Genomic DNA, 242,767 nt, shown 5'->3' on the forward strand with positions numbered 1-242,767 from the left:
AAAGTCAGGCTGCCAAGCCAGCGCACATCAGCCCTTGCAGTCAACCATTGTAGCCATACCAGCCTTGCTCAGTCAGCTCAGCCAGGCCTCTCTCGAGGCCTGGCTCTCTGTCTGCCTGGCCCGGTCTGCCCCGCCCTGCCTTGCAGCAACAGAACCAGCCTTGCTGGCAAGCCAGCCATCTCAGAATACGAGCTCAGCAAGCCAGCGCAGCTGGAAAGCACGCAGTTAGTCTAAACCAGTTTCAGACTGGCAGGCCAAGGCAGACAGACAGGAAGACCGAGGCGCCTAGGCAGGCAGACAGGCCAGGAAGGCAACAAAGTGCAGGCAGGGGGACTGTCCGGCCTAAGGCTGCGCTGCAAGGGTTGGAGCCTGGCCAGCTCCTGCTGGTCTAGACTGAGTGGCTGTGGCTGCACAGTAAGGCTGCGGTAACCTAGTCTGGGCTTGCTGCTGCACTGGCTTGCTCAGCTCGCATTCTGAGCTGGCTGGCTTTCCAGAAAGGCTGGTTCTGTTGCTGCAAGGCAGGGCAGGGCAGACCGGGCCAGGCAGACAGAGAGCCAGGCCTCAAGAGAGGCCTGGCTGAGCTGACTGAGCAAGGCTGGTATGGCTGCAATGGCTGACTGCAAGGGCTGATATGCTCTGGCTTGGCAGCCTGACTTTCTACACTGGCTGACTGGCGGAGCTGACTGGCTGCGTTGGCTGACTGGGCAGGCTTGCTGGCTAGCTGGCTTGCTGTGCTCCCTGAGGGAAGCTTTGGGATGGATCTCTAGGGGCATCGGCTAGTGTTGAGCCTTCCTATGGCGTCTACCTTGATCTCCGTCCTAAGAAAGAAAGACAGAAAAAGAAAGACACACAAACCCAACTATGCAGCTTCCACCTGAGGAACCGAGACGCGAGAAAAGAACTGAGCGTCACTTGGGATGGTCACAAACTCTCCAACCATACCCACCCCATGTATCTTGGAGTTACACTGGACAGGACACTCTTCTTCAAAAAAACACCTGGAGAACACAAAAGCCACGGTCAACACCCACAATAACATCCTGTGAAAACTAGTGAACTCCCAAGTGGGGCGCAGACCCACAAACAATCCGTGCAACTGCCATGGCCCTGTCTTTCTCTACAGCTGAGTATTCCTGCTCAAGCTGGAGCCGATCACGTCACACCAAATTGGTCGACACAGCCCTAAATGACACCTGTCGCATCATCACGGGATGGGTCAAGAAAACACCTGTCCCGTCCGTGCCTTTATGCGCTAGCCGGCACCTCCCCCCGCACATCAGACGACTGTGTAACGCTCAAGATGAATGGAAAACACAGGAGATAGACAGTGAAGTCTGGAATGAAATGATAGAGAACACCTCACACACACAGTTTCCTTTCGTGGCTGTTTACATTCGAGGGTCGCCGGTCCTCTCAAACGGAACAGTTTAACGTCATGCCCAGGACGAAAAGATATAGAGAACACCATAATGACAAATGACAAATAACAGCAGGAAGGCATGGGCCACAATCCACCGTCTTGGCAAAGACCACACCACCCATAATTCACAACGGTCACAGCAAATTCTGTTGCATCACAACTAGTGTAGGTATTGGATGGAGCCCGCACACCACAGGTATAAGAAAGACGTGATGCAGAGGAGGGAAATGGGTCGGTAGCTCTTCGGGGATAATGGGTCTTTGCCAGGTTTAGGGATTGCAACCACTTTGGCCTTTTTCCAGACAGAAGGGGTGGTTTTCTGTGCTGTGCATGTGTTCAGCATCCCCACAAGCCAGGGCCTTGAGTTAGGTCCCAGGTGCTGTATCATTTCTGCCAGTAGGTCATCAATCCCTGCTGCTTTTCCGGGTTTCAACTTTCCCATTGCAGTTTCAAGTTCTTCTAGGTCGAAGGGTTTGGTTTGAGTGATGGCTGATTATGGTTGGTCTGATACCACTGTGCGATGGTATTCTATGTGGGTCGGTGGCGGTGTTGGTTACAACTGTTGGCCACCAGTTGTGACCAAGACCGCCACCAACCCACAGGAGAATACCATCGCACAGTGGTATCAGACCAACCACAATCAGCCAGCCTTCAAACCAAACCCTTCGACCTAGAAGAACGTGAAACTGCAATGGGAAAGTTGAAACCCGGAAAAGCAGCAGGGATTGATGACCTACTAGCAGAAATGATACAGCACCTGGGACCTAACGGAAAGACCTGGCTTGTGGGGATGCTGAACACATGCATAGCACAGAAAACCATCCCTTCTGTCTGGAAAAAGGCCAAAGTGGTTGCAATCCCTAAACCTGGCAAAGACCCATTATCCCCAAAGAGCTACCGACCCATTTCCCTCCTCTGCATCACCTACAAGCCTATCCCGTCACACCAAATTGGTCGACACAGCCCTAAATGACACCTGTGGCATCATCATAGGATGCATCAAGACAACACCTGACCCTGTCCCAACACCTGTTTACATTCGAGGGTCGCCGGTCCTCTCGAACGGAACAGTTTAACGTCATGCCCAGGACGAAAAGATATAGAGAACACCAACATGACAAATAACAGCAGGAAGGCATGGGCCACAATCCACCGTCTTGGCAAAGACCACACCACCCATAATTCACAACGGTCACAGCAAACTCTATTGCATCACAACTGGTGTAGTTATTGGATGGAGCCCGCACACCACCAAAAAAAAGAAAAACAACATACTATAGTATGCCCTCCGTGACCATGGACTTTAGCCTTTCGCTTTTCTGCAATTTAACCTTTTTTCAAATCCTCAACAATGATGAAGAATCGCGCACTATAGCGTGCCACTTAATGACCTTGACCAATATCAATGACCTTGAGCAGTATAAATTACCTTCAATAAGACTAGTAAATGACCTTGACCAGTATAAATGACCTTGACAAGTACAAATGACCTTGACCAGTATAAATGACCTTCACCAGTAGAAATGACCGTGACCAGTATATGACTGTGACCAGTATAAATTACCTTCATGAGACTAGTAATTGACCTTGACCAGTATAAATGACCTTTAGAAGACTAGTAAATGATCTTCACCAGTATAAATGACCTTTAGAAGACTAGTAAATGATCTTCACCAGTATAAATGACCTTGACCAGTATGCGGTCCGTGACCATGGACTATAGCCTTTTGCTTTTCCTTGATTTTCACCTTTAAAAAATCCTCAACAATGATGAAGAATCGCACACTATAGCGCGCCGCTCAATGACCTGAGACCATGGACCAATGAATGAAATACAACACATTGAGCAGGGCACTGCAGGGAGTTGAACCCCGTTCCGGTAAACCAGAAGTCCGACACCAGTGCCTTAGTTTTTGTGTTGTTGTTCATTTAAAGGTCCAGGTGTGCATACGCATGTGCCCCTGTGTGTGTAGGTGCATGTGTGCATGTGTGTGCACGCTTCAATGACCACTGTTGGACCCAATGGCGATCAAGGACCTCAGGGAGCCACCCATAATTCACAACGGTCACAGCGAACTCTGTTGCATCACAACTGGTGGCCAACAGTCGTAACCAACACCGCCACGACCCACAGGAGAATACCATCGCACAGTGGTATCAGACCAACCACAATCAGCCAGCCCTCAAACCAAACCCTTCGACCTAGAAGAACTCAAAACTGCAATGGGAAAGTTGAAACCCGGAAAAGCAGCAGGGATTGATGACATACTGGCAGAAATTATACAGCACCTGGAACCTAACGCAAAGACCTGGCTCGTGGGGATGCTGAACACATGCATGGCACAGAAAACCATCCCTTCTGTCTGGAGAAAAGCCAAAGTGGTTGCAATCCCCAAACCTGGCAAAGACCCATCATCCTCAAAGAGCTACCGACCCATTTCCCTCCTCTGCATCACCTACAAGAGAGGCTGCTACTCCAACGCCTCATACCACTCATAGACACCAAGCTGACTAAAGACCAAGCTGGTTTCCGTCCCGTCCTGTGCTGGACAGAGCTCAACCTCACCCAACACATTGAGGATGGGTTTGAGGGAAAACAAATAACTGGAGCAGCAACTGGAGGGCGAAGCAAGCACGCAGGCAGCTTGTGCCTGCCTGCGTGCCTGCCTGCCTTCCTCATGTGGAAGCTGCATAGTTGAGTTTGTGTGTGTGTTTCTTTTTCTGTCTTTCTTTCTTAGGACGAAGATCAAGGTAGACGCCGTTGGAAGGCTCAACACAAGCCGATGCCCCTAGAGATCCATCCCAAAGCTTCCCTCAGGGAGTCCAGCAAGCCAGCTAGCCAGCAAGCCCGCCCAGTCAGCCAACGCAGCCAGCCAGCTCCGCCAGTCAGCCAGTGTAGAAAGTCAGGCTGCCAAGCCAGCGCACATCAGCCCTTGCAGTCAACCATTGTAGCCATACCAGCCTTGCTCAGTCAGCTCAGCCAGGCCTCTCTCGAGGCCTGGCTCTCTGTCTGCCTGGCCCGGTCTGCCCCGCCCTGCCTTGCAGCAACAGAACCAGCCTTGCTGGCAAGCCAGCCAGCTCAGAATACGAGCTCAGCAAGCCAGCGCAGCTGGCAAGCACGCAGTTAGTCTAAACCAGTTTCAGACTGGCAGGCCAAGGCAGACAGACAGGAAGACCGAGGCGCCTAGGCAGGCAGACAGGCCAGGAAGGCAACAAAGTGCAGGCAGGGGGACTGTCCGGCCTAAGGCTGCGCTGCAAGGGTTGGAGCCTGGCCAGCTCCTGCTGGTCTAGACTGAGTGGCTGTGGCTGCACAGTAAGGCTGCGGTAACCTAGTCTGGGCTTGCTGCTGCACTGGCTTGCTCAGCTCGCATTCTGAGCTGGCTGGCTTTCCAGAAAGGCTGGTTCTGTTGCTGCAAGGCAGGGCAGGGCAGACCGGGCCAGGCAGACAGAGAGCCAGGCCTCAAGAGAGGCCTGGCTGAGCTGACTGAGCAAGGCTGGTATGGCTGCAATGGCTGACTGCAAGGGCTGATATGCTCTGGCTTGGCAGCCTGACTTTCTACACTGGCTGACTGGCGGAGCTGACTGGCTGCGTTGGCTGACTGGGCAGGCTTGCTGGCTAGCTGGCTTGCTGTGCTCCCTGAGGGAAGCTTTGGGATGGATCTCTAGGGGCATCGGCTAGTGTTGAGCCTTCCTATGGCGTCTACCTTGATCTCCATCCTAAGAAAGAAAGACAGAAAAAGAAAGACACACAAACCCAACTATGCAGCTTCCACCTGAGGAACCGAGACGCGAGAAAAGAACTGAGCGTCACTTGGGATGGTCACAAACTCTCCAACCATACCCACCCCATGTATCTTGGAGTTACACTGGACAGGACACTCTTCTTCAAAAAAACACCTGGAGAACACAAAAGCCACGGTCAACACCCACAATAACATCCTGTGAAAACTAGTGAACTCCCAAGTGGGGCGCAGACCCACAAACAATCCGTGCAACTGCCATGGCCCTGTCTTTCTCTACAGCTGAGTATTCCTGCTCAAGCTGGAGCCGATCACGTCACACCAAATTGGTCGACACAGCCCTAAATGACACCTGTCGCATCATCACGGGATGGGTCAAGAAAACACCTGTCCCGTCCGTGCCTTTATGCGCTAGCCGGCACCTCCCCCCGCACATCAGACGACTGTGTAACGCTCAAGATGAATGGAAAACACAGGAGATAGACAGTGAAGTCTGGAATGAAATGATAGAGAACACCTCACACACACAGTTTCCTTTCGTGGCTGTTTACATTCGAGGGTCGCCGGTCCTCTCAAACGGAACAGTTTAACGTCATGCCCAGGACGAAAAGATATAGAGAACACCATAATGACAAATGACAAATAACAGCAGGAAGGCATGGGCCACAATCCACCGTCTTGGCAAAGACCACACCACCCATAATTCACAACGGTCACAGCAAATTCTGTTGCATCACAACTAGTGTAGGTATTGGATGGAGCCCGCACACCACAGGTATAAGAAAGACGTGATGCAGAGGAGGGAAATGGGTCGGTAGCTCTTCGGGGATAATGGGTCTTTGCCAGGTTTAGGGATTGCAACCACTTTGGCCTTTTTCCAGACAGAAGGGGTGGTTTTCTGTGCTGTGCATGTGTTCAGCATCCCCACAAGCCAGGGCCTTGAGTTAGGTCCCAGGTGCTGTATCATTTCTGCCAGTAGGTCATCAATCCCTGCTGCTTTTCCGGGTTTCAACTTTCCCATTGCAGTTTCAAGTTCTTCTAGGTCGAAGGGTTTGGTTTGAGTGATGGCTGATTATGGTTGGTCTGATACCACTGTGCGATGGTATTCTATGTGGGTCGGTGGCGGTGTTGGTTACAACTGTTGGCCACCAGTTGTGACCAAGACCGCCACCAACCCACAGGAGAATACCATCGCACAGTGGTATCAGACCAACCACAATCAGCCAGCCTTCAAACCAAACCCTTCGACCTAGAAGAACGTGAAACTGCAATGGGAAAGTTGAAACCCGGAAAAGCAGCAGGGATTGATGACCTACTAGCAGAAATGATACAGCACCTGGGACCTAACGGAAAGACCTGGCTTGTGGGGATGCTGAACACATGCATAGCACAGAAAACCATCCCTTCTGTCTGGAAAAAGGCCAAAGTGGTTGCAATCCCTAAACCTGGCAAAGACCCATTATCCCCAAAGAGCTACCGACCCATTTCCCTCCTCTGCATCACCTACAAGCCTATCCCGTCACACCAAATTGGTCGACACAGCCCTAAATGACACCTGTGGCATCATCATAGGATGCATCAAGACAACACCTGACCCTGTCCCAACACCTGTTTACATTCGAGGGTCGCCGGTCCTCTCGAACGGAACAGTTTAACGTCATGCCCAGGACGAAAAGATATAGAGAACACCAACATGACAAATAACAGCAGGAAGGCATGGGCCACAATCCACCGTCTTGGCAAAGACCACACCACCCATAATTCACAACGGTCACAGCAAACTCTATTGCATCACAACTGGTGTAGTTATTGGATGGAGCCCGCACACCACCAAAAAAAAGAAAAACAACATACTATAGTATGCCCTCCGTGACCATGGACTTTAGCCTTTCGCTTTTCTGCAATTTAACCTTTTTTCAAATCCTCAACAATGATGAAGAATCGCGCACTATAGCGTGCCACTTAATGACCTTGACCAATATCAATGACCTTGAGCAGTATAAATTACCTTCAATAAGACTAGTAAATGACCTTGACCAGTATAAATGACCTTGACAAGTACAAATGACCTTGACCAGTATAAATGACCTTCACCAGTAGAAATGACCGTGACCAGTATATGACTGTGACCAGTATAAATTACCTTCATGAGACTAGTAATTGACCTTGACCAGTATAAATGACCTTTAGAAGACTAGTAAATGATCTTCACCAGTATAAATGACCTTTAGAAGACTAGTAAATGATCTTCACCAGTATAAATGACCTTGACCAGTATGCGGTCCGTGACCATGGACTATAGCCTTTTGCTTTTCCTTGATTTTCACCTTTAAAAAATCCTCAACAATGATGAAGAATCGCACACTATAGCGCGCCGCTCAATGACCTGAGACCATGGACCAATGAATGAAATACAACACATTGAGCAGGGCACTGCAGGGAGTTGAACCCCGTTCCGGTAAACCAGAAGTCCGACACCAGTGCCTTAGTTTTTGTGTTGTTGTTCATTTAAAGGTCCAGGTGTGCATACGCATGTGCCCCTGTGTGTGTAGGTGCATGTGTGCATGTGTGTGCACGCTTCAATGACCACTGTTGGACCCAATGGCGATCAAGGACCTCAGGGAGCCACCCATAATTCACAACGGTCACAGCGAACTCTGTTGCATCACAACTGGTGGCCAACAGTCGTAACCAACACCGCCACGACCCACAGGAGAATACCATCGCACAGTGGTATCAGACCAACCACAATCAGCCAGCCCTCAAACCAAACCCTTCGACCTAGAAGAACTCAAAACTGCAATGGGAAAGTTGAAACCCGGAAAAGCAGCAGGGATTGATGACATACTGGCAGAAATTATACAGCACCTGGAACCTAACGCAAAGACCTGGCTCGTGGGGATGCTGAACACATGCATGGCACAGAAAACCATCCCTTCTGTCTGGAGAAAAGCCAAAGTGGTTGCAATCCCCAAACCTGGCAAAGACCCATCATCCTCAAAGAGCTACCGACCCATTTCCCTCCTCTGCATCACCTACAAGAGAGGCTGCTACTCCAACGCCTCATACCACTCATAGACACCAAGCTGACTAAAGACCAAGCTGGTTTCCGTCCCGTCCTGTGCTGGACAGAGCTCAACCTCACCCAACACATTGAGGATGGGTTTGAGGGAAAACAAATAACTGGAGCAGCAACTGGAGGGCGAAGCAAGCACGCAGGCAGCTTGTGCCTGCCTGCGTGCCTGCCTGCCTTCCTCATGTGGAAGCTGCATAGTTGAGTTTGTGTGTGTGTTTCTTTTTCTGTCTTTCTTTCTTAGGACGAAGATCAAGGTAGACGCCGTTGGAAGGCTCAACACAAGCCGATGCCCCTAGAGATCCATCCCAAAGCTTCCCTCAGGGAGTCCAGCAAGCCAGCTAGCCAGCAAGCCCGCCCAGTCAGCCAACGCAGCCAGCCAGCTCCGCCAGTCAGCCAGTGTAGAAAGTCAGGCTGCCAAGCCAGCGCACATCAGCCCTTGCAGTCAACCATTGTAGCCATACCAGCCTTGCTCAGTCAGCTCAGCCAGGCCTCTCTCGAGGCCTGGCTCTCTGTCTGCCTGGCCCGGTCTGCCCCGCCCTGCCTTGCAGCAACAGAACCAGCCTTGCTGGCAAGCCAGCCAGCTCAGAATACGAGCTCAGCAAGCCAGCGCAGCTGGAAAGCACGCAGTTAGTCTAAACCAGTTTCAGACTGGCAGGCCAAGGCAGACAGACAGGAAGACAGAGGCGCCTAGGCAGGCAGACAGGCCAGGAAGGCAACAAAGTGCAGGCAGGGGGACTGTCCGGCCTAAGGCTGCGCTGCAAGGGTTGGAGCCTGGCCAGCTCCTGCTGGTCTAGACTGAGTGGCTGTGGCTGCACAGTAAGGCTGCGGTAACCTAGTCTGGGCTTGCTGCTGCACTGGCTTGCTCAGCTCGCATTCTGAGCTGGCTGGCTTTCCAGAAAGGCTGGTTCTGTTGCTGCAAGGCAGGGCAGGGCAGACCGGGCCAGGCAGACAGAGAGCCAGGCCTCAAGAGAGGCCTGGCTGAGCTGACTGAGCAAGGCTGGTATGGCTGCAATGGCTGACTGCAAGGGCTGATATGCTCTGGCTTGGCAGCCTGACTTTCTACACTGGCTGACTGGCGGAGCTGACTGGCTGCGTTGGCTGACTGGGCAGGCTTGCTGGCTAGCTGGCTTGCTGTGCTCCCTGAGGGAAGCTTTGGGATGGATCTCTAGGGGCATCGGCTAGTGTTGAGCCTTCCTATGGCGTCTACCTTGATCTCCGTCCTAAGAAAGAAAGACAGAAAAAGAAAGACACACAAACCCAACTATGCAGCTTCCACCTGAGGAACCGAGACGCGAGAAAAGAACTGAGCGTCACTTGGGATGGTCACAAACTCTCCAACCATACCCACCCCATGTATCTTGGAGTTACACTGGACAGGACACTCTTCTTCAAAAAAACACCTGGAGAACACAAAAGCCACGGTCAACACCCACAATAACATCCTGTGAAAACTAGTGAACTCCCAAGTGGGGCGCAGACCCACAAACAATCCGTGCAACTGCCATGGCCCTGTCTTTCTCTACAGCTGAGTATTCCTGCTCAAGCTGGAGCCGATCACGTCACACCAAATTGGTCGACACAGCCCTAAATGACACCTGTCGCATCATCACGGGATGGGTCAAGAAAACACCTGTCCCGTCCGTGCCTTTATGCGCTAGCCGGCACCTCCCCCCGCACATCAGACGACTGTGTAACGCTCAAGATGAATGGAAAACACAGGAGATAGACAGTGAAGTCTGGAATGAAATGATAGAGAACACCTCACACACACAGTTTCCTTTCGTGGCTGTTTACATTCGAGGGTCGCCGGTCCTCTCAAACGGAACAGTTTAACGTCATGCCCAGGACGAAAAGATATAGAGAACACCATAATGACAAATGACAGCAGGAAGGCATGGGCCACAATCCACCGTCTTGGCAAAGACCACACCACCCATAATTCACAACGGTCACAGCAAACTCTGTTGCATCACAACTGGTGTAGGTATTGGATGGAGCCCGCACACCACAGGTATAAGAAAGACGTGATGCAGAGGAGGGAAATGGGTCGGTAGCTCTTCGGGGATAATGGGTCTTTGCCAGGTTTAGGGATTGCAACTACTCCAGCCTTTTTCCAAACAGAAGGGATGGTTTTCTGTGCTATGCATGTGTTCAGCATCCCCACAAGCCAGGTCCTTGCGATAGGTCCCAGGTGCTGTATCATTTCTGCAAGTATGCCATCAATCCCTGCTGCTTTTCCGGGTTTCAACTTTCCCATTGCAGTTTCACGTTCTTCTAAGTCGAAGGGTTTGGTTTGAGGGCTGGCTGATTGTGGTTGGTCTGATAGCACTGTGCGATGGTATTCTATGTGGGTCGGTGGCGGTGTTGGTTACAACTGTTGGCCACCAGTTGTGACCAAGACCGCCACCGACCCACAGGAGAATACCATCGCACAGTGGTATCAGACCAACCACAATCAGCCAGCCCTCAAACCAAACCCTTCGACCTAGAAGAACTTGAAACTGCAATGGGAAAGTTGAAACCCGGAAAAGCAGCACGGATTGATGACCTACTGGCAGAAATGTTACAGCACCTGGGACCCAACGCAAAGACCTGGCTTGTGGGGATGCTGAACACATGCATAGCACAGAAAACCATCCCTTCTGTCTGGGAAAAGGCCAAAGTGGTTGCAATCCCTAAACCTGGCAAAGACCCATTATCCACAAAGAGCTACCGACCCATTTCCCTCTGCATCACCTACAAGGCTATATGAGAAGCTGCTACTCCAACGCCTTGTTGCCACTCATAGATACCAAGCTGACTAAAGACCAAGCTGGTTTCCCTCCCAGCCGCTCCTGTGCTGGACAGAGCTCAACCTCACCCAACACATTGAGGATGGGTTTGAGGGGAAACAAATAACTGGAGCAGCATTCAGAGATCTCTCTGCTGCCTACGACACTGTCCAACACCGCACAATGGTCAGGAAAAACCTCCTCAACAACAGGCGCTTCTATGTCCAGTTAAATGACCAGAGGAGTAAATGGAAAGCCCAAAAGAACGGCCTCCAACAAGGTAGCGTGCTCGCCCCCCTCCTTTTCAATATCTACACAAACGACCAGCCACTACCCAATGCCTAATGCCAGCGTTTCATCTACGCCGACAACCTCTGCATTACGACCCAACAAGCAGACTTCCAGAAGATTGAGTCTGTCCTTGAAAGTGCCCTCCAAGAAATGTCAAGCTACTACAATACAACCACCTGAAACCCAACCTATAGAGAACACCTCACACACACATAATTTCCTTTCGTGGCCGTTTACATTCGAGGGTCGCTGGTCCTCTCGAACGGAACAGTTTAACGTCATGCCCAGGACGAAAAGATATAGAGAACACCAACATGTCAAATAACAGCAGGAAGGCATGGGCCACAATCCACCGTCTTGGCAAAAACCACACCACCCATAATTCACAACGGTCACAGCAAACTCTGTTGCATCACAACTGGTGTAGGTATTGGATGGAGCCCGCACACCACAGGTATAAGAAATACGTTCTTTGTTGAAATACTGACAGCGTTTCGATCCATTTGATCTTCATCAGGTCATGTGTACACAAAACATACACTTTTATACTAAGGGAGTGCCCCCATTAAACAATCAAAATACCACATTTTGGTGCCCCTCCCATCACTGCAGGTGTGACACGTCAACCCTGAGTGAGTAGGTGGGGACCCAGACATATTGATGTAAATATAGTCTGTTCAGAAATTGTAGTGCCTCTCATAGAGCTTGTAGGTGATGCAGAGGAGGGAAATGGGTCGGTAGCTCTTCGGGGATAATGGGTCTTTGCCAGGTTTAGGGATTGCAACTACTCCAGCCTTTTTCCAAACAGAAGGGATGGTTTTCTGTGCTATGCATGTGTTCAGCATCCCCACAAGCCAGGTCCTTGCGATAGGTCCCAGGTGCTGTATCATTTCTGCCAGTATGCCATCAATCCCTGCTGCTTTTCCGGGTTTCAACTTTCCCATTGCAGTTTCACGTTCTTCTAAGTCGAAGGGTTTGGTTTGAGGGCTGGCTGATTGTGGTTGGTCTGATACCACTGTGCGATGGTATTCTATGTGGGTCGGTGGCGGTGTTGGTTACAACTGTTGGCCACCAGTTGTGACCAAGACCGCCACCGACCCACAGGAGAATACCATCGCACAGTGGTATCAGACCAACCACAATCAGCCAGCCCTCAAACCAAACCCTTCGACCTAGAAGAACTTGAAACTGCAATGGGAAAGTTGAAACCCGGAAAAGCAGCAGGGATTGATGACCTACTGGCAGAAATGTTACAGCACCTGGGACCCAACGCAAAGACCTGGCTTGTGGGGATGCTGAACACATGCATAGCACAGAAAAACATCCCTTCTGTCTGGGAAAAGGCCAAAGTGGTTGCAATCCCTAAACCTGGCAAAGACCCATTATCCACAAAGAGCTACCGACCCATTTCCCTCTGCATCACCTACAAGGCTATATGAGAAGCTGCTACTCCAACGCCTTGTTGCCACTCATAGATACCAAGCTGACTAAAGACCAAGCTGGTTTCCCTCCCAGCCGCTCCTGTGCTGGACAGAGCTCAACCTCACCCAACACATTGAGGATGGGTTTGAGGGGAAACAAATAACTGGAGCAGCATTCAGAGATCTCTCTGCTGCCTACGACACTGTCCAACACCGCACAATGGTCAGGAAAAGCCTCCTCAACAACAGGCGCTTCTATGTCCAGTTAAATGACCAGAGGAGTAAATGGAAAGCCCAAAAGAACGGCCTCCAACAAGGTAGCGTGCTCGCCCCCCTCCTTTTCAATATCTACACAAACGACCAGCCACTACCCAATGCCTAATGCCAGCGTTTCATCTACGCCGACAACCTCTGCATTACGACCCAACAAGCAGACTTCCAGAAGATTGAGTCTGTCCTTGAAAGTGCCCTCCAAGAAATGTCAAGCTACTACAATACAACCACCTGAAACCCAACCTATAGAGAACACCTCACACACACATAATTTCCTTTCGTGGCCGTTTACATTCGAGGGTCGCTGGTCCTCTCGAACGGAACAGTTTAACGTCATGCCCAGGACGAAAAGATATAGAGAACACCAACATGTCAAATAACAGCAGGAAGGCATGGGCCACAATCCACCGTCTTGGCAAAAACCACACCACCCATAATTCACAACGGTCACAGCAAACTCTGTTGCATCACAACTGGTGTAGGTATTGGATGGAGCCCGCACACCACAGGTATAAGAAAGACGTTCTTTGTTGAAATACTGACAGCGTTTCGATCCATTTGATCTTCATCAGGTCATGTGTACACAAAACATACACTTTTATACTAAGGGAGTGCCCCCATTAAACAATCAAAATACCACATTTTGGTGCCCCTCCCATCACTGCAGGTGTGACACGTCAACCCTGAGTGAGTAGGTGGGGACCCAGACATATTGATGTAAATATAGTCTGTTCAGAAATTGTAGTGCCTCTCATAGAGCTTGTAGGTGATGCAGAGGAGGGAAATGGGTCGGTAGCTCTTCGGGGATAATGGGTCTTTGCCAGGTTTAGGGATTGCAACTACTCCAGCCTTTTTCCAAACAGAAGGGATGGTTTTCTGTGCTATGCATGTGTTCAGCATCCCCACAAGCCAGGTCCTTGCGATAGGTCCCAGGTGCTGTATCATTTCTGCCAGTATGCCATCAATCCCTGCTGCTTTTCCGGGTTTCAACTTTCCCATTGCAGTTTCACGTTCTTCTAAGTCGAAGGGTTTGGTTTGAGGGCTGGCTGATTGTGGTTGGTCTGATACCACTGTGCGATGGTATTCTATGTGGGTCGGTGGCGGTGTTGGTTACAACTGTTGGCCACCAGTTGTGACCAAGACCGCCACCGACCCACAGGAGAATACCATCGCACAGTGGTATCAGACCAACCACAATCAGCCAGCCCTCAAACCAAACCCTTCGACCTAGAAGAACTTGAAACTGCAATGGGAAAGTTGAAACCCGGAAAAGCAGCAGGGATTGATGACCTACTGGCAGAAATGTTACAGCACCTGGGACCCAACGCAAAGACCTGGCTTGTGGGGATGCTGAACACATGCATAGCACAGAAAAACATCCCTTCTGTCTGGGAAAAGGCCAAAGTGGTTGCAATCCCTAAACCTGGCAAAGACCCATTATCCACAAAGAGCTACCGACCCATTTCCCTCTGCATCACCTACAAGGCTATATGAGAAGCTGCTACTCCAACGCCTTGTTGCCACTCATAGATACCAAGCTGACTAAAGACCAAGCTGGTTTCCCTCCCAGCCGCTCCTGTGCTGGACAGAGCTCAACCTCACCCAACACATTGAGGATGGGTTTGAGGGGAAACAAATAACTGGAGCAGCATTCAGAGATCTCTCTGCTGCCTACGACACTGTCCAACACCGCACAATGGTCAGGAAAAGCCTCCTCAACAACAGGCGCTTCTATGTCCAGTTAAATGACCAGAGGAGTAAATGGAAAGCCCAAAAGAACGGCCTCCAACAAGGTAGCGTGCTCGCCCCCCTCCTTTTCAATATCTACACAAACGACCAGCCACTACCCAATGCCTAATGCCAGCGTTTCATCTACGCCGACAACCTCTGCATTACGACCCAACAAGCAGACTTCCAGAAGATTGAGTCTGTCCTTGAAAGTGCCCTCCAAGAAATGTCAAGCTACTACAATACAACCACCTGAAACCCAACCTATAGAGAACACCTCACACACACATAATTTCCTTTCGTGGCCGTTTACATTCGAGGGTCGCTGGTCCTCTCGAACGGAACAGTTTAACGTCATGCCCAGGACGAAAAGATATAGAGAACACCAACATGTCAAATAACAGCAGGAAGGCATGGGCCACAATCCACCGTCTTGGCAAAAACCACACCACCCATAATTCACAACGGTCACAGCAAACTCTGTTGCATCACAACTGGTGTAGGTATTGGATGGAGCCCGCACACCACAGGTATAAGAAATACGTTCTTTGTTGAAATACTGACAGCGTTTCGATCCATTTGATCTTCATCAGGTCATGTGTACACAAAACATACACTTTTATACTAAGGGAGTGCCCCCATTAAACAATCAAAATACCACATTTTGGTGCCCCTCCCATCACTGCAGGTGTGACACGTCAACCCTGAGTGAGTAGGTGGGGACCCAGACATATTGATGTAAATATAGTCTGTTCAGAAATTGTAGTGCCTCTCATAGAGCTTGTAGGTGATGCAGAGGAGGGAAATGGGTCGGTAGCTCTTCGGGGATAATGGGTCTTTGCCAGGTTTAGGGATTGCAACTACTCCAGCCTTTTTCCAAACAGAAGGGATGGTTTTCTGTGCTATGCATGTGTTCAGCATCCCCACAAGCCAGGTCCTTGCGATAGGTCCCAGGTGCTGTATCATTTCTGCCAGTATGCCATCAATCCCTGCTGCTTTTCCGGGTTTCAACTTTCCCATTGCAGTTTCACGTTCTTCTAAGTCGAAGGGTTTGGTTTGAGGGCTGGCTGATTGTGGTTGGTCTGATACCACTGTGCGATGGTATTCTATGTGGGTCGGTGGCGGTGTTGGTTACAACTGTTGGCCACCAGTTGTGACCAAGACCGCCACCGACCCACAGGAGAATACCATCGCACAGTGGTATCAGACCAACCACAATCAGCCAGCCCTCAAACCAAACCCTTCGACCTAGAAGAACTTGAAACTGCAATGGGAAAGTTGAAACCCGGAAAAGCAGCAGGGATTGATGACCTACTGGCAGAAATGTTACAGCACCTGGGACCCAACGCAAAGACCTGGCTTGTGGGGATGCTGAACACATGCATAGCACAGAAAACCATCCCTTCTGTCTGGGAAAAGGCCAAAGTGGTTGCAATCCCTAAACCTGGCAAAGACCCATTATCCACAAAGAGCTACCGACCCATTTCCCTCTGCATCACCTACAAGGCTATATGAGAAGCTGCTACTCCAACGCCTTGTTGCCACTCATAGATACCAAGCTGACTAAAGACCAAGCTGGTTTCCCTCCCAGCCGCTCCTGTGCTGGACAGAGCTCAACCTCACCCAACACATTGAGGATGGGTTTGAGGGGAAACAAATAACTGGAGCAGCATTCAGAGATCTCTCTGCTGCCTACGACACTGTCCAACACCGCACAATGGTCAGGAAAAGCCTCCTCAACAACAGGCGCTTCTATGTCCAGTTAAATGACCAGAGGAGTAAATGGAAAGCCCAAAAGAACGGCCTCCAACAAGGTAGCGTGCTCGCCCCCCTCCTTTTCAATATCTACACAAACGACCAGCCACTACCCAATGCCTAATGCCAGCGTTTCATCTACGCCGACAACCTCTGCATTACGACCCAACAAGCAGACTTCCAGAAGATTGAGTCTGTCCTTGAAAGTGCCCTCCAAGAAATGTCAAGCTACTACAATACAACCACCTGAAACCCAACCTATAGAGAACACCTCACACACACATAATTTCCTTTCGTGGCCGTTTACATTCGAGGGTCGCTGGTCCTCTCGAACGGAACAGTTTAACGTCATGCCCAGGACGAAAAGATATAGAGAACACCAACATGTCAAATAACAGCAGGAAGGCATGGGCCACAATCCACCGTCTTGGCAAAAACCACACCACCCATAATTCACAACGGTCACAGCAAACTCTGTTGCATCACAACTGGTGTAGGTATTGGATGGAGCCCGCACACCACAGGTATAAGAAATACGTTCTTTGTTGAAATACTGACAGCGTTTCGATCCATTTGATCTTCATCAGGTCATGTGTACACAAAACATACACTTTTATACTAAGGGAGTGCCCCCATTAAACAATCAAAATACCACATTTTGGTGCCCCTCCCATCACTGCAGGTGTGACACGTCAACCCTGAGTGAGTAGGTGGGGACCCAGACATATTGATGTAAATATAGTCTGTTCAGAAATTGTAGTGCCTCTCATAGAGCTTGTAGGTGATGCAGAGGAGGGAAATGGGTCGGTAGCTCTTCGGGGATAAGGCCTAAAAAAAAAAAACGTTGGTTTCCGATTGGCTGTCATTTTTGGGCTGAGTAGGTAGGGAATTTATTTTATTTTATTTTTTTATTTTATTTTTCGTGGGAAAGTTGGGTAGCAAGGAATTTATTTTATTTTATTATTTTTTTTCGTGGGAAGGATGGGTAGAGAGGATTTTTTTTAAACTTTTTTTTTTCCTACGGCAATGATGGATAGGCTTCTTTTTTAATAACTTCAATATTTGCCTGAAATACCATATTTTAAATAATGAATGGTTCAAGTACACATAACACTACGTCTACATGCCTACAGCTAAACATTTGAAAACTTTGAATAGAATGTCCACACACTGGTTGAATACTTAATACGCATGTTTCATGATAAATTATTTTTATGTGATGTATTCCCATGCTTTTTGTTCTTGCTTAATGTAAATCGCTCTGGATTAAGAGCGTCTGATAAATGCCTAAATTGTAAATTGTACTGTCTTACAGTAACTAGAAGGCTCTGACAGTAATGAAATGCACAGTCACGTCAAACTGCTGCCCCTCCTCCTGCCTGCAACTCAGTTCATTTGAACTGTGGAATCATGGCAGGTCTAAGACTACATTTGCAAGCCCCCTATTTTATTTAGTTGCGCCTGTGTTTTGGGGTGGCATGAATCTTTCATGCTTGTAAACATTGTGAAATCACGTGTACTTCATTTATTGGCCATCCAGTTTTAGGTAACGGTGGTGTCAGCAACAACCCACCTAACGTAAAACAACCTCTGCTTTCCAGCTCATGTTTTGACATAAAAAGTTAGAACGTGTTGCTGGCATCAACATAGCTATAGTGCTAGTTATTAAAAGACAAAAACATAGCTAACGTTAGCCCCATATATGATATGTGCCCTCTCCTCTCCCTACGCCCATTCATGTTTTGACATAAAAAGTTAGAACGTGTTGCTGGCATCAACATAGCTATAGTGCTAGTTATTAAAAGACAAAAACATAGCTAACGTTAGCCCCATATGTGCCCTCTCCTCTCCCTACGCTCATTCTGTAGCTCCGAGCACATATATGGGGCTAAGCTAACGTTAGCTAACGTTCTGACGGGGTAGAAGCATGAGCCGAATGGGTTTCCTCCTCCTCGCATCTCAGGGCTATAGATACCGAAAGTCAAACATGCCCAGCACGCACCCAGCCTGGGCGCCTAGAGGCTCCAGGGTGGGGGGGGAGAGTATGTCGGCTGAGATGATAGTCCATTTATCCGCTCGGTCGTGTCTCCCTTCTGCGGACTTAAACCGACACCGGCACGGTTTCACCTCCTTAATTATGTCTTCAAATGTTTTTGTACTCAATCGTATGATCTGTGGCGGTGCTTTGCACGGGCAGTGGACAGTCACAGACACCGTGCACAGGTCCATGCTGTATGTTGTCACTGTTGTGTTGTGCGTCTCCTCGCGATGACGCATTCCAAAACATTTGCGCACGTGATATTTTAGACGAAAGAAAACTTTATTTTGACTTCGCGCGTCCCAATGGTCTCATCAAAGATAATTTTAATTTTAATAAAGACCTTTTGGGTCTTACTCGGTCGCATTCTGAGCTTCTTTTTTTTTTTTTTTTTTTTTCCACCAAATGCCAATAAAATAATATGAGTCGCGCATATTTAATAGAGTCGGTCGGCAACCGGAAACCAAAGTTTTTTTTTATTAGGCCTAATGGGTCTTTGCCAGGTTTAGGGATTGCAACTACTCCAGCCTTTTTCCAAACAGAAGGGATGGTTTTCTGTGCTATGCATGTGTTCAGCATCCCCACAAGCCAGGTCCTTGCGATAGGTCCCAGGTGCTGTATCATTTCTGCCAGTATGCCATCAATCCCTGCTGCTTTTCCGGGTTTCAACTTTCCCATTGCAGTTTCACGTTCTTCTAAGTCGAAGGGTTTGGTTTGAGGGCTGGCTGATTGTGGTTGGTCTGATACCACTGTGCGATGGTATTCTATGTGGGTCGGTGGCGGTGTTGGTTACAACTGTTGGCCACCAGTTGTGACCAAGACCGCCACCGACCCACAGGAGAATACCATCGCACAGTGGTATCAGACCAACCACAATCAGCCAGCCCTCAAACCAAACCCTTCGACCTAGAAGAACTTGAAACTGCAATGGGAAAGTTGAAACCCGGAAAAGCAGCAGGGATTGATGACCTACTGGCAGAAATGTTACAGCACCTGGGACCCAACGCAAAGACCTGGCTTGTGGGGATGCTGAACACATGCATAGCACAGAAAAACATCCCTTCTGTCTGGGAAAAGGCCAAAGTGGTTGCAATCCCTAAACCTGGCAAAGACCCATTATCCACAAAGAGCTACCGACCCATTTCCCTCTGCATCACCTACAAGGCTATATGAGAAGCTGCTACTCCAACGCCTTGTTGCCACTCATAGATACCAAGCTGACTAAAGACCAAGCTGGTTTCCCTCCCAGCCGCTCCTGTGCTGGACAGAGCTCAACCTCACCCAACACATTGAGGATGGGTTTGAGGGGAAACAAATAACTGGAGCAGCATTCAGAGATCTCTCTGCTGCCTACGACACTGTCCAACACCGCACAATGGTCAGGAAAAGCCTCCTCAACAACAGGCGCTTCTATGTCCAGTTAAATGACCAGAGGAGTAAATGGAAAGCCCAAAAGAACGGCCTCCAACAAGGTAGCGTGCTCGCCCCCCTCCTTTTCAATATCTACACAAACGACCAGCCACTACCCAATGCCTAATGCCAGCGTTTCATCTACGCCGACAACCTCTGCATTACGACCCAACAAGCAGACTTCCAGAAGATTGAGTCTGTCCTTGAAAGTGCCCTCCAAGAAATGTCAAGCTACTACAATACAACCACCTGAAACCCAACCTATAGAGAACACCTCACACACACATAATTTCCTTTCGTGGCCGTTTACATTCGAGGGTCGCTGGTCCTCTCGAACGGAACAGTTTAACGTCATGCCCAGGACGAAAAGATATAGAGAACACCAACATGTCAAATAACAGCAGGAAGGCATGGGCCACAATCCACCGTCTTGGCAAAAACCACACCACCCATAATTCACAACGGTCACAGCAAACTCTGTTGCATCACAACTGGTGTAGGTATTGGATGGAGCCCGCACACCACAGGTATAAGAAAGACGTTCTTTGTTGAAATACTGACAGCGTTTCGATCCATTTGATCTTCATCAGGTCATGTGTACACAAAACATACACTTTTATACTAAGGGAGTGCCCCCATTAAACAATCAAAATACCACATTTTGGTGCCCCTCCCATCACTGCAGGTGTGACACGTCAACCCTGAGTGAGTAGGTGGGGACCCAGACATATTGATGTAAATATAGTCTGTTCAGAAATTGTAGTGCCTCTCATAGAGCTTGTAGGTGATGCAGAGGAGGGAAATGGGTCGGTAGCTCTTCGGGGATAATGGGTCTTTGCCAGGTTTAGGGATTGCAACTACTCCAGCCTTTTTCCAAACAGAAGGGATGGTTTTCTGTGCTATGCATGTGTTCAGCATCCCCACAAGCCAGGTCCTTGCGATAGGTCCCAGGTGCTGTATCATTTCTGCCAGTATGCCATCAATCCCTGCTGCTTTTCCGGGTTTCAACTTTCCCATTGCAGTTTCACGTTCTTCTAAGTCGAAGGGTTTGGTTTGAGGGCTGGCTGATTGTGGTTGGTCTGATACCACTGTGCGATGGTATTCTATGTGGGTCGGTGGCGGTGTTGGTTACAACTGTTGGCCACCAGTTGTGACCAAGACCGCCACCGACCCACAGGAGAATACCATCGCACAGTGGTATCAGACCAACCACAATCAGCCAGCCCTCAAACCAAACCCTTCGACCTAGAAGAACTTGAAACTGCAATGGGAAAGTTGAAACCCGGAAAAGCAGCAGGGATTGATGACCTACTGGCAGAAATGTTACAGCACCTGGGACCCAACGCAAAGACCTGGCTTGTGGGGATGCTGAACACATGCATAGCACAGAAAAACATCCCTTCTGTCTGGGAAAAGGCCAAAGTGGTTGCAATCCCTAAACCTGGCAAAGACCCATTATCCACAAAGAGCTACCGACCCATTTCCCTCTGCATCACCTACAAGGCTATATGAGAAGCTGCTACTCCAACGCCTTGTTGCCACTCATAGATACCAAGCTGACTAAAGACCAAGCTGGTTTCCCTCCCAGCCGCTCCTGTGCTGGACAGAGCTCAACCTCACCCAACACATTGAGGATGGGTTTGAGGGGAAACAAATAACTGGAGCAGCATTCAGAGATCTCTCTGCTGCCTACGACACTGTCCAACACCGCACAATGGTCAGGAAAAGCCTCCTCAACAACAGGCGCTTCTATGTCCAGTTAAATGACCAGAGGAGTAAATGGAAAGCCCAAAAGAACGGCCTCCAACAAGGTAGCGTGCTCGCCCCCCTCCTTTTCAATATCTACACAAACGACCAGCCACTACCCAATGCCTAATGCCAGCGTTTCATCTACGCCGACAACCTCTGCATTACGACCCAACAAGCAGACTTCCAGAAGATTGAGTCTGTCCTTGAAAGTGCCCTCCAAGAAATGTCAAGCTACTACAATACAACCACCTGAAACCCAACCTATAGAGAACACCTCACACACACATAATTTCCTTTCGTGGCCGTTTACATTCGAGGGTCGCTGGTCCTCTCGAACGGAACAGTTTAACGTCATGCCCAGGACGAAAAGATATAGAGAACACCAACATGTCAAATAACAGCAGGAAGGCATGGGCCACAATCCACCGTCTTGGCAAAAACCACACCACCCATAATTCACAACGGTCACAGCAAACTCTGTTGCATCACAACTGGTGTAGGTATTGGATGGAGCCCGCACACCACAGGTATAAGAAATACGTTCTTTGTTGAAATACTGACAGCGTTTCGATCCATTTGATCTTCATCAGGTCATGTGTACACAAAACATACACTTTTATACTAAGGGAGTGCCCCCATTAAACAATCAAAATACCACATTTTGGTGCCCCTCCCATCACTGCAGGTGTGACACGTCAACCCTGAGTGAGTAGGTGGGGACCCAGACATATTGATGTAAATATAGTCTGTTCAGAAATTGTAGTGCCTCTCATAGAGCTTGTAGGTGATGCAGAGGAGGGAAATGGGTCGGTAGCTCTTCGGGGATAATGGGTCTTTGCCAGGTTTAGGGATTGCAACTACTCCAGCCTTTTTCCAAACAGAAGGGATGGTTTTCTGTGCTATGCATGTGTTCAGCATCCCCACAAGCCAGGTCCTTGCGATAGGTCCCAGGTGCTGTATCATTTCTGCCAGTATGCCATCAATCCCTGCTGCTTTTCCGGGTTTCAACTTTCCCATTGCAGTTTCACGTTCTTCTAAGTCGAAGGGTTTGGTTTGAGGGCTGGCTGATTGTGGTTGGTCTGATACCACTGTGCGATGGTATTCTATGTGGGTCGGTGGCGGTGTTGGTTACAACTGTTGGCCACCAGTTGTGACCAAGACCGCCACCGACCCACAGGAGAATACCATCGCACAGTGGTATCAGACCAACCACAATCAGCCAGCCCTCAAACCAAACCCTTCGACCTAGAAGAACTTGAAACTGCAATGGGAAAGTTGAAACCCGGAAAAGCAGCAGGGATTGATGACCTACTGGCAGAAATGTTACAGCACCTGGGACCCAACGCAAAGACCTGGCTTGTGGGGATGCTGAACACATGCATAGCACAGAAAACCATCCCTTCTGTCTGGGAAAAGGCCAACGTGGTTGCAATCCCTAAACCTGGCATAGACCCATTATCCACAAAGAGCTACCGACCCATTTCCCTCTGCATCACCTACAAGGCTATATGAGAAGCTGCTACTCCAACGCCTTGTTGCCACTCATAGATACCAAGCTGACTAAAGACCAAGCTGGTTTCCGTCCCAGCCGCTCCTGTGCTGGACAGAGCTCAACCTCACCCAACACATTGAGGATGGGTTTGAGGGGAAACAAATAACTGGAGCAGCATTCAGAGATCTCTCTGCTGCCTACGACACTGTCCAACACCGCACAATGGTCAGGAAAAGCCTCCTCAACAACAGGCGCTTCTATGTCCAGTTAAATGACCAGAGGAGTAAATGGAAAGCCCAAAAGAACGGCCTCCAACAAGGTAGCGTGCTCGCCCCCCTCCTTTTCAATATCTACACAAACGACCAGCCACTACCCAATGCCTAATGCCAGCGTTTCATCTACGCCGACAACCTCTGCATTACGACCCAACAAGCAGACTTCCAGAAGATTGAGTCTGTCCTTGAAAGTGCCCTCCAAGAAATGTCAAGCTACTACAATACAACCACCTGAAACCCAACCTATAGAGAACACCTCACACACACATAATTTCCTTTCGTGGCCGTTTACATTCGAGGGTCGCTGGTCCTCTCGAACGGAACAGTTTAACGTCATGCCCAGGACGAAAAGATATAGAGAACACCAACATGTCAAATAACAGCAGGAAGGCATGGGCCACAATCCACCGTCTTGGCAAAAACCACACCACCCATAATTCACAACGGTCACAGCAAACTCTGTTGCATCACAACTGGTGTAGGTATTGGATGGAGCCCGCACACCACAGGTATAAGAAATACGTTCTTTGTTGAAATACTGACAGCGTTTCGATCCATTTGATCTTCATCAGGTCATGTGTACACAAAACATACACTTTTATACTAAGGGAGTGCCCCCATTAAACAATCAAAATACCACATTTTGGTGCCCCTCCCATCACTGCAGGTGTGACACGTCAACCCTGAGTGAGTAGGTGGGGACCCAGACATATTGATGTAAATATAGTCTGTTCAGAAATTGTAGTGCCTCTCATAGAGCTTGTAGGTGATGCAGAGGAGGGAAATGGGTCGGTAGCTCTTCGGGGATAATGGGTCTTTGCCAGGTTTAGGGATTGCAACTACTCCAGCCTTTTTCCAAACAGAAGGGATGGTTTTCTGTGCTATGCATGTGTTCAGCATCCCCACAAGCCAGGTCCTTGCGATAGGTCCCAGGTGCTGTATCATTTCTGCCAGTATGCCATCAATCCCTGCTGCTTTTCCGGGTTTCAACTTTCCCATTGCAGTTTCACGTTCTTCTAAGTCGAAGGGTTTGGTTTGAGGGCTGGCTGATTGTGGTTGGTCTGATACCACTGTGCGATGGTATTCTATGTGGGTCGGTGGCGGTGTTGGTTACAACTGTTGGCCACCAGTTGTGACCAAGACCGCCACCGACCCACAGGAGAATACCATCGCACAGTGGTATCAGACCAACCACAATCAGCCAGCCCTCAAACCAAACCCTTCGACCTAGAAGAACTTGAAACTGCAATGGGAAAGTTGAAACCCGGAAAAGCAGCAGGGATTGATGACCTACTGGCAGAAATGTTACAGCACCTGGGACCCAACGCAAAGACCTGGCTTGTGGGGATGCTGAACACATGCATAGCACAGAAAACCATCCCTTCTGTCTGGGAAAAGGCCAACGTGGTTGCAATCCCTAAACCTGGCATAGACCCATTATCCACAAAGAGCTACCGACCCATTTCCCTCTGCATCACCTACAAGGCTATATGAGAAGCTGCTACTCCAACGCCTTGTTGCCACTCATAGATACCAAGCTGACTAAAGACCAAGCTGGTTTCCGTCCCAGCCGCTCCTGTGCTGGACAGAGCTCAACCTCACCCAACACATTGAGGATGGGTTTGAGGGGAAACAAATAACTGGAGCAGCATTCAGAGATCTCTCTGCTGCCTACGACACTGTCCAACACCGCACAATGGTCAGGAAAAGCCTCCTCAACAACAGGCGCTTCTATGTTCAGTTAAATGACCAGAGGAGTAAATGGAAAGCCGAAAAGAACGGCCTCCCACAAGGTAGCGCGCTCGCCCCCCTCCTTTTCAATATCTAAACAAACGACCAGCCACTTGAAACCCAACCCATCAAAAACCCAACTATGCAGCTTCCACCTGAGGAACCGAGACGCAAAAAAAGAACTGAGCATCACAAACTCTCAAACCATACCCACCCCATGTAACTTGGAGTTACACTGGACAGTTTAACGTCATGCCCAGGACGAAAAGTTATAGAGAACACCAACATGACAAACCCTACACTTAAACCCTCTATATTTAATAAAAAACAATTCTGGACAGGAATCCTGTATTGCAGGGGTGCCCAAAAGGTACATCGTGATCTACCAGTAATCACAAAGGCTGTGCAGGTAGACCATATGGCATGCCCCTGTATATAATCTATCACTTGAATTAAGGTGACTTGACACCAGCTCAAATGTTGCACACAAACATCAGTAGCAAAAGTACAAAGTTATTGTGACAGTAATAATTGCTATAGTGTGTGTTCAGTAACAGGAATATTCCTGTCTCTCCAGCTCTTTAATAAATAGAAAAGGGTTTAATCAGGAGTTGTAGTAGCCACAGGATAATCTAAGCGGTGGATATTGCTCTTTTCTTCATGTCTTTATGTATGTAAATTGTCTTGTTGTTTGTGTTATGTCAAATGCGTGTATATGTGTTCTGCTAGCCCTCCAAGCAGAACCCAAATGCTACTGAAGTTTCTGACATTTGTTCGACCCAGTGCATTGGGTCCTGTTCCTCGTCGTCCATGCCACCTGATTAAAACATTTACTGGCTCATGTTTACATGTTAAAACGCCTCCCCGCGGCATGTGACGCCATTATTTTCCTTGAGTTATTCTGAATTCGGTAACTTTAAGTAGCTATACATCCCGGTGCGAATATCTCCTGTGGCGCGGAAGCCGTTAAGTATTTTTAATATATGTTTGCCCGATTTGGAAGCTTGGATTCTTCTTGTTTATTGACACCTCATTGTACCGCCTATCTGGCTAGCTAGTGGCGCTATAGCTATGACACAGCAGATCAGAGGCAGGGACGTAGCCTCACAAGCCAACCGCACACCGGGAGGCGGTACAATAAACGGTAAACAAACAAGAAGAAATAAAGCGACCAAATCGGTCAAACAAAGATTAAAAATACTTAACGGCTTCCGCGCCACAGGAGATATTCGCACCGGGATGTATAGCTACTTAAAGTTACCGAATTCAGAATAACTCAAGGAAAATAATGGCGTCACATGCCGCGGGTCCTATTTTAGAGAGAATCTCCACATCCGCATTTAGGAATTTCCATACGAAAATACACTAGCGAGCAGGGACCCAACGTAAAACTAAACAAAATATCAAAAAAGTTTTACGTAGGGTCCCGAAAGGGGCTAGTGTTCTGCATATACTTGGCTGCTGTGTTGCAAGTTACTGAACACACACTATAGCAATGATTACTGTCACACTATAGAGCTATTTAACACTGTTACTGAACACACACTATAGCAATGATTACTGTCACAATACAGAGCAATTTAATTTAGGTAACCAAATTGACCCCAATAGTAGATCTTTACACTCTCAATAGTTCAATTGTTGTTAAGCATCTGCTTAATTTCCAAAAAAAACTACACAATTAGAGAATGTAGAAGATTGCTACTTTTGATCCTTTGATTATATAATGCTGATTGTAGCATAGTGGTTAGTGACTGAGCTTTGTTAACATGAGTGCCGGGATCGTTTCCCACCAATTTCAAAGAATGTTTGTTGCTTCGTGCCAATTTTCACAGAATGTTTGTCCTTTTACCTACCAAACAATACTATTTTCACCTCTAGTCGATTATTTATTCAGCGTTTGAGCCACGGACCACCATTTGAGGCCATCTAGTCTCTCAGACCCATTTGAGCCACTGACCACCATTGTGAGAGTCTATTAATGTGAAATGGTGGTCCGTGGCTCAAACATGTTATCACTTTTGAAGTTACTTGTTGTGTTTAGATATGTAAATACTACTCTTTAAAGCCGTGTTTCGGTAGTCGAGTGGGTACTGTCGACGGTTAGTAAACATTGAGGCCGGGCATAGTTGTTTATAAACCTTCGACACTAACCATTCGGCTACTGAAACACTGTTTTACAGTTTCGTACAAACATCATATATAAACATCATAACAAGTAACTTCAAGTGATAGACGTTTGAACACACAAACAACAACAGCGTTAAGTATTAAATAACATTTAATCACTTACTTGCTCCGAAGACGGACCCGCGATGGTGACGTGGCACGTTCCAAACAAACACTGACCAAACCTACCTCCACGCGTCTCTTCCGTATTTGAGGGCGGCGGCACTTCCTTCCGGTGTGAGGCCACGCCCGCGAGATTTAACCGCGAATCTATTGTAGTCCTCTTACGTTACATCCGGGTCCCTTGGTCCCATCCGCTTCTAATGCAAAATAGCTACATATGAACGCGTGAATTTACAATAACGTTATTTGTCAGAAAGGAAGCCATTGAGGGTTAAAATGGGTCTTAATGCTTCCAACTCATATAACTGTCACCAACAACACTTTTAATGATATTACATGAAGCAGACAGCCCTGTGGTGAAACCTTTAGCATTACACTGTGGTTAATAGGTTTTTATTCACAATGGAATGTTATTGTACTCTTAATATATCATGGTGTAGCACAGCACAGTAGATTCATATTTCAATCGATCTGGGATGTTAAAATTGTGCAAAACTCTGTTCAATGAATGGCCTCTTCTGCTACATTAAACATTACTAAACATTAAACGTTACTTATACCTGTTATTGAGACTCCTATAGAGCATGTTGACATGGATAGCTTGGTTAGTAGTATCTCTGTTAGTTAATGCAGTTTGATTGATTAAATTAATAGCCTATTTTATTAGACAAAAATGTAGAACAGTAGTGTCATAGAGTGGAAAATGCCATTTGGTTTAATGTCACAGAATGCAGTGCCACGTAGAGCAGCATGATAAATGGTTAACTTTATAGTGTGTTCAAAAATGGCAGATCTGCAAGTTCAGTGTCTTGAATGAGATGTGCTGTGAGTTTGCATATCTGCTATTGTCCAGCATAGGACCGTTGCACAGTGAAGTATAAACAAGGCTTTAGGATTTATAAGTCGTTTTTAGAATAAAATAGAATATTCACTCCAGTGAATAGCATTTATCCATTTAGATAACTTTTTGATGTTATTTAATTACTTATTTTTACACAGAAACATAATGTGTGTCTTTACAATAACTGTAATGTAATAATAATACTAATAATGTAATGTAATAATTATTAATTAAATAACCTTATTTTATTCTGAAGGCAACCGGATGTCTTAAATTAGCTAGCTCTCAGACAGGAAGTTCTAAATTAGCTCAAAGACGGAGCCGATGTTACTATGTTGTGTGTTGTGTTTTTTCTATTTTTTCTTACCGGTATTCTTCTTTGGGGTTGATAAACCAGGTTAGAGGTGCATTACCGCCACCAATTGGACTGGAGTGTGGAACACAGTTACTTACAGCAGGGGATAAAAATGAAGAAATTGGAACTATTTAAAGTGCATTACAGATTTCCACTGAATCAAGATTAGCCCTGCTAAAGGGGAATGTTTTGACAGGTCTGTGGTCTCAGCAACCGTTTAGTCATTTTAAGTAAGCAGTTATGTTAGTTTTCATCTATCCATCAGAGCCAGACTCACTGAAAATAAAAATAGTACATTACCAGCTAGTCTTTCTAATGTTGTCTGTATGCAATGTCAGTTTTGAGGCCAGTCACGATTTAATACTAATCTTGTATCTTGTCCAAGTTTACCATTAGCATTCACTTTCACTTGATGATTATGATAGAATAATGTACCATATAAATAAGATACCCAGGAGTGTCCCCTGGTGGTGGATGTAGTGAATAACTACATTCGGTAGTCAAATTTACTTGCATGAATGTAATATAATAATATAATGTAATATAATGTGAGTCTGTGACACATCCCATGTGTACAAGTTATTTGGGGTATACTTTGGTCAAGTTAGCATGTACTTTTATGCTCACAATAAAGGCACATAATCTGTGGCTTTTGTAAAATACAATAATGTGTGTATTTAAATGTATATTGAAGAGTTGAATGAATATAACTTAACATTTGTATAATTATATTATATTACATTTGCCTATACATTTATATTATTATGTTATATTATAGTGCCACCCTCATTTGGAGCCCTGATGGTCCCAGGTTGAATGCTTCTGTTGCTTTCAGTGTATTGTACCAACCTCACAGACATTCCTTAATGTAGGCCTATACAGTATGTTCATAGCTGCTGCCAATTAAAACAATTGTGATTCACAATGCAGGACTGGATTGTCCTCATCTGTATCATTGTGTGGACCAACAGTTGGTTCACAATCTATCTCTTATTCTCTTCCTTTGCTAAACCATCTCAACTGAATTCCTTAAATCAAAATGACAATGAGTGAATCTTTTTTCCTTCAGTTTCCTTCAATATTTACTTCAGGTGTCAAATATGTAGTGTACACTGTTGTAGCTGACACTGACATCAATCCTGAACTTCACAGTTCAGCTTTAAAGTTTCATTTGAAATTTCATTTGTAACATCTATATAGTCTAATCCACTAGTCTACTATTTCACTATCATGGGAATACGGTTACAGTTGTTTTGTACAAACCTCAAGCCTGAGTTTTTCATAGCTTAGTTATATTTAAACTAAAAGAAGAAAATAAAGACATGAAGCTTGATATATGATTATCAAATAAAATATATTATTTATTATTATGAAATCAAACTTAAATATAACATAAAGGATGAAGCACGTTTGATGTATAACACAATATGAAACATACTTCTCAACAATCTCTTTAAAATACAAATACAAAATAACAAAGAATTAAACCATTAATGTAAGAAAAATTAGCACTATTATTTACAACTGATACAGATTATTAAACAATAGAGAAATAATACTCAGTGTAGCATACTATCATTTCAAAGTAACAACTATTTACAAGCATAACTATGTATACTATGTATACACAGAGAGAGAAAGAGAGAGGGGGGGGGGAGTGATGGGTGGGATAGATTGAGGTGGGAGGAGGAGAGAGTGTGTCGTCCTGCTGGGATGGATCAGGGACCTGTGTGAGAAAAATAAGTAACTTTAGGTCATTTACTTCATACATTTAATTGCAGGAAATTGCTCATTTTTTATGTCTTGCAGTTTAACCACGTCAACCCTAATGCCCCTATTCTTTCTGGGATGAACATTCAGCACAAATAGCAGATCTACAAGCTCACAATGAGTCTCGATTAGTGATGGGAGATTAATCTGTAAACACATCGGTATCGGCCGATTTTAGTTGTTTTTAGATTAATCTGCATCGGTTCGATTAATCAATCAGCCCGATTAATTAATCGGTCTGATTAATCGGCCTGTCTTTACAGATAAACAAGCCCAAAGTAACAGCTTGAACAGATCTACAAGCTCACAATATTTAATATAAAGGTATTTAAGTTAAATCTGACTTCCCTAAGCCTGCAGTGCAGATACCCTGTTACATGCATTTTTCAGAATGGACAAAATTATTATAATGTTTTAATACAGAATGAGATCGGTTATTGGCCATAACAGCAATTCATTATATTGGATATCGATATCGGCCAAAATGTCTCATCAAGCTGTCAGCTTCGACCTCCTGTGTGAGAAAAGGTAGTGATTTGTAATGTTAGTGGATGTTAGTGGTGGTAAATGTACATGCATAACAAATCACTGGTTAATCACTTCAATTCAACTGTTCCACTGTTTCCATGTCTCTGCTTGCAGTTTAACCACTGACATGAGCCCTAGTGTTTGGGGCAGAAAATAGCAGTTCTACATGCTCACAACATGCTGTGTTGTGAACTTGTAGATCTGTTGTTTTTAGCAAAGAGATTTAGTGCAGAGGGAAATTAGTAGGGGCCAAGTATAGACCCCTAACTCCTTGTATACTATGTAGTAAAGTTGTACTCACTCTTAGGCGTTTGGCTGGTGGTGGCACTGGCATTTCACTGTGGTTTTCCTCCTGGTCTTCCTTTGAGTCCTTGGGTGGTGGTTTCCTCTTGTTTCCCTTGCTCTGAGATTGTAGTCTCTTCTGGAGGAAGGCTTGCATGCTCCTGCAAAAAGTGTGAGATGGGAATAAGGAGAGTAAGCATTAACTCAGACAATAAACAAAGTCACATAAATAGAGCGCAGGGAGAACAATGTGGTGCCTCAAAGAAACTAAGATTCAAGGTAAACAATGAACCTAGCATGTCTAAACCACATAGTATCTAAACATTTGTGGTCAAGCAAAACTAACCAATTAAAGTAACAAAACCATTAAAACCAGTGACCAAGATGTATCGATACATACTTGAACTGAGCAGATCCAGTTCCTCGCTTCTTTTTGGCCACGGTGACCCTCTTCCTGGGGGTGACCTGCCTTGGTGGAGGAGACACAGGGGGAGTAAAGGCTCATACATAGTCTGGTTTTACGGTGGTGGGGTGACCACCGAACTACAACATGACGTCACGCGCCGCGGTGAAGAGCAAACCACCGCCACCGCTCCAGCCCTTCGCTCTGTTTTTACTCACCACCGCTCAACGTTATTTCAGCTCCGGTGGTCAACTCACCACCGGAGCGGTGGTCATCTCACCACCGAAAATCCAGACTATGAATAGGCCTTTAGTTTCCGTGTCGGAATCGTCTGTCAAACACGGAAACCAACTCATCTGTGGCTCTTTGGGTGCTTCTCCCTGTGAGGCCTTCACTGGCACCACCTTCAGTATCACCCTGGAATTCTTGGAGTCATCGATGCATTTCCAGGTCCAGTTGTCTAGGTCCAGGTCCTGTGTGAGGAAATGTAGACAATTGTAACTTGAGCAAATTTCCTTCAATAAATCTAAATGCAGGAAATTGAAGTAATTCGTATTAATAATAGTGTTTTTTGTAACGTTTCTTCCTACAGACAAACTCATTGTAGCTTTCTTTATCAAATAATCTTTATAGCCGATCTACAAGCTCACAATGCATCGCATCGGTTATTTTCCAATAGACACAGTAAAAAAATAGGACTTATAAGTGGTTAATGCATGTTTTGAAGTTTTCAAATAATTGTAGTGGAGTTGCCTGAGAGATGTAGTGGAGTGTATAGTATAAACTATTAAGTATTGAAAAATTTACATATTCAAGGAAAGTAAACGTCAAAATATTACGTTACTTTAGTTTCCACCACTGGTAGTAAGGAAGGATGTACTTACTCTAAAGAGCTCAGTCCTAACCCTCTTCAGAACCACCCCCACCCTGCGGTTGTTGGGGTCCTGGATCAAGGTAGAAGTCAAGGTGAAGTTGTCTGTAGAATCCTGTGGGAGAAAATGTAGAGATTAGTAAATTAAGCAAATTTCCTTCATTCATTGAACTGCAGGAACTAGAAATGGAACTGAAAAGTGAATTTCAGAAATGAAACATATCCAGGAGCCACTGCTCCTTCGCGTGTAAAAGGTTCAGGCATCGCCATCTAGTACGAATGCCTCTGGTCGTCTCCCTAGGGTGATGACCAGAGGCCTTGGAATGCCTTGGGAACTCCCAGGAAGTGTTGTCCAGGAATGGGAAGTCTGGAACTCTCTGCTGGAACTGTTGACCCCTCAATCCGACTCCAGATAGGCAGTTGAGGATGGATGAACAATTATACAGTTAGTTATTTACATTAAAATCCTCAGCGTTCAATTGTAACAGTTTACATCAACTGTCTATAAATCTATAAATGTCTCTGTAAGTGTGTATGAACGTTTGCAATCCACGTAACTCAAGAACTGTTCGCCCCACCGACTTCAAATTTGACACACGCGTTTGACACCACAGGGAGTGCAGTGCCCGGGCCTTGAGTCGGTGGGATACACCGTTGTTCAGAACCAGCACAAAAGTCTATGTCCGGGCTCTGGACTATGGACAGGGCCCAAATTAGCCAATTGATCACACCTGATCACCCCTAGATCTCCATATATGGAGCTGGCCTGTTCTGACATCACAATGTTGTTAACCGATGTAAAAGCTCACACATGTCATGATGCAATGCCACACATTGTGAGCATGCATGTAGATCTGCTATTTTCTAAAACTATTGAAACATTTTGAACAATTTGGAATAATTATACATTTCAAGTTCAACAACACAAATCTTGTATGGGGGTACTTCCTTGGCACAATATATGTTCAGATCCTAACCAAACCCAAACCTGGGGTCGTTGGCATTAAAAAGGTTTAGAAGAACCATGAGAACCACTGATTTAAACAGTGAAACAGCCATATGGATTAACTGTAACCGTTTACATTTAGCCTCAGGTGCATAATATTTGAACCAGTGCAGTTGGCTAAATTTGTACAATATCAGAGTTATGCTGAACACTATCGGACAACAACCGTTTGAAAGAGGCAGTAGCCAGTAGGCCTGGCTATAGGTATAAAATTTAACTTCTTACAATTTGCAGACAAGGCGTCAACAAATATGTCGACAAATATGACTCACTAGAATTTCGCGGCCGCTTTGCGGCCGCTCATCCCAGAGTTACGTTGCCGCGCACTATGGGAAGAAGGAAATTGCGGGAGTTGACTCCACATGTAGTAACGGATGGGTTATTAGTTGTTATTATGTGTCCTTATTAGTGTAGTGTAGTGTAGTCAACACGTTATGGCTCATACACACTGCCCGGTATTTGCTCCGATTATGCTGTCGGGGAGCATTTTTGGCGCTGGTACAAAAGGTAGATCAGGATCTACCAGTATAGATCACAAAGGCTTTGCAGTTAGACCACATGACATGGCCCTAAAAATATATATAATTGTAATATAAAAAACGATTTTTGCATCTGCCGCTTGAGATGACCTGAGATGACTTGATTGATTGACATCAAAAAGGGCCTGTCAGCTCAAACACACAATGCAATACTTGTTGTTGCGTACAATCATCAGTAGCAAAGTGAAATACCAAAAATAAAAACCCTACCATTTCCATTTCCTCCCCTCTATTTCCCATTCCATGTGCGTTTGTGTTATAGTTCTCTGGCCTCTGTACTACTGCCACCTACCGTCCATTTATTGTAGTACACAGTGGGTGAAAGAAACACACCCCTTAAGACTAAACCCCACCCATCAGAGGTGTGGCGTCCAGAGGTACCTTTGACATGACATTTTGTGTGTGTGTGTGTGTGTTTCGATGTGCAGGGCGTTGCTGAAAATGAGCACCTGTGCTCAGCTACTTTCCTGGGTAAATAAAGAATAAAAAAATGAAAGGTACCTTTCATGTAGCCTATGAAAGGCTCCTCAATTACATTTTGTAACTATTTTCAGCAATGGGATGATAGTTTTATTTGGTAGGTATATGAGCTGGTCGTTTTGAAAGTAGCTCTGAAGTAAAAGAAAGTGTGGGCACCCCTGGTATAGATGATTATATATATATATATTCATTCCGTGGGTAAATCCCTGTAGGCTACCCACATATTGGTAGCCTATATTAGCCCAATATTGGCGTTACGCATTTCACTTGAATAATGTTGTGTGCGCAAGTGCGGAGAAAGACAGTTATTTAATGAAACTGCTTATAACGTCCTGTCTCGCTGCCGCCGTGTATAGGCTGCACGGCTATTCCTGTGTGTGTGTGTGTGTGTGTGGCGAGAGAGAGATCGTGGCTTCCAGGCGTGCGTGTGCGTGTGTGTGTGTGCGCAATCAAATGTACTCGGCAGTATGGCTGGCAGGCGAAATGGCGAATGGTGTAATTGTAATAGTTTGGCACAAACCAAAAACTGTCAAAGAACAATATTCATGTAACTAAGAGATTCGCTGAGAGAGCGATATTTAATATACAGAGATTTAGAAGGAATAAGCAAAATCGTGAGGCGAAAGTTCCTCTCCTTCCTCGTTTTTTTCTCCTGCGGACAGGACTGTCAGGGAGACTCGGAGATCAGAGCAGCACAGGCTGAGAGGCAGAGCCAATTAAAAGACGGAGTAGTAGTTGCCAGGTTCGCGAATTGTAAGCGAGTCGTAGTGTGTGTTGAATGGCATTTGAATGGCATTTGTGGGCTTGTGAATGAATTTTCTCACATGTAATTTGTGCTCACTTGCATAGACCTGGCGAATTTAGCGTGGTGAAAGGGCAACAGTGTTCCGGGGGTGTGGGTGCTTGGGGCGATAATGTTTGTAGTAAACAAATGCATTGCCGCCGTGAGTGTGGATGGGAGGCATCTTTGGTGGCACTGCAATGAACATTTGTTGGCGGGTGGTGTTGAGTGTGGTCGATGGGCGCGATAGGAGGAGATAGCGTTGCAACACTGCGAAGGGTAACTGTGTGACGTCACTGCCCGTGTGAGTGTGTGTGAGTGTAGTGTGTAAGATGGTGTTGTGGGTGTTGCAATAGCGACGTAGCTGTTGTGGCTTTGGGTTTCTTGCCATGTGTTGGGTACAAGTTCTCACTTGTTAATATAGATATTTGTCAGGCTGTCCTGCATAAGGGAAGCAAGTCCAAGAGTGAGTATCCATAAAGAACTAAATCGTCTTTGATAGAATTACAAGAGTGGTTCTCAAACCTTTCTTGTCAAGGATCCTTGATGAATATGTATTTGGTCACGGACATCCATCTGAAAGAATTTGTGTACCTGGGACCCCCGTACAAGATTTGTGCTGTTCAAATGTTTAAAACATATTTTTCAAGATATATTTTGGAAATGGGCAATCTACATTGTAATGCGTTGTTGTATTGCGACCTTGTACCGTAGATTCGGATATTGTCAATAGCCAATGTAGCTAATATAGCCAACAGATTTTTATGCTATATTAACAAATTTGTTATCTTTATTGGAGAACCCCCTGGAACCCCCTTTGGGTCCCCGGACCCCACTTTTAGAACTACTGAATTAGATGTTCAACATAATTCTGCTAATTATCCTAGGCTGACGGTACTTACTGTCACACTCATCTCTGTAGGCTCAAAGTACTTCAGTACATCTGAAGAGAACCTGCTGACACCCCGGGGTGATGTAAGCATCCTACGGACCTCATGGATCGGTGAGACATCCGGTGGAGCCCAGGAGTTCAGCGAAGGATCCTTGACAGACTCTCCCATGCCATAGCTACTACTACACCTCTGAGCCTGCCATCATAGTATCTACTCCGTTGGGGGAAAGATGTGCTGTGCCTCCAATGCAACGAGTCTGGAGAACGAGGCACACCTAGAACGGTCCCACTCTGCTGAGGATCAAGACGGCCTTGACAGAACCTGGCGAGCTGACCTGCGAGCTGTCACACAGGACCACCACGGCCACTGTATGGCGACAAACTTATTAAGCCACAGAGAGGCTAAAAGCTGGGAAATGTACTGCCAGACGCGCTGCATGCCAAGGACTCACTTCTCCAGGGTACTGCGTTTTATTCATTTATTAAAGGTAGTTAAAACAATGGGTTTGGCATCATATCATGGGTGCAGAATACTATACAGATAGCAGTGTTGTCTTAGCGTTTGTGTTTATAAAGCGGTCAGCAAAGTTGGACTTCCCCGTCATTCACCCCCTCTCCTTCCATTCATGAAACGCCACCGGTGAACAGCTGACTTTACTACCTGTCTGACACCACCCAACACCACGTGACCATAGTAACCATAGCAACCCATCGAGCTGTCTAACCTGTCCCCAACAGCCACTGTTGGAGAAACATATCGAACGCTCTGAGAACATGAGTGGAATTTCCTCCCAAGCATGTTCGCCTGAGCATACAGTATACGGCGCTGCCTATACAGATAAGTTACAGTAGTAGGCTATATAGTATATACATCCATTTGGAGATCAACAACTTCACTGCAAATCACTATGCCCAAATATGGTGTCTGATGTCACATGCTCATATTTGGATTGATGATCAGTGCACTTGATCATTGCCTTTGTTTGGGAGAGGTTATGTGTGACTGTGACATCAGACACAACATAACCTTTGTCACCCACGCAATACCAATATATCCCCGGCTGTGCTGATTGAGCACATCCTTGGTGTCTGCCTAAATCGCCATGTTTAGGCATAGTTTGGTTTATGGTGTGTGTGCGTGCGTGCGTGCATGTGATGTTATACCAGAGCTCTGTCATCTTATCTTGTCCAAATCTGGAGTTCCACAATGACGTCATCAATAGGAGATCAGCCTTGCCCAAAAATGGAGTTCCACACGGCTCCAGAGTGGCCTCCAAGTACCTCTGATGATAGGGATTGCACTAATCAAAGGCTATAAAGGTACAAGCACAGAGACCTTTAATCACTAAATAGCTATCTAAGCTATCTAATGTACAGATGCAAATGTTGTTCCCAGTCACTAAATGATCACAGCATAATCCTCTGGAAGATTCAACATGAAGTTGTACGTTTTCCAGGTCAATAATGGTGGTATGCTAACATTTGACACAGAACTTGCTATGCAAACTGTGCTGGATCTTAAACATGCCATCCATGTTAAATATAACATTGCAACTCAACATCAAGTGCTTGTTGTCAGTGGAGGGGAGTGCATGGCTGTAGAGAAGCGTGTCTGCAGCTACAGTGCTGGCACTGACACAAACCCTATTTTCCTATTTAATAAAGAGATGATCTTGTCTGACCGGGCTCCAACGGTCTCTAAAACCACATTCTCCATGGAGAATGAAATGGAGCTTAAAGTAGAAAAGTCTCTAAAGATGCCACCTGTACTTAAAACGGTTGCTTCACGAACACAACTTGCTGTGGAAATGTTTGAAGTTGCCAAGAAAGTTTGCTTTTTCTGTGAATACTTGGTGCACGATGAACATCTCAGACACCAAGGCTGGGCTGCTATTATGGCTAACCTGGATGACTGCACCCTGTCCCATGAGAAGCTGCTCTGGGATTTTGACACTGCATACACAAACTATCAGCGGGACTTTGAAGAAATTAGACTCAAACTCACCAAGCTAGGGACATCAGTCTTGGTCATGGCCAAGATACCTCTGTTAGAATGTTTGACGCGACACAGTTACAAAGAGTGTGTTGAAATATCTGGCTCAGCCCCATATATTGAGGCAGAGGCGCAGAAGTCTACTCACTCTGTGTTCTGCACCACCAATGCACAGACCACAAACTTACCTACATCTTTTTTGGCAACTGCAGCGGAAATAAATGTGTTGACTGACAGTAGTGGGCTGAGGGCAGCTCTACAGGAGCATGACACCCCTGAATCAGCCAACCCTCCCTCCTTCAAAGTCACACTACTAGATTGGGTCAATGTACAAGATAGGCCCAATGACATGGAATCAGTCGTGAGGAAGTGCTTTGACTCCATCAACAGGCTCGACCCAAGGATCATTCAACCCTTTTTGACACACTGTCGAGATACGATTGCCAAACTAGATAATCAAAACATGAAAGCTATCAAGGGGCTTGAGGATAGGTTCTATGCTTTAGACCAAATTATTGCAAGCTGTAAGAAGCTGGTCAATGAACAGAAAGAGCTTGCTCAGGGATTTGTGGCAAATCATAAGCGTGCTGAGAACCTGAACGATACTTCTGTTCTGCCGGACTTATGTGTGAGTCATGCCAAACAGATTACAATCATGCAGACCAACCACAGTAAGTTGCTAGACATTAAACAGAAGTGCACCACTGCTAAACAAGAACTTGCAAACAACCTTCATGCCCATCTCAAATGGTGCTGCTACGTAATGCTCCAAGCAGACCAGGCTGTGGAGAAGCTTCAGGCTATGTTCAGACTGTTAACAGAGCTAATGGAGAGAGTGAGAGTGGTAGAGGACCTCAGCAATGTACCCCAGATGTACTGTCTGGCAGTAGTGGAGGTTTTCAGGAGGAAAATGTTCATACGCCACTACAGAGAGTGGGCCTGTGCTCTTGTGAAGGATGGGGAACAACTATACAAGGCTGAGAAGGACAAAAGGGAAACATTTGGGAAACTCTTCAGTAAGTCTTTCCTCAGAAATAGCTTGTTTACAGGTCTTGATTCATGGCCTCCTGCATCATTTTGCACTAGAGAGCCTAGACAATTTGACTATGAGCTTCCAGACATTTCACTTGATGACCTGCAGTACCTGAAGTCTTGTTGTCCCACAGAGGTGCAGCCTTTCCTCATGATTCCCACACCGTGTGACTTTGAGCCTTTAAATCAGCACGTAGAGATGCTTCACCAGCTGGTTCAAGCTGCACAGAGTGTGGAGATTTCTCAAAGTTTCAGCAACCTAAGTGAACAAAGGGCATCCTGCAACCAGAGTGCTCAGAGATTCACCCCACGGTCCAAAAGCCCACCTGGGTCAACCACCCCTACCTCCTCCAAAACACCCTCCTCACGCAGTCTCCAGCAGCCCTCCAGCCAACCCCTACATTTACCTGTCCCTGCACCAAGGAAGGACTTGCCCCCAGACAGCGTTGATGCACAAACGTTTGACTTTGAAACTGACACCAAAGTGCAGCAGGCAGATGCTGTGAAGGCTCAGGTTGAAGGCCTCAGCAACAGGGTGGCAGACCTCAACAGACAGCTTCAGATTAAAAATGAGGAGTATGAGCTTACCTGGGTAGAGCTGAAAACTCTGCAGCTTGAGAAGGACCACTGCATCTCGGAGCTGAAGGACCGCCATGAGAAGGAGAGCATCTTGCTGCGCAACGAACTGTCATCCCTGCAGCAGCAATTCCTCCATGTTGAGCACAAACTCCAGCAGGACCTAGACTGGCAAGTGGCTGCTCTGCGGAGAGAAAACAAAGAGCAGCAGAGTTTCCAGCAGCGGGAGAAGGACTTAAGGACTGTTATTTGCAATCTCCAGGCAGAGAATGACCTTCTTTCCAAAATATTTGAGCAGGACAGACGGGTGGAACAGAGACATTTAGAGGTTGCGTCATCAGATGACATTATAGAAAATGAGCTTCATGGGGAACAGTCTTCAAAAGGGGATGAGGAAAGCTCATCCTTGCAGACCGAGTCCAGCTCTCCTCTCTCTATGGACTCTGCCCTTGAGGAGAGGCTGCTGCAAGAGAGGACCTCCATGCAGACCCAGGTGGAACTCCTGAAGAAAATGAAGAATGAAGAGAGGCAAAACCTCAAGACATCACTTGTTGCTGAGCAGCAGATGAACTTCAACGTTGTTTTAACCCAAGAGAAGCTGAAGAAAGAACAGATCATTAATGAGCTCACAGAGAAGTTACAGCAGGTTATCCAGAAACAGGAGAAGGACAAAGCCCTTATAGAGACTCTTTCAGAGGACAGAGCCAGTGTCATGCAGGAGAAGAAGCATCTTGAGGAGGAGCTGAACCGTCTGCACAGCACCGCAATGGTCTCCTGTGCCTTCTTCATGCCTAACACTGCAGCTCAGGAGGCCACAGACGCTGGTGCCATAGTTTCTGGCTTCGGTGTGGGTGTCACGGCAGCAGCCAGGGCTGTCACTGAATCTGGTTCCTTGGAGCCCCCACCTGACCCAGACAGATTGGCCTCTGTGGAAGTCATCAGAGAAGAACATGTGGACTCTGCAGTGCAGGAGGCTGGCATGGTGACAATGCACAATAACATTTTGATGATATCAGAGGAGAAACAGCGCATACGCTTACTGGAGAAGACTTTACATATGAAGGAAGAAGAAAATAAGAGCCTCAGTCACATGTCCTCAGTGTCAGCACAGCATTCAGAGAAAATTGACATCAGAGATTTCCAGGTGGGTGATTTAGTTCTCATCATTCTAGATGAAAGGCATGCCAACTATGTGCTGTTCACTGTCGGACCCACCCTCTACTTCCTCCACTCAGAGTCTCTCGCTGCACTGGACCTCAGACCTGCACCAGGAAGTACAAGACGGCCATGGGTTCTTGGGAAAGTTATGGAAATGGAATATTGCCAGGCACAAAAGGCTCAAAACAGATTCAAAGTTCCATTGGGAACTAAGTTCTATAGAGTGAAAGCTGTTCCGTGGAAGAGATAATAATAGCCAAGTAATGAGCTGAGCTGCTGTATTTATATTGCTAGAGGTACTGTAGAGGCTCATAATGTAATAATTTAAATGTAATAAAAACTGATGTAATAATCAGCTCATAATGTAATATAAAAATTAGCACATAACGTAATAACAGATTTTTCTATAATGCAATAATGTAATAATGTGTTACATTATGAACGAACACGCACCTCTGTTGACAAATGTAGACTTTCTTATGGCCCATATTGTTGAGAAAATCATACACTGTCATATTTATTACCTCTATTGACAAAGGTAGACTTTCTTAAGGCCCATATTGTTGAGAAAAGTCTTACACTGTCATATTTATTACCTGTATTGACATATGTACAAATGTTTTATGGCCACTGTTGGCCAGTGATCAGTGTCATTATCAGTAGGCTATTATGTAAATAATGTAAAGAGAAAGGCTTGGTGCCGCGTTGCATGTGTGCATGCAGGCCCACCCACTCCTGGCCAGGCCCATCCAAAACTGCAGTTCGGGCTTTGCCACTGACTACTCTTATCAATATTAATTTCAACATAAGTTGTATTGTATGAGTGAATAAACCCCTTTTGAGTTTTGATCATCTGCAATAAATGTAGGCAGCGGCTACATTTCATAATTTCAGATGAAAGAAATTGAAAGTGTATTTATTTTATTTTTTGCATTTCACATGATTGAACAATTTTTGTTTAGTTGTCAGAATGTGATGTAACAAGTGTCACAAGGAACCAGATAAACTGTGTTCCAAGTGCATTCCTTAAATGGTTTCAATTAAAGACAGTTTCCAACTTTTTCAGAGAGCTTTCCCTGGAATTCTTACCAATAATCTATTAAATGATTCTTTGGTGGAATGTTTAAATCTGACAAAGTATGAAGACTGCTGCATAACCATTATTAGATTGTACTGTATAGAGAAGCTGGACGCACTAGTGGCCTTGCATCCAGGATCAAGGAGCTTTTTTTGACCGGACCTACCAGGTTTCCTGGAAAGGTCTGTTATCATCCCCCCGAACCCTCCAAACTGGGGTCCCACAGGGATCTGTACTTGGTCCCCTCCTTTTCTCACTGTACACTAAATCCCTTGGCACTATCATCTCTGCTCACAATATATCCTATCACTGCTACGCCGATGACACACAACTGTTTCTATCCTTCCCCCCTCTGCCACTCAGGTGGAAGAGCGCATCACTGCATGCCTGGCTGACATCTCACAGTGGATGTCCTCCAACCACCTCAAACTGAACCCAGACAAGACTGAGCTTCTATTCTTCCCAGCTAAGTCGTGCCCTATGCGGGAGCTAACTATTTCCGTAGACAACGCCCTGGTAACGTCTGTCCCAACAGCCAGAAATCTTGGTGTTGTCCTGGACAGTCAGCTCTCGTTCAAAAGTTCAAAACTCACATCACAGCTGTCACTCGATCCTGTAGGTTCACACTCTATATAACATACGACGAATTAGAACGTTCCTCACCCAGGAATCAGCCCAGCTCCTAATCCAGACAACAGTCTTGTCAAAACTCGACTATTGTAACTCCCTCCTTACTGGCCTTCCAGCATGTGCACTTAAGCCTCTCCAGCTGAATCTCCTACACAAACACCTTGAAGGTAGTAAAACCCATGCTAGGCTGCTTTTTATTGATTTTTCCTCAGCATTTAATACCATACAGCCCCATGTCTTGGTTGATAAACTGGTTAACTCCTTTGGTGTAGATCCCTGTCTGGTGGGCTGGATTCTTGACTTCTTAACCAACAGATCTCAACGTGTAAGGGTTAATGAAATACTGTCTAGCTTCCTGACATCTTCTACTGGCTCGCCCCAGGGTTGTGTTTTATCTGCCTTTCTTTACATTCTTTATACCAACGATTGTGTTAGCCATTTCCAAAATAGATTCATCATTAAATACGCTGACGACTCGGTCATCGTCAGCCTGCTTGACAATGATGAGAACTGTCACGGGCAAGTGGTAGATGACTTTCTATCCTGGTGTGACAACGCCTTCTTGCAGCTTAATGTTTCAAAAACAAAAGAGCTATGCATAGATTTTAGACGTTCCCCACAATCCCCCCAGAAGAGTGTTGTCAACGGACAGACTGTAGATATTGTGCCCAGCTACAAGTATCTAGGCACAATTATTGATGACAAACTGAAATTCGACCTAAATACTGATGTGATGCAAAAAAAAGGTCAACAACGCCTGTACTGCCTAAGGAAATTGGCTAAGTTCAATGTCGACAAGACTCTGATTAAACTGTTTTACAGTGCCTACATCGAGTCCGTCATTTCTTTCTCCATTATCTGTTGGTATGGTAATCTCTGCATCAGAGACAAAAACTCCCTAGGGAGAATTGTAAAAGTGGCCTCAAAAATCATTGGCTCACAAATGAACGGCCTAGACCAGATCTTTAAGAAACAGGTACTTAACAAAGCCCTGTGTATCCGATCTGATGCTGCTCACCCACTATACGGAGAGTACATCCTTCTCCCATCCGGCCTTCGCTTGCGAGCCCCCTGTGCCACAAAAAACAGGCACAAACATTCCTTTGTCCCGGTCTCTATTCACACACTGAATGCTGCTGTGCGTAGATCGAGGATATAACCTTATGATGAGCACTTTTACTTTTTACTGTATTATCTTGTGCCTATGTCTATGCACACGCACTTTTATGACCTATCGCATAGCACTTTAAACGCCTGCACTTTAATGGTTGTGTGCACCTTTTACTCTGGTATCCGCTATGTGAACTGTTTGTTGTCTGTACTGTTTCATTCATTGTTTAATGTACTGTCTATGCTGCAACCCAATTTGCCCTTCGGGGACACTAAATAAACTTGAACCTTGAACCTTGAACCTTGATCCAAAATGCCGCAGCTCGCTTAGACTTCAACTTCAAAATTCTCACATGTCTCCCCCCTGCTCCGCTCCCTCCACTGGCTCCCGGTCGCTGCCCGCACAGAATACAAAACTCTGATGCTGGCATTCAAAGCAACCAAAGGTATGGCTCCCCCATATCTTGCAAGTATGATCGAACCCTACAAACCCTCCCGCGCACTCAGATCAGCCAACGCAGGGAAGCTGGAAGTACCCTCACTAAAAACGCCGGGACAACGCTCCACACGTCCCAAACTCTTCTCCCTTCTGGCTCCAAAACTGTGGAATGCACTTCCCATTGCAGTCAGAACTGCAGCATCACTCCCAATCTTCCGCCGTAGTCTGAAAACCCACCATTTCAGACTCCATCATGGCCCATAGCACTTACCCCACCCCCTTAGATACTGTAGCATTTCTGTAGACTTAGATAGCATTTGATACAGACTTATAGCATGTTATGTAGACAGCACTATAATTGCATTGTATGTAGTCATAGCACGTCATAGTACATGTATAGCATAGTAGTATATATGTATAGTTTATATGTATAGTTTCATTATATAGATATTCCACTGTTACTTTCTTAGCTTACGCATGTTTCATGATAAATGTTTTTATGTGATGTATTCCCATGCTTTTTCGTTCTTGCTTAATGTAAGTAGCTCTGGATTAAGAGCGTCTGCTAAATGCCTAAATTGTAAATTGTAAAAATGGCAAATGGATTACAGTTTGGATTGTGATTCTTTTGGATGGTTACAAATTATGTGTGTGTATTTTCTGTACGAAATATCAATTGTAACTGTATTTATGTATTTTAATGTTTATACATGCAATTATAGCAAAATGTTGCTTTCCAAAATACCTATGGTGCTATTAAAGGATCATTTTTCAACCTATCTTCATATAATTGACCCTCACCACTTCACCACCACTATTTAAAAAAAAATGCTATTTTATCATGAACATTAATTAGTTCATGATAAAATGGCAATTATTTTATAGGAGGGCTGTGGGCAGTTCAGAAACACCTCCACCGGTTTATACCGGACGGTTTAAGTTGTTTCTGTGTTGTCTGGTTCCCTCGGCTGGCTTTGCGCGTGCACGAGCCGTCTTTCACAGGACCTCCGGGTCAACAGAAAAATGGAGATATGTTGTCTGAAACTGCAGAATCAGCTCAGCAGCCTACAAATAATTTATTATTTCAGTGCACTTTAAATGTACAGGTGAATTAACATACCTTCATAATAAGGTTACTTTTTTATATAGGTTTACTATTATAGGGTTCATATAAGGTTCATGAGAATACACTGATCTCACACTGTAAGTTGCTCTGGTAGAGCGTCTGCTAAATGCCTAATTTGGAGTTGGAATCATCTTACTTTGCAGACTAACACCCCACACGAAGAGGAGTCCATCTGGCGTGGGTGATGGGGAGTGACGCATGTCCATCTTGAAATATGTAATTTCCTCTGCCTCATGAAGGCTCTAAAAACATGAGGAGAAATCATTAAGTGTTGATGTACTTTTCACAAAGATTTGTGGTGCAACTAAATCCATCCATACTTAATGGACAATACCTACATAAGCAAACTATTCATAGCACTTGAAATCATTGCATTACATACGTAATGTTGGATTGGCGTACCTGATGGAATTTTCACAACGTTTCAGCTGCTGCTGTGTGGCTCCAAAGGGTTCAAAGAATAGGACCGCATGGGTCTTTGGATACATCACCTTTAAGAACAAATGTGATTAAGAGTGTGTCATGTAGCCTACATGTAGCCTCAAGTGGTGGTAAATATAATGCTGGGTATTTGGACAAAATAGGCTACATACAACAAGAGTCCAACAATGGTTATCTTTACACACAGCTCCAATCAAGGAGTGGTACTCCGTCACGTCCACCTGCATGCATATAATCATTCCATTTGTTAAGATGGACTAAGCATTATTCGTTTGTAAGCATAACTATGGTCCTTCTTACCTTTTTTGTGTTTTACACTTTCCCTCCAAAATTGAGGTCATTGTAAATGAATCCACCATTAATGTGTTGGTGTGGGCCTTCTCTGTCAGTGACCAGTACAGTATGTACGCATTTATGACCTGCAGTGCACACACAAAAATTACTTGGGGAAACTTCAATCATTCATTATACTGTATTTCACTGAGGCAACAGCTGAGACCATTTAATGAAAAAGAAGAAAGTTATACCTCACTCTCCATCTCCAACCCTGTTTGGCATTAATCTTTAGTTAATTAATCATTAATCATTAATCTTAGACAACACAGAAACAAGTTAAACCGAAACACCGGATCATAAACCCGATCCGGAATTCCCTGGAATTCTTACCAATAATCTATTAAATGATTCTTTGGTGGAATGTTTAAATCTGACAAAGTATGAAGACTGCTGCATAAGCATTATTAGATTGTACTGTAGGCTATAGAGAAGCTGGACGCACTTATAGTGGCCTTGCATCCAGGATCAAGGAGCTTTTTTGACGCAAATGGATTACAGTTTGGATTGTGATTATTTTGGATGGGTACAAATTATGTGTGGTGTGTGTGTGTGTGTGTGTGTGTGTGTGTGTCCTTGCTGGCAAGATGGCAGCCGTTAACGCAGCTGAAAGTAGGCTATTCAATGTAACATAGGTGAGGTGTGTATTTGATTCATTGGATGCGGCGTCCCTTTCTCCCTTTGCCAGCGATGGGGCAGTTTGTGTAGTTAGCTCCACCCCCGCTAGCACACAGAAGCACCTAAATGAGACACACCCCAAATTAATGTTATGTTCTTCAGCTGGGTTCGCGGCTCCCGTTAAAATTGTCTTAAGTGATGAGGTCGGTAACGGTAAGCATTCTGCTGCAGTGCAGTTGTACTTGTATGATTCAGTGACAAATAAACCCAACCGTCTTCTTAGGTTCAAGGTAGTCAATTATTGTTAGTGTGTGTAAAGGTAGGATACATATTAAGCGTGTAAAACTGCTTTTGCTCGGCTCCTCGGACATAGCCCGTGGATAGTATACATCCAGCAATCACAGTTGCATTGCAGGCCAACAGGAGTGCAAGCAAGGGCGAGAACGTCACAAAGAAATGTAAGTATTAAAACAAAGTATGTTAGTGGCCCCTCAGCCCTGGCAGGAATGTGCAATACAAACGGACGCATTTCAGAGCAGCCAAAGATTATAGTAGATGTATTTTATCGATAAAATAGGCCTACATCTACGATAGGACTAGCCCGGACTTCCTTGGGCTACGCCTACTCCAACACGTTAGCTTGTAGAGCTTGTATATCTGTTTGTTGGGCTATTTTTTTAGGAAGCGATATAACGTTTGTGTTTACTAATTCGAATTGCAATTTCACCCCGGCATTAAAACAAAATATAGGCCTATGTACGCATGCAACGCTGCAACTACAACTCTACATGCATTCCACTAAATATGGCTGTCCAGTGTCCACCCTTTTTCGCCGCTCGCAGTGCTCTCTCGGGAGTTTTGCTCCCGACCCGCTCCACTCCTCATTCTTGCCATTTTCTTTATGAGGTGAGGTCTAAATAACTAGCAACCATTGACAAATATACCGATTAATTGTAGTTTATTATCACATCACACACGTAGGCCTACTGCGGGAATCCCAGTGTTGTCATTTCCCCACTCCTTTCATGTTTATTTCTATTTAGGCTACTACTCGATGCTCTGATCCGGTCTACATGCCCAGTTGCCCACTCACATTACATGCGATTTTCCGTATCCCCCCAGAGACCGGATCAATAACCTGCTATTGCGAATTGATCCCAATCTAATAAAGCAGAGCATGTCTTAATTCATTGAATACACAGGAGTCTGACCACAATGGAAACAATTAAGCCCCCATGGTTTTTAGCGTTATCCTTTTAACTATGTGTAAACCATGCCTCTGTACAATCTGCAACCAATCAAGTACTCTAAAGGTATAACCCACGAGGTCCGAGCGACGACCGTCTCTCCTGGCTATGAGTTCTTAATTAAACCTGTTGGCTATGGGATGAAAACTCGTACCACACTAACAGCTGATGCTAGCTAAGCTGATGCATGAGAAATGGTTTTATAACTTGGTGGAAAAGCCAAAGGTTCGGCAGTCTAGGTAATTCTACAGACAGCTGACAGGAGGAATAAAGGGGAAAAGGTTTGACAAACTGAATGTGCCATCCCATTCGTAACAAGAATGCTTAGAATGGCACTATAGGTGTCACATGGACGGACCGCATCAGAAATGTGGACCTCTATGGGGACCTACCACGGGTGACGGGTCACGGACAAAGTCCGAGAGAGAAGGATGAGGCTGGCAGGGCACAACACTGCAGAGCTCAAGAACCTGATGTTGGATAGGAAAGTGTGGAGGCCAGCGATCCAGGAATCCCGAGTTGGTGTTGGCTAGACCTCTCTCGTAGCAACTAACTAACGTGACAAACTGATATCGATTGACAATTTTAATTGAGACGGAATTGATTTGTGGTTGACACTTGACATACATTCTTAGAACTGCAGCAGTGCATGCGACGCTGTGTTACATTAGGTGATTTATGTTTTTTTCCCATGTGAATAGAAGTCATGCTGCAGTGTAGTGTCAGTGTGTTGATGAACAGAGTAGTTATATTCACTTGTATGTTCTCTTGCAGTGTTGCTGTTTCCCAGGCTTTTGAATGTCATCAGCTTGATTAACAGGCCATAATGCTGGAAATATCGATTCTGAAGGTAAAAACATAATTGTTTTGATAAAATCACAGTACATTTTCTGCTTTCCAAAATACCTATGGTGCTATTAAAGGACAATTTTTCAACCTATCTTCATATAATTGGCCCTCACCACTTCACCACCACTATAAAAAAATGTGCTATTTTATCATGATAAAATGGCAATTTTTTTATAGGAGGGCTGTGGGCAGTTCAGAAACAGGTCCACCAGTTTATACCGAATCATAAACCCGAAATGGAATGCTGTCCAGGCTACTGTACCATAGTATGCAAAAATACTTTTATTGACGATCTGTGATTACAATACTATTACTTGTATGTGTTTCTATGCCACAATTTGATTGTATTTGAATTAAAATTATCTTTGTCCTCACCTCTAGGTTGAGAATCCCTCCTGCCTCTGGGGTAGAATTATCAAGGATCTGACAGATGTGGACACTCCTGCAAAATATGGCGACTTACAAGTGAAAATGAATCTCTTGTATCATAACGTCAACCTTGATGTGCAGAAGACGTTAACACTTGCATCTGTAGAGGAAGGGCAGGTAAGATAAAAGGGAGAACCGACATCCACAACCCAAGTTTGGGCAGGTGCTGAGCGATGAGCACTTTTCAGTTCAGGATAACAATTTGATCAAATCAAAAGAACTCATACAGGATAAACAAGTGAAATTGAAAGTGATCAAACAAAATTGCAGACACTAACAATGAACCAGATAAATGGGTCCTCTTATCTTATTGGATGAAGTGTGCAACCTACCAAAACATTTTCCGTAAAGATGGAGTGCCGTAATTTTTTTCCACCCTAAAACATGATCATAAGGTATTATTATATGAAAAGGAAGATTTATTTCAGAAAAGTGTTCAGTATTTGTTAAAAGGTTGTTTTTATTTCGCCACCAGTTCATTACGTTTTCCTTGTGGGTGGTGATTAGCCTTGGCAGCATTCCATTTATTATCCGGTCAGGAGCACATGGTAACTTTCGTGATGTTGTAGTTATCTGGCAGGAAACCACAAGGCGGAATCAGACTATGAATGGATACTTATTATTCTGCCTTGTAGTTTCTTGCCTGATGACTACAAATCAGTGACTACAACATGACGTGAATTACCATCCACTCCAGACCGGTTCACACAGCGATTTTGGAACACAGACACTGCAGGCACACCTTAGCGTCAACAAGATGCCAAAAGCCGTGAGCGGCAGGCGTCTCTTTCCGGGTTTTTAGACAGCTGTTGGATGGAAATGAAGCACCACGTGGGTGGAGCTTCATTTCCATCCACCAGCTGTCTAAAAACCAGGAAGAGACGCCTGCTAGGAGAAGCTTTTGGCCGCGCATGGAAGCCCAAGTGTGCTTACACCCAGACCAGGCTTTGATCCGAGGTGGACACAAGGCTTTGGACACAAGGTTAGGTGGTGATGGGTGGTAATCCACCTGAACTGAAGCCGCACCCACAGCTATGATAAAGCTTTAAATCAAAGTTTAAGTGACCGTTGGATCCCTATTATTGAACACTCGTTTCGTAGCATTCAGTACGATCAAACTAAAAAAATAAAAATTATTACAAATTCTATCCAAGTGATTAAAGGTATATTCAGTGATTTCACTCAAAAAACCTTAGGTTTCGTTTTTGGCTGTGGGACCCAGCCTTTCGTCCAATCAGGATAGAGAGTCAAAAACGAAACCTAAGGTTTTTTGACCCCCAGGGGTTAACTGGGGACAGGGAGGAACTCCTTATATGGCCAGCACACTCTATAGTAGGGAGGATTATCACAACAAAACAAAAAAATAAGTGATATTTGAATTAAGTGAAATCACTGAATATACCTTTAAGGAAATGGGTGTTTGATTGATTGATTGAAATATTTATTAACAGTTTGCAGAATTACAGTACATTTCAAGCACAAACTCAATACAAAGACTGTTAACTGTGAGTGGACGACCCAATTAAGCATTACACTTGTTTACAAGAGGGTCCACCATGTTCAATTCATCAAAACCATTTCTGTTACATTATAACGTGGTACTTTTACTTTTACAGATAAACTTGTCTTGCCTCAAATAATAGCTACCATAGGCATAGGCTACTCCATTTCGCTGGGGCCTATGTGTGACCTAGCACCCCTCAACGACCCCTCAAAGTGGACCCCTGGACCCCACTTTGAAAACCAATGCAACTTTATTATATATCTATCACCTACATTTTCAGAAATTGAACAATCTTAGAAATCCAGTAGAACACACAGTCACACACACAGTGTAACATCCCATCTATTTAGTTGCACTGTGGGTCTCTCTACTGTGTAAGTGCAGCTCTCTCTCTCTCTCTCTCTCTCTCTCTCATGGTGTGTGTGCGTGCGTGCGCGCATTCGCGCGCCTGTCATAGTAACACGCTGGCCAATAACAATCAACCCGATGGTTGACAACCACACTCGGCCAATAACAACCTCCCTTCTTACCCTACTATCCAATCATATACCATATAGGGGCGTAACCATCCAGACTTGGTTGTATCGCGGCGGCGGTGTGTTGTTGAATGTTGACGAATGGAGTCGAGGCACAGAGCAATTCAGAAATGGAGTTGGTTGGTACTGGCCATGTTATGATTCTAGCTTATTCCTTTTATTCACACTCTTCTCAAGGTGCAACAATTTCACTCCCTTCAGCTGTTTGTATGTGACAATTAACTCACAATTACTGTATTGAATGACCAGCTCAAGAGCGTAATATTAAAATAAACGTGTAGCATAACTTTAAATGGGGCCAGATATCACCAGCCCTTTCTTTTCATCCTCAGGTCTGTGTGGTGTACTGCTCATCCATGAAGAACTGGTGCAGGGCTGTTGTGGAGTCTATCAACCTGAACACTGATCAAAAGCATGCCATGTGCTATCTGGTAGACCATGGAACATACATCAGTGTCAAGTGTGATGAGTAAGATCATATTTCTCTACCGTATATACAGTTTTAGATGTATGCCATTTTGACAAAGTTTGTAAAAGGTTTGCATGGCCCTACAAATAATAATACATATATTTATATAGCACTTTCCAAGGTACTCAAAGTCGCTTAACAATGTTCCCATTTCATCAGGATTCGCAGTCCTGTGGAGAAAGTCCTGCAGCTGCCCTTCTGGGTAAAGAAGTTCCACCTTTCTGGACTTCATCCCACAACACTGCAGGTGTCCTTAGATGGGATGAAAGCTGAACTCATGTAAGGCATGGCAATTGTTGCATCCCACAATGTCAGATTAAATTCAGCTATAGTACGAAGGCACGCTGCTCATAAAAGCAAGGAGAAACATAACTATACCCTTACACTGTTATATTATGGCTCATTTAAATTGACAGCTCGTCTAAGGATGGCAATGATGGTCAGGCAGTCCACCATTTGGGTCACACGTGAAGCACTGTTCATTAAAGTGCCGCTTTTGCCACCCCTTTTTAGGACACTAGAAACACTTTCCTGGGTTGTTTTTATTTTAGATCTGTGTAATGTGTTTTTAGATATTTGGTCTCACTTCCTTCCTGGACTACATGTTGTTTCAGTAAGACTCTCCACAAGGAGGAGCAGTGCACCAAAGCATTATGTTTATTGTAGGAATTCAGCAATCCAGTCAAACACACAGGCCATAGGGTGAAAATTTCAAATTGTGCTACTCTTATCTACTACAAATAGGGATGCCTCAATCTCACGATCCGATACCGATCAACCATCACAACCGATATTGATCTGATCCAGCACATATTTGGCACTTTACTTTTTATTACTGATTCTTCTAGTCTGGAATGTTAAAATCAGGATTGATCAAGTGATATTACTCAAACAGAACATAACCTCCCCAGAATAATGGTCAACCATCAAGTTTCACAACAGTATGTTTTGAGAATAACTAACCCATTTATTCTTACCAACTTGAGCCTATACTCTCTTAAAATGTGGATAATGCACATTGATCAGGTTTTTTCTCTCAATAACATAGGTAGACTATACACATTAATTCTGAATATTTACAGTTTTTAAACTCATTTGCCCAAATATGTTATTTCAAGGACCCCCAATTTGACACCATTTAAATCACCAGTCACTTAAGTCACTTCAATCTCTGGGACCTCAAGTTATTTTTTATTTATATTGTAAAATCAATGTCAATTTAACTCGGGAGTGTACAAATGGACCGTTTAGGGTCCATTTGGTTCCTAACCATCATTTAGCTGGGGACACCTTGGAACTCACTGAAGGAACCCTGATCCCACTTTGAAAACCGTGCACTGTCCTACACAGCAAACTGTCAGTCTGTGTTCCACATTGTAACCACTAACCCGTTCTATAGCATTTGTTGTAGTACTTTAGCAGCCATATTGGCATGGTCTGTACTCTGTAGCATCAAAACCGCTGTCTTTGTCAACCAAAACTGTTCAGGAGATAATTTACTAAGATGAGCATTTTGGCATGCTCATCGGCAGCCTGTTCCGTTTCCCGCTTAAGATAATAATTGACGATAATCGACGTTAAAACAGACGCCAAAATTAGGGCCCCATCATGCTTGTGGAGATGTACAGTTCTGCATATATAAACCATTGTCTTGCAACGCAGATTAAAAAAGGATTCTATTTATTTGACCATTGTTAACATGGATGTTTATTTCTGTCCAGACCATCCACCCAGTGGGACATGTCTGCAACACGCTATCTTCACAACCTCTTACAAGGTTTGCCCTTTCTTCATGTGTAATGTGTAATTTTGTTGCATACGGTACATCAGGCCCTTTTGCTGCATGCATGCGCAGCAAAGACAGCTGTAAGATAAACACATTGCTTTGATTTGATGCATACATCTACTCAAGAGAATGCAATACTGCTCGATATTGGTATCATATATATATACTGGTACAAGAATTAGGGCTGTCAGTTCACCTCTATAATCCAATTCGAATTTCATTGCTTCATTATTTTTAATTTTCGAAAATATTCGAATATTTACATTGTTTATTTTAGCTCATATTTAGCCTATAATAATACACAGAATATAATACGATGCACGTTCTGTCCACTAGAGGGCCCCCCCTTCCAAACGACAAAGCAGTACTTTCAGCACATGTAATGGTTTTCACCGCACAAAATAGCGTTTAAACTGTTTTATTGAGCACAGTGCTATGTCTGTCTGTCCTGCACGTGTCCCCGTCCCCCTGTACGTTGGGACCAGTGGACTAGTCCGCTCTGACAAGGCGTAGTTATGCATATCATGTCAATTGTCAATACTCTCGCGCGTCCCTGGTTGTGGCTTGCGAGCAGGCCACCAGGGGAGCTTTAGCTCACTCTAAGCGCCGCCGCTTCTCCGGACATTTCGGAACTTTTCGGGGGTACCGCCTGGGTTCTGCGCGACGGGCTTGACCATGCGGAGTAGCCCTCGTCGGCCCGCTCAGGACACACGGAACCGCGGGCTTGTTAGCGGCGGTACCGCGAGGCCACGGGGCCTAGAACGCACGAAAATCGATTCTCCGAAAATATTTGAGACATTTCGACGTTTTTGACCGCGTGCTCAGCCTTTACAATCGGGGCCCTTGTCACCTTCGTGTAGCTGGCTAGTGTCCGCTCATTTTTTATCACCGGGCCACTAAGCCGTCTCTATTACGGTCGCGAGGCCACGGGGTCCGGAACCCGGCCCACATTCGCTCGAGACAGACACATGCAGTGGAAGCGGCCGGGGAGATTTCACAGCGGTAGATTCGTTACTCAATACATTTAGTGAGCGGATAAAATAACATAAAACAAAATAAAAATATTAAATAGAATTAATAAATGATAAAAGCTCCATTCGAATGGCAATTTTAGCTTTCGAATATATATATATTTTTTAATATTCGAATTTCTTTCATATTATGAAATTCGTTCTGACAGCCCTAACAAATGTATTTGAGTAATTTGACACTATTAAACACTAATTTCATGTTCTTTTTTTTTTGCTTGAGCTGATAATTGTTTATTATCCTGAAGCTTCTACCCAGACTGAGGCAGTGTTGCATGAAACACAAGCTGAATCTACTGCCATTGAGCTCTACTTGAGCATCAAGGATGTCAAAGTAAAGTATTGCACACATTTAGGACTGCACTTATCCATTACTTGCTATCAATAACCATTCCGGTTAATGGAATAATGAGAAAGCAGACTTAATGTGTGATATCTATTAATATAATATTAGTAGTAGACTACTGCTAATATTAATAGTAGTACTACTAGTAGTACCTTACTGTAGTAGAGAACCACTCCATAGTAACACTAAAAACCTTAAGAATTGTGGTGTGTGCATTTTAAAAGTAATCCACTTCCTTTCTTCCCCCTTCCAGATCTATGTGAATGATGAGCTCGTGGCCAAGAAGTTTGCATATTACTCCAGGGATATGGTCAACGGCAACCAGGACAACAAGTCGCCTGCCTTTTTGACACATGACATCTACTGCGATACCAAAACGTTCCTCTCCAACAACTGCTGCCCTGTCAGACTATCCTCACCCATCACTCCACTCGGACATGGTGCCTGTTATTAATTCTCCAAATAATTGTGATTGTTTTTGGCATTGAATGTTGCACAAAAGTTGCACAGGACAGAAAATGTGTGACTTTTTGAGAAGTCCAAATATAATTTGAACTTGTAGATTTGCTATTTCAGATATGTTTGAAAATGTACAATTATCGTGAACAGGCCTACTCATGGTAGCCTATCTAGAGTTTGAGAATTATACAATCTCAATCTCTTTTTATCCTTAGAAAATGGAGAGATGACAGTTACCAGCTCAGGACCATGGGAGTTCACAAACTCCATGTTGCTAGAGGTGAGGCATATAGCTGATTTCATAGCTCTAAGAACTGTGCAGTTGTCAATATCTTTTAAATGCTATTATGTTTTTCAGAAGAGCCCAGAGGAAAACACTAAGTCCTCCGGGAGGCCCATGGATCCAAGGAAAGTATTCGGTAGCACTTCTCCCACAGATGCAACCACCAATATTTCTGACATTGACAGGTGACTTTTTCTATTCAATATATACAATACTTTTGGTATGGGAGAGAACTCATGCTACCTCCAATACCAGAATACATGAATGCATGTTGGGTTCATTCAAGGTTCAATGTGATCTTTCTTTTACACAGGTACATAAATCGTATAGGCACATACATCGTATAATTTTGTTTTGGTTCTGCAAACAATCCTAGCTTAAGCTTGATTCAGCAAATTCACCACACCTGACATTGATTACTTTTAGTCCACTCGCAGTCTGTGTGGACTCTAAACACATTCTCCACATATTCCGACAATGGGTATACCGGGTATTGCATATCAGGTTGGGGCATGCATTCCCAATTTGCATCGTTCCCGAGTAGGCCGGTGCCCAACTCGGGCACTGTTAAAATAATGCAAGTTATCCTAGCACATACACCTGACCAGAAGTGTAACTAGATGTCAGTGGGCCCTGACGCAGGCTGATCAGCGAGTGCCCCCGACACTCTGTATGCATTTATAATTTTATTTTACAGTGCCCCCCTTGCCTCTGGGCCCCAACACATGCTCGTTGTCTGCTTAGCACTAGTAACGCCCCTGCAACTGACACTCCCTTGAAACTAGAGTTGTTCCCCGCCAGGGTGATGAACTGTGCCTGCAATAATTTAGGATCAGTCAAATGCAGTGGTCATAATAAAGGTGATAATAAAGTAGACCTTACTACTTTATTATCACTATTCGCTATTCAATACTGAGATTAAGGGAGTTTGCTCGAGTGTGCAGGAATTTAAGTCGCCAGAATTTATTTTGATTTCCATTATTATGTAATGTACCCACAGAAGTTAACCCACAAGTTAAACATCCTTTTGGAGTGATCGATCTACTGATCATTCTTACCACGTTTAATAGGGCAATGCCCTAGGGGTGATGGCTTGTAGCTGGCCAATTTCTTTCACATGTGGTATTGGTTACAATGCATGGTGTTTATGATTTCCTTCACAGTGATGGTTCAGAGACTGCCGACACTGATGCTTCCCTATTTGCCGCTCTGACCAATAACCTGAATATATCTAGGTACTGTAAATCTGATTTCATGTTTTCTTTTTCTTTCTTATGTATTCTTCATGCTGGAAATGAAACCATGAATTTTATCTTCTACACAGATTGTTCAGATTTTTGACTGGGTCAAGGCGACAGGCAGTTCCCAATGTAAGTTTGTGTATTCTTTCTGTATATTAAAGGTATAATGTATCATTTAAGTGGGGGTAGTTTCTTTGCAGGATAGGCCCTGCAGTTGGAAGTGAAGGTCGATACTAAAATGAATTGAACATTTTTATTACTGTTAGTGATTGTGCCGATATTTTCATTCATTAAAAATGCAAGTTGTGTAAAACACTTTGCTCTTAAATCACTGAATTGCTTCTAGACAAATTTGAATGTGAAGCTGAATGATACACTGGATGAAAGCATGACACAGGACCACAGAGCAGTGAATGAGGGACAGACTGTCACTGACACGCACATGCCTGCAGCTCCCTGGTAAGATGAAAGAAAAGTGAAGGGGGACAAGTTATAGGGGGATACAAAATTGTAAGTTATAGGGATTTATTACTACTATAAATATGGTAAATCCTTTTGTACAAAGGTGGTGCTCAAGTATATTTTGTCTTTTCAGCAATGAAGAAAGTAACGCTGGTGATGGCCTGCAAGACAATGGAGTGCATGGCTCCATTTTACCTTTGCTTAGCAGTCCTGTGGAATCTATGATGACTGAATGGCAGGATGCCAAAGCTGAGTAGGTCATGTTGGCATTGTTTTCACACTTTTGCTCAATGGGTAATTTCACAGTAGTACCGTTTTTATTTGGGGAGATTGATACCGACCCGGACACCCACTGTGCGGAATCTATTATTTCAGAAGTCTTCACCAGAGACCAGAGTCCCCAACACCCAGCTGTGTGTCTATGAAGAGTGACCTGTCGAAGGATGACCCCATGTGCTGCTCCAGCAATGAACTTGGACCTCCAGACACAAAGTAAGATCACTAATGATTGTGAACTTCAACTGGAAGTTGAAGTAAACTGGTTTACTTTGTCTATAGTCGATGAGAAAGGGGCGCTAAACTCAGATTTGCGTTCTCAGGTGTGTATCTCTGCCCGGCTGGTTGCCCCACCTAAATGTTGCCCTAATATGTGGTTTTCCACACTGCTCCAGACTGGCAGAAGTACTGACATATTGATCAGTCTAGCTCAAATATGGAGTTGCATAGTTCCTGTTGTCTTATTGGAGGCCCAGTCTAGGATCAGGCTCGAGCCAGGAATTCTTTGATAAAGGCATAGCCATTACGAGGTAGGCACCCGGTGGGGCGGTCGACGGTAGCGTGGCATTGGTTCGACCTACAGTTAGTCTGACCATTACTAACACTATCCCAAACCCTAACCTCACAGGAAGCCACGGGTGATTTGTAACAAAGCCCCCGTAACAATTATAATTATAATATTTGCTGGAGTTTGGAAGTGCTCGTTGACTATCACTCAACAGCCCATATTGTGTACCACCTGTTTGGAATTTGCACATAATGCAGGAGGTTGCTTTACTGATGACGAGTGCTTCCAAACTCTGACACTTAGAAAAATAATCATCTGCAAGGAATTTCTTGACAGGAAGTAGCTCATAACACTTTGCAGATAGTAAGACAATAATTCAAGCTTTGCGTACAGCTGCAATGTTGGTGAGTTTGACGTTATTTAATACAATTAAATAGGACTTTTCTGTTTGGATGAATGGGCTGTCTATGGGAAGTTGCACCTGGCAAGATGGCAGCCGTGTGCATATCATCAATATTATGGTCTCCACATTTCCAGAAGATATGTTGTCTCATATCATACCAATACAATATTCATTGAGATGGGAATAAAACGGGTGAATGAAATCAAGATTCATTTGAGGCTCGACATGTCGTCACGTTTTTGTTCAAAGGAAGATTTGATGGACTTTTTATATAAAAATGCACAAATGGACAATTTTCCCATTGTTTTTGGCATCCATTGTTAGTCTAAGTGTGAGAAAAATCATGTGCACTAACCCAATTTCTACACCTTATGCTCCCCAGCATTCCCACCAACCTAGTTGAAAGCCTGTATCAAGAGATGTACACAAAGCCATGCTCTGAGGACATGTACGCCTGTAAACGGTAAGCTCCCACTATTGTATGAAATTAACAAAAAGGTGTCAGAGTAAGCTAAAGAATGTAATACATTCTATATACACGCACACACACACCAGTAAGATGCCTGAGGACAAGGTCGCGTGCACGCATCTGCCTGGCTGACAGCAAACTGATGTGCGAGCGCTGGCACTTTGGCATGGGGGGTCAGATCAACATATGGAATTAATTCTGTACTGGCCATACTCTATATGGGTCGTGTCTTGAGTGTACAGGGTTTGATGAGGTCAGATCAACATATGGAATGTCAGAACAGGTCAGCTCCATATTTGGAGATCTAAGGGTGGCAGCGGGTGGTCATGCCTGGGGTGACAAACTAGCTGACGGGAAATGCACGTTTTCATAATAAAGTTTCTGTGCCGGGAATGGATTACTCCAGGTTACTGTCGCTGCCAACCCCGCTATACCCGCCTTTTGTTTTATGTGTTTAATCCGCTGTATTGTAATAAATAAAAAGAAAATCCGTCTTCGTCGCGGAGATAGAGACTAGATGCATTCGCTTTGATGACGAAACCGGAAATCGTCACATGCTGTGGGCTGCTAGGGCTTCTGGGAAATTGAGGCCAATGGAAATGCATGGGGTGCAACGCCTCATTGAGACGAGTCTTGTGTGCGTCTTCCGGGTGCACCAAGATGGTGGATGATACGCTCGGATCACAACATACCGAGGGAGCTTTTTTCGCTGGATTTTCGCGGATTAAAAGCCCAAATAATTCAGCGTATGCTCTAAAGGTAATACAACAATCTCGGCAGTGAAGGGGGGTTGATTAAAATGCGGGTTAAGCGTGTAAAACAGTCAAACTGTTAAAGTGTCCTGTGTTGAGACCCATATATTGACATAAAATAAAATGTTTTTCTGACTAACAATCTAGAGGGCTTTTGAAATACTGAGTCATATGTTGGAATGGAAATTTTCAGACAGATTTTTACTTTGGATTTCAGACTTGCTGAGTGGCTAAATCCAGCTCCACTGAATCCTCCAGACGCTGAAGATACAGACTCAACAGATGATGAGGCAAGTACTCTCTCCATCATAAACACATCACTTTTAGTACATAAATTAAACCGTCACAATGTGCATTGTAATGTTGCCCACTTAAACTTCCTTGTAATCAATCGTACGATGAATAGGGAAACTAGTAGGCTATTTACTAGTGGTGTCAAAAAATATCTATGAATCTGTAATCAATTTTAACATGAACGATGCGACTACATCGATGCACGTGTGTCTGGATTGGTCAAAATAGCATCTGCATCGGACGTTGGTTCGATCCTAAAGTTGTGAATCGATATAATTCAACTAACTGCGGGAAAAACACAGATGTACAAGCCCAAAGCGCCGTGCATTGCGACGGTTAGATAACTTGTATATCTGCTCCAGCGCAGGACGGGCGCATGCTTATGACGCTCTTAACTGCATCAGCAGCCAGCGACAGTCACAACACACAAGCAGCATAAATTATAAACCACTTGTCGTCAGACAGGATACACACGCAGATACGACACAACTTTATTGCACACATCTGTGCTTTCATCCACACTTCCATAGCCTTTTAAATCTTATTTCCCATCCACGGGCACAAGCAAAGTGATATCGGCAGCGTCCACCCGATCTGGATGGCGGTGGTGTTGTCTCATGAGGGTAGCTACTAGTTAGCATGGGAGCTGCTAACACCCAATAAACACAATAAATGTATAGTTGCACCGCTCACTTCACACATTTTCTTTTTCTTTGTTTTTTTATTTTTTTGCATTGTGGCATTTGGTTGGCTTTTAGATTTAAAAAAGATCTTGGCCTTTAATGATATTGGGAGTTGCCAAGTTGTTAACCCATCTAATGCTAGCAAGCTGAAATTAAGCCATCCTTGCTCTAGAAAGCACTAATGTTCCCATCTAGATCACCGGATAATCAGCAAAGACCTCCGAACATCGTGCATTTTATCTAACCATGGAGAGCTCCGTAGAGCCGTTCAGCCTGTATAAAGGGAAGTGAACGGCAGCGCGGTTGCGCAATCCGACTTCTGGAGGGAGGGACTAGGGAGGATACATATTGGTCATTGCATGTACTCCTATGGGCTGGGGCGGCAAGCAGGGCCCTGTCAACAGGGAGTTTTGGGGCGGGAGCATTAGAAAGGCTCTATGTCCTCCTGATGGGGGCTCCTCACTGGCAGGTGAGTCAGTGGTACAACAGCAGTGATGACACAGAAATGTTTGTGGGGAGGCCGAATCGATTACCATAACGACTAAATTGGGTCGAAAAAGGGGTAAACTAGAAAAAGTGCCCCTTGGGGCACAGGTCTCCACCAGACTAGGTCAGGTTGTGGCCTCCTGGTGGCGCTATAGTGCACCGAAGTCCTGACGTCACTCACTCATCTCCGGGGTCATCTTACAATCGTCTCATATAAGCATTGTGAATAATTTACTAGCAGTAACAATAGAGTTTTCTCTCAGTATCCATATGAGTGAAATGGCCACGATGATTTTTAAATATTTATTTATTGATGATGCAGACATCATTTACAGCAATGAATTACAGAATCATGATTTTTTAAACAAGACAAACTCAAAAAAGAAAAGACAAAACAGTAAAAACAACCCCCCCACCCACCCCCAGAAAGGTAAACTACACAGCTCTCATTACTCTGTATTGTACACACCACTTGACAACTCTGATAAATAAATGAAAATAACAATATAAATAAAACTAAATCAACCCAGAGGAGATATTGAAGGTAGAACCTCAAACAACCTACCACATATCTTTTCAAAAGTAGCAGGCCTTCTTCTTACATTGTACAGTATCTTTTCAGGAGTACAGTATGATGAAAGCTCATTCAGCCAGTGTCTCTGTGAAGGTGATTTTTCAGATTTCCAATTAACCAAGATGATTTTCTTCGCAGCTGTACTGGCGAGTAACACAAAATATTCTTTGTTATAATTTGTGTTGATCAATGTAACGTCACCCAGTAACCAAATTCTTGGATCATGTGGTATTTCAACCTCTATGATATCAGAGACGGTAGACATGATGAACTTCCAGTAATCAATCAGAAGTGGGCAGTTCCATAACCTATGTAATAGGCAGCCTTCTGTTATCTTACATCTTTGGCACATAGGGGAAATGCTCCTATCAATCTTGTGTAACCTGAGCGGGGTAATGTAAGTTCTGTGAATTTTTTTAAATTGCATCTGTCTGTTTGGTGGAAATCAGAACCCTCTGAGCTCTCTAAAATGATCTCCCAATCCACATCATCATAAGTGCATCCCAAGTAGGGGTGGACGATATGGCGATAATTATCGTCGGGACGATACAACGTCTCCACGATATGGCTTTTTAGAGTTATCGTTTTCATCACGATAAATGTGCTGCATCAGACAGTGAATGCACACTCTATATATGCAGTTCTATGCCGTAATTTTTACTTCTGCAGTACGACGGTTTCGTTCACAAAAAATAAAAGATCTACAAGCTAACCACACGTTGCTACGGCACCCCAATGGACGGCGTGGTTTGCTTATAACTCTGTTGAGTTCTCAGCACTCCCAAAGTCCCCGCCCCCTTTCTTCTAGGCAGAGGGAAACAGCATTGCGCTGAGCTGTAGCCTCATGTAGTAAACAGCTCAACATGTCGAGGAAGGGCGACGTGTTTATAGTTCCCAAAAAGAACTCCACGTCTGTCACACAGACAGAGCCCGTGTGTTAAGACCAACGTGACTCGTCTTCATGGATATAAACTCACAAAACAACAGCATAGACTGCAGGACTCCTCCACCACCATTTACCACGCTATCGTCTGCTACGCTACAGAGTAAATTGTCCGTAACACCGGGGCTCCACCGGGCGCATCAGCATCGCGTCTCCGTCACCATCACAGAATGTTCCCCTTTTAATCAATGAAGGGGTCACCATTAAAATTGAACTGGTTCGTTTGTTGACGCACGCGACGGAGACGCAACGCGCCCGGTGGAGCCCTGGCGTTAGGCTGGCCACAGCTAGTAGCCAAGCACCAGAGCACGCGCCGCTCACTGTACACGCGTCGCTCGCTTAATAATCATTAATTTCTGTATCAATGCGGACATAACGTGGTAAATGTTCATAAGCACACAAGTGTACAAAATGCTTTTTACACTTGATTTATCTCCAGAGTCCTCAGTCCTGCACCCCCACAATGCCATATGCCAGTTTAGCCTTAACATCTACATGTTATTCAATGTATTACTTTAGCACAAAATAATCTTTTCTAAACCAAGCCCTCATTCAAAAGTTATGTAAGTAAGTAAAATGAAATGTTATTTATAAAGCACCTTAAGAAACAAAGTTAGAAGGTAAAAACAAGGAACATATCAATCACAGTTGTGACAATATCAGAACAAAAACAGACGAGGCAGAACAGAAACATAGGGCTATACAAATGAATGTATTTTCTGTGAATTAACTCAGTTTAATCCAGTGATCCTCAGCCATTTTAATTTCAAGGACCCCAATAGAAAAGGAACCACCGCTCATCCGCTGAAAAAAACTTTAGAGAGGTGCTGGAGCCACAAAGGGAATAAGAGAAAAAATAAAGGGAAGCTCCGCACACTCAGATCTGCGCACAATCAATTTATTTTTGGCAAGCTTTCGTTCTACTGACCTTCTTCAGGCATTTCAAGGACTTATCCAGGAATTTCAAGGACCCCCAAATTAAATGTATATGAATTAGCCTATAGGGTGACAGGGTCCTATAGGCCTTTTCATTGTGATTTTCATCTCTGCACTGGGACCCCATGTTACAGACATGTTTACAATATTTTACAACAGTAGCTACTTATATTTTGTTATTTAAAGCTGTGATTATTTATTTAAGAAGCACTGTTCTGAACCAATGTTCGCCTTTAAATAAATAAAAAATTAATCATCCTTAACCTTTTAAGCTAAAATAATGATGACCGGGGACTTAAAATCATTGTTTTAATTGATGGCCTTCATGCCCTGGCACTTGGCCTTGTGCCCTCAAAAAGTTGACCACACTAAAGGCCAAATGGGACTCATAACAACTTTTTGGGAATCATTTGAATGACCACCTGTGCATCCCGGGACCCATATTTGAAAACCTATTTACATCACTGATACAGCGTCACACAAAAGCAGCAAAAGTAGAAGATCCACAAGCACGAGATGTGTGAGTGAAGTGACATGATTTGAGCTTGTAGATCTGCTACTTTAGCCCTTTTTGAATTTGAATCCTATATGGGATTTCCACCGACAGAGACGATAAGCAGAGCTTGCGGATCTGCTATTTCTGTTGCTTTTGTGTGATGCTATAGTATGGTAGAGCATACATTTGCAAGACATAAAATATAAAAAAATGACAACAAGCGGTTTCTGCTGACAGCTACATTATAATAGTGTGGGGTGTGTGTGCTCGTGCACATACCGATGAGGAGTTTCTCATGGTATTTAAATGTCTAAATACAGTCTAAATGGTATTTCTTAAATTTTTGTTACCTTGTACTGTTAAGTAACTTGAAAAATAACCATAAAAAACCGCGCGCGAAAATATCGTGATAATATCGTGTATCGTGATAAGCTTGAAAAAATATCGTGATAAAAGTTTTGTCCATATCGCCCACCCCTAATCCCAAGTCTGTCTCCCATTTATGTTTGATGTTCAATGTATTGTAAATTGGTAAATTATTGTTTAGAATACTACCGGTATATATGGAGGAAGTTAATCCTTTAGTTGAAGTGACATAACCTGTGATCCTCCAGGGGAGATTTTTCCGGAATAATCGGGAAATCTATGGATTTTGCTTGAATCCAATGTCTAATTTGAAGATATTTAAAGAGGTCATGGTTACGTAAATTAAACTTGGCTGACAATTGTTGAAAATGTTATAATACACTGTTGTTGCTGTATAAATCACCCACAGTCCTGATTCCATTATGATTTTTTATTTTTCAATCACAGTTTTAGGTGATCTAAAATCCCCTTATGGAGATTACAAATAAAGTACATGAACCAGTGGACTTGGTACCCTCTACCGATATTGACGTCAGACTGCGGTGCTCTATAATAGGCCAATGTGAAAAGGGTGCCATTTCTTCTTATGCCTTGGGTGGCAATTGGATGATTTGAGGCATTTTGCTCCAAAAATGTGTTTTGCAAAAATCCACCTGTTGGTGGCGCTATAACAGGCCAGTGTGAAAAGGGTGGGATATATTCCTCAGCCTAGTAGGAAAGTCTGTGAAGGTTTTCACGTAAATTGCAAGCTGCGTTCATGATTTGATGCTTTTTGTTCAAGACGGGCCAATCCTGCAAACTTTGAAAGCCAATGTTAGCCAATTAGGATGGAATATTAAATATCAGTCTTGAACACATGACTATAGAGTTACTGTGTAACGATTTGCGGAATTCTTGGACAGAATCTGGTGGAGTAATATCAAAAAATGTGTTTTACAAAAGTCGGCCTCTTGGTGGCGCTATAACAGGCTGTTCTGGAAAATTTGGGGCAGAGGTTTGTTGGCATCCAGTTTGTGCAAAATTTGGCATCAACCGGGTTTGTTGCCAGAGATTAGCTGTACACACACAGACGGACGGACGCACACACTGACTGAGTGCAAAACATACTCTCTCCCCTAGCCCTACAAGCAGAACCCAATGCTACTGAAGTTTCTGACTTTTTTGACGACCCAGATAGCATGGGGTCCTGTTCCAGCTCCACCCTGCCACCGGGTACGCGCACATAAATACACATAAACAACTTCGGAAACTTCCTTCTGCGCTCTTTGGCGGCTTCTTTTCCTTTGAGGGCTTCTGAATCTGTGAACTATAAGTACCTATACATACCGCTGCGAATATCTCCTGTGGCGCGGAAGCCGTTAAGTATTTTTAATCTTTGTTTGACCGATTTGGTCGCTTTGATTCTTCTTTTCCTTCCTTGTTTATTGACACCTCATTGTACCGCCTATCTGGCTAGCTAGTGGCGCTATAGCTATGACAGAGCAGATCAGAGGCAGGAACGTAGCTGGCACAAGCCAACCGCACATCGGGAGGCGGTACAATTGGATGTCAATAAACAAGAAGAATCAAAGCGACCAAATCGGTCAAACAAAGATTAAAAATACTTAACGGCTTCCGCGCCACAGGAGATATTCGCAGCGGTATGTATAGGTACTTATAGTTCACGAATTCAGAATAACTCAAACAAAAAAAGCCGTCAAACGCCGCAGATACGATGTTACCGAGCATATTTATGTCCGCATTCCAAAATTCCCATACGAAAATATAGATACGCACAGGGACCCTACATAAAGTGACATCCAAATTTCAGAAAAGCTTTATGGAGGGTTCCGAGAGGGGCTATCTCTCCCCATGCCTTCGGCCTGGTGGAGACTAAACTAATTGTCTACCCTAAATTAAAATAAATAAAGTTGTTAAATTATGTGTCCATCTCCAGGTTGTTCCCAGTGAGCCCAGCAGCAATGATGTGTTGGTACATTCTGTCCTCACTGTGGACCCCTGCACCAGTCTGACCAACGCTCCCATCACGGACATTGTCCGCAGGGTAAAATATGTTTTAATGTGACTTTGTTCTGTTTTTTATTTTATTATTCTATATTTGACTTGGTTCAAGCTAACAATGTGGTGTGTCGGAGTGACATGAGTGTAAAGTACCCTGCCCACCGCCATGCAGACGTGGCTAGTCATGTTACAATTATTACACAATCCCCTAATCACAATTATTTTTCATAAACATCATAATCGTTTCCATTAAACATTTTTTTTTGTTGTTGATGCAATTGACCTTATTCACACCACTGCCATCTTGCCAGCAAGGTGCTAACTAGATGCAACTTCCCATTCATCTAAACAGAAAAGTCCTATCTAATTGTATTAAACAACTTCAAACACACCAACATTGCAGCTGTACGGAAAGCTTGAAAAAACAAACAAAAATCAAACCATTCTGAAGTGAGTGGTGCAACAGCGCCCCCTGTTGGTACTCTAAACATAGGGACATGCATATGGATGGACATTGCTGTTCTTTGGAGTGGTTGCACCACTCAACAACTAGACATGTTATGAGCTACTTCCTGTGAAATTCTGTGCAGGTTATTTTTTTGTGTCAGTGTTTGGGAGTGCTCGTTGGATATCACTCAACAGCCCTGCGTACCACCTGTTTTGAATTTGCACATAATGCAGGAAGCCGCAGGAGGTTGCTTTACTAAAAACAAGTGCTTCCAAACTCCAATACTTAGGAAAAAAAACTCCTGCAAGAAATTTGATGATTTAGCTCATAACAAGTCTACAGTGGATTTTTATGAAACAAACACTTGCAGATCAAGCCTTTCATACAGCTGCAATGTTGTTGAGTTTGACGTTTAATACAATCGGATAGGACTTTTCTGTTTGGATGTGGGCTGTCAATGGGAAATTGCACCTAGTTACCACCTTGCTGGCAACATGGCTGCGGTGTGCATAAGGTCAATTGCATGAAGCTCGAAACGACATCTGCCCAAACAGGCTTTGATTATTGTTGATTAAACTAACAAGAACCTTTTAAAATTCAAAGCAGTTTGGTTAGTTGTCTAGCAACCATGTGCTTATCATGTTGTGTACTTGTGTGTTGGTGCACACCCCTCTATTCAGATCCTGACGAGAAAGAAATATGCAGGCCCATCTGTGTCTGAGAGCTACTGTTGGCCAGCAGTGGCCCGCGGCTGTGACACCATGCTGATATCCAACACTGCAGATGATCCCATGAACTACATCCCACCTTTCCTTGCTCACGTGCAGCTTTCCACTCTCTACAGTACCCTCACACATAAAGCAGGAGTGAGTATATGACTCTCTTCACAATCTGTTCTTCATGCAGATATCACATTGTACATCACAACGTCCTGTACAAAGATGCTCTGTGCATTACTGTATGCCATGTTCTTTGAAAGTGTCATGCTTGTATCTGGTTTAGGTTCCCGTAGCTTCAGTTGATTGGAGCCTCACCGTTCGACAATGTCGCTCACACACAATTAAACAACTGAGCTACAAGCATATGGTGCATCACTTTGCGACGTGTTGTGACCTTGTAGATCTGTTGAGGCCTTGTCCGTCTGTTGTGCAGATCCGCTAGTTGCTATTGTGAGTGACGAGTGAGTTGATCGGCAGTTTACATCGTTGTTAATGGTTTATAATTGGTTATGTCATGTCACTGTATCCATTCAGAATCCTCTTCAACATCGTGTTGCGTCTTGGAATCAATACTTGTACACATCTGGTTAGATTTTGTCCTTTAGATATCACCTACCTGGACTATCGTTTGTATGTTATATTATTAAATGACTATTTATTCCTGCTTTTTCACTTTGACCTTTTGTCCTGTTGTCCAGCCTCTTGCAGTGATTTTGTGTCATGGCTGGGAAAAGGCCCAGACAATATATGACATTTTGGAGGACCTTCACGGTACACAGTCCCTCCATCCCATGGTTCTATTGGTGGGTGTGGGAAAAGAAGAAGCCATGGCTACCAAGATCCCTAGAAACTGTAAGATTATTTGTCTCTGTTGGCATTCACACCACTGTCCACATGTAGCCAAAATGTCCTGTAATATAATTATATCCCATAATGCTGCCTCAACTCCCATAATGCAGCCTCAACCTTAACCACAAACTTAAAGAGGTCCTAGCAGATAGCTGTGTATGTCCTTGCAGATGTAGCCTTTGTTTGTAATAATGGATGGTTATTAGTACGAATAGTACTTCTAGGAACCACTAAGCGAAACGGAAAAAACTAAATTCAGTTATTTTTATGGCTATGCTGTTACTGTATGGGTATGCTGCAGCTGTACTAGCCATTTTGGATATGGCTCTAACTGAATAAAATCAAACCTTAGACGCACACATGCGCACACACCCCAGTAGATCACAAATACATGGCTGCCCACCTCTGCTTTAAACCTTTGCATCACTTATACCTCCAGGCCAGGTGGTCGTGACCACACCCTTCAGCCTGGCTCGTCTGCTGGCCTGCCACTTGCGCTTGTTCCTGCGGCTCTGTCACCTGGTGCTTGATGAAGCAGACATGCTCCTCTCCCAGGCACCAGATGAGGTGAGAACATCAAGTAACGATGTTCCTTATTATGCACTGCATGATATCGTGAATATGTGTGAAGTATTCTCAACTTTGTGGTCGACGTTATCAGCCATGTGATCTTTCAGGGTGTGTAACAACTGTGCCACATTACACGAGGAAGAGAATTCCCACACGGTCAAACAAGTACAACGTTCCAACCTTTCGTAGGTCTACGTCAGGTACCTGATGAAGTCCTATGAAAGGTCGAAACTTTGTACTCCGTCGGATTCTTTGTATTTTTGTCTCTGTTATCCGGCACGGTGGATGCAGATTTTTGGACGTGTGTGTGTGTGTGTGTGCTCCTCCTGAACTGATACAAACCATTATTCTACCATCTTAGATGCACACCATCCTGCAGCACTTCCAGAAGGTGACGTCCAGTGAGGAGCGGATCTTCTATCCCAAGCAGATGGTGGCTGTGGGGAAACACTGGAGCAGTCACATGGAGAGCCTGCTGAACACTTACATGACCTCTCCCTGTATAATCATCACTGTCATGGAGGAGGCCGCTCTCTATGGCAATGTGCACCAGGTCAGTCTGCCTTTTTCACGCTCTCCATTTATAAAGTTAATTTCCTGGGCAATCCCTGCATATTGTTTTTGAATATATTGCAATATTTATTTAGTTAATCCAGAAACTAAGTGCATTACACCATTGTAACATCCAACTAGTAATGAGTATGAACGTGGGTTTATATGTTTCTTTCATATTAACAGATGAACATCCTGTGTCTTGAGAGCGCCAAGACCACTGCGTTGGTAGGTGCATTGGATGTCCACCCTGACGTAGGCCAGAAGACCCTCATAATCAGCAGCTCTGCTCAGGAGGTTGAACATGTATTCAAGGTGGGGAAAAGCTTTAACTTACTAAACTGTGTGAAGCGAAAAACATGTAGTCTGTAAATACAGATGAGCACGGGACTCATGAATGGTTTGGGGTGTTGCAGTAGGCAGTGTTGTTTTCGTCAGGACTGACGATAACGTAAATGACGACGCCCCTTTTTCCAGGACTAAGACGGACTAAAACGAACGACACTAAAATAATTCGGGACAAGACTGACGCTGACGAGCTAAATACCGTAGATCTGTTTGATGACGATGACGAGACGTGTGTGTGTTATCGTTGACAAGACGAGGCTAGACGAAAATGTTAGTGAATTGACGAAACAAAGTTTGTAGGGGTCCTAAAGTTGTGAATCGATATAATTCAAGTAAACTGCGGGAAAATCACAGATGTACAAGCCCAAAGCGCTGTGCATTGCGACGGGTAGATAACTTGTAGATCTGCTACTTCCAGCGCAGGAAGGGTGCATGCTTATGACGCTCTTTAACTATGCATCTGTTGCATCAGCAGGCAGCGACTGAGAGTCCAGCGACAGACTCACAACACACGAGCAGCAGAAGGGATGCACAGGGATGACAAAACTTTATTGCACACATCTGTGCTTTCATCCAAGCTTCCATAGCCTTTTAAATCTTATTTCCCATCCACGGGCACAAGCAGTGATATCAGGCAGCAGCTTCCACCCGATTCAAACCCACCTCTGGAATATTGCTATCTCATTTCACTTTAATTTATTTTATTCCATAGTCTTAGTTTTTCTCTAATAAAGTTGTTTTTATTTGTTTTCTCATGTTCTCCTTGAAAAGTGTATTTAAGTACTCAGAGAAGCATTATATAAATAATATTATTATCACTATTATTATTACTAGTTTTATTGCCTATGCTTATGTAGAAAAAAAGCTCACTGTTCAGGTCAAATAGGCCTATTGATATGCGATTAAAATGTGATTAATTGAGATTAATTAATCACAAAGCCTCCAATTAATTACCGGTAGATAGTTTTTTAATGGACGCATAAGTGTTTATTATTTAAATTGGGTTTTGCCATAATCATGTCTTTTGCCATAATCAGGTAGCTTTACAACAAAGATGTATTCGGCTATTTGGTTTTCGGCCAACTGTTTCCTATATTCGGTTTCAGCCAAGAATTTCCCTTTTGGTGCATCCCTAGATATTACCGGTATATGAAATAGCCTATCATACTTTTTTTTTTTATGTTATTATTTGCATCTGAACTCTCAGTTGAAGTTATATACCGGTATATTTGTGACCATTTGACTGAGGGACTGCCATTGTATTTTTATTTTTTTCATGTCGTATGAAGGCAGGGAATCCTATAGCTTCATATGACAATGACAACCTGTCAACCTTGATTCCAATGCCAATGTATTAATACCTGTAGCTATAGACATTTTATTTAAAGACATTTTTAAAAATTTGACTAAAAATGGACTAAAACCTTTTACAAAAATGACAAACTGACTAAAACCCTTAGGAGTTTCCGTCGACAAACTATCAAGGATAGAAATGACTAAGACTGACTAAGACTAATTAAGCATTTTTCCAAATGACTAAGACTGACTAAGACTAATTAAGCATTTTTCCAAAAGACTAAGACTGACTAAATCTAAAAAATGCCTGCCAAAAACAACACTGGCAGTAGGTTACATGTACCGTTTAGTGCTCATTCTGAATCAGACAGTTAATTCTCCTGCACGTAAATGCTGTACAGAAGTACACCTGGTGTGCATATCTTGGGAATGTCCTTGTACAGTATTTTTGTTCTTGATGACCATCTCTGCTACAGTACTAGTAGTACACAAAGTTGGTTTCATCATATTCATTTTCTCAATCTGCTTGTTCTGTAGGCTGTAAGCAAGATATCTGCTTTCTGCCTGAAGACTCATGAGGGGCTAACCCAGCAATTCGACTTTGTTATTCACCAGTGGAGGAAGGAAATTGGACCAGGCACTCAAGTCATCTTGGGTAAATAGGAGCATATTCCATCAATAGTTGCACAGTTGTACAGTATATAAACCTCAGTGAATGGAATTCAGCTGTGCTTTCTGATTTTACAAGAGATGTTTCTTTTAATTCTGGTATTGTGTAAGAACTGTGAAATGCTTTTTTACTGTTGGTCACTTTGCTTGTAACAACATAATCAATACCTTGCATAATACTGTATAGTAACCGCACATCCAACTACAAACACGGTAAGAGAGTCATTTATGATCTGTGGTGTATTCCTTCTCTTGATCTGCAGTGACCACCACTGATTGTCTGAAGGCACTGTGGGTCAGAGATGCAACGTGTGTCATCCACTATGGCTTTCCCACTTCCCCCAAACGCTTTGGCAGCTCTCTCTTTTCCATGTCGGAAAAGTTCCGCAACCTCTCTGACAAAGTAAGAATATACTCAGCAGCTTCAGTTGAAATATCAAATCATTATTTAACTACTTTAAACTTCGCTGACTTGGGTCCTGCAGATGTCTGTACTTGCCCTTTACCTTTACAGCAAATATCTTTGCCAAAAATAGATCTACAACTAGATTGGGTATTTTCGGCTAACATTTTTGATGGCTCATTATTTCCATTATTTTAGCATGGTGAGAACACCACCCCTGCAAAGTCAATACTTCTCATAACCGAGATGGACGCCAGGCACATGGTGGGAGTACTGCGCTACCTGAAGCGCTCGGACGCCCTGCTGCCTCCTGAGCTTCTGTCTTTCGCCGAGGGAGTCATGTTGGCCAAGGAGCAGCAGAAGACCGACAGGCCCCTCTGCAACTACCTCAAGAGCTTTGGTGTCTGTCGGTCAGTCGCAAGAAAATAACAAAACCAATACATTCAAGATCTAGCGAAAGTGTGCATATTTGAAATGGATGTTAACATTCTGAAGCTAAAGCAAATTATTACTTGATGTATTCTACTTACAGGGACAGTGATGTGTGTCCGGATCGCCACTGGTTCAGTTCCACAACTGATCAGTCACTGCTACCAGATTCTGGAACCATTACGGTGAGATCTTGAGTTGGTTCCTCTGCCAAAAACCTTCACAGCATGGCTCTGCATGAGTCTAGCAATCTATAATAGCCTGTGTATAGAGTTAATCCAAACGTTGTATGCTCACTGCCAGTAGGCCACAGAAGTACCTCCACTATTTATGAAAGTATACAGCGAAAATTAAAATGTAGCTTTTTTGGTCGATGCTCGGATTGGGCCGAAAGTCTGAAACCTAGACACAGATTACTGACATCACAGGCTGGCCACACAAAGTCCAAGATCCACATTGGAGCCATGCAGTATCCATGTGGCTAGTGAGAGCCACATGATTTGATTTGTAATTAACGTATCTCTAGTCTGTAGCCTACTGTACATTTAAGACTTGCTTAGTAAGGCCTTTTTCTTGCTAATAAATTTCAAATGATTATATGACTGATCATAAAAGTGATGCTTAGTTGGTAGTCAATCTTCACAAGATGAGTAATGAAGGGACCATGCATAAACTTATGCACAGAAGTCTAACTACGGTTTTAACTAAAAGGATGTCACATTTTCACCATGATTTTGACTCCTGTGCTCTATATGAGTGGTTCTGCACGTTTCTAAAGTAAAATGGGTTTCCATTCTTCTGCCATTGCCACGGTCCTTTCACCTCGTCCCGGCCGGGCGTGAACCGGAAGTAAACAACGGCTGTGTAAAGTGCCGCACGATTGTAATTTATTTCACCCGAAACATACATTTTGTAACTGCGATCATTGGTGCTTTGGTTATAGGCCTTGTATAAAACTTGTTTTGGAAAAAAAACGCAATCTGGGAAAATAATCTGAGCATTTTAGAAAATCTGTTTACATTGAGGCGGACGGAACAGAGTCAAATTGCAGTCAGAACTGCAGCATCACTCCCAATCTTCCGCCGTAGTCTGAAAACCCACCTTTTCAGACTCTATCATGGCCCATAGCACTTACCCTACCCTCTTAGATAGCATTTCTGTAGACTTTAGCATTTGATACAGACTTATAGCATGTTATGTAGACGGCACTATAATTGCATTGTATATAGTCATAGCACGCCATAGTACATATGTATAGCATAGTAGTTGCTAACGCAGTGAGCACTATGAGACCCTGCAGATCATGTCTGTCTGTCTGTGTCAGTGTGTCTGTCCCGCTGTGACACCACCCGCCGCCACCAGAGGGCGCAGCTGTAGCACACACACACACACACACACACACACACACACACACACACACACACACACAACCACACACACACAGTAGAAAACTTAAAAAGAAAAAAAAAGTACGTAATTTATTCTAATTGTTGTTGTTTTTTACGAGCTGCGTTCGCTTCACGCGTTTGCGCGTCTTACTTGTATATATATAGTTTATGTGTATAGTCTCATAATATAGATATCCCACTGTTACTTTCTTAGCTTACGCATGTTTCATGATAAATGCTTTTTTGTGATGTATTCCCATGCTTTCTGTTCTTGCTTAATGTAAATCGCTCTGGATTAAGAGCGTCTGCTAAATGCCTAAATTGTAAATTTAATGTAATGGCTACAATTGCTTGTCAGCAGTTCCCAGTTAAAATATGCTTATTTTGCAGCCTGGTTTAGCCTCTCCCCGTTACAATACGCTAGAACCCTGGGAGATGGTAGTTGTGCTGCTCCACCTCCGCACTCCATCAGCTTCATCAGCTCCCAGTACTTACTGCACAACTTGCCGCACCCTAGCCGTGCTACTCAATTACAATTACTATTACAATTTTCCACTAAAGCCATTTTGTTTATGCTCGTGTCCCCAAAAGGTTTTACCCCTCTACATCAAGACTGCTTCAGTTTTCTATGGGCGCATCGTGAAGAACCGGGACGACGCTTACGAGAGCCTGGCATCAACGATGGTCTCCTACTATGCTACAGAGAAACTTGTGGTCAAAGAAGTGGTGGAGGGAGGTCTCTATGGAATGGAAGAGAAGGAGGTCTATCACAGGTTAGATGCAAAGCAAAACATACCAAGATTTGTTGGTTAATTTTCACGTATATTTTCTAAATTGATTAAATCCCTGACTGAATTTAATAATTGCTGGTCATTGCTTGCCATTAGCTTAGCTGATTTCTTTTTAAAGACTAGTTTAAACAGGCATTTTACAGAACAAGTCACTCAAACTCTTAAACCGGATTGTCCTCGGAACCTGTGGTTTAATGTCCTCAGAACCTGTGCTTTAATGGTCAACAGCCTAAACCCAAATCACCTAATGCCACCAGAGGTTGCACAACATGGTTCAACTGTGGTTCAGTTTAAACCATCACTTTACTATTGTCATATAAGATGTATTAAACTAGTGTTATACATTTCCTGGAAAATTGGCAAATCTTTCAACTAGAGATGCAACGATACTGATTTTTCAATTCCGATCCGATATATTCATTTTGAAATTTCCCGATATCCGATATTTGCCGATCCGATATTTGCTGTAGGCTACATAGCAAAACAAATAAATAAAAAAAAATTCAAAGAGGGGATGTTTATGGTTAAGTGTTTAACCTGTAGAAATAAGAATATGAACTGTTTAACCTGTAAACCTTAAGGGAATGGCAACCTGTTAATTAATACTATGGATTATTATTATGTGCAAAGGTAAATATTTACCCCTAAAGTGATGTCTGCATGTAACCTGTTAATTCATTCTATGGTTTGTTGTTAATAATAATAATAGTAATTATTATTATTGCTATATACACGTGGTACCTTTTTTACCCCTAATGCGATGCGGGGAATCAGCTGTGCTATCATGTGACAAAAGCCTTGAGCCTTACCGACAGAACTCGGGGAGAGAAAATACCTCAGGACGTTTGTTATTGCGCTGGTGTTGTGTTTATGCTACTTTAGTTTGCAAACTCTGTCTTTGTCTTAAGAATTGCACTACACTTACAATCTGAATCAGTGTTTGAGCTTCTGACAACAATGTCATGGTTTGATAACTGAGCCAATTATATAAAGACGGATTTTACCGCGACGACGACGCGCTTATTCTTCATCATCGTCGTCACAGCAGCATTTTTTTCAATGGCAATAATAAAGTTACAAAGATTGAATCACATAGCGCTAAACAGCACGTGTGTGCAGTAAATGTATAGCAGAAGAATGGATTACAAGAGCAATCTCATCAACAATGTCAGAACGCAGCTATAGATGATAGGCTCCACCACACAACTGAACTGCAGTGACTTGACTGATCAGTGCGACGACGGGTAAACTTTATACTTTTATTACTGTTAAGTCTGTATTAAAGTGATTCCATTCTCTTGCATATTGCACCTTAGTGGGGCTTTTTTCTATAGTCTGTTTGCAGTCTGTACATACTGGAGGTTGGATTCGCTCACTGCACTGTCTGTGCAGGACGGACTGTAAACATTAAACACGTGTCCCCCTCCTGTATCGGAGCGTGTATCGGTGGCATCAAATCCGATCTCCGATACATTAATTAAGCTGGATCGGAGGCCGATACCGATATAATATCGGATCGGTTGCATCTCTACTTTCAACGCACACAATAACAGATAGGCTGAACACATTCACCATGGGTGCTCCTTTTTTTGTTTTATTCTTAAAATGACAATGCTATTTTCTTTGCAAATGGCATTGCCCTCTGGATCACCACTGTAAGGTCCTGTGTTGTCAAGTTCAGCTCCATGTGGCTGAGGGAGAGACAGGGCTCATCACAAGTTCTGGAGGGACTGCACAGGCAACGTGGAGTTTCATGCTTTGTCGCAGGCGAAAGGATAGGCATGCAATATGGCAAAATTAGATGTAGCAAGTCTTATGTACTTTTTTTATTGAACCACACCTGCGTGTAATGGACTCCCCACAGAGCTACCGGCGCAGGCATGGAACTCCACTGTATGCCCTCTCCTCAAACACTTCTAATGAAGACCGAATAACCACTATATTGTGTTTATTGAAGAAAAACTATTACTTGATATTGTGTGATCTCAAGTATAACAAATCATACATTATGTGGCATTCCTCTAACCACATGAACCCTAGTGTCCCAATTTGGGGCATGTCATCATTGGTCAGGCGAAAATGGGTTGCGCTCAGATATACAAGCTCACATGGTGTGACCAGAGAGCAATCTCACACAGCTGCATGTTAAGCTTGCAAAACTACCCCTGTAAGTGGAAGAGTTCTAAAGTGCAGCGAAGCTTAGCCCAATGCTAATGCAGTAACCCAGGATGTTCAAGAAAGCAGTGCATACGCTTTGTTGCTGAATTGATTTTGAAGTTAGTTTAGTTTAATTTAGTTTAAATTAGCATATTATTGACTTAAAGCTGCTATAAGCAATAATAAGTCAAAAATGTTGACCTTTTATTTATTTTTTGGTATTCAGACAGCCAGCAATGGGTAAAACGCAAAAAAGAAAAATTACTGACACATCTAGGGGCCACAATCTGCATTCAAAGATTTTCCTAGAAGCTTTGTCATTGGTCGATTCGCCTGTCTACTTCCTGATTGGTTAGTCATTTCGACCTGTTTTTTTTTACCAATGGCAAAGATTCTAGGAACATCTTTGAATGCAGATTGTGGCCCCTAGATGTGTCAGAGACATTTTTTTGGGGAGCGTTTTACTCATTGCTGGCTGTCTGAATACCAAAAAATAAATTAAAATAAACAAATTTTGACTTGCTTATAGCGCCTTTAATTTATATGAATCTCTTCAGTGTCAACCCACCATAGCCTTTCCTGTCCAACCTTTCACCTTCTCTGCATTTCCAACCTTGTCTTCCCTCGCAGAGTGAAAGTGACGTCTGTGCCAGACAAAATGGACCATCTGTTTTTTAGTGTCAAAGTATTGTTTTTGGACGAGGGCCGAGAGCAGGAGGTGAAGTCCTACCAGTTGCTCCATCTACCAGCCCAGTTCCACACCCTCCCTACCCAGGTTGTGGAGATCATCGTCTGCCGAGTGAAACCTGTGGACAAAGAGGTCGACTGGAACCCTAAGGTCAGGAGTCTGACCCTAAGTGCTTCGCTTTATTCATAACCAATAAAAAAGTCACAGCCCTAGTAGCTCAATTATTCGATTAGTGAAAAAAGTCCTCTCGCTGAAGGGTGAACCTGTAGGGGTAGCATCATGAGGCATCCTCACTCCTCACCATGCTGGCCCGTGACAGACAATCACCAAAAATAGCCGATCTGCAAGTTCTCAACACGAATGTGACGCGATGTGAGCTTGTAGATCTGTTTTTGGTCAAGAAATTTGGTGTCTATTGAAAAAAAACTGTCCACTTCGGGGTGCATGCGCTTTTCCGATCAGTCATTGGTCCGACATGCGGAAAACGACCGGGTTAAGGTTGGCAAACATGCGTTAAGTTTGGCGAACATGCTCTTCTCCGTGCTTGCAGTTATGGTTAGGTTGGGGTTTGAGGTAGGTTGTCTGTTAAATAGTATTCTGCAGCATCCCGGCTACGAATAACTTTTGATTGGAATTGGAACACTATAAAATCAAAGCTGACAAATGGGTTCTCTCTCCTGATTGGATGGAATTGGTGTCCAACATGAACATTTAAGAGATGGGTAGACCCTGTTTGATGTCCAACATAGAAATGATTGGTACAGAAAATGGTGCTTTTACTTCTAAAGAGTTTGTATTAAATGCTGGACACATTTAAAAAGACCACCAACTCCAAATAGTGGCTGACATTTAGACACAAACACACACACTCAAATAGTCTTACCCCATCAGAAAAGTGCATTCTAGCTTCTAGGCATTCCTCAACCTGTAGGCTTCTTTCTTAAACGTAGGTTACATCTCAACACACTGCGACATAGATGAGATGATGCAGAAAACACACAAAAAAAACTAATACGGAAAATAATTTCAGGGGCAGTGTATTGTTTTTTTTTATGTGCAACAACGATGTTGTCAACATTGGCCTTGGATGAAGATTGCTGATTTCAAGATTTCATCCTAGATGTCTCATCCAGGATAGATGTAGACATAATGCAAGCTTATATATCTATTTTTTAAACATAATGATTATGCGCAACAAAGTATAACATGGAATGAATAACATTCATCTTTTCCCTTTGCAGGCCACCAGAGCCATTAGCCAGAAGATAAGAGGCCTGCAGCACCAGGCCAAAGTGGTTCTCAGCCTAGGAAACACCATCTTTGTTGATCCTATGGTAGGTGTTTATCTTGGAAAGTAGGCACCAACGATGAGTGTAAAAACGACTGTGCCAATGGTATGTGGTGCCAGTTTTGTCAATAGGATAATGACGCCCAACCATTGTGCTTTCCTAACCATCCACAGGTGCGAATGACACGCATGCCCGGCATGAAGACGATGATCAACGAGTACAACGTCCACGCTGAGATCCTGAGCAGTGGAATGGCTGTCAACAACCCTGAGCACCTGCGCTTACTGAAGGAGCACAAAGACATTGGGGAGCACACCACTGGGTGAGAAATAGCACTGTGATATCATTGCTGTCGGGGGGGGGGGGGGGGGGGGAACCTTGTATGTTAATACTATTACTATTTCTTTGCTTACAGTAATGAAAGTGTTGCGCTGGGTGGACACGGTTGCCTCGGAAAACAATGTTGATCAAATTGAATCAATTTCCGGTTACTGCGTCGTCTATTTCTCGCTTCAAATGTTTTCAAAAACAATTTTGAGAACAAGTCAGATATTGTGCTCTAGTTTCATATCCATTTGAAAGTTCTGGCAGAAAACGTGTTAACCCTTAGACTCACGTTGACGTTATTGGCGTAATTAATCACTAAATCCAGCACTCCTGTTGACGTAATGGAGAGAGAGAGAAAAAAAACAAGGTCTAGGCCCGACAGCAAAGATATGTGTTATACGATATGTATTATACATGTCAAGTAATTTGATTGCGACACTCTGTATCAGTACTTGTTGTGTATATGGGAATGTTCAGTGCTCAAAATGCAGACCATCCAAGTTGGAATGTAAAGAAGACTGGGTCTAATAACAGAGTGCCTATCCCGGACACCAGCCTTTATCCCTAAAACACCGTGTGTGGTGTGGTTTGGTAGACTCAATACTTTCTTTGTTTTGCTTTACATTTTTATCCCACGATTTTGTAACCCATTTCTTTTTCACCCAGTGTTGATTATCTAATGTAATCCTGGGCACTACACTCCCTCTGCCAACCTGGGGACACACTCACTTCTGCTGACTATAGGAAAATTTGAATCACAGAATCAATTACAATTTACAATTTAGGCATTTAGCAGACGCTCTTAATCCAGAGCGACTTACATTTAAGCAAGAACAAAAGCATGGGAATACATCACATAGAGCATTTATCAATATCATGAAACATGCGTAAGCTAAGAAAGTAACAGTGGAATATCTATATAATGAAACTATACATACACTATACATATAAACTATACATATTTACTACTATGCTATACATATGTACTATGGCGTGCTATGACTATATACAATACAATTATAGTGCTGTCTACATAACATGCTATAAGTCTGTGTCAAATGCTATCTAAGCCAACAGAAATGCTATCTAAGGGGTTAGGGTAAGTGCTATGGGCCATGATGGAGTCTGAAAAGGTGGGTTTTCAGGCTACGGCGGAAGATTGGGAGTGATGCTGCAGTTCTGACTGCAATGGGAAGTGCAGGATCTTGGAGGATTATGAGGATTAGGCCTGTGAATGTTCTGCAGCTGTGCGCTTTCCAAATGTGTGTGTGGGCAAGATGGCAATAGAGTATGCACATGCATGGTTTTCCCATCAGGACACGCCCCCCCCCCCCCTCAGCTAGACTTTAGTGGCAAAACATTGAGCAGCATGGAGTGTTGGAGTTTGGAAGCGCTTGTTGGAAATCACTCAACCGTCCTGCGTACCACCGGTTTCTAAATGTTGCATAATGCAGGAGGCAGCAAAATGTTGCGTACCACCTGTTTCTAAATGTTGCATAATGCAGGAGGCAGCAAAATGTTGTTATTGGAAACAAATGCAGGGCATTTCTTGACAGAAAGTAGCTCATAACGTTTCTATGGTGGATTTTTATGAAACAAAAACTTAGATGGAAAGAGGATAATTCAAGCTTTTCGTACAGCTGCAATGTTGGTGAGTTTAACATTGTTTAATGCAATGAGACAGGACTTTTCTGTTTGGATGAATGGACTGTCAAGGCCAGAAAGTAGTTTTTTGCCACTCAGTGGGCGTTTCCGCATAACTTCCAGGTACGTTATGTGCATACCCTCTATAATAGTGAAACCGCATAAACACGCCCACATGCACACCTCCAGCCGCACATTTAGGAGTCTGCATAATGTATAGAGAACTGGGAACTTCTCCTTTGGTCTAATTCCTGGGATACAGGGAAACATGCCATGTACGATGTCACAGAGCATCCTGAAGGTAACCAAGGACCCACCCACCTCAGATCAGCAACATTATGAATATCACAAACGATTTTCTGGGTGAAAATCTCCAGGGTTTAGTAGTGTTCAAGGGATAACGCAAACAAGTCCCGGGTACTGGTTTCCATTGTTGGGTTATTCAATATATCATAAAAAAAATAACAACATATAAAAAATAACACATTATACAATTATCTTTTAGGCTTTTTCTGCTTTTATTTGATATGGTAGAGGGTTTGCGCATGCATAAAGTGAATAGCAAATCGAGTGGCAAAGTGAGTTTATCGTCGTTTAATGTAATCAGATGGGACTTTCTGTTTATATGTATAAGCTGTTTTTTTTTTCATTCAGTAGGCGTTCCCGTATAACTTCCGGGTATGATGATGATGTCATGCACATACCCTCTATACAGTAGACTGATAGGAAATCAGCAATGGTCATCGGGGTTCGAACCTGCAATACAATGTCAGGCTGTCACCTAGCAGCCTGGGTGCCCGGACTGCAAAGCCCACAGTCACATTTCTTAACCCATTTTGTGTCGCATTATGTTATGCTTTAGCTATTGAAAAATAGCAGATCTACAAGCTCATAGCACGCCACCGAGTGGTGCGCTACGAGCTTGTAGGTCTGCTATTTTTGAAAAATCTAAGAACGACTGACATAGAAACATAGCTTTTTCAGAAAACTCAGGATGTAGAAGACATTTTTAGAATCTGATCTCAGGTCGGACGGTGTCGGTGCATTCCACATTTTGACTGCATAGTAGTAGAATGGGAATGTTTAGTTTTATATTTGAGCAGTACCAGCGTTGTTGCTCCCTCCACTACTGTGGGTGTCACTCACTTTAAAGAAGTAGTTGGTCAGGTGTTGAGGGCCCCTTTGACAATCCCATTTTTGGCAAAGGGACCCACACTTTTCCCTAGTAAAGTTTGTTGGAATTAGGTGGGTCATGGGCTTTAGGCAGAGAAGCAGTCGGATCAGTTTGTTTTGGGAGGTCTGAAGCTTATTTTTTTTTGAGTGGTGCAACCACTCCAAGGAACAGCAATGTCCGTGTTCACCTATGTGTTGGTTCACCTATGTATGTGCCTATGTATGTGTTCATGAGCACCAGTATGACTGACTACCAGTAGGGGCGCTGTTGTGCCAGAAACAGAGAGAGAGAGATAGTGTTAATGCTGCACTGTTGCCTGCTAATGAGAGAGAGGAGAGGAGGGGGGAGAGTGGAGTTGCACCACTCAGTTCACACGAGTGTGATTTTTGAGATGTTAGAGAACCAAGAGGTGAAAGCATAGTTCAAGTGGGATTGAATGAGGGCTCCAACAATAGTCTTGAGAGCACTTTAGTTGACAAAAGGGGAAATTATGCCCCAAAATATTATTTGATTTACTTTCGTGATCATGTTTGATGCCAAAAAAGGAAATTATGCCCAAAAATATTCTTTGATTTACTTTCTTGATCACGTTCGATTTCATTTCCGCCCTTGGTAACCTCTTCTTTGCTTGAGATTACTATATTGTCAACTTGAAATCATTGTGATTTTCTTTGATTTACATTAATTACTACAGGAATGTTTGGACCAAAAAAATAATGGATTCTGTTATTCCTGTGTCTAAATACACAAATCAGCTGGGTGATTCTCATACTCATATGGACATATGAAGCATCAGCAATTTCCTGCCTGATTTGATAATTTTTGGAACACAGTGGGGATTTTCAATAGAAAAAATATGTCTGTGACCAGGGTAGTGGGAGTGACGTCAGGACTTCTGTATGACTCCTGTTTGAGAATCTTTTTTTGTTTTTCTCCTCAATTTAATTCTCCGCACATTTCTGCGTCGTCACTGCTGTTGTATCCTTCTGACTCACCTACCAGTGAGGATAGGGTGACTATTATATTCAGTCCCTCAAACGGAACCTATATCAATGTGTATGTTCGTCGTGCATGCCCATTCATGCACCCACACATGCATACGTAATGCATATAGTTATTGCATACAGGCAACGACTGACACGCTTCTGCATTAAATTCAGAAACATGATGCATATGTTCATGTGTTCTGATTGGGTTAGGTGAGCATGTTCACATGAAAAGAACATGATAAACCTATGCAACCACTGAAAACAACTATGTAATGAATGTTAAACGGGGAGGACATATTAGTTTTTTTTATTTTTATGTTTTTTGTGGCTTTCGCCTTTATTTTATATTTTTTATTGAGGCTGACAGGAAATGGGTAGAGAGATGGGGGAAGACATGCAGTAAAGGCCATCGGGATCGGGAGTCGAACCCGCGGCACACTGCCAGACTGGATTACCAGCCAAGGTGCCTGGACCATTAAGCCATGGCCCAGGCCGACATATTAGTGTTTTAGAGATAGTCTGGAGACACGTGGCTTGAAAATGGTACAATCCCGGCGAACCCAGGGCCCCCCACCAAGGGGTGTAGGGCCTTCGTCCTACTCCTCCCGCCCAACACCAGCCAGTAGAAATACGTGCAGTGGCAGTTATGCATAAAGTAGTAGAGGTGTGCCGAATTCCATGATATCTTTATGATGAGTTTAGAAATGCTTCATTTATAATTCACAAAAACATATTTTACACTCGCTAAAAAACAATTATACAAGCTTAATTAGTGAAGTAAGTTCTCACTATAAACCCCTTTCTTTCAGAGAACATGTAGACTAATATACAAATGAAAAATCACACCTGTGTGAAGTGAGGGGCGCTAATGTATTAAAGTCTACCTCATGTTGCTATGATTAGGTGATGTAATGATGATGTAAAACAAACTGATCAAAACAAACATTAAATTATTTTTATTGTTAACCCTTGGACTGCCAGTCCCAATTTTTTTGTTTGGGTAACAAATTTGCATATTTTTAATTCATCGTTTTAACATACAAGAAAGATCTGGTGGCTTGAAAATATGTTTTTTTTTTTTCATTCATTGCAAATGTATTCTCTCGATTCGCCACCAGATGGCGGGAAAGCACCATTATGCTGATTTTGGCTAAAATAGACGGATCTTCCTAAGTCACTTCCGGTTCAACGATCAACAACATCCTGTAGTATTTTGACCCTAGTCAATAGCTTGGCTGGTCCGGATTGCTAAGCTAATGCTATATTTTTCATAACTAAGTCAAATTAACCTCAAATCAACCCCAAAAGATCGCAAAATATCACATTTTTTACAGCGACGCACATAGACGGTGCGCGTGCATGATAGCGCACGATCACGCAGATTTCGGCCGTTTTTTGGTAAATTACATCCAACATTAGTGATATTAGCGAAAAAATATTAATTTTTGCTCTTTTGACCCCGCGATAACTGATATTGATTGTCATTCCGTTTTTTCCGTTAACGGGAGGTTTAGATTTTTCGATTAATTCCGTTTTTTCCGTGAATTGTAGGCCAAGGGTTAATGGGATTTAATGTGTTAGGGACAAAACAAACATTAATTTCTCTTCATTGTCATTGGCGTTTTTAAAACAAACATTGAACATTGAACTAAAGACAAACATTAAACCTGTATATAGGAGGGGCTGGCACCCCTCAAAAATACATAACTCCATGAATATAAATTACACTAAAATCAAAGCCATATTCTTGTCATCTGGCCTAAGCCTAGTTATTAACCGTTTCCCCGCCAGGATTAATTAATAACATGCCAGGATATCTCGCCGTACAACCCTTATTTTGAGGATCCAAAACACCGCGACCGGATGTTGTGTCAGCTTAATGATGTATGTGTTGTCTCACTGGATGTTATTCTTTGCCTGGATGATGAAAAGCAAAAGCAAGGCCGGTGCCATTACAGCGACCACTAGGCTCCGTGCAATAAGTGTAAATAAATAGTTTTGACCTGAAATGCCGCCTGGGAGTGGGATTTGGAGACTAAAGCGACTGAAAGCATGCGCCAGAGTAATCTAGTAAGAGTGGCGACACTAGCGTTTACTCCCATTGTAACAATGGAATGCGGAAGTGCTCATTCTATCTCAATGGGATAGTTAACTTCCAGCCATAGGAGCAATGTTTGGAACTATAGCCCATAGGCCCATAGGCTTTGCGGCAACCGGGCCGATGAAAAAGGAAAATAGCGAGACCTTCTAATAGCGTTTTTGAGTGGTGCAATCACTCCAAGGAACAGCAATGTCCGTGTTCACCTATGTGTTGGTTCACCTACCTATGTGCCTTTAATGAGCACCAGTATGACTATGAGTACCAGTAGGGGCGCTGTTGTGCCAGAAACAGAGAGAGAGAGACAGTGCTGCTGTTGCCTGCTAATGAGAGAGAGAGGGGGGGAGGGGGAGAGAGAGGAGTTGCACCACTCAGTTCACACAGGTGTGATTTTTATTTGATAGGATGAGTATACTCGTCCTTAGCATCAAATGTGTCACTAGTCATGTGTTAATATTGCGGGACGATATATCGGGCTCGGCACACCCCTATTAAGTATCCTTGACATTCTGGGGCAGCAGTGGCTCGGGGTAGAGCCTGGCAAGGTTCCCAACTTCCTAGTTGGAACCCAGGCTCTCAGAGTTGCTGTAGAAATGTCCTTGTCAGGCAAGACACTGAACCCCTAATTGTGAGCAGGTTGGTGCCTTGCATGGTTTCCTACAGTGTGTGAATGGGTGACTGCATTTTCCCCCTATAGTCTGTCAGTAGGAATGGGTCCATGGTTTCCTCCATGTCAGTAGGAATGTGAAGTACATTGTTCATTGGCTCATGGGTCGAGTGGCCGGTAGAGCAGCCGGATGGGAACTGTGAGGTTCCCAGTTCAATCCCGGGCTCCTCCAGAGTTAATGTCGAAGTGTCCTTGAGCTCCTGATATGCAGGTTGGTGCCTTGCATGGTTTCCTCTGCCATCGGTGTATGAATGTGTGTGAATGGGTGAATGTAATGCACAATCTATGTAAAGTGCTTTCGATGAAAGTGCTATATAAATGCACCATTTATTCATTGGAGAAAGTACATTTGAGAAAAGCACTATATAAATGCAGTCCATTTAGCCTTTCAGTTTCTTCTCAACTAGCAGTATAGAGCATGCTTAAAATGAATGGCACATCGAGTGGCAAATCGAATGGCAAAGCAACATGCAAAGTGAGTTTAACATTGTGTAATGTTGTTTAATGCAATCGGATAGGACTTTTCTGTTTGGATGCATGGGCTGTCAAGGCCAGAAAGTAGTTTTTTGACGCTCAGTAGGCGTTCCTGCATAACTTCCGGGTTTGATTATGATGTCATGCGCATACCCTCTATAGAGCTGGAATCGACTCAGAGCAGCAGCAGCAGAGAGAGATGGGAACTGCTGACACATTTATGTATTGCATTGCTTATTTCTCACCTCAAATGTGTGCTGATGAGTAATGCACCGTCTGGCTGCCATCTTGAGTTGAATAAAGAACGTAGCAGCCTAAGAGTGTCTCCCTAATGAATATATCATGATTCATGAATATTCATAAGAGGTTTGCCTTTGTCATCAGTCTTTACGTTTGACAGGAATCATTAAGTTTCTGATCAGCGGATTGCTAAACCGTTTAGGAAGCCCTTCCAAAGCCAACATTTATTTTGGTGTCATTTTGAGTATTCTGCAACTTTTACAGTCGTGCATCCTTACCCTAACATAAGCAGTGTATGCCTAGAGTTAACCCCACCATAACTTTACCTAGACTTAAGGCATTTAAACCCTACATACTTCATTCATTGTACTTCAAATAGCAAAATTAGCCAAATGTTCTATTTGAGGCGGCAGACACTCTAAAGAGAAGGAACCTGCAAGCGCATTCACGTTGATGTGTAGGAATGTCTCGTATTAGAAGTACTGAATGTGTTAACGTAGCAGGATAAAGTTATGCGTCCCATGGATGCTGTGGTGGTTCATTACATGTTTGGCTAGGGGCTAATGATTTTAGCCAAGCCCCCCCCCCCAGGCTAAATGGGTCTGCTGGAATCCCTCCTATGTTTGTCCCATGTTTGTATATTACATGCCGCACACAAACTGTATTGCACTTTAGAAGGATATTTTTGTTTTAGAGAATTTTTTTTCCACCTAGGCATATATACTCTATTTTGGTTTACAATTTAATCTAATGTTAATATATGATTGAAGGAGTGATTATTATACATGCATCACTTCAAAGCACAATAAAATATTTCACACCACTTTAAACCACATGTATTGACTGCTTGTATTAACTGAAGAAAATAATAATAATGAAGAAAGAAATGATGCTAGCCCTTTCAGCATTCGGGACCATTTTGAAAGACCGCAATCGCGGCAGGGAATAAGTTAACTGAAAAAATAGCCGTGTGAAGTAAATAAAGATGCTTTGCGCTGCATGGTAGAATTAAGCAATATTAAGTAATATTTCAATTTTACAACGGTTACCCTTAAAGGTATATTCAGTGATTTCACTCAAAAAACCTTAGGTTTCGTTTTTGGCTGTGGGACCCAGCCTTTCGTCCAATCAGGATAGAGTCAAAAACGAAACCTAAGGTTAATTTAAACTAAACTGCACGAGGAAGCTCGCTATGAAGATTGCGTCTTCTGACTCATAGAAGCATTCAATAAACTCACAGGCAATCTATTGGCTGGGTCTGAGACTAATGTGCACCTTAACCACCCCCCCCAGGCGAAGGTGATAAAAGGTGTCATCCAACCAATTAGTCTTCACTTTTGTGTAACTTCTCATGAAGATCACTGCATTGCACAAAGTCTCGATTTCAGTGTGTTTGAGTTTCCTAGGACAGGAGCGAATTCTGGTTCCAAAAACTGCACCACTGGTGAGTTCCTGACTTTGAGGTTAAGAATATTCCTTTCATAAAATTCTACTTGTTAGTCGGACGGCCAGAGAACGGCCCTGATTATAACTAGCGACAACTAAGCTATTTCTAGCTACAGTTACGCTAGCTTCTAGCTACAGCTACACCAGCTACTAGTTGGTAGGCCAGCACACGGCCCTGACTAGCCATAAGCCTGCTACAGCTAAGCTACTAGCAACTTAGCTTGGTTCCTGCAAAAGGACGCCGGTGTTAGCTACTGTTAGCATCCCACTAAGCTACCCTCCCCAGCTACCACTCCTGCTATCGGCCTGCAGAACGCTAAAGCAGTGATGGCGGGGAAGAGCAGAAACCAACGTCGCAAGGCTAACGACAAGCCCGCAGTGCTGCAAAAGCACTGTGAGACATGCTCCAACTGGATGGCCGGCGAGGACAAACATGAGGACTGTGTCCGTTGTTTGGGCCTGCAGCACGCCCTCGACGCCGTTCATAACCCGGGTGCCTGCTCCCTGTGTGACGGCGTCGATGCGCGCATAATAGCCCGCAGGCTAGTACGTGCTAAGCAGTTTTTCGACGGGGCCATCCGTCAACCAGAGCCAGCAGACCAACAAGAGGTGGACGGTCAATTGGCAGAAGAGAGACGGGACGCACTAGACCCCGCTCGTTACTCTGAGGGTGATTATGTTAACCTACCGTCTACTACCCGCGCGAAGCGGGCTGTTAAAAAAGCCAGACGAGCAGCTAAGAAGGCTCCGGCTGACGAGGTTGCGGCTACGGCTGCCGACATACCGCACGTCCCGCCTCGCCAACGTACGAGGCGCGCAAATCACCCTCCCCCCGTCGAACAACACGACGATGATGAAGAACAGTCCTCGGAGGACGACCAGAGCCAGAGCTCCAACGATGGCTCCTCTTCTGGCTCCTACTCTGAGGGCTCGTCCGAAAGTTCAGACTCTGACTCTGAGGGACGCCTCAGAGCCACTCTCATCGCGGGAATGCAACCTCGGACGGCGGCCCAGACTGAGCCCGCAGCTGCGGATGAAACCGAGCAACAAAGCGCAGCGCCCGACGCAGCGCCCCAGGCCGATGCTCAGAACCGAGCCCCTGCTCGGTCCCAAGTCGTCCTCGAGATGGACAAGTCAGCGCTGATCGATGTATTCAAGAGGGCCACCGAGCGCAGCGGTCTGACATGGCCAGCTGAAGCTACCCCAACGGCGGCGGCTACAGACACGGCCTGGGATGGTTTCGGCGACGATCCGGACGCTCCCCGGCCAAAACAAATCCTACCCTTGGCTAAAGGTTTCACGGCGGCGCTCGGCGAATCCTGGGTACACCCCTACACCCACTCTTTCCAACCCACACATAAGAAGGAGCTTGATTGCGTCGCCATGAAGAAGGTGGGTCTGGAATCTCTGCCTGATATGGACAGATTCCTAGCTTCTCATCTCCTGCATGTCCCCGAAGTCGCCCCACCGAAAGAGCCTAAGTTTACATCAACACATGAAAACGACATGTCCACGATGACAAAGAAGGCATACGCGACGCTGGCGGGCTCCGTAAAAGCCATCAACGCCATCACACTACTCCAGGGCTCTGTCTCTCACATATTTAAAACATCGGGAGAGGCATTGGATCTGGAGCAGATCTACGAGCTGCGGAGGCTCCACAAAGAGGCGCTTGCGCTGACAAGGTACAATACAGAGGTGACTGGGAAAGCAATGGCCACTCTAGTAGTACTGGAACGGGCTAGGTGGTTAAACCACTCCGAAACCAAAGAAAGAGCCACTTTCCTGGACCAACCTATCCTGCAGGATAATCTTTTCTCTGGCACAGTAGCCGATCTCACGGCCAGACACGAAGACAGAGAGAAGAAAAAGCAAGCAGCGCAAGCTTTCATGCCAACAGAGAAAAAGCCTCCGCACGTGAGTAAAAGAAATAGATCCTCGTACGGCCGCTCTATGAACCGGAGGGACAACGAGAGGGAGCGTGGCTCCAGACCTCCTTTCAAAGCTCCGGCGGCTGCTAGGGCCCCCTCTGCTTCGGGTGGCCAGTACCAACACCAACGACAGGATCGCAAGAAGGACACCGCGACCCACGGTCAGCCTCCTCCCGCGGCGGCGGGACGGAGGCGTCATCGCCACCCGAACGCCAACAGTAAACAACAGCGTAAATGACACTGTGCCGAGCCTCGGGGAAGCGTTGATAAAATCCGCCCCCCTCCGCCCCCACGTTCTGGGGAGAGCTTACGCTCGCAGCGTAGGCGTAGCAGCCTCGGGCTGCACGCCACTGGCGCAGAGTGTACCGGACAAGATGGATGTTGTTGTTGCACCAATTTTTGCAAAAAAAATGTCGCTGCATACTGTAACTCCCCTGTCCCCCTCCCTGATTCAAATAAAGAGTTTGTATGGTACAAAATGTTTGAATCCTTGCCAGAACACACGGGGTATGAGCCCACTGCCACGCAGACCATTAAAACGGCCCGCGGCAGTCGGACGAAACGCAGATATACTGACAGCTCCTTGGAGCTCTGCCAAGAGGCACAAGCACCATGTCAGTTTGATGGCCCCGCCGCTAGGGGGCGCCATTTTACCACGAAAGGGCATGGTGCCAGTATTAACTCATATGACACAATGCCTTCCGCGAGAGGCACCCACTCTGACTCAAAAAAGAGTAGGGCTGACAAAAAATCCTCTGACAAGGTGCGTTTCAAAATGGATAGAGTGCGGCGCACACACCTGGGTGGTGGACACAGTGAGAAAAGGCTACAAGCTGCAATTCTCAGCGGAACCACCCACATTCGAGAAGATAATATTCTCTCAAGCAAGCGGACAGGCAGCCGTCATTTTACAGAACGAAATACTCTCCCTGCTGGCCAAAAATGCCATTCAGGAAGTACCTCCAGATCAGAGCCTGAACGGTTTCTACAGTCGGTATTTTCTGGTAAAGAAAAAAGGGGGGGGAATGCGTCCTATTCTGGACCTCCGAGCCCTCAACCGATATCTGAAGGATTTTCGCTTCAAGATGCTGACTAATGCGGCGCTGTTACGCATGATACGCAGGGGGGATTGGTTCACATCAGTGGACCTCAAGGACGCCTATTTTCATGTTCCGATTTACCCACTGCACAGGAAGTTCCTGCGATTCGGGTTCGGAGGAAAGGTTTACGAGTACCTAGTTCTCCCTTTCGGGATGTCCTTGAGCCCCCGAGTGTTTGTAAAATGCACTCAGGCGGCCATAGCCCCTCTGAGGCAACGGGGTGTTCGCATAGCGAGCTACATCGACGACTGGCTCCTGCTTGCGCAGTCAGAGAGCGAGGCACGACTCCACACCAGCTGGGTAGTGAGTCACCTGCAGTCACTGGGTTTCAGTCTGAACTACGAAAAGAGCGTGCTTATACCAGCGAGGTCGACAGACTTCATAGGTATAACACTGAACTCTGTTTCCCTCACGGCTCGGCTGTCACAGGACAGAATGAATTCCGTTCTGAGGTGCGCGAGTTCGTTCCAGGTGGGACGCAGGGTCCCTTTTCGTACGTGCCAACAGATGGCGGGACTCATGGCTTCTGCTATAACCGTGTTACGGTTAGGCAGACTATACATGAGACCTTTTCAGAGGTGGATGCTCTCTCTCAGGGTGCCCAACGATCGTCGTCATCGCCTAGTCACAGTCCAACCGGAGTGTGTATCGGCGCTACGTCCATGGAGAGACAGGTCGTTTCTTTCAGAAGGAGTGTCCATGGGTCTGGTCGTGTCGAGGAAGATCATCACTACGGATGCCAGTCTGACTGGGTGGGGCGCCACCCACGAGGGCAGAACTGCCAGAGGAGTGTGGGGCGACGAACTAAGGACCGCCCACATCAACTACCTGGAACTGATGGCAGTATGGTTAGCCGTACGACACTTCAAACCCCTCATCAAGGACTGTCACGTCCTGGTCAGGACGGACAATACGACGACCATGTGCTACGTCAACAAGCAGGGGGGACTGCGGTCCCGCCTGCTGCACACACTAGCACAAGACCTGACTCTGTGGTGCGACGCACATTTGAGCTCGATCAGAGCCTCCCACGTCCCGGGGATAGAGAACAGGGGGGCGGATCTTCTGTCCAGAGGGAGGTGCCACTATGCGGAATGGTCCCTGCACAATGCGGTGGCAGCTCAGCTCTGGGACAGGTTCGGCCGCCCACAAGTAGACCTGTTCGCCTCAGGGGAGAACGCGAAATGCCCGGAGTACTTTTCCATAACGGGGCAGGAGTCCCTGGGCCTGGACGCGCTAGCGCACGCCTGGCCCAGAAGTCTGCTTTACGCGTTTCCTCCCATTTCCCTGATATCTCCAGTCTTGGAGAGGGTGAGAACCCAGAACCTATCAGTAATACTGATAGCTCCGGGGTGGGGCTCCTGGAGGTCGGAGATATCGCCTCTCCTCTACGACCATCCGTGGCAGCTCCCGCTGCGCAGGGATCTGTTGACGCAAGCGAGAGGGGAAATCTTCCATCCACGGCCGAAAGACCTGGATCTATGGGCCTGGCCCGTGAGAGGATGAACCTCGATGCGGAAGGCCTGCCACAGAGTGTCATTGACACTATACAGAGTGCGAGAGCTCGATCGACTAGAGATTCCTACGACGGGAGGTGGCGTGCGTTTGAGAAATGGTGTCTACAGACACAGGCGGTGCCTTTCCAGGCGTCTGTGAAAGTCATTCTGTCTTTCCTTCAGAGTCTGATGGACAAGGGCCTGTCCTATAGCACCCTGAAGGTCTACCTGGCGGCTATTTCAGCCTGCCATGTTGGATTCGGGAATGGCACTGTCTGGGTGCACCCTCTAGTACGTCGGTATATGACCGGTGCAATGCGCCTCCTCCAGGTACCGAAGTCTTTGGTTCCTTCATGGGACCTCGCGCTGGTTTTGGACTCCTTGTCTCGACCACCGTTCGAGCCTTTAGAGTCGGTGGAGCTGCAGTTTTTGTCATTGAAAACGGCGCTACTGCTGGCACTGGTGACTGCTAAACGGGTCGGTGACATTCACGCTTTTTCAGTGAGCGAGGAGTGCACGCGTTTTTCCGTGGACAGGACGAGGGTAGTCATTACGACCAACCCGGCCTTTGTGCCTAAGAACCAGTTGACCACCTGTATACCGGTGGACCTGGTGGAATTCTGTCCACCTCCCTTTTCCTCGGCGGAGGAGGAGAGGAGGCATACTCTGTGTCCTGTGCGGGTTCTGCGGACTTATATCGACAGGACGGCGGCACACAGGACGACGACACAGTTGTTTGTGTCCTGGGACCCTAAGACCTTGGGAAAAGCTGTATCCAAGGTGAGGATCTCACAATGGATAGTGGAAGCCATTGAACGGTCTTACTCGGCGAGGAGTTTGCAGCCTCCCATAAGGGTGAAGGCGCACTCCACGAGGGGTATGGCGACATCCTGGGCTCTGTCCAGAGGGGTGTCTATCCAAGAGGTATGTACGGCTGCGAGCTGGGCATCCTCCTCGACGTTTGCCAATTTTTACAGATTGGACGTGACGGCTGCGCCAGTGGCGCATGCTGTCCTCAGCGTGGCTTCAAGGTAAGGTTCGGATCTATCGGGCCTCTGTGTGAAGTGGCTCTGGATCCGGGGTTCCTTCTTTTTCACTCCGTCACCCTACAGGCAGGGGTCGAGGCCCGTGGGTCTAGACTTTGTGGTGGCAAGAAGGGAGTGTATCAAGTCTTCATAGCGAGCTTCCTCGTGCAGTTTAGTTTAAATTAACTATAGGTTACGAAGGTAACCCTGGTTAATTAAATAAACAAGCGAGGAAGCTCGCCAAAACGCCCTTCTTGTAGGCAATGCCTCATGAGAAGGTTCCACATGTTGAAGTGAAGACTAATTGGTTGGATGACACCTTTTATCACCTTCGCCTGGGGGGGGTGGTTAAGGTGCACATTAGTCTCAGACCCAGCCAATAGATTGCCTGTGAGTTTATTGAATGCTTCTGTGATCACGTCAGAAGACGCAATCTTCATAGCGAGCTTCCTCGCTTGTTTAACCAGGGTTACCTTCGTAACCTATAGTTTTTTGACCCCCAGGGGTTAACTGGGGACAGGGAGGAACTCCTTATATGGTCAGCACACTCTATATTAGGGAGGATTATCACAACAAAACAAAAAAATAAGTGATATTTGAATTAAGTGAAATCACTGAATATACCTTTAAAACTAAGAAAATCGCTAAAAATACATATTTTTTTTAATGACGGATGTAGTCACTACGACCACAAATGTCCCAAGTTTGCTGCGCTCTGGGAAAACAGAGCAGCTGAATTCTTTGTTTTGATTAGGTGTGGAGTGGTGCTCGTTTGAACCACGGCTAGAAGGCTGTTTCAACCAAACGGATTGCTTCCTTGAAACGACCTGTTGTATAATTTAGTGTAATCACTAACAGATCAATCATCTATGATGTTGGTCATGGATGAATGGAACACTGTGACATCAGTACTGTGACTGGGGTTAGCCATCATTTTGGTACTGTCTGATGCCTACATCTGAACAAGAACGGTTTAAAGTAGTGCCAACGACTAAATGGATACTTTAAAGTGGTGCCAATGCCTAAATGGATACCGTATTGTGCCGAATATAAGACTATTCTGATTATAAGACGACTCCCATGGCTTTTTTTTATTGGCATTAAGTTTTAACATCCAATTTTACAGCATATATCAACTGTTAACAGTGTACAGTGTAGTTTAATACAATTGATTACAATACATTCACAAGAATTCACAGTATAAATACGGAGGTAGCATTCTTCTTGCTATAATTCCAGCTGCAAACTTGAGCAATGATTTTGCAGAAATATAATTTGCTTGCTCTGGCAGTACTCTTTACTATTGGCTATTACCAGTAAGTCGCCTGAGGGCGAGGAGGTCGCATGCACTCATCCGCCTGGGTGACAGCAGACTGCTGGGCGAGCACTGGCAATTTAGCATGGGGGGTCAGATCAACATATGGAATTAATTCTGTACTGGCCATATATGGAGCGTGTCTTGAGTGTACAGGGTTTGACGAGGTCAAATCAACATATGGATTGTCAGAACAGGTCAGCTCCATATATGGAGATCTAAGGGTGGCAGAAGGGGCAGTGTCAAGTGTACAGGGTTTGATGACGGCCCAGGTAGGGCCGGGCCTTGATTTTCCGGCCTGTTGAGATGTCTCCACGCTGCCGGGCGTGGAGACATCAAAGAGGAAGGATGGATGGATGGGAATATTTTTTTATGACTCATTTGAGTTGTTAAAACAAAAATACATTGTTATGCTAAAGATTAAATCAATAGGTGCCATTGGTTTTTATTATGAGTAATAAGCAGCTGATTTAAATAATCATTATTCTCTTAGTTAATAGTTGGAACAACTAAAACAACCTCATAGTTAATAGTTGGAACAACTAAAACAACCTCAAATCAAATTTAAAAAGTAATATCTAAATAAGAGCCATGCTAATCCAATTTGTAATCGATTATCAAAATAATCGCTACAACTTTTAAACTGGACTTTCTTGGACGTTTAATATGGATGCACATGTCATATTGGCGTCTCATGTTGAGCCATCTACTCCAGTCTAAAGCCTGGCAGAACTAAAGACTGATTTCAAGGTATGTTGTTGAAGACGTGCTTCCTATTATCTACTAGTTTAGACTTTGTACCAAGTCTTAGTGCGAACAATGCCTTATTAAGGTCAATAACTCCTGTATAGGCGCTGTGTATAACTGTAGTCCTGGGTTTGTGGAAGGTGGCATACCTTTTCTGTTCGATTTCCCCATAGCTTCAAATGATTTCATTGGATCATTTTATTGATTGCAGTCGAGCCAGTCATATGGGAAAACTAAGGGAAACAGAAAATTATTATGCCAGCTCTTGCCAGCTTCTGGAAACACAAGCCAATGTTGTACTGATTGACAGTTAACTATGCTTGTTTGCATCTACCTGCTCTAAAGTCGGACATATTATTATATTGTCATATATATTGGTGACTTGGTGTGAAAACAAGCTTTAGTTATGATTTCTGTGTTCTAGGATGGAGATCACCGTGCTGGCCATGGAGCACGAGCACAACAAGCGGATGGCGAACGCAGCACTGGCCGCTGTCATCAGTAGAGCTGAATGGAGTAATGCCTGTGGTCCAAAGGTCTCTGTCGAATCGCTCTGTCCTCAGACCTGTCCACAAGCTGTTGCCGCAGACTCTCTTCAAGTCAAACAGCCTGTTGCTCCTCCTCAACCTTCTGAAATTCAACTAGTCCACCCCCATGCCCCACTTCAGCCAGCATCTGCTGATCAAACCAAGCACTCAGACAAACGGCCTCTGGTGGAACCGTGTAATGACGTCTTAGCCAATCTGAGGAAAACGGCTCAAATGCTGAGGTTGGTGCAGTTTTTCTTACCCACTTGAGCCCTATTTTTATTCTTTTGACTTTATATATAGCCAAACCTTTTCAACTTAAATCTTTTCTTCTGGAGTCCCTGGAACATAATATTTTAAGATGGTGGGCCAATATCATTTTGGGGGTATTTGATATGACATTTTTGAGCACCACTGATAGAGCAACGTAATGTTTGTAGATGCATGTTATACTGTGTCCCATGAGACTTGCTTTGTTTCTCTTATTAGTCTTTTTGCCCGTTGTTCTAGCAGTGCTTTTGGTAATAATGGGTTATTTAGAAGAATTGCCCTCAATGTACTTTTTCTGGTCAGTAACTTTTGCTTATTCTACATAATGATAATAATCCATCATTAAAACGATGTATGCTTTATTTTTTATACAGTAATGGAAACAAAGGATTCACACTCCAAAAGCTCATCCCTTCTGAAAATGGTAAATGAAAATGCAAAAATCATCCCTAACCTTCATTAGTCAGTCCAAGTTGCAACATGATGTACAACATGTTTGTACTCCTCATATAGATTATCTTCCATACCATATCTTCAATACATCAATTATTGTTTTAGCAATTATTCTATCGATTACTGTTCAATTAATCCAGGAACGTGTTTTTTTTAATGATTAGATTAAATACTCAATAAATGATTCAATGTATCAACTAAATTGATTAGTCTCATTAACCACAAGCCTTATTTATACATACTTTAGTAGTACAACCCTGGTCTACAAGATTGTATTTTAAAAATAATTAATATATATATATATATTTTCCTCTTCACAATAGATTAGTTTAACTGTTGCACCCCTCCATTATCAACCCAAAGCTGCATTTGGAAATTAGAATCATTTTTGTTGAAGGTGTCTGTGTCCTCTAAGGCCTTGTGTGTGTGTGTATTGCTATAATTGCTACCCATGTACATTTCAGGTCTCCCCATCAGTAAGAATCAAAGGAATGTCCCACAGCTCATCAGCGGTGGTAAACCAAATGATGCTGCCTCGACAGAAAGGTACAAATTAGTTTAGAAAGAAATGTAAATAAAAAATGTTTGGGTGGGGATTTCTGGAAGCCAACACCAGGAATGCTGCTGGTAAAGAAACACTCTTTGATTCAGCTGAGCAACAGCACTCTGAGATTCTATTTTCAAAAGACATTGTAAAGTCTCTAGAGTTAATGTTACTTCCCAAGTTCCCATAAGCAAATGGCCTGCGTGCGTCGCAGTCACGCATCATCACCAAGAATAAAGCTTTAAATTATTCAGGTCAACCATACAAAATGTTTTCTTGTTCATCAGTTTTGTTCCCGTGTGATATGTCTGTTTCAGCTTCCACCCTCAGATAAAGTGGCACCAGAAGAAAGAGTCACTGATTGTGAATGTGCAGCTCTCCAATCCAGTGTCACAGAAATGTGAATTCTACTCAAATCGTGTGGTGTACAGGTCTGTTGTGGAATGTGAATATCATAGCCCATTGATTTGTGACATTTATGGCATAATGTTCAGCATACCTTTTTGTGTTGCATATCAATATTGTCAGGCAGAAACCATTTATCGTCATATTTAAACTTTTTGTTTTTTCTTTTCATAAATGGTAAATGGTGCATTTATATAGCGCCTTTATCCAAGGCGCTTTACATAGATGCTATAGATTTCTAGTTGAGAAGAAACTGAAAGGCTAAATGGACTGCATTTATATAGCGCTTTTCTCCACTTTTATCCAAAGCGTTTTACATAGATAACCACAGCTTATTTATTCCATTACCTGAATAAACGAAGGAGAACATAATAAGTGAATCGTAACATTTTCAAATGTTCACCAGCATGTTTGCTTATATTTAGATTCTTCACAATTTTCACATAATGGCTTGACGATGTGTGTGCTGTGTCTCTGCAGTGGCAGTGTGAATAGCAGGCCATACAGAGCTGACTTGGAGCTTCATGACAGCATCATTGCAGACCAGTGCTCCTGGACCATGAAGTGCAACGAGCCGGTCCTCACATTGGTGAAGCAACAGAAGGGACTCTGGGACAAGCTCGTCAAACACAAGGTTCAAATACTGCCATTTTACACCCATTTTATACTTGGTTCTGCAGTGGTGTCATGCACCGAAAATGGCCGATCTACAAACTCACAACATGTCGTTATACGAGACAGGATGTGAACTTGTTGGTCATCATTTTGAGCTTGTTGGCCATTATTTACTTCAGAGCATCATATAAATAATATAAATATAATTAAACCGTAGTCGTGTTTTTCTTACAGAATAATTGTGTTCGCTATGATCTTCACTACTATGAGGACATTGAGGAAGAGCAAACACCAAAAGGTAGGTTAATAGGTCCATATGGACATGGATTAAATATAAACATCACAAAATGTGAAATCTGTGTTTTCCAGTCAAATGACTAACTGAACCGTTTAGGTAATTTGACAAACTGTCATTAGAACTGTGTTTCTTGTTAGGCTGTTGGGAAGTGTACAATAGTTAAGAGAAAATGGTGACTAAAGTGTATGTGTGTAAAATATCTTCTGTCCGTTTTTTAAAGGGATTGTGACATTTAAAACACATTTTTGTAGATTTTTTGGCTTTTTTGGCTTTTCTTGACATCAATTTCACCAAAAAAAAACGAAATTTGAACATTCAGTGTATTCTCTGCTGTCTGGACTTTTGTGAATAATTATGCAAAAATGTCTCATCTGGTTGGACGGCAGAGATATACGTAGATCTCCGCTAAACCTCCGCCCCCTCCCCTCTGCTCCCTGCCTAGTGCCTACCCTCTCTTCTCCGCTTCCTCATTGTGACTGCGACTTTGTTTCTTTGTAATACTTACTAATAATGGCTTCTAGAGAAAAATCAATCTGCTCTGTTGTTGGCTGTGGATACCAACTTACACTGGATACCAACTGGCCTAGATGACTCTTTTATTTTTGACGACGTTCCTACCACGTTGTCAAAGAAGCGCATCTTGGGTTGACAGGAAAGGGGGAATTACCGACATCTACAGGCTAAAATAATGTGTTTTTCCATGGCTTCTCAGGATGAACTTTACACATGCACAAAAACCTTTAATGTTTCAAATGGTATAAAGTGGAATCAACTTCATTATTCTATTCATGTAATTACAATTACATTTGAAAGAGTGTCCGTAGATTTTCATTTTCCACAATGGCACATTTTTCCATTTCTGAATGAAAAAAGTCTTTACCTAAAAATAATTCTTGTCTCGTTGTTCACCAGGCGGGCGGTTTGTAGAGGCTATGGGAGATGATGATGGTGGCCATGTGGATTCATCCAGTGACAGTGAGCTTGACTGAAGCCGTGGAGACTCATTGTGTGTTACAAAAGGAGGAACACTGAAGGTTTCATCCACTTAAAATGGTGTTGCCACAAAGTTTGATTGATTGATGGGTCTTTTCCTTTTCTTTTTTACAACCAATTAGCCTGAAAGTACCCAAGGTTTTTTTTCGCATAGAGAGACGGATCAAACTAGCGCTGGAAACTGATGCTGGCTCCCTATTGGTTCACAAACCTATGTGCCCCCCTCTCCCCTCCCCGGTAGAACACAGCAGAGAATAGAGTATGCACATGCACATCTAGACTCAGTCTAGATTCTAGACTGAGTGGCAAAACATTTAGCAACATGAAGTGTTGGAGTTTGGAAACGCTCGTTGGAAATCACTCAACCGTCCTGCGTACTAACCTGACGCTGCCAGATCCAAGAAGCTTGCTACACAAATTTGTTTCACAGCTTATTGGGATCTGGGATCGCGGAAGCAAATTCGATGACGGGGCTGTTCCTTTTTTTTTCAAGATACTTGGTAGATGATTGGATGGGACCGTCTGTCTATCACCGTGTGGGCGTGCAAACACAACCAATCATATTGACGTGTCTATATAGCTTCACATCCGGTTTCGCACATATCCCGCCCTTAGCTCACGCTGATTGGTTCGAACCGGGAGCGGTTCGGTGTTAGCTGAACTCCCTGAGAGGTCCCAGATGGTTGTGGTGTTGGGGAACATGGTTACCCAATACCGCCCCCATCTCGCAAAATCAGGTTACCTGCGTACCACCTGTTTATAAATGTCACATAATGCAGGAGGCAGCAAAATGTTGTTATTGAAAACAAGCACTTCCAAACTCTGACACGCATTTCTGGACACAAAGTAGATCATAACGTTTCTATGGTGGATTTTCATGAATCAAAAACTTTGCAGATAGAAAGAGGATAATTCAAGCTTTTCGTTCAGCTGCAATGTTGGTGAGTTTAACATTGTTTAATGCAATCAGACAGGACTTTTCTGTTTGGATGATTGGGCTGTCAAGGCCAGAAAGTAGTTTGTTGCCACTCAGTGGGCGTTCCCGCATAACTTCCAGGTACGATGATGTCATGCGCATACCACTGTCGCCAAATTTGGAGCAATGCCCCCTCTGCACTCTTGGACACTCCCTGTCCCCAGTTAACCCCTGGGGGTCAAAAAACCTTAGGTTTCGTTTTTGACTCTCCTGGTAGGTTTCGTTTTTGGCTGTGGGACCCAGCCTTTCGTCCAAAGGTTTTTTGAGTAAAATCACTGAATATACCTTTAACATAAGCTAACATGGTCATTGGAATGGAACACCGTTTCGGACATATGTTTAAAACTTTTTTTTTTTTTTTTTTTTTGCCATTTTTTTGATCAACTGTTTACAGTATAGTCCCTGTTAAATGTCGCTTTTAAATTCTGGTCACACCTTTTGTCTAGGGTTGTTGATACAGATTTTTGATTTGTAGAGAGATTGTACCCACTAAGCCAGTCATTCTCAAACTTTTTTTTTGGCCTAGGTACCCCTTGGAGGGGAGAATTATTTCTACCCCCTCATCCTCGCAACACTGATGAGCATACTTTCAACCTTACATTTGATGCCATTGGAACTATTTGTATTAAATAAGTCATTCAGATTCAAACCCATTTCATATTCATAAACTATTTAGGCTATCCTGCCACACTAATGGACAGCAAAGCAAAGTTACCATGTTTACCCAGGGTAACTGGACTAAGCTTAAGAACTTGTTTACAGCCAGGCCCTGCTCATGGAACATTTCATGGTAGGGGTTCAATGCCTTGCTCAAGAGCACTTCAACGGTGGTAATTTTAACGTGCCGGTCCGGGGATACGAACTAGCGACCTTCCGATATCAAGACCGCTCCGCAAACCGCTCGGCCACCTCTGCCCCAGCGCAACACCCCATCCTTTGTCCGCATTCTCCTACCAAACCACACCGTTTGCACACATCTCACCATGCACAACACCAACAGCTTGCCTGTCCAGACATCAACCACTACTTTGCATCCATGCAACTGTCATATTTACAGTACATTTATATGAAAGAACACATTCTTGTTCAACTAAATTGTTCAGGGGGCCACATTGTCAGAAACCCAACCCACTGTCATTTCTATCCAAAAGCACTTGAATATGATAGAAGAATTACTGTTATTATGGTACGCTTGCATTTCATATCACACATATCCCCCCCCCCCCAAAAAAAAAAAAAATCTTATGTGAAGATAAGCACTCGGAATGTAGGAGTTGAGGCATTCCGTTTTATTTGACTGTTTCACAAATAAATATTGTGATAATAGCAGATCTATACGCCTTGCAACGTTTTGAGCTTGTATTTCTGCTATTTTCAACATATTTGCCTCTTAATATTTGACAATTTGACCAATGTTTAACCTGTTTTTATGATTTTTTTAATATATATAAATTGATTGCTATTGATGCATAGTAGTGTTTTTGCATGTTTTAACCATTTGACTCCACTTCACTACTTTATATATTACTTATAGTTTCCCAAGCATACCACAGGTTATTCAGGCAGGAGAGTTGTTTGATTTGGACTCTTCCAATTCAGCTTTGTGTTGCACTTGGCCCAGAGGAAGGCATGGATGTTTTTATTTAATTCATACAACAAATCTTTATCCAGGAATTATTCTGGCAGAGACATTTGTTCTGTTTTGTGGCATATATTGTTGTGTGGGTGTCTTATTTGTGTGTATTAAAAGTTTGCAAAGTGTTGGATTACCTGTCTCAAGCCATTCCAAAATTAATAGATACCACATGGTTTGTATTGACCTGTACTTGTTTGGGGTTCAGCGTCTTGCTCATGGAATCAACTATAACACAGGGAGCCCGGGGTTGAACTGAGAACCTTACGATTCCTCAGAGTTCCCAGTTCGAGGGGTAAAACTAATTGGCAAATTTTTATTTTGTTTTAAGAAAACTGACATATACTTATACCTAAATTAACGCCAAAGTAATTGCCAATTGGTTAGTAGTCTGTTGTATTTTTCAATTTGGTTGAGCTCTTATTCAAGCTTTGTTTATTTTGCCGTCTCTGGAATCCAGAGACAGTCTGGATAAGATTGTCTGTTAAATGCCTATATTGAAAATGGTTTTCCACTTAACAGTCTTTGTATTGAGTTGTGCTTGAAATGTACTGTAATTCTTTCTTTTGTGGATGAAGTAGACTGGGTCAAATACAGCTTCAAGTAAGAATGGCACCTAAAATAAATACATTTATAAATGAAGAGAAACCAATGTAACTGCTTTCTTGATTTAGGCTGCAGCCAATTGAGCTAGTTGTGCATGAGTCAGTGATGAGTAGCCCAAACATTTTATTTATTTATTTTCTATTCTGACGAATCTAGAATCGGAAATAAAACTCTACGAGAGTCTAAATGTTTGGGCTAAGTGATGAGTATCATATGGACAAACCTACACCTACACGGAATTATATAAATAATTAAGAGGCTCAAGATGAGTGATCTATTATACTGTAGATCTGCAGTGTATAATGGGAAGTAACACTTGAGAGATTAAATGTTTTGTTTCAGTTTCTTAGATATTTTATAGTGGTGTGATGATTTGTTATGCTTATTGCACTTGTAGCAATTTCCACAAATGTAAAGTGCATTATAAATTAAATATTAAACGTGTCATCTGGGAACTACAGACCAAATGAAAAATCAGACGCGTCTGAAGTGAGTGTTGCAACAGCGCCTCCTGTTGATACCTTAAACATAGGGACATAATTATACAGACGGGTGGCTGGACATAGGGACATTGCTGTTCTTTGGAGTGGTTGCACCAATCAAAAAGGGGACATCATTAATTGTTATGGTTAGAATTCTACACATATTTGCGAAATGTGTAATTAATAGCCTGGAAATTGATAGTTGCTGCATGTGTTGCTACCAGAAATTCTAAATGTGATCATGGTTGTACATGTGGTTGTGTGGTGCCTTTCCAACGCCTCTAGGTGGCATTAGAGTCCAGTTGATTCTAGTTCTCGGCGTTGTTTGGGTAGGAACTTTTAGGATTTGTAGGATTAAAACGATAGTCTAAAATTTAGACTCGTTTTAATCCTACACACAACCTGATATAAAAATAGTAGGCTATTCATATTCTATATTGGTTCTTAAGATTAACCAGATGGTTTCAGATTCTAAAATAGTAAAACTGTTACTGTTAGACTATTGCTAATTATAAATGGTTTCTCGCACTGTTAAAGTAGGCTACCAAAGTACCAAGGTTTCAATCTGTCAATTGTTATATGTACAAAATCCGTTTTCATTTGTTTAGGCGCGGCTATAATTGACTATAATAAAGCAGAGGCTCGAACAGAGTGGGCTAAAACATCAGAAATTACACTGGATTTTGATTTGTGTATTAATGTGTAATCCACAATTCGCGCGCGTGTGCGCGTGCGAGGAGGAGGGGTAGTGTACTGTTGAACACATCGAGGAGAGGAGGTGGTAGATATTCAGGAGAAGGTCCCAAACTAGAACACGGAGATCAAACACACACGCACAAGTAGATCAACGCGCCCCAGCCAGGGTGCTTGTTGGTGCTACTTTCTCACCGTGCATGGGTCGGAATGATCGGATAGGAAGTCGGGAAAGATAAGGGAAGACTCTCCCAACTCGCTGTGGATTTATATTCTCCTGCTGGTATATAAATGCTCTGATTGTAGCCAACAGTTCGGTGGATCCGGCGGGATCCATTCCGCATCGGCCCTGTTGTATCCCAGACCCAATCCCGGCAGTCCTGTGGTGGAAGAAGAAGGAGAACAATGAAGGACTAAAAACCCCTTTTCTGATCCAACAGCACCGTATTAGCTGCATCCCACAACTCGGGCTTTCTTTTTTGAAAGTTAATTCATAGCGTTTAGTTTTGTCGTCGTCCAAAAGAAGAGTCTCGTCCATTGCTGCTATTGCCTGTGTGATGCGTCGAATATTATTATTATCGTTATTATTATAGGGGTGAGTCGGGACACATAAATTCCGTTTGTTGACAAATAGTTTGAGGAGAAGTTCTACAGCGAAATTGCACAGGAGGCTGGAGCAGCTTGGAGAGAAAACATGTCGTCGCCCAGGTTCAAAAAGGATAAGGAGATCATTGCGGACTACGAGAGTCAAGTGAAAGGTACAGAGTACTGCATAATACATGTATAAAGTACTGCGTGGAAAGTGGAAACATTGTCACTGACCACTAGACCCCTAGCAACAGTCTGGCTGGGATCAGGCTAATTCATGATGCACTAAGCTGCATGCACACCACCAATCACACGCATAACGGACCACAATGAGGTTTGATGATCCCGTTTGGAAAACATCACTGCCTCTGTGTCTCATCATGTGTCTGTTAATAATTGTCTACACAACTACAGCCTGTAATGAAACTTTGACTGAATATTGCAGGCTACTAATGTATGGCATGTTCAGGGTAATAAGGGTCCATCCATTCGATTAAAGCATATGCCTACATTTTACTGCGAGCTACAGGTTCAGGTTACTATCTTAATAATGTTGCGAACCTGTTGCTCCTGCCTGTTTAATTATATAAACGGCATAGCCTACTACTGTATTAATATAGCTGCTATATAAACACTAGCCTATAGTCTTTGTATTTACTGAAAGGCACAGGCGATTAATTGAATATGAAGGACCCCAATGGAAACAAACCATAGGCTTTCTTGGGTTTACAATCCTCTTTATTGAACTGTACTTTACTGTGCCCCCCCCCCCCTCCAAACTGTTAATGTATTCAATTAGGCACAAGAAAAATGCTAATGTTCCATATTGTTTTGATAATTAACATATTGCCTCCAGAAATCAGGGATATATATAGTTTTTTTATTATGTTAATGTATTAGTAACTTCTGTGCACACACTGTTGATGTAACATGTTGTAGTTACATTATGCTGCTATTAATGCACACACATATGGGGTAGTTTTAGCTCCTTTCGGGACCAAGGGGCTAGGGTAGTTTAGAGTTGGTTAATGATTGCTTTTCATTAAAACAAATATTGCTCCCTCTCCCTGCATACAAATAAGCAATAGTGTTGTTTTTTTTAACAAAATCTACAGACAAACTAGCACAGGAAAGAAGCGGTGGTTGGCTACTGGCTACCCTGCTGTAAGTTACAATGGGGATTTGGGCTCTCAGCCAAGGAGTTGTTCTCCCATGTGCCATTAGTGAGCTGAAATACCACCTATTCACTTCACCATAGCACCTAGTCTTAAATCCAGAGAGACGGGGGGGGGGGGCTGAGTCATAGAGAGGCGGGGGGCTGTGAGAATGCATAATGTGGGAGCTCTCATTTGCTTGGAATGTTCAGCCCTGTTTATTCTCTGGATGGGGATGACTCAGGGGTTCAGCCTATAATAGAAGGTGATGCACAGTCACAGGGGGAGGCTGGCTGGATGAGAGACGGCCATGCCTCCGATTTGTCAAGCCAAATAGGACAACAATAATAACAACCTGAAGCAACTGTGTTTAGTGCTGTTGCTTGAATTCCATCATGTGCCATACAGCCATAGAGATAAATGCAGTTAAGTCGGAGAGGCTTATTGTTATTATCATTATTATTAAACTTGGGAGGTGGAGCGCAACACATCCATCAGCACCCACTCCCACTACTTCACAGACCCACTGCAGACCTATCAAGCTGTGCTACTCATATATGTTGAGTTGGCAGTGCCTGGGATGAATGGGATCTAATCCAGATCCATGTGATCCAAAGGCGAGGGCTCCACTGACCGAGCAACATAAAATAATGAATTTAGGACCTTCCATTCTATGTGACAGATGACATTCACTGCAGACTCAGTTGCAAATTTGATGCCAGTACATATCAAATTAGCCTCTGAGAGTACATTGGAACAAATATTTGCATTAAGTTCATGTACTTTTATTGAAAAATAATATTTGGGCATTGAACATGAGAGATGTTTTATTGTTCAAACTGGCTCCCTTGCGACGTTGTCACCCTTGCAATGTTGCACTGCTAATTGTAGTGAGCAAGGAAGGTGTTGGTGTGAGTAATGAGCATGATTGATGCACATAATAGGGTGATAACAGAATAGGGTGTAAATGCAGACGGGAAGTAGATGGAAATAAGATAGCATTTGTTGTGTATTGTCATGTTGTAATGTATGACAGTGTTTGTAGCAAAGAGTAAGAAAGGCTAAATGGTAGCAAAATGAAATTTACATCCAGAATATGACCGTATGAGTATGTAGTATGAACATGAACAGTGAAACAGTAATGTGGAGCAATTTTATGTTGCATCATCATACTGTACTCTACTGTATCATACTGTACAGTATTTAACTGTACTGTACCATACTGTACTTTACTGTACTATGCAGAGTGCAAGGGGGGAGGGGCCTAAAGTGGTGATGATTATGACGGTCACCACTTCAGGAAGTAGGCCACTTCCTGGATTGTGCAATAAGGCAATGTATGCTTACTGTACAGAATGTGAAGATGTTGCAGGCAGGATATAAGCTTAGAACCTTGTCCGAGTGCTAGCTGTAGTTGTGGGAAATGGGGAGGCATTTGAAGTTTGTGTGGGGGCTGAGAGAAGTGGTGCCAAAGCTGTAGTGCTGCCAGAATTGGCCAAAAATGATATTCGAATATTCCTTTTAAAACACCACATGTATTCGAACAATTTTCGAATGATTTCGAATGTATATGATTTTAATATGAATATGATATGAATATTGCAGAATAATATGCTGTAAAACTGTCTCTTTCTTTATCTATATGGTCCGGTCCTGTATGGGCCGTGGTTGGTGCTGAGAAATGTACTCTCTTGGGTCTTGCGAGATCAAATTAATGATTCATTATTATCTTAATAGCCTAATTTTTGTATAATGTTTTAGTTTACGTGGCACAGAGTCTCGTCAGAACTCACACAGCAATTTTATTGTTTTTTTCCCGAATCTTAATTTAAAATATTCGATTCTTCTTTTATTAGAATATTCATTAGAATATGGAATATTTGTTGGCAGCACTACAAATCTGTGGCTCTGTCCATGGAGTGGGGTTTCTATTGTTGTAGCGAGATGTTTGGTGATATGTTGTTGACAGTCACTGACGTGCAATGCCAGACATTACATTTGAAATCAGTTGTTAAGGAACAAACGGCAGAAGTAAACTTCTCTTTGATTCACTACAATCCTGACTCTTGAAAGGAATATTGATGGACATTTTCAAACTCTGCAAACAGCCTAAATATCCCTTGAGAAGACAAGTTCTTGGGTCTGTAATTGTAGTCCTAGTCTTTAATCTCAGTCGTAAGTGTTGTCACTATTCTGGAATCTGCCTGCAGCCTATTTTTGTCTTTATTAGATGTTGCAGGAAGAAAGTGCTTTGTAAAACAAAACAGTTTCACATATCTTCAAAGTTGGGCACAAAGCTTTTCCATCTTCTTGAGTGGTGCTAGCGACTCCTATAGACAGCTATGTGTGTCCCTGGCTGTGTTTGTCTGTCTGTCCGTCCGAGTACGGAAATAGCGTTTGTTGACCAAGTGTCACTGTTGCGAAGCCACACACTGTAACCCTAAGGTATATACAGGGGGATTTTTCCTTTAACTGTGTTGGCGGGCTGAGTCTGGGACGAGGAGTATTATGGGATATCTTGTGTTTACTTCATGTTCTGGTGTGCAGGGAAGCGGTCGCATTATTGAGAGGAAGAGAGATATTACTTTGTTGTTCACTACGGAGGTTGGATACAGAATTAGAACCCTGGCTGATCACGTTTGTCCTTTTTGAATTATTATTTTGTTTATTAAATCACCAGTTCTGCAACACGGACTCCTTTTCCTTGACAGCATAGCAAGAAAGCATAAGGATTATTCCGGAGAGTAGAGACACGGTGGTTATAACACACAACACACACACACACACACACACACACACACACACACACACACACACACACACACAGGCCTGGGAGGAGGGCTTGTACAGTACAGTACTACAGCACGAGTACAGTATAGCACCATTCACTTCAGACTGGTCTGATTTTTACCTATTTTGTGACTGTCGTGCAAATGTTAAAGGTGTAGGGAAACCGAGCTTGAAACGCTGTCTCAGAAGTTTCGGAACCAATCAATCCCTCCAGGCTATGGGGTCTCAAAGTCTGACTTCCTGCATGTGAAATATTGTTTGTAAACAAAGTGACAGAGAGACATTAGGTAAAGCCAGTGGATTATTTCTAACCTATACACAAACTATATACATATTTTAGCGTGATGATTAAGTTTAAAACAAGTAATAGACTGTCTGGATGACATGTTGAATGAGATTAAAAATGGAGTAGTTCTTTAATCAAAACCAGCTGTGGTGGAGGAGGACAAACTGAAGCATGGGAATCAAACTAGTAGAACAGAAGGCTTATCTTTGTGAAAGCTAGTGAGAGACATTGGGGTGGTGGTAGAGAACATTGATTACTCAAGTACAATGATAAGCAACCCAGAGGACTGCCAGGGGAGATGTTTGATCTTCTGGTTCACTTCACAAACTTCTCTGTCTCAACAGTTGGAGACGTGGTACGTGGGAGTCTAACTTTCACTTTATTTGGGTATATAGATGGATATAAAGGCCAGTTACAGTTTGGTGTACATGTAGACCTACATTTGGCATGTTGGACTTTTAAGCTTGAATGTGATGAAGAGCAGCTGTGCTACTGTGTAAGCATGCTGACTCCATATTGTCTGACTACCTGGCAGTTGTTTTCAGCAACAAATGTTACTCAGAAATGAGGTATGTTTGAGCGGTGCCAATCGCTCCCATGAGTGACGGAGTATGTATGTCTCTATGTATGTCCCTGAGTAAAACCTATTGACCCCTGAAGCTGATGCTGATTGGGGTCGCATTCAGGTCTCTCACGCACACAGATGTGGGTCGCATTCACACACACACACACACACACACACACACACACACACACACACACACACACACACACACACACACACACACCAGTGCAGTATGAGACGAGTAGTACCAGTTATACAGTACATATAGTTGCATTGCTCGGTTGACATGGTTGTGATTTTTCTTATAGTCTTTACCAGTTTGTACAAGTTAGAAAAGTTATGATGATTGGATTGTTATTCAAGTAAGTCAGTTATTTAAATTCTGTGGTTTTCTATAGTGACTCCTATATATATGCACGGAATATCTATATTCACAGTGAAGGGGGTGTTGTTGAGAAAACCACACGCCCACTCCCTAATAATAATAATAATAAACTTTATTTGTATAGCACTTTTCATACATAAATGCAGCTCAAAGTGCTTCACAGGGCAGGACACAAAAATAAAATACAATAAAACACAAGTAGTTAAAATGATAGAACAATAGCAGAGAACAAAACCGAATATAAGAACATAAAATAAATAAAAACACATAAAAAAATAAAACTCAACTAAAAGCAAGGGTGAAGAGGTGAGTCTTGAGTTGAGATTTAAAAATGTCTACAGAGGGTGCGTGTCTGAGCTCGAATGGAAGTTTATTCCAGGCTGTTGGGCCATAGAAGCAAAAAGCTGCCTCACCATACTTTTTTGTATGGTGTACGCATGATGTCCTTTGGGAAACCCAGCCCTTGTCTCTTTAGGGCAAAGTGTTGACTTGTCTGGCTGTGGGTTGTGGCCTGCTGTTTGTGCCTTGGGGGTTTTGACTCGGATAACAGGCCTGACATGGGCATCAAAGGGGGCTTCAGCCCCTGCCCTTTTACCCGTCTGTAAAACAACTGCCCTCTCCAGACCATGAATGCCACTCCTTTCCATGCCAGGGCGATGCGTTGTGAGCTTGTAGATCTGCTATTTTCGCAATCTTTGTGCAAAAGTGCCCTCTTACGGGATTTCAGCCCCCGACTCTCTAACACTCTCTGCACGTCCCTGTCTGTGTGAGCTTCTGACAGTGACAGAGGTCCTCTGCCCAAGACATCATAAAGTGTCGTCATAAATATGTTTTATTGTCAAAGTTGTCAAATGTTGTCTATTTGTACCCCCAACAGGGGTAAGTGTTTCATCAGACTATGTTTGTGTTACACAATGTTTGAGTTTATACGAACACTCAAAATTGTCCTTTTATTGTCAATGGGATTTAATGTTTGTGTAGGACAAAGTTTGTGCACATACACCTACACCAAAAGCTGGACATTCACTGGATCGACACTCAAACATCAAAATGATCTGTGTCGATCCACCTACATGAACAAAGCTTTCAGTGAAGATGGTCTGGGCCCTGGGCAATGTGGGCATGTTTGTTTGCAGGGAGATGAGAGGACACAAACAGTGAGTCAATATGGGTGTAATTATTTTTCTAATTGATAATTGATTTAGTTTCTGTTGTGGTTAACAGTCAAGGATTGTTTACTTTAGTGACAAAGTAAAAATGTGCTGTCTGACTCTGGCAAAAGATGTCAAGTATATTTGGTAATGAATGGTTTATGACAAAAATATAGTGATGCCCAGATAAATCTGTATGTTTGTTAATCTGTCTTTTATGACCAGCTTGTTCCTGTTTCTCTCAAAAGTATCTGCATGTGACGATATGTGATACAGTCAGTACTAAAGTTGTATTATTTAGTTTCTGGTGCTACCTGTGTGGTCCATATGTAGTTGTCTACACCCTGACCCTCCCCACAGTGGAGGTTGGCAGCCACAGGGACTCTAGAACTGGAATTGACAAGGGAAAAAAAAGATATAAATTTGAAAAAGGAAAACTATTCAATACAAGTAGCCTTGTGTGTCCCCGTGGTTGTGCAGTTGTGCACTAGGAATAGGAATGACCTTGAGCTTGTAACACTAGCTACTTTTATCGGTAATGTAGTTGGCCTGCGCCCATGAGTCATGGCGACGCCAGAGAGTGTTTTATGTGGAGACGAACGGTGTTTCGAAGGGACTTATCAGGGGGGGGGGAATAGAGCTGTCGTAATGTGCAAGGTGATATGCATTGGAATGCAGTCGTGTGTGAGATTGTGTTCAGGTTCAGATGCCACACAGTAAGGTGAGCAGAGGTGACAATAAGTACACACAGTTATTGTGGTAGATATTCCATCTGGGTGATGCTAGAGTTTTGTCACCTTGGATGGAGCATTTGTGAAAGTCAATCTGCCTGGAATGTGATTGGTGACCACGGAAATGGGAGAAAGCGGTCAGGATGGCACAGATCTGCGATAATATTGAATATCAAGATATCTTTGCTATATTAATTTGAGTTTTATGTTCTGTGTTCACAGATTCAAGTCTCATTTAAATACTGGTCTTCAGTTGGACAAATAATATTAAAAAAATGAAAAAAAAAAATATAGGAATCAAGATGTGTGACAGGTTGGAAGTTAACACTTCTCTGTCCAGTGCTTGGGATTCAATATGTGCTTGTTACACCAATGCCTAGCGGCTTCAGTTGGGGGGGGGGGGGTGTGTGTGTGTGTGTGTGTGTGTGTGTGTGTGTGTGTGTGTGTGTGTGTGTGTGTGTGTGCTGCAATGGTGGGTGTTTATTGACAGCACCATCTGTGGCCACTCGCCCATTTTGGTGTTTTAATAAACTCGGCACAACCAAAGCTTCACCCCCCACAGTGATTTCTACTCACTCCACAAAGGCCATTGGGCCTTTTTATGCAACCCCTGACCCAACCCACCCACACTCCCCCCACCCACACACATACTATCCTAATCTCCTTCCCATCTCCACACAAGAAAGACTGTAATTCAAGTGCCATTGTTGCAGGAGGCGGAGAGGGATAAAGGGACCCCTCCCCCTCAGTCTGTTGTCTTAAGTTGTAAGTTGTAACTGACACCGGCTAATTCCATTTCACTCCAAAAACACGGACAGAGACACTCAAATCAGTCCTGCCGCCACACATGAGTGACTATGCTGACTGAAGCTGTTCTACCTGTGACTAAAAGTCATCATAAATCCTGAGTAGTCGACGTAACGGTACAGCCGTCCTCTTTAGGGGTTAATCAAACTTAATTGATTTAATCAATTAAAAAAATCTATAATTTAATCATTCACTTTTCTCTGCATTTTACTGTTGCAGCAACTGTTGCTTATTGTAAATGGTTTGTGTGCGTGTGTGTGTGTATATATATATATATATATATATCCAATATATATATATCCAAAGTGTGTGTGTGTGTGTGTATGTGTGTGTGTGTGTGTGTGTGTGTGTGTGTGTGTGTATATATATATATATACACGCACAAAAAAAATTGCTATTCGATTAATTAAGAAAATAAGGGACAGTCACAGCCCTAGTTCTCTTGGCTTAGCTCGGTGAACGTGCAGTGTTCTGGGACTCACTTCCCACTCTGTGTCAGTGCTCTTGGACATAGAGAGGTCCTCTGGTCTGGAGGAGAGACCGGTAATGAACTGGATGAGTTTCAGAGCTTCCAACGGTGTGCATGGATGCGAGCTGCATGCAAGGTGTTGATGAAATGGGACCCCACACAGAGAGAGCAATGACGTAAGGGAAAGCAAAACATAATGAGAGAGAGGGAGAAAAAGAACCATGAGCGGGGGCATTGGGGGTTGGGGGGCCTTTCATTCCTTTGAACCTGTGCTCAGGCCCAACAGATGGACAGACAGAAAAAACCCTTTTACACAGCCTGCTCAAGGCAGGGATGTTGCATATGCTGTCATTCCACCTCACTGTCCTATATAAAAGGTCGTTGCAGAACCCAGTCTACGTCTGTATGTCACAGCTAGCAGGGCGGGACAGGGCGGGTGTGACGTCTAAGATCTATGGCACTGGTTCCCGTTCTGATGTCAAGTCCGACTCCGAAGACCACAGTGCACCAGGGGGTCCAAATGGACCCTTAACCTTTTCTGCACCGTATACAAATACCCGGTATACTCATACCCCCCAACTATGGGACGTTATCAGCCAACTACATACAGTACATGTTCGTACCCCCTCTTTGTGCATTAATCCCGTTGCTATGGCAATGCCTGTCACTTCCAGCTATGGGGTGTACAAATCTGACCAGCGTTTACCTCTGTAAACAGGATTTTCAAACCTCCATAAATCGGAATCTAGGAGAGCTGCCCTTGGTGGATCTTCTGCCATCCAAAGTTTGTCCCATTGTGACCCATTTGTGGGTCACAGACCAATTTGCATGGGTCACGACTAGAGTAAAAATCCCATTTTATTTTCCTAGATTGATTTAAAAACACACACACACACACACACACACACACACACACACACACACACACACACACACATATATATATATATATATATATATATATATAATTCAAAATAAAAAAATAGTTATATCAAAGATATTCCATAAATGAATATAATAATTATTATTATATTAAGTAGTGAAAATAGCTGATCTACAAGCTCGCAACATGGCGCAAAGCGATGTGTTGTGCGCTGCTATTTTCACTAGTTTGGGTCCAGGGCAAACGTCAAATCTCTCTTTTGGGTCTCGACTTGAAAAGTTTGGTAACCTAACCACTGATCTAATGCATATCAAACGGAGGGTCCCTGTAATTCTAAAGGTTAAGAATCACGGGTCTATGGAAATCCACCTTTCTGCCTCGACACAGAACCCTCACTTCCGCATGATTTGGGATCATACTGGAATGGTTGGCAACTTGGCACGCCACGCCCCCTGAGGCACTGCTACAGTCTGAACCGCGCCCAGACCGCCTCCAATTGGCTGGCTGCTTCCAGAATGTATAACGTGCATCTGCTAAAACTGCTTTATAAATAAGAGTTTATAAATAGATGGATGGAGATTGCCGTCATTATTATTATTTTTTGCGATTTAGACGTTAATTCCGTTCACGCTTCTCCCTCTCTCTGTCTCCCCTTCTCCCTCTATCTCTCCCTCTCTCTCTTATCTCTCTCTCGTGCACGCACGTTCAAACATAATAATGAGCCGAGCTGATATAAAGTGAGTCATGGCTATGTCAAATTATAACAATTCGCATGCACCTAGGGTGACCAGATGTCCGTCTTTGCATGGGATAATCCCTCATTTCCAAGACTTTTCAGGTGTCCCACAAATTGAGACCCTGTCCCAGCAGGCACATAGTGACATGGTCACATGGCAGGCATCAGTGTTCAAATGCCCTAATAGTTAGTCCCCTAATAGTTGTCTATCTGTTATCTGTGTAAAGATATCTCATTGTCTCTTTTCCTGCAAGATGTGTTTTTAAGCCTGATAAATGATAACATGAGAAATATCCCTAAAGCTACAGTACCAAGTCATCCATACCACTCGCTAGAGGGGTTTAATGGTGGAATATGACATCAGAGCATTTAAGTAATAAGTTGCTAACACCGTCTTGTCCCACACAAGTGATACTTAACTGTCCCTCAAATGATCTGGTCACCCACATGCACCTCTGCATTCTCTCTCTCGCGAGCGCATTTAAAGAAAACACACCCGTGTGAACTGAGTGGTGCAATTCCAACAGTTCTTATATGAGGCGATCCAAAATCCCCCAATGGGGATTACAATGCAAATAAAAAGTGCATGAACCCGTGGATTTGCGCCCTCTACCGATATTGAGGTCAGACTTCAGTGCTCTATGATGGTCATATCTATCCATCTATTTATAAACTCTTATTTTTAAAGCAGTTTTAACGGATGCATGTTGTTATTATACATTATGGAAGCAGCCAGCCAATTGGAGACTGTCTGGGCGTGGTTTACACACTCTAGCAGCGCCTCGGGGGGGGGGCGTGGCGTGCCAACCATTCCAGTGTGATCCCAAATCACGCCTCACTGCCTCTCTTCTAACGTATTTGTGATCACACAAACACGTTGCTTGCACAACTTTGCCATTGTAAGCCCTCACACATCAACATGTTGTCCCTCTCTCTCTCACACGCTCGCAATAGTGATGCGTACCTTTTTAGTTTGTGGGAAAATGCTTGACAGGCAGCCACTAACTTTATTGGCAACAATGGGTGCGTTCGTTTGTTCGTTCACTGAATGTTTGCCCTGCAGAATAGGGACACTATGGGTTCTTGTGCTTAAACAAAACGATATCTTTCTGAAGCCTGCATTATTTGTATCTCGTCTAGAACTCCGGTTCCTCCTTCTCTATTTTTAAAGCCAGACTGACCGTGGCTGTCTGTCTCCAAGCTGCATTGCTACTCAGCTCAGGTACGCCAGGCCCAGGCCTGTCTTTTATTAACCCTGTGGGAACAAAGGCTTGGACCACGTGTAATCCTCCATCCCCGGCCTGTCTACTTCCTCTGGTAAAGCCTTTCCAGTGTGCAGGATGTTTGCCGAAATCTGCATCTCCTCCCGGTGTCATACAGTAATTTACAGCACATTCTTGGTTGGTTGAATTATTGAAATGATAGTTATTTCCTGAGGCGACTTCTCTCAGCATTAAACTCAAACAGATCGATTATTGATGCACTCAGGGTGTCACTGACGACACCATATGATGTTCTGTGACCACTGGTTTCCTTTAAAGCCCCCCCAATTTACTGGTTTATTTGAGCATATTTAATGAATCTGTTAAAAGGTTGAGAATCACTGTCTTTTTCTAAAGACAGTCAAGGTGCTGCACTGACAGAGTTCAACCTATCAAACAGTAGGTGAAGTGTCTTCACCTACTGTGGTGGTTTCGTATGCTAACAGTCTTTACTGTCCAGCTCTCCTATACAGCCTTCACCTGGCAGCGATCCCAGCTTCCCTTGCTCCGAGGCCCAGACGCAAATGAATGCGATTGAAAACAATCAAATGTTTGGCAGCGATGACTGCCGAGCAACTTTTATTGTGCTGACAAGTCGAGCCTTGTCTTCATTCATCAAACGACTGGTAAGACTTCCTGTAAACAGCCGAAAGATGCGCCAGTCTACAACAGACAGCAACAGTTGTCAAAAGTGGCATACCTGGCTGGTACCTCTGCACTTTTCACTGTTTCTATTCTCTTTTTATGTATTTATTATTTTCTGTTTTTCATTCTATTTCCATTGGCAGGATACCATACCCGTATTTTGAACCTATTTATTTTATAGTTTGAAAAACCTCACCACGCAGGTTTTTTTTCTACAACCTTCATCTCGGACGGTGTCCTGAATCCTCTCTCTCTCACTCGCCTGCTGATGGAAGAAACGTTTAATTTACTGTTCCTGTGTCACCGCCCCCCTCTTCTCCTTTCTTATGCCTTGACCCCTTGACCCGAGGGGAGCAGGCTTTGAGCAGGCTGCCATCCTAATCAATAGCCAAAGGCCACCCCGCAAGGCGTCATAGCTGCCGTCTGACGCCCACCCTGAGCTGGCAGGGAGGGGCTCTTTATAAAGCAGCGGTCAATGAGAACGTCAGCCAAAGGCTTCATCCCCAGTGTGCGACTAAATCCTGATTGATTATAGCTTGAAGCCAAGGAGCAGACTCACTTTTATCTACGTATGTAAAAATATAATGCAGCCTCACTGCGGTGGCCACCTTCATGTCTGCATCGTTTAGTGTGGTCAGTTCTTCCCCATCGCTGTCTCCCTGCTTGTACTTAGTCTCCTTTTACTGTATGTCTCTCTGTGGTATATCCAGTCTGCTCTACTGTATGCTATATGTCGCCCTGGTTATATCCAGCTTTTACTGTAGCCCGCCCGGCTGGAGAGAGTTTACCATGAGAAGGTTCATCTCGTGTGTGTGTGTGTGTGTGTGTGTGTGTGTGTGTGTGTGTGTGTGTGTGTGTGTGTGTGTGTGTGTGTGTGTGTGTGTGTGTGTGTGTGTGTGTGTGTGTGTGTGTGTGTGTGTGTGTGTGTGTGTGTGTGTGTGTGTGTGTGTGTGTGTGTGTGTGTGTGTTCGTGCTCTATGGAGTGTGGAAATGCTCCCAGTTTGAGCAACTTCCGTAAATTTCACAAATGTTCATTGTCATTAGAGCTTACATCATTGACTGATTATGCAATTGCTGAATAATAATAACTAGAAAAAGTGCCCTTCTGGTCACAGGATTCTTCCTCAGCCTAGTGGGAATATGCGTGCACAGTTTCATCGCAATCGGACGCTGCGTTGAGGAGTTGTGGCGATTTGTACAAAGCGGGCTACTCCTGAAAACTGTAGGAGCCAATCGTGGCCAATCAGGATGGAATATGAGAAATCAAACAAACCTGTCTTGATCACATGACTATGGAGATCATGTGTGCCGATTTGCGTGAAATTTGGATAAAATCTGAAGGAGTAATAATAGAAAATGTGTTTTACATATGTCGGCCTCCTGGTGGCGCTATAAAGAGCAGATGTGAAAAATTCCAGACAAAGGTTTTTCCTTGGCCTCTAGGGAGTTGGCATACAAAGTTATCCACAGATCCGTGCAGTTAGAGGTAAAAACACGTTTCGGCCAGTTATAGCGCCACCTTGAGGCTGAGTTGAAATTGTTCATGTGGCATTTCGTCCTCGGCCTAGTGGGAATGTGGGTGCACAATTTCACGGAAATCACGCGATGTGTTCATGATTTGCAGCATTTTGTTTGAAACTGAGCACTCCTGTGAACTTTGGAAGCCAATCTTAACCAATCAGGATGGAGTGTGAGAAATCTGAAAGACCGGTTTCGTTGAATGGCTATAGAGAGACTGTGTACCAATTTGCGTGATGTTTGGACAAAATCTGTAGGTGTACTGTGCAAAAACTTGTTTTGCACAAAGCGGCCTCCTGGTGGCGCTATAACAGGCCGTTCTGGAAAGTTTGGCGCAGAGGTTCATCGTTGGCATCCAGGGAGTGTGTGTGCAAAATTTGGCATCGACCGGGTTAACGGTGGCCGAGATTAGCTGCTCACGGACACACGGACAGACACACACACACACACACACACACACACACACACACACACACACACACACGGACGGACGGACGGAGTGCAAAACATACTCTCCCCCCATGCCTTCGGCCTGGTGGAGACAACAACCCTGGTTTATATTTAGATGACAGAGATCTAAAAGAGCCGACACACATATAAATATTATGAAACACAGTATACTGTATGCCTTATTAAATATTATGAAACACAGTATACTGTATGCCTTAGCCACATCTCCCAACTGACCCTTTCTCACTGGCCTCCACTTAGGGGGCAAAGAGGCCAACTTGAAATCAGAAGTTCACTGGTTTGCCCCCCACTCACATCACTGAACCAATAGGGCCAGTGGGCCAGGCTATCACCTGGGTGAAGGTGATACAAAATCTCCCCTGTGCAAAGGTATGCCCTTTTCTGGAAGATACCTCCTATATTGAACTCTGACCACTTGTATGCCGCTTATTTTGCGCATAGACCCGCCCGGCAGCAAAAACGCAGGTCTCATTGAGAATGAACTATAGGCACGTTTTATCGCTCCCCGTTTGCAAGGCCCTTTAACGTGATGAATTATATCTGAATTGAATTGGCCAATATAGGCAGGTAACACCGCTTTATATACATCTTTTCATGCTACAATGATAAATCTTAGTTATTTTTTATTTATTCTTTTTAGGTTAGGGTGACATGGATCATGTTACTCTACAGCAACTCCCCGTAGGGGCATGTCAGCCCATTTGTATGACCGTTTTAATAGGCCTGGCATGCACTCTGGTGCAAAGTTAGTTTTTCTTAGCTCGGCTGGTCTGAAAATAGAATGTCGTGCATGACACTGTCCCAGTCTGCTCCTTTTACTTAAACCCAAAGTAGAACAAAGCTGGCCTGGCAGACACCCTGAAGACACAGGTGCACGCACGCACGCACGCACGCACGCACACACACACACACACACACACACACACACACACACGCTCACACTGGTAAGTTAGTTAAGTTGTCTTTGCATAGCACTTTCTTTTAAACCATATTAACCATGCTCATTCCTTGGGCGTGTCATTATAGGCGCGATTCTTTTTTTAAATCTTCCCAATTTTTTGCCAATTTCTCAAAATAGCCAATCTACAAGCACACAACACGTTGTCCCAGCGTTGTGAACTTGTAGCTCTGTTGTTAAACAGACCGTTCCTAAGTGCTTTTCAGATCGGCTACACACTGCTTTTCCTGCAGCAGGAAAATTAACCAGACTCTGTAAGGAATTCTTTGTAATTTAATCTGGGCATTAAAACTATAGCATGCAAGCATGAAAAGAAAAGGGCGATACTCTGGTTTTTAATTCTTCTCTAATTAGGTTACATTACCAACCCTTATTGAGCGACACTGACAATCTGACTGTCATCACTACGTGTGTGTGTGTGTGTGTGTGTGTGTGTGTGTGTGTGTGTGTGTGTGTGTCAAGCAGGGAGATATACTATATTAATAGTATGGAGGAACCCGCCCAAAGCGCTTGTGATTTGTCCTGGTTAAATAGTGTGTGTTGGGGGGGTTGATACATGGCAACCTGACTGGGTCTGTGGCACATGGATTATTGGATTGCGGTGATCACTCTCTCTCACAGAGACAATAGGCTGAGCTCTGTCACTGACTAATGGCTCTGCGGGGAGGCTGGCGGATGGAGAAAGCCGGGACTTGCTAGCGTGTGATGGGAAAACAAAAGAAGAGTGAAATGTGATCTTCCTTTCTCCTCCCTCTCCTTTATGTCAACTCAACTCTGGCCAGCTGCTGCTCCCAGGTCTGTGTGGCAGCCTCTCGGCCGACCCTGCTCGGCACGATGCAGCACAGATCTGTCATGTTGTGGTTAAATCTGTCTTCAACACGTGTGCACAAGATACACCCAATGGGCAGGTCAAAATTTCGAGACAGGCCTGTATTCTCATTGGACAGGATGTGAATACAGTTGACATGGGAGCTTGCAACACTTCACATCACAACACAGGTTGTAGATTTGCTATTTCAGCTATTTTGGTGAAAAGTATATTGCAATCAAAATGTTTCGCCTATAATGCCAAACCCAAAATAGGTATGCTGCATTGAAAGGTAACCCCAGTGTGCCTCGACATGCCGTTTAAATCTATCTGGTTGGATCTGTGAAGATGTGGCTCCACCGCCACCTGTCCCGTCTTGACACAAGTTTTCAGTGCCTGTGAACGAAGGCGTTTAGGAAGACATATTGAGGGGCATAACGTTGTCTTCTCACCTCTCACCTCAGAGCCTGATTGAGACAAGTCGAGTCCCAATGAGTTAGCACAGACCCGTGGGAAGTGGAGAGAGAGGGGGAGGATTGGCAGCTTAAGCCTCCCCGAGGGCCAATCATGGGAGATAACAGGACAGAGTGCCATGACTTCCTCCATATTGACTTCCACTGTAATTATCTGACAGTGAGGACCTTATGAAGACACTTAATGTCTTCATAGATTGTCTTTGTTAAAGCCTGACCGATATATCGCTCTGACCGATTATTTGACTGTTATTTGACTGTTCTACGAACTCGCATTACTTGTGATGATGCGATATTGTATGAGCTTGTTGACTGGCTATATTTAGAAAATCTTTGAATAAGTGATTAAGTAAAGTGATGAACTCAAATGCATTTAAGTTTGTTTGTTGTATATGTACTTACTTAGCTACAATTTATAAATGTTACCTATAGTTAAAGTTTAACGTTACTTTCCTATATTTACGTTTATATTTTCCTATATGTACAGCGTTTATCTGGCCTCCCGTGGGGGCGGGTCGTCATTACACACTTCCTCATTCCCACCGCTGCTCGCTTTTCACCACACGGATGCGTTGTTGTGAGAAATGGCTCCATCACAGGGACTCTCCTTTGACGGCGGTGCTTGAGGCTGTGGTGAGGGGTGTGGTTGACTTGAGGAAACCTGAGTGAATGGAGGAGAGGAGGGTATCATATACAATCTCTACGCTACGGCTACATCTCCAGCAACGTAGTAGTAGTATCCTGTGAAAGACTTGAACGCCATCCCCTACGGGTCTATTTTTACACATTTCGCAGTTAACACGAAAAAAAAAAACTTATTTCCTAACAATTACTCACCCCATGAAGCCTTGGATACATGAATATTGTGTTGTTGCATTCTTGAGCCAATAATCCAATGTTATATTGAAGTATTAATACTAATCTTAACAAGAGCAATGCTATTTAAAACATTGCATTGTGAGAGTTGTTTTGACATTTTTATTATTCTTTATATAGTTTTGCATTGTTTTCCTACCACAGCACTATCAGAGTTATTGAATTATTGGCACAGAAATGCGACAAAAACAAAACAATCTTTGTGTATCAAGCTTTCATGGTATTGATGGATTTGTATTCCTTAAAGGCGGGCCCATTTAATAAAATAAAATGAAGAAAATGGCTATCCAGCTGTCAGCTGAACCGTCTGTCATCCAATAATAAAAATAACAAACGTATTTCTGAGTTTGACCCTCCATGTTATGATCTATTGAAGTGTTTATTTGGACAAAGCGAGTGTCCAAGTTGCTCCTTTACACCTGACAGGGGGGAGTTTCCCTGGTTGGACGTAGCGCGTGGAAGGAACACGTTATTCCAACCAGTTCCTTTCCCCTCCATCGGGTGCCCCGGCTGGCCAGGGGGAGGTAGTTTAGAGACCAGGATTACTGCATGCTTTTTGTGAGGGTACCTACCCTAGGGGACACGGGGATAACCTATTATATGAAGATAGGAGGACCTATTATATGAAGACCTATTATATGAAGATAGGTTGAAAAGTGGTGAAGTGGTCATTTTTAATTGAGTTTTCAATTTTTTTTTTGTATTCTTCCATCTGCAGTAATACTTTCAGCTTTTTAATGTGTGCAGATTCTGCACTGCCACTGACAGCTCATTTGATTGCCCTTGAGATAAACACAACAAATGTTCACATTGCCGTCCGTCAATCTGATGGCTAATGATGATCTGATGGCTAATGATGATCTGATGGCTAATGATGATCTGCCTAATGATGATGTCACTGGAGGACGGTTTCTAAACTGCCCACAGCCCTCCTATGAGAGAGTAGAAAAGAATTCTTGCATTTTATCATGATTATTAGTGAGGACCTATTTTTTTAAATAAATTTTATCCCACGATTTTGTAACCCATTTTTCACCCCTGTGTCAATTATCTAATGTGATCCTGGGCTCTACACACCCTCCGCCAACCTAGTCCCCATATATGGGGGACATGGAGAGAGCAACAGACTTGAACTCATGCTTCCTTCATGCCTGAGTGTCCAAGTTGCTCCTTTACACCTGACAGGGGGGAGTTTCCCTGGTTGGACGTAGCGCGTGGAAGGAACACGTTATTCCAACCAGTTCCTTTCCCCTCCATCAGGCTCCCCGGCTGGCCAGGGGGAGGTAGTTTAGAGACCAGTATTACTGCATTTTTTGTGAGGGTACCTACCCTAGGGGACACAGGGAGAACCTATTATATGAAGATAGGAGGACCTATTATGAAGATAGGTTGAAAAGTGGTGAAGTGGTCCTTTTAATTGAGTTTTCAATAGTTTTTTTTTAATTGTTAACTGCAGTAATTCTTTCAGCTTTTGAATGTGTGCAGACTCTGCACTTCTACTGACAGCTTGATTGCCCTTAAGATAAACACAACAAATGTTCACATCGTTGTCCATCAATCTGATGGCTTTTGTTGGAGATAGTGTGCAATCGATTAGACCTGCAGGCGTTGTTGGGAGATTAATGCTGAACCGTTTCTCCATGTTGTCGTCATGATGATACATCAACTGAGGCAGCTCCCAGTTCCTTTGTCCTTTAGCACCCAGCCCTATAGGACCACTGCTCCTCTTTAGAATAGACTACCAGCTGTCATGCTCCACATTCACGGGGGAGAATACGTTCGTCCCACGTACCAATAGTCCCGACATACTCCCCTCTGTGGCTTCCGTGTGCAGTTGGGGTTAGGTGTAGGGTAATGTCGGATTATTGGGACTAACGCTACGTACCCACATGCACCAATCGGTCTTTGATGTTGTTAAAATGGATATTTGCGAAAAAGGAAATGAAGTAGGCCTATATTCAACAATTATTATACAATGAACAAGCTATGCACACGTGCAAATTGTCTTTTCTTAACCAATTCTTAAACCAGAATCGGGGCACATTTGTCGATGATCCTGATCCCAAAAAGTCAAATAATAATTATCCGATATATCGGTCAGGCTCTAAAAGCCAACCCTAGCCCCTGTCTGGACCAGCTGTCGGCTCCACACTCACTGAACTCACAATCCCATCTTTGGCTCACTGTATCATGACCCTCGTTTTTCCAACCCCCCAACTAGCCCCTTGCAGCTCCAATCTCTCTGCCCTCAATCCTTAGCTCTTGACCAGCCAGCCACACTGTGGCAGAGGAGACTTAACCCTCACTTAACCCGTCTGTGCCCCTCATTTTCCCAACCCCCTCTTCCCCACCCCAGTCTCAGTCTGCCATCACACATCCCTGCACCCCCATACATAGTACAGCTGTTATTGAAGATGCTGTAAGTGATATGAATGTGTGTGTGTTGTTAAAGTAATGTTAAATAGCTTTATATTCTGGTACTTGTTCACAATGAAACCTCCACCAGCAAGAACACCCTGGCTGGCAACAGCGATGCCAGCCTGCCGTTGAAACCTGCCGTCGACACAGCGACAGAACACAGAACCTGCCGAGGCGGACAGAACTAGTGTCTGTCTACATTCACTGCTCCGCACATGTCCTGAATTTAGTTATGCAGGATGTTGTCCACAACATCAAAGAGTGTCAGGATTTCATGGTAGTTGTTCGTGACATAATAACACTGATCAGAAAGTCACCAAAGCGACTAGCCTGGTTTAAGGAGTACCAGATGACTCAGTGCAATCATGGCATTTAAACATGCTGTGATAACACGTTTAAAAAGTGTTACAAATAAGTGTTTAGAACCTAAACGCTTGGGTTTAGTGTGACACAAAAACAACAAAACAAAATTCCCCACGGGGGTGGGGGGGGTATGACGATTATAAAAAAACATTTTGTCTCTGATCTGATATACCGTAGAATGCTTGTACAATAACGGGGGATGCCCTGTCTTTCTAGATCTTTAGTAAACACTGCAGTGACTTCTCACTTTGGAGATATGCAGGGGACAGACACACATACAGACAGATTATATACAGTATAGAGTAGACTTACTAGGTCAACGCATGTTGGGAACGATGCCCGTTGGGAACGCACGTCCGAGTCCGGTTTTTGCGATGCCTGTTGGGAACGCACGTCCGAGTCCGGTTTTTGCGATGCCTGTTGGGAACGCACGTCCGAGTCTGGTTTTTGCGATGCCTGTTGTAATAGTATGTTTTGTCAGACTAGTGAAACAACCCATGAAACTAGTGAAATGACCCTTAAGGGTCCACTTGGTCCCCTGCTGGTCCCTGGACCACACGTTGAGAACCGGTGCCCTATCCCTTCCTGTCAGAGGTTTGACTCCACAGTATGTTGTTTACACCAGGCTCAAGCTGACTCCACGAGTGGATTGTTTCAGCTGTCACCTCTCTTGAGCACCAGGCGGGAAAAAGATGAGCTGTTTTTCCTCTGAATAGGTTTGGGGGAGGTTACCGACTTTTCTATTTTTTACGCTGTCTGCTTTTAGCTCAAGACAAGAGTGGGAAAGAGGAGGTGAAATGCTGTTGTTTATATCAGAGCACTGGTAGCTTGATATTGCACTGCATTATAGTTGTTTTTATTTGAGTGATTGAGTCTTCACTGTCTTCTTTGTGAAAACACACACACACTGACACACGCGTGCACACAACAGACAAAATGCAGAGAACAAACCACTAAACAAACACTAATACATCCTATTTACAGTCAGTTGAGCAGCACACAGCCAGTGTTCAGCTTACTGAGTCTAATTTAAAAGCATTACTCCATTAATCAATACTGCTGTGTCCACATACACACAGAGGTTTGTAAAAGTATTTTTAGAGATGGGTGTGTGTGTGTGTGTGTGTGTGTGTGTGTACTATGCTATACTATACTATACTATACTATACTATACTATACTATACTATACTATACTATACTATACTATACTATACTAGTATATAGTGTAGTAGAGTTTTTAAGAAATAGCCAGAGTGAGGATGTCCTGGTCCTCACAAGGTAAATGGTTGAGAATATTTTTGAGTGGTGCAATGTCCGTGTGTCTGTGTTCACCCACCTATGTGACGTTAATGAGCACCAGTATGTACCGTTAATGAGCACCAGTAGGGGCGCTAGAAACAGAGAGAGTGATAGTGCTGCACTGTTGCCTGCTAATGAGAGAGAGAGAGAGAGAGGAGAGGAGGGGGGAGAGAGGGGAGTTGCACCACTCGGTTCACACGGGTGTGATTTTTAAAATAAGGCTTTAAGTTTAGGAAAATATTCAGGTTAGGTTTACTTATGCCTGATTTATACTTGGTTACTTTGCCCGCCAATGCTGATCTATGGTGCACCGCACACACATAAGTAGTCACACGTTAAGGCTAGCGTCAAAAAATTTAAGAATTGTATTTAGTATAAATTTGACTAAAATTATGTCTGTCCTCCTCACAAGTGTAGATATACAAACATTTGTGTCTGTCTGTGTGAGTGCGTGCGTGCATGTGAGTAGAAACTTCCAGCTGTGTCTTCTTGCATCATTGTGCACCAGCCATCTGCTCCTTTGCAGATAAGACCTTATAGTTTTTCTCCATCTTCTTGACTTGCTCCATGGAAGCAGCCTCGTCCTTTTAGAACCCCTGAATGGGACACTGGTACACGCACGAGCGCCGGCATTCTCTGTTGTGATGGTGTGCTGCTGTTGTTTTGTTAATTATGTATTTATTTATTTATCTATGGAGAGGAGAGAACCATTCGTTTGCAGGCTGACAACACTTTGTTTTGAAGATGCAGATAAGCAAGAAACGGGAAAGGGATAATTTAGTTTTTAGAACTTTGCCTGAAAGCAGCCAATCCACGACGTGCTGCATCGTGACCCGTTGCGACTTGCGAGCATGTACAGTTGATTGGCTATTTTTGGTCTCTCCTGAAAATTCATTGACTACATTTCCTCATGGTGTGAGTGATTGGCACAAACTAATGAAAGGAGTTGTATTATTTACAGTGGGTGTAGTTTAGTGTTTTCCGGCTTTTGAGACTCTTTTTTTTTTTAAGGTATGTAAACCACACAACATTATCAAATTATGGATATCCGTTATAGCCCCAGGTGTAGAGAAGAGTCTGCTCCCCGAGTTCTCCGCATGCACCATTGTTCCTGACAAGAAAAATGAATAATTTAACCGTTTTAACATCATCTGTAACACTCATTTTAGTTGTGGTTTTATGGAAGGTTGCATACAGGAATGCTGCATGGTTCTAGCACCCAAGGATATTTTGGAATGCAGCAAAAGGTTGTTGAAAACTCTATTAACGTTAAACACACACTTAAATGCATCCGACAGTCCACATTGTTTTGTGATGACGGACAATAACAACAGTGTTTAATAGTGTTTTGTTTAGAGAAGTTGTGCAAAAACATTGCTGTATGTGCATTGTGGAATGGTTATTGTGAAAAATGCAAGATTATATATAAAAAGAAAACTTACACTGACTTTAACTGAGATTATCAATGTTTTGGCCTCCATTGTCACATGGATAACGCTAAACCTTGCTGTATGTTATTCTCACTAGTGACCAGCTCCATACCAACCGTGTCCTGCCACCATGCTTGCTTGTCCTTGACTCTGGGTTTTGAATAGCAGGGTTGTTTGTCGCCGCTCGGTCAGCCCAGCTTCGCTTGTTGGCTTAACCCTATCAAAGGTCCAGAAACCACACTTCCTGCCAAGTGCTGTTTTTTTTTCTTTGCGGTGGGGCAAATAGGGGGACGGGCCCAGAGAGAGCGTGTGTGGGGTGTGTGTGTGTGTGGGGGGGGGGGGGTCCTAGAAGGAAAACACATGAGTCAAATGCCTTTTTAGCGGATACGGTACAAATCATGAAGGAATGGTTAATTTCTCCCATGTGGCTTTCCCCCTTTTAGAATTCCGGGTATGCGTGTGTTCGTCTGAAGTTCTCCCTTAATGTACTCCTCCATGCAGTTTGAGGTCGACTGTCCGTCTTGCTCTGGCGCACATGTGCCGTCCGGCTGTGAAATGTCGTCCATTGCGTGGCTTCCGCTGAACCAGCCAATATTCATCTTTACACTGAACAATTTCTCTGGTTTATTTCTCTGCTACCAAAATGCTTCTATGACACCTGAATTACATCATCTGTCTGTCTGTCTGTCTGACTCTGCATCTCCGTCCTCTGTCCGCCGTCCGTCACACTCATATTTCAGTCGTAAAATCTGAAGTACTTGAACCCTAGCATGTGTGGCCGCACACACGTAGCCACGATTCTGTATATTTATTTATACAAGAATCCAACGTTTCGACTTAGGAGGTCTTCTTCAGGGAATCAATTCCCTCTTATTTTTACTTATTAACTGCCTTAGGCCAGCACCTCACCAACACTGGTGTACTGTGCGCCCTTTCCTGTTTTGTCTACTTGAACCCTAGCATCCCTATTCTGTGGTGAACATCCAGTGAAGATAGCAGATCTACAAGCTCACAACACGGAGATTCAGCATATCCGGGTGGGGGGAGCCTAGTAGGTATATATACTTTTGGAACACAAACTTAACCTATTCTGGGCCGGAACCCCTTTTGGTGTTTTAAGCATTATGTTATACTTTATATTAATAAAGGTTCACATACATTAGGTGCCATTCTGCCAACAGGGACCTTGGTATTCATTACCATGCTGAGCTGAGACTCATCAGACTGTCATCTGACTCGTGAAAACGGAAGACTTGTGGAATTTTCGATCCGGCCTCCGGGTTGTTTGGAAATAATATTTCTATTCAGAAGGCGCCTCAGAGAATGACGTCAGTCCCTCAAAGTGAGAATGCAGGCCGTTGTCTGGTGGACAAGTTGTGATTTAAAAGATCGAACCGCCCTGAGCGGGGGTAGCTGTTTTTGTTTTGTGTTGCGAAGTTCTCAGCGGTGCCATTTTGAACCTCTTCCTACAACATTTTTGAAGATCACAGGCTCCTTTCATCTGCCAATCATGTATTGCAGTCATAAAGAAACGGATTAAGGTGATCCAACCCCACCCTCCTTTTCCCCCTTTAATCTTGAAACATCGTTAGGAGAGTCATCTGCTGAAATTACATTAAAGATCTCACATGGCGTCGGACTGTTAGGGAACTGATTCTTGGGGTAGGGTCAAAGAGGGGTAGCTGATCTACGAGTTCACAATGCATGAGCTGCGTTAATGTGACCTTGTAGGACCACTCTTTTTCAAAACGTGTGAACTGAGTGGTGCAATCCCCCCCCCCCCCCCCCTCTCTCTCTCTCATTAGAGACACAGCACTACCCCTCTCTCTGTTTCTGGCGCCCCCTACTGGTATAAATAAGTCACATACTCGTGCTCATACAGACAAACAAACAGGTATACGGACATACAGACAAACAAACAGGTACACGGACATTGCTGGTTGTAGGAGTGGTTGCACCACTCAAAAATGGAACTTGGTGTTGGCTCCTCCCTTTTATTCAGTCCACTTCCTCCCAGGTGCTTCTGTGTTTATTCCTACTATAACATTACATGATCAAGGAGAGTATAATGTTGACATATTGTGCTGTTAGCAGAATCTTCTTTTGAGAGTTTAGAGAACTGCTGGTTTCTGAGATGGAGAGACTTAACACTGACCTCTACCCGTCCGTCGTGCTCCTGAGCCTGTGGATTTTACCCTGTTAACCTGAGAAGTAACACACACTCCGCACTGTCACTGAACCCCTTCAGTCTTTTCCACAGCCTGGAGGCTCATTAGATTTGCTGGCCTTGTGCGTACCTTCCTGTAATATTATCTGTCTCCACTGCACCGGCCTGGGATTATTGAACGGCTGGCTCAGCTCAGCTGTGATTAGTATGTGTATGACGCGGGTTTCGGCGGGGCAAGGGTCAAATGAAACAACTTTGAGCTTTATTTTAGGCTTTTAGCTATATTGTTCATTCTTCGTTCTTCTTCGTTGTCGAGCAGCGAAAATAGCCCATCTACAAGCTATCAATGCGTTGCAATGCGATTTCTTTTTTAAAATTTAAATTATTTTATTTCGAAAGATTTATTTTCTAGTTAGATTTTTTTTATTTAACCTATAATGACATGCCAATAGGAATACTAAGTTCAAAGTTGTTAACACAGACATACAAGAACACGTGCAGATGCATACACACAGACAGGCGCATGCACACACGCGCACACACACAATGGGTCACTCTTGGCACGTTTGTGGTAGTTTGGATTTACACGGAATAAGGCTGGTCTCTATTGACACACTGTGATGTCAACGAGATGATGGATAGTTTAATTAGATCAAGCCAAGAGCTTTAAAATGTGTTAACCTTTTGGTCATGTAATTCAGACCCCTGTACAATCCTACTGATGTAACGCTGTTCCCCTGCCCTTCAAACTCAAGACTGAAGACTCACCCGTCACCCCACCGGCAGTGGTGTGAACAAAGTACTCAGCCTCAGCACAGAATCAAAGTATACATATTTGTTCAATCAAATTTGTACTTGCTTTAAAACAATACTATTACTACTAAGTATTCAGAAGTACAGCCAGATTACAAGGATGTTTCATGTTAAATATCAATGCATTGCATGTAGACATTTTCTCTGAAAAATTCAGTGTGTAGATATGCTATTTTCCCCCCCTATTATTTTAAAATATGGCTCTCGTGGTCAATACATAATGCACTTTTGTTCGTTTGGATCCCTTGGGTTCCTTGGAATGTAGACAGAAGTACAATATTTGTCTTTGAAATGTAGTGAATGTACATACAAAAAAAGGAACTTGAATGCAGTACTCAATAGAGATGGAGCTCGTTAATGTGTTATTACCTTATCAAGCCTGCTTATTGATGCAGGCTTTTATCGAGCACACAATTGAACATTTTCTATTATTTTGTGGAAAGACACGAGACAACAATTTCTGAACAGAACAGGCACAGCTCAGAGGGGAAGGCAGGGTGACAGGGAGCGCCCGTCCTGGTTAATTTCACTTGACCGTTTTGCATCATGGGCTATGCCCGAGACTCAACAAGCCCAAAGCTTATTGACACTCTGGTCTCGATAAATTCAGAACCGGGTTTGTAATGAACCCGATTCTTGGCCTTCATCCCTAGTACTCAAGTAAACATACCAACGCCACCCCCTATGCCCTTCGAAACAAGAAGAGTCCCCCTGCAGACATCATTGTGTGCTGCTCCTACGTTGCCCGTGTGGAGAGCCAGCATGCCAGTGACACCACACCTCATCTCTAAATGTGTACAGTCATCTGCTTCCTCCCTGCTCTCTTTCTCTCTCTCTCTCTCTCTCTCTCTCTGACCCCGTGGTGCCACCATGTCCCGACGGTGTGGGAACGACTTGTCAGCCCCAGGCTGGCTGGCAGTGACGTTCAGTTTGGCTCCACGCCAGCCACTGAGCTGGCCGCTCCCGTGCCCCTGGCTTCTGCCCACTGCTGGTGCATACTCCCAAGTCGGTGGGTGGGCAAGGCAAGGACAGAAGGGACGAGTCGTGCTAGCAGAGAGAAAATGGAAGAAGTGCGTGGCCTGTAAAGGGAGACACAGGCACACGCACAGTGTAAATGGAGATGATGATGATGGAGAAAAAGAGGAGGAGAGGAGGGCAGACTGCACGGCTGCAGAATGCACTGACAGATGGACAGACTGATAGTGGTTCTCATAGTGTGGTCCGGGGGGGGGGGATCGGTCCTTGAGGGGGTTCCAGCGGGTGCCCAGATAAATGCAACCATTTGGTTGCATTTGTACAGTGCGTCTGACCAAAAAGCAATATGCAGTGAATCGGACGCAGAGTAGTGGACCCGTGCTGTTATGGCGTAGACGGATGAGAAAGAGGGCACAGCACTCCCGGGGCTCTGCCAAGAGGCTGCTGACGACAGCCAACCTGAGACCAAGCTGTCCACTGTGCAGCGGAGGCAGGAGGGGGGGGGGGGGATTCAGGAGATGCATGGTTGAGGAGGACAGGCTGAGGCGTCTGAGATGAGAGCGGGACAGAGCTGTCCATTTGATTCATGTAACCTCAGTGGTAACATGTCAGCAGTCTAGGCTGCTTGTGTGTTGTGTGTGTGGTTCCAGGTGCACAACGGTCTGCCCTCGATGTGTGGCTTTTTCTGAAGTCTGTCTGTGTCTGTCTCTCTCTCTCTCTCTCTCTCTCTCCCTCTCTCTCACTGGGCCGTACAAGGCGCTAATAGGCTGACGGTTCATGCCGAAATCCCACTCCTCAGAAATAATCACCTCTTCAAACACTTATCGCCCCCAGGCCAGCTCAACTGCTGTGGTATGTGTTGGGTTCATCTTTCAGAGTTTTCTATTATGAAACTCCATGACAGCATGCCATGTTTAAGCCTCCCAAATGTTTATCATGTGGACTGCAGCGGACATGTAAACATTCCTATAAGATGAAAGCTCATGAGCGGTTAGTCGCAGCGAGTTGAGTTGCGCAGCCACAGGATCTTCATTGCGTGTTGTTGTTGCCCCCTAAAGAAACGGTCCCAACTGTAAGAGCTGTGGGCCTGCCCAGACAGGTCTATATGGCCTGAGGTTAGCTTTCTAGAGGAGGCCCTATACAGGCCTATAAGCTTCAGCCCATCGTTGAGATCCCCAAACAAAAGCACAAAGCCCCTCCAGATGCTAGTAGGCAGTGTCATTTTTCACTTCAGGGAGGGGAAAAAAGTTACTGTTTGGTGGAGAGATGTACTGTACAGTACTTTTCCAAACTGCAGTGAGCCGGCCAGCCGTTCAAAATGAACTTTCTGGAGAATGCTGATGTCTGGGAATGGGAATATTGGGGTCAATATCTATCTGTCAGGCATGATTCGTGACTCGTGAGACGATTCTTTTGATAATACCAAATATTGTGATTTATTTTTTTATATTGCAATATGTATTTACTCTTATCACCCCTCATCGTCTCCCACTCACCATGACATTCTCCATCTCTCTCGACCCACCCCCTTCTTTTCAGGAAGGTAGACAGAGCAGCTCCCCATTGGTCTAGAGATGAATGAGATAAGGGGTCAAGTTGGTTAGGCTGGCTAAAAGGAGCGATGCATGTCTAATGGTTTCTCTTTTCTCCACCTCTGCCCTCCTGGTCTGAGGAGGCTCATGAATATTAGTTACCCATCTTTGGTTTCAACATGTCTGCATGTTGAAACCAAAGACCTTTGGTCATCCAGCCCGACGAAACTGATTTGTGGGGCTTTTGTAGTGCGGACCCCACACATACTATGATACTACATGCACAACATGTCTGCAAATGAGAGACGCACAAAAGCACATGCACGGACACACCGACATCGACCCGTGCGCGCACATAAACACCAACATATATATGGAACCACGCATGCACATAGACACAGGCATGAACCTTTGCACATAGACACCGGCATGGAGCCCGTGCATGTACATATACACAGGCATGAACGACGATGCAATCCCTCAGACCGCCTGAGGAGCCACAACACTAGATGGGTGGCTGTCCAGAGCAAACAGAATGACTGCAGATATTAACACAGCAGCTGAGTAAACAGCTTTGCCTCTAAAGTCTTCTTGTTTCTCCCACCATTCGGGTCAGCTCTCTTATTTGTCTTGGATCACATCGGTGATCCTTCAAGGCCACCGCACCGAAAGCACTGATTGATGCTCGGCCGCCCGCTGTAGATCGCTCGGCTGTCGGGCCGTCGCCAGAGCAACTGCAGCTCTTTTGGCCGATGAGCCACTTGGCAAATCTTTACCGAACACTCCTCATGGGACCATCACGTCTCAGTTAACGGGGATTACACATTTAAATGATGACCGTGTTGAATTGAATTGAGTGATTTATTATTTTTATCAGATCGTACTGTAAATCCTCCCTTATTTGCTCCAGTTGAATCAGCGGTTTTACGACATGGCCCTTTTTAGCATGTCTCTGGTGTTGGACAACAGATGTATGAGTGTGTTTGTACATTAAGGTCAGTTAGTCATCATGGCTGAGCTGTCTCTGAATCAGAGCAGGAAGGAAGCAGAGATCTATGGGTCAGCCGCCCACAATACTTCTGAGCTCAAGAGAACACATAAGAACTCAAAACCCAGCCACTGGAGTAGCAGTTCCTGTGTATTTGTGTGTGTGCACGCGAGAGAGTGACTGTGTGAGTGATTGTTTTCATTGTCCTTCTCAATGTGTGATTTAGTCAGGTTGTGTGTGTGCGCGTGTGCGTGCGTGTGTGCACGTGCGTCAGTATGACTTTGGGCCAAGGAACAGTGAGGATAATAGTAGTTCAGGACAGGTCCGTGTTTTCTCCAGTGGTATGTAAAAGTTAGTAACAAAAACAAGCAAAGCTACTGCTTCAGCTAATAACAGACCAGACACAAAAAAACATACTTTATGTATGTTTATTTGGTTACAACAAGTAAGACGCGTAAACGCGGGAAGCGAACAAAGCTGTTGTGGCAGTCTGACACACACACACACACAGACCTCTGTATTGTTCCAATTTCAGTTGCCCTCTGGTGGCGGGCGGGGGGTGTTACAGCGTGACACACACACACACAGATTGACACACAGACAGACAGTTTTGGCCAGCTTCTATAGTTGGTGCTCACTTTCACAACAATGGTGTGACTATACCAGGCAGTATCAGTCAGTGACAAACCTTTGTGCTTCCTTCATAGGTGTTACCTATGATACTAATCAAGGCACTGTTCCATTGCACACTGTTTCTCAAACGTAAATGTACTCATTTGTACACTCTCAGAGTTACAGACCCGTACGGGGCCATTTGGAACCTACTCAAGGGAGACGTCGTCGACCCACTGGTGTAGCAGAGTGTTTCCAGGGAGCCAACATGCACAATAGCAGCACCCTGACTCTGTTTGACCAGAATGGAACAGAGCTTTCATTATATATCATGATAGTAGGGAAGGGGCCCAAGTACTTTCTAAAATGGCATGTGTGCATAGAGCCCATTATCATTTTCAATGAGGAGCTTCATAAAAGCCACATTAGTATCACTGTGTTTGAATGAAACGGAGTGGTGTGGGCGAGGGCCGTGTTCACTCTGTTTTTTAGATCACACGCGCCTCCTTCCTCTGGAATTCCGTCTGTGGTTTTCTAAGCTACTATCATGACAGTCACATGTTATAATTAGACCCACATTGCCAAAGTTTCCATTTTTCTGTTAATAAAACAGTGTTGGCTCTCTGGTGGTACGATCTAATGCAGCAGTGGTGCAGTCAGTGGAAACCGTTTTCCCTTGTAGCCCCCCACCCCTTCTGACATCTGACAAAAGCTGAACCCCACGCACGTCGCACGCACGTGTGTGTATGCACAGTTTGCACACACGCTATTATAGCGTCGCTATGTACTATATTCGTACGACGCAAAATCACATCTCGACGAATTGTGATGTTGTAGATCTGCCCAACAAATTGGCACATTTCTAAACCTTTTGAAAAAAATGGACTATATTTGACTATAGTAATTCCATGCCTGCAGGGATGCCAGGTTGAGAGTGGATGAAAGCATTAAAGTTATGATTGTTTGCAACAAGTTGGACTAGTTAGTACCTTCAGACGAGGCCTCCTGCTCCCCTTCCTCTTTGCCACCCCCTAAGCGGCCCCAGACCCCGGGTTGGGATTCATTGCCTTGAGCCATCTGGGTCGCCTGCGGGGATTCTTCCAAATGGACCCTTACAACAAGGTCTGTAACTCTGGGAGTTATGGGGGGGATCTTGAAATTAAAAACATTTGTGTGATCCCACTAGCTCAGTGGTTCTCAAAGTCTCTGGCCATTTTCATGCCATATTCCACCAGGTCACAGATGTGGCGTGCCCGTTTTACTAACAACCCCTAAATCAGGTGCATGTGACTCCTTTCAGCGTGACAGGTACATTATCACAGACACACATCATTACAAACCAGGAGGACGTTTGGAGGGCAGCCTTATGATGATGTCATTATCATCACAGATGGTGACCACATCAGTGACACTGTGCGTGTGTGTGTGTGTGTGTGTGTGTGTGTGTGTGTGTGTGTGTGTGACAGATAAATGGTGTCTGGGTACAGTCAGTGGCACACATTACTTATGTGTTTGGAATGTCAGTGTCTCTTGAAGTCACAAGTCACAACACATCTGTTTATGTCACATTGCACAGTGTTTGTGTTGTTGTGTTATTGTGCATTCGATAGTTCACTGTCTGACATTCAAAGAGCCTATACTATAGGCTCTTTGAATGTCAACTATCAACTACACCCTATAGGCCCTATAGGGTGTAGTTGATATTTCGCTGGAACATTTAACCAAACAAGAAAGATGTCCAATGAATGTCTCCAAGCTTTTCCAAGCTTCTGCTGGAAATGTAGTCTGTATAACCACTGTATGTGGACACCGCTGTAACTCGGTTAGCCCAGTGCTATGCTAAAGTATTTGTGACTCTGTAGATTTAAGTCAAATTTAAATCCTTCCACCACACAGCAGCGCATAAATGTCTCTATAGGAGATCTTGTGTGTGGTTTAGGTTTGACTGCTATTTTGTAGTGGTTCTCCAAGTTAAGTGCCCGTCATAGAAACTACAATATAATCGGAAAACGACCATTATAACTACAATGGTAATGGAGATGCTTGCTCACTTATTTTAATGACCTTTTGAAATGTCAGCGGCAGAACAGAAGAAGCCCAGCTCTGTGTGACATGTGAGCCCCACTGTCATTGTAATTAAGAACTTGTGAAGGAAAGACTGTTTTGTAATTACGTCCTGATGCGTATTATTTATCCCATCTTGAGTCCATGCCGCTGTATTAAAGCGCGGGCAACCGTCCCAGGCCTGAACGACCAAGATGTGGAGCAGATGGCGGGCCAGCGGTGGTGGGCAGTGGGCACCCTCCTGTGTCCTGCCTCCTCCAGCCCCGGGCCAGCGGTGGAGGGCACCCTCCTGTGTCCTGCCTCCTCCAGCCCTGGGCCAGCGGTGGAGGGCACCCTCCTGTGTCCTGCCTCCTCCAGCCCCGGGCCAGCGGTGGAGGGCACCCTCCTGTGTCCTGCCTCCTCCGGCCCTCTGCTATTTCAGGTACCGCTGATGAGGCTCATCCCTGCGTGGGGGATATCCAGGCCTCGGTCGGTCGGTCAGACGCTGTACACAGTGTCCCAGATAGCAGTTTGTAGAGACAGTGATCGAAGAGGAGGAAGGTCTTAGGAAAGTCGTGTTGAACAGCGAAATGCAACAAGGAGAGGAACAGGAAATGGCTTACGCCGAGACACACCGCTACGGGCGTGGTCGATTTGCATACATGTACGGTTGTACGCCTTTGCGAAACAGCACATCACGGGGAAAAAGGTGTAGTGCAGTGGTTCTCAAAGTGGGGTCTGGGTCTGCATGTGTCATTGTCCCACCATTCCTACCACATATAGTGGCATCAAACAGAGCGGTGCAACTCTGCATCTTGTGCTGAAAAGTTTAGAATAAAACTTAGAATTAAATGCACAACAAAAGTGCACGCCAGCTACACTGTACCGTACGTACGATGTGTTTCTACTAGTAACTAACTAGGCCTGACTATTTTGGGCCTGACGTGTTGTGAGCTTCTAGATTGGCTTTTTTCTTTATTTTTAAAGATTTGTTGTAGGCTTTTGATGGCTATTGACGTGAAGATTGACAGGAACGAGGGAGAGAGAATTGGGGGGGGGGGGGGGAGAGACATGCAGCAAAGGTCGTCATGAACGGGACTCGAACACTGTGTGCCATGGTGCTTTGTCAGTTCCTCTGACAGTGCGTTAGTTGTTTTAGACTGAAGCTGGGCTTCAGGAGGTCACCCCCACCCCCCCCTCTGCTTACCAGGCACTTTTCTTCTCTCACAACAGAATGGGGGCCCCGCCCGGCCACTGGCCAATTACAATGATTGTGAGTTGCAACTCTGGACATATTTGTTGGGGAATTGGGGTGGGGGAGGGGGGTTTGGGCTGTTATGGGAAGTATGCGTTGTGTGGCCTTCAAAGACCGAGTTGGACGACATCCAGTCCAGAACAAAAGGTCTTTGGTTCCAACTTATCGCCACAAAGGCCCAACTGCATTCTGTTTGTCCCCACGTCCACACCAGGAGGCTGTGTGCAATGCATTCTGGGACACTGCTTTCATTCCTCAAGCCAGTATCCACTCAACAGGTGTCTGCAGCACGCACACACGCACACAGGCAGGCAGACATTACACCAAAGACACATTTCCACAATAAATGAGTGGACAATAAATGAAAGTAACAAGGGGCAGGCGCGCACGCACACACACACACACACACGCACGCACGCACACTCACTCACTCACTCACTCACTCACTCACTCACTCACTCACTCACACACACACACACACACACACACACACACTCTCTCTCTCTCTCTCTCTCTCGTGTAATTCAGATTAAAATGTATCTTGTCAGTTGAATTCAGTTCAAATAAAGAGGGCATTTACAGAGGTTTTGGAAGTGATGGACTGATAATGTTCTCTGACAGGTGGCTGCCTCCTGACATGACTCTCCTGTGCTACAGCGTTGGTTGGCGTCAATGGCAAATGTTTGACTTGGAATATGAATATTTAACGAGTACCACTGTGCAGTCGGGAATGTAATTGTGTTAAATGATCCGGTTAGTTCCTTTGTGTAAATGCCATGCCAGCTTTGTTTTAATCCCCACATCCTCATCGACTAGTTGGAGTTGGAAGTAATTGCAGTGCAGGGTTTTATTCAGCCACTTGAACGGGCTAGTAGAGTTTCCTGCGTTTGTTTTTCTCTTCTTTTTAAAATGTTTTCCCCAAAATCTTATATTTTGATTTTTGCTACAGGTCATTGACAGTAAATTACTTTTAAATATTTAAGTTACTTATTTGTCAATAATTTACTGTAAACCTTACAATTCTAAAAGCCACAAATAAATGTCATTCTTAAGTGGCAGCCTTAGTCTCTTCTCCGAGAAGCACTCCTGCACTATATCCTGCAGACCAGCCTGTGACATTTGAACACCATATGGCATGTTGTAGATTAGAAGGTAGATTGTTTCCTTCGTAAGTGAATGACATTGACTAGAGCTGTGTTTTAATAACACATCCTTAGTGCACTGGTGTTCTTTCTGCCAGATGTGTCAATGAGGTTGAGCTGTATAGTTCTTGGCAGCATTCACTGCTTTATTTCACTGCAGATTGTCAGGCTGCAGAACTGAACATAATTATGTTAGTAACTAACTGGGTTCAATGTAGTGGTGTACAGTTTTAACTTCTGTGATGAAGGGTTGAAGGCAACCAATCAGATATCATATAGCATCGGTGAAACAACCTCTCCCCTCCTTGTGGGTCTCCTCAGAATGGTATTTAAGGAGAGAGTGGCGACAAGGGAAGTCCTAATTACTTGATCATTACTTCACTCATGTAGACATGTGTCGGTTCCCAGGAAGTCCTTTGGTGGGCCATTTGAAATACAAAGATATGACTGCCTTTTTTATTTACAATATTTATATGACATGATTTATCTACAGCGCTGCTAGTGTTGGTTCTAAGAGTGTACACTATCCCCCCCCAAAAAATATATATATATAAAATAAAAATGGTCCATTGGGAGTGAATGGAGTTGTCGCCACTCTCTCTTTACACCACTCTGGGTCTGTCTCCATCTTGAGTGGGTTATTGACATGTCATTGGGCCCTCAGGAATGTAACGGCATACAGTAATCAACTATTTATAATAGATCCCGCCTAAATCAATTCATCAATGCTGGTAGTGGCTTAATGTTGATGAATGGAGCAGAACCCCTTGGTAATTCTGTTTGCATAAACGATTTACTGTAAAAATAAAGAAAGTTACAAATGCAGTCCCTCTCTTTGGCTGGAAACACGACTAATTGAGTCAGAAGTTGAATGGCCATGAAGAGGCTTACTGCGCCAAGCGATTATAGTCTGCTTCCCAACAATCCGATCGCTGTCTGGGACAGTTTTAATCTCAATAACCCCCAGTTTTGTGTGCATTAGGCCACGGACCCGTATGTCGGTCTCAGAGTTACAGAACTGTAAAGGTCTTGGTTCCTAACTCAATAATTTAGCTGGGACCCCCTCGAAGACCCCCATTGGTCCCTGGACCCCACTTTGAGAACCACCGTTGTAGGGTCTTTTTTTTGCAGTCTCATCCTCTCAACAAATCTCCTACGTTGTGGAATCTGCTCGCTTAATTTAGAAAAGTGGTCATTACTCATTAGACAACAATTTTGCCTGTCTGAAATTCAAAGATCTGACCAAGTGCAGTTTTAAGGTCGCTGCATAGTCCCCCCCCCCCAGAATAGGCATGCTGGGGTTCATGTGGTTAATGTGTGTATCGTTTGTTCTGTCTCTTTTCAGAGATCCGGGCACAGCTGGTAGAGCAGCAGAAATGCCTGGACCAACAGACAGAGATGAGAGTCCAGCTGCTGCAGGATCTTCAGGACTTCTTCAGGAAGAAGTCGGAGATCGAGATGGAATATTCGCGGAACCTGGAGAAACTGGCGGAGCGCTTCATGGCAAAAACGCGCAGCACTAAGGACCACCAGCAGTATAAGTAAGGCGCTTACTGACTGAGATTTTATAGTAAATGCGACTTGCGGTCACAATCAGTGAAAATGGGGGCTTTGCAGTGTTCCTTTGTTACTGTTTCACCTTTCTGTCAGTTTGATTGTCCTGGTCTTAGGGCTGGGCAATTAAACGGAAAATATATCGAAACCAACTTAACCTTAAGTTGGTTAATACATTATTTTCATTTTCTTCTTGTATATCAATGAATCGACAGAAAGGTCTTTAAGATGTTTTATAATTGACCAAGTTGAATAGTCCGATTAACCACATAACCCTGTATTATACTACTGTATATGTCGTACAATTGGCGTATTTACAAGCTCACAGCTTGTAGATCTGATCTGTTCACCATTTTTGTATTAGTTATTTATCTATAATCGTTCATTGATCATAATCGATGCCAAAGTTTGATATTGATTTGAAGTAATGGTCTGTCCTCCTGGTCTGGCCATGTGACCATCTTAACCCATTCTGGGCGGGAACCCCTTTTGGTGTTTTATGCATTATGTTATACTTTAGCTATTGAAAAATAGCAGATCTACAAGCTCATAGCGCGGCATCGAGTGCCGCGCTATGAGCTTGTAGGTCTGCTATTTTTGAAAAATCTTGAAAATGTAGCACAAATCCATGAATATATATATATATATATATATATATATATATATTGATAGGATGAAAGTAGTCTGACAGGAAATGGGGAGAGAGATGGGGGGAAAGAGGCCGTCGGGATCGGGAGTTGAACCCGCGGCACGCCGTCAGGCTGGCTCAGCAGCCTAGGGCTTTTTTTTCTTTTTTTTTTCCTTTATCCCACGATTTTGTAACCCATTTTTCACCCCTGTGTCAATCATCTAATGTGATCCTGGGCTCTACACACCCTCCACCAACCTAGTCCCCATATATGGGGGACATGGGGAGAGCAACGGACTTGAACTCATGCTTCCTTCATGCCTGAGTGTCCAAGTTGCTCCTTTACACCTGACAGGGGGGAGTTTCCCTGGTTGGACGTAGCGCGTGGAAGGAACACGTTATTGCAACCAGTTCCTTTACCCTCCATCAGGCGCCCCGGCTGGCCAGGGGGAGGCAGTTTAGTGACCAGGATTACTGCATGTTTTATGTGAGGGTATCAGAGCGAACGTTTTTAACTCAAATCTTAGCTTCTGGGGGGTCCCTGGAACTACATATTTTCAGATGGGAGTCTGTGGCCAATTACACATGGAAAAGGTTGAGCATTACTGAGTCTGACAGATAGAAACAGAGGTCTTTCAGAAAACTGTTAGGATTTAGAAGTCATTTTTCCTTCAGGTTAAATGGGTTAACTAAGTGTTTTTGTGGATGTTGACACACAGTCGTGTTCTGTGCTCCTCAGGGTCTTGTACCGTTGTAGGGCTCTGCTCAAATCGACAAGCGTACACATAGCATATTGGTTGAACCTGTGGTTGGAACACAAATAAAATAAATAATGTTTGTCCTCATAGATCTGCAAATAGATCTCGCACGCATGTGTGTGTGTGTGCGTGTGTGCGTGTGCGTGTGTGTGTGTGTGTGTGTGTGTGTGTGTGTGTGTGTGTGTGTGTGTGTGTGTGTTTCATGGTGTGTTGCACAGTCTGGTAATTCCTCTTTCAAATAGGTAAAAATGGGAGAATATTTCTTCCAAAAATGCAGGACGTTTGAATAACAGCTCTCAGCTGTAGTTTTAATTTTACATAAATGACACAAACACAGTACAGCATCTGTGTTCACCTCATTCTCCCAGTTGTTTTAATTGGGCTGACTTGACTTGAGGTATGGAAAAAATGTGTTTTTTCATTCTGTCGTTGCAGTTTTAGGTGTGTGTGTGTGTGTGTGTGTGTGTGTGTGTGTGTGTGTGTGTGTGTGTGTGTGTGTGGTGTGTGTGTGTGTGTTGGCATGGCTGAGCAGCAATAAGCTGCATTTGCATTAAGCAGCTAAATCGCTGGGTAATTAACTGCCATTTCTGCCCAGACAAACAGTGTGGTAAGTGCACTGCATTCACTGAATGCCTCTGCCATAGGTAGTTGCACTCCATATCTGAATACTGTTTACAGATTTCAAAGACAAGTTGGTTATATTGTCTTTGGGTTGTCATTGGGTTACACAAACTAGCACATGTGTGTGAGAATAATGGTAAACGCCTTTTAAAATATGTTTTTAAGAAACCGACAATGCTACCAATGCCCTTTCTTCCTTGGGAAAGAAAAAAGGTATGGCTGGACTCAAATCAATAGGTTATTTTCGCTATTATTGCTAATCAGCAAATTGTACAAATAAGTGTAAATTACCTCATTTAATCAGTCTAATCAATTTTGTTCTGTTCATTTGTTAAAAGAAATGCTAAAACTATATATTAAAAAAAAACATGCTTCTCGATTATTGAATTTACCTGCTAGTTGTAGGCATTGTGTTGGTGTTCTTCTCTATCAGGTTCTCCTTCAGGATTGAGATAAAGTGAGTGTTTGTCATGAAGGTAGGTCAGAGAGGCTTGCTCCTGCCTCCTTGGGGAGGAATCAATCTTGCTTCAGTGATAGAACTCCTTGCATGGTGTTGCTCTGCTGGTCATCTTGTGGCTGGATGGAAAACCCGAGAGCGGGTGGATCACAACCCACAGAGATATTTTATCTTCATCTAATCTCATCCAGCAATTCCTATTCTGTGGGCCGAGTCCCACTGGTGGGCCACGAGCAGGGCAGGGATTTAATGGAGGCCATGGCCTCAGTTTGGCCTCAGTCTCGGGCCATTTGTGTTTCAACACCAAGTGGCCGTGCCCCTAAAATGATGAAATTCCATGCCTGGCCGTGAGGATATTGGAAGAAAAACATTAAAACAAGATCTTAATGATAATAGAACATCAATTGTAAAAGGTTTATGTAAAACAAATGTCATTGTATTTTTGTTTATTTTATTTTTCATTAAAACCTTGAAAATATCGATTGATTGATCCCTGACATAAAAATGCTGTTGGCTGCCGTGTTAAGTGGTCAGATGCATTGGGGCGAACGGTTCCAAGACTTTAAAGTGTTAAGAGTTAGAGTTAGTCATGTTGGATTGAGTTTGTTTGTATGCCCTTATTGTCTTCTGTCTCGCTGTGCAATGCAAAGGGTGTGGTGCTTATATTTGTCTTTCTGTGTCAGATTCTTTACTTTGATATGTGTGCAGAGAGTGCCTAATGCATATCAAACTGGAGGATCCTTGGAATTTGAATGTTTGAGAATGACATCAACTTACATCATCACGATGATCGGCTCACAAAACCACAGCTCAGTGTGGAGTCTGTGGACATGTTTGATAGATCAGACTGGCAAATGTGTCATCGCCAAACCATGATCTCCATTGTAATGTATTGATGGAAGAGAGATGATATTGACTGATTGATGATAGCTACGGTATCTGTTATGGTGTGCTTTTCTATCAATCAATATATCAGATAGAAGAGAGACGTCAACAATGTGCTGAAGTGAGCATGTCGGAGCAGCTACGCTGTAGTTACGCAAATATCTCGTAGTGCGTATCCTTCTATTATTAATATTTAGATAGATATGATATTATTCTATATGAGCTCATTTAGGTCTAATAACCCATTCTGGGTGGGAACCCCTTTTGGTGTTATCTATTGAAAAATAGCAGATCTACAAGCTACGAGCTTGTAGGTCTGCTATTTTTGAAAAAATCGAAGAACGACTGACATAGAAACATAGCTTTTTCAGAAAACTGTCAGGATGTAGAAGACATTTTTAGAATCTGATCTCAGGTCAGAATGGGATAAACATAGGCTTACAGTGGAGTGGTGTGGCTTTGGCAGTGACGTGAATGTGATGTATAAAGTTATCCTACCCCCTCCCCAAAGACACCCCGAGCAGACAAATGCATCACTGGATCAGGACGGTGCCCAGTCCACCACCGTCTGGTCTGCCTCCCAGGATGCACTGAGAGAAAACAACAGGCCCACAGCACACAGTTCCTGGGAGTGCCATTCAATTCAGTCTGCATGGTCCACTTGTGTACTGTGACTGTTTACAGAGCACACATACAGACACAAATGGACAAATATCGACATACACTCACTCTTTCTCTCGCTACTCTCTCTCACACACACACACACACGCGCGCACACACACACACACAGCCACAATGTTTGCTCAGGGAGGGATGGCAAGCGAAGGAATAATTTAATAATTTATATTACACCAAAGCCTCCCTTGGGAACATCTTGAATAGACCACATTTCATCCAGAATCAGGCTTCTGGTTAAAGAACTTTGCTTTTGCTGCGGGCTTCAGGTGACATATCTCCAGTATATATATTTATACTGTAGGCTTTAGTCTATTAATCCCGAAGGAAATGTGTTAATATTACTGACTGTGATTATTTGTCATGCACTGATTAGATAACAGATAGATAAGCGAAACCTAGGAGGGGCGGGGTTGATTGAGACATTTTCATTCATAGTAATTAATAATCTTGCAAAAGCTGTTATTGTTATTCACTTGGAACAAATGTAAAATCTGTATTTAACATCTTTAACGCCGTTATTGTTCTGGAGCCATAGTTTAGTGAGATTACCACTTAAGATTAATACCTGCAGTTGTCACATTCCTTTGGTAGCTACTGTAGTACAGCAGATAATAGGAACGATCTTTCACTTGGTGATACAAGCGTGAAATTTGGCATGAACATGCCTCTGGGTCACCTCTTTAACTTTTTTAACCGAGCCAACGAAAAATCCAATATGGCGGTCATTTTTCAAGATGGCCACCAAATAAAAAAGGCCTTTTGTGGCGGTTCTGGACAACCATGGGTGCGGCCGACTCGAGACCGGGCAATGCACTCCCTGTGGGTGTGTGGAACGTGTGTGTCGAATTTGAAGTCGGTGGGGTGAACGGTTCTCGAGTTACGTGGATTACAGATGTACACACGCACACAAAATTTGTGCAATATAGCAGATCATTGGAACGGTTGTTCGCTTGGTGATACAAGCGTGACATTTGTCATGAACCTTCCTTTGGGTCAACTCTTTAACTTTTTTAACCGAGCCATCCAAGAATCCAATATGGCGGTGCTATTTCAAGATGGCCGCCACATCTAATTGTTAGCCTATGTCTACATTTCTTACAAATTTTAGGAAAAATTTCACCATTATAGATAGATAGATAGTTTCTTTATTTTTTTATTTAAAAAAAATATATATATTCTTTATATTATTATTATTTTTTGTTATTTTTATTTTTCATACTGAAAATGATAGCATGCTAATGCTAAGTTAATGCTAACATGGTAGCATGCTAATGCTAACATAATAATGCTAACATGGTAATATGCTAGCATGCTAACATAGCATGCTAACATGATAATGCTAACATACTAATTAGCATTAGAACATGGTAGCATTAGCATGCTACCATTTTCAGTATGAAAACTAAAAATGACAAAAAAATAAAGAATAAATATAAAGAATAAAAAATATATATAAAATAAATTAAAAAAATCTATCTATCTATCTATAATGGCGAAAATTTTCCTAAAATTTGTAAGAAATGTAGACATAGGCTAACATTTAGATGTGGCGGCCATCTTGAAATAGCACCGCCATATTGGATTCTTGGATGGCTCGTTTAAAAAAGTTAAAGAGGTGACCCAGAGGCATGTTCATGCCAAATGTCACGCTTGTATCACCAAGCGAACAACCGTTCCAATGATCTGCTATATTGCACGAATTTTGTGTGCGTGTGTACATCTGTAATCCACGTAACCCGAGAACCGTTCGCCCCACCGACTTCAAATTCGACACACACGTTCCACAGGGAGTGCAGTGCCCGGTCTCGAGTCGGCCGCACCCATGGTTGTCCAGAACCGCCACAAAAGGCCTTTTTTATTTGGCGGCCATCTTGAAAAATGACCGCCATATTGGATTTTTCGCTGGCTCGGTTAAAAAAGTTAAAGAGGTGACCCAGAGGCATGTTCATGCCAAATTTCACGCTTGTATCACCAAGTGAAAGGTTCTCACAATATGGCTGTTAGCCGCTGTACTACTGTAACGCTACACCACACAGAGCTGCCACTCTTGTGTGCCAGCTCTAAAAGGCTGGTACAGTAGCTATTAAATGAAAGATGTTATCACCGTGGCACTAAAGGGACTTTGCAGTATCACCCTTGGTCACCAATAGGAGCTCCTGTATCAATATGCAGCGTGATTATGTTCTGCTGGCAGTTGACTGCCGCCCGTGTGAAGGAGATTAGATCGACTTTGACCCGCCGATTCCTGGATTTAGAGTAACGCACGCGCACACACACGCTCATTCTCTCTCTCTGTGTCTCTCTCACATACACACAGCATATCGTTGCTGTCAGACAGAAACCTCATATCTCCATATTTCAACTTCATGTTTTTATTATTTCTTGTAAATGAATGCCCTACTTAGTCATACTACAGTGTCACACACAAATAGCGACACGTTGTGTGACCTTATAGATCGGCTATTCTGGCTATTTTTTACCTTTGCTCATGTGAAAGTGAAAAGTAAACGATTTTGGACATACAAGGTTTCCACCTGACAACGACGATAGATTAGTAATTAAGTTGCCTTGTCTGTACCTGCGTTTCAGCCCCTCAGTGGTCTGTTTGTCTGTCTGTCGGTCGGTCTGTGTCTGTCTGACATAATTCCTGCCCCGGCGGAAGGGGAAATGATGACATTGTAGCCGTCGTTTCCTGCTATTATGTGGGGGTAAGCAGAGTCCCAGAGGTCGTTCAGCTGCCATGGTCTGCGTCACAAGCCCCCCCCAACCCCCCCTGCCCCAGCAGCCCTCTCGTTAGATGCAGCAGGTCATTCCATTAACCATGCCATTGCCCACTAAATCAACCAATTGATTTATTGGAGGGCACACTTGTGTATGTTCAATGACTCTGTTGTCTCACATGGCCAGCCCTGCTAATCCAGCGGTTATGTATAGTATGGGGTCCTCGAGGGGGTTCAAAAGGCGGTTCCCCATTCTGGGGGCGAACATTTGATGAAAAGCTCACAACGTGTTGCATTGTTGAGCTTGTAGACCAGCTATTGTTGCCTAAAACATATGGTGTAGATGGAAATACTAGAAGTAGGACCTAGTAAAAAGCCCAGAGAAAGCCACCGGTCAACTAAGTTTATAGGGGTTTAAGTGGTTAACTCTCATCTATAGTACTGTTTCTTGTACTGGTGTTTGGTGTTGTGGGGTTTCGCTCCTCTATTACTGTATTAGGAACCTCTCTGGAAATAAACTGCCTCTGTCACATGAAGTCGTAGTGGATCGTACGTGTTTTAGGGTGACGTCATTCACTGTCGCGAGCCAAGTTGGCTGTTGCCACTGGTGACTTTATGCAATTTAAAACCCAAGAGTTAAATATGATGGATGCAAAAATAAAAGGCCCACTGCAGCGCACAGCGGTGCATGACGACATGGCCTGAAAGAAAGCAATGGCGTTTGTTGTGGAAATCTAGGAAGCCGAGAAGAGAATACGTTTAACCCATTTTGGGCGGGAACCCCTTTTGGTTTTAGCATTGTGTTATGCTTTAGCTATTGAAAAATAGCAGATCTACAAGCTCATAGGTGGCGCGCTATGTAGGCTTGTAGGTCTGCTATTTTTGAAAAATCGAAGAACGACTGACTTAGAAACATAGCATCAGGTCAAAATGGGTTAAGCGGCCACCTGGACATTATGCGAGTGCTTGTGCATAAGCGAGCACGAATGCATAAATGACACGGGCAGACCCACACTCTTCTTGGCGCATGCCGACGTTGCGGTGACACAGAATGAAAGAGCTACAGTCTCCACTGATGCATAATGCAGAAAGGGTTTTCACAGTAATCGTGGTTTGACGGAGCGTGAGGCCGATTCTGTCCAGTGATCCTGCAGCTGAAACACTACTTTTAACCCCCATTTTACTCTGACATGAACGTGTCCTGTCCACACTGATCATGTGACCGAGGCTCTTAGAGGGATTGGATTTTATTTTTATCATTGTTATATATATTTTTTCATGACATTGTGTCAGTGTGCCAGTTCCTGGATGGACTCTGTTTTTGTCATTGTTCTGGATTTGTTCTTTCTCTTTCTCTTCTCTTTTGTCATGCGTGCAGTTTGCTTCTTCCTGTTTTTTGAAACATCCCCCAACTTGAGAGAGGGAGAGAGAGAGAATTTTTCAGCTGTCTGGGATGTCAGTGGCGTCCATTATGACTCGATAGAAAAGAGTGTATTATTGAATTTTCACTCCCACCACAGCAGATAGTTTGTCAGTACCGTGAGCTCGCTGGCCCCTGAGTGCAGGGTTTCACCTGTTGCGTTGACAAGTACTGCCTGCCTTTGTGTCCTAACCTTGGGGAGAGGGGAGGTGAGGGGAGATGGGGTCTGATGGGGGGGGGGGGGGTCTGGGGGGCGAGCAGAGGCGAGTCTCCATATGGTTCCTGCAAGGTTTGACCCTAGACCTCCGTAAAGGGAGGCACGCACACACACACACACATGCGTGCACGCGCGCGCACGTGCACACACACACACACAAACACACAAACACACACTATTACTATCGTTGTGAGAACATCAACATTTCAGGACAGTGATTTTACGAAAATCTAAATCTTTGGCCATATTTATAACTAGCTACAAGTTGTGAGCATCATGTAGATATTACGTTTTCTGTGCAAGGCAGACGATAAGTATAAAGCAGGCATATCCTTACAGAAAAACAATAAATATAACTTTTGAATGTTAAAACAACCACTCTTTCCACCGCAACTTTCCTCACAATATCTATTTCTCAAATTCTACTATACTTGTGGGGACATTTGGCCCTCACAAGTATAGTAAAAGAAGTGCGTGTGCGCGTGGGCGCGCACACACACACACACACACACACACACACACACACACACACGTGCATGAACACAGTCGCATTATGTTTCCGCTCTTTAGCAGGCAGTAGGAATGTTTCATATTAACCGAGAGGAAGCAAGCCTGCAGGTTGGTGCTTACCCAGGGACCAGGTCTCTGGCCTGGACAATGTCCCACAGTTTGCCTGAAGACAGCAGACACAAGGCACCGCTCTCAGCCTCACGCCACTACGTCTCCATTACATTCTTAAGCTCTCTAACATGCACGAGGAAATAGCAGCTCTACGAGCTCCCGTTGTGAACTTGTAGATCTGCAATTTCCTGCAAGCGAGTGTAAAATCTGTGTCTTTCTTTCTGTCTCTGACTCTTTTTCTTTATTTATACTGGTAGAATCCAGTTGAGATACAAGATGTATTTTCTACAAAAAGTTACACATTATGCTGTAGCACATTATCAAGCAACAATAAATGCAAATGTAGAAAACACAAAAACTCTAGTTAAGGGAGCAGTTGCAATTATCAATGCACTCTGTCATTCAAATCAGTCACTAAACGTATTATAGAACCTAAACGAGGCAGGTCTGTCTGCACGTGGTTTCAAGCTGCAGAGGCGTCGGCCGAACTTTGCCACCTCTCTCTCTCTCTCTCTCTCTCTCTCTCTCTCTCTGTGTGTGCAGGTTCAACCGTTAATTTCCTGACATTTTAATTTTAATTTAGTTATTCATACTCACTTTTCAACTAAAAGCACGTCCATAACTTCCAATTTTAAATTGTACTGAAAGCTTTGAAGTCGGGCCTGGCTCGGAAATCAAGCTGTGCCCCAGAAACGTCACGGATGCCTATCTTAAGTCCCTGTTCTGACGCGAGCCGCAATCCCTACAGTATTGTGTATATATATGGAGTATGTTTTCTTTGTAGGGCCAGGAGCATCAAGATATAGGTCAACTCGACAGCAAGGTAGGCATACAAGCGTCACGCTTATGCTTTTGTGATGGGCTCTGATCTACTTTGCATCCTGCGAGGTTTGCAGAGTCGGGCAGACACAACTGTAAGCCCACGAGGGTCTCCATGTTCTCGCACAGATGATGAAGCCAGAGAGAGAGAAACCTGAACATGCTGTTCGACGTGTGCTGATTTTGGGGCACGTTTGGGTCCCTGGAACAACATATTTTCAGATACGGGTCAGCGGCCAATTACATATATTTCTGGGAGTCCTTGACATGAAATGTTTGAGAACGACTGACACAGAAACATAGGGTTTTCTGAAAACTGTCAGGATTTAGAAGGCATTTGTTGAATCTTTTCTCAGGTCTAAATGGGACGATGTATTTTGTCTCCCCCTTCTTCAGGAAAGACCAGAACCTGCTGTCTCCGGTCAACTGCTGGTACCTGCTGCTGAACCAGGTGAGGAGAGAGAGCAAGGACCACGCCACGCTGAGCGACATCTACCTCAACAACGTCATCATGAGGTTCATGCAGATCAGCGAGGACTCCACCAGGCTTCTGAAGAAGGTAACTCTCTTCTTCTGACCCCTCCCACGTCTAATAAGCTCACGGCTTGTCGAATGTTCCATTGCACCATGAGCTTTCCATTTCTGCGATTTCTGCCGCTTGAAACCACCGCACGAGAGCTGCATAATTTCGACACAAGACGGATCTGTCCTGGCTGCTTCTGATTACACACACACACACACACACACACACACATACAGTCTTTCCTGCTCTCACGTTGACCCATCATTGCTGATTGTCCATTTTATTCCGTCATCCAAATCGTTCCTCGAGTTGACCACAAATTCAGTCCAGATTTTTACTGGCTGTTCAAATTGGGCAACAATCAAAACAATCTTTCACTTTCAGCTTAAGTAAAACCAAGTATATTTAGTAACGATTATATATGATATATGTATTCAAGCTTTTCACTTGATCTGTACGACGCTGTTACTCGCAGAGCTTGTGGTTGAACTCTGGTGAGCTGCAGTTACAGTGCAGAGGAACCTCTGCCACCACAGCCTGGCTACAGCATGTCCTGTAGCCAGGCTTAATTCATGCTCCATCGTGCAATGGTGCCGTGCACCGAAAATAGCCGACTTACAAGCTCACGACACGCCATGTCTGCGGCACAACGTGAGCTTGTATGTCGGCTGTTTGCGAACGGCAAAGTATATGAATCAGGCTTTTTACCCTCCAAACTTCTAGTCTGTGGACTCGTGACCAAAACCCTGGGCCTGTGCTCCCCACCCACCACAGAGACGACAACTCCCAGGCAGATTAGGAGGTCCTGTGCTACAGGAGTCACATGAACCCACCGCAGCAGCAAATTACAAAGCGGCGTCGCTGCTTTGGAGCAGAGCTCTGTCAAGTTGAACTAGAGACTTCTCTCTCTCTCTCTCTTTCTCTCTCCCCTCCTCTCTCTCTCTATCTCTCTCTCTCTCTCTCTTTTCCTTCCCTCCTTCCTTTAAATTCCCTTCCCTCCTCCTTTGCCACATAGTCTGAATTCCACACTAAGGGCAGTAAAAGCCAGCGGGTTTCATTCATGTTCAAATTGATTAGCATCTCTGATGGGTTCCACTTTCATACGGTCATATCGAGGAGTGGTCTTTAGCACTCTCCACTCGCCTCCCCTCCCCTCACACACACACACACACACACGCACGCACAAACAGGAAGTTGCAGCAGTCATTTCCTTTTGGTTGTGGTTAGAGGGGTCCTGGTCTTACTAATGAGTCCAGATGTGGAACAGGGAGGGCCACCTCTCACAACATGCTGCTTGAGTTTGGCCTGATTTGTAGTTGGATGCACGTCGGTGTCGCACACTGGAAATATACGATCTACAAGCTCACAGCGCATCGCAATGCTATCCCCTGTGAGCTTGTAGGTCGGCTATTTTCTCAGGCTTTACTCTCTCCTGACCCCTCCCACATTGCTGCATATAATGACAGACTTCACTACCCTCTGTCAAACTTATAATTCTAAGTTCAGAAGCCTTTGTAGGTTAACTTATGGCTCACAATCTCATCACCCGCATTCCAGAAACCCCCACTGAAACATTTATGCATATATTGTTTTTCCAACTCGGTGTTTGTTGGAACATGGAAATAATGGTGTGTGTGTGTGTGTGTGTGTGTGTGTGTGTGTGTGTGTGTGTGTGTGTGTGTGTGTGTGTGTGTGTGTGTGTGTGTGTGTGTGTGTGTGTGTGTGTGTGTGTGTGTGTGTGTGTGTGTGTGTGTGTGTGTGTGTGTGTGTGTGTGTGTGTGTGTGTGTGTGTGTGTACACACCTCGTTATTTTATATCCGCCCTCTTTTCTTTTGTTTTGAGTGCTCAGATCGCTCTTTCTATATATATTTCTATCCATATATGATTTTAAAGACAAATGACAACTCGGTGGGAGGCCCAGGTTCATAGGGGACTTGAGACTCTGCATGCCCTGTAATTACAGCGTCCCCCCTTGGCTTTGATCTCTGCACAACTTCTGTAATGAGTCACAAGCAACACAGGAGTCCCCTCTGTTCCGTGGGGTCCCCTCACCCTCGCAATTTGGTGGAGACAGCTGCGCTGTTGTCACCCATCCAGCAACATCAAAGACCCGTGTTTTTATTTCCTTGTGTGTTCTGGCCTGAGGATGTGACCTAAAAAAAGCAGTGCACCAGACAGCCCGGGCCAGGATGGACCCCTGTACCTGGAACCGTCTGCATACCGGCCAGTCCGTGGTCCAGGTCCCATTTGTTTTGCGCATGATGCAGATGCTTTAGTTTGAAAATATTTGCTGAAAATAGGAACGCTATTTAAATTAGCTGGGCTCCATTCATTTAATTGCTAACACAGCTGGATCTGAATGAGGTTTTTTATTTCCCAGTTGTTTGAATGTTATCTAAATGATAGCAGGATGACATCTACAACACGTATGCTCAATTTTGCATTAAAACATAGTTTGGTTATGGGGAAGTTAAGGTTTCATACCGTGGCCATTAGGCAGACGGGGCGTGGCCAAACCTTCCCTTTGTCATCCAGACAGTGTTCAACATTCCTGCACCGACGAGGAGGACACCTGTTGATTTAGGTGACCCCATGACCTTTTCTCAGGCGCCATCATTAGTGGGATGATATAGGCCACACCCACGGCAGAGGTCCGCATTTACTCTGGTGGAGACCTTTTTAGTGTGTATTTCTGTTTTGTTGACTTGGGTCTTTCCTGTTCAGAATATTAATGATATAGTGGAATTAATAGTGGAAAGCTGTCTCTCTTGCTTGCACAGATCTTTGCATGTATTACTTTATTTATACATGCATACTGGCTACACAGTCCTATCCTATTGCATCATGTTTGTGTGTTTGCTAGGGATACTTTAACACTGCTGTTGCACTTAATTTACGACGAGTCGTACATCAGGTACAGTACATAGGAACCGCACTTTATTGCTTGGATTGATGGAGTTCTTTACAGCCTCTGCGTAAGACCCTCTATTGTGTGTGTGTGTGTGTGTGTGTGTGTGTGTGTGTGTGTGTGTGTGTGTGTGTGTGTGTGTGTGTGGCTCTATATTTCTGCAGCTGTGTTTATAATCAAATGAAGATGCACGTGGTAACATCATGCGTTGACACACACACACACACACACACACACACACACATACACACACAGAGGCCCTGGGGCATCCTCCTTTAAAGAATGATTAATGTCATTGGCAATATGAAACCCATCACCCCCAAAGGCTGAGATGGTTCCTCCCTCCGCTCTGGTTGTATTCATCTCTTTAATGTGGTTAGCATACAGATGGTATGAGCCTAAAGGGGGAAAACCATTTGTTGGACCCTTTTAGTGAATTGGGACATTATTGGAAACCACCAATTGGCATCTCCATAAAATGAAAGGAGGCATGTCCTGATAATTATATTGCGACATTGGTTCCACCGCACTGCATGCCACAAATGCAGCCGTTATTGCCTGCAAAATGAAAACTTTTTTTAAATGTACAAAAATAGGGATGCCAGGTTGAAGTTGAAAGTTATTTCCACATCCTGTTTTAAGCATTATGCTATGCTTTAGCTGTTGAAAAATAGCAGATCTACAAGCTCATAGCGTGGCATTCGTAGGTCTGCTATTTTTTTTAAACCGTGAAAATGTGGCGCAAATCTTTGAATATATTCTTTCAGAGTGAGCGTTTTTTACTAAAATCTTTGATTCTGGGGCGTCCCTGGAACAATATATTTTCAGATGGGGGGGGGGTCCACGGCCAAATACAGAATTCTGGGGGTCCTTGACATGAAAATGGTTGAGTACCGCTGATACAGAAACATGGGTTTTTCAGAAAACTGTCCGAAGAGGGTTAACAACATTCAACCTGGTGTCCCTGTTTTTCAAAAATATATACATTAAAAAGGTTTTTCAGCAATAGCACAAATCTGCAAGCTCCCAACACGTTGCAATGTGCTTGAAAGTGTTTTCACTCTATTTGATGTTTTGAAAGTGTACAATTTTTTTTTTAATTGCCCTGGACAAATGTTTTTTACAAAGCTTAACAGTCAAACAAATGTAATTTTCGTTTGTGTTCCAATGTTTAATTATTCAAAATGCTATCTCTGACTAATCGTCAACTAAATGTCATGATAGTGACAGCCCTTGTCCATTCTCAGCGTGTGTGTGCGTGCATGAGGCGAGCTCAGGTGACTCTAAAGCTCTGGTTATCCAGGCTTACAGCATGAGCTGTTTGACCCGTGGACAGGTAAATACTGCCATGCAGGCCAGGTGGGACTCAGGAGGGGTGGGCGTGGACCGGCCCGGGCTACCCAGCATGATGGAGCTCTAATTTCAGACATCAGCCTGACCACCGACACACTGTAATCCTATTTGCGCTCCCTCCACAAGCCTTAAACACTGCACTGAGGAAGAGATGGCCAGCTTCACTTACAGGGAAAGACATAACAGGACAAATTGAGGTTGCACTCTGCGTGAAATTAAGGTCCGCAAGCGGAACGCCTTCTAGTCGCGTTTTTGCGTATACTTGAACTGTGCACTTGTGTACTAGCGTCAAATGTTCACTCTCCGGGATAAGGGTCCACTCTGATTTAAATGAACACTTTTTGACAGTGCAGTGGGATTTTACAGTGTGAGTGAGCCAGGCAGTAGCAGACAGTGCTTCATTCAGGAGAGAAACATCCATCTCGTGTCCCCAACAGGGTAGAGATTCCTTCCACCCTGGCACCGCTGTTCCAGTGGTGTGTTTACAGTTTAGACGGAGGCCTGTCAGAGCGTAGGGCGGTTTGTGTACAGTATATGGGATCCACCTGGCTCTGTGAGGTCATTGACCTCAGTAGATGCTCTCTGTCTCCCAGCGCGCGCACACACCCACATATGTGTGAAGCAGTGGTTCTCAAACGTTTTCACGTTTTTTCAACACCCAATTTGGTTTTGGAGCCCCGTCTGCAAATATTTTGTGCCAGATACGAGCCGTTTTGTGTTAAAATGTTCAAAGCAAGACTTGTTGATAGCAGATCTACAAGCTCGATTTTCTCTAGATCTCTGATATATACATTTCTGATATATGCTACTGAATGAATGAACGAATAGATTATTTTCGCTGCTGTTAGCAAAGTCTTGCAGTCCATGTCATGCCAACATATCGCTGCTTGCCTTGTACCTGTATGAGTTAGTGACAAATAAACCCTTTTGATTCTTGATTCTCCAAATGCTGTCATTTGCTATCATGGATAGGAACTGTGACTTTGTGTATCTCTCCCCACCTTCCCAAAGCCCAAAATGCAGGTGTTCATTTATCCATTTGTAACTCAGCAGATCTAACACACAGAGTTAAATTAAGGAGTGTGCTTTACTATTTGGTGGTGAGTAAAGCACTGCAGTGGGCTAGCCGGGGGTTCTAGGCTACCTTCTCAGAACCTCGTTGCAGCTTATTGCTGGGAAAGAGCGTCCAGAATGAGATTAAGGGGATGCATTATTGGGTTTAGAGAGAGACAGACTCGGAGTAGCCTCGGAAACCCAGACGTTTTATTTCGACTCGGAGTGCTCGGGCCAGGGCTTGAAACATCATCCAGGTAACATCCGCGGTATCAATCGCAACCTTAGAGGAGATCGTACATTCACATGTCATGTCTTTTAACCTCATAAACGCATGAGCCGTGAATCTGTAAGGGAGAAATGTGAGATGCGTAGTCAAATGAATAATAGAAGCACCTATAGAGCTCCATCATGGCATGCAGTAACTGCTAGAGCGTGCACCGTGCAGGCAGATGGGTTGTGGGTACGTGTCTGACGGACTTGTTGTGGCATCATGGTTGATTGGTTCACCATGTTTGGAGAGATTTTCACACATCACACAATGTAGTTTTCAGTGGTGAAATGTAGTGGGTCACTTTTACTTTACTTAAATATTTTAATTTTTTATACTTTATGGCCAATCTGGGAACCCATTCACAAAAATAAATACCCTTTTCCTTTGTATTCTTCTCCGTGTCGGCCCGTTCACTCTCCTTCAGCCCTTTTCCTTTGTATTCTTCTCCGTGTCGGCCCGTTCACTCTCCTTCAGCCCTTTTCCTTTGTATTCTTCTCCGTGTCGGCCCGTTCACTCTCCTTCAGCCCTTTTCCGGTGGTACAAAATCTACATTTAATGGGAGTTGCCAACATATTCAGCTGCAGAGCTCTGAATCTGTCTTGAGAGATTACTTTGTGGCAAATATTATTTCACTATACTTATTTGACAGCTATAGTTGCTAGATACATACATACAGATTTAGATTAATAATACAAAACATACATTAACCCATTAAAACCGGGATGCATAGTTTTGTCTTTTTTTGATTTTTGCATTGGCTATTCAAAAATAGCAAATATACTATCTGCTATTGAAAAATTTTCAAAAATCTTGAAAGTGTGCGAACTAATGCTTTAGAAGGCATTTGTAGAATCGACCTCTGGTCTTAATGGGTTAAGTGATAATGGATGATGTATTATTATATGTTGAGGTTGTCAGCAGCACATAAATAATTGAAATCAGCCTCTCATTTACCAGCTGCAACATTAAAGTTAGGAACACATTACTAATTACAAAATACTAGTAATATTGTGTAAATGGACCATTCTGCGATATGAGTACTTTTACATTTGCTTGTCTATTTTGATTCGAATAGGGCATTTTTGCTGAATGTTCTCCACATTATCGAGGCACTAGGGTTCATGTGGTTAATGAGTTGGACTTCTGGGCACTTAAACTCACTCAATTTTATCATATATGCTATATATATATATAAATATATATATATTTTTTTAAAGATTTGTTTTTGGCTTTTGTGCCTTTTATTGATAGTTAAAGTGAAGACGGACAGGAAAGAGGGAGAGAAGGGGAGAGACATGCAGCAAAGGTCATCATGAACGGGACTCGAACACACAACGCCAGAGCCTATATGTGCCTGGACCATTAAGCCAGCGGGCGCCCCTGCTATATTATTTTTTGATTATGTATTTTGCTATGCAATATTATAATTTTGTGGGATGTATGTGTTTTAATTTAGTTTTTCTCTCTGTTTCCTTTCTGTTTAATTTTCAGAGCAAGGAAATAACCTTTCAACTCCAAGAAGACTTGATGAAGGTCCTGAATGAACTGTATACAGTAAGTAGTAATACCCGTCTTCCATAAAATGCTTTTGGTGACACCTCTGGTAGCTATGTGTGATTACAGCATCTGTTAAAACTCATTAACTCAAACGCCTTTTGACACCTATTTTCGTAGGTACCTCCCCGCCGATGATGCCTTATCACGCTTTTTTAATATCAATTGATTACTTTTTGATTACTTTTTGGCCAAAAACAAGCTTGATTTCCAGGTGATTTCTCTAAACCATAGTATCTCGCTTACAAAAAGTATGTTTTGGGTGGATTAAATGACAATGTTACATATGTAACATGTTACATATAAGATCACGAGTCACGACCCCTAGGGGGGGGTCGCCAAATTATTTTGGGGGGTCCCCAAATTATTTTCATCACGGGTGGCGAGACATGGCCAAAGCATTTCCGGGGGTCCCCAGCCAAAAACTTTGAGAACCCCTGGTGTAGGACACCTGCTGTTTGAAAAGTAGCACTGCCTGATACTCATAAGGGTCTGTCTATACTAGGCCCCCTAATATCCTCGCAGTCAATTGTCATTTTGCAGAATAAGGAGGACACTAGAATTCATGTGATTTAATATAGTTATAATAGATTATTATTAATACAAAACCAAACCCAACAGTTAAACTGTATCATACCCGATTTATGGCGAACTATTTTCATGACCAAAACATGTCTGTTGGCTAAGAAACCCCACAGACCCTGCATGTTGGAACCCGCTAAGAAACCCCATAGACCCTGCATGTTGGAACCCGCACGTAGGTAATATGTGACCAGGGCATTTAAAAATCACTAATCAATAATTAATTTAACTTTGTGCAGCTGGTTCTATTCGGCCACCAGCTGAGATTCATGCTCAATCTGGATGAGATCAATGCATGTATAGATTAGATAATGATTGTACACCATGTCGTATAGAGAGACCCCTGTGTGGCTTGTATACTGCAGCAGCGCTTCCTGTGGCATCCGTTGGCGTCAGCCTTTGGTGATGAAGCGGTTTGATTGGGTATTCGATAGAGCTGCATAGTGACAGATAGTTAAGAAAACAATCAATGGATTTGTGACATGGCCTATTGAGTCCTCCCGTTAATCTTCACACCAGGACGCGCATGCGTGCATTTGAGTGTATATGTAGCTGTCAGTTGAGCTCATAACTTTCTGAGTTTCTGTCTTTATTTATTTAGCCAACTTTCGGTTAACTTGTATTATTATGATTATGATAATATTTTGCAAATAATGTGAAGGACATAATATTTGGAATGTCAGAACTGGCCAATACCATTATATGCACAAGAAGCACTTGACAACTATCAGATCAGGTAGAAACTATAGTTAAATCTTTGATCTTCTGATCTTTTTTGGGGGATTGTAATGGATTGTTAATGTATTAAACACTGGCATTATACTATTACACAGCGTGGTGCGTTGTGAGCTCGTAGCTCGGCTCTTTCACTATTAAAAAAATGTGGTCACTGTTCATTAATCGTAATTGAGGCAAAAGTTAATTGTGATATTGATTTGAAGTCTCATCGCCTAACCCTAACTTGTAGTGTGAGCGCGCTCGAGCATGCACGCTGTGTGTGTGTGAATGTGAACAACGAGCCATTGTGCCTCTCACGAAACTCAATGACATGTCATTTTCCCATTGGCAGTTGGCTGGCGTGTTAAACGCTAAATTCACACACACGTAATCAATTCAGATGTTGGTGAAACCGCGACCCACCTGTCATGCTGTGTGATCACGGCTTAGGTTGTCATGGTAACGGTCAAGAGGCAGCGGTCACAAGGAGTTCAACACCTCGGGTCAATGATTGTGACATAGGGCCGGCAGATGTGCACAACTGTGTTTTTCACCAAATACCTCTATAGATGTAGGTGACGATAAGCTTACAACGCTTGTAGAGCTTGTAGATCTTGTAACACATGTAACTCTGTGTACAAATGGTTCCATTTGGTTCCATGTATAGATATCGTACACACTCACAGGGTTAATGGAGCACTGTGGAGTCTGCAGCGTGGGTGACTGTTGCATCAGAAAAAGCCACAGGGCCTGTGCGGGCCACCGCCAGTGAAATAACAGGTCTCGCCTGTCTTCTAAATCCATCCAACTAAAAGGAGCTGCAACGTAAACACAGCAGCCCCAGAAAGAGGAGTGTTCTGCCTACGCTCACTCGCCCTGCTCTCCGCTGGGTCCCCTTACACCAGACTTTGTTGCACCAGCATAATAAATCATAATTTGGTCCCCAGTACTTTTTGGGGTATTTGTCACATATCGTTAAATGTGTGTCTGCAATTAACCCATCCTGGGTGTCAGAAGCAGTAGGCGCACACCGCATGGGGAACAGTCTAATTTAGTATCTTGCTGAGGGACACTTGGACACATACGGTAGACCGGGGCTGGGACGATGGGGACTTTCTGTTACCCAGGCGGCCTCTTTCCCTGTCTCTACCCATTCAGTTATGGCCTCTTTCTCTGTCTCTACCCATTCAGTTATGGCCTCTTTCTCTGTCTCTACCCATTCAGTTATGGCCTCTTTCTCTGTCTCTACCCATTCAGTTATGGCCTCTTTCCCTGTCTCTACCCATTCAGTTATGGCCTCTTTCTCTGTCTCTGCCCATTCAGTTATGGCCTCTTTCTCTGTCTCTACCCATTCAGTTATGGCCTCTTTCTCTGTCTCTACCCATTCAGTTATGGCCTCTTTCCCTGTCTCTACCCATTCAGTTATGGCCTCTTTCCCTGTCTCTACCCATTCAGTTATGGCCTCTTTCTCTGTCTCTACCCATTCAGTTATGGCCTCTTTCTCTGTCTCTACCCATTATTTTATCCATGTTCTCTTGGACCACCTATAATTATGTTAAGGGCCGCTAGTGGTCCGTGGACCACCGGTTTAGAAACGGGGAGCTATACCATCCGTCCAAAAAATGGGCAATAATCTCAAAACAAATAGGTTTTATTTTGCTCCGTTGGTTCCACTGGCACAGAAATAGCCCGTTCTGGGGGAACGATGTTTATATTGTAGAGCAGGGTGAGTCTGTATTTTGACTGAATGTGAGGTTTTAATGTGGACAAGCGTAATACATCTACAGGCAACCCATCTGTAATTTGCTGGAGCCGTTTGGTTATGGCTTTAAACCACAGGTTGGCCATATTGCTGCCGTCCTCGAGGCAAATGGCTGCACTGCATGGCCTTGTTCTAGGTTCACCATGTGGAAAAGGTTTGTTGACTCCTCTCCTCTCCCTAGCTTCGCTGTTTTACAGAATCACTCGACCATCCCACTTGACGCAATAGTGCACTCACTAATGACAATATTCATGTCATTATCCGTCTATCATAGTGAGTAAGTTCTCTAAACTATTACGTGTGTGTGTGCGTGTGTGTGCACGCATCATGGCCATGCCTCAGTGGTTCTTCTTCCAACTTCCTCAGTGGGTGATTCACCGCCACAGTTCTTAGAGCGCTCCTAATCCCAGTCCGTTGTGTCTCATAATACATTCTCTGGACAACAGACAGTTTAGTAAGAGTTCTACACATCTCCTGTGTCGTGACCTCTAAAGAATTCAGTGCAGGCAGTTCTGTGCCACCTGCTGCAGAGTGCAGAGAACATGAGTCACTTTATAATGGATCGGTCGGTGGACTCATTGGAGTGTGTGTAATTCCCTTCCTCCGATAACAGTGAGTCAAACCTCAAGGAAGTATGCTTTAATCTGCAAGTCCCTGATGAAGGTGATGCGTTTCCCAGCATAGGGACGTTATTTTGGTCTAATGGCCTCAGCATGATGACAGGACAGCCAGCAGGCTTCAGTGCACGCAGGTCCACACGCAATGTAAACGATATCTAATACGAATAGTGATATGTCAATAATGTCATTGTAGGATAAACTGTCTGCGTGCCATGTAGAATTTAACAAGACTTAAAAAGAATTAGGCCAACTCTCATATTGCAGGGCACTGATAACTTTGTCCTGATCACCCACCCGCTTTTAATGTTATCAACTGATAATCACCAGTAGGTTACGTAGCACTCAGGCCAGCAGGCTCACCTGAAGCCTACTGCATGCATACTGGCGTCGCTGTGTGTGTGTTTCACAGCTTCACCCTACAGAAGGCTGCTCAGATGGCTGTAAGTGCCCCAGGGGGGTGATAGGGCTAGTGGTTGAGTATCTTGCTCACACATCGACCCGTAGACATGGGGGAGTCAAGTGTTAGACTGGCGACCGTCCGAGTTACCGTTCCAGACGATGAAAAAAGTAATCAATAGAATATTCTCTATAATAAAATGGCTGATAGTTTGTAGCACTCAGCTACGGCTGCCCATACTGTTGTCTGGGAACATGGTGTCACAAGGTCGGACTCAAATCCACTCCAGAGGGTTCAAATGTAAAGGCTGCTTCTGTGGTCTCGCCATAGGGCCACACATGGGCATATCGTATATGACATCAACTTGTGACAGGAGCGGTCCCTATTGAATGAAAGATTATCTATTTATAAATATTCAAGTTTTCACCCCAGTTGTTTTAGCTTTGCAGTCGATTTGGTAGATATGTTTTCATTCTGTAAAACTATTGCTGTGACACTCCCAGCAAGCTGAACAGCTCCCCATCATAACGGTATTGTTTTATATTATGTATCATAACGTCTTTATGAGACGGTGTCCACTCTACTTGGAAATGCTTGAATATTACAACAACAAACAGGCATGAAGCATGCACAAGTCTATGGGTGTGGCCTGATGTCATCCGTGACATCAGGTCTATGGGTGTGGCCTGATGTCATCCGTGACATCAGGTCTATGGGTGTGGCCTGATGTCATCCGTGCCCATTGGAAGCGTTTGGGACTCGAGTCCATTTCCCAGCTGGAGCGCTCGTCGTCCTCCTAACCCTCATTTCAAACCAGACAGCGTGTCTAAATCCACTCAGAGCGATGAAAGGAGCGTGTCACGTTTTTTAAACTGCTATGATTTGTGGATGCTGTGGTCCGACAGTATAAAAACAATTGGGAGATAGAATCTGTCTTTGCTTTGCGTGTGTGTGTTTGTTTGTTTTTTATATATATATATTTTTTGCAATGGGGGCTGCCTATTGTGAAACGAATTGGTGATGACTGATTTTATTTATGCTAGTTGCGGTTCAAAGTGTTAAAAATAAACATAAAATGGTCTCAGACTCTGAAAGATTGTTACAAAAAAACGCTGAAATTATTTTACACATTAAAATGACTTTAACCCATTCTGGGCGGGTGTTGGTGTTTTAAATAAGCATTATGTTATACTTTAGCTATTGAAGATCTACAAGCTCATAGCGCGCCACTCGGTGGCGTGCTACGAGCTTGTAGGTCTGCTATTTTTGAGAAATCGTGAAAATGCGGCACAAAGATCTACAAGCTCATAGCGTGCCACCGAGTGGTGCGCTACAAGCTTGTAGGTCTGCTATTTTTTTTAAATCGAAGAACGACTGAAACATGGCTTTTTCAGAAAACTGTCAGGATGTAGAAGACATTTTTAGAATCTGATCTCAGGTCAGAATGGGTTGAGTTCATTGGTGTTTGTCCTCTGTGTCCAGGTGATGAAGACCTACCACATGTACCACGCAGAGAGCATCAGTGCTGAGAGCAAGCTGAAGGAGGCCGAGAAGCAGGAGGAGAAGCAGATTGGCCGAGTGGAGCCCGTGTTCAGCATCCGCCTGGAGGACCGACACCAGAGGCAGCGCTCCGTCAAGAAGATCGAGAAGATGAAGGAGAAGGTATGGACCACATCCCGACGCGGTGGTGTTTTTTACAGCACATTTTGATCTTAGTTTTAGTCATTATGGGCTGTATTTTGTGTGTCTTAAGTACCAGGTCTTATTACTTAACTTAAGACCTGGAGGCGTGGTCAATGCTCTTTGGCCACTCAGAATAGCCAAATGGCATTGATCACGCCTCCAGGTCTTAAGTTAAGTAATAAGACCTGGTACTTAAGACACGCAAAATACAGCCCATAGTCTCTTGAATAGTTTTCATTTAGTTTTAGTCACATTTTAGTAACCCGGAATGTCTTAGTGTTAGTTTTAGTCGACTAAATGTCATAAGATTTTAGTCGATGTATTTTGGTGGGCCTTGATGCCATCGTAATGACTGATTTTACACTTGCTGAAAATAGCCGATCTACAAGCTCACAACGCCTCGCAGCGCGTTGTAGATCTGCTATTTTCAGCATGCAACCAAGTGTAAAATGACTTATACTGGATCTCTTGTCCACTATAGTCCCTTCCTAACATTTTATTTGTTGAGGAAATTGTCAATACATTTAGTCTTAGTTTTAGTCACCATAGCTTAGTTTTCATTTAGTTTCCATTTAGGTAGTCGACAAACATTTTTCGTCTTAGTATTGGTCGACAAAATCAACATTGATCCCGAGACACTTCGACCAATCGCTGATACGTTTATGCCACGTTCGATGACGAGATTCTGGAAAACTCTTATGCTAGTACAGTATCACTCCCATTTGACATTGCACAGTAAAATCCTCATGCTGCGTTCACACGGGTGGATAGTAGATACAAGACAGTCTACCATTAATTTCCAATGGAAGCCAGCCACGTGAAGCTACAAAGCAAATCCGACGTTTGTAGCTGATACAAAGCTATAAATACGTTTCAACTTCAGATGCAACATACAAAGTGACAAATATGCTGTGAATCTTTGTATCTTTGCATCTGCCTGTGTGAACACAGCATTAGTGTTACTTAATTAAAGCCCAGTCCACACAGTACCAATGCAAATATTTAATTATATATATTAAATATATAAAAAAGTATGAGAACATAGATGACTGATGTCAGACTGGCCGCAATGAAGTCCGAGACCCACATGAGGCCCTTCAGCTATTGTCAGCTGTCCTCTTCAATGTGGTTCTACGTCTCTGTCGGTGCTCATGATGACATGACGTGGACTGAACGTCCACAGGCTGCGACACACTGCAGCGTGGCCTTGCTCCAAGAGGCCTCAAGAAGTCCTTGAAAAGCACACGATGGCACGCTGTCGCTGTCCTTGTGTTCTCAGAAGCCGTCTGTTTTCTGTTAAAGCTCCGTGACAAATGATTTAATGACCGCAGGGAATAACTTCTTTCTTTTTCTTTTTTCTTTTTTTCTTTTCTTTTTTTTGACACAGCTCTGTCAAGAATGCATTTGCAAAGCTTTTAAATGTACGTGTGTGCGCGCACGTGTGCCTGCGTGTCAGTGTGCGAGCGCGCGTGTCAGTGTGCGTGCGTGCATTGGTCAGAGGATGGTGACTAAGAGAGCATGTATAGAATTCTGAAAGAGGGCTCAATCAGAGATGTTTAGCTTTTCATCTCTCATTCTTCTTCATTTTTATTTTATTTATTTTATTTTTCTTACCACGCCAAATATGTTTGTCATCGCTGTGCTCTACCATGATGGCACGTTGCACACAGGGAGACGAACCATCGCGTATCAATAGAAGGAATACTCGGCTCATTAAAGCTGCACTCTGTAATGTTCATGTCGTCATGTCAGGAGATTCGAACCCAGCTCCACCCGCACAAGTTCTGACATTTTTACCACTGGCCTAATGGAGCACGTCTGTTCAGTTAGGAGAGCAATTGCATTTTGTTGTTTTTAATTATCCCCCTCTCCCTCTCTCTCTCTCTCTCTCTAGCGCCAGGCCAAGTACTCAGAGAACAAACTGAAGTCCATCAAAGCGCGGAACGAGTATCTCCTGACGCTCGAAGCAACAAACTCCTCTGTATTCAAATACTACATCCACGACTTATCCGACTTAATTGATGTAAGTATGAAACGCTATGTCCTGTTTCTCATTCATTCTGAGAAACGTTTAGTCAGTGTATATTTGTTAGCATGATTTCTGCTGTCAAAGATTTTTTTTTGTTCAAATAATAATCTGTTATCGACCAACTGGAACAGCCCAGTATGAGATGAGGGAGACATTTAACCACGTATTCAAATACATAAATAAAATAGCCAGTCTGTAAGCTCATGTTTGACAATCTTTGATATGTCCTGAACAGTTCTGTGTATGTCCAAAATAGGGATACAAGATTGAAAGTTAGTTAAACTTAAGTTAATACATTAGTCTCATATAGCAAAATGATCAGAAATCATAGTCCGGTGACATCTACATTGAGAGATGGGGTTAAAACTGGGTGGATACAATTTGGATATAAAAAACCAGTAAGACGCCGCCTAAAGGGCGAGGTGGCGTGCACGCATCCGCCTGGGTGACAGCAGACTGCTGGACGGCCGGCCGGGGCGTGGTGGCATTAATAGGTCAGATGTAGAGTTGCTGGCCAATATTGATGACATCAGTGATCTCCATATGGGCTTAATTGCGACAGCAGCTTGCATTTACTATCAGGGATCTCCATCCCTGATGATGTCACATGGTGTTACGAGACCTTATATGCACCATATATGGGGGCCTTTCCATGTATCGGGATTTTGAGTGATTCGCTGACTGACTGACTGACGGACAAAAATGTACGATGTCATAGTAAATGCGACGTGCGGTCGCAATAAATAACCGCCTCGCAGAACCAATGCAAAGTCTTGATTGTGGTCCTCCTTATGGGACGGTATAATGATTGTGTTTTAGGATAGGTTTTTTTACGGCTGGTTTTATCCCTTCTCAAGTCGATGAATTGAGGTTTTCCCAGACGTATCAAATCTCTGATCGTCTGGCTATGCAAGACTATACCTCCACATATTCACGACCAGGCACACGCAACGATCAGACGGTGTGGAGACTGAGTCACACCAATGTTCCCTTTCCCTTGCAAAATCATCCTCTCGTAAAAAATAACCGTGTCATGGTTATTCGCACTCCCTCGTGTCATGGAGCTGCTGCGTTCACACAGGCCTTTTAAGGTTTAATAGTGGTAGGATTAAGAAGAGAATGATGAGTTTAGCAGCGCAGCCTTGATATATAGGGTGAGATGTCAGGAACTCAGGACCCATCTCCTCTTATCGGGGTTCAAATATCTGCCCACACAGCTACAGCCACCAGGGGGGAAAGTAACTTTACTTAAAGATGGACTGCCGTGATTTCCCCCCCCCCCCCCCCCCCCCCCCCTAAAACATGATCATCAGGTACTATAATATGCTTATACTAAAGAGAAAGATTTATTTTTCTCCAAAAAGTGTACTGAAAGTGTTAAAATTAGGTTTTTATGTGGCCACAGCCACCAGTTCATTACGTATGACTGGTTTGCCTGATGGGTGGTGAACTGGTGATCCACCAGAACTGAAGCCGCACCCACAGCTGTTGTTGTATGATAAAGGGGGAGGGGTTAGGGGAGGGGGTGATAATGTGATATCACTGTAATGTGATGTCACTGTCATTTCGATGAGGCCCTTAAAATACTTGCCTTGTCTTCCACACTTCCATGTTCCATTTTAAGCCACGATTGCAAGACTTGTACAGCAAAACAGCAAAACTTGTACTAAAGCTTTAGTTGTACTTACTTTAGTTGCAGATTTAAAATATGAATACTTTTGCTATTTGAAAAGGCCTTTTAGCTGACAAATGAGTTCTGTTGTTTTAATTCAGGCCTAGAGTATTTCTATATTGTGGTAACGCTACTTTTACTTAAGTAAAAAAATATATATATCTGAGTACTTCTACCACCACTGGACATCACAGAATTTCATTTGCACAAATGGGTGTAAAAACAACAACATTTTGCATCATTGTATTCCATGTCTCTTCAGACTGAATGGAGAGCTGTAACCCAGTTTATTTCTGTGTGAATTCCAGCTGGTTGTGGGTCAGCACTCCCATTGCTCAGCAGCACTCGGAGCTCTTCACTGTGCCTCGCCTGCAGAATGCGTTGTGTGACCTGCCACAATCGATGAACATGACTTATTTATAATTTATTTGGCCTACTTATTTTTTTTGGGGGGGGGGGGGGGGGGGGGGGAAGAGGAGGAGAGAAGGGCTATTTCTTTCTTGATGGTCCGGAAGGACAAGAGTAATGCGAACTACCCTCTGTGTCATCATCATGCTGTGGAGAAATTAGACCTCTCTCTGTGTGTGTGTGTGTGTGTGTGTGTGTGTGTGTGTGTGTGTGTGTGTGTGTGTGTGTGTGTGTGTGTGTGTGTGTGTGTGTGTGTGTGTGTGTGTGTGTGTGTGTGTGTGTGTGTGTGTGTGTGTGTGTGTGTGTGTGTGTGTGTGTGTGTGATTGCATCTTAGAAGAATCCTTGGTCTCCATGTTCACTTTTTTTGAGCATGTCATTATCGGCTTCAATTTTTATAGTGTACCAATTCCAAATTAGTTCTTTGTTTTTTCACTTGTTTATCCCTATATCAATGTAAGAGTTCTCTCTCCTGATTGAATGAAATTGCTATCCTGGTTTCCCCTTTACTAAATTGCTGGAGAAGACGGGGACACCCCGGTCTGAACAAGCACTCAAACAATAATTACAGAATCATTACAATGAATCAGGATTTAGAAGTACAGTATAATACTTTATTTAACAAGAAACATCACTTACACCTCCTTTAATAGCCAGCAATGTTTCAATACTGGTGACATCAAATAACTGGAAAATAGTTGAGCTTAAATTACTCATGTCAGTGGAATGTGCTGAGCGCTGTACTCACTATCCAATTAACTCAATAAATGTGTCCAATTCTGGTTAATAAAATGTGGACGTGCCCCATTCCAACTCATCCACGGCAGAGCCTAACCATCCGTCCCTTTAAAAAACTAAAGGCGTTTTTATACTAATAATAATATAATATAATTCAACAATAATTTTAATATTAATAATTCAACAGTCGTAAGAAGTGAGTGAGGAGGAAACCCCTTCTGCACGCTCAATTGTGGACTACAATGTGTGGTTGAAAGGGCAGTGTGCAATTAGTTGGCAGTCTGTGTTGTACAGTAGCCTATGTCTATCAATGTGTCTTTTACAGCAGATCTCGTGTTTCCATGACAGTTCTTCACCCTAGAGGACGATACAATCTATCCTATCGTCTCTGTCGGGTGGAAACCAAACCTGTCACTTTTCAGGATCCAATTTCAAAAGTAGCAGATCTACTAGCTTAAAATGTGTCGCTTTGCGCCGCTTTTCAAGCGTTCATACTTTTGATGCTTTTGTGTGAGGTATGATCAAGTAGGCCCTACATAGTAGGGTATTAATTACGAAAAAACACCAAAAAGTTGAAATATGGAGATACAGTAGGAGGTTTCAGCCCTACAGCAACGCTCTCCTTCCTGTGCTGTGCTCCTTCCAGTGCTGTGATTTGGGATACCACGCCAGCCTGAATCGAGCCTTGCGGACCTACCTCTCGGCAGAGTACAACCTGGAGACGTCGCGCCACGAGGGCCTGGACATCATGGAGAACGCCGTGGACAGCCTGGACCCCCGCAGTGACCGGCAGAGGTTCATGGAGATGTACCCCACCGCATTCTGCCCGCCCCCCAAGTTTGATTTCCAGTCGCACCTGGGAGATGAGGTACAGTGCAGTCGTCCTCAAGACCTCCAGTTTGATGTGCACTAGTCCGGTGGTCCTCAACCCGTGGGCTGCGAGAATATTGCAAGTGGCCCCTCAAATAATTTGCAAAGCGTAGCAAACATTAAGGGTGCGTTCAGATTCAGAACTTCGCACTGGTGTGCCCTCTTTGTCGTTTGTTTATTCAGTGCACTCGGTGCATTGTTGTTCGAAAATCGAGTGTGCTGTGGATATTCACAATGTGTCGCATTGTGACTTAAAGAATCGCTTAACCATGAATACCTTTCACTACAGCTCCACTAAATTTAAACCCACAAGTTCATTTTTGCATGGAACTAAGAGTTTTCTGCTAAGTTCTGTTAAGTTATTTTTTTACTGTCCAACAGAAGTGTGCACACGGCCAACTCATTACATTGTATGGAAGCAGTGCAGGGAATTTTACATTTTATGAAAAAGTCTCAAACTTAATGAGGTCTGATTTTTAGTTGTCGCTTAATTGCAGCATTTACTGCTGTCTGTCCTGCCAGATTAGGTTTTTATAGGAGCTGCGAATAACAAATGATGTCTCACAACCTCCTAGCCTGCAGCCTGACATCTGTATGTGTGTGCAGAGGTTTTTACTGCTTGGCTGCCACTGGCTACCGTGTCTGTATATCCTGGCTATTGATTCTAAAGGCGTCTGCATTTGTATCTACTCTGGCTTTTGTGAGCACCCCAGCCTCTTTTTTTTAATATTCCCTTTTACTTTAAGTATTTATGCATATGAGTTAAAGTCCCGTTTGTTGCGGTGGTGGCTCAGGGGTAGAGCTTCCGGATGGTAACCGCAAGGTCGGCAGTTTGAACCCGGGCTCCCCCAGAGTTAGTGTCGAAGTGTCCTTTAGCAAGACGCTGAACCCCTAATTGCTCCTGATGTGCTGGTTGGTACCTTGCATGGTTTCCGCCACCATCGGTGTATGAATGTGTGTGTGAATGGGTGAATGTAATGCACAATTCATGTAAAGCGCCTTGGATAAAGGCGCTATATAAATGCACCATTTACCATTTGCAGGTGAGCCAGATCTCGGTGCAGCCGCCAGTGAATGGGGAACTCATACTGCGCTTCCAGCAGCTGCAGTCTCGCCTGGCCACTCTGAAGATCGAGAACGAAGAGGTAACACAAGAGGCTTTACACTACAGTTTCAAAATCTGGTTGCATCACACACTACAGATTCTCTTCCTTCTAATCTAAACGTGCACACACTACATGCACGAATTAAAGAATATATGGTGCTATACACACACGACAGGATTTTATGGAGATCATCGAGCCTGCCAGAGCAACCCAGCACCTGACATGACATGGCCTCACCTCACGTGCCTTGATCACATGCAGAAGATGTCAACAACAGAGCCGGTTAAACCTGTGGTGGTAATGGGTGAACGGTTATTCCTGCATATTAAATTAAGCTTCACACTTGTTTTCCATGGCGGGACACAAAGTAATGAATCTGGGACATTACAGAACCATCGGAGGCCTATTTAATGAGTCAAACAGCCCAAATCTGTAGAACTCATCAGGTTCCGTCTTTGCACTTTGTGTTGAAATTTCGATTAATGGTGGGATTTATTACTTCCCTCCCGTTTGATACATAGTCCTATTCTGGGTGGAACATTCCCCCCAAATAGCGGATCTACAAGCTCTCACTGTTATGCTCCCAGTGATTGAATTATCTGTCTCTTTGATTCTGTGCACTCCGTCCCTTTTACATCGGACGTAGTGTGGCCATATTTTCAAACTCACAAACTGGGACCCTTAGCCACTGAAGCCCTGCTGTATTTATTTTGTTTTTGTTGAGTTTTTTTCTTGGTGTTTTCTTCAGGAGTGGGGACATTTAATTCAGCACTTAGCACACCTAATAGTGACTGCACCTTTCAACAAAGCAGAACATGATACACGTCTCTCTCTCTCTCTCTCTCTGTTTGTCAGTCTCTCTCGCTCTCTGTCTCTCTCTCATCTCTCATGCACTCGCTCTCTCCCTTTTTCTTCTCCTCCCTCTTTGTCATCATCACACACTCGCTGTCCATCTTTTATCTGTTTGCTCACACGACCAGGAAGTACACGCTCACAGCGGTTGAGTTTTGTTGTGTGTAATGCTGTCTGTTATTAACTTATTTGGCATGTTATGTTGAGTACTACCAGCCCAGGTAGTATCCTCACTGTTCACACTGTCTGTACTGTTGGGAAAAATGAACGCATTTTGGGCGGGAACCCCTTTTGGTGTTAGCATTATGTTATGATTTAGCTATTGAAAAATAGCAGATCTACAAGCTCATAGCGCGCCACCGAGTGGCGCGCTACGAGCTTGTAGGTCTGCTATGTTTGTAAAATCGAAGAACGACTGACATAGAAACATAGCTTTTTCAGAAAACTGTCAGGATGTAGAAGACATTTTTTTAATCTGATCTCAGGTCAAAATGGGTTAAACATGCATGCTCGTAGAAATGCTGCGGGGGCTCTGTGCCCTCATCCTGGTGGGTCAGCGCAGCGCTGGTGGGTGCAGTTGCCTTGTCATAGGATCACCAGATGGCTTCTCTTCCTTGGCACACGGTGCCAGCTACATCCTGCCCGTTCCAAGGGTGGCGAGGGCACCGGGACAGCACTACAGGAGAGCAAAAACAAGCCAACTTTAAGTCAGGCCAGGAAAGGCACTGCATAGTAGCACAGCTGTTTCCTTAAACCGCCGTGACACCATGAAATACAGGAGGAAATGGGAGGTAAATAGTTTTTTTTTATGTCGGAGTGTGGCGAGTGGGAATGTCACAATCTCACTGTCTGTGGGAGGACCCATGGATTAAAGTCGCCATGACTGATTTGAGTCATTAGCGTAAAAAGAGAGAGATACTCAGCAGCAGTCCCGTACCTCAAGTCCTGCAGGTACTTCTTTTTAGTTTAGTTTTAGGACGGTGACGGGCTTCGTCTGAGAGATGGGTGCTGGATTTCAAGTGGTTGTTTGTGCACTCTCAGAGTTATGGGGGCCCTTGAAATGAAAACATTTGAGAACCACTGCGTTCAGTGTTCATCTCAGTGCCTCATCAGTCAATTCAGTGTCATTCTGTCCAAAATATGAATGTGGTGATTTAGTTCTCATTTGCCTCAAAGATTTGTATGAGACAAAAAACACACACACACACACACACACACACACACACACACACACCCTCACACACACACACACACACACAGACTTGTTTTCTCCTCTCCGCATCGGGTCACAAGATGAACTCAACTTAATGGATCCTTCTCGAGGCTAAAACCCTGACAATCTACTACCTTTGTGGGGAGTGTGTTTGTTTTTTCCCTCAGATAAATCACAGAGATGCAACATCAAAGTGTGTGTGTGTGTGTGTGTGTGTGTGTGTGTGTGTGTGTGTGTGTGTGTGTGTGTGTGTGTGTGTGTGTGTGTGTGTGTGTGTGTGTGTGTGTGTGTGTGTGTGTGTGTGTGTGTGCGCGTGTGTGTGCGCGTGCGTATGTACGTGTACCGCGGGCCAATGAGCAGATTACAGATCTCACCACATGGGTCTGTTGAAAGCTATGGACGTCACGTCACTGATGTCTGCCATGCAGAAGAACTGGACTGTGTCCCAAATCATTCACTCACTCTCGCACTACTCTCCATTCCCTGTCTGGGCAGTGCTGTGTACAGCACTGCTTCTACCTAATCACTTCAGCTCTATACAGGATATACTTTGGCTATTTGGCAAACATTTTGCTATCTACAAGGTCACAACTCAATCTGTCTGAAAAGCTTTTTATACATTTAATGCATTTGAAAACTTGTGAAATGGGACATTCTGCATATTGAGTACTTTTACTTATTTAGGACGGGAACCCCTTTTGGTGTTTTTACCCTTCAAGACGGGAACCCCTTTTTTGGTTTTGAATAAATATTTGACGTTTTCTTTTTCCAGAAGGCATTTTTATAATCTGCCTCAGTCCTAAATGGGTAACGTATAATTTGATTTCATACTTTTACTCAAGTAAATGTACTACTTTTACGTAACAAGGTATTTCAATATCGTGATATTGATACTTTTACTTAAGTAAAACATTTGAGTACTTCTTCCACCACCTGGGATGCACTGAGCGAGACCCTCTCTGGCTTCTCAAAGCCATGTTGTAATTGAGCAAATCTGTGGTCCTTTGGTAACTTAGTGATCTGCTGAATAATGGATGGATTTCAGCAGCTTTTTAGCTGGGGGCTCTTCTCCTCTCCTCCCTGACCGCACGGCAACAGCTGGACATGCCGACCTCCAAATGCCCGCCCCTGGAAGCTGCCATATTAGTGGTACTCTCCAGATAACATGCTGGGTCTCTTACTTCCCCTGTCAAGTGTCAACAAGGCCAACCTCCTCAGTGTTCATACAGTAGAGCCATTAGTAACTCAGTGAGTTTACCCAAAAACTCAGAGAGGATTTTACTATATCTCTATGTCTGTTGTTATGGCCAAATTAGGGTTGGGTGACGATACGAATACATCGTCAATCGCGAATATACGAATCCAATCGCCGAATATTTTTATTAGGCGATTTTTCGGGACGATTTTTAACCTGTAAAGTGTGCGCAACATCAGAATCAATTTGGGCCAGCAAAGTAGTAACAGCGGCCGGGTGGAAATCCCCTCCTCCCGTTATAATGGTATGGTCCCGACTCCCAGTCCCCGCAGCCGTGATGCTCAGTTGCTCACTGTGAGCCGAGGGAGCCGAGCCGAGGAAGGCTACTGTTACTGTACTGTGGCCTACATGTTGTTTACGCTCCGGAGTCCAGACCCATGCAGTTTAATAATATACAGTCACAACAGAATGCACACTGCTGTCTCGTGTCTCATCACAATCCCAATGCGCCACCCGTGAAGTTGGGGGGGGGAAATAAAAAACAGGCTGGTAGTGTTAGTATAGATGAAGTTCAGTGTGTTGAATCAGTAGCTACACGCTAAGCCAACGCTAAGCTAAGCTAACGATCCCCGAGCCTATACTGTATAGGCTCGGGGATCGTTAGCCAGCGCTGCAAAAATAGACAGATCTACAAGCTCTCAACGCGTAGCGAACGGTGCTGCAGAAACAGGCAGGACGCGGCGCCTTCAGAGCCTGTGAATCAGCAGCAGCCTGTGGGCGCCCCTCTGAGCCTCCGACGCCGGTGCGGGGAGGCAAGACTTCTCCAGGAGAAGTTACTAGGGCAGGCAGGCTACATGTTTAACACTGTCACCAGCCAGTGGTTGTGATGTTAGCTTAGCTTGCAGCTGCTTGTCCGTTCCAACTTCCAACCACTTCATCTAAACTTATTTCTTATTTTGTTACCCTGGCTGCGCAAAACAGACGGATCTACAAGCTCTCAACGCGTAGCGAACAGAGCTGCAAAAACAGGCAGGACGCGGCGCCTTGAGAGCTTGTAGATCTGGCTTTTTTGCGACATGCAGTGAGCTGTTCTCACTTTACTTTAATGACACGAATACATCGTCAATCGCCGATTTTTAGACAGACGATTGGCGATTGAAAAAATTTGGCATATCGCCCAACCTTAGGCCAAATGTCCCCACAAGTATACTAGAATTTGAGAAACCGTAAAGGTTTCATGACATTTATTCATTTTTATTTTTCGTTTTTCTTTTAGGTTTTATGACCTAGATTACATCCAGAAAACCTGAATTTTGAACATTCAGTGGATTTTCTGTGGTCTGGAGCTTTCTCTGGGGTTTGGAAGTATTTCTGGGCTGCAATGAAAACAGTGAAAACAGTGACATCTGCTGGCAAATCCCATTGACATAAAAATATGGGATTTTCTGTCTCTTACATCACAAACCGCAGGAAACTCAGAGCACCTGTTTGAGCCAGAAAACCCCACACCACAGAAAATCTACTGAATGTTAAAAGTTTCGTTTTTTTTGGGTGCAATTGAGCTCAGAAAACCTTTAAAAATTTAAGAAAAATCACAAAACTAAATAAATTGTCACAATCCATTTAAAAAAGGTTGGGGTTCGTTAGAATTATAAGGACATTTAGAGGCTTATGGGTGAGGGGTTGGAGTTTTGCCAGATTTGTTATTTGCATGTCTGTGTCGTGCACCGAAGATAGCAGCTGCGACACGTTCTAAGCTTGTTGATCTGCTATTATCGGCTTTAGGGTTAAAAAATTGCTCCAATGGCATTCATATAACCACCGTCCTAAAATGTTAATTTCCTCAGTATAGTTAGTTATACAAGCGTGCGTGTGTGTGTGTGTGTGTGTGTGTGTGTGTGTGCACGGTTTTTGTGACTTTTCAGTGAATTTCAATGATTATAAACATTTATCACGAGTGTTATGAAGAAGCCTTATAAGTGCATTAAAATGCATTATAAATGTCATAAAAGTCAAGCAAGGGAATTTTCTTTTCTGTTTAACTTTTCAATGTTTAGAAATGTAGATGTTTATTCATGTGAGAGTTGTTCCCCGCTCTGCTTCCTTCCTGTGCCGTCCCAGGCTGTCATTAGCTCTGTTCCGACCTGCTGTGTGTTTTGGCTTTTCCAAAGCGAGACAGATGATGACACTGTTACTGCATCCACATTGTGTGCGTGCAGGCAGACATGTCAGCGATGTAATCCATCACAGTAAACACATGAAAGAGACACCCCTCCTTCTCCCACTTCGCTTGAATTCCACCTTGTTGTTCAGGTGGTTTCAAACACCAAATGAGTCACGGGTCAAACAGTTGGGAGACACACACAAGCTATACTCCATTCACATCGTTCTCTGTGTACTTCAGGTCCATGAGGACTTGACTGTGTTCTTTCTTTAGTGGGAAGTGTCTGACTGTAGCCGGACATTAGGCTTGGCGTCCATATGTTTGGTAGCCTATGTTGTTATAGGTGAAATCCGCAACACGTCATACAGCCATTTTCAGAGGGTTTTCTGCACAATGAGGCCTCGCTGCAGCTTTTCTACATCACTGACTCACAGTCAACAGTCCACCCTGCTCAGTGCTCACCCTGTTTGCCCCCTTGTCCTCTCTCCCTCTCTCTCTCTATCTCTATCTCTCTCTCTCTCTCTCTCTCCCCCCCTCTCTCTCTCTCTCTCTCTCTCTCTCTCTCTCTCTCTCTCTCTCTCTCTCTCACTCAGAAGGTGAACACATCTCTATGTATCTGTGTGTCTGAGGCATGCCTGTCATTGCCCTGTCTTTTGTGTCTCTCCTCTTTCTCTCTACCTCCCTCCCTCCATGATTGATCAACACAATTTCGCAGACACTTATCTGTTAGAGACTTTACGTATATAATCGGAATGGGCAGAGTATGTGCCCTAGTCAAAGAGAGAAACTTGCATACCAGGTAAACAATTAATCTAGCTTCTTTCTAAACATGCTACATATCTAATATATCCTTAAACCCGTGGTATAGAACAAGAAAATCTAAGAAACCAAATCGTAACCAAGATCTGCAAAGCTGGCTTCAAGAGGGGATATCATATTCATTCAAATTGTATTTATTCTCGAAATTTCACTGAGTAATTAAACTCATTTTCAGGTATACATGTGAATTACATAGGTTTACAAATAAAAAGCTAAGACAAATTTCAAAACTATCTAAAAACAGTTACATATTGTGGGGGTCTGTATGCTCATTGCTTTCTTCTTCCAAATGGCAAAATCAACATGAAGTGATATTATTTATATTAAATTAACTCTTTGTACTGGGTTTTATAATGTTATATATGGTCAGCTTGGTTTGCATTACTTTGTGTGCTAAAAGAGTGACTTGAGAGCTGTTTCATCGTAAAATAGAAGTCAAAGAGAGGCTATTTTTGAATTATTTATAATCAGCTGTGCAACAGTGCGATATATCTCACCAATTGATCTAGTTACATTATGACAAGATAAGTACACACAACCCAAACCTCTACCAAAGTGTGCTCATGCTTTAAGTAAGCATGAGCGGGTGCGACTGTGGCCTGGATAAGGGAGCTACTGTAGGTAGACTCCTGGGTGACAATGTTTAACCCACTGTATGTGTGCCTTGGTACATAGTCCTACTGTCCAGGACAATATCCGCCCAGGCTCTTTGCAGTTGAAAAGCCGCCAGGGAGTTGTCAATGAAAGTGAGATCCTGCATTGGGCTGGACTTACCTGGGAAGCAGTCTAGATCTGTATTGAGCTTTAGGGATAAACTCACTGAAAATAGACTGTTACTTTTTCTACTGTGTCTCTTATTGGTTAGAAAGATTTCATAACATGAACTATCCTTTTCTTTCCGCCTTTCTTTCGTTCTGTGTTGCTTGGAAACTCTAGCACCATCTAATTTTGTACATCGTCAAACTTCTGCCGTCTTTGTCATCATAAGTAGGGGAACAGACACAGTCTTTACGGACCTCGCTCGCCAGCCAAAAATCTCTCTTCTCCCGTAAGTGATGGGGCGGCGAGCCTGGCCAAGTCCTGACGTTTGTAATCTCCCGGAGAAGCACTCTGTTTGACAGGGAGCTAAGGGGCGGTTATGGAAATGAAGCTTAAAAGCACACGACTCCACCTCCTCTGCCAGTTTGAGTGCATGCAGATTGATCACCGTGGCCGCAAGTCATGATTGAGATGTGCTGCATTTGTTTCAGAACATAATCATGGTGCACTGGTTCTCAAAGTGGGGTCCGGGACCCACAGGGTGCCTTGAAGGGGTTCCAGGGAGCCCCCAGCAAAAATGAGGAAGAATTTAAACACTTATGCCCAATGAAATATTTGTCAACTATTCGAAAACAGCCAATCTAGGAGCTCACAACGTGCCACCATGCGACGCCTTGTGAATCGGCTGTTTTGGGATGAAAATGTAGAAATCTTGACAAATGATTTCTTATGAATGTACTCACTGTTCTGCATGATTTGCTGCCGTTTTTATGTCCTTTGCTATTGTTTTATTGTCTTAATGTTACTTTGTTTTTGCTTGTTTTGATGCTACTAGAGCGGTGCCCGGCTATAGAGCACAGAGTCATTGGAGACCCATGCCCCACCTGGCTATGCAATCCCCTATCCTCCCATCTGTCTGTGTCCCTTTATTCCTATACATGGCGTTCTGTCTCAGGCATGCCCAAATATGAAGTGTTGTGATGTCAGAACAGGAAAGCTCCGTATATGGAGATATAGGGGTGATCAGGTCCAGATCCCGCGTAGAGGCTTTTGTTCTGGTTGTGGACAACCGGCTATCCACTGGACTCGACACCGGGCACTGCAGACCCTGTGGTGGTGTGGAACACGTCACTATCGGTGGGGCGAACAGCTTTCGAGTTACGTGGATTACAGACGTACGTACTGTATGTATGTACGTACACACGTACGCACCTGGTGCATTTATAGATTTTATTTAGTTTATTTTTTCTGCCCTGTAAAGCACTTAGCGCTGCATTTCTATGTGATGAAAGGTTCTATATAAATAAAGTTTATTATTATTAGGGTCCCTGATACAGCCACCAAATAGTCTACATTTCAATATGGGAGTCCTTGACATAAACTGCTCTAAACCAGTGTTTCCCAAACACTAGTTGCGACCAGGGGCGGCTGTGGCTCAAGAGGTAGAGCATGTCGTCCAATGATCGTTGGCTCGGCGGTTCAAATCCCGGCTCCTCCTGTCCACGTGTCGAAGTTTCCTTGGGCAAGACACTGAACCCCACCTTGCCTCCAGTGGTTGCCATCATTCAGTATTTAAGTCCAACGTCATTTTGTAGTGCTACGTTACGTCCGGGTCCAAGTGGCACCAGCTCCCGTCCGCATCTCATTGTAAATTGAATATCTAAACGCCTGAATCTTTTTACAGTGACGTTATTTTTCAGAAAGGAAGCCATTGAGGGTTAAAATGGGTCTTAATGCTTCCAACTCGAGTGGAATTATTAATGTTTTGTACAAGTGTCCATGACAACAAAAATATATGATGTGGAGACAATAAAGACTATTATTATCATTATTATTGAAGGTGGCAACAGTCCATTTGATCGGTAAAATATTTCTGGGGTATATTTAGAATGTGTGCAGGCTTGAGTATGTTGAATCTAGTTTGCATTATGAGGATTTATTTGACACAATAAAATAAAATGGCGATAGTATTCCATGTGGGGCAGACGGCCTGTCACTGCCAGATTTGGGAGAGTAGCGCAGCTTTGTTGTTGCGAGGAAAGTGGTAAAATTAAAAAAAAATACTGAATTGGTGTGTGAATGTGGGAAGTGAGGACGCTTGCGACTGGCGTTGACTGTTTGCTTGCTTCATCTCCCAATGTATGAATGAATGGATCATTGTAAAGTGCTTTGAGTAAGCAGAGAAAAGAAAAAAATGTTTTTGTTTTTTGTACCTCCAATGGGCCGGCCGGTGCGATAGGTCGGCCGGTCCGTGGATAGGTCGGCCGGTCCGTGGGTGGGTCGGCCGGCCAAAAAAATAAATAAATAAAAGAAAACATTATTTATTTATATAGTAAGAAGAATATAGTAAGAAGAATATGCAGATCAATATAAATGGTTCTGTCTCCCTCCCCAGGGGGGCGACACGATTCAAATGAGCCCACCCCCGTCCAAAACGAGGAATGACAGTTACCATTTGGGGGTCCCTGGGGGTCCCCGAACCTTGATACCCCCAAAGACGCCCCCAGGGGGGCGACACGATTCAAATGAGCCCACCCCCGTCCAAAACGGTAGAGGAATGGCAGAGTTACCATTTGGGGGTCCCTGGGTGTCCCCGAACCTTGAGACCCCCAAAGACGCCCCCAGGGGGGCGACACGATTCACATGAGCCCACCCCGTCCAAAACGGTAGAGAAATGACAGTTACCATTTTGTTACAAAAAACAAAAGAATATATATTTTTTTTTTATCCGGCCGGCCGACCCACCCACGGACCGGCCGACCTATCCAAGGACCGGCCGACCTATCGCACCGGCCGGCCCATCGGCCGGTACCAAAAAAAAGAGAAATGACAGTTACCATTTTGGTACCAAAAAAAAATAATATATATATATATATATATATTTTTTTTTTTTCCGGCCGGCCGACCCACCCACGGACCGACGGGCCGGCCGGTACAAATGGATATAAAAACAAATCTATAAAAATGTAACCCATTATTATGTGTGGGTCGCGTGTACATATGCGCATCGCAACACTTTGTGAACTTGCAGATCTGCTATTTACACTAGTTTGGGTTTCTCTTTTGGGTCTTGAGATAAAAAAGGTTTGTGGACCACTGATCTTAAGCACCTGGTCTCTTCTTGTGCACACAGATCAAGAAGACATCAGAAGCCACTCTGACCACCATCCAGGACATGGTGACCATCGAGGACTACGACGTGTCCGAGTGCTTCCACCACAGCCGCTCTACGGAGTCTGTGAAGTCCACGGTGTCAGAGACCTACCTCAGTAAACCCAGCATGGCTAAGAGGAGGGCCAACCAGCAGGAGACAGAGCAGTTCTACTTCATGGTAGGCCTTTCAATTCAATAGCAACGTTATTCCAATTACCATTATTTGTAGATTACGGTTAAACCGTTTAAGACCTGAGATTCTACAAATGTCTATACTATAAATACTATCCTATTGTAAACCTATATCAGTGGTTCATGTGGACTTCATGTCAAGGATGCCCCAGAATGATATGTTTTTGGCCGCCGACTTCAATGTCAAAATATGTTGTTCCAGACACCCCCCAGAAGAGTTAAAAATGTTCACTGGGAAAGAATATAATATTCAAAGATTTGCACACATTTTCACGATTTTTCAAAAAATGTAATAATAATTTTTCAATAGCTAAAGTTAAAAATAATGGTTAATGTGGTGCATTCCAGGTCTTAATTTGGGTTAATGAGCGTTTATTATTACTAGTCCTTACCCCTTGTGGCCGTGAAGGGTACTGCGCCCGGTTGCGTTTGTAATTGACTAATACATTAATTAATAATCATTAATGTGTCAAATCGAAAAAAGTAAAAAATAAAATAGCAAATTGTGCCTCATCTGCTGGGACCAGAGTACGTGGTGTGTATTTGTATGACTAGCTCTCAATGATGACGTAAGAAATATGGTCATTTGTGTAATCTGGTCCCAGCAAACCAGGCACAGATTTGCTGTTTTTCTTGCATAAGCATAAAATGGCGGTTTGGCTGTCACGGTTTTTGGCGCAAAGTAACCACAGTATACCGCTAATCAACTTACAACTACATACTCTATATAGTATATGTATACGTATGTCTTACGTCATCATTTAGAGCTAGTCATACGTATACTACATAACCAGTAAAAATAAAATAGCAAATTGTGCCTGATCTGCTGGGACCAGAGTACGTGGTGTGTATTTGTATGATTAGCTCTCAATGATGACGTAAGAAATATGGTCATTTGTGTAATCTGGTCCCAGCAAACCAGGCACAAATCTGCTATTTTATTTGCATACGCATCAAATGGCGGGTTGGCTGTCACGGTTTTTGGCGCAAAGTAACCACAGTATACCGCTAATCAACTTACAACTACATACTCTATATCGTTAGCCTCATAGGATAAATGCCTAAGTCATTTTTTGGCGAAATTGAGATTTCTGCATACAGGTGATCTCCTGGGGCTGCTGCATCGTTCTGGATCATCGCCTATGTCCTCAGCCAATCACAAAGCTCACAATCTTCAAAAATGATGATCTGCCTAAGTCACTTGTGTGATTTGAGCATTTTTACGTTGCCGCCTAACTCACTTTGTGTGACTTGGGCATTTTTACATTGCATACACAGCAAACAACAGTTACTCTAATAGACCCCCAGGTGTTTAGTATGGAGTTAACATTACTCTAACAGACCCCCAGGTGTTTAGTATGGAGTTAACATTACTCTAATAGACCCCCAGGTGTTTAGTATGGAGTTAACATTACTCTAATAGACCCCCAGGTGTTCTGTATGGAGTTAACATTACTCTAATAGACCCCAGGTGTTTAGTATGGAGTTAACATCACTCTAATAGACCCCCAGGTGTTTAGTATGTAGTTAACATTACTCTAACAGACCCCCAGGTGTTTAGTATGGAGTTAACATTACTCTAACAGACCCCCAGGTGGTTAGTATGGAGTTAACATCACTCTAATAGACCCCCAGGTGTTTAGTATGGAGTTAACATTACTCTAATAGACCCCCAGGTGTTTAGTATGGAGTTAACATTACTCTAATAGACCCCCAGGTGTTTAGTATGGAGTTAACATCACTCTAATAGACCCCCAGGTGTTTAGTATGGAGTTAACATCACTCTAATAGACCCCCAGGTGTTTAGTATGGAGTTAACATCACTCTAATAGACCCCCAGGTGTTCTGTATGGAGTTAACATTACTCTAACAGACCCCCAGGTGTTTAGTATGGAGTTAACATTACTCTAACAGACTCCCAGGTGTTTAGTATGGAGTTAACATTACTCTAATAGACCCCCAGGTGTTCTGTATGGAGTTAACATTACTCTAACAGACCCCCAGGTGTTTAGTATGGAGTTAACATCACTCTAATAGACCCCCAGGTGTTTAGTATGGAGTTAACATCACTCTAATAGACCCCCAGGTGTTCTGTATGGAGTTAACATTACTCTAACAGACCCCCAGGTGTTTAGTATGGAGTTAACATTACTCTAACAGACCCCCAGGTGTTTAGTATGGAGTTAACATCACTCTAATAGACCCCCAGGTGTTCTGTATGGAGTTAACATTACTCTAACAGACCCCAAGGTGTTTAGTATGGAGTTAACATTACTCTAATAGACCCCCAGGTGTTTAGTATGGAGTTAACATCACTCTAATAGACCCCCAGGTGTTCTGTATGGAGTTAACATTACTCTAACAGACCCCCAGGTGTTTAGTATGGAGTTAACATTACTCTAATAGACCCCCAGGTGTTTAGTATGGAGTTAACATCACTCTAATAGACCCCCAGGTGTTCTGTATGGAGTTAACATTACTCTAATAGACCCCCAGGTGTTCTGTATGGAGTTAACATTACTCTAACAGACCCCCAGGTGTTTAGTATGGAGTTAACATCACTCTAATATACCCCCAGGTGTTCTGTATGGAGTTAACATTACTCTAACAGACCCCCAGGTGTTTAGTATGGAGTTAACATCACTCTAATAGACCCCCAGGTGTTCTGTATGGAGTTAACATTACTCTAACAGACCCCCAGGTGTTTAGTATGGAGTTAACATTACTCTAATAGACCCCCAGGTGTTTAGTATGGAGTTAACATTACTCTAATAGACCCCCAGGTGTTTAGTATGGAGTTAACATCACTCTAATAGACCCCCAGGTGTTCTGTATGGAGTTAACATTACTCTAACAGACCCCCAGGTGTTTAGTATGGAGTTAACATTACTCTAATAGACCCCCAGGTGTTTAGTATGGAGTTAACATCACTCTAATAGACCCCCAGGTGTTCTGTATGGAGTTAACATTACTCTAACAGACCCCCAGGTGTTTAGTATGGAGTTAACATTACTCTAATAGACCCCCAAGTGTTTAGTATGGAGTTAACATCACTCTAATAGACCCCCAGGTGTTTAGTATGGAGTTAACATCACTCTAATAGACCCCCAGGTGTTTAGTATGGAGTTAACATCACTCTAATAGACCCCCAGGTGTTTAGTATGGAGTTAACATCACTCTAATAGACCCCCAGGTGTTTAGTATGGAGTTAACATTACTCTAATAGACCCCCAGGTGTTTAGTATGGAGTTAACATTACTCTAATAGACCCCCAGGTGTTTAGTATGGTAACATCACTCTAATAGACCCCCAGGTGTTTAGTATGGAGTTAACATCACTCTAATAGACCCCCAGGTGTTTAGTATGGAGTTAACATCACTCTAATAGACCCCCAGGTGTTTAGTATGGAGTTAACATTACTCTAATAGACCCCCAGGTGTTTAGTATGGAGTTAACATCACTCTAATAGACCCCCAGGTGTTTAGTAGACATGTATTAAAAAATGCCTAAGTCACAGATTATTTTCTTGAAAATGGCCTAAGTCACTTTTTTTTGTTATGGAATGACTCTCATGTTTATCTTTTTGTAAAAAACATTTTGTTAACCCCTCAGGAAACCATTGTAAAAATCTGCATTAAAAACTCTTACATACTTGCGAGAAAATGTGTTTTTCCTTATTATCCGAAAATCATAAAAAATGACTTATGCATTTATCCTATGAGGCTAACGATATAGTATATGTATACGTATGTCTTACGTCATCATTTAGAGCTAGTCATACGTATACTATATACATAATCAGTAAAATAAAATAGCAAATTGTGCCTGATCTGCTGGGACCAGAGTACGTGGTGTGTATATGTATGACTAGCTCTCAATGATGACGTAAGAAATATGGTCATTTGTGTAATCTGGTCCCAGCAAACCAGGCACAAATCTGCTGTTTTATTTGCATACGCATCAAATGGCGGGTTGGCTGTCACGGTTTTTGGCGCAAAGTAACCACAGTATACCGCTAATCAACTTACAACTACATACTCTATATAGTATATGTATATGTATACGTATGTCTTACGTCATCATTTAGAGCTAGTCATACGTATACTATATACATAATCAGTAAAATAAAATAGCAAATTGTCCCTGATCTGCTGGGACCAGAGTACGTGGTGTGTATATGTATGACTAGCTCTCAATGATGACGTAAGAAATATGGTAATTTGTGTAATCTGGTCCCAGCAAACCAGGCACAAATCTGCTGTTTTATTTGCATATGCATCAAATGGCGGGTTTTTGGCGCAAAGTAACCACAGTATACCGCTAATCAAATTACAACTACATACTCTATATAGTATATGTATATGTATACGTATGTCTTACGTCGTCTTCATGTCAAGATTAGGCTTTAAACAATTAAATACAAATCCAACTACAGATTACGGAAGTATTTTAGATCATGTATATTAACAAATGTGAAAGTATTATTACAGAAATTGAAGTTAGAGACACTTATTACTCTGATCATGATTTAGTATTAATATCACTATATTCCAAGATGAAATACATTTAAAACAATTGACAATTTAGAATAAATAATAGAATAATTATACTGTATAACATATTTTAATTCAGTTTATATACTTTTTCTTTTCATCACATATCAATGATTTATTTTTCTTTAAAAAACTAAAAAGGGATCCAGAATATATCTACATCGATAAAACTGTATTTCTTATATAGATAGAAACTTGAACCATACTTAATAATACTAGGTGTTTATATGCATAAAGTAGGTAGGTAGCAAATAGTTACACCTAATAATTAGACATTTCAAACGTTCCTTCACAGAGATACTGAGATTTGACAGTTTACAGCGGTCGAACGTACTTGCGCGCTCTGCTTGCGCACTAGTTGGCCATTTATGGCCTACTAGTGTGCAACAAGCAAGTATGCACTCGACAGAGTGCAGTTCTAGTTATTATTATAATTATATATATAATTTTGCATTATTGTTGTACTTTTGTTTTTGTGGGAAAATAAGTCTTGAAAGCATTTTGTTTGACTTTGAATCCTGTTTTTTTTACGCATGAAGCAACTCCTTTGAAAGTATTAGCCCATAGCCGCAAAGCACAGACAAGATGTCTCTCCTCTCTAGTTTGTTACAGCCTCTTCTCTGTTTTATCCCAGACTAGAGATGGACATGATCTGATGAAGACTTAAAAACTCTTTGTGTGCGTGTGCGTGTGCGTGTGCGTGTGCGCGTGTGTGTGTGTGTGTGTGTGTGTGTGTGTGTGTATCCCAAATATACACTCGGCTGTCTCATCACAGATTGGTGTCTTACGGGGTGAGCGTGGGGTTCTCGGGGGTTGTGGACTCTATGTAATTACTGTGAATTCTCCACAGAAATTCCGGGAGTTTCTGGAGGGCAGTAATCTCATCTCCAAACTGCAGGCCAAACACGATTTGCTGAAAAGGACATTGGGCGAAGGTACAGTCAGTCTTTACCTCCACCTTTTATTATTTCTCCAAAAAAGCTTAATTTACACTTTTGATGGATGCTTGGGGTGTCAATTGGAAAGGACAGGAACATGCAAATAAATAAATACTAACTATACACGACTGGTATACATAAAGATGTCCAACGTCCAAATTTATATTTGGAAAGGGATAGGCTATTTAACTACTACGAGGTTCAGAAAGGCGGTCTCAGAACCTTTTCTCTGAACCTGTGCACTACCTGATGTCCTGAATCTCCGAACTATAGTTAGAAAAGCTTGTCCAAAACCGGAACATTTCCCGACTTAGGAAGGAGGCATTATTGGCCTTTAGCCAGCCATACGAGAGGAGCAATTAGCTTAGTTAGCTGCAATAACCACCTTTGTTTGACTACTCTGTTGTTAATGCTAACTCATATGGCCAATATTATCCCCCTTAATGTCTCACTAAACCTCGGGAACACAAATTACATAAGAAGCACACTGATCTCTGGAAAAAATAATTTTAAGATAATTTAACTATATCTGTGATACGATTAGCATAATTGACATTCTACTCTCTCTCTCCACCAGACCCAACTTCCTAGATAGTAATCTGGGCTTTTAAACCAGGAAAGTCACGAGCTGGAGAGGGGATTGTGGAGTCGTATTAGTCCCTCTTAGTGATTGATTTGCGGCTAACTTAATGGCCTTGGGAGCATTAGCAGGCTGTGTGACATACAGTATTGTGGCGGTCTCTCCTTGTTCTACTGCGGTGGGATCTCCTTAAGGCCAACTAGCTAATCTACTGTAAACATGGAGTATCTATCAAAGTCATTGTGCTCCAGCTAGAAGCTTACAGGCTTGTTGGTCTCTGCTTTAATAGGCAACTGACCTTTACGCTAAAGAACTGAACTGTGTGTGTGTGTGTGTGTGTGTGTGTGTGTGTGTGTGTGTGTGTGTGTGTGTGTGTGTGTGTGTGTGTGTGTGTGTGTGTGTGTGTGTGTGTGTGTGTGTGTGTGTGTGTGTGTGTGTGTGTGTGTGTGTGTGTGTGTGTGTGTGTGTGTGTGTGTGTGCCCACACTGTGGCACCACATGCAATAAAGTCATTTATATCAAGCGGCAAGCCCTTGACAGTCAGTTAAGTTCTTGACTTAACCGACAGTCAAGCCAGTTAAATTCTCTTCAAAGAACAGATTGAAACAGGCCATGTCATGTCCAGTGTGATGATAGAGGCCACAAATACAAGCCTACTTCCGTCATTTAATACTGTAATTACTTTGTAATTACCTTGTGTTCTTGTCTTAACTTGTAACTCTGTTGTATGTGTTCCTGCACTGAAGAAAGAGTATATCTGTGTGAAAAGTATTACTGTGTACAAGTGTTGGTTACATGTCTAAAATATCTATATAGTTATGTACAGTTTACTCTTCAGTATGTGTAAGCTGAATGTGTTGTGTGTGTGTGTGTGTGTGTGTGTGTGTGCACTTTCATCCACAGGTCACAGAGCTGACTACATGACTACAAGGTAAATTACTCCACTCATGCACATTATGCATACAGTACATTTTCCAGCTCAGTGGCCAAGTGGTTAGAGTGTCCGCCCTGAGACTGGGAGGTCGGGGTTCAATCCCCGGCCAGGTCATACCAAAGACTCTAAAAATGGGACCCAGTGCCTCCCTGCTTGACACTCGGCATCACGGGTTGGATTGGGGGTAAGTCTAAGTCCCTGCGATATACTAGCGTCATGTCCAGGGGGTGTACTTGTACATCAAGGTGCCTCGCGCTACAGAAACGGGAGATAGGCTCTGTGGGCCTCATGGCTCGGCAAGGCTACTTACTTATTTACAGTACTTACATTTTCAGATGAATAACGTGTTGAAAACAGAGGAATCTGTTGCCTGATTATAGAGCAGATTTAACCACTTAAAGCATGTATACTTGGCTGTAGTCCCCAAGGGATCTATACTACATCCTGTTGTAGTATTTCCTGCTTCACCATTATCTTTTTTATCTACAAGTCTGGAGTGCGCACAAAAGTCAGAGTAGATTTAAAAACGACCCAGAAGTTGTTTCCAACAACTTAACACCCACTTTACTCAGTAAAACTGACCTGAGCTGGCTCTTTACTTTGTCCCCTCTACACCGAATGCTCACCCCAGAATAGGGACGCTAGGATTCAATTGGCTCATAGAGCAGAAGTACTGGCCTCTCTGTTGTGAATCACCATAGTGTTGCTGTCGGGCAGAAACCTCTTATATCTATATTTCAACTTTGTTTGTTTTTTAAGTGGTGCAACCACTTCTACATCCAGCTTACAATGTGTGTGTGTGTGTGTGTGTGTGTGTGTGTGTGTGTGTGTGTGTGTGTGTGTGTGTGTGTGTGTGTGTGTGTGTGTGTGTGTGTGTGTGTGTGTGTGTGTGTGTGTGTGTGTGTGTGTGTGTGTGTGTGTGTACCCATGAGCATGAGTGGTGTGCGCATGCGTGAAATTGGAACGAGAGAAGTATGTGACATGGCTGCCACCTGCTGGACGCAAACGATACAGAGAAGAAATTGAAACGATACAGAGAAGAAATTGGAATGATACAAATTGGAACGATACAGAGAACCAATAGATGGGAGTTGCACCACTTGGTTCACACTGGTGTGATTTTTTAGTAATGCTCTGAGCGTGTAGTTCGGCTACAATAGGTATGAGGTTTCCACCCTACAGCAACAGGCGTGGCCTGGCACGGTGAGGCTTTAGTTACTGTCCTCCTCGCTGTCCCAGGAGTGGACGGCCGTCATGTCCAAGAACACAGAGAGGACGAGGGAGAGAGCGAGAGAGTTTCACCTTAAAAACTTGGCAGAGGACTGGAGAGAAGCCTTGAAGCAATGTTTTGCATGCAAATCACATCTTGTGTCATTTTCAGAGGGCGGCGGCTTCAGCGAAAAAATGCTTATAGTTGCAAACGGGAGCAAATTAGAGCAGATGGCTTGTTGACTCCTATGCTTGCCCTATTTTAACTTTTTGTGGTGTTCTGTTTTTTTTAATCTAACTCCACCTGCTGCAGGTGGAGTTGTATAAAACTGTTTTTAGTAGAGTCTGACCGATGCATGCACGGTATCAGTTTGGCTGATATAGTGATACAGTATATTGACCTTTTATTTGAGGTGTTGACGTGCTTATACTTGTTTGCTTGTTTATAGTTAAAGTGAAATGCTCATTTCACATTCAAGTTTAAAATATCTCTGCTGTCTGGAAGAAACTCCAAAATGTTCATTTTTCGGGAAATGAAATGAGATCTGCTCAAGTGGAGCTGGGAAGCTTTTGTAGAAGCGCTTTTTAATACTTTTCATTGGTTCAATATTTTTGAGTTAGGTGGTTTCTTCCGGACAGCAAAGAAACATTTTATCTATCAAATGTGTTTTAAATGTTCTCAAATACTTTGTCAAACTGCTTTTAAGATAAGTGCTTTGTTTGAATCTGAAGTGGTTGTCTATTGTTCTAATCTAGACCACCTCCCTGGCAGCTCAAATCCCACTCTGGCACCCGGCGGGCTAGGCCCCGCTCTGTGTTTCACGTTAGGTTATTTAATGGCAACCTGGAGGCTTTCGTCCAGGTACTGATATGACAGCCAGACTGGTCTCTGCTGGTGTCACCGGCCGTGCCATGGTTCTCCATTCTTTGTCTTGTGCTTGCTTTCCAGGCATTTTGGTGTGTTCCCTCAAAGCATCTTAGCACTACTTGTTACATTAGTGTATTAGTGTATATACTAGGGGGGCAACAGTTAATCAAACTAATCGCCCTTCTCGATTGTTTGATTAATCGAAAAAGTAACGGATAGTTGCTAAGAAGTAAACCAGTTATTGCCCTACTATATACATCACATTAAGGGGGCTAGGCGGACGGGGGGGGGGGGGGGGGGGGGGGACCTTTGTGCTAAGATGTTTTTGGGGAACTGGACCCCATGAGACAGGTGACAGTGACAGTCTGACCTTGCCTCCCTTCCCTCCAGGTTAAGGACACGTGTCGTGACAGAACTCCATGGTGGAGACAGAGTTGTTCTAAGACGGTGCTTCTCAACCTTTTAGCCCCATGAAAATCTCAAAAAACGTTCAACACTGCATGCCGTGGTAAGATGACAGGATATGCAACCTTCATCAGACACTGATGAAGGCTGTCATCTCGTCATCCTGAGGCCTGTGGAACAAAACAAAACGAAAATATGTCTGAGTTTGGTGTGTGACACTTGTGCACAACTAGGTTATAAATTTTGCTTTGAGGTCATTAATGTTAAATACTAAAAACCAAAAACAAAGGCGGAGGATGGTCCTTTGAGGATTATTCCAAAATGCTTTGCTCCCGGCAGAAACCACTTATTTCCATATTGTACGTTTTTATGATGTTTTTCCTGTGAATTAATGCTCTAGCAGTCTAGCTCATTATACTACTGTGTCACACACAAGTAGCAAAGGTTACAGTTTTGAACATTTTAGTTTTTCGCTGACAGCTATACAGTATATACTGTATGCTAGCGATCCCCCAAAAAGGTTGAGAAGTCCTAAGAACAGAACAGAGGAGAGAGAGAGAGAGATGGAGGGAGGGAGGGATGAATGTTTGTCTCCTTCAGCTGACAAGACATCAATGAGCTTCTTGGCTCTCTCTCTCTCTCTCTCTCTCTCTCTCTCTCTCTCTCTCTCTCCCTGTCTCCGTCTCTCTCTCTCCGCTCTATCACTCTCCCCTCCCTCCGTCCGTTCACCCGTTCTAACGTCCTATGTGTTCAGTGTTACAGCAGCGGGGATCAATGACATTCAGTGATTGGCTGTCAGCCTACACCCCTCTTCCAGCCTCCTTACTGCCTCCTACTGGTGACCCTGTCTTTTCCCTTTTGGTCCCCAACTGTCTCCCTTTGTATTTCCAGCTCAGAGTGGGTGAAGGGTGCATCTTTAGTAAGCTGTTGCCGTCCTAATCTGGTTCTTGCTTCCCTCTCTCTGTCTCTCTCTTTCTTTCTGTCTCTGTCTCTCTCTGTCTCGCTCCTGCAACACTTTTCTGTAGCCGGGGACGACGGAACTCACATGCGCGACATCAGGTAGAGACTCTGGGGTTTTCTTATAGGAGGGGCTAACACTCCCAAGCTTGCCTCTGCTTATCCTTCTGAACCTGCCTGTTAAACAACCAGACAAACGTCCTGTTTGTAATGCCACACAACCATGTTTATCTCTGCTACTCAGCCAACTGGACCCAGACAGACTGAACAGCTCTTAACGACAAGCTGCTTTAAAAGCCTATATACTGTACTTAGTCAGCCCCCCCAAATGGTTTTGCTTTTAAACCTAATAAGATAGCTTTGCCGAAAATACATATCAGAACTAGCAGATCTACAAGCAGAAATAGCAGATCTAATGTGTGAGCTTGTAAATCTTCTATTTCTGTTGAATCTTCGCCCCCAGAATAGCTTCATGGGTTCAAAGAAAAACCTTAAATTCTAAAGGTCAGTCACCAAAACGTACGTGATTAGTGAGACTTATCGGTGTGTATCATGTCGTGAGAATTCTTCAAATTCCTACCACTCAGGTTGAAACGCTTCCAGCATGCTCAATTGGTATTGAATTTGACTGATTGCTCACTGTCTCGCCCCGGTCTCACGTATCCCCAGCATGATCGTGTTACATAACACGGCGGCTGCACACTAACCCATCATGGCTATAGCCTATTGGAACACTGTCAGTGTTGACATGGGCTGCTGTCTTTAGCCATTAGTGTTCCCCCTGAGGGCTGAAAATTGATCTGCGGTATCTTTAAAAGCACCTTAAGCATCTAGAGGTACCAGCAGAAGCTAAACTTGAAGGTTGGATTGTTTTCTGTTAAATCGACAACATCATCTCATCTCCTCCATGTTCTCCATATCGAGTGTACTTTTACTCGAGTTCTCGTTGCTTAAGCCCAAACCAAACCAAAGGGTCGGGTCGGGACGAGATGGTTTTTAAGGTAAACCACATCAATGCAACTCATTGAGTTGCATTTGTGTGGTTGACCTTAAAACGGATAGGAGTCCCTAACGGTGTGGTTTGGGCTTTAGTGTGCTTTCTATGTGACACAAAGCGATAGCGACACCATTTTTAGTAGTGCCTCGGCCCTGACATACAGAGCTGTCGGATATCAGGCTCGAGGTGAGATTGTTATTGCAGCCAGTGAGTCATTTCTGTAGATTTGGAGACGTGCCACTGAAGCATTGTGGGAGATCAAGCAGCTGGTAAAGTCACTTCAGTCTGTCTGTGGAAAAGCTCAGTACCGTTGCTGTCGGGTAGAAACCTTGTATCTCCAATATTTCAACTTTTATGTTTTTCTTTGTGTGTGTGTGTGCGTGCGTGCGTGCGTGCGTGCGCAAATAACTATACTGAATTAATTGGAACACAAGTTTTTTTTTTTTTCATAAAACAGTAAGTAACATACAGAACACAAGGTTTCCACCCGACAGCGATAAACTGGTTCCCAAACGGTGTGTTCACTCCAGTCACATTGGTGCGCCATGAGACAAGTCTGCAAACTCCTTTCCCAATACACGGGCAAATCCTGTACGTGGGAAAATAATTCTAACTACTTTCAACCTGACATCTCTATTTCGGGCATTTTATAAATGGATTCATGAATTCATTTAAAAACTAAAATAATAGCAATTTTAAACTGGCGAAGATTTCCAATTTACAAGTTCACAAGACGTGAGCTTGAAGATGCACTGTTTTCACTATGAATACAGGCATAATAGAGCGTTTGGCCACTGGTGTACCTCGGGCACAAAACGTTTGGAAGCCACTGCTGTACTAACCCTCTCTCTGACCTTTTTACCCTCACTTAACCAGTGTACAGTACGTATGTAAATGTACTAGTCACATCACATAGACCAACTCTAATGCATGCAATTAAGAAAAGAGAAAATTACCCATGATTTAACATTTTGATATCTTTCATTTATTATTTTCACCTAAATAAGGACTCTGGACAAGCAATCCCCCGTGTGGTTGAGAGTTGTATTCGTTTCATCAACTTGTATGGTGAGTGTTTTGATGTTCCACTGTTATTTCATCGTGCCTTATTATATTTCTGTACTTTCTGTTCCACAGCTGCAATTCTGTGGCTTGTCTTTCGGCTGTTCCTGCTGACAGATTGAGTTTTAACAGCACGTTCCAATGCTCTGAACTCTCAGAAGTACTCGTAGAGCAATTACAAGCCAGCTCAATTTCCGGTCGCGTCCTCGTTTGGGTAGTGTGTGACATTCCATGCAATGATTTGAAGTGTTAATTGTCTGGGCGTGTACATGTTTGTGTGTTGCATTTCAATCACGGTCATGGGAAAATGCTATGCGAGATTCCATGGTGTTGACATCGGTAGTCCAGGTTTTTTCATCCCAGCATCGTGGAAACACAACTTTTGTACATGGAACTGCAGACTCCCTCCCAATGTTCTGCCCTAATCTGAAGACTCACCTCTTTTTGATTTAGATACAGTATGATGACCATGCAGCCCAAAGTGCTTCAGATAAAAAATAGCCAATAAGTTGGCAAATAGAAACATAACTACACAGTACAGTTAAGTGTAATCTAAGAGTGTGACAAAGAGTATAGTAAAAGTAAAATATACAATAAAATAATACAATAAATATTTAATGAATGAGATATGGCAATACAATATGTTTAATTAAATTCCATGTTAAAACCTATTCTCAAAACACCAAGAGAGCAGAGTTCAAGTTGTAGGGTATTCCTACTATTTCAACGGATACCGGAGAACTTGCCAGTTTTCCAATTTGCCGCGGTTTAGTGCATTTTTGTTTAACTTCATTCAAATTGGAGAGAGAGAGAGAGAGAGAGAACACCGTACCGAAACAATGTCATTCATTAGTAAACAATATCCTGAAATGGTAGGCCTATTATCATTGGTATTCACATACTCAACTTTATATCATTATCTTGTTGACCATTTAATTGCACAAAATCATTTGATCACTTTGGAAATGAACTATAACAGCTGTGGGGTTGACATACTACACTGATGAAGACAGCATGTTAGCATAACGATGAAGACATTGATGAAGAATTTTCGCTGCGAGTTCTCCGGATACCCCACAAACTAGGGCCTGTAGATGTATATGACACCATGCAGAGTTAGAATATGAGTGTGAACTCAATTAATAACGACTTCCCACACACAACATGTCAACTTAACGAGCTGGAGGCGTGACGGTAATGACATGGCATGGTACTGCCAACCCGTAGCCGTGACACCAGGCAGACATGCCGCCATGTCCAGAGAGAAAAACGCTGGCAACTAATTATGCTTGTGCCTAACCCTTGACCTCTCCCCTTATTAAATGCTAATCCCAGTTGGAGGACTTTTTTCTTTTCGTAAATGCTTGATTGCAGGGGGCCTCAGTCATTAATTATCCTCCATTAGAAAAGTGAAGGGTCTGAGCGGACAGCATGGTGTGCTCTGTAGGTCTGACTGGACTCAGTGACTTATTTGCTGAGTGGTCCTGAAGTGCACAAAATTCAAATATCAATCATGTTGTTTTGACCAAATACCTTGAAATTGTCATAATAACGTGTGGCCATAATAATAATACATTTCATAAATACATCTTTTTAAAGTAATTCAATAAATAGTGCTATTTCTTTGCACATTTTTGACATTTGTTAATGTATATGTTTGTGATTTAAACCAGGATAAGACAACACTATTACGAGTTACTGTATATGACCAGATTAACAATAATCTAAAATTCCGGATCAGAACATTATCCATTATTGCATAAGGAGAAGAGACTGGAGCAGCACGGACATTTAGAGCCTTTTATTTAGGTGCTGAGTATACAAAAAGACTAATGTTTCATGTTTCAGTCATGATGACTCTGATGAAGACCGCAAGGTCGAAACGTTAGTCTTTTTGTATACTCGGCACCTAAATAAAAGGCTCTAAATGTCCGTGCTGCTCCAGTCTCTTCTCCTTATGCAACTTTGATGTCCCTGCACCTGTGAAGCACCGGATCAGCCGTTTCAGGCTTGAGGCGCGTTGGTAGACTCCCTTTCTAATTATCCATTATTATAATGAAATCGTGGTTCTTCTTCTTCTCATCTCCATTTCTCTCTGTCTCTCTCCTTTTCTTCCATGTCTACTGTCAGGTCTCCAACATCAAGGAATATTCAGAGTGTCGGGCTCGCATCTGGAAGTCAATGACATCAAAAACTCTTTTGAGAGAGGTAATTTAATGCTCTGTGATAGGCCCAGTCCACCGCCCAAATCAACGCACCAATTTGTATTCATTCATTGCTGAATTATTTTGCCATCTAGTAATGTGGTTAAGTCCTGTGTTTTTTGGAGACCCAGCTGACCGTTTAACCCACCTGCGCACTAGGTAACGACCCTCTGACAGACGATGAGAACAACCATGACATAAATTCGGTGGCCGGTGTCCTCAAGCTCTACTTCCGGGGCCTGGAGAACCCCCTCTTCCCCAAAGAGCGCTTCAACGACCTGCTGTCCTCCATCAGTAAGATGAAAACAAGACAAAACGCACAGCCCACAACCACACTAGGCTTAGGTTATCTTGAAGATAATAATAATAATAAATATACACATGTAATGTAATTGTTTTAATTGTATTGTATCTTTTGTGGTACGAGTAAACATAAGGATTAAGTGACTGATTCCTTGTTGTTAGCATACACTAGTATTCCTGGATGTTGATGCATGTGAGTGTAACTTGAGACATCGTCTCGGTCCAGGAAATGCTTCCTTGACTGAATCTAAACTGGGAGCATGTTCATCGTGACTCACATTTCAGAATGCGGTCACTTTATGAGCCATGTGGCATTGATGTCCTACTGATGAAGTATAGTGTCCTTATGCTCCATTCATTCACAAACCTTGTATCTCCAGTTGCTTTTCAAGAAATGGAAAAAAGAACCTCTGTTCCAATGGATCCAATGTAGGTGTTATTAACAAGGTCTTGTTAATACTTTTCATTTTATTTATTTTGGTCACTTTTGTGTGACACTGACTGTAGTATGATGAAGCATTAATTTGCGCAAAGACAAAACGTTCAGATATGGAGATGCAAGTGACGATAATATGTACTTTTGACTGTTTCGACAGCAAAAAAAAACCAACCCACAGACCTTCCAGTTATCCAGCGGTGTTGTTTAATGCACCAACACTGTGTGTCTGTGTTTAACGTCTGCCTCTCTCTGTCTGTGGGTGAATGTACCTTTGTGTGGTATTGGGTTCGGAGGCAGAGCGGGGCTCATTATCCATTGTAATCGACACAAAGCTGACCTTGCATGCATGCGGCAGTGGCGTTCTTCGCCGGAATGCGTTCGGGTGACTCAACACTGTCGGGACTCTGACAGTCCCATCTCGCCATACATCTGCGTTTTGGTGAAACGTCACTTGCACATAGACGGACACATTGTCCTCGCTTACTGTAAGGCGGCCGGCCTCGACGTGCTTCAGTCCACTCTTTGTTCCCTCTCTGTGGGAGCGCCTTTTGTCTGATCTTATGAGATGTCATGTTGGCGAGGGAAGGGGGGGGGGGGGGGGGGTCTGGGGGGGAGGTTTCAGGCTCTGGTAAACAATAAACATTAACAGGAGAGTAAGTGACTCACATGAGTAGTGTGGCTTAACGCCTCTGCAGAGTTTGGTGTGTGTGTGTGTGTGTGTGTGTGTGTGTGTGATTTTTAAGTGGTGCAACCACTTCTACATCCAGCAATGTCCGTATCCGTCATGAGCACGAGTGGTGTGCGCATGCTTGAAATTGGAACGAGAGAAGTATGTGACATGGCTGCCACCTGCTGGACACAAACGATACAGAGAAGAAATTGGAACGATACAAATTGGAACGATACAGATAACCAATAGACGGGAGTTGCACCACTTGGTTCACACTGGTGTGATTTTTATATAATAGCAGATCTGCAAGTTTAAGTTCACATGTGAGCTTGTAGATCTGCTGTTTTCGAGTAGCCGAAAAAATGTGCTGGGGCTTAAGTGGTTTAACTGTTCCTCATTTCTGCTGAGGACCCCCTGTAACCCCCTCAAGGACCTCTTGGGATATGGAATGAATGTCAATGCAATATGAATATCCACAAAAAAAATTGTGTGGGGAGCGTGTGTGTGTGCGTGCTTACTTGCTTGTGTGATAGCTTGCTTGCTTGCTTGCTTGCTTGTTTGTACTCCCTTGCAGGTTTACAAATGAAGTGTATCCTGCCCTGGCAGTGCACACACATTTGCGCAGTGTGAGTGATGGGGATTCCCTGTTTACATTCCACTGGCCCAACATACCAGTGGTTGAAGCATGGGCTGAACACCCAGCATATTAAAAGATTTCAACAACACTGTGCTTATTTCACATTGCACAAGTTGGGGTCAGCTGAAGTATCTGTTCCACCTTATTAAAAGTGCCTGCAAATGAGCCCAACAGAATTAGCCTGGTATCAGTTGACTTTGTTTTTGCCAGAGCTGCTTTTTGGCTTACGTCCAACGTACAGTCGCAGATTCCTGCTTTTCTGTTGGGGGGGGGGGGGGGGGTTCTCTAATGGTTAATTCCCATTTTCAGTTATGCTTACAGTTAGAAATGGATTCATTGGCCCAGGCCGTAGCGTAACGGTCTGGGCACCGGACTGGTGATCCAGTCGCAGTGTGCCGCGGGTTCGACTCCCGGACCCGACACGGCCTTTACTGCATGTCATCCCCCCATCTCTCTCCCGTTTCCTGTCAGCCTACTGTCTGTCCCTTCAAAAATCAATAAAAGGCGTAAGCCGCAAAAAATATCTTAAAAAAAAAAAAAGAAATGGATTCATTCATTCATTAATTTCGCAACCAAAATAGCCGATCTAGCTCACTGTGACGTAAGGCAAGCTTGTAGATCGGCTATTTCCAACTAAGTTTAGTCGTGTTTTAGGGTTAAAAAGGGATATAGTATCGTATGCGTGTGGTATGTGTATGTAGTATGTGTAATGTATGTGCATGCATTGGGGTTGGTCTTTAAATAGCAGCTCGGGAGCTGTGCAAAAATCTAGTTAGGTTCTTCACGTAAGCTGAAATGCATCACAAAGTATTCCCAAAAGCCCAAATGGCAGTCGGAAGGAGCTGATTTGAGGTTGACAGTGCTATTTTTGGCCAGGCAGTGCAACCGGAGCTCATCTCAATGAAATGGCAGCAGAAAGGGGAGAGGAAAGAAGAATAAAAATCACTGGGTGTTATTTGGAAAGCTGTGCCGTTAGCTGTTGTCTCAAGCTGTACCGTTAGCTGTTGTCTCAAGCACGCTGATGGTGCTCAGTTTGAAATGAAAACAAAAGCATTGATTGTATTATTTTGGGGTGATTGTTGTGATTGACCACACATGCAGGACAGCTCACACCGAAGCACAACACCGTCGTGCGGCGTATAAATCAGGCTTGATTTTCCGAGTTTACTTCTTACAGAGAAATGAAAGTAGGCGTTTTCAAAAGGACATTGTTTTGGTTTTGGAGCAGGATGGAGAGCTTGGGGTCCTTGTTGTCAGGTGGTCCCCCTCCTCTTCCTCTGAGGTGACACAGGAATAACCACCCACGCCACGCTGAGGTGATTGTCATCTTCTGTCCATCTCTTAGTTATTATAGCGCCATCCTGTGGCATGTCATCTACAGCAGGGGTCTTCAACGTTTTTCAGGCCAAAGACCCCTTAGCTTAGAGAGAGAGAGACCCTTTCAGACATTTGACCATTTAAACCCTCAATACTTAGTAAACTTGACCTTTGGCTCTGTGCTTGCTTGCTTGGTCTGATCTTTTTTCCCCCTTCCTCCCCCAAAGCCTCCACTTAAAATAGCCGATCTACAAGTTCACAATGCGTTGTGCTTGTCGATCTGCTAGCCTTTTTTCGCCTAATGTTCTCCCAGGAATACATATTCTATGGTTCAAGTAGCTCATGTTGAAGACCCATATATGATCTACAGTACTTGATTAATGTAACCAACCACGCACAATCGCACATGCATGTTAAAGTTACAATACTTGAGATTGATGTCCTGAATGACACCATAATAACACCAGGGTCCAAATGTCTCAATTGAAGAGTGTGTACATGGATAATTGTCATTACAAATTAGTGGGGGGTGGACACATCTCAGATATTAAACCTGAATGACATCCCGTTCCATACCAAGAGAGCATTGTGTACACACACACACACACACACACACACACACACACAGTCACACACACACACACAACCTATAGTTGGCTGTACTGTGTAACCCTAACCAACATATTTCCTCTTCTTAACCTGCAGCATCATCTTGTCTTGTGTGCAGGAATAGAGAACCTGTATGAGAGATCTCTGTACATCCGCAAGCTCCTCCTGACTATACCCAGATCAGTCCTTATCGTCATGAGATACCTCTTTGCCTTCCTCAACCAGTAAGTACATCATGTAGAATAATAAAGAATACAGTCGTCTGTCTGTCTTTCAATCATGATCTTTGGAACATCATGGGCAACTATTAAATGTGGTCAACTAACTATGTATTTTACTAACAGTATTTCTACATTGTGGTAGTACTTTGAGTTAACCCATTCTGGGTGGGAACCCTTTTGGTGTTTTAACATTGTTAATTTGTTACACTGTAGCTATTGAAAAATAGCAGATCTACAAGCTCATAGTGCGGCACTCGGTGCCGCGCTATGAGCTTGTAGATCTGCGATCTTTGAAAAATCGTGAAAATGTAGTGCAAATCTTTAAATGTATATATTCTTTCACAGTGAACGTTTTTAGCTCAAATCTTTGCTTCTAGGAGGTCCCTGGAACTACATATTTTCAGATCGGGGTCGTCGGCCGATTACAGATCATTTATGGGGTCCTTGACATGAAATATTGAGCACCACTGACATAAAAACATTGGTATTTAAGATTTTTTTTTGAATTTCGACGTCTGGACTAAAGTGAATTTGGTGCTGTTCTCCCTGTCCCAGCCTGTCCCAGTACAGCGATGAGAACATGATGGACCCGTACAACCTGGCCATCTGCTTCGGGCCCACCCTCATGCCCACGCCGGACAGCCTGGACCAGGTGTCCTGCCAGGCCCACGTCAACGAGATCGTCAAGACCATCATCATCCACCAGGACACCATCTTCCCCGACAGCAAGGAGCTGGACGGACCCATTTACGAGAAGTGCATGGCTGGAGGAGATTACTGGTAAGATAAATTAACTCTACAGTCCTGTGTTATGAGGCGGTAGTGGCTCAGGGGGCATAGCGGCAGCGTGGGAACCGGAAGGTTCCCAGTTATTAGATCCCAGGCTTTCCCAGAGTTGGTGTCCTTGAGCAAGATGCTGAACCCCTAATTGCTCTATTGTGTTTTTATCCTCTGTGATATTCTGTGGTGGTGTTGTCATGGAAGTGCTCTTTCCTTGTATCACCAAATGGATACAGGTGTTGTACATATAGATAGATTAAATGGATACTGATGATTTTACAGTGTATTCCTGTAATCCTGTGTCAATTAATTTCAATTCATCTCTGAAAGTATAAATTCCATACATATTTTGAATGTACGTATATTTTCGGATGTGGTTTGACACTCTTCTCCAGTGAATGAGCTGCGTCTTGCTCCATGGACGTATTGACTGGTCACATGGCAGGTTAGGGAAACAAACCTTTGACCCCTTCAGCGATGAAGACGCTATCCGTGACCAGGAGGTACGCTGCCTCCGTAGGACTGAGAATAACCAGGGGCGTGTCAAAGAGAAACTAGAGATGTAATGGAGTCATCTCAAAGATGGCTCAATGTAAGATGTTAGCAGTGCTCAAACCCCAAGCTTAAAGTCATGCTTTGTAACTCTTTCAGCTCATTTTGGAACAGGAACAGAAACTTGAGCCATTCACTCGTCTCGACTGCAAACCTACCTCTGACGTTTGACTCGCTGCCCAACATTTGACCCCTGTGTGTGTGTGTGTGTGTGTGTGTGTGTGTGTGTGTGTGTGTGTGTGTGTGTGTGTGTGTGTGTGTGTGTGTGTGTGTGTGTGTGTGTGTGTGTGTGTGTGTGTGTGTGTGTGTGTGTGTGTGTGTGTGTGTGTGTGTGTGTGTGTGTGTGTGTGTGTGTGTGTCTCCACAGTGAGAGCCCCTACAGCGAACACGGAGCACTGGAGGAGGTGGACAATGAAGGAGGGACCGAGACACACACCAGCGAGGACGGTGAGTGACAGTAACACACTCAGACAGTTTGCAATTGAATAGGAGAAAGGGTGTTGAGCAGTGGCATTTTCTATACCTAATCTGGTTGTTGTTGTTGCTACTGTTGCTGTTGTTGCTTGCTGTGCAAATAGGGAGGCAACCCATTTGCCCAGTGAGAGAAGTCTTCTATTTATTTTTGTTAAAGGGTCACTACCGAGTCACTGTTGTCAGCTCATGGTGGTCCTGGGTCTCTTTGGGCCTTTTCAAATGCAGTGACCACCAGAGAGCTAGACAGACATTGACATTCACTCCTCCTCCCCCCTTGACACAGATGGCATGGTGGGCTCTGACTGGACCCCCATTGGAGAGGAATGCACTTTTATTTGGGTCACAGACATGCTAAATGTTTACCCAACTACACAATGAAACGTGTCCTTTTTATTGTTAGTTTATTAGGACATATTCAGAGAGATAGAAAGAGAGAGAGAGTGAAAACATTTCTAAACGTATATGGATTCAAGGATTGTATTTGTTACATCTCATGGACGAGTACACACAAAAGTAAGCAGCCTTTATAGAGTTTGATACTTTTTTAACATGATTATTAACAGTGCAGGAAGTTCAGCAGTAATACATATACTACATTTACATTTACAATACATATTGGAATACAGCTCAGTAGAATCACAATATAGGTATATATACAGAGAAAGGAGGCATGGGTGCATGTACTATTTCTGTTCACTTGTATTTTTGAGGACAGGAGTTGGTCTCCCTAAACCCGGTTTCCATAGTGATAAAAAACAGCCAAGATCCCTTTCAGTCTTTCTTTCCTTTCTTCTTCTATGTATTGGACTTTTCTTCCCGTGTCCTCATTACTCACCATCAGTGGCTTCAGACGGAGTTTGTACAAGAGGGCTGTGAAGGGAATGCGGTCGATCTGTCCTCATTATTACCTCTGCTGTTACTCCAAATCACACTCGTTAGCTGTACGTCCCTAACTAACAAAGATGTCTCACTGACTGGCACTGGTTCCTAAAGTGGGGTCTGTGGAGAGGGGGGAGGGGGTCCAGGCTGCCCCCAGTTAAATGAAGAACAGTTTAAACACTTTAAACATCTCACTCCCAGATTGGTAGGAGGATGGCTTTAAGCCTGAGTTATATGTTGCTTTACACACCAAAAAATAGCCGATCTACAAACTCACTCACGTGTCACAGTACGAACCACTTTGAGCTTGCAGATCAGCTATTTTAGTATTTTCGGTGTGCAGCTCTGTATGACTCAGGCTTTACTGATCAAGCCCCTCCCTGTGGGATCTGTTAAATGTGGTCAGGCTATTGTCATTGGTTGTTATTAAAACCTTCATGATCTCATTTGGACGCGAGATGCTGGAACTTAAAGTTGATCTTCCACTGGCGTGGTTGCCAGTCCCTTTGTTTGCATCTATAATGACTTAGCTAATGTTGTTGTTGTGTTTCCCTCTCATTATCCTCTGAAGGCTTGGATGTCATTAGTACTTCTGTTAAAGTGTACCATCCATCTCCGACCGCAGCCCTGAAACTGACCTGTCTCTTTGGGAAGCCCATTAGAACTTTACGCTTTTATCTCCATCTCTACTCTACCTCTAAACTGACCTGTCTCTTTGGGAAGCCCATTTTATCTCCATCTCTACTCTACCTCTTTTTGAGAGAAAGAGAGAAAGTGAACATGTATATTTGTTTATCATTGTGTTGCTTATCATTTAGAAAACATCTTACTAAATGCCAAATAACAGATTTGACATTAAATGGACAATGTGATTATTAGCCTACTACTTTCCAGGGGCAAAAACAATAAATAATTGTATAGCCTTAAAATATTAAAAGCATGTGCACGTACTGTAAGCCCCTACAAGTGATCCAGAATGCTGAAGCATGCTTGGTCTTCAACCAGCCGGAGTTGTCACATGTCTCCCCCCTTCTGCACTCCCCCATTGGCTCCCAAAGCAATCAAATGTATGGCACCCCTATACCTATAAAAGCCTCATCCAATCCTACGACGACTCCTGCTCACTCAGATTAGCTAACCTAAAACATCGTCCCAGACTCTTCTCCCTTCTGGGGGGTCCCAAACTGTGGGACAAACTCTTCATTGCAGCTAGAACTGCAGGTTTCGACCATTTTTATTGATAAAAGGACAATGACAACAAACACATACCTTATCGGTTACATTTTATTTTAGATGTTATTCAGACAGATGTTAGGTTCATTTGTTTCCCTGGCATCTTATAGTTTCGATAGTTTTGATGCTTTTTGACATTATGACGTTTAGACTGATGCTAGGTTCTTGGTTGACCTATGATCCTAGATTTCTAAGGCTCTACCTGTCTCTGTGTTGACCTATGATCCTAGATTACTAAGGCTCTACCTGTCTCTGTGTTGACCTATGATCCTAGATTACTAAGGCTCTACCTGTCTCTGTGTTGACCTATGATCCTAGATTACTAAGGCTCTACCTGTCTCTGTGTTGACCTATGATCCTAGATTACTAAGGCTCTACCTGTCTCTGTGTTGACCTATGATCCTAGATTACTAAGGCTCTACCTGTCTCTCTGTGTTGACCTATGATCCTAGATTACTAAGGCTCTACCTGTCTCTGTGTTGACCTATGATCATAGATTACTAAGGCTCTACCTGTCTCTGTGTTGACCTATGATCCTAGATTACTAAGGCTCTACCTGTCTCTCTGTGTTGACCTATGATCCTAGATTACTAAGGCTCTACCTGTCTCTGTGTTGACCTATGATCCTAGATTACTAAGGCTCTACCTGTCTCTGTGTTGACCTATGATCCTAGATTACTAAGGCTCTACCTGTCTCTGTGTTGACCTATGATCCTAGATTACTAAGGCTCTACCTGTCTCTGTGTTGACCTATGGTCCTAGATTACTAAGGCTCTACCTGTCTCTGTGTTGACCTATGATCCTAGATTACTAAGGCTCTACCTGTCTCTGTGTTGACCTATGATCCTAGATTACTAAGGCTCTACCTGTCTCTCTGTGTTGACCTATGATCCTAGATTACTAAGGCTCTACCTGTCTCTGTGTTGACCATAGACTGTAAAAAATATGGACAAAGTGTTCGCCGGGTCTAACATGGACGTAAAATGAAGCCTGTTATTCCTGCACTGTAAGTCGCCATCTTTCTAGATCCGTTTGGTACCAGCTGGCCATTGGCTGGCTCCGTTTTGGACCAGCTGGCCATTGGCTGCCCAGACAACGAGGCGGGACTTCCCCCCTTCTTCTCCGTTGGTTTTTATTTTGACTCGAGTGGGAGGGGAATCCCGATCATAGACTGTAACGGTAGCCACGCCCCTCAGAACATACGCGATGTTTTTTTTTCTTTATGGTCATTTTTTTAATTAATGGGACCATAATTTTCCAAAAAGAATATTATGACATTAGAAATGAGACTTTAAACTAGTGACTGGAAGAAGAAAGTATTCATGACCATGTTTATTAAGGTAATACAGTCTAGGTGAAGTTGGGCCAAAATACATGGGCCTCTATGGAGCTATGGGGCTTTTTGGGTCCAGTCCAGCGCCACAACAGGCCATTATATGAACTACCGATTTCAAATGAGGCTTCACGAAATATCTGGCTGACTGCCCCCCTGGTGTTGACCTATGATCCTAGATTACTAAGGCTCTACCTGTCTCTCTGTGTTGACCTATGATCCTAGATTACTAAAGCTCTACCTGTCTCTCTGTGTTGACCTATGATCCTAGATTACTAAGGCTCTACAGTGTAGAGCCTTAGTAATCTAGGATCATAGGTCAACACAGAGACAGTGTAGAGTCTACACTGTCTCTGTGTTGACCTATGATCATAGATTACTAAGGCTCTACCTGTCTCTGTGTTGACCTATGGTCCTAGATTACTAAGGCTCTACCTGTCTCTGTGTTGACCTATGATCCTAGATTACTAAGGCTCTACCTGTCTCTGTGTTGACCTATGATCCTAGATTACTATAAAGGCTCTACCTGTCTCTGTGTTGACCTATGATCCTAGATTACTAAGGCTCTACCTGTCTCTGTGTTGACCTATGATCATAGATTACTAAGGCTCTACCTGTCTCTGTGTTGACCTATGATCCTAGATTACTAAGGCTCTACCTGTCTCTGTGTTGACCTATGATCCTAGATTACTAAGGCTCTACCTGTCTCTGTGTTGACCTATGATCCTAGATTACTAAGGCTCTACCTGTCTCTGTGTTGACCTATGATCCTAGATTACTAAGGCTCTACCTGTCTCTGTGTTGACCTATGATCCTAGATTACTAAGGCTCTACCTGTCTCTGTGTTGACCTATGATCCTAGATTACTAAGGCTCTACCTGTCTCTGTGTTGACCTATGATCCTAGATTACTAAGGCTCTACCTGTCTCTGTGTTGACCTATGATCCTAGATTACTAAGGCTCTACCTGTCTGTGTTGACCTATGATCCTAGATTACTAAGGCTCTACCTGTCTCTGTGTTGACCTATGATCCTAGATTACTAAGGCTCTACCTGTCTCTGTGTTGACCTATGATCCTAGATTACTAAGGCTCTACCCGTCTCTGTGTTGACCTATGATCCTAGATTACTAAGGCTCTACCTGTCTCTGTGTTGACCTATGATCCTAGATTACTAAGGCTCTACCTGTCTCTGTGTTGACCTATGATCCTAGATTACTAAGGCTCTACCTGTCTCTGTGTTGACCTATGATCCTAGATTACTAAGGCTCTACCTGTCTCTGTGTTGACCTATGATCCTAGATTACTAAGGCTCTACCTGTCTCTGTGTTGACCTATGGTCCTAGATTACTAAGGCTCTACCTGTCTCTGTGTTGACCTATGATCCTAGATTACTAAGGCTCTACCTGTCTCTGTGTTGACCTATGATCCTAGATTACTAAGGCTCTACCTGTCTCTGTGTTGACCTATGATCCTAGATTACTAAGGCTCTACCTGTCTCTGTGTTGACCTATGATCCTAGATTACTAAGGCTCTACCTGTCTCTGTGTTGACCTATGATCCTAGATTACTAAGGCTCTACCTGTCTCTGTGTTGACCTATGGTCCTAGATTACTAAGGCTCTACCTGTCTCTGTGTTGACCTATGATCCTAGATTACTAAGGCTCTACCTGTCTCTGTGTTGACCTATGATCCTAGATTACTAAGGCTCTACCTGTCTCTGTGTTGACCTTGCTTCCTTTAAATCACTCTGGATTATTTTACTGTTAAACATCACCTACAATTATATTGTGGAACATCAGACTAACTGCCTGCAGTGCCTGGGTCATTATTTATCACAAGCAGCAATCAAAAGGTGCTAATTTGGTGCAGGTACAAAACAAGAACAAGAAGCATTCTTATTAATGGTTCTACTGTCAAATCTTAAACCCCACAACAGCCACTGAGTGCCCCCCTTTCAAAAATATTGCTTCCAGCACCCCCTGATCTTCTCTGAATGTCCTCTGGGCAACACTGCTTCACCAGATGTTTGTAGAATAGCAGTGCGTGTTTGTGCGCATATCCTTGGCAGGTGTGTGAAGAAAACAGAAAGGATGGTTTGAGTGACTGAATGAAACAACATTTGAGAGGTTGGACATCCGTGGCCATGCTCATTAAATTGAGCTAATTGAGGCCAGATATAAGTCAGCTCCAGTCGTGGCAGTCTGTCATGAGATGAAGCTAATTTTCCCCTCCCGCTCTGTGTCGATATGTCGATTCTGATCCAAATGCTGCCGGGTCAGGGGTGAACTGACTGGGACATTGATTTTCATCTCACTTAGCTCTGCGGCGGTATGGCTGAATGGCCTGGTAGTAAAAGATCTATGTTGGATTGGACCGATTAGGGCGGACTTACCGTACGGAAGGTTGTTAGTTTCTCCTCTGCTCTGCTCATGTGTCCAACACCGATGTCTGGGCTGAAGCGCACTGTTGTGGGGGTTCAGAGATCCCTGAGAGGGATTTTAGTGAGAAGAATCTGTATGGTACAGTAGATGTTAATACAGTATAACTACTATCAGATCTGCTGTGGTTGGAGGTGATCTGCCTACTCTTCCTTTGAGACATTTAGACTCTAGTAAGTTACCTACCGGTGGGTTGACTCTTGGATGACCAAGGGTGGAATCCCATGCAGGTATGACCTAAACGTCACTGATTGCAGCTTTAAGCTTAAGACATCTTACACTGGGTGTACCAGTTCTGTTTCTCTCCCTCTCTGATTCTTTGCAAGAGTTTGTCAGAGATGATGGATATATGGATGGATGGATGTATAGATGGGTAATGGGTATGGATAGATACATAGACAGACAGACACAGAGAAGAGGGCATGAGAAAGGCAGAGCAGAAAGGAGAGACGGAAAGACATCCTGTATTGATTGTGACATCGTGACCCATATTAACAGAGTGTCTGCTGTCGCATGCCGACCAATTAATTCAGACTGGATGGAATAAATTCTTGCCCGTCACGTTAGATTTAGCCACATCTCATCTAGCCTGCCAGTTGTCAGGTAGGGGCTGCTGTAGAGGGACGGAGAAGCACTGTCGGGTGTAAAAAAAACATTATGTCCAAAACTATATATTTTTTAATCCAGCTGTTTTCAATAGTATGTGATCAGGTGATTATGTAATCATGGTGACAACAGGCTTAAGAGAGGAATGCATTCACTGCTTCTCTGGTCTGCATCACCCTGTAGTTTTTTTATTATTTTATTTCTTCCTTCACGTGGCTGCTTTGGTCATCTGGGAATCTGGGAGAGATACTGTATATCATGGCTTTTCACACTCGCATGTTATTCATAGATGCCGGGAAAAGGTTCTGTGTGTGCATGTGTGTGTCCAGGGATCCCTGTCTAACTTAATGTATCCTGGGAGGGAGGAAGGGGGGGTGTCTGTGAGGGGTGGCGGGCGGGGCTGGAGAATGTGTGCGGAATAAAATAGTCTATTTTTAGCATCAGGCGAGTCTTCCTCACGCTGCCTGCACACATACAGTACACATTTGGTTTGGAAATGTGGCTGGTTTTGTGTCTAGTAACGGAGAGGTCTCTCGTTGCTGCAGTAGCAAAGCAAAAGCAACAGAGTTGCTATTTGTCTTTTGGTTTTGTCATTTCCAACCAAGACACTGACGTAAATGGAAGCTTTTAACCAATTTTAAAAGGATTTTGGCGTATTATTGTTGCGGGAGAAGATCTTTAAATAATAATTAAAAAAAAATACATTCCATAAATAGCAGATCTGCAAGGTCTTGTTATACTATTTTCATATTATTGATCTTGTGGAACTGGAACACTATAAAATGTAAGCTGATCAATGATTGGCTGAAATTTGTAATCCACCTGTTTATTAAAGAGCTGAACCAACAGTGCCAACACTCTACACAACATTTAGTTTAACAATATCACATACATATTTTTGAAAGCATTTACAAGTTGTGTGTATGTATGACAACATATTAACAATATAATAACATATATAAAGTTTATGAATTACTGGTAATAATGCATTATTTAAGCTTTGCAGAACAGTATATTATTATAATTTCCATCACTTATTCACTTACTCAGTTATTATAATGACACATGGAGAAGTGCTCTAATTTATCAAACGCATTATACATTGTATAAGTACACTTGTATCATACGGACCCGTTTTTTTAGGATATTTCCATTGGGAAAGAATTCAGGTCAATAGGGTAATAAATATTTGTAAGTGAAGACCGTGTGCATGACTCCCCCCTTTTTGCTCTTCAAGTTCATTACTCTGACGCACCTGTCCGTCTCAGTAGGTATGCAAAAGGATTTTTGAGCGGTGCCTCCGCTCCATTACGGACCTATGTCTGTCCGTCCGTATGTCAGTTTGTCAGTATGTCCGTATGTATGTCTCTGTCTGTATGTCCGAGCACGGAAAGCTGCAACACGTAAAGTGGCCAGCACAGTACAGCACAGAGTAAAGTGGAGACAGAGTACACCTGGGGGTCTGGATGTTCCGGGGACCCCCACATGGTAACTCTGTCATTTCTCGACCGTTTCGGACGTAGGGCGGACCCCCCGGGGACCCCCACATGGTAACTCCGTAATTTTTTGACCGTTTCGGACGCAGGGCGGCTCGCCGGAACCAGGCCGGCACCCTGGGCAGGTTCCTGTGGGTCTGGATGTTCCGGGACCCCCGCAAAGTACACTACAATACAGTACAGAGCACAGTAGAGTACAGTAACTATAACAATAAATGTATAGTTGCACCGCTCAGTTCACACAGGTGTGATTTTTCACAATTAAGCAAGTTTCGGAAACCTCATTATGTAAAAGAAACTGTTACTTTTCAGGATTCTAATTAAGAAATGACACACTGTAGTATGATAAAGTAGTAGGGCATTCATGTACCAAATTAGACCAATAAATAAGAGGTTTCTGCCCGACAGCAGATACGCTACAGCAGATACGCTATACTTTGACTACTGGGGGTCAGTGTTTGGCGACTACCTTTTTTCACTGACGAAAACTAAATGAAAACGAAGCTATGATGACTAAAACTAAGACAAAATAAAGACTACACTAAAATGTTAGGAAGGGACTAGTAGTGATCCAGTATAAGTCATTTTACACTTGGTCATTACGACAGCATCAAGGCCCGCCAAAATACATTTTAGTCGACTAAATCAACTGTAGATTTAGTCGACTAAAATCTTATGATATTTACTTGACTAAACCTAAACTAACACTAAAACATTCCAGGTGACAAAAATGTACCTAAAACTATTCTACATACTATAACTATAAAATGTGCCCAAATCAACCCTGCTGGGGTTGAGTAGAGTGTCCACCACTGGTCTGTGTGAAGCACAATCAGTCCTGTCCAGTGATCCGTATGGGGGACTGCCACGTATAGATCTCCCCCTCGCCAGCGTCTATAAATATCTGTCCCAAAGCCCTGGGGGTCCTGCAGTGGCCCTGTGCCCGTCTGCTGCTGTGGGGGCTGGATACCAAAATAACTAACTGATGCTCATGTGCATGTGCCACGTGCATGCACACACACACTACAATAACTTAAGGTCACGTAGGGTAACTTTTTCAATTAAACAAAAGTTATTTGTGATACGATCTCTGACTGTTCTGTTATTTTTTTACATCTTCTCTGTTGTGTAGTCACTACACAACAGCCGACAAGCCATGCATATCTATACACACTACACTGTAGTGTGTATAGATATGCATGGCTTGTCGGTTCACGGAAACGGTTGATCCTGCAGTGCACACCTTCCAACCCGAGGTGTGAGAGTCGAGAGTGTATGAGACAAAAGAAAGGGAACTTAAGTAATGCACATCGACTGGTGTCGAAGGTGTAGAGCCTGCACGCCAAAGCAGGTATACAACTTCTTTATTTAGCTGATGTTTCAATCCTGTTGTGGATCATCTTCAGGTCAAGACACACAAGTTCCGAGTTACGCCAATCACAGCATGACACATACAGAGATTTGGTGAATTGTAGTAGATGTTTCACAGCAGTGCCCTCAGTAGTGGTTCTCTGATCATAATCATATGAGCGAGGTTTCAGGGTGCACTGGAGCACCCAGGATTATCATGTTATTGTCTCCACCAGGCCGAAGGCATGGGGGGAGAGTATGTTTTGCACTCCGTCCGTCCGTGTGTGTGTGTCCGTCCGTCCGTCCGTCCGTGTGTGTGTGTGTGTGTCAGTGAGCAGCTAATCTCGGCCACCGTTAACCCGGTCGATGCCAAATTTTGCACACACACTCCCTGGATGCCAACGATGAACCTCTGCCCCAAACTTTCCAGAACGGCCTGTTATAGCGCCACCAGGAGGCCGCTTTGTGCAAAACAAGTTTTTGCACAGTACACCTACAGATTTTGTCCAAACATCACGCAAATTGGTACACAGTCTCTCTAGAGCCATTCAACGAAACCGGTCTTTCAGATTTCTCAGACTCCATCCTGATTGGTTAAGATTGGCTTCCAAAGTTCACAGGAGTGCTCAGTTTCAAACAAAATGCTGCAAATCATGAACACATCGCGTGATTTCCGTGAAATTGTGCACCCACATTCCCACTAGGCCGAGGACAAAATGCCACATGAACAATTTCAACTCAGCCTCAAGGTGGTGCTATAACTGGCCGAAAAGTGTTTTAACCTCTAATTTACTTTTGTTGCCCTTTTATCCAACCACCAGATGAAGGCAAGCTGCAATGTCCTACATTCCTATCCTGGTGGAGACCTGTGCCCAGAAGGGCACTTTTTCTAGTTGCATGTCATTTTGTGACATAATTGAAAATGTCGTCACGCTTCACGTGGTCATCTGTTAACCATGTTAACGCTTCTAAAGAGAGATCAGCATTATTAGTGCGAGGTAGTAATGGAAGATTTCACCTCCCGGGAAATGGAACTCTGAAAGCTTTTCAGAGTAAATTCTGCCTCATCTGCTTGGCATTCTAGCACCTTTTATTCTGAAGAATTCCCTTTCACAAAAAGTGTTAATAATCCACATCTTTCCCTTGACAGAGGGCGAGCCCATCGAAGCCATCGCCAAGTTCGATTATGTGGGCCGATCCGCCCGCGAGCTGTCCTTCAAGAAGGGCGCCTCCCTGCTGCTGTACCAGCGTGCGTCTGATGACTGGTGGGAGGGACGTCACAACGGCATCGACGGCCTGGTGCCTCATCAGTACATTGTGGTACAAGATATGTGAGTATTAATGCGTTTCATTCATGATCGAGTAATATGTAAATGAATTATTTAAATCGAATACAAGAATAATCTATGATTAATGAGCGATATAGCGATTGGTCTATTTTATCGGCCAATATTGGCCAATCACAGATCTGTATCTGGCATCGTACTGTATGTTGTCCAATACATCATGTGCCTATATGAAAAAAAAAAAAATTGGAAATGGATGATCTACAAGCTCACAATGCATTGCATTTAATAAGGTTTAGTTTTTGTGTATTTCTTATTTTATTTATTTGTTTGATTGTATAATTAATATACAATCAAACTTAAATTTTCATATTGAAGTTTAACTTATACCCTTTGTTTTTTTCACAATATCGGTCAAAACATTGGTAATAGGTGGTCTACCTCTAGGGCACTCCAAAAACCTGGATCAAAATCAGACCCAAAAGTCTGCCCTCAGCCGAGCTCTAAACAAAAAGGATCCAGGGGTTGTGTGCGGCGGGGGCTTTAGGTTCTATTGGCCCTGCTCTGCCCTGGAGCCTCCTCCATCTCTAGCCCATTTAGACCTGAGGACGATTCTCCAAATGCCTTCTAAATCCGGACAGTTTTCTCAAAAACCCATGTTTCTATGTTAGCGGTTCTCAAACATTTTCATGCCAAGGACCTAAAACAATACATGTATTTGGCCTCTGACCCCCATCTGAAAATATGTAGTTCCAGGGACCCCCCCTCTGTAACAATATATATTCAAAGATTTGAGGCACCTTTTCATGATTTTTCAAAAATAGCAGACCTGCAAGTTCATAGCGCGGCACTTGGTGCCGCACTATGAGCTTGTAGATCTGCTATTTTTCAATAGCTAAAGTATAACATAATGCTTAAAACACCAAAAGGGGTTCCTGCCCAGAATGGGCTAGGGTCCTTAGCCAGCCATTCTGTCACTGTCACCATCGCCACTATAGGGACCATGACAGCCCCTGTGAGCGTACCCTCTGCCCTGGCAACCACCACCGGCTAATGGAGCGGATCGGCTGTCTAGTTAGAAAGGGGAGCACACAATTGCTCCTGTCGTTTAGTAGCCGGCCGGCAAGATGCACCATTTAGAATGTCCTCCCTCCTTCCCTCCCTCTCTTACTCCTGCTCTCCCTGCCGCATGTCGTATACAGCTGTCCTGTCAGGTCCTCCATCAATAATTCACACGCGGCGGGGCACTGCTGATGGGGTGTTTTGGTAGCTAATGAAAGAGCAGGGGGACGAGTGTCCCTTAGCGCACGGGTTCTCGAACATTATCACATGTCAAGGACCCCCAAATTGATACGCATTAGGCTATTTGACAAGATGTGGTGCCAAGGACCCCCATAGGAGAAGATCTTAGTTGTTAGATTAGATTTAGTACAGACTTCTGAAACTGTCTATACTGCAGGTGGGGGAGAGAAAACTATGATCTGAATAGTTGTTCTTATACAGTACATTCTTTCATTGGATTATCATAGGCAAACAGTTTAAAAATAGCTTACATCGGAAATGTATTTTCTGTTTACTAAAGAGCTCGGGAGAGTGAGAGAGAGAGGTGGAGAGTTGCTGAACAAACACTCTACAATGATTGCTATCGGAATATCGAGCTTTAACTTTTTAATTAAAGAGAAGAAAAAAAACATCACTTACATCCCATTTAAAATGCATGATTAGAATATTCAGCAGAATAATTGGGATTATCATTTAATTTGAGTCATAATCGTGCAGCCACCATTAACTCTGAAACCAAATGGACCTTCTTTACGGGTTGAATTAAGTCTGGGGATGTTACTGTGCCGGTATGACTCATCGGTCTCTGTTGGGACCTTGGAGGAGAGCAGAGTTGCTGACGCCACAGGAAACTATGATATCAAGCACTGTCATCTGAGACATGCGGCTAGAATGAAATATGCTCTGATTCGCTTTTTTCCCTGTTTTTCTTATTCTTGCTGTCTCTCTCTCTTGCTGTCTCTCTTTCCCTTTCTCTCTCTCTCTCTCTTTCTCTCTCTCTCCGTCTGTCTCTCTCATATCCCAGAGATGACAGCTTCTCAGACACACTGAGTCAGAAGGCCGACAGTGAGGCCAGCAGTGGCCACGCGGGAGACGATAAATGTTCGGGCAAAGACCTCGTCTCTCCCAGTGACACCAGGATCTCCGAGGCGTACATCAGCAGGTTGGTTCAGACCACAAGCTTCTCTTTCAGGGCAGAGTCACAACAAGTCACACTTTTATTTTTTTCACACTCTGTTGCACTAACCTGGGAGTTAAGTCTCCCACAGTGTTGGTTAATATGTCAGTCATGACATAGCTTTTTCATTTCAAGGACCCCCAAATTAATATTAAATTCATAATAAAATAAATGTAAAAGCTTTATCTAACGAAAAGATGGTCGATCAAATTACACATATGACATATTTGAACTTCAACTTAATGATCACATCCCACAAGGGTGTGTGCAAGGTGTGGGTGGCATTTATTGTTTTGGAGGAATATACTGTAGAGAAAGGAACAAGGGAAGCCAAGTTGGATAACAAGGAGACAGACTGTCAGATATACAATATCAAATATACTTTGCATCAAAGTAGGTGTAGGAATAAAATGAGGCAGAACTGCTTCCTAGTGCGAGTACAGAAACATTGCAGCAGATCAGTGTTGCCATGTCCACTTATTAGAAGCGACAACGTTTTTCAGTGCATATGAATGAAAACCATGAAGACAATGTTGGTTGTTGTTTTATTTGTCAAAACATGCATTTGGATTACATTGAGGCAAGTGTGCGACCGCTTCATATTTTAAACTTGATCTCTTCAGTGTGATCGGCACACCAAAACTTTGGTGTGTGCTCCACCCTGTCATATTCACTCTTTCAGATTAGCCAACAAAGAAGTACATCCTTCCCATTGTTCTAGATTCTAGAAAATAGAGTACATATGAATCATCATCATGAATCATGCTCTAAATTGTATTCAAAGTTGATTTTACAGTGCTTTAGAAACCACACAGATAAACGTGTGCACACACACACACACACACACACACACACACACACACACACACACGCATTCACATAAAAAAACACACAGAGAGGATGCAGTCACAGATATCCCTTTTGGCAATGAACCTTTAGTCTGCTGGTGGGGTGCCAAGATTTATATTTTATTCTTTTCAAATTCATTGCTGCATTCTCATTCCTTGCAGTGGGCTGAGCGACCTTGAAATGTCTGGTACAGGCTCTCGACAAAATGCACGATGAGATCCTTTTCGGGGAAGCATGCTCGCTTGCTCATTCACTCACTCGTTCGCTTTCCTTCTAAAGGTGCAGCTGAAATGTTAATGAATCGCAGCGTGAGGAGCAATACGTAGGTGTTTTTCTGTGCATGTCTTCCACCAGCAGATGGAACATTTCAATCTGTCTAAAATCTTACTCCATCACTGCACCCAGGCCACTTTAAGCTAGCTTAAAGCTGTAATGCGGGACTTATTTTAAGCAATAAATGTTATTTCAACCAACCTGTATGTATGGTAGAGATGTTAAAGATGGTGCAAATACAATTTTTTGGTTAACAAAAGTGATATTGTGGAATGTTACAAATCATAATCGGAAACTATTTTATGTATTTATTAACATTAAAATACATTAAGTAAATACATTTCCAGTGCGTATGTCATTCTGGCCAAGGGCAGACCGTTCAAGTTGCAAAGCGATAGGGCTGGAATAATTTGTATTTTGAAATGCAATTGATATGAAACCTATTTTTACAGTAGATAGCTTAGTGTAGCTTGACAAGACGAGCTGATGTGAGCCGACGAGGACTGAGCATCACGCACACAACGTTGTGTTTTTGCCGCAGGACGTGAGGGGCAGTCACTGGGTGAAACGGGAGTCCCGTGCAACACACTATAATCCCTGCCCGACTTACTGTACATTCAGAGACCATCTCTCCCATTTGGGATGATCTCTTCCACTCTCCTCGTTCGTGTCTACTGTTCTATTCAGACACGCCTCAGAACTGCTGAATCATTCATCATATCACAACCTTTATGTAGCCCATCATCTGCCTCTCTCCCCCCCCAGTATTCTTAATCAGCAATGGACTTGTCAGACAATCCCTTGTCAGGTGGGTGTCATGGCAATAATGGCAAGTTTGGTAAACAACACAAAAGCTCCCCCAAGGGATGCCAGCCAGCATGATTATCTTGTTGAAAACGGCATGCATTTTATTCTAATGTCATTGAAGCAGCTGCTTGTCATTACAAGTGTAACGGATTTGAGTTGATGCAATATGTGAGTGCTTCTCTTGTTTGGAGAGAGAGAGAAGAACGTAATACATGAACATGGAGAGGCTGAAGGCTCATAGTTTGATGTGTGAGGGAGCCTGCCTGCTTGTTTTTCTTTCCTAAGCCTGGTCCCCCCCAAGGGAACCAGGTCTTGTGAATGCAGACTGCTCCCCCTGTGGGTTATTAGCGGCAGCTGCAGTTGTTTATCTTCTCCAAGTTGCTCTCTGCAGCGAGACCAAATGTGTCCTCAGTGTAGACCTCTGTCTGTCTGCTGTGATCCATCGCAGACACTCACTGTAACTTGTAGAGCAGTGCATCTCAACCGTTTTGAGATCTGGTCCACCCCACCAATACAGATTAGGTATTATAAGAAGGCATAATGCAGCCAATTCTATGTCATTTATTTGTGTTAATATTTAACACATGAATGATCCTAAAGTCATATATCGATACCAATAAATCAGTAGGGCTGTAGTTGTAATGAGAAGAGTACTTTCCATGGTTAATTTAATGCAAACGTATTTTTTTTAAATTATAAAATATTTGAAGTGGCTGTGCCTCCGACCACTGCTCTCTGCACTCTTTACCATCAAGGGTTATTTGTGTGTAACTTAACTTTAACTTTTAATAGCCGATCAGCTATTTTCAGCAAAGACAAAGAGGAAAATACTAGAGGACCACCTAGTGTAGAGCCCTGGGGCAACGCAGTCAACTAAGTGGGCTTGAGTGGTTGAAAACGTGCTGAATCAATCTGATTCCCCTTCCCCACAGCAGCAGGCAGAGGAAGCGGTCGGACCCTCCGTCGCGACGGCCCCCGGCCCGCCCCACCGACGTCCACTGCATGGTGCACCCCTCCTCCCAGCACGGGGGCCACACGCCCGAGATGGGCTCCCCGGTGCTGGGGAGCCACTTCAGCCCACGAGACATGCTGCGCACGCGCAACAACCACCTGACCGCCATCATGGACAGCCCCGAGGCGCAGCGGCGCCGGCCGCGGCCCCCCGGCCACGGCAGCCTGACCAACATCAGCCGCCACGAGTCCCTGAAGAAGATGGAGAGCCCGCCGATCCGCCGCTCCACCTCCTCGGGCCAGTACGCCGGCTTCTCCGACCCCCACCCCCACCACCACCTCCTCCACCACCACCGCACCGGCGGCGGCAAGCCCCTGGACCCGGAGACCATCGCACAGGTCAGCGAGGGACGGGCGGCGCCCACCATCCCAGCCCTGCCCCGCCCTGTAAAAACCACATAGTCAGTCCCTGTCTTCTGCTACCGTCTGGCTGCTAGTGTACACCCTGAACCATCCAGAGCGTTCATTTAACCTGCAGGGCCTCTAGTTGGACGGTACCACAGTACTTCACTAGCACACAGTACTTTGCTAGTACACAGTACTTTGCTAGTACACAGTACTTTGCTAGTACAAAGTACTTTGCTAGTACACAGTACTTTGCTAGTACACAGTACTTTGCTAGTACAAAGTACTTTGCTAATACACAGTACTTTGCTAGTAAACAGTACTTCACTAGCACACAGTACTTTGCTAGTACAAAGTACTTTGCTAGTACACAGTACTTTGCTAGTAAACAGTACTTCGCTAGTACACAATACTTCAAAGGTACTGTGAGACCAAACTGACCAAGTTCTGACAAATTCATTAGTGCATTGTGACACATTTTGGGTCGCCTTTTTTAATATATATATATATATATATAATACTGTATATTGTTGCAGTCAGGCAGATACGTCGAATCTTCATATTTCAATTTATTGTGTTTTTTCATCATTTGATGTCCTAATTCATCATAAGAGTGTCAAACAAAAGTAGTGAAAAATAGTTGATCTTGAGCTTGTAGATCGGCTATTCTTCGTATATTAAAAAAAAAGGGTTTTGACCTACTAGGTTTCCACGCCACAGCGACGATATGCAGGTGTATATATAGTATTCTTTTATTTTTTATTTTAATTGTTTTCAAGCTTGCAAGTTACAACGTATCATCATGCATTTGTGAAATGCTTTAAAAATCTGTATTCTTGTGTGTAGGTTCTTAGTGACTCCACAGCTGTGTGTCGCCTCACTCAAACTAGAGGCCTGACCTGTAAAGGACCGTCAGAGTTAATTTAACGCTCCAGATTTGAAAAAATAAAACTGAAAACAGCGACACAGACAGACAGCGGGGTAGATAGATAGTACATTCAACTGTATGTCTGTCTGTGTTTATGTCTACTAGGAATATGTTCAGATTAATTGCAAGTTATCATCTCTGCATCTTGTTCACATTAAGTGGGGTTTTTTCTTTTTTTTACTTTTCCTGTTAAAACTAGCAGTGATTTGAATCACTGCTATAGTGTTTGTTCAGTAAGTAGGGGTCTCATCGCCTCTCCTCACCTCAATGATTACTATCAGAATATAGAGCTATTTAATCCACAACAAATACCACTTACACCACCTTTAATGTTTCAAGTCATTAGCATGCCAAAAGGGGGTCTTCAGTACAAGACAGAACCCTCTCCACTCATCTCTATGCATGTCCTCTGCATGTTTCTTGGAGTTCCGTCCTTGTGTGTTCCTCTGAGCCCGAGCAATATATCGGTCTGGACGATGTATTCGTCATTATTTGACCTTTTTTGGAAGACATCGGTATCAGTAATTATGCAGTGTCCCAATTTTTAATGGAAGTCATTAAAATATAGCAGATTTATTATATACATATGTTAAAATTCACAAAGTTTGTCATATTGATTTTAAGATTTTTCACTTTTTATCATAATCTGCTCTTTCTGCGTGGTTGCCTGACGTTGCCCTCCATCCATCCATTTACTGTTATTTCACATTCAAATTATTAAATGCATTTTGGATCAATGGGATGTCAATGGAGGGTATTGCAACTCTAGATTAATCCCAATGTAAAAGAAATCTAGTGTTGCAAATTGCGGCTACTCCTTTCTCTCTCCTCTTGTCTACGCTTCTCTCCTCTCCTACTCACCACGCCTCTCCTCTCCTCTGCAGGACATAGAGGAGACGATGAACACGGCTCTGAACGAGCTGCGCGAGCTGGAGCGCCAGAGTTCGGCCAAGCACGCCCCGGACGTGGTGCTGGACACCTTGGAGCAGCGGCAGACCTCCAGCGGCGGTGGGGGGGGCTGCGGGGGTCCCACCCCGGCCAGCTCCAGCGAGTCCCTCAGCCCCGTCCACAACGTCATGCTGAGGTCCGCCGCCAACACCGAGCCGCCCGTCCGCCGCACCAGCACCTCCAGCGACGCCATGAGCACCTTCAAGCCGGTGGTGGCCCCCCGCATGGGGGTGCAGCTCAAGCCGCCGGCCCTCAGGCCCAAGCCCATGGTCTTGCCCAAAGCGAGCCATGTCCCGCAGCCTCGCTCGCCATCCCCCCAGGACCCCCTGGATAAGTCGTGCACCATGTAAACACTGTGGGACAAAGTGTTCATACTGAACTCTGACAGACGTGGGGAGAGAGAAAGCGTACTAGGGGATTGTACTGTAGCTACAAGTTAGCAGTGTCTATAAAGTGGTATATTAATAATGATCTCTAAAGTGTAATATACATGGTCTAGGCGGACAAGACTCACTTTAGAGAGGGGAAGCCAAATGACGGAAATGTTCTTGTACTTTCTTGGAACATGTCAAGATCGTCAAAGGGCATTCGGACAGTATTTGGACCTCTGGACGTACAGTACATGTATGATTACAGATGGACAAATATTGCGTTGAATTTGCTGTCACTGTGTGGTTAAAACTATAACCTGTTGACATGCCATCAATATTAGTTTTTTTATGTTAATGTAAACAACAAATCACAAAGGCTTCCTTCTAGCTTTTAGAACGTTTAAACTGGTAGTTTACAGTCATCGAGGACTATAGAAAACGTGGCGAAAGTAGCCGCAATGTTTACCACACAACCCGAAGAGGAGCTTCATGGGAAATGTAGTCTTCAGTAACCACACAACCCGAAGAGGAGCTTCATGGGAAATGTAGTCTTCAGTAACCACACAACCCGAAGAGGAGCTTCATGGGAAATGTAGTCTTCAATAATGAAAGTACTTGCAGAAATGGAGCTGAACTGTATTTTATATTCTCACCTAAAGTAATATAGAGGCCGTGGAAGGTTTGGCTTTGCAGACTTTACATTGTAAATAGTTAGAACTGTTTCGATTGCCATTACAAAGGTGCTCACTATGCTGGTGGAAACGGTTTAGACTAGAGCATAGATTGTAGTGGTGTGTTGTGTAGACTGAAACAGGGGCTGAAGACCCCTTAAATGAATATAACTAGGGGTACACTGTTGACAAACAAACAGTATTGATTCTCATGCTTTGTCATTGGTCTGTTGTACATGCTTCTGTGAAAGTTCAAGACCTTACCATGACCAAGATGCGCTTGCATTTCAAAAACGTACAAAGACTGTACATCTGCTCTGGTTTCACGTGAGTTTATTTCAACACATGACTCTTTCATTGCTCTCTGGAATGAGGTGAGACTATTGGATAATACCACTATGTAAAAATAGCAAAACACTCCATCATGAGCATTCTGTGAACATTTTGATACTTTGTTGAATTTCCTATAACTTGTAATAACCTTTTACAGGTTATGAACCACAGAGAGTGAAGGTGTGAAAGTAGAAGTTCTAAAAAAACAGATATTGTAATGAGTCATCTCCTACCTGTACACAGTACATAGGACATTAACCACTTCAACCCTATATACTGTGTTGTCCATCAAATTGCCAAAATAGACGATCCACAAGCTCACAACGCGGTGCACTGTGAGCTTGTTGATCTGCTATTTTTGCAGAATGTTTTGCCTAATATGACATGCCCATAATAGTAGTGACGCTAGGGTTCATGTGGTTAAGGTATGGGGTACATAACCTATACACAGTACTGTACACATGCCATTAGGTGTTTTAAGCCTTGCTTTATTGCGTTATTTGTCCAAAGATATGGTTATGTACATATTAGATCGTGTTAACCTTTCCTGGTCGTATGCAGGCGTGATTCAACAGATGTGTATCTAGGCAGCGCTCTGTGTGTGGGCTTGTACTGCCAGTAGCCATGCACCTAATGACTGTTAATGTAAATGCCTTGTTATATGTTAATGCTACATGTTAATCTTTATAAATGTCAGTTGATCTATAACACTGGTTCTCAACATTGAGATCTGGGAACCCCCAGGGGTCCTTGAGTGCTAATTTCACTCTGAGACTGTCCAAATGCAACCAAATGGACCTGTAAGGCTCCATTTGGACACTGTCTGAGTTACAGAGTCCATGTGGGTCCTAACGTATCACTCATTTAACTGGGGACCCTCTGGAACACGTACCCTTCTTAAGGACTCCTGGGAGTACACGGACCCCACGTTGAGAACCAGTCATCGATGAGTCCACAATTCAACTTACATGGGAAAGTAGTCACTTGCTGGAGTCAGATTATTATTTTTCTTGTTTCATGTTAGGGGAGATAGTACTGACATTGAAAGGCTTCGGGTGCGTCTGTATTTGTGGATGATGGATGAGCGACAGTTCTCAGCTTTAAAGAAAACACTTTGTGGCCGTTAAGTCACGTAACTTGTGCTTCTACCGTCTAGACTAGGGAAATGGTCCCATAAATAGTGTGTACAATATGTCTCGGTGTGTGTTTGACTGTTGCATTTAAAGGTGAATTTCACTTTGAAACACTTTTCGTGCACCCTAAACAGTTTTTCATTTGCTTGATTCAATATTTAGATATTAATTTAACCCACAAATCAAGCAACTTAAAAACTGTCTGGTGTGTACACAAAAGTTTGAGTAGATGTAAAAATGACACCAGAATTTCAACTTTAAGTTTAACTAGTGCTCCACGCTTTCAGGCTAACGACACTGTACTGTAAAAACAAGAAATGGAAAAACGGGGTGCATGTCTTGGAAGAGTTTGCATATTGGTTGCAGCCAGGATAATAACTTTGACAAAAGGCTTGTTTCGACTGGAACAATTAAGCAGCTCTCTCCTAACAGAAGGTTTACAGTGACTTTTAACTTGAGAAATGTCTTTGTATGTATAATTATATATAAAAAAGAATGATTTGATTTCTGAATTACTAACATTATTCGATTTTGTTTTTCATAATGAGCTTACCTTTTTTTTATGTGTTTTCTTAGAATTTACTGATGTGCTAGAACAAAGGCTGTAGAATAGACGTCCAAAGATACAGCATCCAAGCTATGAGTATGAAGCCAGTTGTAAACCAGTTGCAATGCGTACTGTTGTCACTAGATGTCACTATATAACATGACAAAAGGTAGCAGCCGCCTGTCAGCAAGCTGTAGTACATCAGTAGTATGTACTTGTGAAAGTGCCTTTGAAGAATAACGCTTTAAAGGAACTGGAGATATATTCTTTGCCGTCGCATTTTAAACCCTATGTTTTAAGCAGGTGCAGTTCCGAAGGAAAATTAATTAATTATGACATTTTAGGAAATAAAGTTATATGAACGAAATAATGAATAAACAGCTTACCCATTGTTGTGACAATGCATTTTTATGTATAGAACTGTATAGCCTATTTGGCATGTAACATTAACAGAGTTCTTTGGGGGCTTGTTCCTCAAGGATTTCTAATTCTTGAGTTTTACAGCTATCTTAGCGTGTGTACCAAAAATATAGAAGTGAAGAATAATAGACGGTTTGGTATTCAAATGTCAATTTCAATGTATTTTCTTGTATTATGTTTGCGTGCTTTAGCCTACATGTGGTTTATTAAGCCACAAGAGGTCTCAGGTTACCACGTTTTAAATCGCCATAGCCTACATTACTGATGTGATGTGCACACAAACGCCTCCACTCACTGTAGGCTACTATCAAAGTGTACCATGTGTTCATTTGGACCCAAATAGAAAGACAGTTTAAACTGAAATATTTCAAACATGTCCTATTTCAAAACCCATTCATTTCAATTGTGCTTTTTGCTCGATATAAATACCAGTCCTAAGATAAATTACCACACTTTATGGTTGTTTATTAAGCAGACAGCCCACATACTGTACTGTATACACACCTGGGTCAAAAATACTTGGACAGTAATTATGTTTCAATGTGGAGATTATTTAGGATTGGGTAAATTGTGTTGAGTGTGTAAGAAACGGTGTATTTATGCATCTTGAGGTAGCATGCAACTACTGTTGGACAAGTGTACACTATAGTAGGTCCATCTGGAAATGATTGGCTGGAAGCAGAGCTGCCCTGGTCACTGGTCAAGCCTTGTTTATAGTAAGACTGTGTCGCTTGCCAAAAAGCATTTTGGAAAGTGACCCTGATCATGTGATAGGCCTATGTATTAAAATTAAATACAAATATAATGTGGCAGTGTCACATTTTAAACAAACATGTAAGCTTTTATGTATTGTATCTATTCTAATTGTCGATTGCCACCTTATAGTTTCTGGTTTACAGTGTAAATAGACACATTAGAGAACATGACATACTAAATCCCATTTCTTTCAGGGATGTACAGATGTGTAAACTACTCCAAGACATTTGGTTTCTTTCCCATCTCTACTACAAATCTGATCAATAGAAATATGTCATTGACCTTATGTATTTTATTTTACGTCTGACTCTGACCTGCCCAAATATAGGAATGCCTGGCTAAAAGTGGTCAAATAATCAGGGCACATTGAGTGAATATTTGTATATAATTTTGAATATAATTAAAATGGCAAATAATGTATGGGTCGGATCTTTTCCCAAAGGAGTCCCTCCCCAGCACTGTCACTCCACATAAAGTCACACTCCGCTCTGGAGGTCACTTCTTATGAAGTGGTGGTGGGGGGTAAATAAATGGGTCAACTGTGGGATGGCTTTGCCAATCCAGGGGGCAGCTATCACCATGGCTACCAATTGCTGCCTGCTTGCCCGGCTATTGTCACATCTGTTTTGGTGTTTCAATGTTTGATTAAAGAGAAAAGAGAATGTATTGACTCACTGTCACTGAAAGTGAATCAACTATCACTGAAAGTGAATCAAGCAACTGAACTACAGAGACAAACTCTGTCTGTCTTATACAGTAATCTCTTAAGACAGATCCTCTTTATTTATTATTTATGGGTTCCAAGGTTGGTCTGACGGAGACAAACAACACTGTCTGTCTTAATTAAAGAGCATTGTGTCGCTCTGAGCTCTGGCCTGAAGGGGCTTTTGTCAGGCCTGCGTTATTATGAACCGCTCAAGGCTGTACCTGTCGGGTCTAATACTAAACTTGCTGTTCGGGTTTTGTCTTACAACTGTCGTGGCCTGCATATGGGACAGAACGCAGGGGATAAAGCTTGGTGTATAGTTTTGACAATGACAAATTACTGCAGGACAGTGACATCTATATCTACAATTAAGAGACCTTTTAAGCATCCAAAACGGTCGAGAATTAACAGAGTTACTGTGTGGGCGGTCCCCAGGAGATCCCTGTACTGTACTGTACTGTACTGTCACACCCAAAAACATGTAATGGCTGCTAAAAACTCAGCTTCCCATCATGCAGCTGTGCACAGTGTGAAGCTCAACAGCGCCACATGGCCTAAAAACTCAGCTTCCCATCATGGACCTGTGCACAGTGTTAAGCTCAACAGCACCACTTTGTCACCTGTTGGTACTCTAAACAGGCATAGGGACAGACAGACAGACACACACACATTGCTGTTCCTTGGAGTGGCTGCACCACTCAAAAACTAGTACAACATGGTATGGTTGCAAATTCAATATAATGACGCTATGATAATACTCCTTAAACAAACCAGAAGGGGCAGTGCTAGTCAGATGTTTGTCATTGCTGGAGTGAGGACTTTTAAAGCACACGGCTTATGCAAAGGCTGTATGCATCGACGAACAGTATGGCGCTCTCAAGCCCCTGGCCCTCAGTGAGCTGTTCACGCTATATTAAGGGTGCACTGGCTAAAATGCCTGTGTTCTGGCTGTGGGTTAAGTTGTGTATTTATTTTACATTATGTTATGATTTTATTGCCTGTCGTGTTTCTTGTATGTTTACCCCATATGTTTCTCTATGGACCTGAGTCTGCTACGTTTTAATTGAATTGTCCTTCACTTTGTTTGTGATATTTGTTGTTGTAGTAGACTTTTATTGTTCTTTATGGTATTATATTGCCCACAACTGTGGCAACGTCTGAGGCAGTATCCATCCAAGTTCCACTCACCAGAGAAAGTATCCCAATCACACAGCAAGCAACGTTTCATGCTGCGTGGGTATTCAACGCCAAATGCAGGACACAGTTTGTGTTTTATATGACGTCAGACCAGAGCAATATAACAACTTAGTGAGTGTTCAAAAACCACTACTTGTAACAACTACAGCTAGGTGTTATAATGACTGTCCAGATCCGGCTGTTTGGATAAACCATATAGCCAATCTGCTACCCACCACTGCTGGCTAAACACCTGGAAACAAAGGCTTTTTTAGCACCATGGCAGTCGAAAGTACTCAGTTCTGTGCTAATTGCAAACACAATGTCCCAGAGGCTAATTTCACCACTCACGAGAGTCATTGTCGAAGACACATTGCTCTGTGTGACATTTGCCAGGAAACCATGCCCCGGCCCGATCTGCAGAAACACAAGGAGCAAGAGCATAAACTAATTAAATGCAAGTGTGGCTATTTGCTTGAGAAGAATCATGTTGATATCCACCAGAGCTCTGAATGCATTCACCGGTTGGTTAAGTGTCAGTACTGTGACCTGGAGCTGGGCTTCAGTCATTCCAAGAAACATAAGGATTATTGTGGCTCACGTACGGAGCCCTGCCAACGATGCAAATGCTATGTCATGTTGAGGGAACAAGCTGTCCACTCAGCCTCATGTACAGGCCTTACTCCACTCCAAGAAAATAACAAAATTCAATACTCGGACGGCCCATGGTGCGCAGGAGCCTTTCCACCTGAAGAAAGGAGGAACAGTTTCTCAATCTGGAACCCAGCTGAACCACAGTCGCCAGGAGCCTTATTGGAAGCCAACTCCATCAGACAGGCAGACCACATGTTTGGAAAGACCTCCAACACACACTCCTCTCCACATTCTTCCCTTAACAATGTCTACCAACCTCCGGCAGTTGGCACAAGTATCAGTGAAGTCCAGGACCATGACCAGGCAGATGTCATGCTGCCTTGTGAGTTGTGTGAAGAGCTATTTCTAGAAGTGGACCTAATTTTACATCAGAACCGTTGTAGTCCAGCCTCAGCTTTTAGCAAGCAGACCCCAGCTTCCTCCAGGGAAGACAGATTGACAAGGGGTGCACGGGGAGTGATGCATGACAATCTTACCTCCAACTTCCATACGTTCTCTCGTCCAGTCTCCCCACCCTACTGTGGTCCCCCGGCCAGTCCACTGGAAGATGTGGTCATTCCCTGTGAGTTATGTGGTTTGGCTTTTGACAAGTCTGTCATCATCCACCATCAGGATACATGTGACCTCCGACCCTGCACTCCCCACCCAGTAGACAATAGAACAAAATCAACCTTTCATAAACCTTTGAATCCAAAAGAAACCATTCGCCAGACTTCTCCAACTTTACTGAGGAAAACAGGAGCCACTGAGGACAGGATGACAAGAAATGCGGGGGAGCTGACACACAGTTTACCTGTCAACCTTACCTCCAACTTCCCCTGGTCATTTTCTCCAACTTCCTACAGTCCTCCCAATGGACGGCTGGAAGATGTGGTCATTCCCTGTTTGTACTGTGGTTTGTCTTTAGAGAAGTCTGTCATCATCCACCATCAGCATGTGTGTGTCCTCCGACCACGTGCGGACAACCCAGTTGATAATATTATAAAAGAGATCTTTGAAAGACCTTTGACTCCAGCAAAAGGAACTCTTTGCCAGATATCTCCAGATGTACAGGGAGGAGCAAAGCAGCACAGGACAGACACATTTCATGACAGCAGAGTGTCATTTCAAGAGAAGATATCACACCGTGATGTTGGATTGAAAAGCAGACTCCAGCCTGGTAGAGCTCCAGCCAGTTCCCTGGAAGGTGATGTGGTCATTCCCTGCGAGTTCTGTGATCTGACTTTTAAGGAGGCAGAAGTCCAACACCATCAGGATATGTGTGCCCTCCGGCCCTGCACTGATTACCCAGTAGTTACTCGAATAAAAGAAATGTTCAACAAACCTTTAACTTTGGCGAAAAAAACTCTTTGCCAGGCTCCTACAGATTTACAGAGAAGAGGATTTAGCAAGGACAGGACGATAAGTGGTGCAGATGAGCTGTTGCTGGAAGAAGTTGTCATTCCCTGTGAGTTCTGTGGTTTGTCTTTAGAGGAGTCTGTCATCTTCGACCATCAGGATATATGCGACCTCCGACCTCGCACTGATGATGATCATCCAGCAGACAATAACAGTATAAAAGCTACCATCCAAAAATATTTGACCCCAGCAACAGAAACATGCCAGAATCTGGATTTACAGACGCGAACGAGGCATTATTCAAGCTCGTTTGCCAATATCTTTGGATTTGGCAAGGAGAAACCCCAAGCACACAATATAAATGAACACCACCTTGGACTGTCAACTCAAGGGAACAAATTAAACCGTGATGTTGGACTGAAAAACCGAACCCAGACTGATGGGGATATAGTAGGGGCTGAGACACTATTTAGGGCCTCATTTGATGAGCCCTTCCCATTGGACAGGGAGGAACCACTGGCGCGAAGTGTAAAAGAGCACAGTGGATTGTCAAGTCAAGGGAACACATCAAACCGTGATGTTGGACTGAAAAACAGATTCCATCCCGATAGAGAGATAGTAGGGGGCCTAGGGGCTCAAACACCAGTTAGGGCCTCATTTGAGCCGTTTCCGTTGGACAGGGAGGAACCACTGGTACGACATATAAAGAAGCACAGGGACTACAGTGGACTATCAACTAAAGGGAACACATCAAATCGTGATGTTGGACTGAAAAACAGACCCCAGCCCGATAGAGAGATAATAGGGGGTCAGACACCAGATAGGGCCTCATTTGAAGAGTCCTTTCCATTGGACAGGGAGGAACCACTGGCACAAAGTATAAAAGAGCACAGTGGACTGTCAATTCAAGGGAACACATCAAACCGTGATGTTGGACTGAAAAACAGATCCCAACCAGATAGAGAGAAAGTAGGGGGCCAAGGGGCTCAGACACCATTTAGGGCCTCATTTGTTGAGCCCTTTCCATTGGACAGGGAGGAACCACTGGTGCGAAATATAAAAGAGCACAGTGGACTGTCAAGTCAAGGGAACACATCAAACCGTGATGTTGGACTGAAAAATAGATTCCAACCCGATAGAGAGATAGTAGGGGGCCTAGGGGCTCAAACACCAGTTAGGGCCTCATTTGAGCCGTTTCCATTGGACAGGGAGGAACCACTGGTACAAAATATAAAAGCGCAAAGGGACTACAGTCGACTGTCAACTAAAGGGAAGATATCAAACCATGATATTTCACAAAAAAACAGACCCCAGCCTAGTAAGAAGAGAGTAGGGGCTCAGTCACCATTGAGTGACTCATCATCCAAGTCAAACACTGCAAGATATAAGGAACTATATAGACAAGACAATAAGGAAGTGCAACAAGAAATGTATAATAATACAACCGATATAAAGTTGCCCAAGAAGCAAAACAAGGAGCAGGAAACGGATACATCACCGGTTCGAATTCTGAAGGAACAGCAGAGGGACTACAGTGTACTGTCAACTCAAGGGAAGCCATCAAACCATGATATAGGATTGATAAACAGACCCCAGCCTGGTAGGGAGGTAGCAGGTACTCACCCATCTTCTAGTGACTCACCCAAGTCCCAAGACTCACCCAAGTCCAGCACCGCAAGATCTAAGGGATCACCAACCCTAACAAGGAAAAATGCATTTATGCATCACAGAAATGACAGTGGAAATAAACCCTCTAGCCTCGTGTTTTATCCTCTTGACTGATATGTACATACATGCATACTTGGATATGCATATATGCATTTGTGTCTGAAAAATTGCAAGAAAAGGTGAGGAATCTAGGAACAAAATTGCCAAAGAAGCAAAGCCAGCAGGAAGAGGAGTGAGAGCAGGAATCTCTGGAGGAAAGAATATCCACCAAAATATTGATATTTTCTCAATTCTCACTTTATACAGCAATCAAAACAGATATTTCTCTGCTAAGTTCCTGTGTGAGCATCACCCTAAATTAATCAAGTAACCACCAAATGTAGCCTTTGCATTTTCTTTCCTCTTTTTTTGCTTGCTTGTTTTATGAATATTTATCCTCAGTCACCTGTCCCCGTTTTAATTGAAAACAATAAAAAAAATTAGAAAATAAAGCCCCCAGAACAGAAGATTTGTGTTAAAAGAAATTGAAAATTATTAAAAGTTTTCCAAAAATGTCTAATGTTTCAAACACTCAAAAATAGCAGATAGCACAAAGTGAGCTTGTAAGATCTGCTATTTTTGAATAACCAAATGTGGTGGTTGAAATGATTATGAAAATACTACATTAACAATTTTAGCTGGAGGACCCATGTTGATAAAGCCCTACAACTTCAACAGGCTCAGTCAGTATAGCCAAATCGTGTTGTCGGCCTCCCTTTGTTTTCCTTGTTCTCCTAATGTTGATCTGACAGTTCCAGACCCAACTGGTGCAATATTCCCTCTCACTATACACTAACCTCTGATGAGAAGGCAAGCCTGGCTCAAATCACCAATGCCTGCTTTGAGCCAGCCAATCACTGTCGGCCGGCGGAATCATTTGCATACTTTTTCATTTTCAAATGTTTTGTTTTTGTTGCATTCTGCTTTATGTTATTGTTTTTTTTTATATACCTCCCTTTCAGCGGTGGCCGAACGGTTTGCGGAGCAGTCTTGATATCGGAAGGTCGCTAGTTCGTATCCCCGGACCGGCACGTTAAAATTACCACCACTGAAGTGCCCTTGGACAAGGTATTGAACCCCTACCATGAAATGTTCTATGAGCAGGGCCTGGCTGTAAACAAGTTCTTGAGCTTAGTCCAGTTACCCTGGGTAAACATAGTACCTTTCCTTTCCTTTCCCAATTTAGTAATAAATATGCCAAATTTGCCCATTTATCCTCCTGCATGCCTATGGATAGACTTGACTGTTAAATGTAGCCTACTTAAAATGGATTCTGATGGTTTATTGTAAATCTACTTATACAAAGTGAATGTTTAGGCTATTCCTTCAATTTTCATTGGGATTTTGCAGGCTCTTATTGACATGAATGACTAAGACCAGTGACTTATGCGTAACTGTAGAAACGATTAAAAATGGCTTTCAATTATTTCACCCAGTACCAATCTTTAAGAAGAAAGGGAACAAATTGGTGTTACGTTATGTATAGTAGTAGTATTGTACCATTTTGAATACAGCAGTGGTTCAAATTCAAACCTTTTCATGTCAAGGACCCCCAAATTGATATATATCTGGCCGCAGACCCCCATAGGCCCATACAGAAGAGAAGATTTGTGTTCAAAGTTTCCCAATACTTTCAACATTATAAAAATGAAATGTTCAAAAATAGCGAATAGGGTAGCGGTCTGGGCACCTAGACTACTGATGTAGCCTGACAACATGTTGCAGGTTCGACAGGAGCAGTTGGGGGTCCATTCAGTGACTTGCTCAACAAGGAGCCAGGCATTGAATAAATGACCTGGGTCTTGATTGAATTGACTGATCTGATGCTATGCTGTTCACAACGAAGGTAACACCAGGTGGCAGCACACAAACAGAAAACTGCATACAGTGGAGCCTGGTGGGGTTTTTCTCTTCTGGGAAATCTACTGTAGAAATTAGGCCAAGTAGCAGTTGTTTGACTTATTAATCAGTGTGTTAATTACCTCTGACAGCCTTATGTCTAATTCTAGGAGGAATCCCAAATATTTAAATATTCTTTCAGATGGTCTGTGTTTCCCCGTTGGAGTTATTCTCCTCTTCTTGAAGCTACAATCTTTAAAGTTGTACATATCCTCTCCTGATAGATAGGAGGTATAGAGAGAGGTATAATTGCAACTGTAACACCCAGGTTTTAAACCCAGGTTACAAAATGGCTGTGGTCCACTTAGTGACCCACACGTACGGTCTTCATTCATCAGGTAGACCTATATGAGAACAAGTGACCACCTTAAAACACTATGACGTAAAATTATCCATTCATTGTCAATGGGAATTTAATGTTTGTGTAGGATGGAAATCTACACTCATAGCTGAATATAGGAGGCGCCCCCTCAAAAACAGTTCTCGCTATCACTAAAGTATTTACATTGGTCACTGTTCTCAAGTAGGCCGTCAGAGTACCCGGTCCACCCAACTGTCTCTGTCCCTTTTATGCCCATATATGGAGATTTCTGTATCTGTCTCTCTGTGTCCCTTTATTCCTATATATGGAGTGCTGTGTCAGGCATGCCCAAATATGAAGAGTTGTGATGTCGGAACAGACCAGCTCCATATATGGAGATATAGGGTTGATCAGGTCCAGAGCACAGGCAGAGGCTTTTGTGCTGGACAACCGGCTATCTGACGGACTCGACACCGGGCACTGCACTCCCTGAGGGGGTGTGGAACGCGGGTGTCGAATTTGAAGTCGGTGGGGCTAACGGTTCTCGAGTTACATGGCTTACAGATGGACGTACACACACACAAAGACACGTGCATTATTAGATGGCCTACTTGGAACGATGCAAGTTGGAAATGCACGCCCCACCCAGATATTATGTCTGTGTCCCTTTTATGCCCATATATGGAGTCCTTTGTCAGGCATGCACAAAGGACAACCACATCTTCATAAATGCCAAGAATGATGGGTTGGGTTGGATCGGCGGCTCTGGACTCCCGTCTATCCAACGACTCGACACCGGGCAAAGCACTTCCTTGGGTCCTCGGCGACGTATGCACAGAGGGGTGGCTTGGTCCTTGAGGTAGTGTTCCAGAAAGGGCTTAAAAAAGGTTGACCTGGTTGTCACCTCTCATCTATCACTGCACATCTCTCCTTTGGTTGTATAACTATAACTCCCCTACCTCATACAGTACAGTACATGAACTTGTACATCCTCTCGTATACACCACTGATAAGCTGGCTGGCACTCTCTACATTCTACAATATCCTCTTTTGTTATTTCTTGGATTCTTTGCTAATTAAATTGCTCTTTTTGGTCTATTCGGTTCATGTTGTTGCTGCCTCCGAGCCTGGTTGGAACACAACAAGCTTCTCTTGCGTGACCTCCAGGGCCTTGACTCCCATGCAGGGCTGATCCTCCCCCAGAGAGGGTGCTTCCTTCCTGGGCCTGAGCTGTTCCAGCCTGTGGGTGCATGTTGTGTTGCTGCACTGTACTTAGGTATATAGTACAAGCAGTGGTGGAAGAAGTACTCAAATGTTTTACTTAAGTAAAAGTATCAATTCCACAATATAGAAATACTCTGTTGTAAAAATCCAGAATTCAAAATGTATTTGGGTAAAAGTATGCAAGTATTGACATCAAAATGTACTTAAAGTAGGATACCAAAAGTAGAAAGACTACTCATTATGTCCCATTTCACACATTTTCAAATACAATACAATAGTATACAAATCTTTTAAAGATAGCAGATCTACAAGCTCACAATGCAACGCACTGTGAGCCAGACAGACGCACTCTGCTGTCTGTCTGGGTATGACTGCTGCTCTGAATCCTATAGCCCTCTGCTGTCTGTCTGGGTACGACTGCTGCTCTGAGTCCCTATAGAGTCCCTACCTAAGCTACTTTGAAGTACAATGTCCGGTAGTGTCTTCTGCCTGGTACAACTGCTGGTCTAACTCCTTTGTAAATCCTCTCTACTTTGAGTGCTACTAGTTAGTCCTCCACCACGCTATTGGCTGGTGGAGTAACCAACATACATTACATACATACATACCGCTTCTTGACCTAATGACCTTATACCAACCTTGAAACTTTAGTTAAGTCATCAAGAATAGTGGTCCCTTATTGGCCGGTGGAGTACACCGACATACATACATACTCAGCCGATCGCAGTACTGCTTGCGCAAGTAATTACTGTGGTATTGCTATAAGTTTAAAAAAAGACTGCGTTGTCCCCCAACACCTACCCTTCCGGGGTCCTATGAGGACTGTGTTGTCCCCCAACCCCTCCCTACCCTCCCAGGGTCCTGGATGGATGTTTCACCCAAAAGTCAGAGAGTTCTGTTCTCCCAGCGGACAGGATAACGGTAGAGAAAGCACATTTTTCACTCAGTGTTCACCCCTCCCCTATAACACTAACACACAGCATTACGTGGAAGGAGTCCTTAACTCTCTCTCTCTCTCTCTCTCTCTGGTTTGTCTAGTCCTGGAGTCCTTTATTTTCAGAGCCTGTAGGATTTGAGCATATCTAACATGCACGCGCACGTGCACACACACTATGTATGGAATGGCAACGATGTCCAAACACTGGACTGACCTGGGTCAGTCAGGCCTCTGGTTTCTTGTGGAGGAACGTTGCTGAATGTCATGGTGACTGCATCAACACACTTGATACACCAGCAATAAGCTGATAGATTATATACTACTACTGGATATTATTCACTGTATGCGTTACTGTGACATAACACCTAACGTGAACAGTGGTGGAAAAAAGTACTCAGAGTTTACTTTTTACTTAAGTGAAAGTATCAATACGGCAATTTTGAACTACTAAAAATAGAAGTAGGCCTACTCATATTGCAGAATGTCCCATTTCACAAGTTGAAAATCTGTACAAAATATTTAAAAAATAGCCGATTTACAAGCTCACAATGCTTGTAGATCTGCTATTTTCAAATGGCGTATAAGGTTAAATTTTCAAATAAATGTAGTGTAATAAATGTACTATATTTGCCTCTGAAATGTAGTGGAATAGACTATGTGACAACCAGGTATAGTCTGGTGACCACCGGAGAGAGGGGTGACAGACGGAATGTAGACGGCACCCGGGTGAGCAGTATGGGTTAGCGCCCCAGCCTGTTTCCTCCGTGAGGAGGAAGCCCAAAAATACCCTCGGTGAGGCCTTTAGGAGGGCCATTATAATCCACCACTCCTGAATGAAGTGCCTGGTGCTGGGAGTCTGGTGCTGGTGAGAGCAGGAGTGGACCTGGTGAGACCGACGTATGGGGCCCGGACAGGAGTCAACCCACAGAGCCTAGTCCTTAATCCACGCGCCAGAATCTGGTTCTCCCAGTCCTGGCAGAGTAGTTCCGGATTGTGTGGCCTTGGTCTTTCCCTAATGGGACTGATCGAGGGTAGAGTTTAAGAAAACTTGTTATATTGTCATTTCAGCATACTCATGTTAGGAGGACATGGACTTGAAATTTGTATTATAGACCAGTGGTTCTTGAAGTAGGGTCCAGGGACCCCCAGGGGTCCTTGAGGGGGTTCCAGGGGGGGTCCACAGCAGAATGAGGAACAGCTTTACCACTTTTAACCATGGGCGGTGCCGCTCCTGGAACAGTGTTTCTCTCAAACAGTGTCTCGAGGCACAACTTGAGATTTTGACTTGGTGTTATTTGAACACAAACAAGATTGAAAACCCACTGGTAGGCTATTGACATTCAATAGTTCCTTTAGCCTTGGAGTGAGAGATTTGACTCGAGGCAGAACACTGTTTGGATGAAGGCTGTTTAATTGGCCTCACATAGTTACAACTCTGGACAGCTGGCAAATAAAGGGAAACGAGCATTCTCAGCATGCCAGCAAAATCATCTCTTCATTTCTCACCAGAGTATAAGTGACTGGAACCTTCAAACATCACCCGTGTATCTGTACTTTGATGACAGTGCTTATTCCTCACATGATTTGGCATGTCCTGTCTTTCCTCGAGATTAAATAAACGTGCTGAAGTGAAGACCTCGTGAAAAATGATCAGAAATGTTTCAGCATGTTTAAGGAGGACGGTGAAAATATGTATGTTCACTGAAGCCCCTCATCTATCACTATTTCGGAATATATACACATGTTTTTTGCGTATAATGCCTGTCATGTGTACAATACGTGCAAAGTATCACTGAGGCAACAAACAGTGCGCCGTCTGTTGTATTTGATGTTTACCATGTGACTGGTTTTGCTTGATTCCAGATGTGGGAATCTAACCGTTGGTTTTGCATGTTCTGTGGCTAGTTTACAGAGGTTTACAGAGGTCTGTATTTCCTCAGTAGATCAGTACATGTGTCACAGGCACTGTTGAACGGATAGAGATTGATGCTCCGTATGGGAACGGAGATTCTTTTTGAGAGCCCTTGTAAAACCAAGTGACATTTAAAACACGTACAGCATTGTTTTGGTGACGTCTCCAGCTGTAACCACTTGGTGACGTCTCCAGCTGCACCCTATATATTTAGTTGACCGGAGTCCCCCAGGGCTCTGTACTAGACCCGCTGTTATTTCCCACACCACATATCTTCGCTGAAAATAGCCAGTGGTGGACCAAGTGCTCAACCTCAGTACTTGAGTCAAAGTATAGATACATCATGCATGCACCTGGTAAAATATTACTCAGTGAAAATTGCTCAGTCAGATTTGTACTCAAAGTATGGTATTAAGTACTAAACATTTTCTTTCTTATATCAATGCATTACTGTACTGACATGTTTACATTTTCCTATGAATTCAAAGATCTTCCAGAGATTTTAGAAATAGCGGATCTATACACAAGCTCACAACCCAACACATTCTGACGCATTCTGAGCTTGTAGATTTGCTATAATCACAGATTGCTCACCCCAGTATACGTAGCAATGCTGGGGTTCAACTGGTTAAATATATTTATGCAGAGCGTGCACGCAGACTGGATCTGCCTGCTGTTTAACAAGGCTAGATTTCAAATAGATTTTCCAGATATAAAAGAGAGGAAAGAATGCTTAGTCACTTCCCTGGTTTGGCACGTGGACTTGTTTCCTATTTATTTGTTTCACGTTTGTTTTGGAGCAAAAATGCAGATGTGGGTTTGTTTTTCAGTTATTTTCCCGGTTTCAGTGTTTTAGGTGTATGTATGGCCTTGGTGTGTGTGCACGCGTGCATGCGTGTGCACGTGCGTGCGTGCGTGCGCGTGTATATCTCCCAATGACATGAGTGATATCACATGTGGCATCTCTCTGCTGTCTGTCTGTCTGTCTGTCTGTCTGTTTGTCTGTCTGTCTGTCTGTCTGTCTGTCTGTCTGTCTGTCTGTCTGTCTGTCTGTCTGTCTGTCTGTCTGTCTGTCTGTCTGTCTGTCTGTCTGTCTGTCTGTCTGTCTGTCTGTCTGTCTGTCTGTCTGTCTGTCTGTCTGTCTGTCTGTCTGTCTGTCTGTCTGTCTGTCTGTCTGTCTGTCTGTCTGTCTGTCTGTCTGTCTGTCGGTCGGTCGGTCGGTCGGTCTGTCGGTCTGTCTGTCGGTCTGTCTGTCGGACTGTCTCTCTCTCTCCCTCTCTCTCTCTCCCCTCTCTCTCTCTCTCTCTCTCTCTCTCTCTCTCTCTCTCTCTCTCTCTGGCCTTCTCCTTCATCTCCCTATTCGTCTCTGTCTGCCCCCCACACACACCTCTCTCTCATTCCCTGTGTCTGTGTCTCTGCACGTGCCTGAACTCCGTATGAGACGTATACAGAAGCGCACGTGTCTGTGGGCTCAGTTCAGTCCTGGACTATAGCCAGACGATGGGGAGGAAATTCCATGAGCTCACACCACACACTGCTGCCGCCACCGCCGAACCTCCCAGGAACCTCCAGCACGTTTACCTCTGGGGCACTGCTTCTCAACGTGGGGTCTGAGGACCCCCGGCGGTCCTTGAGTTTCCGCTGGGGGTAGTTGGGAACCAAATGGACCCTTATGGGTCTATAACTGAGTTAAATTAACGCTGAGTAAGATTGGGGTCCCAGAGATAAATAAGGGTATCAAATGGGGGTCTGTCCGTGGTTCTGGAAATCAAAATGGTGGGGGCAAACGGATAAAAGGTAAGGTATTGAGGGGAGGGTATTATAGACCAGAGGCAGACCATAAGCCCTATGTTTATGATGAAAACATCGGCAATAGTAAATAGCAGATGTTTCACTATTTTCAAATTGGGAGGATGTCTGCCTGTGAGGACATTCTCAAAATAGAGACCCCAGGTTGAAAGTGGTTATATGGAGAAGGGACGAGAAGGAAAAAAGATGAAAAAGAATGCGAGGAGAAATGAAAGGAAAAACAGCAAGGAAGAGGAGGAGGAGAAGAGGAGGAGGATACGGTACAACCGGGGAGGGTTGTTTACGTTTGCTCGTTCATTGGAAGAGCTCTTGTCAAACTGTGTCTGACTGCTGCCATCTGTGATGTGTTGATGTTCAGGGTTATTATGGGATACAACTGGTGTACAACTGAAGTGGACAGATTCACGGGGCTGTCACTGTGGCTGGGGGGTCTAGGGGTATAGCCACAGCTCCCTGTTTTAGCGGAACATTAGAAGCATCTATGTTTAAACCGACGAGAGGCCGTGTTTGACCCCTCTCTCAGATTCCGCTGAACACATAGGTCAAAGGTCAAGTTTAGTGTGCCTTTCCCCATAGTGTTCAAAGATGGAGAACAAAACTTCCTTTATAGAGCAGCCATGGTTGATTAAAGTGCTGTACAAGTTAAAAGGGCAAAGCAATACAGCAAAAGCAAAGGAGAAATGTATGCAAATATGTGCTAAAACACAAACATATACATACATACAGTACACATTACACACACTCAAGAAAGAAATCTGTGTTTTCGCTCTCAAGACAAATGTAAACGTTTTACAAGTTTCAAGGACCACGATAACTCACAGACTTACCTGTAATGGTCCATTTGGAACCCTCCCAAGGAACCCAGCAATGGGTGCCTGGACAGCACCGCACCAATTTGTGAAATATTCTTATACCCACTAACTGAACCTCTGTTGGTGGAACTTAAGACATGAACCCCACATGAACCCTAGCATCCCTATGTGCCAAATATACATTTGGCAAAAATAGACGATCCACTGGTGCAAAGGGAAAAAGGAAGGGAAACGTATAATATCAAGGTTGCCTATACTGTATATACCTGTAGTAGCAATGTGCCCTTTTGAAAACAAACTAAAACTAAAAACCTTTTTTTGTACAGTGTATACAGCATGTGGAGACATTGATCAATTATTGATTAAAAAAATGCTTATAATCTCACTATTATGGCAACCATCCGGTGCATGCGCTGCACAAGGTGCCCTTTTTTGCTCTTGAGCTCCTGCCCCTCCGTCTGTGCACGTCACTGCCCAGGGGTCTTGGGCAGCTAGTTGCACTATATAGGTCCCTAGCAAAGAATATTTTTTTGAATTTTTAAAAATAGCTATACAAGCTCACTATGATGCGATGTGTTGCGAGCTTGTGGATCTGTTATTTTTCTTCGGTTATGCAGTCTCGGCTCTATAAATTGTTTTCAGATGGGGGGGGGGGGTCCTTGGCCAAAGATCGTGTAGATGTATGGGGTCCTTAAAGGTACATGACTGGTACCTGGAAGGGCTGCACAGCTCTTCCAGGTACCACAATGATGCAACCTGGCTCATTTCATGGTCGAGTGATTGATAAGGCCCAGGTGAGCTGACAGATCTCAGCCTGCACAGTGCGGGGTGATAACCCAGGCCAGGCAGACAGAGAGAGGCCCATCATGCAACAGGAACATAGTCTGGCTGGTGGGTCATGGGTCAACGTATATATCATGAGGGTCATCTTTCTCGTTTTGGATCAAGGGGCTTGGGGGGGGGGGGGGGGGGGGTCAAGGTTGTGAGAACTGCATGTTCTGCAATGCTGTCCACAGGGAGCAGGAACTAAGAATTCCACTGCCATGACGGTTGATTATATATAAATAAAAAACATGTTTGGTACTTGAAGTATTTTGCCTTCAGTGTATAATTTTTTATGGTTTCATTAATCGCCAAATTTGACTTCATTGTATGCCAAAAATGAAAAAAATAGCCTATTTACAAGTTCATGTGTGATATGTTGTCAATCTCCTGCCAAGGGGGGGGGGTGAAAAGAAATGACATTTATTTTTACCTTTTCACTTAATGACATGGCCCAGATAGGGACAAAGTGGTTAAATATAGCACATTGATTTGAGGCCTAAAGCTAATCTGAGGCTAATTGTCACATGTATTTTTTTGTTTATGGATTGAATGGAAAAGTCCCCAGGTTTACATTTCCATTTTCCAGCTAATAATCAATCAATCAATCAACCAATCAATCAATCAATCAATCAATCAATCAATCAATCCAGACTACAGGCAATTCTGATTGGATTCTCACATCTAATGTTTGAGCCTGGTTCTCCACACTGTTATATTTGCAAGTGATCATGGGTTCCATTGTTCCAATTTGCGTATTCAGACATTGTCGACAACATATCTGCATTGGCACGACATAGTTGCTGTGATATCTGTGATTTAGTTTTTTGTTTTTTTGGGGGCTTTTTATGCCTTTATTGATATTGAACAGTAGTCAGACAGGAAACGGGGAGAGAGATGGGGAGTGAACCCGTGGCACACCGTCCGGCTGGTCCGGCAGCCCAGGTGCCCAGACGGTTGAGCCAACTGTCCGGGCTTATCTTGTGAATTTTTGTAGATCACATTGACGAGCTACACCGTCATACAACAAAGTATAAATCAGGCACACATCGAAACACATCTTTAGAAGTCCTTCAAATCTGTTACGTAGGCTAAGCGTTCACGGTCCTCTTCTAAGACCCTCCAGCTTGACATGTTTAGGGCTGGTGATTGCTTTCAGTTGCACAGAGGCCTTACTATAACGGCAGACTGACAGCAGGGGAAATAGAGCCCTGGTCACATTCTTCTTCCCTAGTAAAAAAAACTGTGGTGGAAGAAGAATTCAGATTTTTTTTTTTACTTAAGTAGCGATAGCCTACAACAATATAGTATTGCAATAATAATAATATATTATTATTATTATAATAATAATCTAACTCTAGAACGAAAAGACATTTCAAAAGGTATTTAAAGACCCTTTAAGCGTCATACAAAGCCAACTCGAGTTGTGACAAATCATGACAACAAACACAACACACACCCGTTATGCGATGCTCAGCCAATCACAGCGCAGAATGGCACACCTTCCAGCCAGTTACAAGGGCCAATCACAGTGCCAATTTCGGCACCATTTTCCATCCTCAAATTTTGGCACAATGCATAGTAATTTTCCCTTCCAATCACAGCGATAATTTCGGCGTCATTCATGGTAATTTTTCTGTTCAATCACAGCACCATTTTCCGTCATTCGGTGCCATACATGGTCATTTATTTGTCTGTCCTCATTACTAATATTATTAGTTAGATTATGTATACTACCATACAGAATTACCTGTATATTTAATTTATTTAAAAAAGTTACACAGTGCCGCTTAAAATTGTTGTCGATCCGTCACGCCTCCATATATGGTTGTCAGACCATCACGCCTCGTGACATGCTCCAGACCTGTTCTGACATTCTATAAGTTATAATAATAATAAAACTTTATTTGTATAGCACCTTTCATGACATGAAATGCAGCTCAAAGTGCTTTACAGAACAATGGCGAATAAAAAAGAAAAGCAAGGCAACGACATTTAAAAAAACAAGCAGTAATGCATACAGTGAGGACATGAATAACAAAAAATAAAAGATCAATTAAAAGCAATGTTGTAGAAGTGGGTCTTGAGCTGTGCTTTAAAAATGTCTACAGAGGCTGCCTGACGAAGGTACAGTGGGAGCTTGTTCCATGCCGACGGCCCGTAGAAGCAAAAAGCTGCTTCCCTGTATTTTTTAGTTGCCATTTTTTTAGGCAAAGCGAGCAGGCCAGCAGTGGAAGGGGGCGGTTTGGGACATATTTAGGCAGGCAGTCATGTAGGTAGGAAGGTGCGAGACCATTGAGAGCTTTATACACAAGTAAAATAATTTTAAAATCAATCCTAAAAACAACCGGAAGCCAGTGCAGTGAAGCCAAAACTGGAGTAATATTATGTTCTCTCATCTTAGTTCTAGTTAAAACTCTGGCTGCTGCAACTCTGGCTGCAAGTTGATCCTTCCCCATCCGTCCTTCCTCTTCGATGTCTCCCTTTTGACTGATACCTGTCCATTCAAACTCTAGACGGGCCCGCCCCAAAGTTATTGGTGCAGCCATGTCCGGCAGCCGGCGAAACTAGAGTTCTCAACAGGCCAGAAAATCTAGGCTCGGCCCTACTACCTGGGCCCTCATCAAACCCTGTACACTCAAGACACTGCACCCACTGCCACTCTTAGATCTCCATATATGGAGCTGACCTGTTCTGACATTCCATATGTTGATCTGACCTCATTAAACCCTGTACACTCAAAACACCCTCCATATATGGCCAGATCTCATCAAACTCTGTACACTCAAGACACTGCCCCCGCTGCCAGCCCTAGATCTCCATATATGGAGCTGACCTGTTCTGACATTCCATATGTTGATCTGACCTCATCAAACCCTGTACACTCAAGACACGCTCCATATATAGCCAGCACAGAATTTATTCCATATGTTGATCTGACCCCCCATGCCAAAGCGCCAGCGCTCGCCCAGCAGTCTGCTGTCACCCAGGCGGATGCGTGCATGTGACCTTCTCGTCCTCGGGGCGTCTTACTGGTATTAGTACAGTACAGGAGTAAATGTAATGTGTACTAAGTTACTTTCCACCACTGAGCAAAAGCCTTCGTTGCTGAATTAAGGGGGGAAAAAAGAAACTCGTGCCGATGCACATGCACTGGCGGTGTGGGAGTACAGAACAGGCCAGGACATCAGGGGGTTGGCGGCGGTGGTGTGGAGGAGGAGGAGGACGGAATGGCGGTGTCGGTGTCAGCAGGGATATTTTTTCTGTTTTATGATTGTTTTGTAAGAGATGCCATGTGGTAGTGGTGAGAGCCGCATGCAGCCGGGGACTGACTGACTGACTGACTGGGCTCCTCCGTACCTCTCATGTCAGTCCACGTGGGACTGGGGATCGCTCCCCAGGGATCGCTCCCCAGTCAGCAGACAAAGCAGACAGATTCTGAACAAAGATAGCGACTGAAAGATAACAAACAGGGGAGTTTAATTGAACTCATAAGGACCCCGTTTTCATTTCTATGTATGAAGCTCGACTTGTGTGGTTTTTATAAAGCTGCAGTACTGTGTGAGTCCTTTTCTGTATTTCAGTGGTTCTCAAACATTGTCATATGTAC

At 43.7% G+C, this 242,767-nt stretch overlaps 3 protein-coding genes across 8 annotated transcripts in view; 2 read left to right on the forward strand and 1 right to left on the reverse strand.

The window, feature by feature from the left end:
• Positions 1 to 28,667, reverse strand: part of pus7 (pseudouridine synthase 7) — a 61,608-nt gene extending 32,941 nt beyond the window's left edge. The window contains exon 1 of the mRNA XM_083763150.1: positions 28,627 to 28,667. The gene's annotated coding sequence lies outside the window, so the exon portion shown is untranslated. The remainder of the gene's footprint in view (positions 1 to 28,626) is intronic.
• Positions 28,668 to 37,646: 8,979 nt separating this feature from the next.
• Positions 37,647 to 41,219, forward strand: LOC310857153 (RB1-inducible coiled-coil protein 1-like; the record flags this gene model as incomplete). Its single annotated transcript, XM_083762764.1, has 1 exon — positions 37,647 to 41,219. One exon carries the CDS (start codon positions 37,647 to 37,649, stop codon positions 41,217 to 41,219), a length of 3,573 nt encoding a protein of 1,190 aa, XP_083618890.1.
• Positions 41,220 to 104,433: 63,214 nt separating this feature from the next.
• Positions 104,434 to 223,075, forward strand: srgap1a (SLIT-ROBO Rho GTPase activating protein 1a). 6 transcript variants are annotated; one of them, XM_083763972.1, is made up of 22 exons: positions 104,434 to 105,092; positions 140,273 to 140,468; positions 150,702 to 150,864; positions 157,908 to 157,970; positions 163,531 to 163,710; positions 165,626 to 165,754; positions 169,223 to 169,444; positions 170,490 to 170,591; positions 180,688 to 180,885; positions 186,303 to 186,387; positions 187,873 to 187,900; positions 189,869 to 189,974; positions 193,347 to 193,407; positions 195,532 to 195,609; positions 195,765 to 195,899; positions 199,699 to 199,804; positions 200,357 to 200,581; positions 201,501 to 201,580; positions 212,094 to 212,274; positions 214,316 to 214,453; positions 217,333 to 217,747; positions 219,566 to 223,075. In XM_083763972.1, exons 1-22 carry the CDS (start codon positions 105,029 to 105,031, stop codon positions 219,977 to 219,979), a joined length of 3,369 nt encoding a protein of 1,122 aa, XP_083620098.1. In that variant the 5' UTR covers positions 104,434 to 105,028; the 3' UTR covers positions 219,980 to 223,075. The 6 variants fall into 6 exon arrangements, with proteins under 6 accessions (XP_083620098.1, XP_083620102.1, XP_083620100.1 ...); XM_083763974.1 differs by lacking the exon at positions 189,869 to 189,974 and adding an exon at positions 191,411 to 191,444 and having other exon boundaries at positions 104,435 to 105,092; XM_083763975.1 differs by having other exon boundaries at positions 104,435 to 105,092; positions 217,330 to 217,809; positions 219,566 to 219,695.
• Positions 223,076 to 242,767: the final 19,692 nt, after the last annotated feature.

This window comes from Protomyctophum parallelum (assembly GCF_964188405.1).
Source record: "Protomyctophum parallelum genome assembly, chromosome: 4".
NCBI lineage: Eukaryota > Metazoa > Chordata > Actinopteri > Myctophiformes > Myctophidae > Protomyctophum > Protomyctophum parallelum.

Excerpts from the sequence above, each read along its gene's own strand:
- srgap1a (XM_083763971.1), top strand. The coding sequence starts at position 105,029 with ATGTCGTCGCCCAGGTTCAAAAAGGATAAGGAGATCATTGCGGACTAC. Across the intron at positions 163,711-165,625 it reads TCGAGAAGATGAAGGAGAAG|CGCCAGGCCAAGTACTCAGA; the intron begins GTATGGACCACA and ends CTCTCTCTCTAG. Across the intron at positions 201,581-212,093 it reads GACACACACCAGCGAGGACG|AGGGCGAGCCCATCGAAGCC; the intron begins GTGAGTGACAGT and ends TTCCCTTGACAG.